The 288,358-nt window shown below is 44.6% G+C and overlaps 3 protein-coding genes across 5 annotated transcripts; 1 reads left to right on the forward strand and 2 right to left on the reverse strand.

Annotated features, from left to right (window-relative positions):
- The first annotated feature begins 9,995 nt into the window (after positions 1-9,995).
- Positions 9,996-235,612, forward strand: Nhsl1 (NHS like 1). Of its 3 annotated transcripts, none has more exons than XM_038340300.1 (8): positions 9,996-10,529; positions 176,156-176,308; positions 198,058-198,185; positions 212,195-212,387; positions 216,660-216,791; positions 226,476-229,748; positions 230,255-230,387; positions 233,672-235,612. In XM_038340300.1, exons 1-8 carry the CDS (start codon positions 10,238-10,240, stop codon positions 234,396-234,398), a joined length of 5,031 nt encoding a protein of 1,676 aa, XP_038196228.1. In that variant the 5' UTR covers positions 9,996-10,237; the 3' UTR covers positions 234,399-235,612. The 3 variants fall into 3 exon arrangements, with proteins under 3 accessions (XP_038196228.1, XP_038196229.1, XP_038196230.1); XM_038340302.1 differs by lacking the exon at positions 9,996-10,529 and adding an exon at positions 173,143-173,376; XM_038340301.1 differs by lacking the exon at positions 216,660-216,791.
- A 10,982-nt stretch (positions 235,613-246,594) lies between these two features.
- Hebp2 (heme binding protein 2) lies at positions 246,595-252,073 on the reverse strand. The gene is made up of 4 exons (XM_038341100.1): positions 251,952-252,073; positions 251,346-251,481; positions 250,423-250,603; positions 246,595-246,793 (listed from the first exon to the last, which is right to left on the reverse strand). The coding sequence occupies exons 1-4, from the start codon at positions 252,051-252,053 to the stop codon at positions 246,595-246,597; spliced, it is 618 nt and encodes a 205-aa protein (XP_038197028.1). The 5' UTR covers positions 252,054-252,073.
- Positions 252,074-268,034: 15,961 nt separating this feature from the next.
- Positions 268,035-271,257, reverse strand: Smim28 (small integral membrane protein 28). Its single transcript, XM_038340827.1, has 2 exons — positions 271,147-271,257; positions 268,035-268,391 (listed from the first exon to the last, which is right to left on the reverse strand). Exons 1-2 carry the CDS (start codon positions 271,255-271,257, stop codon positions 268,035-268,037), a joined length of 468 nt encoding a protein of 155 aa, XP_038196755.1.
- Positions 271,258-288,358: the final 17,101 nt, after the last annotated feature.

The following is a 288,358-nucleotide window of genomic DNA, read 5'->3' on the forward strand; positions in this document are numbered from 1 at the left end:
CCTGTCCCAGCTTAACATCTCAATGGATGTCCCTCATCGGAAACACGGATGGATCCTGGGAAAGGAAGAGAGGCCTCCTGTGTCCCTTAGATGATTTGACATGGCCAGATGGAACCAGACTGTGACTGAGAGACTTGCTTGGTCTCTTCAGTCTGGGCTCTAGGGCAGTCACTGCACTCCTCAGGGTGACTTAACTGGTTCAGTGCCTTCTCTTGATATCACATTAAGAATGTGTGCAACCTTAGAATGATGAAAAGCAGAGAGAAGAACAAGGTGTGTTGTTGTATGCCTGTAACCTCAGCACTCAGGAGACCGAGGTAGAGGGTCAGGAGCAAGAGACCTTAAAATCCAAAACACTCAGAAAAGCAATGAGGGGTTCATGGGGAATAATGTAGTTTATATTAAATAATCCACTGTTTATCAAATTTAGTGCACTCCTCATTTTTCCCCACCACGAGTTTGAAGCAGTTCACCTTGTTTTACAGCTCACTGTAATGCAAAGAGAAGCAGAAGAGGAAGCGATTGTGCTGAGAAAGATAGAGCCCACAACCCATCCTGATGCTGTTCTTCAAGGATTTAGCTCAGAAACCAACTCTGCCTGGGCTTGGGATGTGGCTCATTTGGTAGACTGCTTGTCTAGCATGCTCAGAACCCTGAGTTCAGTCCCAGAACAGCATAAGCCAGGCTTGGTAGCAATTGATGTAATCCCAGCACTCATTCTTGGCTCCATAGTGAGGGAGAGGACGGCCTATACCACGAGACCCTGTATCAAAATCACACACACACACACACACACACACACACAGACATGCGCGCACATACACAGACACGCACAAGCACACACACACAGACACGTGCACACACAGACACACGCACACACACACATATACACGCGCACACAGAAAATTGACATATAAAGAAAACCAGAATTTATAGAAAATACATAATTAACCATGAGAGAAAATACTTTGTTTCTTTCAAAAGTTCCTAACATCAGTTTTAAAATTAAATTTCTCAAATGAAACTGTCGTAAATAGTATCTGTCCCAAGTAGTGTAACAGGCTTTTCCTTTTTATCTTTCCTTCTTTGCCTCCCCAACCCCTCCGCCTGAGACAGTGCTTTCTATGTAACAGATCTGATTGCCCTGGAACTTGCTTTGTAGATCAACTGGCCTCAAACTCACAGAGACCTGCCTGCCTCTGCCTCCCAAGTGCTGGGATTAAAGGTGTGGGTCACCACTGCTGGGTGAGTCATGGGTTGCTAAACTGTTTGTTGCATTGTCTGTTGACAAGCTCTGGCTTTTCAGGTGAATCCTGAGAGACACCATGAAAAGACGCAGATATAGTTGGCTAGCAGCTAAGCAAAGCACAGGCCTGAAATGAACAGGCTAAAAAGTTGTGTGGCTCAAGGTCCCGGTCCTTCTGACTTGGAAGATGTTTCTGCCCTGGTTCTGGTTCAAGCTCTGCTTTGTTCTCTGAAAACTTCATGAATGATAGTTGGCGAGCTGGGGAGAACTTATTTTCAGTTACTATGTTTGAGATTTTGTTATCTTCTTTCTTTTTACTTTTAAAGTCAGCACACAAAGGTTTAGCATTAGTATTCCGGTTCTGTTTTAAAACAGGATCTTATTAATGGAGCCCACACTGGCGCCAAACTGACAATCCCCCTGCTTCAGATTCTTGCGTAATAGCTCCACTTTGATCCTGCAGTACATGTTCTTAGTTAGGGTGCGCGTGTGTGAAGTTTCCAAGGTGGAATGCCTGTCGGTTGAATGTATGGTACGGACTTGGAGAGGGAGGGGAAGGCAGAGTGGGATAGTAGCATTGCCGATGTACGCCCCTTTTCTGATGGTTATACTTCCTGGTTTCTGAAGTTAGGAGAGCAGGAGGAAGAGGAACATGATGGGATTCTGGGGACAAAATTTGGAGAACATGGGACTTGTCAGAACATGTGATGTGGTAATCACCCAAGGGCTAGAGCAAGATGCAGGTGCCTGAGCCACCAGAAGAATCATATCAAAGGAATGAGGGATGAGACAGCAGGTTGTAGATAAGGTTTGTGGACCAGAGACCTAAAGCAGATCCCTCTAGAAGCCTAAATATAAAGGAAGAGTGGGGAAATGATTTTAACTAACTAATTAGACAACCAAGGCAAGGACAAAAACATGTTTTAATCTTCTAATGAGGAAAACAAATATAATCTCTATATCTATCTATCTATCTATCTATCTATCTATCTATCTATCTATCTCTATCTATCTATCTATCTATCATCTATCTATCTATCTATCTATCTATCTATCTATCTATCTATCATCTATCTATCTATCTATCTATCTATCTCTATCTATCTATCTATCATCTATCTATCTATCATCTATCTATCTATCTATCTATCATCTATCTATATCTATCTATCTATCTATCTATCTATCTATCTATCTATCTATCATCTATCTATCTATCTATCATCTATCTATCTATCATCTATCTATCTATCTATCTATCTATCATCTATCTATCTCTATCTATCATTTATCTATCTATCTATCTATCATCTATCTATCTATCTATCTATCTATCTATCTATCTATCTATCATCTATTTTCTATCATCTATCTATCATCTATCCAAGTAATTATAGCCCAGGGTTTCCTCAAATACAGAATTCTCTTTCCTTAGCCTCTCAAGGTCTAGGGCTGCAAGCGCGAGCCACTACTCCTTACTTGGTGTATTACTACTTTTAAAAGACAGGTTCTCACGTGTTGTTCTAGACTGGGTTGAATTCTTGGTGTAGCTGAGAATGGAATTAAAGTTCTTATCTTCCTGTCTGTGCCTCCTAAATGAAGTATAAGTGTGTGCGACCGTGATCCCAGTCTGGTTTTAAGTGGTTGTGGAGATATAACTCAGGCCTTCACCCGTACTAGGCATGCCCTCTACCAACCAAGCTACACCCTCAGTCCTTGGGTACATGTTAAATGTTAGAGTGGAGAAGTTTGGGCTGGAGAGATGGCTCCGTGGTTAAGAGCCCTTTTTGCTCTTTCAGAGGATCCTGGTTCAATTCCCAGCATCCACAGTGGCTCACAACTTTCTGTAACTCCAGGGGACTTGATGCCTTCGTCTGAGTTCCGTGTGCACCAGACATGCATGGACGCACATGCATACATGCATGCAGGCTGAACAATATAACAATAATATAAATACTAATAATAAATCAATAATATAAATGAATCTAAAAATCAAAACAAATAAAAGCCCCCTACCAAAAACAAACAAACAAACAAACAAACAAAAAACCATACATGGTATGTGGTTGCACACATCTATAATCCCAGCACTTGGGAGGTAGAGGCAGGAGGATCAAGAAATTTAATATCATCCTTAGCTACATATCAAGTTTGGCAGCAGCCTTGACTACAAGGGTCTCTGCCTCAAAGAACAAAAAGTATGGAGACAGTTCTCCTTGCTGCCCCATGTGGCTGTGAAGCCGGGAGGTACTGTGAAGTCTCCTGATGTGTGGCTAATCCGTCTTTTTGACTCTGAGCCGCATCTGCTTCCTGAGTTCCGCCTGTCCACCTGTCCATCCCTCTTTCCGTCTGTTCTTCCCTCCCAGGAATATGGGCCTTATTTCTATTGGCTGAGCCCACTGAGGCTCTGGGACTACCCGGCTCTCCCCGACTCCTTTGGCATCCTTCTGGGATTGCTCGTCCCTGGGTGGCTGGCATCTGCAAGTTCTGCATTTAATCCTCACAACTGAATGGGAGTAGTTTGCTTCCTTTCATAACTCAAATACAGACATTAGCCTTCAATCACACATATGTGCAAATAGAAGCTTTCACATGTTGGGAAGTTCAGTGGCCCACGATAGCAAGGCCTGCCTGGGAGGTTGAGGGCAAGCATGTTTTGCCAAGGAAGTGACATTTGAGCCCAGTTCCAAAGCTCCAACTGAACAAAGAAGATAAGGAGGAGGGAGGATGGTCAGAGTGGAGAAAGCAGAGGCTCTGAGGCTTGTGTTACTCAGTGGCTGTGACGTGAGAGATGGAAAGGAAGCAGGAAATGGGGCTGACAGCAGGGCAGGGCTTACCTCCCTGGGCTCATTGTGGTCCTCGGAGATAATCCTAAAGATAATTGTTGAAAAGCCTTAAGGCTTTTGGCTGGGGAGGGATGCAATCACATTCACGCCCTAGAGAAAGTTCTCTGGCTAATTGAAGACCAGGCTTGATTTCTATCTGCAGGAAAATGACCACGTGTCTGTGTCTGCTACCAGGTTTGCTGGAGTTTCCTGATGGGCGAAGGTTACTGTTTCTTAGCTGATTTCATTCCTAGGCCACAGGATCTCATGGACCCTATCTCATGGACCATATCCCAAAGGGCCTGTTGAAGCTTGCTTCCATCAAGATAGTTTGTTGCTTTTCTTTTGGCTAATGATGTTCAAAGCACACCGAAAGTTAGACTGGACGCAGAACCAGTGGTTACTGTGTATTGAAGGGCTGGAAAACGTACAGCCTATATGTACTGTGTAGTCACTTTCAGAATGTGTTAGTCATACACACACGCGCACACACACATGCACACACACACACACCCCTACAACTTCAGTGTTATAATTAGCATCTGGAATCTCTATTTTCTCTTTAGATGAGTGGGAAACACTGAAGAGTGCTAGCCACCTTCTTACAGATGCTGTGTCCAAGGACCTCAGGAGTCCTTTCGTCTGAAGACTATTGCGTCCAGATCTACAGTGTCACAACCACTTAACCACGGGTGACATTAAATTATCCAAGAAACGCATTGGTAGAATGGTTTTCCTCTGCTGTATTTACTACTTACCAAGTAGGAAGCTGGGACTAATGCTCACGAAAAATAACATAAAGTCAAGGGTTGAAGGTCAGCTAGACACTATAGTTAAAAAGAGTACAAAGAAGTTAAATGACTGGAGATTGAGAGGTTATGTGTATGTGTTCATGTGTGTGCGCATGCATGTGTGCTGGTGCACATGTGGGCACATGATTGTGGCTGGCTAGAAGTTGACATCTGAACTGAGGTCTTCCTCAGTGGCTTTCCACCATAACATTATTTATTATTTTGAGACAACGTCTCTCACTATACCTGGAGATCATGGCTGGGCTGGCTAGCCTGACAGCTGTGGAAATGCTCCTGCCTCGGTTTTTCCTAAACTGGGATTTATAGGCACACTCCACTATGTAGTTCTTTTTTTTCTGCTGGTTTTAGAGGATTTATTTAATGTGGCTCACAGTTTCAGATCTTTCCGTCCTTGACTGCTCTGCTCCACTGCTTCTAGGCTGTGGCAAGGCAGAGACACAATGTCGGGCAGGGGCATGGCAGAAAAATGGCCTATAGAAAGGAGTCAGGAAGTGGCAACGGCAGCCATACCCTCCAAACCATGCCCCCAGTGACCTACTTCTCCAGGCAGACCCCAAACTCTACTTTTATACCTCCCAATAATGCCATCACAATAAGAAGCCATCAGTGGGATTAATCTAGGAGTTCAGCGCCCTCACCTCTCAGTTGTTGGGGGAGGCTTCTGTCCCGCCTGATCCCGCAATAAACACACAGAAAGTATATATATTATTTGTAATATTATTTGGCCAATAGCTTAAGCGTATTTCTGGCTAACTCTTCTATCTGAGATGAACCAATTTCTATTAATCTGTGTCTCGCCACGTGCCTGTGGCCTACCAGCAAGGTTCCGGTGGACTCCAGTGGAGGCTTCTGTCTCTGGCAGGCAGCTACATGGCTCCTCTCTGACTCCGCCTATCTGAAGAGTCTTAGTGAAGGTAGAAAAGACCTAAACAAGAGCCTTTGAGAAGTGGAAGGAAGGAATGCCACACTTGGGGTAGATGAAGCTCTCAGGATCCATCCACAGCCCATGTCGGTAGCATGGCCTCACTTGCAGTGAGGACCCAGACATGTTCAGAAAAGAGCACATTCCAACAGTACCCGCCTAAGCAGAGTGTGACGTGAGCCCCATCCCAGGACCACAGCCCAGCCTCCCCTGCTCTCCACCACTCTTCCTACCCTGTAGCATGGTTGCCAGCTGGCTGGGGGAGTGGGAACACAGCTCCTATAATTCTGCTCACAAAGGGCTCCTGCTGGGAATTGGGAAAGGTTTTAATTACAGAAAGCAAGCCTTTCATTCCCAGCCCCCTCCAGCTCCCTGCTTTCTTCCCTCCTTCTTAAGTAGGGTTTTGCTGTGTAGTCCAGGCTGGCCTTGAACTCAGTGACACCTCACCCTCCTGAGTGCTGGGATTTCATTACCACATTTTGCTTCTGAAAAAAAAAAAGTTCTGATAAAATGATGACACTGGTTGAGAAGCAGAACTTAAATTCTAGACACAACCAAAACGTGGAATAAACAGAATTCGTGGCCTCTATTCATAAAGTAATTTAAATGTTGGCTTTCATCATCCATTTAAAAAATCTGCTTAAAGACTGGGTATAATGGCACATTCCAGCACTCAGGAGGCAGAGGCAGGGGAATCTCTGAGTTCAAGGCCAGCGTGGTCTACAAAGTGAGTTTCAGGACAGCAAGGGCTACACAGAGAAACCTTTGTCTCAAAACACACACACACACACACACACACACACCCCTGAGCACAGTGGGTTTACAACGGTAATCCTGGCACTTAGGAAACTGAAATTGTTGTGAATTTAAGGCCAGCTTGGATTACAGCATGAAACCTGGCTCAGAAATACAAAACGAAACAACAACAACAACAACAACAACAACAAACACCCTCCGAAAAGTGCTGGAGAGATAATGTAGACAGAAAAACCTCTTGCTGCTTAAGGCCGGCAACCCGAGTTCAAGCCCTACACCCATGTCAAAGACCAGATGTGGCAGTACACATCTGTAATCCTGGTATTCCTACAAGATGGAGAGACTCATCCAGAAGCTCACAGGCCAATTAGCCTAGGGTATGCAGTGTAGCTGATGGAGTAGGAGAGACCGTCTCCACGAGACGGAAGATGAGAACCCGTCCCTAAAGGCAGTCCTCTGACTTCCATACTTGCACAGTGGCACATCCATGCCTAAGTAACTAATCAACTAATTAAAAAGATTTTAAATACAACAAGAGGGGATGTAACTCAGAGGTATAGTGCTTGCCTGGCATCCTTGAGACTCTGAGTTCAAGCCCCATCACTGATCAAAGATGGAGGGGCTAGGGTTCTATCTTGGTGATAGAAAATTTTGCCTAGAACATTGGAGGCTCTGGGTTTGATACTCAGCCGGAAAAAGAAAAAAAGTTGGGATCGCTCCAGGATTACAAACTCACAAAAATATCTTTGCTCTCTTATTAAGTTATATGGGAACACAGCTGAACCATATTTTCCAATTAAGGGATAAGACAATATGCTTAATTAAACTAAATAACAATGATCAGTTTAGTCTCAATAGAATTTAGTAAGTAAATGTTGTATATAAGGGATTTAGATATAAATATATATAAAGACCTGTTACATCATAATGATGGCAGTCATCCAGCTAAGAAAGGGGTGGGAGCCAAAGATTTGGGTCAGCGATAGAGCGCTGAAAACCTCTGGGTTCAGTTCTGAGCGCCACAGAAACAAAACCCAAAAAACCAGAGTAAAAACCTGAACAGATTTTTTTCTCCCAGCATTATCTTTTCCCAGAGATAAACAAGTGGCCAATAAACACAAGAAGAGATGTCCAGTATCACTGGCTCTCAGGGAAACACAGACCAGGACACATCCAGTAGAACGGCTGGAATGGTAATGAGCGATAATAACAAGGGTTAGTGAAGAGGTGGAATCCTCAGTCACTGGTGGTGGGAATGCAAAATGGTGCCACCGCCTGGGAACACAGCCCATAATTCCTCAGAGGGCTAAACACAGAGCTTCTATATGACCCTGCAATTCCACTCCCAGGTATGTATACCTGAGAGACAGGAAAGTGGACGTCTATGCCGAAGCCTGGAGGTGAGTGTTTACTCCATTACTCACAGCAGTCAGTAAGCAGAGACCTGGATGCTCATTAACTGAGTGGATCCACACAGCACAGCCTATCCACAACAATGGGATATTATTTAGCCATAAAAAGGAACCGAGGGGCTATAACATGAATAAACCTTGAAAAATTACACCATGAGAAAAACGCCAGCTACAAAAGACCACAGATTACTGATTCCTTCCATCTGAAATAGCTGGAGTAGGTTATTCGGTAAAAAACACAGGAGCAATGGTTGCTTATGACTAGTATGGGCTTGAGGAGCAAAGAGAACCATTTGTGAGGAGTGACTGCTTAGGATCTTCAATATACTATGTACTATATACAATATACTACCAGCAGGGATATAATGCTGTATAGAATTTTAGTATTGTTTTGGGGCAGTCTCACGACATAGGTCAGCTGCAGCTATGATGGGTGCTCTTGCCTGATTACAGGTGTGTGCCACCAGCAGACTGGCTTACACTGATGTTTAAACTGTTATTCATGGCCTCGTGATGTCAGGGAAGAGCCGGTGGGAACATCGCCTGTTCACTTCAAGACTTTTATAGTATTTCATATCAAGACGTTTTTTTAAAAGGACAGCAACTGTTGCCTTTGCTCTCAACCCTGCAGGTGGTCCTACTAGGTGATCTGAGATCATTAATGTTATATATTATACAAAAAATCAAGAAAACAAACTGTTGTCCAACACCGGGAAGGTGGAAAAAGTTTCTCTACAAAATATTTTGTTTTTCTTTTTTCTTTTTCTTTTTCCTTTTGGGTTTTTGAGGCAGGGTTTCCCTGTATAGGCCTGGCTGTCCCGGAACTCGATCCATCTATAAACCAGGTTGGCTCAGAGATCCGACTGTCTCGGCCTCCTGAGTGCTCCTATTAAAACTGTGAGCCTCCACCTCCTCCTCGGCTTGTCTACTAAGTTTCATCCAAGACGCTCTCTCTGCAGGCTGCCTGCTTGCTCTGCTTCTGTCCTGCGGAGGGGCGGACCAACACCACTTTGGAGCCTGCTCCTAAGGTCAAGCAGCAGTGCTGCAATGTGGGACGACTTGGCGACAGAAATAAAAGGACAAGATTCCTTTTCGGGGCAAACACAGCGATGAGGCTAATGTGATCTTGAGTTTTGGGATAGTGGACCCAGGCTCCGCAGAAGCTTCTTAGCAGAAGGTTTGAGTTAGTTGGGTGTCTCATGATTATAACCTTCCAGGCCCTGGAATCCGGCTTCTAGGTTCTAGTAACCTAACTCAAACGTTTGAGGGAATGAATGAAAGAGGCAACTATGTCTGCCCATCTGACAGGACAGGACAGGAAGCCACTAGGGAAACACCTAGAAAAACTCTTGAAGCATTCTGAAGAGGTCTTCGGAGTTTGTTTTTGTTTTTTTGTTTTTTCCCTTTCCCTCCTCTATACTCATATTCCTAGTTGGCAGCCAAACTCCTGACTACTCGGTGACAGATTGAGGTCTTCTTCTAGGCCCACCAAAGCATCCCAGAAGTCTTGGCAGCCTTTCAGGGAGAGACCAGGGGGACCCAGACAGGCCGCCCGGCATTCCCCGGATAGCAAGACGGAGACTCAGCCGCCACCGCCGCAGCACAGGTGAGCAGCCGGAACCGGGTTGGCCCGGTTGTCCCGGCTCCTCCGCCTCCGCGGCGCCCTGCTGCGCCCCACTCGGGCCTGGGATGCGGGCGGGGACTGGGCCCCGGCGCCCGGGGGCTCGGCTGGGGGCGTGGGCGGCGTCCCGGGAGCTCGGGGACTGCGCGATCGCCCCCAGCAGAGTGCGCTGGGGCGCCGGGTGGCCGCTGGCCTGGGCGCGGGGCGCGGCGGGCGCGGGAGCCGCAGGTGGTTCCCGGCCGGCTTTTCTCCTCCCCCTTCCCTTTCTCCCGCCGCCCTCCCTCGCGCCCGTGTCGGCGGCACTTCCCCCGCTTCCTCCTCCCTCTCCAATCCGGAGGGAGGGAAGGAGCGGCGGCGCTTTCCTGCCTGCAAACTTCCAGCGGGACCCACCGCGGCCGCCCGGGAACTGCTCCGGGAACTTCCTCGGCCGCGCTGCTTCGGAGCCCTGGAGGAGGCACTTCGCCGCGCGGCACCCAGCTAGGGTCTCCGAGCTGTCCCCGCGCCTCCTCGTCGCCCGGCCTCGTCCCCGCAGCAACTGCCCCGGAACTCTCCTTTGTGTTGGATGCAGACCCGCGCCCATCGCCCTCGGGGCCCGGCGTGAACGCGGTGATCGCCGGTCCCCCGGCGCCCCGCGTGCCCAGTCATGCCCTTCCACCAACGGAGCGTGGAACCCGCGCGGCTGCGCCGGCCCGAGGAGGCGGCGGTGGCTCGGGCTGCGGGCGCGCCGCTCTTCCGCTCGCTGGAGCAGGTCAGCTCGCACACTCTGGTCTGCCTGCTCGCCCAGCTGGCCGACCTGTCGCGCTGCGCCGGGGACATCTTCGGGGAACTCGAGGGCCAGGCGACCGCGCTGGGTCACCGCACCGCCGAGCTGCACCGCCGCCTCGATGCCCTGCATGCCGCCACCGCGCGCCTGGACCACCGGCGAGTGAAAATCCGTGAGTGGCTGATGGCCCCGGGGAGGGCACCGCGGCACCGAGGCGCTTGGCCAGCTGCTGCCTCCCGCCCCCTGGCGGCCCAGGCTCAGCTCTCCGGCCTCTTTGGGAGCCCATAGGTGTCCGGGGACTTGGATGGGAGGCAGTGCAGGTGGCAGGAGTGTGTGGCTTTTCTGGCTTCCTTAGGTTGCCTTGGTGGAGTGGGCGCGGAGTGTGGCTTTTGGGACAGCTCATCCCACTGCTCTGTCGGGAAATTGACAGCAGCCACACTAAACGTAATGGTATCCCGTCGGAGACGTCAGGGGATATAGGATGGTTATAGCGCTGCTTCACACTTTAGGAGGATCTGTTTGTGGTCAGTCTCTGGGGACTTGTCACCGCTGCCTGCTGCATATTGGACAAGTGGTCTTACCTACAAAGAAAAGCGTGCTAACTTGAGGATTTTTTTTCTTTTGGCCTTGAAGTATATTTCCTCCCAGACTGACCATCCGCTCTTTATTATTTTTAAGACCTTGACCTTGAGCTGGGGTTCTGTCTTTGTTTGGCCCTCTTCACCCCCCCTCCCCGCAATTAAACCTATGTCCTGACATAGTAATCTCCAAGTGCGTATTTCATTTCAGCGGCTTTAACTGGCTCTGATGAATGAAGCGACTGGAATTTCCTGCTGGCCCAAACAGAGAAACTTTCAGTATGATGTCTGGGTGGTTTCTCCCTTTTCAGTACGTGGCCTCGGTCATAACACTTAGTGCAAGGAGTAAATTGGGGATGGTTGATGGATTGCAGGGTGGGAGGGGAGGTACTGCTGTAACAACCCACGCCTAGGTGTCAGCAGCTCTGCATGAAAAATGGCCTCACTTAGAATCACTCCAGACCTAATCTGGAGTAGCTTGTTTTCCAGCTTGCTGGAGAACCTGAGTCAGGTTTAACTATCTTGCAGCCTAGGAGTTCAGATTTTCACTAATTTAAACGTACTGTGACCCCCTGAAATGTGTCTTTCCAGGATGTGCATTTATATGATAGCTTTACATTTTTGGTTGGCTCTGTTTAGAGTGTGCTAAAGACACGTCCATGGACAGCTTCTAACCCAGGAGAGTAGGAGGGGCTGAGGGGGTCAGGGAGTCAAAGTGATCTAATAATTTGTTGGGGACAAAATCAGATATATTTAGTTCATGTGAATGAGGACCTTGTGCATGTGGATATTGTGTCCTAGGGGCCTTTCACTGTCTGCCTGGTAATCCTGTTGGCTTCCGTGCCCTTTCTGTGTAGGGTGTGTGTACCTGGGTGAAGGAGAATTTCATCCCTGACATGCAATGTGGTGAGGCAGATCTAGCTGCTGGGTGAACAAGTCTAAGGGAAGGAAACAAAGTGGACACACTCTAGTGCATGGAACGGAGTGTTGCCCCACCCTGCAGTTGCTAAATAAAGGCAGTTACAATTTTTAAACTAATTTGTAAGAAAAATAAACCACATTCCGTGATGTTAAAACTCTCTTTGCTAGTTTTGTTTTGAATTTAAATATATTTTCCCCTCCCTCTCCTCCTTCCACACCTCCTTCCTCTTCTAGATGGAGTCTTCCTTAGTCCAGACTGGCCTTGAACTTGCTGCACTGCGAACTCGGGTCTTGAGTTCTAGATTATTCTGCCTCCAACTCTCCAATGTTGTTATATGCAAAGATGTCGCCTCCAGCTCCCTTTCTTTTCTTTGAATATGTGTGTATTCCAGTAAGCTATATTCCAGCAGTCCCCTGAATTCTCCCTAAAGTTGTCCTCGAAGTGACTGAAACAACTCTCTTCAAAGTGTTCGTGAGCATGTTAATCTTAAATGGCTTTAATTTCTCACCAGTAATCCTGGCTGGTCATCTTCATAGGGTCATGAAAGAAGGCTTTAAAAAAACTCCTGAGACCATAGATGTGCATACATACAAAAAGACGAGTTATTAAAAACATTATTAGATTTGGCCCCATCTTTGTATACATCTTATTGTATGCTAATAAGCCATGAGTCACCTATACGTTCATTCAATTTAGCATCTGCAGGAGTATTTGAAAACAATGCCTTGCCTAGCACAGTGGCTCATACCTGCAATTCCAGCCTGTGGAGGGTGACTGGCCTTGAACCCACAAGGATCAAAGGTGTGCACTACTATGCCTGTCCTTGAACTCTGAGCTCTAGGATTAAAGGTGTGCACCGCTGTGCCTGATGTCTTGGTTCTTTTAAACCAGGTCTTTCAAGTCACATCCTCCATTGTGGGCCTTTGCACTGGGAGTTGACTATAGATGCCCCCGATTTCATAATCTCATACCCAGAGAAGAATTCCAGGCCCAAAGTCTTGAAGCATTTGTCCTGGCTGAAGGCTAGAGCCCATACCTCTGATTGACTTGCCTGCTCTCCAGTGTGTGTATAGCTTCCCTTTAGGAGTGTTTGGAAACAGAGATTAAAGTGTAAACACACTCCATGAACTGTCTTTGGGCTTCCTGTGAACCTTAATTTCATCCCTCTGGTAGGACAAACCTGTTAATGAGTCTCCCATGGAGAAAGTAGCAGACTCCCAGCGTACAAATGCTAAGAGGGCCCGGAGCCAGTCCATTCATGGCTGCCGGTGTCTGCTACCATACGAGATGGCAGTGGAGCAATCTGAACATCATGGACTGTTTGGAGCACTCAATAGCGTGTTAGGCCCCTGGGCCAGTCCTGCAGGCTCTAAGGGTTAGGAAGAGGATTTCTTCAGGCTTGCCTTTCTTCAGCTGTCATAGGTCCTACAAAGCTCAAGTTAAGGAAAAGCACTTATTCCTGCTCGTCCATGTCCAGTGAAGACGCCTCTGATGCTATCTGATGATCCTGTGTTGGGGAAAGTGGTCCTACAGATCCAGAATGGACCCTGTAATGGTTGCTCTCTGTTGCCAGCTTGAGTTCATGTGCAATTAACTAAACCCAAGTGGCTGGCTACACCTGCAAGAGCCCTTTTTTTTTTTTTTTTTTTAAATTAAATCATTTGAAGTGGGAAGACCCACTTTTAATCCAGATCTTTGGAGGTGGGAAGATCCACCTTTACTCAGTGTCACACCTTCTGGTGGCAGCCTACCTATATAAAGGACATGGTTAGAAGGAAACTCTTTGTCTTTGCTTGCTTGTTCGCGCTCTTCACTGGCGAGTCCATCACTTTCACTTCACCGGCTTTAGAGCCTACTTCTTTGGGATTCTGGCATCTACTAAACAGCCGCTGAGACATTCAGCCTAGTGGACTGAGTAACTACAAGATCCCTGGACTTTCTATGGGTAAACAGTCATTGTTAGACTAGCTGGAACACAGCCTACACGCTAGTCTAATAAACCCCGTGTGTGTGTGTGTGTGTTTTCATTCTTAACACCGCATTCACAAGGGACCGAAGTTGGGTCTTTTGCACCTACTCCCTTCAGCCATCCAACAAGTTGCTCAAAGTCAAGGATGGCGGCATGTCTGTTTTTATAGAGCTTAGCGCAGTGGCTAGAATGTGATATTAATACATACATATTTAAATTTTAAAAAAATGACATATAGCATGTGATTTCGTGTGTGAGTGTGTGTTTGTGTGTGCATGTGCATGTATGTGCACGTGCTATGGCACATGTGTGGAAGTCAGAGGACAACTTACTGCAGTGTTTTCTCCTTTTACCTTGTGGGACCCAGGGATCAAACTCAAGGATCGGCAGCCAGTCTCCTTTACCCGCTGAACCTTCTCACTGGTTCTGTTTCTATGAAGTAAAACTTAATTAGTTTTGCTGCTGACTAAATACGGCTTCATTGAAAATAGGAACAACAGGCAGAAACATGAATAGCTGTGTCTGGGCTCTGTTAGCAATCAAGAGACTTTACTGTGCAGAGGTCAACAGGTACTCAGTCCATTAGTGGCCATGTTTTATTAAGGCCTGTGGAAATGTGTTTCCTCCACTCCCTGAACTTTGGATTTGACTTAGGGAATGTTAGGAAGTGTTCTACCACTGAGCTGTATCCCCAGACCACCACCCCTTTTTATTTTTAAATTCCGAGACAGCATTCAACAGGTTGTCCATGGCCTTCAGTCACTCTGTAGCCCAGACAGCCTTTGAACTCAGGATTCTCAAGGCTCAGACTCCCAAGTAGCTGGAATTATAGGCCTGTGGCTTTGCCTCAAAAATAGTCTAACTGGGATACGATTCCCTGGATTCACCCGTTTACAGCACATAGGCCAGTGGCTTTTGTGCACTCAGAGATGTGCGGCCAGACCACAGTCTACATTATCACATTTCCATGGTCCTGAAAGAAACCCATCACCGGGAGCCGTTCTCCCTCTCTTCTTGACCTTCCTACCTCTGGGCCACCGCAAATACACTTTCTGCCACTGTAGATTTGATTGCTCTGAACATTCCAGACAAGTGTATTCATGCCGTCTGTCGTCTTTGTCCAGCTTCCTTTAAGAAGCATAGTGTTGCCCAGACTCACCGTTTGCTGCTTTCTGTAACCAACAGTCACCGTCCCGTGGAGTATACCTGTGTCTTAGAAACCTGTCATTCGGATTTCTTATGTGCTTCCAAAACCACGTGAAATAGAAAGGGAAGGCTGTATTTTAAAGCCCATTTTATAGATGAAGAAATGAAAGTTCTAGGACTCGTAAAAGGAGCTGATAAATAGTACAGAGTAAGTCTCGTGAATTCTGCTCTGAGCTCTTTTCAGGTTGTCTTAAAAGCCCTTACTGGGACTGGGGATGTAGCTCGAGTGGTAGCGTGCTTGCCCAGCGCGCATGAAACTGGTTTAGTCCCTAACATTGAATGTAGTGGCACATGCCTGAAATTCAGCCCCTGAAAGACAGAAGAAGGAAGATCAGAAAGTGAAGGGCCTTCTAGGCTACATAATGAGTTTGAGGCCAGCCCTGAAACCCGGTCTCAGCAACCACAAAGAACTTCTTGGGTGACTATGAAGGCCTGTTTAAAGACAATAGAAAAAGGCAATTTGTTAGCCTTTTAAAGTAATAGTTCTAGCGTGATAGCTCTTCCCCCACTTTCACTGAGAGGGCTTTGCTGTGCTACTGGTGTGTTTACACACAGCGGACCTGGTATGCTCTGTATCATTTTTAGAACCGAAATGGATGGCGTTGAAGATAGAAGGCGAGGTGGGGGGGTGGGTAGCTCAGTGGTGGAGCATGCACTTAGCATGCACAAGGCTCTTCCTGTCTCTAGCAGTTGGCTTCCCTATGAAGAAAGATTGTACAGGCATCGTCTTTGCGTAAACAGGTCTAAGAATCTGGTAGACGGTGTGGGCTAATACTTGAGCAGTGTTCTAGGTGGTAGTTGCGCCATCCCACACTCTCGACTGACCGTCGTTGTCCTCTGACCTAACCAGAGTGTCTGGTCTCGGGATGACTCCCTTTCCTTCTTCATCAGGATGAGTCGCTATAGTGTGTGTGGCAGTGTACTAAAGTCATGGCAAAGATGTAGACGTCACTGGACTTCTAAGAACAGGCGCTGGCTCACGCTTAAATGGATGCCCGGTAAACTTGGCATAAGACTTGCTTTCATTGAAGCATGCCACATACTAGAGCGGTGCTGGTGGAAGTAGGGTCTCCACCCACCTTCATCCCAGGAGAGTTCTTAGATTTATTAGCAGAAACTGATGGTAGCAGAGTGGGCAGACTTGTGCCATTAGGTTGAGCAGCCTGTGTGAGATCAAGCAATTTATTTTCAAACTTTTTTCCTATGTGTCTGTCCTTAAGAATTTGCCTGCGTATGCCTGGTGTGGTGTTGGGGAATATTATTTTCAGGTGTGTGACTTTGGTTTACGCTGCATTGGTGTGACTCTGTGAAGCTGTGTTACTGTGCCTGTCTAAATCGCCTGATGGTTCTAATAAAGAGCTGAATGGCCGATAGGGAGGCAGGGGTAGGTGGGGCGGGCGGGCAGAGAGGATAAATAGAAGGAGAAACGAGGGGAAAGAAGAGCAAGAGAACAGGGAGAGGAGGACATCAGGGGTCTGCTACACAGCCAACCAGCTAGTCACGGAGTAAGAAGGAAAGAAAGGTATACAGAGACAGAGAAAGATAAAAGCCCAGAGGCAAAAGGTAGTCGGGATAATTTAAGAAAAGTTGGCAAGAAATAAGCCAAACTAAGGCTGGGCATTCATAACTAAGAAAAAGCCTCCATGTGTGATTTATTTGATTGCTTGGTGGTGGGTCCCAAAAAAAGCCCAAAGAGTGAAACATCGCACAATAGTGTGGTGGTACATGCCCTTAATTCCAGCATTTGGGAGACAGAGGCTGGCAGATCTCTGCAAGGTCAAGGGCAGCCTGGCCTATGTAGTAAGTTCCAGGACAGCCAGAACTATGTAGAGAGACCCTGTCTCAAAAATTAATAAGAATTGTCTGCCTAGTCTAGTAGCATACACCTGCTGGGGGGTATAGATAAGACCCTGTCTTAGAAGAAGAGGAGGAAGAAATCTCTTTTTAGATTCTTAGGCTAAAAGGATTGAGTATTTATGATTAAAGGGACCCTTTTTCCATCAACATTTTATTCGTTTGTTTTTATTTTCAGTATGAGAAACCCAGGGCCTTCTAAGCTACAGTCAGGATGTGTTTTATTGACTCGTTGGCATGTGGCTGTGTGGATTCACACGCCGGGGAGTTAGTCATTTTCCAAGCGTCAGGCAGGTACTTGTTTTAAGTTCGTGCCTACTCTGCCCACAGCAGACTCTTGCTCTCCTCCTCAGACTTAAAAACCGCCAGTGTCGTTACGGAAAGAGACCTGTGTTTCAGTGCATTTGCCATAGCTCAAATTAATTTAAAGGGAGTTAAGTTTTGAGTTAGGAGGGTGTATCCTTTGTTGCAAGACTGTAGTCTACTTGCTGATTCTTGGAACGCAATGCCTGGGAAGTATACAAAGCCTCCTACGTAGAGATTATATGATAATGTAGAGACAAATCTCACATTAATATCGTCTGCATGTGTTGTTTTAGGATGGGAAGTAGTAAATGAAGACATTTTAAACATTAATTTAAGAAAGTTATTTTTGCTTGTTTTGCAAGACAGGGTTTCTCCGGTAGCCTTGGCTGTCCTGGAACTTGCTCTGTAGACCAGACTGACCTCGAAACTTATGGAGATCTATCTGCCTCTTCCTCCTGAGTTCTGGGATTACAGGCATATGCCACCATTGCCTGGAGTTATTTTTAATTCTATATAAATATATATAAAACGCGCACGTGTGTGTGTGTGTGTGCGTGCGTGCGTGCGCGCGCCCATGAGTGCAGCACCCATGGAGACCGGAAGCATCAGATACTTAAGCTGGGGTTACAGAGTTGTGAGCTACCTGACGTGAAAACTAGGAACTGAGGCATCTCTCCAACGCCTGGGAGAAAATGTAATAAAAAAGGAAATAGTTGAGTTCCTTAATATTTTGGAAGAAGATTTGAAAGCAGAAAAGTAAGGCGCTATCTTCCATATGTGTGGGTACCTGCAGTGTCCAGAAGACCTGGATGCCCTGGAACTAGAATTACACGAGGTTGTGAGCCACCTGACCTGAGAGTTGGGAATGGAACTTCTGTTTTTTTGGAAGAACAGCCATTTCTGCAGACTTTAAAGACCTTAAAAATATTAATTTTTTGATGGGTATTGTGGTGCATGCCTGCAGTCCTAGTACTTAGGCCGGATCAAGGATCACTGCATAAGGAGACCTTGTTTCAAAAAAAGGTTTGTTTTTGTTTTTTTGTTTTGAGACAGTTTCACACATCCTTAGGCTGGCCTCACACTCCGTGTATAGCAGACACTTCTGATTTCCATGCCTCTACCTCCCAAGTACTGGAATTACAGGCCTGTGCCATTATGCATGGTTTTATTTGACACTGGGATTGAACCCAAGGCTTTGTGCATGCCAGACTAATCCTCTACCATCTCAGCTACTCTATCACCCTACCCTGAAAAAAAAAAAGTCAAATTGTAAGTAATATATAAAATGCCTTGCATCTAACTCAGAGGCCTAGGAACTCACTTAATTTTGTCTCTGCTCAAATTAGTTTGTACCCTGGCACAAATGAATTCTGCAGAAATTGAAATTCAGAATCAACTGAAGTGTGCTGATGGCCATGCCACTTCTGTGTATTGCTTTCATTGGTTCTCTCTCTCTCTCCCTCTCTCTCCTTCTCTCTCTCTCTCCCTCTCTCCCTCTCTCTCCCTCTCCCTCTCCCCCTCTCTTTTCCTCTCCCGCCCCTCTCTTTTCCAACCCCATAGGCTGGCCTTGAATTTTTGGTCCTCCTGCCTCCACTTCCCACGGGCTAGGACTCAGGCACGCACCACCTTGCCTGGCTCCCAGTGGTCCACATTTCTCCGTGTTCCCCATGGCAGTGTTTTGGAAAACTGTGGCTGTGGAGCTGGAGCTTGTCTTTCAGTGAACTCCCAAGGAGAGGGCATGGAGGTCCTGGGCTTTATTCCCTTTCCTTGTGGAATTGTGACATGTTCCCACAATAGGAGGAAATAGAGGCTAAAGGGCTTGTGAAAGAAAGAGGACAGCCCCATGGAGGCCCCACGAGGAGGACTGGCAGCCTAGGCCGAGGCTGAACCCATATGAGACACAGGAAATCCAAGCCCTTCAGGCAGGGTGCATCTTGGGTCAGCCTGCTCTCACATCATGTGGTACATTGTCAGTACTACCTGAGCCAACTGCAAATGATGACACTCCTTTTTTCAGGGAAGAGAAACTAGAGAGAGAAATGTGTCTAAGTCAGCCTGCTTGCGTAGCGGGCTGCAGCCCCTGAGTTCCCGCCTCAGCGTTGCAGAGTGGTGGAAGGCCATAATTCCAGCACTCGAGAGGCAGAGGTAGGAAGGTGAGGAATTCAAGGCCATCATGGGCTACATAAAGGGTTAGAGGCCAGCCTGGTTTACAGAAGACCCTATGCAAAAAAAAAAAGAAAAAGTCTGTCATGTATTTTGAAGTTAAAAAAAAAATCACGAAGTCCGAAAAGACGTGGTGGCATAGTCTGAGCAACATAGAAAGACCATGTCTTACAAAAGGCCTTTTGGACTCTTTCCTTAAAAAAAAAAATGTGTGCGTGTGCGCGCATGCATGCATGCACACCAAGCATGTGCGAGTGCACACACACATACACCATAACTACATATATATACACACACATGCAACCTGTAGGAGCCTGTTCTCTCCTGCCACAGAGTTCCAGTTCCAGGGCTCAGGCCGTGATGCTTGGGTAGAAACTGCTTTCACCTGCTAAGCCATCTGCCGTCCCCCCCATCCCCTCCCCCAAACCCAGCAAAGTCCTAGCAGATGGACAGATGCGAGACCAGTATTCATGGTTCAGTGAGAACCCCGGCACACAGTGGACACCACATTTGCTGCTGTTGCCTTAATGATGGGACAACTGAGGTAGCACCTATGTGCACATTTGTGGCCCTCTGTCCCACTGATGTTTGGTCCAGGAGGTTGGGCTACCGTCGCTTGGAAGATGAGAGCTGACCAAATCCAGAGGAGAACCGGTGGGAGAGATAAATGTGAAAACGTTACCGATTGGAAATCCAAACATCCTGCCCAGATTCTGGAAGCATCTGTAGTCCATGACAGGAGTGGGGGTAGGGCTTCCTTTCTGTCTTGCACAAGCGTGAGCTTGGGGGCTGGGACTGCCAGCCCTTCTGGGACCCTCATGTGGATGTCCTTTTTCTTTCTCAGGCCCCTTCTCCGTTTCCTCCCATTGTGGGAACTGGGAAGCCAGCTCGGTTCTCACTGAACCTCGTAGCAGTGGGAGAACCCCCTCTCGGCCAGGCCTCCACTGCCTGGGTGGCAGCTGGTCCTGGGTTTCTCTTGAGTCCTCTGCGCAAGTCCTATTCCCTGGTTCCACTCAGCCCTGACTGCTCAGCTCTCTGCTCTTCTGGGGCCTTTTGGAACCACGAGGGCCGTTTCATTCATCTCCTTGTTTCCCACATGGTCTGAGTCATGAGCAATCACCCGGGCTCTGTTAAAAAAAAAAACCAAAAAACAGATTCTCAGACCCCGCCCCTGGAGAGTCTGAATCAGAGGCTGGTGTGAAGCCAGGAACAGCCTGGGCCAACAAGGTCCCCAGGTGACTGTGATAAACCAAGTTTTGGAAATAGCAGGCTGTTGTGTATTAGGAATCGGTCCAGGTGGTGGAGCGGCTACCCATTCATGGAGCACATGGTGGGGCTAGCGCCTTCTTGATCCCCAAGTCAATCGGGTTTGTTGTGGTTTTCTGTTTTTGAGCTGCGATCTGGCTAAGCAGTCCAGTCTTCCCAGAAACTCAAGATCCGCCTCCCTGCAAATGCAAGTCTTATACTAGCTCTAGGAGATCTGTTCAGAGTTAGAAGCGGCCATTTTTAGGGAACACTTGCCTCGAAAGACCTGTTGTAGGTTGTGGGGTGGCGGCACGCCCGCGAGTACGAAGTTGTGACTTGAAACATTTACAGTTTCTCTTCTTCTAAAAATTATGTTTTATAAACAAGCAGAAGCCAGATGTGTTGGCAAATACCTGTAATCCTGGAATCTGGGAGGTAGAGCTGGAGGCCCGGGGTTCAAGGACATCCTGCAATATTGGATGCCTTTTCTAAAACAAGACAACCCACCCGAAGACAAAGAGAACCTCTTTGGTATGAGACACCCCCGCAAGGAGTGGTGGTGATTTTGACCCCTATTCTACATTGCTTTCACAGACATAGCAATATTTTACTTTGAGAGGGCAGACCACTGCTTTAGATCGTTCCCACGGGGAAATAGTTTATCATACTTGCCCATTTTGATTGGAAGACAATCAGCAACCCGCCAAAGCTTGAGTCAGGATGAGTTTGGTACTTCTATCTGGCTAAGTTAGGCATCTGATAAAAATGCTCCGAGGGCACAGACTGAGAGCTGGAGGAATTGAGTTAAGTAGGCGCTGGTCTGTGTAATTGGATTATGCGTGATCACACTGAAGCCTGAGTATCACAGTTGAGGTGTTCCGGAGTTTTCCCCGTGGATGCTCCCAGCTGATGATCTGGCTGCTGGACTATATACAGATGAGGAAACCAGCCTGTACTTCTCAGGATATCCGTTGTACTAATTAATCAGCTGGTGGACTCCGGAGCCCAGGGCTGCATTCATTACTCCTACTTCACGAGTGCTGAGGTCTGTGGCAATCAGCTCGGATGGACAGAGCAGGCATTTTCATTGAGTTTATTGAGTAGGAAACATATTTACAATGTCCAAAAAATATACTTCAAAGGGTGTTTGGAGAAAAGTATCACTCCTGCTGACGGCCTTCTGCCTTGACTCTCCAGCCCTCTGCCAGCTCTTCGCTCTTTGTCTGTAGCTTTCCAAGATTTCTTCACACAAACAGAATTTCAGGGTTTGCTCTGTCGTCTTCTCTGTGTCTTTTTGTTGGTTTCTAAAATTAATTATACTTGTGAATTTCAGGTCAGTCTTATTGTCGTTAGAGTAGTCAATTGAATTGGGGGAAAAGAATTCAGATAGATTGCTAAATCCCTTATTAAAATTTTTAAAAATGGTTAATGCTTTTGTTTTTAGGTCTATTTATACACGAGCTTTCTCAAGAAATGGTTGAGCATTTCCTGCATTAAGAAAGGATGTGGGGGTGGGGCTGAGGGAATAACTGGGTCGGGAGAGTGCTTGCCAGCATGCCCTCTAGCTGGATATCCTGACGCTGAGCCTGGCCGTCTCCTGTGGGATGGAGGAATGGTGATCTAGGTAGGCCTGCATTCGGATTTGGTGGGGAGGGTTTTACTATGAGACAGTGACCTACAGTCTGAAACATAAATGCAATGGCTCTCAAGGTCCAGCCTGTTGGCTGCGGTGTCGTAGGGGGTTCTGTCACAGTGGCGCGTGGCAGGCAGAGGAAGGAATTGTGGTCGTTTGGAGTTACTTTTCTTTAGTCGTTAACCTGAGATCCAGCCTCAGATCAAAAGGCGGCGCAGGTTTTGTACAGAAGTGGCTGGTGAAAACATTATCAGTGGTGGCACACAGCTTTAATCCCAGTACTCAGCAGACAGAGGCAGGGGGATCTCTTGAGTTTGAGGCCATCCTGGTCTGCAGAGTGAGTTCCAGGACAGCCAGGGCTGCACAGAGAAACCCTGTCTTGAAAACCCCAAACAACAAACAAACAAAAACATTATCAGTAAGTGTGGACCCAGAAGCAACTTGTGGGTTACACAGCCTACTGCTTTATAAATAAAAAGAAAACTGAGGTCAGCTGTGATGGACATGTCTGTGAGCCCAGCCTTCAGGAGTCTGATGCAGGAGGATCATGAGTTGGAGGCCACCTTTGTCTACTTAGTGAGATCATGTCTCAAAAAAATAGACAAAGTTAATGTAAAAGCTTTTGGTCCTATGAGGCACATTTCTGATTTGAACATTAATGTATAGTCATCCTAAATTTCAAACCAGTTAAACAGAAGAAACAAAGAATAAAAAAAAATTGTGTTGGACAATATTGCTGTTTGTACACATATACGTATATATCTTCATATTTATTGAAGTATAGCAACTGATAGTATGTATCTATGTCTGTCTGTCTGTCAGTCTATCTATGGCATCCACGCCTTGCACGTGCCAGACACTCTTACCACTGAACATCACCAGTGGCCCAGTTGGTAACATTCTCTCTACATAGTGTTCAGTTCTGACTATCTAACCCAGCCTATATTGTAAGAATTTCTTCATGTCACAAGCACCCAGAGCCTGTCTTAAACAGGAGAGGCTCTGGGGTGTGTTTCTGACAATCTTATTTTGCATTGGCCATTTGATGTTCTGGGGAGCCTGTGTGTTGGTTCATCTTGGAACTAGGGAGAAGCTGCGACTGTCCTGGTGATTTCTGGTGTTTCTTTTCCAGGCGGTTGGTTGTAATCCACTAAATTGCACTCACGATACAGTGTCTAGGAGGATGCGTGCTCAAGAACCATCAGTAGACTCTTCGTTAAGTCTCGGTATTTATTACCGTCTTCTGGAAAAACCAACCATTTTTTTTTATGTCTAGGATCATCTTCTCAGAAGAACAGTACTGTTCTATTTACAGCTGATCACCGTGTGGAGACGGTTATCAATGGCTGTTTCTCATTCCTTTTGGGTCCAGTGGAGGAGTATGTCTATAGGACGAACTTGTTATAATGTCACCTCTTCTTTCTGGTTAGCTTTTTCCTCCCCCCCCCCCCGCACAAAGGAAATAGACTGTCCTGGGACTGTCCATGAGTGGGAGGGTGCTGGACAGACTCGGATGAGACACTGGGCCCCAAACAAAACAACAACAACAAAAGGACTGAAAAGAAAAAGCAAATACACATTCCCATGCCCTTCAGCGGAGAGGCCATTAGCCGTCTGCCTCCAGTTTGCTCACCTTGGTGGGCGCCTCCTTTGTCAACATGTGTGCGTGTTTATTTTAATTTAGTCCAAGAAGATTTGTAAAACAGACGGCTGCCAACTGTCTCCTGTCTCCAGTTTTGGGTCTTGTTTTCTTGATAACCTTAGATCTCTTAAATGCAGAAGAGCTTAATGGAAAATACTGGGTAAAGAGGGATGGGGAGTATGGGCTAATTACCATGGTAAAGGTAGCTGAGGATGGAACTGTGTAAATGGGTTAGGAGAGATGTCTGTCTATCCTGCTAGTACTTCTTACATAATCTGAACATATTTGCAAAGTGTGAAGCCCGGTTATAATGTTCATGTATTTTCATGTTTGTAAGGTGGCATCTATAATATTGATAACATATCGATTACGTCCCCATTTCATTTAGCTTTCGTAACATTTCATAAGAAGGCAACAATAACATCCCGCTGTTTACTGATGACGAAATGGTGGCACAGAGATGTCAGTTTGTCCACAGGTGACTTGACTTGTCTGGAGAGCTGAGTTCTTAGCTCTGTAATATGATTAGACATTTTATTTGGATGTGTGTGTCCATTGGTACCTGTGGGAGACTGACCCCATTCCAAGATGCTCCAGTCTTACACACAAAATGGAACATTTAGTCTCAAACGCAAAATGGAACTTTTCCCTCCAAAATTACTTTCGGTGGCTGAACTTTTGATCCTCCTGCCTCTGCCTCTCAAGCGTTAGGATCACAGGCTTGCCAGGCCTGCTATTTTTGGTATCTTTTAACAGGGTCTTACTGTATAGCCTGGGTAGCCTTGAATTTAGTGTGTAGCTCTGGCTGGCTTTAAATTTCTGGCGGCCTCCTGCCTCAACTTCCCAAGTCCTGGGATTATAGGCATATGTGGCTATTCCCAACTTCTGTTTATTTTTTCGAACTTCTCAAGTCATTGTGATTGTGAGAAGCATCTCACTAAGCTAGGGCTTAGTAAGTATTTTCTATTTTGTTTTGAATCTTTGAAATGATTGTGCCATTTGCCCAATAGCCCTCGAACAAATCAGTAGCCTGTGTGACCAGCTGTTGTGAATCTACAGAGAGTGAACCAAGTTTGTCTGGTTCTTTGCCCTGCACTGGAAGACAGTCTAGCCTCTGAACACGGAGTCTTTGTTAGTGCTTCCTGTTCTGGCCTTTTTTCCTCTGCCAGGCATTCATGGTCAGGGTCAAAAGACAGGAGTCACAGGAACAAATCCAATTTCAGGCTTGCTTTTGGTTAAGTGATATGCTAAGGTTAAAGAATTCTCTCTTCTCTCTCCCCAAACTCACTACATTCTGGTGTATGTACACTGTGATTCTGATTTTACTTGGTAGTGAGTGGAGGACCAGAAACATTGATAAATCTAGCTCCCCAGTGTCTCCCCCATTCTGCCCCTCCCTTTCCTTCCTCTCCTCTTCTCTCTTCTTTTTCTTTTTCTTCTTGTTCTTCTTGTTCTTCTTGTTCTTGTTCTTGTTCTTCTTCTTCTTCTTCCTCTTCCTCCTCCTCCTCCTCCTCCTCCTCCTCCTCCTCTTCCTCTTCCTCCCCCCCCTCTTTGAGACAGTGGTACCTGTACCCCAGTCTGACTTCAAACTTGCTATGTAGCCATGATGACGTTGAACCTCAGATCCTCTTCACTCATCTCTGGAGTGATGGGTTACAGGTATTTTCCAACATACCCAAGTTTATGCATTGCCGGGGATCAAATCCAGGACCTTTCGAATGTTAGGCAAGCACTCCACTAACCGAACTATAATCCTATTCCCTGTTTCTTTTACTGGTGAATAATACCATTAACTGCTTGGTTAAGAGAATTTGACACATAACCCTTGAATGAGTTCAGCAGTTCCCAAGCGTGACCCTGGAGCAAGCAGGTGTCTGCACCTTCTGGGTATCTATTACACCCCACCCACCACTGAGGCACTGATCTGAATCTCAGGTCTGGACCCTGCCGGCTTTCTTCCTGCCCGCAGCCACCCAGGTGCTGTGAGTTCATCCAGTGTTTGAAAATGGTGTCTGCAGATGGCCCAAGACTGGAGGAGCGAATCAGCTTAGAGATCTTAGCATGCAGAGAGGCTGTGCTTGGGATGGGCTGGAGCTACCAGTGCTCAATTCCCAGCGGTTTCTCAAAGGAGCTGCTCCCTGGTCGGCAGGATATGGGCTTGAGAAGGAACAGTGGGAGCTTTGCTGGACAGTAGGAGGTGCAGCTGGTGGCCTCTCTATTTGGGCATTAGTAACCTGGCCTCAGGCTTGCCCTTTAGTCTGGGAGCTGGGGTAGTTTCTCTTTTCCCAGGAACTTCAAACATCATCTAGGAGTGGGGAGGTGATTCACTCCAACCACAGGGCAGGGATGGACTTTTGGAACAAAACCCCAGGAGGGAGGGTTACTGTTTTTTAATACTGGTTACATAAAAAATTCATTTTGAGATGTCAAGTAGAGATCGTATATTCTAGTGCTACTAGAAAAAGGTAAGAAACTTCAGGGGAATTTTTACATAGGGATGAGCCGGATATGAATAAACATGAGGCAGTTTTATAAGTGTGAATTCGCGGGGTGCTTTATTGCTTGTAGTTCTACTTTAACCCATTACAACTCAACTTTTCAATTTATTCTTATTTCTATTATCTGTCTATAAATTATCTCTTAGTGTGGCATAAGCTACTGCAATTAGGGAGATTAAAAATAAGTAAAATGGTTTGGCAAAGGGCGGTGGGGAATAATGGCTAAGAAATGAGATTTATTAGCTGGTGTTCCTGAGAAAGTGACTCAACCTCTCTGTGCTGGGTTTTCTCCTCTGTAAAATAGGCCTTGCGCCAACACTTTTGACCGTTACTTTGGATAAAATTATGTACCTACATAGGTGCCTGGCCTAAATGATCAAACTGCCGATGACGAGTAGTAATTATCAGCTGTTGCTTAGCTCCAGCCGCTTTTCCCCTCCGCTTCTGAGCTAAATGAAATGCCTGAGTTTAGCTGGGCATAGTGGACCAGCCTGGTCTACAGAGTGTGTTCCAGGATAGCCAGGCCCACAGGGTAACCCTGTCTTGGGGGTTGAGGGCACTAAGGTGATAGAATGAAGGACTAGACTTAATTGTTTGACTGGACTTTAATAATATGACGTTAATGTTCTGGCTAGTTGACTTTTCTAGCAACCTGATGGGTAGATTTGATATTATCTTGGGGTTCAAGGATTTTTTTTAAAGATAACGTGACCATTGGTATGCAGGTATAGAATCTTAGGTTGGAATATTCAGTATTTTCTCAAAAGGGCGTTTTGATGATGTCTCTGATAGGAGCTTATTTTATGTCACGGTTCCTCTTCTCAGGCTGGGATGACATCGGTGAGTTTTTATTTGGGGGAGCTCCAGCAAGTTGGGTTTATTATTTGCAGAAAATGTCTAATTTAGAAACCTGCTAAGTAAGTGACAGCATTTAATTTGTGAGCAGCTGCTGGGCTTCTATTTTCTTCAATAAACCACAAGTATCAGTTTCCATCCCTGTGACAAAATTCCCAAGGATATAGCATAGCAATGAAGACAGGTTTGTGTGGGCTTAGAATTTCAGAGGCTGCAGCCCAGTGTTGCACAGCCTCACCTCTTGGGCCCTGTGATGACCCCGAGGGTGAGGAGCAGAGAGAGCACGCAATGAAGAGTGCTCTTCAAAAGGTGTCCCGTTGGGGCTGGGGAGGTGACTCAGTTGGCCAAGTGCTTGCTATGAGATCACGAATAGCTGAGTTTGGATCTCCAGCAACCATGTAAGAGCTGGGTGAGGTAACACATCTGTAATCCCAGCATTGGGGAGGTGAGGACAGGGGATCCCTGGGACCCTCTGGCCAGCTGACCAAAGGAGTGAGGGCCAGGTTCTCTGGGAGAGCCTGTTTCTAAACATAAGACCTAGAGCAACTTGAGGAAGGCTCTGATGTAGAACTCTGGTTTCCACATGGATGTAGACACACGCGCGCATACACACACACACACACACACACACACACACACACACACACGGGGAGGGGGAGAGAGAGAGAGAGAGAGAGAGAGAGACAGAGACAGAGACAGAGAGAGAGAGACAGAGAGAGAGACAGAGAGACAGATAGACAGACATAGCAACCTACCTGTCCACATCAGGCCCCAACCCCTGTTGATTCCACACCTTCAGAAAGGACTATTAGGGGAGACTGAGTCTTCTTCAAGTTGTCTTTTCAGAGACATTCTAGATCCTAACTGTAACATCACTCTGTCCTCACCCACTCCACCCCACTCCACCCAAGCCTGTTTGTCATCATGTGAGAATGTGCACTGGGGAGACCGAGAGATGGCTCAGCTTTAGAGCACCGACTGCTCTTCCCAAACACCCAGGTCAGATTCCCAGCATCCACATGGCAGCTCACAACTTTCTGTAACTCTGGTTCCAAGGGATCATGTGCCCTCTTCTGGCCTCTGTGGGCACTGCATAAGCAGGATGGACAGACATGCATTCAGGCAATATACCTATAAACGTTAAAATAAGAATTATTAAAATTAACTTTCTGGTGGGAAAACGACATGTAGGATGCAAACATGTCACCCCTTCCCTGACTAAGTGGTGTGATTTAAGATACGTCATTTGGATCAGGCCTCTGGGTTCCATTTTAGAGGGCAGCAGGGATGTGTTTGTGTATATGTGTGTGTGGGAGGGTGTGTCTTTGTGAGATTATAGCATATGTGTGGGTACAAGTCTTTGGAAGCAGGGATAGGATCATCGGCAAGGTGCTCGGGTGTATGGGATTGAGAACATAGGCCTTGCGCTCAGCCGATTCCAGTATTAAGTCAGAGCACCAGGGCAGGGGTGGAAGGTGAGCCACCAGGCATTACAGAGTCAGTGTGGAGTGATGGGCAGCTCTATGCAGAACATTTAGGTCTGAGCACTTGTAATCTACTAGCTACGGAAGTGACTCTGTGGTTTTCTAGGACTGGCGAGATGGCTCAGTGGGTCGAGGTGTCTGCCACCAGACCCCATGGTCTGAACTTGATCCCACACGGTGAGGGAGAGATCTAACTCCCGAGAGCTTCTGTGCACACCATGGCATTCATAGGTGGGCCCACACTCAGACACACCCTGTGTACATTATCAACATATACATAAGTGGAATACAGTTTTTAAATAAAACTATGTTTTCTAGAGAACTTTAAACAGGTGAGGGACAACTGTTTCAATAGCTCACTCAAGCCAGATGGTACATGCCTATAAACCAAGCATATGGGAGGCTGAGGCAGTAGGATGTTGTTTTGAGTGGAGCCTAGAATAAGCCATAAGACTCCACCTCAAACAGGAGAAAAGCCTGTTTAAATTTTATTTTTTGTTGATGAAAATTATTTTTGTGTCTACATAGTTAATCCTTTTCTTGAAGACCATACCTGATGGTTTATGATTTAGTATCTCGAAATTCTTTCAATATGCACATGAAATACAAGAAAACATTCATTTGTTTTTCTGTGGGAATGCATTCGTGTTGAATTTTTGTTCAGAGACTGTGGGGTGCAAAACGCTGAAGAACCCTCTGGCTTCACTGTGCGTTCTTTGTAAAAGGAACTGAATTGTTTACAGAATCCAAAGAACTTTGGTAAAGTACATGCCTTTAAATCATTCTGAGCTTGTTAAAAAGGATCCCTGTCAAGTCTCAGGTAGCTTTACATGTCAAACATGACTTGGAAATGTTTCCCCCTGTGACTGTGTCTCAACAATTTATGTTCTTGAGGGGGATCACTGGGAAGGAATTAAATTCTTGAAGGTCACAGTTTACTTTCAAGTAGGCGTTCCAAAGTGAAAATGAACTTCTGTTTTTTAAGTTGAAGTTGGAAAAAAGTTGCAACGAAGGGTTTTCGAACTGTGTGGTGATTGTATTAAATAGAACTGGGCTTCTCCATCTCTGTGAACTGGGCGGCGATTGTATTCACTAGGACTGGGTTTCCCCATCTCTGCAGCCAGAAATGGAACTTGACAGTTCTTACACTGTCTTCTTTCTTTGTCAGACTTTCTCACTGGTAACATGAATTGCTAAAAATGAATCTTAAAGAGCATGGGAAGGTGTCACACACTCATTGCAGTACCGTTTAAGCCAGGCAGTCGGAGTCTAGGTGAGGAATGCCAGCTATTTTCTCGCCTTTTCTTGCTAATTGATCTGACAGAAGATGGAGATTGGAATAATGTAGAAATATTTTTTCTATATTAAGTCCTTAAAAAGGAATATAGTTAGCCAATGGTGGCATACACCTTTAATCCCAGCACTTGGGAGGGAGAGGCAGGTGGATCGCTGAGTTCAAGGCCAGCCAGGTCTACAGAGCAAGCTCCTGGACAGCCAAAAGGCTAAACAGAGAAACCACGTCTCAAAAAAACCACCCCTCTCCCAAGAAAAAAACAAAAAACCAACCAACCAAAGGACTATAGTTCATGGTTTTTGGGAGTTACTATTTATTTATTTTACCTTTTTGAGATAGCGTCTCACTTTGTTGTTTAAGACGTCAGGGAACTCACTATGTAGCTCCGGCTGGCCTTGAACTTGTAGCAAGCCTCTTGCCTCAGCCTCCTCGAGTGCTGGGGTTACAGTTGTGAACCCACGTACTTGTGATATTTTGGATACTGAGAACAGAATCGGGAGCTTTGCACCTGCCGTGTGCCCTCTACCACTTAGGGGCACCCTAGCCCCCAAGTAGTGCTTAAAATAGAACCATGCCTGTTTTAGAAAGGATTGGGCTGTTCTGAATTCCCTGTCAAGTCCCTTTTGTTCAGATACTTCTGTTGTACTTTAGTAAATATTAGAATGTTCCCTCATGCCCGATCCCCCCCCCCCTTTTTTATGGAGATTTCAGTCTGGATACTTTGCTTTTGGCTCAAGACAAGGCCGAAACTTTATGATAGAAGAGAATTGTTCATCTCCTGGCATCTGGTAAAAAGGGGGAGGGGAGGGTAAAGGAAGGGGGAGGATGAGAGGGGGCAGAGGGAGAGACTTGAGAGGCATTCCTCTCAAGTTCCACCTCCTCCCAGTCGGGCCCCACCTCTCACACTTTCTACTCCTCTCAATAGCCCACTCAAGTATAAATTCATCCGTGGATGAATCCACTGATTTGGAGGCCCAAGCCCAACCCATATCACTGCTTTGGGGACCAAGCCTTGCTATATGTGTTTTTGGGGGACTATTTTGTATCTAAAGCTCAGCAGTGGATCCCTGCCTCTGGAAGCCTCCTGGGAAAGGTTAGTTGGAGCATTAGTGTCTCCCGTCTCCTGTAATTAGCGATTTTGCCAGGCTGAAACCCCCACTCTTTGTATTTTGGAGATGTCCCTCTGCCAAGCTCTTTAATCTTCTCCATCCTAGCATTGCTATTGAGAAGCCCAATCCTGGGCGTCTGATCCTTTGAGTAGCTCGCTTTTCCCCTCTAAAAGCTTTTGTGGTCAGCTCTGTGATCCCCCGCTGCTTTCAAAATTTTCACACTCTCACCCTTTGGAATGCATAGATGTCTTAATTAATATCTGTTGGTTACCTGATAAGTTTATTTTGTTTTTCTAAATTCTGGGAAAAGTTACTAAATTAGTTTTTAAAATCCCTTCATATTTTCTGTCTTTTTTTTGTACCCCGATTTTGAATCACATTTGAGTACTTTTCCTGAGATGGCTAGTCATCTTTCCTGTCTGTCCCTTGAGCGTGGGGGAGGGGAGGGGCTGTTTGAGATGGAGGCTGGTCCTCTGGATGGGCAGAATGATGAGAAGCCTCCTGTTAGTAATGAGGCCATCATAGGCTACAGTGATTCTCCAGAAATGACCCTTCTAGTCACTTTGCTATAAAAACGAGACCTAGCTGTCGGTTCCCTCGGAGCTGCGAAGAGGGCAGGCTAGAGCCTGAGCATGCAGAACTTTCTTCATCTGATCCCTGTGTTTTGGTATGTCTCAACTGTGTATTCTCACCCCAGAAAGCCTGTTTTAACATCTTCCGAGAATCAGCGTCCTAGCTTCTGCCGGGATGGGAAGATAGGATTCAAGCTGCTTCAGCAACTTGGTTGTTTTTTTGAGACAGTGTTTCGTATAGCCCAAGCTACCTCAGACTTTCCATATGCTGGTGCTGGCTTTGAATTCCTCATCATCCTGACCCTGCCTCCCAAGTGTTACAACGACAGCCATGTACCACTGTGTCATTATTGGGGTGAGTTTTAACCAAATCAAACTCAGGCTCTTCACCCATCCCAGTCAGTTCACTTCTGCTCCCAACAGTCTCACCAGCACCCACACCTGAGCTCCGTGAACCAGCAATATAAATATGTGGGTTCACCATGGCCCCCGGCTGCCAATATTCAGCTGGTCACTGCTCAACCTTGGGTTTTCCAGCTTTCCCAAAGCCTTCTTTCCTTCTGGTGCCTCAGCCTCCATCTTCTGAAGACAGTCTCTGCCCCGGTGCTGGGGGGACGGAGAGATCTAGACTCAGTTCAGGACTCTAGAGTTCTGGGGATACGCCTTACCCTTGCTGTCTCCTTTCCTCAAATACAGCACATTTCTCCCATGCTTTCCGTAGCTTCCTCGATCTCCTAGGGACGAAACCATTCTGCTAGCCGTCCTAAGGGATACCCGTGAGACATCTAAACCATGTACCTTTCTTTTTCTCTTTTCTAGGATGTCTGAGTTTATCTTTTCCCATGTTCCACCCACCCCACCTACACACAATTTTTTTCCTCTTCCTTTGAAAATATTTAGTTTCATTTAGTTAGGATACATGCATTCTAACATGTATCAGTAATCCTGCATCTTGAGGCAAGAGCATCACCATGAGTTCAAGATCAGCCTGGGTTACATGATAGGTTCTAGAATAGCCAAAAAGCCCTCATCCCATTTTGACTTTAATTTTATTTTAAATTGACAAATGATGATGATGTGTAATATGGAGTACAATGTGACATTTTGATACATGTGTCTATTGTGGAAGTATCAAATCAGATTTTTTATCATTCATTTTTTATCATTCATTTATTCATTCATTTATTCATTCATTCAGTTCTTCCTTGCTCTTTCGGTATTTACCCAACCTCTTTGAGGAATTACCCCGAAGATAATAATGAACAGTTAACACTTAATTGATTCAGGATAGCCTGGTATGGTGGCGCACGCCTTTAACCCCAGCACTATGGAGGCAGAGGCAGGTGAATCTCTGGGCTCAAGGCTAGCCTGGTCTACAGATTGGTTTCCAGGACAGCCAGGGCTACGTAAAGAAACCCTGTGTCTTAGTTAGGGTTTCTATTGCTGTGAAGAGACACCACGACCATGTCAATTCTTACAGAGAAAGCATTTAATTGTGGTGACTTGCTTCTAGTTTCAGAGGTTCAGTTCAATCTGTTATCATGGTGGGGAGCATGGCGGCACGCAGGCAGACGTGCGGCTGGAGGAGTAGCTGAGAGTCCTACATCTTGCAGGCAACAAGAAGTCAACTGATCCATTGGGCAGTATTCCTAGCATAGGATACCCCACAGCCTGGCTCCACCGTGGCACACTTCCTCCAACAAGGCCATACATACTCCAACAAAGTGACACCTCCTAATGGTACTACTTCTATTAGATTATGGGGACCAATTACATTCAGACTATCATACCCTGTCTTAAAAAAACAAAGCCAAAAATAATATTAGCTTTTCTTAGTTTGGACTGAGACATCAAATTTTTAAACATCACGTTTACCCTTCACAATAGCTTATGATTTTTGCAGAGTACATTGTTTATCATGGCGGTAATAGGCCTGGAGTCTGGACCTTCCTTCACCTCTGCTTGCTGGAGTACCTGGAGAAAACAGTGTGATCTATTTGTGTCCTACAGGAGGTTCAGCTCAGGGCCTCTTGAATTCTAGGCAAATGCTCTATACCACTAAGCTCTGCCTACCACCCATAAATTCTTTTTCTATTAATGGGGCTGGCAAGATTGCTCAGTGGTTAAGAGCACTGGCTGCTTTCAGAGTGTAGTGATGAAGCGAGCAGGCCTGCTTTTCATCCCGCGCGGATCCCACACGGCTAGCTTTACACCCGAAATAACAACACACAAACTGTATTCATTTAAACACTGCCTGGCCCATTAGTTTCAGCTAATAATAATATCTTGCTTTAACCCATATCTAATAATCTATGTAGCACCACGAGGGGTGGCTTACAGGGAAGATTCTAGCCTACGTCCATCTTGGGTCGGAGCTTCATTGCATCTGATTCACTTCCCTTCTTCCCAGCATTCTGTTCTGTCTACTCCACCCACGTATGTTCTAACCTATCAGGCCAAGCAGTTTATTTATTAATTAACCACTGAAATCATCAGATAGATAGAAGACACACCTACATCATCAGAGGACCCGGGTTGAGTCCCAGCACCCACACGGCAGCTTATACGTGTCTGTACGTGTAGTTCCAGGGGATCTGCTGCCATTTTCTGACCTTTGAGGGCACTTCATGCACATTGTTCAAAGATGTGAATGTTGGCAAAGCATGCAAACACATAAAAAGTACAACAGCAACAACAACCACACACACACACACACACACACACACACACACACATATAAAATATATCAACAGAGCCTTGCTAAGTTTCCTAGGCTGACCTCGAACTTGTGATCTCTGTTTCAGCCTCCTGGGTAGTTGGGATTATAGGTGCGTGTCAAGATGCCTAGCTTCTTTTTCTTTTTGAAACAGGGTCTTTCTATATACCACAGGTGAGCCTCAAGCTCAATATGTAGCCCAGGCTGTGTTAGCTGCTTGAGTATTGGGATCATAATTGTGCCACCAAACCTGTCAAAAACAGTTTCCATGCTCTGTCTCACTTTGTCTTTCTCGCTCTTTCTCCTCTTTTCTTGTTTATATTTTTTGAGATTTTTTTTATATGTTTGGGTGTTTTTGCTTGCATGTATGTTGGTGCATGATTTATGTGCGCAGGCACGATGCACAGCAGAGGACAGAAGAGGTCGTCAGATCTCCTGGAACTGGAGTTACAGATGGTTCTTAGTTGCCATATGGGTATTAGGAGCCAAACCTGGGTTCTCTGGGAGAGCAGTCAGTGCTGTCAAATGCTGAGCCATCCTTAGCCCCTCTTCTGTTCTTACTTTGACACAGAGTTTCCCTTTGTAGCCCAGGCTTGCCTCAGCCTCGACTAGTTAATTAAAGGGTCTGGAGTCCTCTCCTTCCTTCAGCAGTTCCCTGTTTTGACTCCTGGGGATTTGGCGAGTGATTGAAATCGAGGAAGAGAGCTGAAAAGAGTGTGGTTGAACGAGCCCTGACCCTCTATCCTCCCCCTAGAAGAATGTCTCATTCAGTCGTTCCTGAGAGGAATTACCTTGTGCTGAGTGATGCTCATGTCGTGCTTCTTAGTTTTTATAATTACAGCTGGGTAGAAGTTTCGCTTGTTTCTTATAGTCTAAGATGAACGGTAGAATTTGAAAACCCAGCGTTTCTGGGGTAGACTCAAGAGCGGTTAGTGACAAAACTTGGTCATTTTATGCTTTAAACGGTGTCAACGTGGCTCCATTATTTTTTTTTACCCCCTTGGGCTGAAGATGTAGCTCATTTGGAAGGGTGCTTGCCTGGCATACAGTAAGCCTTGAGTTCAATCTCTAGCACTGTCTGAAGCAGGCTTGGAGGCACGTGCCTGGAGGGATAGACAGAGATCAGAAGTTCAAGGTCATTCTTTTAACTATGTAGGGAGGTTGAGGCTGGCCTGGACTACCTAAGACCCTGCTAAAAATAAAAATTAATTATATCCTTTTTTTGTACTGACCAATTATAGAAGGAAATAGTTTTTAATTACAAAGATGTTATATAAAAATATGCCTTAAATGCCTTTAACTGAGGAGTTGTATATAACTCTTATAATTATAAGTAATATAATTTGTTATTGGACTTTGAACTCAACATTGGCGAGGCATTTTAACATTCTACTTCAGTTTTTAGCCTTCTGCTCGTGGTTTTAGTTAAATTCTGCTTCCCTGGTCCTTCCACTGAGAGATCCAACTAGCCTTTCTAGGGAATTACCATGTACAGGGATGTTGACAGGGCCTTACTGAGGACCTGGATCCTGTGGAGCATAGCTTTATAATGCTCATGGTTGCAGGCAAGGATGTAGTTTGACCTTTAAGAACTTGACAAGAATACTATTCTGTCCACCTCAGGGAGGGCATTCTCTATCTACCAGTCACACCAGGGGAGTGTGCCTTTAATGAAGTACTGCTAAGGACATGCCTGGGGTTAAAAAGAGAAAGGAATCTGGAATCTGTTAGTTCTTCTATGAACCATATTTTTGGTTTGCACTTGTATTAGGCGTGATCAAATTCCCATTGAGAACATTCTAGTGTTACGCTCTGCTTCTCTCCGCAGAGAGGGTCACTGTCAGCACTTTGGTATACATCCTCTCCCCCTGGGGGCGCCCCCCCTCCCGAACATCAGCACGCTCACACACTTCTCTCTTTACGAACACAAAGGGGTCATATAACACACAGAGTGCACTTGAGTAGTTTCTCCTCCGCCACAAAACGGTTTGCAGTTTTTATGCCCATATACCTTCGCCACATTTTCTCTCGCGATTGCCGGTTTCTGGTTGCACGAGTCTTACATAAGTCTGTTTTGTCGTCCTCCAGCTGGTAGACATGTGGGTTGCATTGCAGTTCTGACCATCTCCAGTCGGGCTGCAGGGAGCATTCTTGCATGCATACTCTGAAACCCACCACCTAGAACTGTTGAACCCCTTTGATGAGAGGGGGGTTAACTGGGGAGCACAGAAGACTGCTTGACGAAAAATATGGTGCTCAATTTTGGTCCACATGATGAGTTTCTTTTTATTTTGTTTTATTTTATGCTATGTGTGTGAGTGCTTTGTCTGCATGTATATTTGTGCACCATGTGTATGCCTAGTGCTCATGAAGCCAGGAAGAGGGCGTCAGATCCCTTGGTACCGGTTGTGACCCACACCAAGTGTGCTGGGAATCAAACCCAGGTCCTCTAGAAGAGCAGCAAATGCTCTTAACCACCGAGGCCTCACTCCAGCCACCCCGCCCCAAGGATTTGAGTGTTCAAGTCAAACCGTGAACTATTTTCTGATTCCTTGGTCCCCTCCCTCACCTTCTCATGGCCCATGTATTTGCTGCTCTTACAACATCCGAAGTGTCTGCTGTGGTACTTTGTAGGTGGTAATTCCCTTGTGGACCCCCTTACTCCCAGTCAGACCCTGCTATTTATTAAATACGTGGTCTACTTATAGTAATAGGGAGAACTGCAGGGGAGTTGGGGGTTCCCCTGGGGAGAAACTTAACCACTGAGGGGAAAAACATGGGCTAAATTCTATAGAATAGGGGTTGAGGGTGTAACACAGTGGTAGAGTCCTTGACAAGTATAGGTAGACTCTGGGTTCCTCCCTCAGCGTGGCCAAACAAAACCAGTCCACTCTGTCTATCTGTTGTCTGTCTCTCTGTCGTCATCTATCTGTGTATCTATCACCTGTCAATCATCGGTCTCTCCGTGTCTATCATCTCTGTGACTCCAGCTAAATGGTGATGCATACAGCCTATTGTTTCTTTTTCTCCAAAGGACCCCGATGTAAACACTGCATTTTCTGTTTACTGACTTGTTCTTTAGTGTTCAGACCCATTCCCACTCTCTGAGTTGACAGACCATGTCCCCTGTCCTGAAAGTCACCGATTCTGCTCTTGCTCCCCAAGTCCCTGTATATCCCTAGAGTTGTCACCATCTGTGCTCATTTCCTCAGCAAAGGAAGCAGCACTTGTTCCTATTTTCTTGTAGAGCCAGGTTCCCAGCCCACTTGGGCGAATTTGGCCCTGAGTGTGTATTGAGGGAGAGACTTGAGCTCAGGCCTGGCTGTTGAGTGTGGTCTGCCGGGGAATGGGGTGGGGGGGGGGTGGGGGAGAGTGTGAAGCAAACAGGGGAAGCACTAGAAGAGACACACTGGAGAACATGTGTGACCCAGACGCTAGGGAGGACGTGAGGGCAGGGTCAGTGTCTTCTGGTTTAGACCCTGCGCTGGATGGCAGGTGTGATGTGCCTTAGGATTTTGAACACCCCCCAGGAACCTCACTTTAAGCCACTGTGAATTTGCTTTTATTTTTTAACCTTTTAAATATTTATGATTTAATTTTACTCATACAAAGCCAAACTGGAAAATAATTCATAGAGACATTTAAGATACAACAAAAGGAAATTCTTGTGAGCCCATCACCTCTGTTAACTGTGAATATTATTTGTGGATGTCTATCTTCATCATAGCATCATTTCTGTGAGTAACTGTGCATTGTATTGCCAAATCGATTGACTTAGTTTTATTTTATGTATGTGTTTTGCCTGCATGAATATATGCACAGCACGTGCGTACCTAGTGCCTTTCGGAGTCCAGAAGCAGGTTTTGGATCCCTTGGACCTGGAGTTACAGAAGGTTATTATGAGCCACCATGTGGGTTTGGGGACTCGAACCTGGGTCCTTTGCAGGAGCAGTGAGTGCTCTTAACTGCTGAGTCATCTCTCCAGCTCCACGTGTGTTGTTTTTCAGACCTGTATAGGTTCCTACGAGAGAGAAATGCGTGCCATTTAATCAGTTTCCTCATCATCCATACTGAACCCTCTCTCATTCTGAGCAGGGGTTCTGTGTGAGCAGGTGTCTCTGTGTACTTAGTTGTTCTCCAGAGGTGAACTGCGGGAGTAGGCGTCCTGTACAGTGAGGGACCACCCGGCTTGTTTCTCAGTATACACTGGTTCCAGCAGTGTGCGAAGTACCGTTTATGTGTAAGACGGGCTTTTGTTATGGATCTCAGGTTGCCCATGAGCTCACTAAATAGCCCAAGGTGGCCTAAAACTCCCAGCAATCCTCCTGCCTCAGCCCCTCTCCTCTGAGTGCTAGGATTACAGGTATGTGTCACTATGCCCAGCATAAGGGGACAGAGTACAGGACTGACTTCTGCCCCCTCTCTTTTCCTCTCTCCTCCCTTTCTTCCATCTCTCATTACCTAACCCCTCCGTCATTTCTGCATCAGTCCACGCCTTCACAGATCCGTAGGTTTGCCGGGCAAGCGCTCTGTCTCTGCGCTACACTCCAAGCCCGGTTGGCCTTTTCTCAGCTGTTGACTATTCTGTATAAACTCTCGTTCAACCTGTTCAGCTATTAGTGGTTCCACTGGGATAAGCTAATAGGCATTCTAGACCCGTGCTTGTCTGAACAAAAAGCTTCAGGATCTAACACCTGAGCAGCCAGTTTCGCAGCATTCACCAGTGACTCACTTACTTGCCTGACACGAGAGAAAGTGGGAGGAGGCAAAGCAATCGATTGAACTTCCTGTCAAGGAGCCGTACTGTAGCCTGTAAGACTGCCCCCAGTCCTGCCTTCTGGTGGATATAGACAGGACGGCGTAAATCACATCCTACGTATTGTCCGAAGATTCTGAGCTATGGTAAATGACAGGGCTGCCCTACTAAAACTATGATAAGTCACTTATCATAGTTCAGAATCTTATGATCCGCTCCTTTTGTATCTTAGTGTGTCTTTAGGAAGAAATGATTAAATATCAATAGTTAGATTGTGTGTGTGTGTGTGTGTGTGTGTGTGTGTGTATGTGTGTGCTGTATGTCTGTGTCCTGTACACAGAGGACAACTTGCAGGAGTTAGTTCCCTCCTTCTAGCCAGTGGGTCCTAGGGACTAAACTCGGGTCATTAGACTTTACCCACTGAGCCATCTCTTCATCCCCGGGAAGTTTTTTTGTTGCCCATAAAGATACATTTACTTAACTAAATAGTTACCATTTATTCCAAGTTTTTTTTTTTTTTCTTTTGGAAGCCAGGTTTATTCCTGGGATACATTTGTGTCATTTTAATTATTCAAGGCTCTAGTTTTCCTCCATTTTCCATGTAGCTCTGGGGATGTTTGTGAAATGTAAGATCCGCTATGACAGAGTTAGTTTTAGGGGTTCTTATTTCTGTTTTCTGCCACGAATCAGTGGAATGGAGACAGATCCATGATGAGAGAAATGGAATCGGAATGTTTTCATGCTCAACACTTTTTTGTTTTGACTAAATATCCTTGTGTAGTTGTTGGAACTTTGAAGATGTGGGGTCACCTGTAGTTATCCCTCCACACCAATAAACACGGTCTTGGGGGACTTGAATGTTGTTTTCTGTGCTGTCATTAAACTTCTGTATTTTTCTCTCCAAAAGTCCAGGGGAGGGAGACTTTTATTGTAACTTTCTCCCCCAAGTAATGAGGTTAGGGAGGTCACGATCTAAAAAGTTCAGAAGTAGGAAGGAATGTTAACCTGAAGTTTTCTGTGCCCTGACTACCCCGAGGATCATGGGAGCCTTAGCCATCATCCTGGCTTCTTCACTTGGCAGTAGAGGAAATAGAAAGAAATGAATCCCTGACATGCGTCCGTACTGCAGGAAAAGTGCCGGGGCGGTGCCCTCCTGTTGCACGTCAGAGAGAGAGTACAGGTTGTTAGGGATCTTCAGCTGCATAAATCTCTGGTAGAGATGCAGAGGAGTAGGAGGGGGTGGGGTGTTGTGGGGAGAAGACCTCATACGACTTGTATGTTTCAGAAAGGGCGTGGTGGAGAAAGTGACGCTCCCTCTCTTAATTGCTGGACTTAACATTATGGTCAATTAATGTAATAAGTAAAATGTCATAATGTATCTGCCACCACGTGTTTAAATTCCTGTGTTTTCAGTCCTCCAGAGCCAGTTGTTACATGTTATGCTCAGCATTAACCTTGGCTTTCCTTCGGCTGTCGGGAAATATTAATTCTTATTTACAGCCACCATTGCAAAGGGTCTTAAATTTATTCTTCCTTTCACTAGTAGCTAAATGTCTTAGTTGCTTCTTTTATTGCTGTGATAAAATTTTTTGGCAAGCAGCTAAAGCGAGCCAGGATTTATTTTGCAGCTCCAGAAGGATAGAGGCTGTTGTGGCAGAGAAGACAGAGTGGCAAGCAGGGAAAGCATGGTAGCAGGATCAGGTGGCCGGCTGGTCACATTGCATCTACACTCGGGAAGCAGGGACTTGTGGCTGGGTTACAGAGCATCAAGGCCCAAGCCCAGGCCCAGGGACTCACTCCTCCAGCAAGACTCCACATCTTAAAGGATCCACAGCCCTTTCAAGCAGTATCGCCAGATGTGGACCAAGTAATTCAAGCACGTGAGCCTCTGGGGGACTTTTCCCATTCAAACCTCCGCACCAAGAGAAGTATGGCGGTGGTTATTACATAAGCTAAGCATCATGAGCATCATCTCAGCATACTGTGCCTTTGCCAGCCCTTTCATCCTATGTCCGTCTGTGTCAATCTTGGGCCATGCTCTGGTCTTCTCTGGTGGAGTACAGATCAGATAAGTAGGCTGGTAGACCCAATAGGCATGGGGAGAGAAGGGTCTTTAAAACACTAGACATGCACAAGAAACCAGTTGTTCTCCTCATTCCCTCTAAGCTCCAAGAAGTTTCTTTTATTATGGATTTTGTCCAATGATTTCAAATGTGAAGTAGCTGGCAGTCTGCTTTGTGGACCCAGATGGCGGTTATCTCAGTGAAGGAAACGAAGCTGCTATTTCATCCACGTGTTTGTATTCATTTCTGTATCTATTTACAGTGGCCAGGACCAGTGACAAGGAAAAATGGAAAAAAGAGAATGTGGCATGTGTACACACTCACACACACACACACACAATGAACTTGAAAGACATACTGAGTGAAGTCAGCTAATATGCTATGCAAAAAACCAGCCATTGTGTGGTATTCCTTATAAGATTGATATGTAGACGTTAAAGAAGTTAACTTCATCGAAACAGGATACAATAGAAGTGTCAGAAGGTACCTAGTTACATACACTTTTGGAGGGTAAGTTAGGGAGAGCTAATGTTTGCGGTGTGCAAATGATGTGTGAAATTTGCTAAGTGAGTGAGTCTATAGTGCTTTTATCACACAAAGCCCAAAGCCTCCCCTCCCCCGGAAGAGTGCAGGGGCAAAGGGGCAAATATGTTAATTAGGGTGATTGTGGTAATTGTCTTCCTCTGTATACATGTGTTCAGCCATCCTGCTACACACCTGCTATGCTTTGGATCTAGAATGTATTATAGAGGTTTGGTCATAGTTGACCCCACCGCGAGGTGGATGAGGCTCTCGCAGAAAGGACTTCAGTTCTTTGGAGGTTTGCCTTTGAATGGTGACGTGAGGCCTTAGCTTCTCCTTCCTTTCCTTTTACTTTGTGTGTGTGCACATGTGTGTAGGGGTGTGCACACACAGGCATGTGTGCAAAGGTCAGAGGGCAGCAACAGGTGCCTTCTTCAATCAGCCTCTACCTTGTGTTTGGAGGCCGGGTCTCACTGAAACTGGAGCTCACTGACGGAGCTGGACTGGCCGCTAAGTGTGTTCTGTCACGTTGATGGCTCTGCTTCCCCAGAGCTTCGCTTTGCAGGTGCACACCACCATATGTGGCTTCTACAGGGGTGCTGGGGATCTGAACTTGGGTCCTTATGCTCGTATGCAAACGCTACAGGCCTCAAAGCAACGGGACCAAATGATCCTGCACTGAAATCTCTAACACGCCGAGAGAAAACCAAGCCTTCCCTTTACATACTGACTTGTCTTAGGTATTTTGTTGTTGTTGTAATGGAAAACTGAAATACAGCTTTCTGTCAATTACACCTCAGTGAGGGCAGGGGTGGAGGGGAGTTAGAAGGACTCAGACCAGCTCATTAATGGACTGTAATAAAACTCTGTGAGAAGCAGAGGCTTCACCTTTAGATAACTACAGATAGTTCATTTTTCCCATGGTAGGTTTATGATTTTCTCATCAGATATCCTTTCTTAAATCAGAAACATGTGTTCAGGGATTTTTAAAATGTTTTCAGATATTGTATCCCAAAGCTTTTTTTTAATTAACACAATTGTTTTCTCATTTTTTTGGTCTTTCTTCCTTTGGTTTAGTTATGTCTCAGATGCTTCTGGAAAATTCTAGCAGCATCTTGCGTTATAGAAATAGAAGGTATGCTTTCTCAGAGGCAGTAGACAGGTCTACTGTTCGTTTCATTAACGCTTTAGATTTTCAAGTTTGCTCATTCAGTATTCTAAAAGGATTAATGTTGACTTCAGGGCTGACAGGCAGCTAGGAATTTTGTATCCTCTGCAATGACTGACCCTCAGCCCTTGTGACGTGGAGAAGCCCCCTCTCCCTTTCTTTCCCCCTTTTTTCTTTTTATTTATTGATTTGTGTTTGAGACAGGCCTCCCAAGTGTTGGGGATTACAGGCCTGAAGCCCTATGCATGACTACAAATGAGGCCTTTTGCTGTCTCCATAAAAAGCGTTCTTTGGTCTTGAGTTTCTAATGTCACCCAAGACCACTGGGAGCTTGCTTATAAAGCCTTTCAGAACATGTTTGAGTTTCTCCAAGAAGTCCTGGATAATTACAAACATAAATTACAAATAATTAAAATGCAAGCCAGACCCTCATTAACTCCAGTTCTGTGAAATCTCGGCTATCAGGCTGCACAAACATTGTGCCCATTCCTCATGCTCCTTGGAGCTGCAGCCCTCTTGCCAAGGATCTTGCTTTGACCGTAAATCATGCAGCCTTCTCAGAGGGACACATCTGTGTGTGATTGCCTTGTTATGCATGAGCTTGGTCAGCAGGGAGACCCTCTGTGTGTGTGCGCGTGCGTGCGTGCGTGCGTGCATGTTTGCTGGGAGGGATGACTGCTAAGATACATTAAAGAAGCGCTGTGTCCGTTTTTAATCTTCTATAGATGACTGTTGATTATTACACCTGGTAAAAACAGAAGGGGACATTTCAAAGGCGGCATGTAAGGAGGCTGGTTTTCCTCGTGGTTGTTGTCTTAAGAAAACTGGTGGCATTGAGAACCTGCCTGCCGGAAGTTTCTTCATGTTTCCTTAGCTGGCAGATTAGGATGTAGTTACTGTTATGATCCAAAGAATGTTCATCTCCACAAGAGCTGCCAGAGGCAGGGGAGCCAAGGTATATTCAAGCCGGGCACTGGAACCTGGCTTTTCTGTAGGGGTGAATGGCAGAAGCCGTGTGTTGTGGACATGGACGCATTGCGTGTTAGCAGTTTGTGTCTCTTCTCGCTCCTGGGGAGTCTATCTCGTTGGCCTTCTGTTTCTCCATTGTTCCAGATCCTCTTTGCGGCAGGACCAGTGCTGAGTGTGTCTCCTCATTGGTGGTCAACATCTGGAATGTTTTCCGTGGCTCAGAGACATACACACTGGGGGTAGACAAATAGACAGATCGACGGATGACGTTCCTTTTCCTCCCGGCCGAAGATCTAACGCTTCTTTGCGGTTACCCAGCTGGTCATTGCCTTAGTCACAAGGCTCCTCTTGTATTTGTGTGTGAAGTGGAGGAGGGGGGCCCTTTCTCATAAGTGTTCCTCAAAGTCACAACTTGACTACTCTGTGTGTGTGTCTGTGCACGCGCGTGCACTCGCGCGTGTGCTCACGCGTGCTGAGCTCAATGGGTACTCTTGTATACATCTACCACATTTGGGCATCACTCCTCAGAAGCCATTGCCCCTCTATTTTCTTGAGATAGGGCCTGCCAGTTTCTGGAGCTCACCCAGTAGGCTAGGCCGCCTGGGGGTCCTCTGCAGTTCTCCCATGTCTGTCTTCTCAGCATTGGGCCTACAGATGGGGACCACTGAGGTAGCTTTTTTCACATGGGTTTTGGGGCTTGAAATCAAGTCCTCAAGGCCAGTGCTTGAGCACTGAACTCTCTCCCCAGATCCACACCTCCAGGATTTACTCAAGCTGGCTAAAGCAAAGAAGGGAGGGCTTTCTTCTACCAAGCGTGTCTTTGGGTATGGCGATCTCTTCCTGATGCCTTCTGCCCACATCACCATGGCGAGAACTGTGTATGGCCACCTCTGTCTGCCGGGGCATCTTGTGATTTTATCTGAGCCCATGGTGGCTAGGGGACACAGTGGGTGCTCTGTTAGCGGGAGGGTGAGTGGACTCATCCTGGCTTGACAACACAGAGTGCATCACAGAGTGTGGCTCTTTCTGTTCTGGCTGCATTTGGTTACAGACCTTCTGAAATAATTGGACACATAAATCTGTAAGTGCCCCATCTGGCCTTAATTCTTTTCAGTTTCAGTTATTAAGATGATAAAGAACAGTATTTATTATGTTAGAAAAGAGAGAGACTGGTTGTAGTTTTGTTTCCAGCGATTGCCGTCGAGTGTTGTCTGTTATCTTCCGATTCATCTCAGTGTTATCAGTCAGGTAAAAGCCTTGCTAAGTTGGCTTCAGCACATGGTTAAAAAAAATAAAATTAGCGGTCAGGATTAAAGTCCAAGCGTTCTACCCAGGAGTCCTTCAGCCTTTGGTTGACAGTAGGAGAAACACACACCTGATGCCCTGGAGGAATGGTGTACCCTGCCACAGTCTGAGGGGTCCTGGCCATCCTCATCATGGTCATTATAGGAGGTCTCAGTCTTAATGTTTCTTTAATCCTGACCGCTACTTACAGGATAACCCAGCATCAGGAGAGAAGTTTGCTTATGTGCCGTTTGGAGCTGGATGTCATCGTTGTATTGGAGAAAATTTTGCATATGTTCAAATTAAGACAATTTGGTCTACTATGCTTCGTTTGTATGAATTTGACCTCATCAATGGATACTTTCCTAGTGTGAATTATACAACAATGATTCACACTCCTGAAAACCCAGTAATCCATTACAAAAGAAGATCAAAATGAAAAAGGAACAAGGAACCAGTGTGGGTTAATGACTGCAAGCGGCAACTTGAGAGAGAATGAAGCTTATGAAACAGCAAAATAAAATAAAATAAAATAAAATTAAAAGGCCCAAAACCAAAACAAAGAGCTGCCATTCCACAGATTCTTTTGTAGTCGATGGACCATGGTCAGTGAGGGAGCTTGTGGTCTATCGGACCAGATCAGAAGCTGGGAGAGCGGAGCACGAGAAATACAAGTTGGATATGGAGTCCAGGGCTTTACCTAGAGGGTGACAGCGGAGAGGACCCATGCACTGTTATTGTTTGATTTCCATGTCTCTAATTGTATGTTTTGTTGTTGTTTTCAGGATTTATTTTTGTTTATGTATGTGACTGTATGAGTATGGTGAATGCCCACAGAGAGTGCATTGCGTCCCCTAGACCTGGAGTTACAGGCTCATGTAAGCCACCTGATGTGGGTGCAGGGAACCCCCAAACACCTTTAACCTCTGAGTGAGCTCTCCAGCCCCTTGGTTTTGTTTTTTAAAGACAGGTGAACTCAAGCTGTGGGAGAACTCACTGTGTACTCGAGGAGAGCATTGAACTCTTGGTCTTCCTGTCTCTAACTTCCAAAAGCTGGGGTTGGAGGGGTGTGCCACCCAACCAGTTTTGGACTACATTTTATGATGTCAAATTGGTGTATTCAGGGAAGATCTTATCACTTTAATGAGGAAGGAAAAAGACTTTACTCTTCAAGTCACTTAGAAATGTGTTAATTCCTGCATCTCTTTCCCTCTGGTTTTGCCTTTTTGAGTGTTACGATTTTTTGCCTGCTGACCATACACCTTAACACTGTGCCATACCTCCAGACTAGTCCTTTTTAAAAATAACCTGCACCATAGGTGCCCCAAAATCCCAATTCTCAAAATAACCACTTAGGCTTTGTGACTATATTGTGGGTTTTAGTTTCTGTAACATCAAATACCAGTAATTTAATAAAATTAAACTATTCATGCAGAAAGAAATGCATCAACTAGATTGGGAATGGAGCTTGGTGGTAGAGTGCAGCACGTGTCCAACCCTGGGCTCAGTGCCTACCACCATTAACCAAAACACCCATGATACAAAGATCAGTACTTTGCATTGGTATGGATCTTGGTTTATTGATACAAATTTAACATCAGTTTTGTTATATGTATATTTATACTCTTAATTAAAGTATTGTGTTTGTGCAGCTCATTTAAAATGCAATGTATAGTTAAAAATAGAGTTAATAGATGGTCATTTATAATAGTCAAACTTGCAGTCGTATTAGTTAGGTTTTCTAGATGTACAGAGATATATTTCAGATGAATAGTTATTCTTCAACTCTTTCAAAGATTACAAAATATGGCATTTAAAATATTTTAAGAACTTAGGACTTTTCATAACAATGAGACACATCTGCTCCTGGGAAGAAGATGATGGAGTTGGTTAGCCATTTGGGTAAGAAACTTTTCTTGCCTTGATTGTTTGATGTTATGCTGTATGAACTGAACATGCAGGACCCACAGAAAAATCACCACTGAACTTGCCTAAAGGTGAGATAGTTCTTCGGGGTTCCTGCTTCATGAAAGAGTCTGCCAGACATTCTGCAAGACATAGTATGCAAAACACAGAAGAAAGTGACTGACAAACTGCCAATATAGGTGGAACTGTCTTTGAAATTTCCTGCTTCATGGAAAAGTCTGGATACTATGGGCCTGTAGGCTGAAGATGGATGCCCCAACAGTACAGAAGAACTTTGGGTGACTGTCCAGGAAGCAAGATGTTTTGGAAGTTGCTTACAATGCATTTCCTGTTAGCTTAGGTAATATTATATCCTTCTGGAGTCTTTGATGGAGTTGAAGAAAGACAGTTTTATAATTATAAAAAAATAGATTAGATATAAAACTTTAGACTGACAAAGATAGGATAAATGATAGAGTATTTTTTTAATTTGCCAAATGTAAGTGGACTAAATATTGTAACTATAATTCTTGCTTTATAAATGGTTTGATATATGTAATTTTACTATGTTAAAGTTAAAACCTTCCTTTTTATTTGAACAGAAAAGGGGAGATGATATAAGAAGTCCTTCTGTATATGTGTTGCTTTTATTGGTTAATGAATAAAGAAGCTGCTTTGGCCTGTGATAGGGCAGAGTAGAGCTAAGGGGGAAAACTAAACTGAATGCTGGGAGAAAGAAGGCAGAGTCAGTGGGACACCACGTAGCCACCTGCAGAGAGAGACGCAGGAAATTTGCCTGGTAAGCCACAGCCATGTGGTGATACACAGATAATAGAAATGGGTTAATTTAAGATAGAAGAGTTAGCCATGAATACTCTTAAGCTTTTGGTCAAACAGTATTGCAATTAATATAGTTTTTGTGTGGTTATTTTAGGTCTGAGTAGCCAGGAAACAAACGAGTGGTTTCCGACTACACACCCAAGCATAGGCTCATGTCTGAGGGACTGATGAGCTTTTTACCAACGTCCCTCAGCTCAGCCAACCCCTAGCACACATGCCCAGAGTGTGGTCTTGTTCTTCTCCCATAATTAGAATCATATCTGTCTTGTTCTGTGGCTGGGATCACACCCCCAGTATAACATATTTTTGTGATTCTCTCCTCATCACACAGGGATTGTGTTTTGTTTTCATCTAGGATGGCGCCACCCTCTTCCAAGGGTTTTCACTTTATTTTTATATTTGTTTACTTATTTTGTGTGTGTCTGTGTGCCACTGTGCCACAGCACACATGTGGAGGTCAGAGGACAAGTTGCGGGAGTCCCTTCTCTTCTTCTACCACATGGGTCCCAGAGTGTGGACTTAGCTCTTTAGGCTTAGAGGCACGAGCCATGACCCACTGAGTCATTCCCGCCAGAGTAGATAGATGTATAGGTATGTATATATTGGGGGCATATGAAGACATAGCCTTCTAATGGTACTTTCACATCTACTGCAGCAGCAGTGGACCTACCAGGTCTTTTAAAACGTTCTTTTTACAGCTCTGTAATGTGATTAGACTGCAGCTGCATCCTTGCCAGTGCTCACTGAGTTCTGGGCATATTCTAGAGCAATGTATCCTTGAATCAGTGGCACATTGAACCCGTGTGTTTATGTTTGTATGTAAATGCCACGCTGTGATGTCACACGTGTCCCTGGCCTGGGGAATGCTCTCTCTCACAGAGAAATCTTTCACAGCGCCTCTGCAGCACACTTGATTTCTGACGTGACAGAAGCAACAGTTGATAATTGATAATAGCATTTAAAAGGCAGATCAGTGTTACATTAGTACTTTGCAAAAGGTTAAGAACTAAAGGGCCTCTTTATAAATGGCATTTTATTCATTTTCTTACGTATCATTTGTATGTGAATACGGATGTGTGTGGTTGTTCCATGAGCCATGGCACGCAAGTGGAAGTCAGAGGACAACTTCCAAGAGCCAGTTCTTTCCTTCTCTCACACAGATCCCTATGGTCAATCTTCAGGCTTGGTAGCAAGTGCCTCTAACCACTGAGCCATCTCACTGGCCCAAGACCAATGATCTTTAAGAGACACTTAAGTGCTTAATGATGGATGTCTCCGGATTGGACCTGGGGCTGTAACTTGTCAGGAAAGCCCAGCTGTGGGCTCAGTGTGAAAGGTGACGGTTCCGCCCTCCAGGAAGAATTGCAGGGAGCCATCTACTGGCTCTGTGCGGACTCTTGGGAAAGCGAGGGTGGTGGAAACCCTTGGATCCCAGATGTTACTCCCCAGGGCCAGGTGCTGATCATCTGGCAGCCTATGCTGGGAATTCTTAGATCAGCACCATTGTGATGCCTCTCTCACTTGGCTTAGGAAATTACCTGTTGGTGATCATTATTATAAATGGTGGTAATTAAACATTTCAGAAAGTGGAACATTCTGCACGTGGGTGTGTAATGATCTGGCGGGTGTTCCTGTTTCGAGAGTGTGAAGCCTATGGATAAACAATGGCCTTTCTGTTAGAAAGCCTACCCCTGCTTTTGTCTGTTCCTTTAGAGGTGGGTGTTCCATCCCTGGCAGAGTAAATCAATGCAATGAGTATGTGTTGTCCTGTGTGCTTTCTAATACTTTAAAAAGCTGTCTAATTTGTTATTATTATTATTCCTCTGTGTGTGTGTGCGTGTGTGTGTGTGTGTGTGTACAGGCACACGTGTGTGTGTGTGTGTGTGTGTGTGTACAGGCACACGTGTACCATGGCATGCATGTGGAGGACAGAGTTGGTTCTTTCCTTCCACTTTATGGTCTGACTGCCACGTAAACTGTTGTCCCAGCTTAACAACTTGCAGGCCTACGCTTTGAGAAACCTCCACTGTTACATAAGAGGTGCAGTTACCCAAATGGAGGGGTCACAATGTGTGTAGCGAGGCCTTTGTATACAGAGTATGAGCAGAGCCTGTCAGTCCGTGTCTCCTAGCTAAGTCTAGCCAGGTGAAGCAATCTCACACGATGACCATGGAACAGAAGAGAAAGGAGCTACCAAACTGAGCCTAGCCTGGTTTGCAGAATTGTATGGAAACAACTTTTTTTTTTTAAAGTCTCAACTCGAGAGTGGGTTGTTATTACAGCAACAGATAAATGAAGATTCTCCTGGACTAATGGTCACTTAAATAGCCATTTGGCAACAGATTGTCTAAGTATGCTGTCACTATATTATGCACTGTTGACTAACATAGTTACATCACAGGGCAAGGAAAGAAATGACCTAGCCACCAGAGGCTTGGGCGTCACTGGATGTTATAATGAAGCATCAGCTTTATCACCATAACCCTGGTGACTTCTTAGGAATAATGGTTGGTGTTTCAACATAGAAAAGGCAACAGTTTAAATCGGGAAGCTGAGAAAAATGCATGCAAGAAATAGACTGCTTTTTCGGTTGGCTGAGCGTTCATCCCTCCCTCCCTCAGTCTTTCCCGTAGGATATTTGAAGCAGAGTGCCTGGGGAAGTCCACTGGTCCAAATGTTTTGCCTCAAGCACACCATTTCCCAAATCTGCCTGTAAGCCGCCTTCTTAAAAAAGCGAATAAGCTTAGGGAATAATTATTCCTCAAAGTACACAAAACTCCCAAGCAGGCCTTTGTTCTGCAGACAGAGCTGATTCATTAAGCGGCATCAAGATAATTGTCACGATTTAAAAATTTAAAAGAGACCCCGGAGCCTTTGGCTCCAGTGTAAAACTTTCTGTTGCTTTCCTGGCACAGTGCCTCTGGCTGAATATTTCGTGCTGTACATTGCTCCATTTTTGGGATTTGTTTCGTATTTTTGTCCTCAGGACAGGAAACTGCAGAACAAAATATATTCACTTTGGTAACCAGTGCTGGCCTGGTGGTGACCCGGTGCTCTGATGGATGCCAGCGACCGGCCGGGGTTTATTCTTCCCTCACAAAGGCATCGTAAAGCGAGGAATCACTATTTTGACACAAGGAGAGCAACATTCGCATTAACAGTTGCATAATTTATTTCTTTCAGGAAACACTGTGCTCGGTTTTAATTAAAATTCTTGAAGAGTACAGTCTTCATTGGAACACACCCGCCTTTGCCCCCTCTTGGGATTAATCCATGATTGTGCAAAAGTCATTTTATAGAGAAGTGTTTTCTCACTAGAATGTCACTGCAGGCAGGCTTCTGCCTCCGACTGCTGAATTAAAGGTGTGTGATATCAATGGTCTCCCTCTCTTTTTAAAAATTGTTTTGTATCTCATAGTCCCAATTCATTTATATCAAACTAAATTTGAGATAATATATTTTTAACAATGTTTTGTGTCCTCCCTCCCTCCCTCCCTCCCTCCCTCCCTCCCTCCCTCCCTCCCTCCCTCCCTCCCTCCCTCCCTCCTCCCCTTCCTCCCTCCCTCCCTTCCCCTCTTCTTCCCCCTTCCTTTCCCCCTTCTTTTCTTCTTTCCTTCATGCTAGGCCCTTTCTGTTGCTGTACCATGACATCTCCCCATCATGTACAGATTTGTGTGTGTGAGTATGTGTGCGTGTGCAGGTTAGAGGACAACCATGATGTGGTGATATTTTGTTTGGGTTTTAACAAATAAAGCTTGTTTTGAAGATCAGCGTGAAGAGCTAAACCACAAGAGGCCAGGCAGTGGTGGCACACACCTTTAATCTCTGGACTTGGGGGACAGAGGGATCTCTGTTAGTTCAAGGCCAACCTGGACAACATGAAATTGATCCAGTCTAAAAGAGAAACAGAGCGCACACAAAGTTATCCCAGCACTTGGGATCACACACCTTTAATCCCGGCACTAGGGAGGTGGAGATAGGAGTGATGGCTGGATGGAGATAGGAATATAAGGCGGGAGAAGACAGGAACGCAAATGCAGTCTAAGGCAGTTAGTCTGAGGACAGGATCTCCCTTTGATCTGAGCATTGATAGAGGTAAGAGGTCTCTCTAGTTCCTGGCCACCTCTGCTTCTCTGATCCTTCAGCTTTCGCCCCCTGATAGCTGACTCTGAATTTTTATTAAGACGAATTAGAATTCGTGCAACGCTTAGGTGTCATCTTCAAGAGTGCCACCCACCTCCTTTGAGACAAGGTCTCTCATTGGCCTGGAGGTCACCAATTAGGCCAGTTGGCTGATCAGCAAGCCCCCAAGGGTCCCCCATCCTCACTTCCATATCCTCAAGCTTGTGAGGCACACAGTCTACTAAACGGAGCGGTCTCGCCTGCCCCAGAGAATCTTTTCACTAACTATTTGGTTATGCAGAAGAAGTTGCTCATTGACTATCCTAATTGCAAAATGAAGGGTTTTGAAACTCTTTTCTGCACTTTTCCTTGTTCTATGAGTTCTGTTTTAAACTGACTAATAGAAATTTGAGAAATAAATTTTGTTCGTAGTAAAAGGGTAAAAGTAGCTGAAATACCTCTTGGAATCTCAAACAGGCTCTGCCTTCCTTCTCTTGAACCCCAGGGAACCTGCTGGTGCCGACCAAGTCCAGCAGGCAGTGCCTGCACCTAGCAGCCTTCCTAGCGAAAAGTCCCTGCTCATGACTGGCACCTTACCTCTGGGCTATGGATTTGGCTCAGTTTGTTTCTGTCCCTGATGTCTTATGCTTGATTTTGTAACTCTCCCGGCTGAGCCCTTTGAAAATAAAGCCTTCAGTGTTGATGGACAGATTAAGGGAGCAGACCCAACATTTCAAGCCATCTTAGAGTAGTATCCTTGGGAGTGAGTACCCTTTCATTACCCCGCCTTCCTGGGAACTCTTCATTTCCTTCCTGTAGTTTCCCTTCAGTAGCCACAGCTAAGACCGCTGTCTTAGCCTCCCGTCGCGTCTCCTCACTAATTACCCCCCTCTTCCACATTTCTATTCTGCTTTTCACACTGTAGCCAGTTTCAACTTTCTAAAGCACCATTGTACAACTGACAGGGTTTAGTGTATCCAGAGTTGACCTGGAACTACCTATGTGGTTAAGAATGACTTCAAACCTTTGATTCTCCTTTTACACTTCCCAAGTCCTGGGATTATAAGTGTGTGCTGCCCTGCCCAGTTTATCCAGTGCTAGGACTTGAACTCAGGGCTTTGTGCTTACTAGGCGTGCATCCTACCAGCTGAGCTACATCTCCAACCCCACGTTTTCCTGTGTAAAATTTATTTCTATTGCCCCGTTGGTGTAAGAGCCAAACCCTTGCCTAAACTTCGAATTTCACTGTAATTTCTAAGTCTCCATGCTGTTATTTGGGAGTGGCTGGTGGGTCAGAGTTGACCGGCGGTCCCCACAAAAATACGCTGCCTACAAGATCCTTACTGTTTCATATTGTTTGATCATCACAGTCCCAAAACCATGCAGTGTGCACTGCCCACCGACCCTGTCTGCATCACGAGACCTGACGTGGGAGCATTTGTGTGTGTGAGCCCTTCCCAGGTAGGTTGTTCTTCATCTTCTGCTACTCAGTCCCATTTTGTAAGCATGTATCAAAGCTCTCCATTCTCTTCCAACTTTTCCCCTCACTCATGCAGATATGTTTCTATTTTTCATTAAATGCAAATTAAATTAGAGAATATATCTTTATAAGATACTGAGTGTTTTCTTAATCTTAAATTTGAAGTGTGTGAATATGTGTGTGTGTATTCTTGAACACACATAAAGTAAATTCAGATTGAATTAGTTGCCTGTAAATCTACTCAAGTATTTAGTCGTCAGGAAATAGTTCAGCTCCTCTCTAATAACCTCCTCAGTTATTAAGTTGATTTTTAAATGAAGTTAGGAGTCCAGTATGGCTCATACGGGAAGATTTAATCAGGTGCCACAACAACAGACTATTTTCTAAAAACATTAACCATTAACATGACTGGCGATGTAGCTCAATGGTAGAACATTCTCAGACCTTTATGAGGCATGCAGCTCAGTTTCTAGGATGGAAAAAAAAGGCAAAAGTCCCCCCCACTTTATGTAAAACATGATATCTTACATTCGAAAACCTTTCCGAGAACATGGGCTTGTCTCTGGCTCTGATTGTGGGTGTTGATGGAGAACAAGGAGATGTTTTTCAGGTGTAGTGCAGATACTTTGGGTTCTCATACAAACATGAAAAGGGGGAGGGATGAATTGAAAGGAAGAGGGGGAAGGGAGGAAGAGAGCAAGAGATGGAGGGAGTGGAGGGGAGGAGACAAAGCTGATGTAAACTCTCTCTAGCTGCCTTCACTGCACCTACCCCCCCTCCAGAGCTGAGGTCCAAACCCAGACCCTTGTGCTTGCTCGGCTCTACCACTGAGCTAAGTTCCCAGCCCCAGAAATATGTATTCTCAAACAACAACTTGTGACAGAACCTCATGCCACTCCCTTCTGTGTATATCTATGTTGTGTGTCATCCTGCCACTAGTCACGTACCTGCCGGGGTCATTAGATTGCCTGCTATGGCCTCACAGTTCTTATGTTTAAGTAACCCTTATGTAGGAGTCTAACACTATGCCATATTGCTAGTGATTCACTGGGGACCATCTTACTAGGTAAGTCCTGTGTCATCTTACATCATCACAAGGATAAGGGCGGGGACAGCACAATGGGTGTTTTGAAAGCTGGGTGCACCTGTAGTTCCAGTTCCTTGGGATGCTGAATGAAGAAGGAACAGCATTTGGACCCAGGAGTTTAGGGTCAGGCCGATAAACAGTGAGACTCCATTCCATTAAAGAATCTTTTTTGAGGCACTAGAGAGATGAGTCAGTGGCTAAGAGCACCTGTAGCTCTTGCAGAGGACCCACATGGCAACAGTAATTTCAGTTCCAGGGGATCTGATACCCTGAGGACTTCTGGGGACAGTGTATGCACACGGTACACATCCCTATATATAGATAAAGTTAAAAATAAATGAATACACAAAGTATTTCTGATCTATATAGTGAAGCTACATTCCCGTAACTGCTATTGCAATGTATTGTTGTAATTGTTTTGGTCCTTAGCTGTTGCTGTGACTAATACATAAGTCACACTTTATCACAGCCATGTGTATATGGGAAATTATATACATACACATACATACATACATACATACATACATACATACATACATACAGGAATTGGTGCCTGCAGTGATTTCAGGCATCCCCTGGTGGTTATAGGAATTCATCCCTTGTTTTTCCCTTCCTCCTTGCTTCCTCTCCCTACTCCTTTTTGTCTGCTTCCTGCCTCTTCCTAAATGTTTCCCGTGCTGGTCTTCATCTTATAATCCTGCTGTCTCAGTTTCTCCAATAGCCATTATTACGGGCGAGTGCCACCATACCTGGCAGAAGCAGACCGTTTGTGTATGTTTGGATAATTCAGTCTGATAATTCATTAGCTCATGTGCATGGATGGGGTCAATATTGAAGATGCCTTCAGTCTTACCAACCAGTAAGTGGACTTGTGTCTCCCTCGTGGTAGGGATGTTGCCAGGTGTTGTGAAAGGATTGAGAAGTCCTGTGACAACATGGAAGATGTTCGGCTGCCCTGGCTTAGCTAAAGATGAGCATGCCAGCCAGCCTCCTTCCACGTACCAGATCTGCCACTGTGTAAGCCAATGAACTTACTCAGCAATTCCATGACTGCCAAGGAGGGTGCAGTGGAGGTGAGCAAGGTGCAAGGGGAGAGGGAAGAAACAGGAGATAATATATTCTGGATGGCGGGACCTTGAAGCCATTCAGAACAGGAGAGGACCATAAAGTTTGTGGTGCTGCAACAGTTGGCATGGTAGCCCAGAAAGCTGGAACACAGGGTGCTGGCAGCTCTCCATGGCATTGCTGTCTGCGTACCACTGGTGAGGAACCAGGAAAGGCGGATGAAGCTCTACTGGGTTTTCCCGGTGAGATGTAGCCTTTTGGACAAAAAGCCGAGTTGCTTAATAAGAAAAGTTAGCTTGTCTGTAAAGTTGTTTATAAGGATGTAAACCACTGTTCTCAGGGGTGTCCCCGTGTTTTAATTGTTTATAAATAAAGTCATTATGTGGGGATTTATTTTGTGATAAGTGAGATTATACTATATCCCCTGCTGTCAAAGGTTTTAGATAGTGCATTTTATCTTTTAGATATTTTCTAAGATTTCCCTAATTGCTCCCAGGTGGAGAAGAATAATCTGGCAGTTTCCAGATGGCCACTTAAAAATAAATAAATACACAAATTTCCTTTAGGTTCTTGATTGCCCACCCCAAGTCTCTCCGCATCTCCAGGCAGATCCGCTATTCTGTCGTGAGAGTGAATGAGCTTTAGCCCAGATTTAGCTTTCTGAAAACAGATGGTCCAAAAGAGGAAGGGAAGCCTCTTGCCATCCCCCCGGGCTGAGCCTGAGCGTGTTTGTCCTCATGCAAGGGCAGTTTGTCTCTGTTTTGGCCTGACTTCTGGGAGCCCAGAACTCTCAAAAAGATGTTTTCTTGAAAATAGGGAGTCCTTTTCTTGTTTGTCCGTGTATTCTTGGCTGAGTTTCGTATATCCTGGCTGCTCTGGCTCATTGGTATTCAGCTCGGTCCACAGTGGCAGAGAAGGCAGCGAGGGGTGGGGGTTGGCGCAACGGAAGGCCAGCCTGGGCCTCCGAGGAGAGATGCCCGTCTCCCAAGGAATAGCGGAACCCGGTTCGCTTTGTCCATCACCTGGCTACTTAAAGCTCTCAGCTGATTTAAGTAGGTTTCCAGGTCTCTCCCTTTTTAAAAAATGTAGATTCAGTTGGGCTAGAACTTGAAAGTCCACATGCTTTTCTCGTTGAAAGTAAAATGGCTGATCAAGTTCAGCAGTATCATTTTTTTTCTTTTTTTAGCTCAAGCGTGTTTCACAGTTGGACAAATATTAAATTGTTTTTAAGAATTTCTGTCAGCAATATGGCCGAAGTGAAATTGATTATAAAAATGGAAATGGTTGCAACCTCAAATGAGTTGTTTCCCTTTTAGCATATTGAAAACATACATTGAGATACGCATCCAAGATTATAATTATTTCTTTGAAAGATGGCTTTGAAAAGAGTAATCAACATGTGCAGTTTATAGGGCGTTTGCAGTTTAGGATCTCTTAACAGAAACTTGTTTATTTTGGAACGAAGAAATTGTGTTCCACTAAAGCAAACTGGGAAAACATCTAATTGAAGAGCTTGTTAGTTTTTTTTTTTTTTTTTTCCCTGTTGTAGTAGTAGTTAGGAAGCCGGGTCTCACACAAATCATTTTCTTATTATGGTCTATTTGCCTGACTTGAGGCTTTTCACATTGCTAGAAGGAAATCCTATTATCACGATAGCATTTGTAACAATTACCCCCACAAGTAAGTATGCATGGATAGTTCTGTCCAGGGACTGGGGAGATGGCGCGGCCAGTAAAGCGGTTGCTGTGCGCATGCGCTCAAGAATCCTCGCCCCTCGCAGAAAAGCCAGTGCTGGGAGACAGAGACAGGCAGACCCAGGGAGTCACGAGCCATCCAGTCTAGGTGAAATGATGAATTCCAAGTTCAGTGAGAGACGTTTTCTCAAACAAACACATGAAGAACAACAACAAAACAAGTAGAGAAGAGACTGAGGAATACATCCCAGGGCCAGCCTTTGGCCTCGACACGTACCCTCGTAGCAAGCGGCGCCCCCTTCTCCCATCCTGTGTGTTTGTGTGTATGTGTGTCTGGAAATTGCTTCTAAGCAGTGCTGGGGAACAACAAATGATTTTTGGTCTTTTCAGGTCATAATTGTATTTGCCTTTCTCTGAAACATATCTGATGTTTTTTAAAAAATCAATTATTAACAGGGAAAATCAATTCTGCATATTAACTTTGATTATATAAGCAATGTTAATAAATGCTGACAATTTGGAAGATTATAGTGTTTTAGCACACGGAGCTGGATCATCAGTCCCAACAGGCAAGGAGAGGCGGTTTAAAATTTTTAACACTCCGTTAAAGCCTTTCCCTTACCTAGCAACATCACATGTGCCTTGTGACTTTGCCAGACTTACAGCCTACAGAGTCAACGCATCTGCCAGTACCAAGTGTGAGGAAATGACTGAGCTGGTTTTTGGTTTTACCCCGAGAGGGAAGGGATTCTTACACTGACATTCTCCACGAGCTGACTGTAGAGGAGAATTAATTTAAGCAGACCCATTGGCGGGTTTTAGATGGTACCGTACAGGTGTTTTGTCCCCAGATCAACAGGCGTTTATTTGTGGGTTACGGGATCAAATGAATGATTGGGACACCCTGGTGCCAAGGATCATGTGAGCACTCAAAACCTGAGAAGACAGTTTCTGACCTGTTCTCCATTCCAACAAAGGGTGCTTGTGGCCACTGGCTGTTAGGTGTGCAGGGATGGAAGGCTACCTGGCCAGGGCTGGGGTGGGAGGAAGGGAACGGGTCTCAGCTGTGTTGTCCTGTCAGGAACCACACTGATGCTGCAGACACCGTTGGGCCAAACCGAATTCATGGTGCTAGCCTATTCTCAAAGAATTGGAGAGAAAGAAGAGAAACACTCTGACCCCAAGGGAGTTCCCGTTCTAGAAAGAATACTGAGCAGTTAATCATTAGGGCCCAAGTAAGTTCTAGACTGAAGTGTGGGAAAGCCCCAACCGGGCTGGAGAGATGGCTCAGCCACTGAGAGCACTGACTGTTCTTCTAGAGGTCCTGAGTTCAATTTCCAGCAACCACATGGTGGCTCATAACCATCTGCAGTGAGATCTGGCGCCCTCTACTGGCCTGCAGGTGTGCATGAAGGCAGAATGCTGTATACATAATAAATAAATAAATTTAAAAAATAAAAATAAGGAAAAAAAAGAAATTCAATTCTGAAAAAGAATCCTTCCAGGGACCTGCTGCAGTTTTGTAGACACTACCTCCGCTGCAGTGCAGGGCCCTCAGAAATAACGTTCACCCCGCCATTTCCTTCCATAGGAGAGAAATGCTAGACAGGGTTTGGATTGTATTTGGTCCAGGAGAGAGAAATGGGAAGGGGAGATCATTTCTTTTCTTTTTCTTTTGAAGGATTTTTTTTTTATAATTTCTTTAACTTTATTTTATGTGCATTGGTGTGAAGGTGTCTGTGAGATTGCCCTGGAACTGGATTTGCAGACAGTTGTGAGCTGCCATGTGGGTGCTGGGAATTGAACCTGGGTCCTCTGGAAGAGCAGTCTGTGCTCTCAACCACCAAGCCATCTCTCCAGACACTTGGGGGACCGTTTCCAAGCAGGGCAGAGGCTGAGTAGCTCTTAGCATGGGGTCCTATGATAAATTAATTGCCCACTTAGGAAGAAGGGGACGCTCATTATTCCTCCCCGGTGTGACATGATTTCTCTAGAACTCTGCTTTATTTGGTCTTTCCTCTCCATCCCCACAGTGTATAAAGAAATCACTCTCAATCCAGTGGCACCAGGAAGGGATCCCCGATCTCAACTTCCAGCTCTTGCGGTCTAGGGTTGTCTTAGCCTTGGACTCTTCTTACCTTTGTGCCTTTTACTTCCCAGTGACACCATAAACATGTACACTAGTCAATTACAATGAGGGAGGACTTGGATGTATGCAAGTAGTAGAAGAACGTGCGTGGCTCTGGGTTCAGTTCTTAACACTGTAAAAATGAAAGGTTGAGCAGCAAGCACAAGCCAGGCAGAAGCTTGGGAAGAGCAAAGCACTTAGCGTCCCTGTTGTAGATACGGGCCCAAGCCCCCTTGATGTCCTCCGTCACCTTTGGTCCTCGACCTTCCTGTTAACCTTGGCCATGGCTGAGTATCTTGCCCTGTCCACCTGCCCTCCACTACACCCATTTAGGTTGTCATTTTCTTAGTCTAAGTGACGATCAGGGTCTTTCAGTGGCCTTTTGCCTGCATCCTCATCTCTTCGCTCCTAGCTCCACCTGCCTCTTAGTTCCACCTACACCTAGCTCTGTAAATCTGGACCACACCTTCCCTGAAAGTCTGGGGTGGTTTCTCTTGACCAACTTTATTTACTCCCTGAAGCCCCTGCTGTTGCTGACACCAACGCTGTAGACAGACTTTCCTAATCTATTCCTTTCCGCACCTGTAAGGATGCTCTCTCCATGGCTCTGCGAGTCTGGGGAGCATGCATCCCGTTGTTATTGACTTTGTTAGCCAGTGTGCCATGTACAGGTCTGGTACTCAGACTGAATAGTCAATACACATTATTCAACTCAGATTCCTCACACTGACTTCAAGTTTGATTTGCTTTCTTGGAATTATTAAGAGGCAACTGAGTCTTATTTTTCCTGTTCATCATGGGTACATTCTGACTTATCTTTGCTTTATTTATCTGAGAATGAAATACACACAGTTCCCCCAGCAGACAAGCAGTAGGTCACTGTCAGCTTTACCTGTGTCTTCAGGGCTCTTTGGTGTCATTGCCGACATTTTCTTACTCTTGATGACTTATTCTCTGTAGCCACGTGTGAGACTTGAAGACGAATGAACGCCTTCCTTTTGAACCCACTCTATCCCGTTATAATTCCATGATGTTGTTGGGATCAAACTCAGTTCATCAAGTGTGGCAGCAAGGACCTTCATCCACTGAGCCATCTTGCTGGGCCAGTAACAATTTCATTTGTGGAGGGCATGGACCTTGTTGATAGTCATTTCTGCTCATAGTGTTTGTTGTGACCACCTGTGCTGGTCTTGTGATCTGATCTGTTTCGGTCATTTAGGTCATGAATTACTTTTCTTGTGTCCTCGATAAAACCAGCTTGCTTACGTCCTGGGCCTCTGATGACACTTCCTTTGTGTCGATTTGCGCTCAGGTCCTTGTGTCCCTTATATGATGGTGAGGGATCCCTTTTGCTTGCATTGTAAATGTTTTCTTTTTCTGTTACTTTGGCAGACACTACAATCTTTTTTTAAAAAATATTTATTTATTTATTATGTATATAATATTCTGTCTATGTAGATGCCTACAGGCCAGAAGAGGGTACCAGACCTCATTACAGATGGTTGTGAGCCACCATGTGGTTCCTGGGAACTGAACTCAGGACTTTTGGAAGAGCAGGCAATGCTCTTAACCGCTGAGCCATCTCTCCAGCCCCCAGACACTACAATCTTGTTCTCAATCCTCCATCAGCCCCACCTCGCCTCTCATCAGCATAGATGGGGGTGGGTTCACAAAGCTGAGGAGCTTTGGCCACTGAAGACCATGGCTTTCCACCAACTTTTGACTGTGTCAGAAGCCTGCTGGGGGAACATTTTCCAAATCTGTGTGTCAGAGCAGGACTCTTGTCCCATTGAGTCAGAATGACCTCCAGAGCCTGGGGCTGAGTGTGTCACTCTTGAGCAGATCTCTTTAGGTATAGCGAGGGGAAACTGATCCATCGGGTGTTCTTCCTACATCATGTGGATGTCTACAGATGATGTCAGTAGAAGGCCACCCGTTTTTTATCAGGGTCTAATTGTTAGATAGTGGCATCTAAAGTCAAGATCAATGTAGACCTAAGTGGTGGTAAATTTGCTGATGGGGTTTTCCCCTTTCCTTTCCTTTCCCTTCTCCCCCTTCTCCTAGTTTCTCTCTCTCTTTTTCTCTTTCTCTTTCTCTCCCTTTGAGATGAGTTCTCCCTATGTAGCCCAAGCTGACCTCAGATGTGCAATCCTCCTGCCTCAGTCTCCCAGGCACTGTGGTTCACGGACATTCGTCACTGCAGCTGAGCCTCTTTGTTCTTTTTAACAAGCGGTGTTGAATTATGTTGTCTAGCCTGACCCTGGACTCCAGCCACCCGTCTGCCTCCGCTTGCCTCATAGCTAGAATAACTGTCTTATCCCAGCATCTTTGGTGGTACTTTCTCTTTTTGATGGTTTTCTTTTTTCATTGTTTTTTTTCCCAGCTCTGTATCACCATAGTTTTAGTCAGAGCCCTGGAGTGGGTTGAAGGCTTCCTGATAAATTAGATGCTGATGGTCAGGTTCAGGGCCTGAGAATTAGTGATAGCTGTAGATGTGTGAGTGTCACCATCATCGCCGTGTGCTTCCTTGTGCCCCACCGACCACAGGCCAGTTGCCGAGCGCCGATGTTGGGCACACACTTTCCTGTGTCACTATTCTGGAACAAAGGAAGCAGATCACCGCAGCTCTGCGATACCCCTGACAGGTTCAGAGCTGTCAGCCTTAGCTCCTAATAGTCTATTATTTTATTTCATGTGGTGTGGTGTTTCCCATAGTTCGCTTGACTCACAAATGTGCCTTCCGCCCCTCACCTGTTCTCGAATCAGGACTTGGGGTCTAGAAAACAGTGCTTGTTCTGTATTAAATATGGAAGGGGGAGGATAATAATAGGTGAGATATGTTTGCTGCCTTTGAATGGCAATGGTGACTTGGGTATATGTGTGTGGGTGCATGCGTGTGTGTAGTGTGTGTGTATGGGTGCATGCGTGTGTGTAGTGTGTGTGTGTATGGGTGCATGCGTGTGTGTAGTGTGTGTGGGGGGTTGGTTTCAGGGAGTGTGGGAGGGACAAGGGATTTCCGGAGCAGTTGCATGTAGTGTTCTCCTCCATCAGTTGCAGAATGTAGTTGGTCTAATGTTCTGTGAGATTCTCTTGGAGCTAGCAAGATCACCAAGGTGACTGACTTTACTTACCTGTTTCTAGTATCCTTTCCCCTGTTGGCTTCATTGTTTTTTCTGTGATTCACCAGTATTCCCCAGGACATGTTAGCCATGCTCACCTCTGTGGCCCTGTGCACCCTTCCCAGCCTCCAGGCTTTCCCCTCTTCTTCCTCCCAGGTACTGTAATACTTAGCTTACCCCACCTGCTTTTCTATTTCATTATGATTTGCATATTGATTTTCTTGTGTGTGAGAGGTCATTTGTCTTCCCAAACAGCTGGCTACACACTGGGCAGCCATGCTTTTCTTCCCTGGGCACTGGGCTGGTGTTTGTGGTCCTGCCTTAGCCACAGCAAGCTCCTGGAAAGAGCCCTGCGTTTCACCAGGCCTTTCCTGGGCTCACAGCTGGCTGTCAGATTAACCTCTGCCCTCGACTGACTCACCACAACCCTCGGAACAGAGAGCTGTGGGGTGTCTCTTTGACCTGCTTTTACCAGCCCGGGCTGTTTTCTTAAACCATTCTCATAGTCGTGGTGGGAGGAGGGGATGCAGGCTGCTTTCAGGCATTCCAGAGATCTAGTGAGACCTGTTTGGGCCCTCTAGCCTCTGGTTCTGGTGTTGTCTGTGGGCCTTGTAGGCTGGTTTATCCAGAATGGCAGGAGTGCCTTGCACTGCTAAATGGTCACCTGAATACTTGGGAAGGGAAGTTGAACTAAATGAACTTTTCTCCTCACCCCCTCCCTCACCCTGATACTCTCTCATCAGGGGGTGGAGCATCACACTAGCCCATGCTATCCCTGCTAAGAATTTCCCTTCTCAGGAGATGGGATACGCTTCTTGACTTCACTGTGTTTCACTGAATTCTCCGTGCTCAAGAAATAAATGTCAGACAGGGGCTGTAGCTCAGTTAGTAGAAGGCCGCTTGCCTAGCATGTGTGGATTTTGCCCCATAACCATTTTGTTTTATTTTATTTTATTTATTTATTATTTTGGTCTGAAAGGCTTGATGTCAAGCTCCCTTGGCTAGAAGGAAAGTGTAACCGTCTAACATTGTCCTGTCCAAGCCCAGGGACTTGAGGGCCCCCTCATGGGAGGAAGGGCTGGGCTGGCATTCTCTCTCAGGGCTGGGAAACAAGCTCCGAGACCTCAAATCCTAGTTTGGTGGCCTAGGAAGTGGTATTGGAATTTACTGTGTCTCAGTTTCTTGAGTGAGCAAGAGACACCTGATGGGGCCTCTGAGGGGCCTCAGAGGATGAATCCCCAGGAATAGGGCTTGCCACCCAACAAGCCCTTGTTTCAGTCACTGGCTACAAGCTACACAGATCCCAAACACCGCTGATTCAGACTTTCCTCATATAGTGAGAAATTCGGAAGTAGGCAGCGCTCAGGTTTCAAGCGGCTATCACCAGATTCTAGTATTTTCTGGGTTATCGCTAACACATCTCTGTCACTTCCAGTTACAAGAGGACTCGTCACGTTAAGCAGCACTCTTGGCTTCTAGGCAGGAAGGAGAAAGTCAAAGGAGCAAACCAGCTGATTCTCTCAGTCCTTGGAAGGAATCTCCTTCCTTCCATTTCCACTGCTGTCTTGTTGGTCCAACTGTTGCAGGAAAGGGTTTGCAAATTTTAGAGTGGGCATATCATCACACACACACACATACACACACACACACACACACACACACACACACCCCACTCCTACACCAAGGAAGAGTTAGGAAAGAAGTGATGGCTAGCCAACCAGCTAGTTGTAAGACTCATAACGCTCCCTATTGGACCTGTGTTGCTGACCTTGAGTGCAGCTGTTTGGGATCATAATTAGCAGACGCTAGAATGGGAAGCCCCCCTGGGAGCTCATTCCTAGAAGGAAGCCACAGTTTGCTTTCCTGGGCCATCCTTGAACAGACCCTCTGTTCACCCATCCTCTGTCCTCCTGCCTGCCTGCTCAGGTTTATCCTCTCCTCTGGCAGCTGAGGCCTTTAGGGGAGCACCCAGGCAGTGACAGTGAGGGCCCCATCCACTCTCAAGCTTAGATGTAAGACAGCCCGTCATCCATGCTGGGAAGGCAGATTGTGGGGGACCCTGTGGCGTTTCCAGGCCTCCCCCTTGTTGTCCTTCCTCCTCTAAAGAAATTCTTAGGCCCACAGGTCTCCCAGCTTTTCTGGCATTCCATTCCCATTCTGAGTTAATGAGATAGAAGGGCCCCCATGCCTGGAGCTGTCTGCAGGGAAAACTAGCTCATCATCCTGGACTCGGGCACTGTATTTCCCATCAGCGGTGGCCATCACAGCAGTGATGTGATCAGAGCTTACCGTAGTCCCTGTGACTGTGGGGAAGGCCAGGAGGCTAGATGACATCATCTAAAACTCCACCTCACCCAGAAACAAGGAGAACTTTCTCGGGATGGGAACAGGTACTGGAAACATAGGCTGGGCCTCGTTGTGGGCTGGAGACCAGCAGCAGGAAGTGTCAGCCCCATTGATGTGGCTTATTATACTTACTGAGAGCAGGCTCCTACCCTTCTATGCTAGGCAGGTTCTATAGTGACTTCTCTGGATTCACTCTGGATCTATTTTGGCTGCGTTGGCTCTCAGTACTGAATGAATGCAGGTGTAACCCAGGTTGGCTCTCTTGGCTTGGTTAAGACTGAACGTGATATCTCTGAGCCCACCCTTAAAATAGGACCCCCTTTCAAACGAGTGGCTTCTAAATACAGCTAATCAGCAAGGAAGATATTTAAACACAACAAACCGGCTAGTTTATATACAGATCTTTATTTTTGAGACGGTGTCCGATGTAGTCTGGCTGATCTTAAACTCATCATTATCTTGCTTTACCTTCCTAATTGCTGGGATTACAGGCATGCCCCACCTTGTCTGCTGGTCCTGTGGAATGTATTTTTGAAGTTCACCTATAAAAGGTAAATGCTACTGTGTGAGGCTAGTTAAAAGGGACAGTGATTGCAAAGTAAATGTGATTATATCTATCTCTCATCTATCTATCTATCTATCTATCTATCTATCTATCTATCTATCTATCATCTATCTATCTATCTATCTATCTATCTATCTATCTATCCATCTATCCATCTATCTATCTATCCATCTATCCATCTATCTATGTCTGTCTGTGTGTGTATATGTGTGTATGTTAAAGTCTTCTGCTAAGTATGTAACTTCATGGGAGAGCCCATGGGTAACATGTGACAGGTCCTGGTCCATTCATATCCCCCTTCTCAAAGGTAACATCTTTTTTGTCCTGTATCTTTCCATACATTTGTCTGTGCACTTGTATTGACCCATGATGCTATGGTGCTATAACTTTCTGCTTTTACTAGAGCATTTTATGTTGAAGACCACTGTATACTGATATATTAATACTTCCTTTAAAAACATTTTCTTTGTTGTTAAAATAAGAGTATATTATAAATAAAATTAAAGTCTAATTCTCCCTTCTCTTTCTTCCATCCAGTTCTTCCCACGTGTCTCAGATATTGTTCTCTCAAATTCACGGCCTTTATTTCTATGTTTGTTGTCACATGTATGTGTATTGATGCTCATGCTTTGGTTTTTGTATAATTTCTATATCAGGAACATACTTAAGTCCTGTCCCCTTTTGTCAAGCATTTAGTTTTTCATTGTTATAGTTCACATATGTTCATGAAACAATTTGCATATAATTTCATGGGCTTCTGAAAACTATGGTTTCTATTTACATGCCTAATATTTTCTCGTATCTGCTAGATTTCATGTAGGAGGCTATGGCATTGAGGAAATATTGTCAAGAGAATGTCTTATCCATGTTCCATGTTTCTTCCTCGCCTGGAAGGAGGGGCATTGTCAATTTATCTGTATTGTATTTTGTTTAGTTTTTAAGTTTGTTTCTGTTACACTTGTATGTGTACGTGCATGTGTGTAGGTTAGTGCATACAATGGCATGTGTGGAGGTCAGAGGACAGCCTGTGGAGGTGACTTTCTCCTTTTACCCTGTGAATTCTGGGGATTGAATTAGTTCTTCCAACTTGGTGACAAGAGCCTTTATCTGCTGAGCCATCTCATTGGCTCTGTATTATATTTTGATGAAATAAGTTCTGGGTTATTTTGATGAAATAAGTTCTGGGTTATTATCTATCTATCTATCTATCTATCTATCTATCTATCTATCTATCTATCTATCATCTATCACATTGCAGAATTTGGACTACAGTGGAATTTAAAGGGAGATTCTTCTTGGGTTTTGGCCCAGTCGCCCTTTCCAAGTAGTAACTGCACTTTGTGGTACGTAGAGGCAGGTTAGGAGTTTTCTAATGGGACGTTAGCTAGACCAAGTACAAATGAGAGTTTCAGTATAGAGAATAAGTTGTATCAAGCTTAGTAGATGCAAGAAATGACTGTGCCAAGACCTACCGCTTTATAAGGATGCCTATTTCAGAGAGAAAGCCAGCTCTTCTGAGTTTGTTTTATTGAGCATATTCAACTTGCTTTTTAAGACTGTAAGTCTATTGGCACACATGGAACTTGAAAATGAGATGTTCTTTTAAGGTCCAAAATTTCTACATCTGTGCATTAGCCGCTTTTGTGTTTAGGGTTTTTGGCACTAAGATTGAAAGTCTTCAGACTGTTTTGTTGTTGAAAACTGACTGCCTTTATCCCAGAAATTGCTTGGTAGGAAAAACATGTCATTCAAAGTAGTTTTCATGACTTTTTGATGGACAGACATGTTAGTGCCTTTCAAACAATCTAAAGCCCCGTTAAGAAGCTCTCTTTTCTCCTGAGCTAAAATATGTGCTTACACAAAGCAGTTTCTCTGTCTGGAGTTTCTTTGTTGGGATTCAGTGGTGCAGAACCATGTGCCCTGCTGAGTGGCCATGCTGGGTGCCCTGGCTAGACAGGGAAGGAGGCTGAGGGGGTTGAAAATCAACTTCCCAGTGCCTTAGGAGAGCAGTTGCCCGTCTGTTAGGATGCCTGGGAACTCCTCCATAGCTCCCAGGGGGACCTCCAGGGAGGCTGTACCTCCTAGGTGGAGAGGAGGCATCCTATGTCGAAGTCTCCATTGTGTGACGTTATAACTGGTTTTGTAGCATTGTGAAAGACGCTACAAAGTTTCCATTTGGCCTCCTAACTATGCTCCCTTTGAGTATCTGTCCTGAAACAGCTTGGCTTTTAGTTCTAAAGGTGCAAGGGTGAAAAGAGCCCAGCCAGAACCTCCATCTGCAGTGGTGACCCCTGAAAGTCCAGCGCTGTCGCGGCACATGATGCCCACTGCTTCCCTCTAGCTTTGTTGGTTTCATGCCAACCACCTTGGGTCCCCCCTCACCCCCCACCACCCTAGTTCCCCAAGCTTTGATGCGCTGTAGAAAAACTCAGAGCACCAGTATTTCAATCCTGGCAGTTGCTGTCTCCCTTTCGGCTCCGCTTCAGAGGTGCTCGGCCAACATTAAGGTAGAGTTTGCAAACCCAGAAGTCGTGTTGCTATTAGGTTTATGTGGACTCTTTTGTTTGTGGATTAGGGAAGTGGCTTGTCGCCAGGCTTGTTTTAGTGTTCCTCTGTATAAATAATTCTGCTTTCTTTCTTACTTAGATATTCCCATTTTCCTTTGGTGTGTTATATCAGGTGCTGGTATATTTAGAAATAATCCTCAGAGCGTTGGTGTCAGACGCTTGTGAGAGGGAGACTCCGGCTGACCCGTCTTTGTTCATTATGTTACCCTGTGGCTTGCACTCAGTGAATGAATGAATGAACGAATGAATGAATGTATTACTTGAGTGTCAGGCGTGGTATTAGCTTTTGGAGATATACAGCAGAATGAGATGGGAGAGATTTAAAGAGGGAAGCATTCGGCAGTGTAGCACACTCTGTGAGAACATATGGATCATAATGGAGAGCCCAGGGCACATACTCCCGGAGGAGACCCTCCCGTGGCTCATGAAAAGAGTGAGGTGACTCAGCCAGATGCAAGTGTGGCGGGATTCTGCTAGTCACAGAAGGTATAGGTGCAATAAACGGCATGACGTGAGCTGGGATAGATGGATACTGGGGATGCTGGGCTAAATGGTTGGTGTCCAGGGATCCGTGAAATGGACCAAGCTCTTACGTGGAGAGCCTTGTAGAGCGTCTGACCATCCAGTTCCTAGCTGTGGGACTGATGCGGACTAGCATGTTAAGTGTGTTGATTTAGTTGGCGGACCTGTAGACTTGCCAGATGAGCAGATATTTAAAAAAATCACCACGGATGCTGTGGGATTTCATATCCCTTTGTTGATTTGCAATTTCACAAAGATGACTGATGAAATTAATTGCCAGTAGCCTGCAGCAGACGGACATGAGGCAGTGGTAACAGTTCCTTTTCTCTGGGGGAGAAAGGTTTCAGTGGTCAGGATGTGTCTGGCCACAAACTGATGGTAATGCTCTATTGCTGAAGACAGCACCTACACAACTCATTGGGCATAGAAAAGTTGAGCTGGTGTCTACTAGAGCCTTCACCCCTACTGCCTAGTGTTCATGGTACTGGAAAATACTCTGCTTGCTGCCAAAGGAGAGAGGTAACCACCAACCATGCTATAAAACCCCTTCGATCTACAAGATTGACCCGCCTGCAAGATACGCTGGTGCAGTGGTGGCGCAGTTTTGTTATTTGTGGGAGTAACCAACTAATATCTGATTTGAGTTCAGGTGACTCCATGAGATGGGACCCATACTCAGTGCTGCTTGGGTGGCCAAGAAGAAACTAGCTAGCCTTGGGACCTAGAGAAAACCAAATACTACTGTTTTGCTGAAGGAATCTAGCAACAAAATAACCCTTAATGATATTCTGCTATACTTATAGACCTGTGCCTTGTTCACCCATCAGCAGAGAAGCTTCCTCCTGCAGCAGATAGGAACAAATACAGAGACCCACAGCCAGATATTATGCAGAGAGAGAGACCTTGAACACTCAGCTTTAATAGGGATGTCTCCATCAAATCCCTTTCCTTGGGACTCAGGGGGCTCTGTGCATGCAAAAGGGGGCAGAAAGAGTGTAAGAGCCAGAGGGGATGGAGGACAGCAAGGGACCCAGGTCTTCTAGACAGCAGGGCTGGCACACGTGTGCACTCAGAGACAGTGGCAGCCTCCACAGAGCCTGACCAGTCTGCACCAGATGGGGGTCCTGGACACAAGCCCCACCCATAGCTTACCCAGAGGATATCTCCCATTCATAGCCACGTGCAAATGAAAAACTACTTTTCTCTAAGGGAGTCAGTCTCATTGGGGAATCAGACTGCTCTTAAGGGTAGGTCCTGTGCCCAGCAGTAGATGATCAATCCAAGACAAATTCCGCGGCATCTTTAGAGTTTGTCTCATAAGGTTAAGTCAAAACATTTCTTTAAACCTTACTAGTACTTTGCATATATTATAGCTTTAGGTTTTGAATTTTTATGGGATTCCTGTGTGTTCAAACATGTGTTTCTTGTTTCGTTGTTTTATCACATTCATTTTCTTTCTCTTTCTTTCTTTGAGACAAGAGGGTCTCTCTGTGGAGTCCTATTTGTCTTGGAACTCACTATGTAGATCAGGCTGGCCTTGAACTCACAGGGATCTGCCTGTCTCTGCCATGCCTACCTGATTTTTTTTTTCAGGCAGGGTTTCCTTGAATTCACAGAGATCTGCCTGTCTCTGCTCGTGAGTGCTGGGATTAAAGCATGTTCCACTACCGCCCAGCCAATTTGTTTGTTTTTTAATTTATCTATTTCATTTTATTATTCCTTAGATGCCTGTTGTTTTCTAAGGAGAGACAGAAAGGGTGTGGATCTAGACGGGAAGGGAAGTATATGAGGGGAGGGGTGGGGAACAAGGAGCAGAAGGAGGGGAATCCATAATTACTATATATATATGTGTGTGTGTGTGTGTGTGTGTGTGTGTGTGTGTGTTTATTATGTGTACCTATTCTGCCTTCATGTCTGCCTACAGGCCAGAAGAGGGCGCCAGATCTCATTACAGGTGGTTGCGAATCATCCTGTGATTGCTGGGAATTGAACTCAGGACCTCTGGAAGATCAGCCAGTGCTCTTAACTGCGGAGCCATCTCCCCAGCTCCTAGAATATGTTTTATGGGGGGAAAGTATATTTACAGTAAAAGAACAAAAAGAAGTGTGTGGACACTGTGCATAGCTCTCAGTAGTAAAATGTTTTCCTAACGTGCAAGGTTATGGGTTCAGTTTCCATTCTGGAGCAGAGAAGGGATGGAGGGAAGCTTCAGGACATTCTGGTGTTCCCTTTGCACCCACTCTTGGCATGAGCAGCACATGTGCTCCGATTCGTAGGTGCTTGTCCTGTGGGCAGCTGGCACAGTGCGGGACTGTGGGAACGGTCATGGCTTGGATATGTGAGATTCTTTGCCGACTTGTGAAGTCCCTGCCTCTGTCGTCAGTATTTTGAGCTCACAGAGATCCCAGTTTGGGGAAGAAGCATGGGTAATTCTCCAAATATTCCACAGTGGAAGTTCAGAGAAGGGGGGTGGGAGGATGGACAGTATGCAGTTAGGATGTGAAGGCCATGGCTTAACTCCCGAGTTTGTGAGTCCAGAACTCTTGAACCTTCTGTCTTCCCACATCTTGCCCTGCTTGGTTGGCAGCACAAGGGGCCTGGTGTTCTCCTCCCTGCGTGGCAGGTGACGTCCTCAGCAGAGAAACTTCTCTCAGAGGAAGTACACTGGGCCTGCTCTCTGGAATGAAAGTTATTTGGGGCCTGATGCCTCTGAGACATCCTTCAAACCAGATAATAGAGGACAATAATCACTGGTCTGGAGGGACATGGTATAGCTCGCATCTGTAATCCTGATACTGTGGGAGCCAAGCCGGGATACACTAACAAGACCCAGACTCCAAAGGAAGAAGAAAGAAAAACCCCCTTTGTCTCCATTTCTTTTTCTGTGTAGTAGTAATTTGCCACATATTGAAAATGTGTTCTTTTTAATTTTTAAAAAATATTTTATTGATTAGGTATATGTGCATGTGGGTGCCCAGAAGAGGGCATCTGATTCCTTGGACTGGAGTTATAGGTGGCTGTGAGCTCTCTGATGTGGGTTCTGGGAACTAAACTCCGGTCCTCTGCCAGAGCAACCAGTGCTTCTAACGCCGGAGCCAACCCCCCCCCCCCCCCCGCCACCCACTGCTACCTCTTCAATATTTAAATTCTGGTAAATGACTTTCTTGAGACTTGTAAATTTATTTATTTGTTTGTTTGTTTATTTGAGATGGGATTTCTCTGTGTAGCTCTGACTGTCCTGGAGCTCACTCTGTATCTCCCTGCCTCTGCCTCCCAAGTGTTGGGCAAAGGCACGCCCCACCACTGCCCAGCTTGTGAATTTACTTTTTGTTTGATTACATGGAAAGGAAGGCTAGATGAGCCCTGGGGGAAGTGGTGACATTTGGGTTGGGTCATTGGTCTCCTTAGTCGGTAGGTGCCAGCTGATTTCATGCTTGTGTTAAAGCGTTGTAGATTATGTCAGGGGGCTTTGGGGGAGCCTCGGTAAAGGCTACCGGAGTCCGACACTACAGTGGCATGTTTTTGCGAAGTCATAATTATCTCCAAAGACAAAGTAGAAGGAAGTAATCAGAAAGTCAGGGCCAAGGCAAGGAGATGGCTCTGCTGGTAAAAGTGCTTGCCATACATTTGTGATGGCTGGAGTTAAAAGTGAATGCGTGGTGGTGTGATATCAGAGTTCGTCTGGGGAGATGGGAGAACTGGCTGTGGACCAGGCATCCTGGAGTAGCTTCGTAGCTTCGGAAAGAACAAGAACAAGACAGACTGCCTCAAAACGAGGTAGACTGCCAGTTGGACAGAACCAATTCCTGAAGAGTTGCCTTCTGCCAATATATAAAGCCAACAAACTTTGGGAAAAGAATGTCACTAAAATTGATGTTAAAGTCAGGTGTTTGCATTTGTATGTGTATGTGTGTGTATGTATGTTTACACGTGTGTAAGTATGAATGCACATGTGTGTGTGTGTGTGTGTGAATGCATGTGAAGGCTCTACATTGATGTCTTATTAGAATGATGTCCACTTTATGTACCAAGGAAGGGTCTCTTGCTGACCTGGAGCTCACTGATTCAGCTAATCCAGCTGACCAGCTTGCCTGGGGGCTCCCTTGGCTCTGCCTCCAGAGACAAAGGCCTTGGCTTTTAAGTGGGTGCTCATGATATGCACTCTGGTCCTCACGTGTATGGTAAATACTGAGCCATCTCTCCAGTTCTGAACACATTTTTATTGCTCTCTGCATTCTGAGAGGACAGCCTACCTGACATTAGTTTACTCTTTCAAGGCCGTGTGATCTTCTCAACGAGTTATGACCTTATGACTCTTCCTTCTCTATGTGTTCTGCTCCCACAGCCCACTTCTTTGTGGTGCTGGTGTGGTCCAAACCAAGACCCGTGCACACTAGGCAAGCACTCTGCCCCAGAACTGCACTGCCAGCCCAATTCCTTTATTTTAAAAGATTTAAAATAGATAGGTGTGCGAATCAATAACTGGCGTTTCGCCAACAATACCGCACTACTTGCTGAAAGTCCAAACGAGCTGCCGGCCATTGTAAATAGAGAGGTGGGAGTCAGTGAAACCCTTGGTATGAAAGTCAACATCGAGAAGACTGAGATCCAACACTTGGGAAGGGCGCGTAAGGATTTTAACATTCTAATAAAGAATCACAACCTCAAGTAGTCAGCTTTGTCTACCTGGGAGGAAACCTCAGTTCAAAGGAGGGAACTACTTCAGATGTCCAAGAGATAGGGACAGCGAGGGCTGCATTCCAGGCCCTAGGAAAGGTCTGGTCAGCAAGAGACACAATGACAACAGCAAAATGACAAGTATATGAGACACTTGTCCTGAGCTGCCTCCTTTATACCTCCGAAACCTGGACAATGAAACACTCCTCAGAACAGCGGCTGAGTGTGTTTAAGATGGCATGTCTCAGATGGATTCTAGGCATCACACGAAGAGACGGGCTACGCAACGATGACATTAAGAAACATCTCCACCTACAGAAGGAAGTAAACTACAGGATACGGCAACGGCGCTTGAGATACTTGGGCCATGTTATGAGAATGAATGACGGTAGATACCTGAACACAGCACTGCGTGGAGGAGCGCACGGGATAAGGTGAAGAGGAAGGTCCTAAAAAAACGCTGGATAGACAGCACAGAGGAAGACTGTGGGGCCTTGGCTATGAAAATAACACAAACATTTAGGACTGCTCAGGATAGGAACAACTGGAGAACTGCCATAAAGGGGCTGCCCATGCATGCTTCAGCATTGCCGGGGCATAAATGGCGATGATGAGTAACATTTTGGCACTTGGTAACTTCTCTCATTTCGGGAATAGCTGATGCTGTTCTTTCCATGCATGGAAACTGAGTCCAGCAGACAACAATGTGTGCTAAGCTAATGGTATCCACATTGTCATCTCTGCCAGTTGACTTAGAGAGCTCTTTCTGAGGATGCTTTGCTTATTTGCCCTGAAATGTCCATTTCCGGTTTATGGCCTGTCTCTAGGAAGGAATTCTGTGTTAATCTCTCAACAGTATTTTGAATGAGTGTGATGATGACTGATTCTAAATACTTGTGAGCTGTGATGGTTGAAAACACAAACCAGCAAGTCTTGCCCTATGCACTTCCATGTTGATTATCCTGCGTTATCTGTAGGACATGGTAAATGCCTTCAATTTTTGTCTAGAATTAAAAAGTAAAATTAGGTGAAATGAAGAGGAGAACAATCCCAGCACCTGGCAGGTGTAGGCAGAGGGATCAGGAGTTCATGGCCGTCCTTCAGCTACAGAGTGAGTCTGAGGGAGACATGAGATCTGCCTCAACAAATCAGTCAATCAGTCTGTCAACCAATCCCGGACCTGAAGAAGGTGATTAGTAGGTAAGGGTACTTGTTGTGAAAGTAGGTAGACCTGAGTTCAAATCCCCAGCACCCTAGTGAAAACTGGGCGTGGCTTGATGCGGCTGTAAACCCAGGTGGGAGGGCAGACAGAGACAAGTAGGTCCCGAGAGCTGGCTGGTCCACTGAGCCGACTGAAGCAACAGCTTCAGTTTCCAGGAGAGACTCTGCCCCCCCCCCCAAGTAAGATGAAGGGGCTGGAGAGATGTCTCAGCACCTCAAAAACACTTCCTGCTCTTGTGGAAGACCGTCCTTCAGTTTCTGTCACCTGTGTGATGACTCACGCTGCCTCTGTCACCTGATCCAGGGGATCCAGTGCCCTCTTGTGGCCGCCACAGGATCCTGTGTGTGTCCACAGGACATAAACTTAATGTAATCCCACCCTCCACACATAATAAATAAATACATTGCTTAAAAAGTATGGTTGCTGGGTGTGGTGGTGCACGCCTTTAATTCCAGCACTTGGGGAGGCAGAGGCAGGCAGATCTCTGTGAGTTTTAGGCTAGCCTGGTCTATGCAGAGAAACATCCATCTTGAAAAACAAAAAAAAAAAAAAAAAAAAAAAAGAAAGAAAGAAAAAAGAAAAGAAATAAAGAAAGGTAAAAAGCAACAGAAGACTCCTGGACTATACTCCTCTGGCCTCCACACATGTATGAGCATGGATGTGTGCACAGACCAGACACAAACTATAAAAATAGTGTTGGATCCGTGTGTGTAATATTAGCAAATACAGATAGGAGCAACTCGAGCTGTCCGGACTTCAAGAGTCACATCATGGTCACTGGCTGAAAGACTCTCAGGTGGATTGTAAGTGCAATGTCACCCCCACCCACATCTCAGCAGGTTTATTTTTAGAATAAATTATTCAACCATGAAGAATGGGGTTTGCCCTAACTGATGCTCCTCTGATTGGTTATCCATAGACAGAAAATGAACCATCGCCCTAGCCTTGGACTTTCTACAAAAACCAGCTCAAAAAGGACGACACACAAGTGTGAACTCGGGGAGGATCTAGGCAAAGATTTGTAGGAGGTTTTAGAATTGATGTCAGAACATAATCTAATTGAAAGGCGGGTAAAAGACATGCAGAGCTGTTTCTCTCGGGAGGATAAGCAGATGACAGATGTGAAGATAGTGTTTGTTTTGTTCTTTGGCGTCATGAGAACGGAAGCTCCAATGCGCTGTCACACCTCACGGACGTGAGCCTCTAAATGCTGGCCCCGAGTATTGAGAGGCCAGGCCACCTCTACATTTTGGTATAACATTCTGGAAAATGGTTTAGCATTTTTTACTTAGAATTGACAAGGAACTTGCTGTGTGACCTTGAGTTGTGTCACGTCTTCTCTCTGTAGGTGAAAACTTGTATATGGCACTTATAGTGGCAGTGTGTGTGATTTCTTGTAATTTCCAGAATCTGGAAAATACCTAGGTGTCCTTCTGTGTTTGAACAAATAATGACTCATTCACATCCAGAATAATTAATACTCACTAATAAAAAGGTACTGTGGTTCCTAAGACACCTCAGAAGAACCCTAAGGAAAGAACGCTGGATGAAGGGAGGAGCCAGTGTCTAAAGAAAGTGTACCTCATAATTTCATTTATGTGACATTCTCGGCCTAATGTAATTACAGGGTAGGGGTGCAGCATGTGTTTGTCGGAAGTTAGTTATGGGCTCTAAAAGAATAACATGAAGGAGTCTTGCAGTGAGATTGTGTTGATGGTGGTGGCGGTTCCAAAAGTGACGGGATGAAATTACACACACACACACACACACACACACGTACGCACACACATATATAGTTGGTAAATGGAATAAAAAGCATGAGTTGCACTGTTGGCAATTTCCTGGTTTTGCTTTATACTCAGGTTAAGTTGGTTTCTTCAGGGCCACAGGGTGGATGAAACATGCATGGGATTTCCCTGTATATTTCTTTTAAGTCGATGATACATAAAATGTATGTATTTTAATTATATATTGTGAGTGTGTGTGTGTGTGTGTGAGAGAGAGAGAGAGAGAGAGAGAGAGAGAGAGAGAGAGAGAGAGAGAGAAAGAGAAAGAGAGAGAGAGGGAAAGAGGGGGAGGGAGGGCACCTCATATGTGATGTCAGAGGACAACTTTTAGGAGTTGGTCCTCTTCCTCCAGTGTGGGTTCCGAGTATCGAACTCGGGTCAGGCTTTCGCGGCAAGTGTGTTTACCAACTGAGCCATCTTGTTGGCCTTTATAAATTACTGCAGAGCAACAAGATTAAAAAAAAAACTTGCTATTTTCTCATTGTATTCTTAAAACCCTTAATTCTCAGGTGCCGTCTTTCAGTATATGCAAAGTGTTATTTTTGTAGTCCCGAGAAGTCACGATACCCTTCTTGTGCTTTGGGGACTTGTCACCCGGCAGTGCTTCTCAGCGAAAAAGTTATACATGTATATTTCCTTCCTTAACCCTCATTTCTCTGTTGCTCCTATGGTACTGCTGCCCAATAAGAAGACAGTGCGTGTTCTTGACCTTAGTCATCAATTCTGATTTGCCTGGGGTGATTTCATCGGTATTCCTCTCCGCCAGGTGCAGTAGAGCAATAGCAGCTCCAGTCCCTTCGTGGTACTGAAAGCCCACAGAAGGTTAAAGGGCTCCCTGTGGACCGTCAAGAATGTTCTCCATATCCTCGGTGATCCAGGGTGGTTTAGCTTGGCATTCAGGACATAAAACCAGAGAACATAACTGAACAGATTCTTAAAATAACAACGGATATGGGTTTCCGTGTCGAACAAGTTCCTTAAAAGTCAGGTGAGGAGCGCAGGTGGCCAGCAGGACTGCGGTGTGAGAGGTCCTGAATTCCACTCTCAGCTCCAGGAAGGGGTGGGTGGGGGTCCCCAGCCATCCCGCCGAGTGCTCCTGTGGGTTAATGTCATGCAGAGTGGCTGATTCTGTATTCGTTTCTCACACTTCGTTTGACTTCTATTTTGTAACAGGTTTCTTTAAAATGTAATCAAGGGCAGCATAGAACACACACATGAGAACAACAACAAAAACCAAACCAAACCCTTTGTTTTCTGCTGTGCCATGTAAACATAGAAGATGGTGATTTATGATTCACTGAGATGTCCAGGTAGCCAGCCATCTCCAAGTAGGTTTGTATCCTGATGCACAGTGGTGCACCCAGGGCCAGGGCTACGAGGTTAGGGTTAGGGTTAGGGCTAGGGTCAGGGCTAGGGCCAGGGCTATGGGGTTAGGGTTAGGGTTAAGGCCAGGTTCAGGGCTAGGGTTAAGGGTTAAGGCTAGGATTAGGTTTTAGGGCTAGGGTTAACTTAGCAGGTAGGGTTAGGTTAATGTTAGGGCTCGGGTTAGAGTATAGTGTAAGGTATGCCATATTATACAAAAATGATGGGTACATTTTTTACCAAGGGAGTCTTGTTATATAGTCCACGTTAGCCCTTCAACTTGTTAACCCTTCAGTTTCAGACTGCCGAGTGCTAGGATTACAGGCTCCTGCCATCATAGTCAGAACTGGTGTGTTCTTCTCTCTCTCTCCTAAAATTGTAAATGTTGGACTGGGGAGGTAACTCATCGGCTCAGAACCCTGTCTTCTCTTCCAGAGGACCTGGGTTCTGTTTTAGCACCCACCAGGCCTTTCACAAATGGCATTGACTTCCGTTCCTGTGGATCCACTGTTCACCTTCTGTTTGCTTCTGAGGGCAAAGCATATGTATGGTGCCTCGTACCTACGAGCAGATCACACGCACAGGTAATAACAGGGCAGGTGAGGTGGATCAGTGGATAAAGGTGTTTGCTTCCATGCAGTGCACAATGCCCGTCTGCGCTCTGTGCGCTACCACGCAGTTAGTGAGCTTCGGAAAGGGGCTGGAGATTGAAAACACACAAAGACTCACAGAGACATAGACACGGTCACTGGTCTAGTCACTGGTAAGAAGCACTTTATTGAATAGCACCACAGAGGCTTATATACCCAACAGTCAAGTGGGCCAACAGGTGAAAAACCTCATCCTCTGATCCTCAAGGCCAAGGCAACACGTGCTCGTGAAGCAGAGCTGGTAAACAACGTCGACACAGCCTTCAGTGACTCAAATCAGAAGGAAAGTAAAGATCTCTAGCAGGGAAGAGCAGCTGGAGGCTAGGACTCCAGATGGTCCCAGCACTTCCATGCCCAGTAACTTGAGTTCAATCTGTGGGATCGGCTTAGTGGATAGAGAGCATCAGCTCTCTTAAGTTGCCCTCTGACCTCTACATGTGCTCCTTAGCACATGTGCACACACATGCACATAATAAACAGACGTAATTAAAGTAAACAAATAGAGAAGTGTACATGTTTAAAGGCCGTGGCAAAGTCCTTTGTTTTTGTTACTCTGCATCCAAGAACTCAGCCATCCCGGGTGGTGCTGATAGACCTGTCATCTCTTGCTGTCGGCGATGCTGACTGGAACTGAAGGGAAACAAACTCTATTGCTTCATTTCACTCTGAGTCTCCTGAACGCTCTTGGCACTGACTGATGAGAAAGACTTGCAGATAGTACTGGAAATTTACTTTCTGGTCCCTTCACAGATACTAACCCTAGCCAGCTAGGGCCCTCCCATTGAGATCAGATTGGAGCCGGCTGAAGGATGTCATTTGATCATCTCAAGGCAGTCAGTGAGAAGCTAGAGGTTTCTCAAGTATCCAGGTTACACTGTTGGGTAGATAAGCCAATTCTAATTTCCCCAGCACCATGATTCCTGAATATGTTATCGAAGGGAAAAAATGGCTCCAGGCATAGGTGAACATAAAATACTATGTTGTTCAGTCTTTGTCTCGAAAAAGCATAAAATTCATACAGTTCCACATATCGGAGTGTTTTCTGAGGCCGTACTCCATGCTGATGTGGAACAGTGGCAGGCGTTGTATCTTGTCTTTACAGCTGAAGTTGGCCACAGACTTCGGGCGAGTTACTAATGACCTGAGAGGGCACTGGAGGGAAGGCCAGGCCCTGAGTTCACACCTTAGATGCCTTCTTTACAGGCAGCGGTGGAGATGCAGGAGTGACCTGAATTAGAAAGAAGTGTCTATCCAGTCATTGGCTGTAATTTCATCTTCGCCTTGTTGAAAGGGGTGTAGGTACGATTCAGGCACCTTACTCCAGAGGGGAAGAGAAGACAGGCAGGCATCGTTTGTTTGCCTGGTGGACAGATCCTCCACAATCACGGTGGAGAGAAGGCCCATGCCACCCACACACACACCGGAAGCACTTAGGGAAGTTTTCGGAACACAGAAGATAACTTGACATGCACCAGCCATTGGGAATTTTCAGCAAGATTTGGACTAAGGAGGGCAGGCAGTTGGCTCCACTCCAAGTATAAGCAACCCTTAGGGCAGTGCTTCTCATCTACAGTAAATATTTTGTAGATTCTTTTCTGTCTCAAACCTGGACTTTAATAAGTAGTGAAAAAGAGGAATGTAAATGTTTGAGTGTTAGGGATCAAACCCAGAGCAACACGCTCGCCAGGCAAGCGCGCTACCCCTGAGCCACACGGCAGCCTTCTGGAATGGGGATTTTCTGGGTGATGTAACACAACCGGTACCTTCAGATTGGAACCCTTTGCCCACTGCCCTGAGTCTATGGTGAGGAAAAGTTACAGGAAAGTCCCTTATGGATTTTCGTCATTCATTGTTCAGGCGGAAACCACACGAATCCGAGAGTTGTGACCGGTCCTTTGGGGACGCACATGGATGTGTGATTAGCATGATGGGAATGATGCTGCATGCCATGCCATAGGCAGGGATGAAGTTTTCACATGTAATGAAAGTGGCTGACAAGATTCTGAACTCAGTCAGGAAAGGTGTTTTCCTAGTCAGTGTATTCCTGGAAATTTTGATGTTCCCTTTAGGCAAGCACAGATGTAATGTTTCTATAAAACAAAAGTGTGCTCGTATGAAAACTGTTTGAAGTTTTTTGTGTATCTATGTATGTATGTGCATGTGTGTGTGCTCATAGGGGTGTGCTTGCATGCGTGCGTGTGTGCATACGTGTGTGCGCGCGCGTGCGTGCATGTGTGTGTGTGTGTGTGTGTGTTTTGAGGGGAAGAAGAGGGCAGCCTTTGGTTTTCTTCCTCAGGTGCTCTCCTACTTTGGTTTTGGAGACAGGGTCTTCCAGTGGCCTGGAACTTACTATGTAGTCTGGTTTGGCTGGCTTGTGAGCCTCACAGATCTACATGGTTCTGCCTCTCAGGTGCTGGGATTACAAGGTTGCAGCACCATACCTGATTCTTTTGTGTAGTTCTGGGGATCGAATGCAGGTCCTCAGGCACCTTCCTGACTGGGCACCCAGCCCAGCTGTAACAATTAGTCTAGATCACAACACCTCAGCATCCCTGCTGCCTGGCTACCAGTTGTCACCTGATCATTATAACAATCCCAAATGCCCACACTTTTCCAGGATGCCTCCCAGGGAGGGACATCACTCCTGGGAACTCATGTTCATGTCTTACTGCATCCTGGGGACTTGCTTTTCAAAAGCGGGAGCTGCGTCTTACCTTCTGATGTCTCCGTAGCTCATGGGGTATAGTGTGCAAGGACTGGGTGGCGGGGGTGGAGATTGTAGTCTGGGAATTTGGACAAAGACGCTAGGGAGTGTCTGGAAGATGTTGTGCATTGATTCATAAATGTGAAGTCACTGTGTGATGGGAGACAAGAACTTGCTTGTCCTTTGATCATTTGTGTGGCCCTCACTTTTTTCCACAGTCTTGAAGATCACGGAAAACGCCTTTGTGGAAGGATTGTTACTGGAATTTCTCTTGGGAACACCTAACTGCTCAATATTATTGACTGAACCCCTTGGCAACCACCTAGTTGAGGCCCATCACAGAGGAATCAGTCACTGGGTGACACCAATCCTCCATGGCAGAGTGCCTTCCTAGGAACCACGGGAAGAAATGAGGGAGGGGGGAGGGAATAAGAAAGGGAGGGAGGGAGGGAAGAAGGGAGAATAAGAGACTATGAGAATGACCGGTCCTATTGATTAGCAGGCTTGAATACTGGACTCACCAATGTCCCAGGGTGGCTGGCTTTTCTATACTGGTTCTTGATATTGAACTCAGGTCCATATGTTTCCAAGGCAAGCACTTTGCCCACTAAACTATCTTCCAGCCTCAGGAAGGGTCTTATTTAAGCTTGATTACTCTGTAAAGATCCTGCCCCATTTGCCTGTCTTTCTCTTGAGTTGGGGAATGTAGTTCCTAAGAAGCCTCCCTCCCCCGCCCCCCAGCCATGTGGACTGTGGGTCTCAGGAGGATGATCTGCAGAGAGGAAGGCACACATCTGAGAGATTCCTGAGCTGTCACTTCCAGTGTTTTCTGGAGGTCAGTTGAGGTCTGTTAGGGTCAGGCGTGTGCCAGCTCTTGAATTCCGTGAGCGACTGTGTGGCTTTCCAGTGTGTTTCCTTTGTCTAAACTTGTTGAAGCTGGCGGTGTTATTTTTACCTGAGGAACGCTGCTGGAGAGTCAGATTGTGACAGATATCGTGTCCGTTGTTCTCATGTGACTCCATGGCATCCTTGGTTAGATGGCCTGGAGGAGAGAAACCCACTATCATAGCATCCTAAGGAGATTCAGGGCAAGGTGGGATGGATGGAGCTCATGGTCCCTCTCAAAGTACTTGCTACTACTCAGGTGCCTTCCTTTAGTTAGGCGTCGTGAATGCCGTAGATGAGAGAGATGGAAAGAAACCGCGAGAGTGAGCTGTCCATGTTGACTCTCAGCTCTCTTTTGCACAGACGAATTGCGTTTGAGGGAAGACCATACGTTCTGATTGACATGCTGAGTTTGAGGGTCTTGGTGGGAGTGGCTCTAGTGACTGGAATATGGGTATCGGGGGCATGTTTGGGAAGTCACTACTCTGTGACAGTGGTAGAAGATATGCCGGCTGGAAAAAGCACCAGAGAGAAAAAGAGAACCATAGAGAAGGTCCTTCGTGAATATCACGTCTCTCTCCCCGTCTGTGTATCCGTGTGTGTAAGTGTGCTTTATACATACGTATCATGCATGCACATGTATATAGGCAGATGCACACATCCTATCTGTTCGAGCATGTGGAAGTCAGGGGAAGATGTTGGCTGTCCTGCTCTGCCCTCCCCACGTTATTCCTTTGAGACAGGCTCTTTCACTGAACGTGGGGCTTGGCCCAAGGCCAGAGAGCCCAGCCTTCCTCCTGCCTCCACCTCTACCCACTGCAGCAGTGTGTCAAAGACTTGTGACCAGGCTTTCACTGAACGTGGGGCTTGGCCCGAGGCCAGAGAGCCCAGCCTTCTTCCTGCCTCTACCTCTACCCACTGCAGCAGTGTGTTAAAGACTTGTGACCATGCCTGGTCATCTTTACATGGGTACTGAGCGTTTGACCTCATGCTTGCGCAGCCAGCACTCTTGCTCACGGCGTGAGCGTCTTTCCAGCCCCTGCCCATCACCTTTTGAATCAAAACAAAGGGGATCCGCAAGAAAGAATAAAGCAGAGGTGCAGCCATCCTCTGTGGCCAGTGGGTTTAAACAAACCCAGCACGTGGTTATTAGCATAACGAAAAGCTGAGTTGTGTGGTGTTACAGCTGGAGGTGAGAACTGCGCTGTGAAAGGGGAGGTGGCGGCTGTCAGTGGTGCTTGCAAGATTGTAGGGGAAGAGAACGAGCACGTTAGAGAAGTGATATTTCCATAGGAAAGGTAGGTCCACACTCCTGCGTGTGATAAGCAGCATTCATAGATCATGCTTTATGGCTGCCACTGGCTGCATGTTCCGTCGATTTTTTTAAGACAGGGTTTCTCTGTGTAATAGTTCTGGTTGTCGTGGAAATGGCTTTGTAGAACAGGCTGACCTCGAACTCACAAAGATCCACCTTCCTCTGCCTACCAAGTGCTGGGTTTAAAGGCGTGCACCACCACTTCCCCGGGCGAGCCTGTGAATTTTAACAGAGATGAGTTCTCAAATCTTTCTGTGAATCTAAATCTACACAGTTCGTCCACAGTTGGTGCAGTGAAGGGCTCAAGTGTGCCTGATTCTGAAGCACCCGTCCCCATACTCATCTCCCTGAGAGGTCTCTGGATTCAAAGCACGGATCCAAAGCGTTGCTAAACACAGTAAGTACAAGAAAGTGCAGGAACAGAGTGCAGGGCGTATTTTGCATTTTAAAAGTCTATTTGCCAAGCAGCAGGCATTTGTGAGTTAAGTGAATGTTTATAGGTTAAAAAATTGTAACTGTCTGTAACGGGGACAGAGGTCTTGTTTATGATGGATGGAAATTGATCTGGGGTTAGTTGTGGACCAGGAAAGATGAGCAGAAACTTAACTCACAGGAGGGCAGGAAAAGAGAAGAAAGAGAAGCCAGATGGGCAGTTTCTATAAGGTTGCTGAAGTTTGGCCAGCACTAAGGTAAAACAGTTAACTTCCCGAAAGTGGGGTACAAGAATCTGAGGGCAGGAGAGGCTTGAAACCATAGTGATGAGAATGTCAAAGGTTAATCCAGGAAGAGAGGAGACCCTCCCTGTCCAGAAAGTAAGCAGAGAGATGAGAAAGAACTCCGTACGTTGACTACTGACTTCTGCTGCTTAGGTTTCTGGACAACTCTAATGCACGTCTCATTTTGTAGAGCAAAACTATGCAGCTTGCGAAAGTTCAAGCTTGCTTGGCATTTATGAGGAAGAGCCTGTAAGCCCGTACCCCTGTCCCAGCTTTCCCGATTGCTGACCCTGGCAGCTCAAACTATTTGTCGTCTTGCTTTATCGAATGTCCTGGGTATTTCCCACTCTACCTGGTACACAGTGGCCTTTACTAAGCACATGCTCATCTTATGTGCTTTTTCTTTTTCATGCAATGCCAAGCAATCAGGCCTTCCGATGTAGGGGCCTCATCTGTTCCTGGCTTGTTATCATAGATCCTTCATTTCCACATCTGGAGTTGAAACTAAGAAACCAGCAGTTTATATTGATTGCATTTTTAGAAATGGTATGTGTCACTCTGTCACTTTTGATTACAAAACTGAATTTCTGTTCATTATCTAGTATTAAACCCAGGATAACTTAGCGGCAAACCTAGTAGATACTTTTTTATTTGATATTAAATGTGGTTTTGTTAGCTTGATATATTATGTAGAAAGTACTATTTTATATTTTCTTGATTTTTGTTTCTTCTAAAGAATGTGCATGCACTCGGTTGTTTTTGCTTTCCATAGATCCACTTAAAATTAAACTAAATTAAAATTTCTATATATGAGTGTGTACCATACAGATGCCTGGCATCAGTGGAGGCCAGAAAAGAGTTACAAACAGTTGTGAGCTGCCATTTGGGTGCCGGGAATTGGACTTGGGTCCTCTGGAAGAACAACCAATGCTCGTAACTGCTATGTCAGTTCAGGCCCCTTGAATATACAGTTTTATGGTGAGTGGATTGGCTTGTCCTGTTTCTCCCACTGTATCCTATTGCAGTGTTCAAGCAGAAGTAAGAAGGGCAGTGTTGGCACTAAAATAACCGTATAAAACTGGAGCGCCGTCTGGGTAAGACCTGCCAGAGGTGAGACGTGATGACGTTTGCTTTGGTTTTGAATTAAAGTTCAGGAATAATGGGTAGCACACATGAGCCTGGACATGGTGTTACAGATCTGTAATCCCAGGACTGGGAGGCTAAAGAAGGGAGATTGTGAGTTCAAGGTCAGCCTGAGAACAGCAAGAACTTGCCTCAGAAGACCGGAATTGGGTACAGTTGCTCTGTGAGAGAGTGCTTGCCGAGCACATGCAAGGCCCTGGGATGAATCCTTAGCACCACACAGTCAATCAGACCACTCTGTCTGAAGGAGAATTGCCTGGTGATCATTTTGATTAAATATCTCACACCACCGAATTTCGTTGTTCTTTATGGTCTATGATGATAACTGTTGAAAATTTCAGAAACATCCTTAGCTATGTTTATTCAACAGATGCTAGCACGTTTTGTACTCAGCCCAGTATTTTCATGGGGATCTGCCACCTTAAATCGTAGCGTGCTTGCCTAGCATATGTGAAGCCCTGGCTTTGATCCCCAGCTCCACACAAACTGGGCACGGAGGTATAGCACTCTGGAGGTGGAGGCAGGGGGATCAGAAGTAAGGTAATGAGATTGTTCAGGAGATAAACGCGCACACACATACACACACACACACACATGAGAGGAGAGAGAGAGAGAGAGAGAGAGAGAGAGAGAGAGAGAGAGAGAGAGAGAGAGAATAAACAAAAGGACTATCTGAAAAAAATCAAAGCCAAAAATATTAAAAATTAAAAACTTCAAGGTCATCTTTGACTACATAACAGGTTCAGACCAGCCAGAATTGTGTGAGACGTTGTCTCCACGCAATGGAGAAGGGACCGCAACACAAGTTTTATTTTAGGATTGTAAGGTGGTAATCCTGAGCATTTCAAATTTGCCTCTTAGGTTTCTTCTGGGGCTCAGGCAAGTTAGGATGCTTGCCTTTTCCCTGCTGCTACTGCCTCTAGAACCCCCCACCTCCATCCCCCTACCCTCCCCCCCCCCCGGCCCCAAGCCCTCTGTTGAATGTGGGTGAGAAGTGGATGTGAATTTAAAACTTAGTCCAGCTTTGTTAACTTCCCGGCAGCAGCTCTGCTGTTCACTGTGGCAGGCAGCCTGGGCTGCCTTTGGTGCTGCCGATTCCTTCAGGGTCTTTGGTGACCTTGCCAAGCGGGATCCCCCCCTTTATAACTCTAAGCGGCTAGCTAAATGAAACGCTTAGTTCCCTGGCATAGTTTTGGCTATGTCAGGGCAGCTTGGCACCCCATCTCGCCCATCGAAATCATAACCCCTTAAGCCTATTTTTAGATTTTTAAAGTGCCTTCCGTGTACTGGATGGAAAAGCCTTGATTTTCAAAAATTATTTCCACATGACCCTGGAGGCCCCCATTGTACTTGAACAGTGGGGTGGGGGATTGTATTGTTTATTCCGTGAATACATTGTCTTGAATTCTGTCTGGTGCTGGTGGTCAGGAGCACAGCTGGTTGGTCAGGAGCACAGCTGGGACAGCCCTAAGGGTGGCGATGTAAGCCCTTCATTATTGCAGTTGCTGGCCCAAAGAGCTCCTGGCTTAGCCCACTGGCCAGGCAGGGAGAATCCTGACTCCCAGCCTTTTCCTTAAGCCTTCAGGGATTGTCCCTTCAGAACCAGACTGCCTGATGGCATTCAGATCCGTCCCAAGAAATTGCCTTTCCAGTTGAATTGTGTGAAACCTGCAAATGAAAAGACGCTTTATTGTGGATACTTGGATACTTTCTCTTTACTGTTTCTGAAGACAGGTTTAGGATGCCCCCCCTTCTTTCACCTCCTTAGATGTGAGGGAAAGGATAGTGCTCAAAAGGGAGGGATCCAGAACCCCCGCCATGCCAACAGGCAAGAGGAGAAAGTTAGGCTGTATTGGAGCTCCCTCTGCCTGTCCGTCATAGTTCTCTTCCCTTGCCCAGGGGATTCCTTTCCACAATGGCAGTTATAAGATGTCAACTGTAGTCTAGAAATGCCAATAGGATACGTCAAAAATAAGTTTTGCTTTGTTTTTTTTTGTTGTGCACTGCTCAGTAGTATGATGTCATTAATACTATGCTGCTGCATTCCAGCTATCGCACACTGATCTGTCTGTCCAGTGTATCCACCTCTATATACTACCTCCCTGCCAACTACCTAGAGGACTCTTCGGTTAGCAGTTTGATTGCTGCATATTGCTTGTATTTAAGCCACTTTTATTTTACTTAGCGTCTCCAAAGTGTCCGAGCATTGATGCTGATATTGTGGATATGACAATGAAACTGTAACGTGATTCTCCTCAGTGATGGGCGGAGAAAAAGAATGACATCACGTGACCATCACTGCAGTGTACTACTTTCCTGTAAACTTCATAGTTGCTCCTTTATCACCTTTGATCTACTCCTGGGCATCGTTTGTGAATGAGACTTTGTCATAGGTCTGTATGTATAGGACAGTAGTTCAATACTGTCGATGGTTCCGGTAGGCGCCGGCCATTCAGGAGGTTGCGTGTGACTACAGAATATAGATCCTGCAACACACACGTGCAGAAAGAGAAGGAATCAGACCCTCACTTTCTGCTTTCCGCTTCCCTGACAGCCTCTCGGCTCTGCCGCCAGGTTTGTGCTGGGCCATTTTCACTCTTTCCTTCTGTGTAGCCCTGTCTTGTGAAGATTAAGACATCGGCATAGGAGAAACTTCTTTTATAATCTAGCCCAGTTCTTCCCATTGTGTGCAGGCTGATTCTTAAACCTTTAAGTATTTTAAAATTTTTAACTATTCCCTTCTTTTTGTGCCAGTCTAGTCTCTCTGACATAATGTTGCATCAAAATGCACATAAAATGACCTAAGTACTTGTTTAGCAGGCAACTAGTTTCTACATATTGATGACTGACTTACAAGACCCACAGCAGGGGCTGGAGAGATGGCTCAGAAGTTAAGATCACTGGCTGCTCTTCCAGAAGTCCTGAGTTCAAGTTTCAGCAACCGCGTGGTGGCTCACAACCATCTGTAATGAGATCTAGTGCCCTCTTCTGGCATGTGTATGCATAATAAATAAATAAGTTTTTAAAAAATACACTTCACACAATAGTATTGGTGTTGGCACCGGGGGCAACTTTTTTACTTGTGAAATGTTAGCTGTAAATTGACCCTTCAAAGCCCAAGAAACGCTGAATTTCTCATTCTCTGGATAAGGTCAGCTCTGTGTGTGTCAGGGTTTGTTTTCTATGTAGCCCTTTCCTTGTTGGTGTTGGTGGGCTCAATCGCTGTACATACCCTATCAATTACATGTGTATTATCTCTATAGTCTGGGGAAGCAGAAGTGGTTTCAGCTCTGCTGCTGTTCGTTTGGATTCTGTGCCCTTGGCATTAAGCCCACACATCTGTAGAGTTAAAACTCCTATAGGCAGCCATGGTTGAAAAATACCAACACAGACTATTGCGCTCGGATCAAAGCAGTGCACTCAGAAAACGCACCACATGCCCATCTGGCGCCTCAGAACAGGTAACTAAGGCTGTTTTTGCTCGGAGGCGGGGAGTTTGAGAAGCCCAGGGAAACTGGCATGCCTGTTGGCGGTGGGAAGTGAGGCTGTCAAGGATTTGGCTCTCTTCAGCTAGCCCTGAAATGGCTGTGAATGGAAGCCTGATTGTTCTGTGTCATGAGCGACCCAACAAACCGGCAATTTCCAGAAGTTTTTTCCTCTTGCTCGCGGCACCCACTTCCTCCACCCCCAATAATTAATGTGATCAAATATCCCCCACATCTTTAGAAACCCGTGGCGTAATCAGCATATCAAAGGGTGGGAAGGTCCCACGCACTTGGAGCAGGCCAGCAGTCCTTAACAAAACCTTGTCCGAGGTAAACAAAACTTCTTTGCATAGGAAGAGACTTTCTCCCTTTATCTCCAACTGAGCAGTTCCCCCTTCGCACCAGTTTTGGTAGAGAATCGGCCAACTCACTTTTTGATTCTTTACATTCTGGACAACTGAAGCTCGGCTCAAACGCCCCTTTGAAGTTGGGCTGAATTAACAACTGGAAGTCTTGGCAGTTTACTAATTCCTGGCTGGAATTCCTCCCCCTTTCTTTGTGAGGCTAAATACTATAATCTTTGACCTGAAAGGAAGAACCTTACCAACAAGTAAATATTTAAAGGCCCCCGTGAAGTATAATGTGTGTGAGTTTTCGCCCGGGGAGTCCGTCTGCTGGATCAAAAGGAATGACTCGCTTCTCATCTGCTAATGAAAGGGGGGTGGTTGCTTTACAGTAGGGCTGGCAGGAAATACTTTTAAAGTGCTAAGGGTTTGAGTTCTCTTTATGTTTAGGTTCAGCTAGCCGCCAATGTGCGTGTTGCCTGGTAAGTCGTTATCCCCCAGAGTGTAAGGATTCAACATGACTGAGTTTGCACGATGGTGAATGAATGAACTCCGGGCCACTGAGGACTACTTGGAACCCTGAGAGGAAGTGGAAGCGTGACTCACGGATGCACTTGAACTGTGGGTCCAGGTGTGTGTGCAGTGGGTGGGTAGAGTGTGTGTGTGTGTGTGTGGGGGGGGGTGGTACTAACTTCAGAGCCAGTCCTGAGCCCTGGCTGAAAGGAAGAGCTGGAATTGGAGTAGGGAGAGCACTCCTCGGCTTACGGTGCTACTGGCCACCTCCGAGGACAAGGGCCCAGTCCCACTGTGCATAATGTCAGGTGTGCATCACCTCTCGGGGATTTCCTTCGTCTTCGAGGCTTGGCCTGTCTGGACGGCACTCGCTGTTTGTACAGCAGTAGATGTGTTTGTTCTTCAGGCCCTCAGATGAGATTCATCTAGATGTCTGGTACACGAAACCTCAGGTTTAAGATTTGAACTGGGTTGCTAAAATAGACAGATTTGGTTAGGGAAGCCCATAAGGGGGCTGGGGGCGGGGGGGAGAGGCAGCGAACTTCTTACCAAGGGAACCATTGGTAAGAAAGGTGTGGGCTACTGATGACCTATGGAGCATGCTGCCCTGGGTTGGTGCTGTTGGAGACTGGCTCATCGTTGTCCCTTGAACTCTGAAATTTTCTCCAGAACTCTTAGAAACTGGAAAGAGCTCCTTGCTACCTTGCTCGGTATGCCATAGTGTATTTAGAAAATGTTTGGACCAGCCTGTTAAGATGTGTTCATGTTGGCCTTAAAAGCAGCTATCTATCTGCCTGCTTGCCACCATCCAGGGTTGAGCTCCAGCTACATAGTTTTTACGGTTTGTTTGTATTAAGGGGACCGACCCTCAAGTCCTATAATTTTTATTCTGTTATTTTCTTTCAGTCGGGCTAGATTGACAGGTACTTTGGAATGTCAGCACTAGGCCTGTTAGAAGTGACTTACGAAAACTTTTCAAAAGGTGATTATCTAGTTTAGTTTCTAGACTCTGTCTCACGCATCCAGGTCTACACCAAACTTGTTGCATAGCCAGTGGTGGCCTCTGATCTGTGTCTGCCTCCACAGTGTTGGGATTGCAAGCAGGCACCGCCACGCTTAGTTTCTGGTCCTGTTTATGCCGTGCTGTGGCCCGAATCCAGGGCTTTGTGCATGCCACGCAAGATCTTGAGCAACTGCGCTGCATCCCCAACTTCCTTCGTTTTGATCAGTGGGCGATGCTGTTTCCTTAAAGGTTATGTACAAAATTTGTTTTAATTTCTTACATGAATAATTATGCCTCAAATAAATGTTATCTGGAGATAAGGCTAAATGGTTAAATATTTCTTCTTGGCTTTATAGCTAAGATCCAGTGAAGTTAAATAGTATTTGAAAGTTTGCAAAATTTTAATCACTTCATCCATTCGCCTTAAGGCTGCAGTGTGGTACTGTCTTCCAGTGCTCTTGCTCCTTGGAGATTTGGTACTAATAGTCCCTTGCTCGTTTCTCTGATTGATTGATTGCAAGTTCTCAAAAAAAAAAATGCTTCTGAAAATGGCAGTGATTTCTTTGGGTAGGGATTGCCTCTCAGAGTTTTGTGTGGTTGACGCCTCTCCCACTAGGTGGCGCCATTGCTGTGCTTTGGAGAGGCCTGCCTGCGCTGCGGCTGTCCGTGAACATAAATGTTGAAATCCAGGTCCAGTTCTGCCTAATGTAAATATTTGTGATGTCTGCCACTCTGTGTTATCCCGGCATGTTTCTAAAAGGGGAAAGGAAAATACTAAAAATCTTCCCTCCCACGTCAGCCAACGAATGTTTATTGTGACCTCGTGAAGTTAAAATTTGCTCATCGCTGGAGTCTGGATTCTAAGAAACCTGGCAAACCCAGGGACTTCTGTGTGTGCAGTTTCTGAGGATGGAGAGAACAGCCACTTGGGAGGCTCGGAAGCTACGCTTCCAGGAGACGATAGGAGAGACTAGACTCGGTCACGACCGAGTTGTAGTATGGGTGTGATCGGTGAGAGGGCTCGAAGCGGGCTTCACAGGGGCAGAGCTGAGGGCTGAGCTGCTGTCCCTGAGTACCAGCTGCTGGAGAGAAGTGGAGTGGGTAGAGAGGGTGCCCAGCACTTCCCTTAAGGGAAGAAGGGAGGAAGTCACGACTCTCTCTCTCTCCTTTGTTAAAGGGACCTTAGGGGTGTCCTCCAGTCAGCACACTGGCCTCGCCTTGCCCTTGGTAAGGTAACTGGGAACTGGAGAAACAGGGAACACCCGCTGCAGGCATAAGGAAGTGGAGGCCGAGACTGTGCCTATCGTAGGCAGATGCACACTGGCGACGGATGAGCAGGAGAGATGTACAGGGAGACATTGCGAGCAGGAGAAATCAGGGAGAAGTGAAAATGGAATGAGATCGAAATCACAGAATGGTGAGCAAATCCATTCAGGCTTCTGAGGAGGAGATGGGAGATGGGACAGGAGACCAGGAGACGGGAGTGGGCACAGTGAGTTTTTTTTTTTTTTTGTTTTTCGAGACAGGGTTTCCCTGTAGTTTCTAGAGCCTGTCCTGGAGCTAGCTCTTGTAGACCAGGCTGGCCTCGAACTCAGAGATCCGCCTGCCTCTGCCTCCCAAGTGCTGGGATTAAAGGCGTGCGCCACCACCGCCCGGCCGAGGTTTTGTTTAGGAGTGTGTCAGTGGAGAAACTGCCACAGGTCATTTGACTAGTGTGTGGGACTAGCAGGGAGGGGGCGGTTGGTTAGTCCCTGCTGAACTAAGTACGTGGTCGTCATCCTGAGTGTGTCCTGGAAGGCAATTTCTATCTGTAGCAGGCTATTGAATGCCCATACTCTGACCACACATAGATTGCTGCATGCCCTATAGGCAGTGCTTGAACCCACTTTCCCCCGGGTACCCTCAGGTCCTGCCTCCAGAGGTTCTGAGCATCTGAAGTTGATCTCAGGAGTGGCACTCCCAGAGATCACTTGGGACCAGGCCCAGTTGAGAAGCCCTGATCTGGACTCTTTGAATGACGCAACCCCTGGAGCATTGCTGGTGTGTGTGTGTGTGTGTGTGTGTATGTTTTGTGTACACCAAAGGAAAAAAGGATAATGTTCCTCACCCCCCAGCAGTCATTCACCTTAAATTTCTTCCCCCCAAGGCAGGGTCTTCTACTGACCTGGAATTTAGCAGTAGCCTAAGCTAAGCTGGCTGGGTAGTGAACGCAGGGATGGATCGGCCTGTCTCAGGCACATGCCACTTCTCCCTGTTGTTTTTTTTTTTGCCCTGCCCATTTTTGTTTTTAATTTTGTGTTGCTTTGTTTTTAATTGTATGTGTGTGGGTATTTTGCCTGTATGAACGAATGTCTATTCACCATGTTGCATGCCTAGTGTTTGCAGAGGCCAGAAAGTCCCCCAGGAACTGCTGTGATTGACAGCAATAAGCCACTTTGTGCGTCAGGGAATCAAACCTGGGTCCTCTGGAGGAACAACCTGCACTCTTGAACACTGAGCCATCTCTCCACTACTGAGCCATTTCACCAGCTTCTGTTCTGTCTGTTATGTGACATGCTGTGTCCAAAGTATAGTAGAATTTTATTCCTGTGGAATTTTATTCCTTGCTCTGTTGAAATGCATGAGTGCTTCACTTTCTAATTGTGAGGCACACACAGGTTTGAAGTTGGAGCTGCTTCCTCCTCCTCCTCCTCCTCCTCCTCCTCTTCTTCTTCTTCTTCCCTCCTCCTCCTTCCTCCTCCTCCTCCTCTTCTTCTTCTTCCCTCCTCCTCCTCCTCCCTCCTCCTCCTCCTCCCTCCTCCTCCTCCTCCTCCTTCCCTCCTTCTCCTCCTCCTGTCTTGAAGCAAACAAACAACAGCAGCAACAACAACAAAAAACCAACCTGTTAAAGACATGAGGCGTTTACTCCACACAGCCCAGGAAGAGAAGTGCTTTGAAAACACGAGTATAGAACAAAAGCTTCCAAACGCGCACGATCTATTGGACAAGAATCCCCCCTCAAACATGGCTCCAGTGTTCCACACGGTTGGGGATATAGGCACAGATACATCTTAGCCAGGTCCCCCCCCCCCCCGGCTGTGTCTCTAGTCTTTAAGTGGTGCCAGACTATCAGGCATCGGGTCTGCTGCTGCCCTGGGCACTCCAGTGGGCACCCATCAATCATCCTCTCTGCCCACACCCCTCCCCCATCCTTAGTAGCCTACCGGATAAACATTGGATTACGCTATTGATTTCTTTCCTGAGAGGCTGTAGCCCAGTTAGGAAATTCCGAGTCTGATCTTTTCTGAGCCTCCATTGTAATCTCATTTGGTAGAGGAAGTCTCATCTGGCTTTGGCCAAATAATAGACTTACGTATTAATTTTTAAGCGACACTTAGGTGGTTCGTGAGTAATGTCATTTTCTTAAGCGACATCTGGCCTGATCCGCGATGCCTGCTGTATTTGACTGTCACTGCCTGTGCGCCGACACAGTGTTTCAGTGCTGAACATAAGATTTGGTTGGTATCTTTAACTTTTCCTTTTTGCACCCATGTTGAACCAGGTGTGTTTTTCTTAGCGACTGTAACCTAGAATGCTGCCTATCTTGCAGAGGTCGAGAGGGACGGGAGGGACCGGTACCTATTATTGTCAGTGTTAGTTATATTTGTTTGCTTTTTGAGGCGGACTCTCATTCAGCTGTGTGGCCCAGACCGGCCTCCCATTCATGGCAGTCTTCTTGCCCAAACTCCCAAGTTCTTAGCTCCCAGGGATGCACACTCTCCTCTTTTTATTTACTTCTTTTGAAAAGCTAAACTGGCATTCCTCAGTTTAGGCAGGGTGGGCCTTTGCAGTTTTTAATTTTTGCGGGGGGGCGGGGTAGTAATTTCTATTGATTTGCTAGGATTTTGCACTTTTCTGTAAACCATTCATTGCTTCACGTAGTTTTGGGGGAAGAAATACATCTTCTAACAGCCAGGCAAGATGGCAAGGGTAGCGACTAAAAGGCCTTTAGTGTCCACCCGGATCCCCACCCTTCAACAGACCTGATGTAATTGTGCGCCCTGCTCCTGGCCTTAGCCACCATCTTTTGTCTAGTAGCCATATCTGCTTAGAGCACTTTGAGATGCTGGGCTGCCTGGTCCCCCTACTGCTGAAAATAACTTGCCAACACTCAGGCACTGTGGGGCCGGCATGTTCCCAACAGCTTTCCTCATGGTGGAGCGATGAGACAGACCCTTGATGTCTAGCGTGCCGTGGTCCCAGTAGGGACAGGAGACCCATGTGGGTGCCCTCGTGACTCTCCATAGCTCTGTGTTCACGTCGGGGCTTTGGGAGACAGCGCTGTCCTTGTTTCTGAGTCTCAGTAGGTGACAGCATTGCTGGGCTAGTGAGGAAAATCACCCAGGGAGAATACTGTAAGGCTGGCCATAGCTTTTGCTTGCCGGTCTCCATACAGCCCCACCCGCCATCAGTGGAGAGGACCCTGGTGTTTGATTTGTGGAAGCCGCTTATCGTCTCCTGACATTCCTTTTTGAACACACACATTCTTTTTGAGCACGTGTCCGGGAGCAGCGCAATCCAGTAACAGATGTTCTCTCAATTTGGTGTCTCCATTTTTGACCATGGGGAGCAAGTGTTGGGAGTGTCTTAAGTGCTCTTTAGGCCTTTCTGTTTTCGGCTCAGGGGCCGAGTTTACCACTTTAAGGCTGGGACGCGTGTGGCTGCAAAGGGGACAACTGAGGTAGTCATTATCAATTTGGATCCTCTTTTCTAGACCGTCTTTCTCACTGGGAGATCTTTGAAACGGGTTAGGCAAGTTGCCAGTGTGTGTGACGACAAAAATTGTTCTGTGAAGAGGAAAACGTCAAAACAAAGCCATTGAAGCCACGAGTTCCACAGCCGGGAAGTTATTTCTGTGTTCTTCATGCTGTGTGTATGTCGGGGAAGAAAAGGACCTCCTTTCATTTGACTGTGTTCTGAGGCTGAGCTACTCATCGAGTTGATCGGCCACCACGGTTAGCAGCAGGAAAGTCGTTGAATTATGCACAGAGATTCTATATAAAATGAGATTCCTAGAAGTGGGGAATGACGGCAGCTTCGGTAACCTGAACTGCAGAGAGGGAGCCTTTGGGCTTTTGGAGGGGCGTGGTGGTACCCCTCCAGGGAGGGGCAGGAGGAGCTACTGGCGAGTATGGTGGTGCTGTGCAGACACATTCTCTCGATAATAAAGGCCTTTTGGAGCAGCCCTTGGCCTGGCACACATTCTGAAACGTAGACTTCCTTGCTAGATACAAATCGCTGTGACAAATGGGCTGATTTTCAGAACGACTCCTATGTCAGCTCAAGTACACCAAAGAGGTGTATTTTGGAAGTGGCATATTCTAGTCTACCACGTGTATAGTTTCGGATGGTGTGTCCCAACCGTCAGTGTTTCCATGGGTCCATTTGGGGATGTCTATGTGCCCACATTTCCAATTCCATTTCAATTTAAGGTTGTTAAACTAAAAGCAAATTCTTATAGACCAAGTGTGATTCTGATAGACTTAGCGCGTGAGAGAAACACAAACACCGTGCCAGTCGGCAAAGTTTGGGTATATTCAGCTGTGAGGTAGCCATTTAGTTATCCAAAGGAAGGTGTAGGGAGAGGATCAGGTGCTTGGTTCATGAGAGGAGACAAGACTGTGAACACTTTCTGTGCAGAGTGGAAAGTTTAAGGTATTATTTAGAAAAATAACCTAGCAAGTATCCGGGCAGTATAATTCTGTTTGTGAACCGCAAGCAAACGAGCCAGTACTTCATCTCAGTAACCACGCAGATGCGTAGAAAGAGAACGGAGAGACAGATTTGGGAATGATACACACCAACATAAAAACTCCTCGCCACAGAATCATAGGGAAGAGGCGGGGTGCGAATGTGGAGCACTTTCTGTCTTATGACAGAAAGCAGGGCTGGGGGGGATCGCCCAGTTGGAACAGTCTTGCTGTGCAGGCACGAGGGCCTGGGTTCGGGCCCTGGCACCCATGTAGACGCGGTATGTGCTTGAAGCCCTAGCGCTGGGAAGGCAGAGGAATGGGGATCTCTGGGACTCCCTAGCCGGCCTCGTCCACTCAGCAAACTTCAGGCCAGTGAGTGGCGGTTTCTTGATGAATCCAGGTGGACAGCTCCTGAAGAATGAGTCAAGTCTGATGATTGTGCCTCCTTTCTGGACCCTTTTCCTGATGCTGGGGTGCCTCTCCCATCGTTACTATGAAGGGATATGCCTATATGCCTGGTCTTATTCTAACTTGATTTGCCATGTTTGGTTGATGCCCCTGGGAGGCCTGCTTTACTGAAGGGAAAGGTTCAGTTCTGAACTCCCATGTGGCTTTACAAACATCTATAGCTGAGTCCCAGCGTCACTGAAGGTACCATGCGTCTGGTGCACAGATAGATAGACATGCTGACAAATAAATAAGATAAAGAAATGCATTTAAAAAGATTACTTTCTGTATTACATCTATATAGTCTCAATTTATAAATTACTATTCAAATTAGAACCATTGCACTAAAAATGCGGCATTTTAAAATTATGTCCTGATTTACCTCACAGATACTATAAAGCAGGCATTATTGACTGACTAAACATTGAATTTTTAGTAGAATCCGAAACTGAAAACATTTTAAGGTGCTTCCCTCCCTCCGTATTATTCATGGCATTTATATGTAACAGAAGCAAAAAAAAAATTACAGAAAGTGGGTGCTTACGATCCCTCTGTAAGTCACCAGCTTAGTGTCAAGTGTGTTTAGAACACTTAGTACATGCACTTTTGATATTTTTTGTCAATTTTTATGAATTGAAATAAAAGTTGAAAAATCCAGCTCCAGAGAACTTTCTCAAGGTTTTTGCATTTTACAAATATCTTGAAGTAGATTGTTGAAAAGAAATTAGAAAACTCGGAATGTATAGGACTGCAACAAAACAAAACTCCAGTTTCTTTGTATAGAGATGGATAGAGACGGTACGGTTGTAGGACACTCCCTGCCCCCCCCCCCCCCGCACTTCTATGTATTGCTCTCTGATGTCACTGTATGATTCTCCCTCACACTTGGCTTAGCACACAGCCCTGTACTCTCTGCTAGTCCTGGAGATCTGAGGACTGCATTTTCTGTAATGCCTCCAGCAAGCTCCAGCCCCCTGGTCCAGCAGCCAGAACAGAGTCCCTTCATCTCACTCTCCATCCTCACCTTCACCTGCCTCTTCTCTTCCTCTTCAGTCCTTATCTCCCTCTCTTATGTAGAAAGGATGCCTGAGGTCTCATTAAGCACTCTTCCTAGAGAACTCTTAATAGCCTTATCTCAAGATTTTTTTTTTTGATTAACGGTTTATTTGCTTCATTTATTTCATGGGTATGTACGTGTTCCTGGGTTTATATATGTGTAGCGTTACGTACAGGTATCTGCAGAGGCCAGAGGAAGGAGTTGGAGCCTCTGGAACGGGAGTTACATAATCCAATCACGGATGCATATTCTCTCCGCATATGAGGTCACGCAGGCACTGCCTCCTACCTATACTACAACAAAACCGAGCTGCGGTCTGATTGTTTATGTCCTACCATGGCACGGTTTGTGCTAAAGTATATGCTGGCCAAATCCAATGGCGTGATAGCCAGTTCTTGGATTTTCAGGGTTTTAGCAGCTGGTTGTAAATTACTGCCAACTTGAAATTGGCCTTGGTAGGAGTCCTTACACCAGGAGAACTGGCAAATACTGCAAATCCAGGCTTCCTCCATGCCTCAACTCATCAGAGAGTTGCTTTACCAAGACAGCACCCATGGATCAAATTTCTCCGATCCTGAGAATCTCAGCCTGGAGTATTTCTCATCACAATAACTAAACTTGAGCCCTGACTCAAGGCACTGCCGACTTTTCAATCTCTTTTGCTGCTATGTTACAAGTAACTGGATATTTGTGACCTGCAATAAACATTATTTTCCTCTTGAGCTAGCACCTATCTTTTGTGTTTTACAGCCTGGCTCAGTTCCTAGGAGGGGATCAATACATATTTGAACTGATTCCTTTATCTGGGCTCCAGTCCTCCTCTGGAGATGACTCTCAAACTGATAGAAACTGAGACCTAGGCAGCTGCCCTCTCCCGCCAACCCCCGCACACATAGATACATAGATGTTTGTATTTACCTATATTTACTTATTTGGAGACGATCTTGAATTTAGGTTCTTTTCATGTGTGTGTTTTGAGACAAGGTCTCACTGTGTAGCTCAGGCTGGCCTCATGTTCCAGGTCCTTCTGCCTCAGTCTCTAGAATGCTGTGACCATGACCCCTGACAAGAATTGGGGTTCCGAGTGACACCGATCCAAAGCATTTTAAGCACTTTGTACCCAGTTCTGTTAACTGGCGTTGTTCAAAGGCTCATCTGGTTCGCTAGAATCGCTGCTGCTGGTGTTCAGATGGACGTGTGCTTCTGACTTGGACTGGCAGTGTAGTGAAAGCTGGTTGGCTTGAAAACAAGCCTGGGAAAAAACCAGCTCGCCCCAGTGTGCGGTGTAAGGCAAGCTGAGTGTAGTTGGGAAGCTGGAGCAAAACGGAACGAATGCTTTAGGAGGTCGCCTGGGTTGACTGAAAACATTTTTTGTCATAAACGTCTACCAAGAAAAAAATTGACGAAAACCAAAATGTCTTTCCACTGCTTCTGACCGGTTAGGTTCACCTGACAGGGCCCACCCGGCCCATCTCTCTGAAGAACCATGGAAGATGAGGGGCTGTTCCTCTGATTCTGATTTAGGGTTCACTGCAACAGTGGGGTAGATCACTGAGGTTATGGCATTCTGGGAGACGAGAGCAAGTGTTAATATCTGGACAAATTAAGAAGGGCAAGGAGTCTTTCCTAAAACGAAGCTGTATGACTGTGTGAGCGGTGAGATTTTGTTAGTCACTCCTTAATTCAGATTACATTTCTATTATCAGCTTCGATTCTGATTGGGGGGGGGTTGGTGATAAAGGAATGATCCCCTTGAAGAAGGTCTAGTTATCTTGAAACATAAGCTCAAAAGAAAATCTGTACAGGGAAATGAACGATGACTCCGTTGTTTACTCCTTCATGGGGAATCCCCGTCCTGGTGGACATGTTGGCTCAGAGGTGAACCGTGCACCGCTATCAGCCGACTGCTTTTGGAGTTCAGAATTTCGGGCCCTTTCTCAGACTCCGTGTTTTAATAAGATCCCCTGGGATTTATGTGTTTAACAATCCTTATAAAGGCCTGATTGGGGAAACATTAATAACCATAGCAGTCACTGCAGAGGCCACCAGAAAGGTGTCAACAGCCATGAAGTCAAGATTTTTCGAAGATTGCTTAGAGCTTCCTTTCAGGGTTTTGCCCTTGCACCTCCTGTATCTGAAAAGTAGCAGTGTTGATCCTTGGGAATTTTCTGACCTGAACCCCTTAGATGGGGGTTAAAGTGGGCACAGAGCTCTACTTTTGGGCCACTGACTGCTCTACAACTTCCGATGGTTTCTGTGCTCTGGCACTAGCCTTCTGTGTACCGCTGCTGACGATATTCCTCGCCGCGTGCCTCACCTCAGGGGACCCAGGGTACTGCTGCTGCCATATTGCTCCTGTATCAAGTGATCCCTCGGGGGCTAAGGCGCGGGGTGTCAGATCTTCGTGAAGGCCTTCTCCGACTCACTGATGTGTAACGGGAGACAAATGCGTGTGTTCAGTCTCGTCATCTGAGGAGAACAATATTACTCATTCATGGAGAGGGACAAATGACAAAAAGCCAGACTTTTCAGCCCAAGTTGACACCGAAGTCACTATCATCCTGCCTCACTCCCTGGAACGTCAGGGTTACCAATGTACATGCCCATGCTAGACACTTTGCATTTTTAAGATAGATTCTCCTGTAACTAAGGCTTGTCTCAAGCGCCTTCCACCACCAGGATGGCCTTGATCTTCTGATCCACCTAGGTTGCCTGTGTCTTCCAAGCGTTGGGATTACGGGCATGCACCACCCGCTCCCCATTCCCTGAGCTAATATTTCTTCCTATTGAACATTGGTGCAGTGGTAGGTGAGACTTTAGTATACCGAGGAGAATTTGGTTGTGGTTATGGGAGTAACATGGCCTTGCTTTTGTAGGGTTTGTTTTGTTTTGTTTCTTAGATACAAATAACTTGGGCTAACCCAGAACCTGGGAGGTCCAGACAGGTGGATCAGAAGTTCAAGGTCAATCTTGGCTTCATAGAGAGTCTGAATCCAACCTGAACAACTTGGAACCCTGCCCCAACCAAACACCAAACTAACCAAGCAGCAAAACAACCTCCCCACACCCCAAATAAGACAAGCAGCAACTATCTCACACCGTTTACTTTTGTATGGAGAGAGAGAGAGAGAGAGAGAGAGAGAGAGAGAGAGAGAGAGAGAGAGAGAGAGAGACTTTTAATTATTAGTATGTACAAATTACATAGAAAGATTTTCACTTAACTCTGCCCTTAAATTATTCATAAGAAGTGACAGTTGGGAAACCGACTGCACCCTGTCCCAGAAGTAAAAGGTCCCTGAGGGTTGTCTAGGAGATTTGGATGGTAATGTGATAAGGGCCACATTGCACTGCTTTGCCCCTCCCCCAGTCCAAGCTGCCAATCGCTGTGTGTGCCTCCCGCCCCCACCCCCTTTGTCTCTGTTCAGAAGTCTTCACTTTGGCTCCCCCGTTACCCCCCAGGGTGACCAGGCCACCCACTCAGCAGCCCTGCACTGTTCTCTATTGGCCCATCCTCTTCTCTCTTCCCTTCCTCCTTCGAGAGAGCAGACGAGGTACACATGGGAATTAGAAGTCACAGCTCTCGCTCGTTTGAGGGTGTAGAGGCCAAAAGAACTCACAGCACTTGAAACGAATCCCTGCTCTTGGCTGGCATTTTACACAGATGGCAAGTAGAGTAATTTCACGCCTGATTGGTGGAGGGGCTTGTCTCCTCGTATATCCTGTCATGTTTAACAATTTTTATTAGATAGAAAACTTTGACTCGACTACTCTCGGTTTTCAGGATGCTGGTACAACACGCAAGGCTTCTCAGCGTATCCAGTCTACCCGCTGACTTGGGCAGAAAGCAAATCTCTTCTAATTCATGGGCACTGACTCAGGAAGATGATTCTAGAACTTCCCCTAATCACATAGTTCAGTGCCTCTCAGTTTTTATAGACAACTTTTAATTAATTTATTATTTAAATTATTCCTAAAATAATGTATTTTCTTCTAATGTTGGTAGTAGGTATTGCTAAGTGACCCCAAAGGGCCAAGGCTTAATGTAAAAGGGGCAGTCGGCCATCAGCCTGACACAGATCCATCCTGGTGTCATCATCCAGCCATTCTGACCCTTGGGCTGCAATCACACCAGTAAGGGACAAGGGTACTAGTGGGAGGCAGCTGTGACAAAGCCCTTGTATTAAAGCCTCGCATTTCATTCTGCGAGGCCGCACAGGCTCCATCCCACTAAACATGTAATTTCAGCAAGCTTGTTTATCTGCTTTCCCTGCTTGAAGCAGAGCCATGCCGCGTGGTAGGAGGAGCGGTATTGGCACACAGGATGGCAGCAGAAGTTGCAATGTGACAGCCCTGATGGCAGGAGGGGACAGGGGAAAACCCATCACAGTGAGGAGCGGGATCACATTTCTTCAGCAGGTCTCTTGACAAGATCTGAGAAGGGCGTGTTCTCGTAGCTTTCCGTGGAGGGGAGGGGATGGACAAATTATGACATTTTGAGATTTTTGAAGATGACTGAAGTTATTTGAGAAAACCGTCGATACTCTAAAGCTCATACTACTCCTCAGTAACAATATTGTGAAGAATACAGCATTTCCTGGGAGGTGCTAGGCACACCAGCTCCACAGCCCTGGCTGAAAGCCCATTCATTAAGGTGTGTGTCTTTGCAGTTGCTCAGTGAATGCAGTTTGAATGAACGTAGTAGCTGACGCAGCCCACTTAGGCTCTTCTGGAGCTTATGTGGCGCATGAATAAAACAGAGTCCTTCAGGGCTGACTAGAACTGTTGCATTCGCCAAACAGCAAGTTTGACCCAATAGTAAAATCACTTGAAGTATGTGGCTTTCTTTGTATTAGCAAATATGCAATAACCGAGGCCAGTGGTTCTCAACCTTCCCAATGCTGTGATTCTTTATTACAGTTCTTCATGTTCCGGTGACTGCCCACCAACTATAAAATTATTTCATGGCTACTTCATAACTGTAAATTTTGCTACTGTTATGAATCATAATGTAACAAAGGGGTCACGACCCACAGGTTGAGAACTGCTGATCTAGACCATAGCCTAGATAGTACACGGAGGATTGGTTCATCAGTTCTGTTTTGTGGTTTGGTGGAACAGTATCTCTAAATCTAGTTTCTTCGTTTACCTACATCTAAGATAAAATTACATTTTTCAAATAACTTAGGCCCATATAAATATAAGAGACTTTGAGAGCGAGTCTTGAGTCTTGGCTCTAAATAGGCCAGTTATCATTCTTGGTGGCTTGAAGTGAGTTTTCTTCTTGCCCCTGCATTAGGTTCTTGCTGGATGTGTGCGAGACTGGGAATATGTGAGGAGCAGGTCCTGAGTACTGGCTCGGGTGCACCCAGACTGTGCCTGTACTCCAAGATGCCTGCAGAAGCGAACCCAGCTGTACCTCTGGTGCAGGGAACAGCAAGGGGTTTATTACAAAGCTCAGATAGCTGTAAATTACATCCCTAAGATGTGGAGAGCAAGTTAGAGAGATCTGTGCTCAGTGTTTGGGGTCCACAGGTTCTTAGAGGGCAGGAGTCCCACGAAACGCTGTGACGCTGAACAGCACTGAGGGCTCATGCACTTTTCTATAGTGCTTTTTAAAAATTCCTTATTTTATATTTTTAATTCTTTTCGCTTCTTGTTTTCCGGAGGCAGGATATCATGTAGCCCAGGCTGACTGCTTTACATTTAGAGGAGGAGAGCTTTGAGCTCTTGGTCCTCTTGCCTCTACTTCTTCAGTACCAGGAGGATGGGTGTACCCACCACTGCGTCTGATGATGTCATTCATTGTCTTTGCACTGGTAATAATGGTCAGCATAGATAGATCATTGAAAACCAAGAGCTGAAGCAGACCCAGTGCACCCGGTAGGGTGAACATCTGACCTGGTGATGTCTGCTATAACTCACTCCACATCCCTCATGTTCTGCCATGGCATGTGCTTCTATGCCTCAGTTTCCCTGTCTGTAACTTGAGGGATTTGAGCTATAGGATCTTGTGAGAATCCTATTAGCTTTGAACTCCTCATCAGTGCTAACTAGACTGTTTTGTCACTTGGCTTTTCAGTCCCAGTGTCTTCTGGTACAGCACGAGAAGTGAATGTCCTGGGGACACTTTGCGCTGTAACTTCTTCACTGAACATCCCTTTCCTGGTATGCCGGAAGAGAACCTCTTTTGTAGCCTTGGAGAGTTGGAACAAACTTTGTGATGCAAAGTTTGCCTTTAGAACTTTTGGTTTGTTTTTCCAGACAGAGCTTCCCTGCATATCCATGGCTGTCTTAGTACTTACTCTGTAGATCAGGCTGGCCTTGAACTCAGAGATCCCTCTGTTTCTGCCTCAGTGCTGGGATCAAAGCAGATGCTGCCTCTGCCGCCCGGCTGCTTTTAGAACTTTTAGTTGGTTTATTTTCAGCAAACTTGTTAGTGTTGATATGACTAATTCTCTGCTTGTTGTTGTCTGCCACACTCTGAGCATCGCTCTGGGGCAGAGAATGCTGACGTTCAGGACCAAGGCATCACAGGGACGTAGGGGAGGGGCTACATACACTCCAAAGCATTGCAAGGTAGCTTCTAGGCGCTTTTGATTTAGCTTGCAACCGATTGCCCTAGCATTGTTTTCAAATAGGATTCTCTCTGATAGGGTAGCCATTGAAAGGTCCCGGGGCCAGGCTGAAGAGGGGTGCTGTGCCCCACATTCTGCTTACGGGTAGCAGGAGGGGAAGCAGGGACAGGTGCACACGTGGCTACTACTCACCTTTGCTGGAAGCAGGAAGTAAAGTGAAACCGCTTACCTTATCCCTGAGAACGGCATTCCTTAACCCCCCAATAGGAACGCAGGACTCAAAGCCGCGTGATAAGCGCTTCTGGTGATCACACCTTTTCAGACAAGTGGGTCCAATGATTGGCAATCCAGTTCTTTTTGTGATCTGCAGGCGACTACGTTCGTCACAGGCTTGCATTCCCCTTGCTTTGCAGGAGTTCAGAAGTTTGAGCTACCACTGAAGTGTGGTCTGTGGAGGGGCGGGGCTCCCCGTCGCCAATGAGGTGCCTTCATTCCTGGGCAAGCCTATCATCTTTCGCAGGAGTGCTTACTCTGTAATCCAAGCGATAGCCACGCAGCCTGTTTTATTGTTTGTGGAGTCCTGCGGCTAGGAGCGCTTCCCAGAGGGCAAGTGGGCGGTTTATGATTCTGCCCTGTGCCGAGACAACAGAGCTGAACCCTTTGATTTCTCCCAAGTAACCTGTGTGGGTGAACTTTAAACTGGGGACCTGCTTGATTCTGGATCTTTTTCTGCCGGGTGGGGAGTTAGCTCCTCCACCAGAAGCTGGCTTTCTGTCTTCAAAAGGAAGGATGCCCTGGAGAGGCGTAGGATTACATTTAGGGATGCTAGCCGTACAGCCAAGTGTCGGGGTACCTTGGCTCTTCTTTGCAAAGTCTTGGCAAGTGTGTCTTAAATGACCACAGCGTTTCTTTTTTAAAAGCTTGTACTTCTCTTTATTTTTAATTTTTGCCCGTGGACCTCTCTCCAGAAATTGGTGCTGCAATGTGGCTAGAGTAAACCATTTTTTTAAAATATATTTTTAATCCTTCATTTTCCTTTTTCTTTTAATTGGGCACACAGAAGCACAATGCCAGCCCGACTCTCAGCGTTGTCTGGATAAGTGGGAAGGGGCAGGCTCCTTTCAAGGGCCCGGGCCAATTCTAAAAAGCCAGCTTTTTGTTTGTTGGGCTGCCCTTTGTCTCTGGAGGATTTTGATGCGAAAGAAGATGAAAAAGGAAGGCGCCTCAGGTTCCTTCAGACTCAAAGCAAACCCAGGCTCTCTCTCACGTGCTGTGAGTTGGATAAATTTCTCCTCCCTGTCCAGGCAGACAAAGAGGCTGTTTCGCAGTGACGGAGAGCTGTCTGTCTGTGGGCAGCAGGTGGAAGCAGATGATGAGAATTGGATATACAGAACCAGAAAAGGTGACTTGGTTTCTGCTGTCGTTATTTTAAATTTAAACATCTTTTAAAATGTTTCTTCTATAGACTTCTTTGTTCCTATCAATGATTTCTTGTCATGATCCCCCCCCCCCCAAATTAGGAGTTCCTTGTTTGTTTTTGTGTTTGAATTCAGAATTCGGCATCGTTCATTTGTTTACATGTCTAAAATAAAAAAAAAATAAAAAACTCCGTCAACAAGGTTCGGCTTGTGACTGTAGCCTCCGGAGAAGGTTAAATGGCTGTTGTTTGCTGTGGGCGCTCTCCCTTCCCTTCCCAGTCTGTGTTGTCCTGTGACTTGGGTAGAGTGAGCGAGAAGACATCACTCCAGATGGGATCTTCTAGCCTGGGGGTCCTGGGCCAGTCGTGAGCTCCTGAACTGCAGCTCGGGGGTCTGAGGATGGTCTTTTGGCAGCTGTCTCCTGAGAAGATGAATGACTTGTGACTGAGTGCTTGAGTTAGACAGGTGCTGAGTGTGATGTGGAGGGACACAGACACACAGGGGACTCCCTATCAGACCAATGTTAGTGTCTCAGGATTAGCACCCCCCCTGGAAGGTAGGGAACACAGGGGGCATTCTGGTATTCCATAAAACCCCGTTTTCTGTATAGAATTCCTGACATCTGTCTATTAGGATATGGGCTGTAGGACCTGGATTGTTTCTCTCTGTGATGGTCTCTGCATTGGGTGTTGTCCAAAGTCCAGCAGGGAAGCACTCCTGCATGTTACAAAGGAGTCCAGACATTGCTGGGACTGTGTGGGACTTGTTTACTGTGTTCTCTCTCCGCCAAGAGAAACGTTGCTAGAACCTCTCAGGGACCCTTCTTGCCCCTCTTGTGGAAATCCAAACTGCAGAAATGTGAGTTAACTAACCTGGGTCCATGATCATTCTGAGCGCTCTGGGAATTAAACACAGCTCTTTTCTAGGGACAATGGTGTTAACCTGCTTGTGCCTGCATTTGAACTTGTCAGTGTCAGAGGAAGGACTGGTTACTGTTCTTTAAGAAGTCAGTTACTTATTTCATTAAGGAGGTGGTCATCAGTGGTCCCCCATCCTGAGCTTTCATACCCAAGTTTTGAGTCCATCCTGTGCAATCGCCAGTGTCGGAACAGGCATTTGCCTTCTGGCTGGGACTGTGCAGTTTAAGTCTGGGGGCTGCTTCTCTAAATCAGGAATAAGCTGTGGTTTGTTAAGTGGCTGGTCCATCATGATTGAACCAAACATGCTTGCAGGGTGGACCCCAGAGGGCTGTGGTTGCGAGGCAGTGCACTTTTGACTCCTCTGGCCTGTGCCAGAAGTTGCTTCTTAGGACTTATTTTGCTTCAAACCAACTGCTGCCAAGTTTCTGTTGAAGACGGTGTACGTGTGAACATGTGGCTTTAGTACTTCCAGTGTCCGTGGTTCATCCAGATTAGCATTAAAGGGAGAGAGAGAGAGAGAGACGGAATTTGTATGCATTGCGTTGATTTGGAAAGCGAAGCGAATACTGTACACTTGACTTGTAGAGTATAAAGAAGTCATTGTGAAGAGCAGCGGCAAATTCTGAAGGAAGGGATATTTCCAATACAAAACTCAGTGCCTTTTATCCCTTCATGTCACAGGGAGCACTGTCGCTTCCTCCGTGTAAATGGGGTCCACCACAGCGTGTGGACCAGAATAAATATTATCATTTGGGCATATGGGGTGCAGGGAAGTCTGCTAAACGCTGGCTGTATATTACAAATCATAGACTTACATTCTCTTTCCATATTTAGCTTGCAAAAGAAAATTGGCTCTCTTCCTTGACACACTGTCTCAGGGGCATGTACTAACAGTTGGGCTTTATTCCTCGTAAGTCTTCCCCTTGCAGAGATGTAGAAGTGACATTTGTTTACATTAGCAGATCAAAAGAGGAACCTTCTTTATGGCAAATCAGACAAGGCTTTGGACTTTCTTCTGATGGGCATGAATATATAGCAGGGATTACCAGTCACTGCAGAGGGTACCCAGTGGCCATATTAAGATTGGGTTACATATAAAGAAAGCACCTAAGACTTACTGGTTTGATGGGCGTATGGGGCGTCTTCTGTATCGAACCTCCTAGAACGTGAACAAGTCTTTGGCTTCATATTTGCTTTTGACAAACTTCCGTCCTCCCCTCCCTCACTACCTTCAGTCCTGGCAGGCTGGGTGGGCTGTGGTAACCTGGAAGTCAACCTTCCTTTCATCCTGTGGGGTGTGGGGAGGCTGGTTCTGCCACTGCCTCTGCCCGCGCGCTCCCAGCTGCTTCAAGGCCAGACTGTTGTTCCTGCCCTCTGTCGCCAGGTAACACCTTACAGCACAGCCAACCCATGGGATCCTTGGTGAATAGTAAGCTGTAGAACACATCCATTCCTTTTGCAAAGAAGAAGGCCTTTTCATGGGGAATCTCCAGGCTGAGGAGTAATAGTTACAATGCAAGTGTTTACGTGATTACTTTTGAGGGGAGTTTATTTACTTATATATTTCTTGAGACAGGGTCTTTCTACATAGCCTTGGCTGTTCTGGAACTCATTTTGTAGACTGGGGTGGCCTCAGACTCACAGAGATCGGCCCGCCTCTGCCTCCTGGGTGCTGGGATTAAAGATGGGCATCACCACCGCCTGGCTTTATGTGGTTACTTTTGAAGATGACTATCAGCGCCTTGGCCTTTGATTTTGTTATTTACACCCCAGAAACTAAGGTAAAACGATCGCTTTAGATTTCTGCGGATTCTTTTCGTAATGTTAGAGGTGACCAACAGTCATCTTTCTGCTTCATGACTTTTCCCTGTGTATCCGTGTATTGAATGTTGCCCGAAGTCGTACTGGAGAAAGAGCTCAGAGGTTAAGAGTCCCTGCTGCTCTTGCAAAGGGCCTGAATTCCTTTCCCATGACCCAGGTCAGGTGGCTCACAACTGCCTGTCACCACAGCTCCAGGGGATCTGACACTTAGAGGCCCTCTGCACTCACGTGCGGGTCTCTCCTTTGCCTAGAGACATATGATTGAACAGTAGAGACGCCACCAGAAGATTCAGATAATTAGGCTCAAAGCCATCACCAGCGAGCGAGCACGTGGACTTATCTTGTCACGCTACATAAGGAGTTAGAATGCTCTCGTAGGGACATTTGTGTTCAGGGAGCTAAGAGTGAGTGCTTTTAGCACGGTGACCAGTTCTTTTGTCCTCACTGCGATGTGACCCTCTTCAGCACACACTGCCTCAACTTCATTAACTGTAAAAGCCAGAACTTGAGGCTGTGAGCAGAGAAAGCTGGGAGTGTGGTGGCACAGGGGCCTTGGGTGTAGCTTTCTTAGCGGTGATGGGGAGGAAGGCTGGTGGGAGGAACCTTGCTTACTGAGTTCTGGGGAGTGTTTGCTTCTGTGGAAAAGCACAGGGAGGTGTCTGAGGGGCAATTAAAAAAAACTGTGGAAAAGTACAGTGTGAAGGTTAGAGAAGGCCCGGACAAGGGAGTTTTGTCTGAGACCTTTTCGTGTTTTCTGTGTTCTTCTGGCTGTTAGCACGGAATTAACCAGCGTTTAATTAGTGATTCCTCACCACCGCCACTGAAGGTTCTCAAGGAAAGCTAATGACCCATATTCGTCCTATGCTTCCCCTTTCCTGCTCACTGCAATAGAATAAAAGAGGTGGGGGTAACAATGGAGGCCATGGGGGTGTCTTCTCATTGGGCAGAGCACATGTTGCTTCACCCAGCTCTCTTTTGGATGGGTAGAGCATGATTGATGACCCTGGAATTGACAGGTCTACCAACAGAGAGGGTAACCCTTGTTTTAAATAACATTTGTATTTTTTCCCCAATGGATTTTATCATCATCTGAACTTAGTGACATGACCAAATCTGACTTGTCTATATTTTAGTGTCTCCCCCCCCCCAAACCAGGCTTGTAACTTCAAACACGGGACTAGCGGTACAGCTCCTGTAGACTGCCTCACAGGAGAGAAGTCCTGGATTCAATCCTTGGCACCTCCTGTTTTATGCTCCCCCCCCCAAACCAGAGGGCAGCCTTTATGGACACCAGGGATAAGGAACAGTTTGTTCCCTAGGTCATCAGTTCTTGAGTGTAGGAACTGTATGTGAATTGTATGTAGGAGCCATGTGTTACTGCATCCCAGTACCCCTCCTCATCAGAGAGTTGCGGAGAACAGCCCCACTGGCCGTAATTGGATTAGTGATGACCAGATATTATAATGGAGAAAAATGGCTTGCCAAGACCCAGTGCAGCAAGTTCAAGTTCCTATTTATATAATGTTATCTGGGTTCTGTTTTAAAAAAAAATAATAAAACACCTTTCAAATTGTGAGACTTGAGAAGAACACAGACATTAAGGAAGCCTAAAAGGTACTGGTAAATATTGTTAAAGGGACATTGCAAATCTGTGCTTTGAAGTAAACAAGCATTACTTATTCTGAGGGTCACTCTGTTTATCAGGAAGGTGGTTAAATGGATTGCACCAAAACAGATGGCCTCAGTGCAGGATGGTTTGTTGTCCTTCTTAAATTCCCACTGAAGCTGGCATTCTGTGGAAGAAACAGAGACAGCCACTTGGTATTTTCTCTGGTCCACTAAGACTGCCCTTTATTGACCTTTGATTATTTCTTTTTACTTTGAGGTTGGCAGCCTCTGTTGCTTTACTACCTTGCTTTATAGCAAAAAAAAAAAAAAAAAACCAAAAACCAAAAAACAAAAAAAAAAAACAGACCTTTTTGGTCATTAAATTGTGGCAGTTTTGTTGAAATGATGTTCTTGGTCTAATATCTTCCCTTCATTAACTTTAAAAAGTTTGTGTGCTTGTTTTAGAATTAGAGACTTCCTCAATTGACTGGAAGTGTGTTAGTATTCAAAAAAGGGGGCTTTCTGCCAGAACTTCAGTTGAAAGTGTATAAATTTTGCTTTTCTTCTGTTGTTGAAATGTCTTTACTAAATGAAGAAAGACCTTTGAAATGGCCCTATCTATAGGGCCTATCTATAGACCCTGTCTATCTATCTATCTATCTATCTATCTATCTATCTATGTATCTATATATCATGAGACAGGTTCCTACTAGGTAGCCCAGGCTGGCCTAGAACTTGCTATATAAACTAGACGGCTGACCTTGTTCCCCTGCTTCTGGAGTGCCAAGATTAAAGGTGTATTCAATTCTAAAACCCAGCTATTGAAAGTTTTGTTTTTAAACAAATAGTTGTGGGTGGTTTTTTTTGAGAAATCCTATTAGTTATAAGTATTCAGTATTGTTTCATATTGTTTTAGAATACACTGTGCTTCTATGTAATTCTAAGGGTTTTCTTCGACTATAATATTTTCCATCAAACTAAAGGGTTTTTGTTTGTTTTGTTTTCTTTTCTTTTTTTTGAGACAGGGTCTTATAATGTAGCTCTGGCTGTCCTGGAACTCACTGTGTAGACCAGGCTGAGAGATCTGCCTGCCTCTGCCTTCCAAGTGTTGTGATTAAAAATAAAGATGTACACCACCATGCCTGTGAGTGATTTTTTTTTAATGACTGTGTTTTCTATCAAATACTTCAGCTCAGTCCAGTCTTACTAGTTTTACCTCCTGAGGGTCTGTTGTGCTTGCAGTCAACCTACCTGTCCTGATCTAGCTACATCTTCAGTCCTTTCCCAGGCCTCTCTCCTCGCCCCTGCTCTTGCTCTCATTCCCTTTTGATGCATCCTTGAGCCTACACTACTTCCAGAGGAATTTTTCTAAAACGTGTATTTACTTGGATTAAGCCTTTGGGACTCTCCACTGTCTACAGAAAGCAGCCTTCTTGCTTTAGAGCACAGAACCTCTGTGCTTCATGTGTGTGTTCTGACTCTTACATCGGGACTAGGTATAAGCTTACTGCTCGCTCTCAGATTCAGGAGTTGTATTGTATTACTTCCGCTTCCCATTCCCAGAATGCCACAGGCTCCTCCCGTACCTGTTGACTTCTTATTTAACCTTCCAAACTCACTGTTAAACTCTGGGTAGTCTTCCCTAATCCCCTCCAGGCCAAGCTGATTACGTCCTTGCCTGCTGTTTCTCTGCCTTCCTCATCCCCCGTAATTGCCTTCATCATACAGTGGGGTATACTTATTTGTCTGAGTCTTGAACTTGACAGCCAAGTCTTTGAGGACAGAAATTTTTCCCTCCTCCCTCCCTATAAGGCTGGGTGTTTAGTAAACTACGGCTAAATGGGGGGAACTGTAACCTATTTGGGTTCTTTGACAGTGCTGTTTGCATAAGCCAGGCCCCTGCGTGCTTGTGACTTTGGCTGAAGCACCACCAGGTTAGAAAGTAGCTCTGTGTTTAGTAGCTGAACTCAGAGTGCAACAGAAGCCAAGGTTAGCTTTGCGGAAACAGAATGTTGGCAGCAGGCTGCTGTTTGCTGTTGCTCTTAGGTCATGAATGCATCAGGTACCTGGTAGAAACATCTGATTGTTTTGACTGATGAGTGAAGTTGACTTTAGTGCACAGAGATGAGGCTTGAGGTAAGGGGAGGCTGTGTGGTGTTATTGTGGTCTACTCTGAACCATTTTCCCTTGGCTATCTGGTGAGAGCTTTTCAGGCTAAACACTACCTAACAACACTCTACGTGAGTTAACTCCAGGTATCACAGATGGTCATTAAAAGTAACAACTGATTTAATAATCAGAAAAGGGTCAGATCATTAGAACGAAACTGGTTGGGACATTTATTCAGACAGAGAAGTGACTTCGGCAGTAACTCTGGATGTTTTGGGGTCATAGACTCAGTAGTTTGGTTTTGGGAGTATGTGCTTCCTACTCTTCAAAGTTTCATCTGTGTCTTACCCTGTGTCATTTACTTTGTATGTTATAGTGGTGTATTGTTTGTGCTTTAATAAATAAAGCATGCCTGAAGATCAGAGGGCAAAGCAGCCACATTAGTCAGGCATATAGGCCAGGGAGTGGTGCATACCTTTAATCCTAGGACTCAGAGACAGGGGCAGAAGGTTCTCTGCGAGTTCAAAACCATCCTGGGCTACACAAGATTGAATCTGTCTAAAAGAGAAACAGAGCTCACCCAAAGGTGGCCCCAGCACTTGGGATCACATGCCCCTTTAATCCCAGCAGTAGGGAGGTGGAGACAGGATATGGCTGGGTGGAGAGAGGAATATAAAGGGGAAGAGACAGGAACTCAGTGGAATATAGAAACTGAGGTTAGTGGAGAGCATTGCAGGATCTCCCTTTCGGTCTGAAGATTTGGTAAAGGTAAAAGTTCTCTCTAGTGGTTGGCTGTTTTGCTTTTCTAATCTTCAACTTGAACCCTAATATCTGCCTCTGGGTTTTTACTATTCATGCTAGAGTACGTCAGTGCGCAGGCGTGGTGGGACTATGGGATCAGTAGGCCATGGGGGTGTGGCAGGCTAAATGGAACAGGATTAGAACTAGCCCGTTCGGGAACTATGTCATGAGAAGACACAAAGTGCAGGCTGAGACTTTTAAATACTCACAGAGAAAAAGCAGTTATGGAACTGCAGGTTTCCCAGTTAGACTGTCTTTATTAGGGTTCCTCATAGATTTATAGTGACATGTTCCTGAAGGTAGTGACACCTGTGTTTTTAAAAATACTTCTAAATGCCTTTTAAGCTGTATGAAAGGCAGTTGGTTGTTGCCTTAGGTTTTGACTCTTTCTCATTAAAGGTGACCATAGATGGAGGCTGTTCTTTAGTTTCTTGGGCGCCCAGACCTGAATAATCACACAAAACTATAATAATTATAACACTGTTTGGCCAATGGCTTAGATCTTAGCTAGCTCTTACATCTTAAATTAACCCATTTCTATTAATCTGTGTATCACCATGAGGCTGTGGCCTACTGGTAAGATTTTTGGCATTTTTCTCCTTCAGCAGCTACATGACATCTCTCTGACTCTGCCTTCTTTCTCCCTGCATTCAGTTTAGTTTTCCCGCCTAGCTTTATTCTTCCTTACCATCGGCCAAAGCAGCTTCTCTATTAACCAATGGTAATAAAACATACTCACAGCATACAGAGGGGAAATTCCACATCAGGTGACATTTGTGGCGATCACTGCCTTATTGCATTGGATTGGAAAAAATGCTTTAATAACCGACTCCCCTACTGCTTGCACACATGCATACCCGTGGATTGAGGCTGGAGAAACCCGGAGCTGGCTACGTGATGACTCCGGTCAGACCTGGACACCCCATACCACTCTTCTCCATGCCGTCAAACTCGGCATTGGCAGAACAGCCCTCGTCATTTCATGGCTATCTGACAACTGACTAGTTATGATGGACGGTAAGCAAACAGTTACTTGGTTCTTACCCAGTCACACTTGAATGTTTAAACATGGCTGATCTGTGGTGAACGTCCCTCCAGTGCAGCAGAGGGGTCCTGCTGAAAGCTGTCTTCCGTAGAAGTAGGAGTTTGTTAGTTCCGTTTCCCAGTTGGGTTGTGAGAGTAAGTTCCCACCACTTACCCTCATGATCCTGTGAACGGCAGATAGTGGGGCCTTGTGTTTTAAAAGCCGCTCTTGCTTGCTTCTGAGAAAGCCACACTCAGGAGCGAGCCTATTCCGGGGCAGGACAAGAACGCCTTGAATTGGGAGGTTACCCGGAGTGGTGTGTCCCTTGGAGTTTTCCTACAGGAGGCACTCAGGAGGGTGGGAGTCCACCTTGCCATTTTCCTCCTGCCCTCTCCGTTTTGAAAAAGGCTATACAGAGAGCCGCAATGAGTGGACGATGACGGGGAAGGATGGTCATCAAGTCGAAGGAATGGGCTATGAGTAGAGATGCCCATCTCTGATGACTCGGTTCGATTTCTCAGTTTGCTTCCTGCATGACTAGTTGTTTCAGATGCGTTTTAAGCCACAGCTTAACATTTCTTAAAGAGGTTGTAAAGAATATGGAGAGATTAAGACTTCAGCTGGTCACTGGTTAACAAATTCTAGTTGTGCAAGGAAGCCAGCAGGCGTGAGTTCGATGGTTCGATGGTCCGTCCTTCCTGAGGGACAGCTTAAAGTAACAGCCGCAAGCAACTGAGATTTCTGAAAACTGTATCATTTGGTTTTTGTCTAGTCCCTCGCCTCTATCCCCCTGAGGTTCTCTCTCATTTCGTAACAGGAAACTCCTTGGCTCGGGCAGAAACTGGGTTTCCAGTGTTCCTGGGGTGCATTTTGAGATAAGCTGGAGTCCTTCCCGAATACAGGTTGAGATTGCGTTTGTCTTGATTGGCCGGGGATCCTTTTACAAAGCATACAGTACAGTTGGCAAGTTCACCTTCATGGCTGGTTGTGGCTGGAGCTTGGTTTGGTTGCTGGGATCACCTTGCTTGATGGTTTCTTATTTACATAATCTCCCACCCTGCTCCTGGCAATAGAAAGTACAGAGCTCTGATTTCCTGGAGAAAGAGATTAGGTTTCTACTTTAAAGCAATTGTATTGCTTAGTTAGTTAACACACTCTACTCTTAGTGTAAAAAGATGGTTGAAATGTTTTTCTTCTTTCTTTCTTTATTAGCTTCCTTAGCGGGTTTGCCTGAATGTTGCGCCATCTGAGAATTCTGTCTGTCTGACTTATAAATGGGTTTGGGGATGGTATTCCCACTTTGTGTACCTCTTTCGTCGTAAGGCTGGAGTGTTTTGGAGTGTCTGAGGAGATGTCTTGCCCTGAGTATTCCTTCCACTGTCTGATACCTGTGCTGGTTTATTAAGTTGTCTTTTATGTCACTGTAGTCAGGGAATGCTGGCTCCGCTTCCTGGAGAAACACTGCTGCTTGTGTTCTTGTTTCAACCACTAATACCCTGAACAAAAATATGACTAGAAGGTTTTTTTTTTTACTGGTTTCTGTAAATTAAGCTGTCTCTTCCCCCCCACACTGCCCCAGAAATAAATGCTCATTTTAGAAGAGGGAAGAATCTTCTAGAATGGAGCCATGGCGTGAATATTTGGTTCTCAGTCACCAAAATGTTGATCGTCAGTCAGATATGATGTTTAACTTGTGTCTGAATTAATGTCCTTCACCAGTTTCCTTGTCCTCATGTGGTTCACCTGTGTGCACGTACACAGGCTTCATAAGACTGATGACCTGCCCTGCCTGTCTACATGGGATGCCCCTGGTTTCCACTTATTCTCCCTTACTACGACGGGAATGTTAGTCCTGACCAAGTTAGTTGTGTTATTACTCATTGGATCACAGTCTTGAGTCAGTAAAATGATACCTTGTGTCAGCATCAATTTTCAGTGGTGTCTCCTCTGTGTCCAGGACAGCTCCTTCCTGCCAAGTAGGTGTGACAACTCTCAGGCAGCTTGTTGCTGCAGAAAGGTCCAGAAAGCCTCAGGTACTTCGAGATCCAGCGTGGATTAGGCCTGCACCTCAGAAAACCAGCTTGTGATGGTGAATACGGAAGGAAGCATTTCCCCACCACTGAAATTCCTCCTCTGGATTCCCTCTATGCCAGGAGCCCAGGACCAAGTGAGCGTGCGAAAAGCAACCCTTGAAAAATGGCAGCAGGCCGAGTATTTTCCACTGTGAGCCTCATTGCCTGCCTCGGCGTGACATCGCGTGACATTGAAGTGGCTGCTAATCATGCCGGCTGATTCCTTGCACCTGCTGGCTGACCCTAGGGGAAGTCTGTGAATAGCAATGTCTGGCCAGTGTCTGCCTTATTCATTATGCTTGCTGTCCAGTCCCCAGAAGGGAAGAATTAGTGGAGATATTATATTCACTTAAATTTTTGTATGTGTGTTCACGTATTCATGTGTGTGTGTGTATATATATATATATATATATATATATATATATATATGTGCGTGTGCAGGCCAGAGGCCAATGTTGAGTGTTTTATTCTATTGCTATCTACCTTATCTTTTGAGACAGTGTCTCTCATCATATCTAGATATGAACAATTAAGCTAGAATCGCCGGCCAGTGAGCTCCTGAGGCCTTCTGGTCGCCGTACAATCCCCGCCCCGCACAGTGGTGGGGTGACAGAGCTGCCACACCAGTAATTTATGTGCATGTCGGGGATAAAACACAGGTCCTCGTGCCTGTATGGTGGGCACCTTACGCACCAAGCCATCTCCCCAGCCACTTAAATCTACCCCTGAATTGTTAGACTCTAGCCTGTCTGTTTAACTAGAAGCAACATTTTCTTAGCAACATCAAGTATTTGATTAAGCCGGTGGCTGGTCAGAGATAATCGCATTGACACTGTGCTAGCCTGAGTCAGACGGAAAGCGCTGGTTTTTTTTTTTTGTTGTTGTTGTCATTGGGATTTCTATGAGCATTCTTCCAAGCCAGGAAGAAAGGAAATTTACCGTGTGGAAAGCTGAACCGGCTTGAAATGTTTAGTCCCGAACGTCGTTCTGTATTGTACCGTGTGTAACAGCCTGTTTGCAGATCAGAGTTTACACAGGACCCGCACACAGGTGATCTCATTTTTCTGTGATGACAGCCCTGTCCGATGGGCAGGACGGGTGGCATTATCCCTTCTGTAGTGAGAAGGCAGGTCCTGGAAGATTAAATGACTGATTTGCAGCCAGCCAGGAAAGGAAAGAGATAGAGGGGATTCGAACCCACTTCTTGCGGTTTAGTTCCACCTTCTTCCTGCATGATACTGCAACTCTGCAGTCTAGGGATGCAGTTTAATTTTTTTACGCGGGGGTAGGGGGCTCTTTAGTGTATCTGTGAATGGTTGCCATCTGGCATGGTCCTGACGGGCACTGGGCTTGGGAGCATCTTTGTCTTGGCAGGAACTGAATCTCCACTGTGTTGTCCCTTAGTATTGTGCCTACTTCACGTTTCTCCTTCACCGTTAGGCTTTCTTTTCTCACCTGTGTCTTTGATTCCATTTTTGGGTTGCCGTGCCATGTACTTTGGTGTTTCTAATTTGTGATCTTATGGGAGGGTCTGGGCAGTCCAGTTGATCCCAACTGTATTGATCTAGAGACTTATGAGATCCCGAGCTACAATCCTGAGTACCCTGGTCAGAGGCCAATGTGATTCCGGCTTCCTGATCTCATTTCCCAATGCTTGAGTTTGTCAGAAAAGTGTTCCTGTAATACGCAATTGTCTTTTACGTAATTACCTGCTGTTGGCCGTTCTTTTCCGGCACTGTTGAATTAGTGTATGTTTACCTCACTGTACAGTGTAGGCATCCCAGTTCTTTTTGTAAACACTGAAGTTTAAACACGCCCGTAATCCCTCTGTGTTAAGTTGGATCACAGACCCCAACATCGTTAACTTAGAAAGCAAGTTTAACTTCTTAAGCCTCATCGTTAACCACTGTCCCCGACAGCGCTGAGCTTTCTTTCCCTCATGACTTTTCTCTTTCCTGCTTGCAGCTGGTATTGGGTCACGTGTATTCATCTGGTAGACATCCTTCCCCCAGACTTTCTTCTCCTTTCTCCCTTCCTTCTTCCTGTTTTTGAGCAGAGGACTCACGTCCTCTGTGGCGTGTTTACATTTGTGGTCATCCTGCCTCTGCTGCCCTAGGACTGGGATTGCAGGGGAGGGCCACAGTGCTTAGCCAGAATTTCTGTTTCATAGCTTGCTTTCACATCATTTGATTTTTAAAAACAGAGAAAGGGTGAAGGAAGGTAGCTTTCTGTTACTGACAGCCACATCTCCAGTGAACATTTTTGTTCCCAGGCTTCAAGTAACATTTGACTCTCATGAATACAGACGGGAATTACATGGAATAAGGGCTGAGAAAGTTGTCTTATTATTTTTTTCCTCTGTGAACTGCTAATAACCCCAACATGCGACATTCACGTGACCTTTCAGTAATCTGTTGAAATGATGTAAGCCCTATCTTGGACCCACCGTGGCTGCTCAGTGAGGGCTTTGGTTTGTTCATAAGAGAACTGCAAAAAGTGTTTGAGTAAAATTTCCATTTGTACGCCAGTTTATTATAAGAAGGATGCAAATATGTTTAAATGCGATATAAATTAATTGAAAACAGAACTTAAAACTTTTGTGACGCAAGATTTGGAGCTCGGAGAGAACTAACAATTTTCCTGTCTCGTAAACGTTGGTGAGTTCATCAAATGAGACCATCTCCTGGCAGGAAAACCTCTCATTCCCAACTTACTTATACCACCTGGGTTAAGATTCTTAGAGGGAATGGCATGTTTTAAAATCTCGTTCCTGATGAAATGAAAATTCAAATAATTCTCTTTTTAATTAGAAAAAAAACAGCTTAAATAATTTGTGAGGTGATCACAGCAGTGGCCAGCTAGTTTCCTTCCCCAGCTCCCTTGGAGTGTTTTAGTAAGTAGTTGTATGTAATACATAATCAGGAACGTAATCAGGAACGTGAGGGACTCCTGACAGACTTACCTTCCCAGCAGGCGTAGGGGCCGAGGCTCTTAGAGCCCTGTGCTATTATTCCTTGTCTGACGGACCCAGCAAGGAGCAGACAGGTGAGTCAGATGTCTCAAGACCCAGGACTAGCAGGGGCCCCTGGCCTTGCATTCTTTCTCCCATCTTAAATGGTATTGAGAGTGTGCTCTTTCTTTGGCTGTTGACGTTCCTGACTGATGTGTGGAGGTCAGATGATGGATTCCTCTGCTGACCTCCTTGGGCATGCTTTGGGAGTTTATTCTGTGTCCCCCAGAAGACTTTCTAAGCAAACATGCCTGGGACAAGCGACTAGCATTGCAAAGGCAGAGGGGGAGAAGCCTCGGTCCTGGAAACAAGCTCTCAGGGTCAATTTTATTTCACTCAAAGACAAAATGCATTCATTCCGTGGCAACATGGGAAGGGGTGGGGAGAGCAAACCCATGTGCCTCAAGCTGCTGCCTCTCTTTTGTTTGAGCTGAAGTCCCTGGAGACAGTCCAGTGACTTGCACAGAGCCTTCGGAGTCGCACCTGCCTCCGAAGGAGCAAACACATTCCTCAGCTTTCGGTGTGGCATTCTGTGTTTGACAGATACCTTTTCTCCTCTTGAGTGATTATAGATTTATTACAGTTAATAGTTACATTTGTAGGAACACAGAATAACAATAGAGCGCCAGGCAATTTCAGCCTTTTTCCCATAACAGAATTGTAAACCTCTTGGGTTAAAATTTAACTTTACTGATGTTAAGCCAGAGAGAGCGGGGGAACAGCATAAAGAAAAAGTGAAGAGGCGCTGGCCGTGTTCAACCTGATCCAAGCAAAAGGCTGTGTTGTGGGATGTCGGGTGTTCTGCAGACCAGGGGACCCTGTGATCATCCCCAGCCGCAGCATGCACTCCACCCCTGAAATCGCCCTACCAATTTTCAGAATCATTTTTGTGCCTAATTTTAAACTCCTGAGGACAGAGGAAAAAACTCAAGAAGGCCAACTGCGGTGGCTTCCTCAAACCATTATCGTGACCAAATCTTATGGGTCCTGAAATAACTTTCCCATTTCAAACTGCCCCGCTCCTTAGGAGACTTGGCAGCTGGAAGGGAAATGATTAGTTTCTTCCTTGAAGTGTGGTCACTTGGGTTAAAGTGGGTCAAAAGTTGGCGAATGCGGGGATTTCAGAAATAAGCTACCCTTTAATAGCAATTCTGTAGGTTTTATTTGTTTGTTGTTTATTTTCGAGACAGGCTTTTCCTTCCCACAGTTCTGCCTCTCTCTCTCTCTCTCTCTCTCTCTCTCTCTCTCTCTCTCTCTCTCTTTCCCTCTCTCTCTCGTCGCTTCCTCTCTCTTATCCTCTCCTCTCTTTCCCTTCTCTCTTTCCTTCTCTCTTTCCTTCTCTCTCTCTCCCTCTCCCTCCCTCTCTCTCTCCCTCCCTCCCTCCCTCCCTCCCTCCCTCTCTCTCTCTCTCTTTCTCTCTCTCTCTCTCCTGACTGTTGGGATGAGAGGAGTGAGTTACTACATCCCCTGAAATTCTGTAGTTTTCTTCTTCTTTTTGTTTTTTGTTTTTCAAGACAGGGTTTCCCTGTAGTTTCTAGAGCCTGTCCTGGAACTAGCTCTTGTAGACCAGGCTGGCCTCGAACTCAGAGATCCACCTGCCTCTGCCTCCCGAGTGCTGGGATTAAAGGCGTGCGCCACCACCCCCCGGCTGTAGTTTTCTTTAGATCTTTGAGTTTCCCAAATATATAAATGTTTTATTTTAAAGCTATCTTAAATTTCTAAGTCACAAGGCACTTAAATATTAGAACAATATACTTAGTTCTCTAGATAAAAATCATCAGGAATTTTAGTTTAGTTTACTATATCCTGCTAATCAATATCTTAGTGTGTCTATTTATTATTTTATTAACCTTTCTACTTGATTATAAGTAGTGATAGCTGTTGGTTTTGAATTTGCTTTATGTTGCGGCAGAACTTGGAGCTCTTGTGACTAGCTGCTGCATGAAGGAATAGCTCTAACTTAGGCCCTTCTCTAAGTTTCAAAAGGTGTTTTCTCAGGGGGAAGAGGAGGGAGGCTCTGTTTCTGCTGTCAGAAGTTCACCTTTAACTCCTCAGGTTATTCAGATACCTAGAGAAAACAAGATGAACACGTTCCCAATGGTTTAGTTTGGAGGGGACCATTTTTCTGAGGGTATGGGGCAATACTGGGATTGATCTGTGGATTGTAGCAATCAGCCCCCCCCCACCCCAGAGTACATTGATGGGGTGTAGAGATGAGAACACAGGATGCTGGGGCGGCCCTGTGCTTATTTTTCTGTCTTTTAACCTGCCCCCTTCACAATATGATGCCTGTGTCATCATCTGACAGGGCAGAGCTCTGAGAGGAAAGAATTAGAGACGCTTGCAGCTCTGTTTCTCTCTCCTGTTGCAGATTTCATTGTGACTTTCCTAAGAAGTGGGATTTGAGGTCATTATTGTGACATATTTGGGCCTCCTCCCTCCAGCTGGACATGCCAGCCTTAATATTCTTCTCATACACACTTCCAGAAAGATCATTTTCTTCCTTCCCCACTTTTATCATCCTCCAGATATTTAATTAGTGCAGAGGGAGGGTGGGGACGACCGCTTTCCAAGCGTGCGATGGACTTGCCTTGGGAAAGAAACTGTGTTTGCGAATGAGCCCAAAGAAGTGACTGACCCTAAAAGTTCTATCGTTAAAATGAAATTATTAATAGTCATCAACTGAGTCTTCAAGAGGGTGTTGTTATTTGATTGTAGGAACTTGCGGGTTATGGTGTGACAATGTGACTTGTGTGTACATAATGTCAGGGACCTATTTAATAACAACTTTAGCTTTGTTCTTGAGACATGGTCTATGTAGACCAGGCTGGCCTCAAACTCACAGAGACCCTTTTGCCTCTGCCTCCCAATGCTGGGATGAAAGGTGTGAGCCACCAGGCCCCACCAATAAGGAGTTTTAATAAAGACATGCATAGGGAGAGAATCACTCCCATTTATTTGATTTTTAAGAAACGCATTAAGTAGTTACACTTTTTCAAATAGAAATACCAGTAGGGTTGGAAATATGTCTCATCTGGGTTTTGTATCTTCCTGATATTCCTTGCTTTTTCAGAGACCAGTGAAGTAAGAGTAGCATGGTTTGTATGCGGTTATGTTCCTAGTATCTGCTCACCTGGCCTGTCATGTTCTAGGCACCCTTTGTGGGCAAAGGAACAGGGCTTTGCCTTGAGGAACTCTGATTTTAGGCGAGCCATGGATAGCTGGATGAGTGAGGTGTGGTTGAGAGCCCCAGGAGAATGTGTTCTTTCTGGGGAAGGAGCTGCTCACAAAAGTCTTTACTGAAGTGAGAAAACCGAGTGGGCATGGAGCTACATTGCAGACAAAGTAAATGACAGACTCACCAGAGATAGCCAAGGTGGGAGAACCTGTGGACTGACGCGAAGCCTACCGAAGGGGCCACTTAAGAGGAGGTGTGGCCAAAAGAGTTGACAAAATGAATTGAGTCTAATTCTAGAGGCGTTTTTATTGCTAGATGAGGAGTGTGAGATTTATCCTTTGTGTGTGTGTGTGTATGTGTGTGTATATGTATATGCATGTATGTGTATGTTGTATATATGTGTGTATGTCTATATGCGTTCATATGCATGTATGAATGTGTGTACGCTTGTATGCATGTGGTATAAGTGTATATACATGTAGTATGCAGGTATATATATGTTCGTATGCATGTATGGTATATGTGTATATGCATATATGTGGTATGTGTGTATGTGCATGTATATTACATAAGTGGAGAAAGGATAATCGAGTCCTTTTAAAAGGATGTAGTAGGAATGAAAGTGGATTGAGGTCAGATTTAGTAAGAAAAGAAAGCAAAATGACTCGAAAGGTATGAAGAAGGCTCTAGCATGAAGCAAAATAGCCAAAAAAAAAAAAAGATTTATTCTGCCTTGTGACTACAGAGGTTATCAGCCGGTTCTAACTTTTTTTGGCCCATGGCAGAGAAGAACCATGGCCGAAGGACGTCATTGCTCACCTTGTGGCAGCCAGGACTTAGGGAGTCTCCTCCAGAGACGTGTCCTCCACCTAGGCCCAGAGCGCACTCAGCTGTGAGCTCATCACCCGCTCATCCTTTGATGGAGTTCGTTTCTCATGATCTAATCACTGTTCAGTAGCCCCGCCAGACATTTCGCACACAAGCCTTTTCCTGGGGATGCGGTCTCCAAGCCATAACACATCCTGCCCCTGGCCTTGTGCCTGTTTCCTAATGCAAAATACATTTTACTGAACTGCAATCCCTGCCAAACTCCCAACAGTCTCCACGCTATTCAGTTTTAACCTAAAGTCTCTTCTGAGATTCAAGCTATGAACCCATTCTCTCTGTTGTTTTCTTTTGTTGTTGCTATTGTTATTTTCCTTAAATGGGTTGCCTGTACAGTGGCCCAGGGCAGCTCTCCCATTTCAAGCAGAATACATGCAGACATGGAAAGGAAGGATATAGCTAAGCAAGAGCAAAAAAACCCAGCAGGGGAAACGTTCAGTCCTACAGTTAAGCCTGGCAGCTGGGGGTGGTGCCGGATCCAGCATCCTTGCAGGCCGCAGCCCACGTGACTTCCTTCCTGGCCCATGTCTGCTTGTGTCCTGCAGCTTTCCTTGGCAAGAGTTCCACCTTGCTGACCCCTTCAACTTCTAGAGTCATCTCTTGCGGCTCCAGCTTCCCTCGCACAGCTTTTAGAAGGTGAAGCAGGGGCACGCCTCGCACAGGCCACCAAAGTTCTTTCCTGACTAGCCTGCCTCAGGTGAGGCTGTGCTGATTCCCTGGGCATCCTCAAGGCTCTGTCCTCACCCCAGTGGGGCACCTAGCTCCCTTTTGAAAGCATAGGTCTCTTGAGCAACGGTGTCCCCTCCCTCCCACCCCCCCCCCCCCCCGACTTGCCGCTTTAACACGCTCCTTTTCTGGCCTACTCCCAAGCTTTCCAAATTTCTCTGATCTGTTTTTAAGTTCATATTTTCACTGTAATTATGGCTAAAAGTAGCCAGCAGTACTCATGCCACAGCCTGAAGGTTGTCCTCCCTAGATTAAGTAGTCCACCAGATTTAAACTTGGCCTGATGTCAATACAAACGCCTTAGGATACGGGAGAAAATGTGACTGTATTCTCTGTCAGAATGCGACAGGCGTGACCCCTAGTGCAATGCCCAGTAGAGTTCTTGTTCCCATCTAAAGCTGTATGATCATGGTTTACTGTTGGTGGCATTTTGGTTGGTATTCTAGTCTTTGGGGGCTCCCACCCCAATCACCTGTGTGGCATTCCAGGTACTTTCTAATCTCCATCTCCAGACTTTTCCAAATTGCTCGCCCAAACCAGTTCTAAAGGCCTGAACCCCATGGTCAGGTATATTGTCACAACAAGGACTCTGCTTGCTGGTACTGAGTTTCTGTGTTAGCCTTTTTTTTTCTTTTAAATCACTATAATGTATATTATATTGGCAAATTGTCATGAGTTGCTTGAGTTCACTGAGAAGCTGACCCTGGAAACAGGGTTCTCTCCCTGCCCCCCCATATATATATATTCAGACCCAAGTATGTTTGTCTCAAAGTGTCCTCCAAGGCTGCTTGCCTGGGGATCCATGTTAGGAGGAGCCGGCTTTCAGACCATCAATCTATTCTGTCTGCAGGGGTGGCCATCCTAGGATCACCACAGTGATGGGCTAGTTTAACCTATCCAGCAGGGGTTACGAGTCTGCTTAACACGTATGAGGACCTAAGTTCAGTCCCTAGTGTTTCAGTGATCTAGAGGCTCTTTAATTATGTTAAAAACAAAGCGAAAACCTAGATTTAATTCTAGGAGGAATGAATGGATGAACTAACCAACTGGAAGAAAAGTGAAATCAGCTAATTTAAAGTTATAATGTTATAATTCTATGTCGTCTTCCTCTCTCATGTCTGTGGGCATAACAGGTGATGGGCAAGGCCTGACTGGGTTCCTCTCTGGCAGAGTCTGAGTGCTGATGCAGTCGCATGTACAGTGGTAGGGTGGGCTTGAACTTGGGTCTGCATGCTTGTGCTACACACTGTCCCCTTCCTTGTTTTTGAGGCAAGGTTTCTGCCATTGTTGCTGAGGCTGTGCATAGGACCTCCCTGTTGATTCTACTTTCTCTGCCTCCAGTTTTTACAGTGGAAGTGCCAGGATTACAGATACAAACTGGCGTCTGGCCTTTTAGGTGGTGTCCAGGATTTAACTAGGGTCAGCATGGCTCTTTGGCTTTTTTTTTTTAAGTTTTATGTATCTGTCTATTTAATGTGCATTGGTGTTTTGCCTATATATATGCCTGTAGTCGGAGGCTGTACATTCGTTCCTGGCTGCCCTGACCTGAAATATTCACACAGAAACTGTATTAATTACAACACTGCTTGGCCATTGACGATAGCATATTCCTAGCTAGCTCTTACATCTTAAATTAACCTATTCCTATTATTTCATATTTTTACCACGAGGCTCATGGCATACCTTGCAAGGTTACAGCTGGCAGCTCATGTCTTTCTCTTCTGGTGGCTACATGGCAACTCACTGACTCTGCCTACTTTCTCCCAGCATTCAGTTTAGTTTTCCCACCTAGCTCTACTCTGCTCTATCACAGGCAAAAGCAACTTCTTTATTCATTAACCAATAAAAGCAACACATATACAGAAGGAATTCCCACATCATATGTCTGTGTTAGGATATCAGATTCCCTGGAACTAGAGTTGCAGACAGTTGTGAGCTGCCATGTGGTTTCTGGGAATTGAATCAAGGTCCTCTAGAAGAGCAGCCAGTTTTCCCAACGGCTGAGCCATCTCTTCAAATCCCTGTTTGGCTTTTTTGATAAGAGGAAATTTTTCTTCCATAATTTTATTATTTTTTTTCAGGAATGAAATAAGAGTTTTGAGTTAATCTTTAGTCATTGATTCTATGTGTTATGTAAATTCATCCCTAATTTATCCTCATCACACTGTTGAAATCAAAATTCTTGTATTCAAGCGACTATCACTCGAGTGATTGGAAGATAACTCTCAGCAAGGTTGGCTGTGTGTTGGCTACCACTCTGTCCGGTAGAGGTAACGCTAAAGTTTAACATGAGGCTGGATGTTGTAATCCCACAAGGGAACAAAGAGGTTGCCGCCCTGACTTTAGTGTTGGCAGGGACTCTGAATTCTATGCCTTGTGCATCATTCCAGCCTGTTCATCTGTACAGGAGTTTGGACAATTATTTATTTTCTCCCTTAGGAACAGTGATCAGTAGTGGCAGAATAATTTTAACTCATAGTCTTTAATTTTTTCCAAAGTTTGAACATTGTATTTTTCACATTTTATTCTTAGTTATGTTCACAGTTGAATTGTCAGAAGTAAGGGATTCATCCATCTGTCCTTCCTTCTTTCCTCCCTCCCTCTGTCCCTCTGTCCCTCTGTCCCTCCCTCTCTCCCTCCGTCCCTCCCTCCCTTCCTCCCTCTCTTCTTCCCTTCCTCCCTCCCTCCCTCCCTCCCTCCCTCCCTCCCTCCCTCCCTCTGTCCATCGTCCTTCCCTCCTTCCTTCTATCCTTCCTTCCTTCCTCTCTCCAAGACAGGGTTCCTCTTTGTAGCCCTGAATGTCCTGGAACTAGCTCTTGTAGACCAAGCTGGCCTCTGACTCATAGAGGTCCACCTGCCTCCGCCTCCTGCATGCTGGTGCTGGTGTTAAAGGTATGAGCAATGACAGCAGGCTCAGGAGAAGGGATTTGAACATGCTAATCTGCAGTAGTGGGAGGCCACTCATGACTTCAGAAGACTGCGCGCTGTGCAGATAGTGATATCTGTGGCTTCACGAATTTTATAAAAGATGGTGTTGGTCTCACTTGGGGGTGTTATATTAAAAAGGACCCTCCTTTTTTAAAAATCCAAGTAAAGGTATAGCTCCAGAAATAAAGGGGCATTGAAAAAAAGGACATTTTAGTCCTCTCTTTAAGCATACATTGAAGATAATTTTTAAAAATGTCCCATTCTCCATGACTTGTGCCTTGTTAAATATAAGGCTTCTTTACTGAGTTACCCCAAATGCAGCCTTGTGATGCCACAGTTCAAGAGAGCATATGTTGAAACCAGGGGGAACAGGCTACATTGTCTTTGAAAGCTTGGGAGGTGCTCTTTGCCTGCCTTTCGCGGACTCTGGTGGTTGGGTGTGTTTCTTGCCTGTGGGAACATCGTGCTACTGTCTGACATCATGGCACAACCCTTCTCCGTTTCTGCGTGTCTCTCTTGGAATAAGATGCTCTCATTGACTCCAGGGGCCAGCTACCCAGTCTGTATCACATCATCTGGATCCTGAGTCTAGTCACATCTGTAAAGACCTTGTTCAAAATGAGGTCACATCGTGAATGATAATGTCACATCGTGAACATAGAAGAGGATTTTGGGAGGGCCTCTATTGACCGCTTCACAAAATTATACTGCCTCCCTTTTTCTGAGACAGAATCTCATGTATCCTGCACTAGATAACATTCCAATTGAGTGTGTAGCTAGGGATGACTTTGAACTTTGGGTTCTCCTGTCTGCTCCACCACGCCCAGTTTATATGATGTTGGAGGTAGAATCCGGTGCTTTGTACATCCAAACCAGTACAGTCATTCTGTGAATCGAACCCTAAGTTATACCTACTTTATTGTGAGTGGCTCACAAGATCAAGTAAAGTAAATGCTAATAGGCAAGAACCTATTATTGATCGTTATGAGTTTGGGTTCCTATTGCTTAGTTTTACTTGAATTGACTCCTAATTTTTTGTTCAAGTTATCTCCCCCTTTCTGCCCTCCGCCTAACCCTCGCAGTGTTGGGGTGCAGCCCCCCACTGAAATATAGCCCTGCTCCTGCTCCAGTCATCTATTCCACGAAACCACAAAGAGTCAAACTGTTTCCTTTCTTCAAGCTGGCATGGTGTACCTAACAGTTCGCATCTGTGTATTATACCAAGAGATTGTTGGAGAAGGCTAGAATCTTTAAGTATGCCAGCACATTTCATAGTCTTCACATTTACGGGCAGTGAACTGCTTAGACACCATCTAGATAGTGATGTGGATACTATTGGAATTAGGATCTCTTTGCTTTCTACCACAGTATACGTTCCTGTATATAAAGACATGTATAACAGAAGAAAGGTTTAAAATATAGTTATCTGTGGATAGTCATAAAGTATATTTAAATACATAGGACACCCCACTTCCCTGACCGCCTGTCTAAGCCTGTGTTCAAGAGCCTTAACTCTCCAAGGGAGGAATTCTGCTGTGCCATTTGAAAAGTTGAACCTGGGGCGAGAGAGATGGCTCCGTTATTAACAGCACTGGCTGCTCTTCCAGAGGACCTGGGTTTTGGTTCCCAGCACCCACAGAGCCATTAACAATAACTTCAGTTCCATTAGATCCAATGCCCCCTTCTGGCCTTGGTGGGTATAGCACATACATACTACACCCATACATATAAAGCAAAGATAAATAAATGTATATTTTTAAAAAGTTGAATCTCACCTACAAGAATATTTTAGGAGTACCACTGCAGTCCATACATCACACAGAAGACCACTCAAGATACAATGACACCCCCTCCAACGCATCAAGTAAGGGTCATAGGGTGACATGGAAGAGCAGCCCAGTGTGGTTTTTAATTTGATGCTGCTGCTGCTGCTTAGGTAAATAGATTGTCTCCTAGTTTTCTGGACTAACTGACCTGAAGGCTCTTGCAATTCTGTTCTAAGAGTTGCTGCCCCAGCCTATCATTTCACATCCAAGTTCTTTGTGTCTTAACTCCTTCTGGCCAGAGACCTCGTCTCCTATTCCCTTCAGATCATAGGAAGTTCCATGACTTCCCTGGGACAGGCAACTCATTGGCTAGCTGCTGTCGGTGGTACAGGATAGCGAGGAGCAATTCAACAGGGATCTACTGATGCTGAAAGGCAAAGGCGCATAGAGCATCTACACTGGGCAGCCAGGGCTGCAGTTGGCACCCAGTACACAGATAGACAGAGAGAGTGGCTCTGTGAATCCGTTTCCTGCATCCTGTAGTGTCCGGAGAAAGACCTGCCAGCAGCAGCTGGGCCTGTGAACAATGGCCGCTTCCTGCAGTCAGGGGACTTTACAGTGTATGTGGGAAGGGACCCCCAGGAGCACTCAGGGTTCAGATGAAACTCGCAGAGTGCCCCGGAGCCAGTGTCTGTAAGACTGTTTCTTTTCTTTTGTTTATAACCCTCTGATGGAGAGTTTGCCAGGGTGCCTTTAGCCTTCCATTGTAAGTGAATAGATTGAACGACCCAGTTGTGCCATAATAGTTAGAAACACACACACACTCCAATACTGACTTCCCTTTCTTGTCTCACGTGTGACATAGTTCACATTTCTATCCTAATACGCTTATCCATAGCACTAGTAGACTGTGAAGAATGAGAGTCAGCGTGGACATGGGGTTTACTATTTGGTGTGATACGAATGTTGCATACATTTTCACTGATTTATGTATATTCAGCCATGTGGAGCGTTTAGTATTCTAATGTTTAGTGTTAATCGCATGCTAGTGTTGGATTGTGCCACGTCAGAGAAGAGAAGCGAGTTCCGTGACAGAAGAGGAAGAGGGACGGCAAGGTGGGAAGTGGTGTTTAATAGCGAACAGTTACACAGAATCCAGTGATTTCTGTGTGGCTGATCCCGGGAAGAGCCACATTTGCGGCGATGGAAAATGCTGAGCGATAAGCACAAACAAATCGGCTCTCTGTGGCCCGGGGCGGCTTTGGACAGGATGGACCGTGACTGCTGACTGCTGACCCTGGGCTCCCCTCGCGTCTCTAGAAGATCCCGGGCTGGTTCCTGGCGTGGAATAACGGACAGATAGGGAGGTGTCAGCAGTGGGGCCAGAAAGCTGGGATTGGGTAGTGGCTTCCTGTAGTAACAGGCGCTGGCTGCCTGCCTGAGCTCTCTGGCGGTGGCTGCTGAAGAGGTGGGTGGGAGACAGCTGTGCCTAGCACTGCAGGCCACATCGGCTCCTACAACACCAGCCCCTCCATGGAACTGCTGAAGAATGTTCTGCCTGAAAGGTGAGGGGGCTTTATGTCCCTCTGGGAAAACTGTCATTCAAGCCACGGGGTTGGATCCACTGCAGTTAGAATTTGAGGGAGTTTAGTAAGTGTGAAAGTAAAAAAGTCATTGTTCTTTTTTTTTTTTTTTTTTTTTTTTTTTGTCGCAAACAGGAAGAAAGACCTCCTGCTGGAGAGATGGAATTCTTTTAGAAAGAAAGATTTCTCCCTTTAAATGTGTTTTGTGTGTGTTCTGCCATAGACGAAAGTGGTTAAAAGTTGAAGATGAAAGTTTTTGTTGTTATTCTTGTTGTTGTTGTTTTAAATAAGTTCCATAATGTAAGAATTGTTTAGTGATGTTCTGCGAGTCCTGGAAGGGATGTTTTCCTGTTAGGAGTTACTCATACACAAAGTTAGAGCAGGGTAGGGGGGAAGGAGTCCATTGCTTTCAGCCTTAACGTGTGGATTCAGGATTGAAACCGATTGTGCTGTAGAAGACTCTTCTTTTTTCTGGCTACATGTGAGTCCTAAGAGTTCCCAAGTACCCTGCATGAGGAATAGCTGAGTATTTGTAGTGATTCATGGGTAACTGATAGTTTTGTTAAACGATCATTTTATTCCTTGAATTCTTGTCCTTCCAGGTCTTGTCACAACGTCTTTACTTGGGGCACGAGAGACTGTGCTGTTTCTGGGAGACTGCTGAGATGAGGGAGTTAGGGACAGAGTTCCTTGGAACCGAAGCACACTAAGTCGCTCATATCTTTCTGTGTATGTCATTCTGGTGATGTTAAACTCATGACAGCTTTTCAGTTTGGGGAAAGACGGTGTCCCTGGTTTGTTTGCTGCGTAGACCACTCCTTTGTTCTCGGTCTGTTAATAGGGTGTAGACACGGCTCGTGGGGGTTCTTTCTGTCTTTGTCCAGCCTAGTTTTAATAGCTTAAGACTTGCACTTTAAGCTGGAGATAATTGTTGATGGACCAGGTACAGAGTTGGCCAAATTGAGGGGACAAGAATGAAAAGAATATCACATTTTTTTCTTCCTAAACATTCAATTCATATTATTATCGGCTTTTTAATTCCCTTTTCCTTCCTTCCTTCCTTCCTTCCTTCCTTCCTTCCTTCCTTCCTACTTTCTTTTTCTTTTGTAGGTTTTCTCTGTGTAGCTCTGGCTGTCCTAGAACTTGCTCTGTAGACCAGGCCAGCCTCAAACTCTCAGTTCCGCCTGCCTCTGCCTCTCAAGTGCTGGGATTGAAGGCGTGCGCCACTACTGCCCAGCCTCAATCAATTCTTACAGTAGAGATTTGTTCTGAATTTCTTGGGAGACTTAATTTAAATGAATTTGAATATTCCTAAAAAGTAGTTTTTGATGAAAGGGATTATGAATCATTTCTTTTAAGCTGATTTTTGTCTTGAGGAATAAAGGTGTAGGACATCAACAATGTTATTGGGTAAAGTAACATGCTATCTTAGTATGGTTTCCACAGTGCAGTTGATGTCATTACGACCTAGTGACAGCTCAAGGGTAAGAATTTTAATTGAATGAAGGTGTGAAACTGTCATTGGCTGTGACCTCTAGAGCCACAGTGTATTTTTTATCCCTCTGCCCAACCCTTAGCGGCAATTTCACTTTGTTAGAGAATTGACCAACACCATGGCCTTAGTCTCTGTGTCAACTTAGGACGGTTTTAAAAACAAAGACTATAACATCCTATGACAGCTAAGTTTTTTGATGCTAACGTGTGTGTGTTTAAACATGGAATTCACGTGAACAGCTTAAATAAAGCCCCTGCTCTGGATCTCTAAGCATCAGACAAACTACTGATAATTCACACTCTTCTTGTGCCTTAAGCCTGCTGGTGCACAGTGATGCATTGTAGATAGCCCTGTGTGCGACCTACTGAGGCAAACCCGCGATGAAGTGAGATTAAAGTCAGGAATGTTGAGGACCACTTGTTGATGGGTGATGTTTTTACTTGGGAAAGGGGATGTGCTTTCAGTAATGGGCTTATTTTTGTTGCTGCCTCATGTCCTGGGGGCTATTGAATAAGTGGTAGTGAATAACATTGGCCTGAGAGGAAACATGATTGTCTTTCTTTGGGTTGAAATCGTGTTCCTGTGTATTTCTCGTAATTGCTGGAAGAAAACGTTCTAATCAGATAGCCTACCACACTGACGCAATTTTCCTTCTTTTAATTGAGGCCTTTTTTCCCCCTGTAGTCATGTTTTCTTGGCTTTCAGTCAATTTTGTGCAAGTAACTGTATAGAAGAAGTTACCTTTGCCATGGCTCTTACTAGAACAGCATACAGTTGTTCTGTATCTGTGAAACTGATCGATTCTTTAGTAAATCTAGTCACTGTGTTGTCACCACTGAAGTATCTCAGTATATCCACCCCACCCAAATTCATTTGTCTGCGCAACATCTGAGCCCCTGGTCTGTGGGAAGATGCCTTCTGAAGTTCTGCCAAGGCCCCTGTGTTTAGCAAAGGCCTGGCCTGCTCTGTCTAGTCAGTGATCCATCATGACCCAAGATGGAACTTTCTGGCTGACCAAACAGTATCACTAATAGCAAGCTACCATGTGTTTATCACATGTATAGTCATATGACTGTTTAAAAAAAAAAACAACTAGAATTAAGTATTTACCACTAAAATCACACAGGACACAGTTATCTCTAAAATGGTTAAACCCAAAATTTATTAAATATAGTACAGCAACCTGATTTTATAAATAATATCTTTAAATGTTTTTCCTGTATGGGGTAGATGTTTAAAAGTTTTCTAATCCATCACAGCCTGGTGTCGTCTCATAAACATTAAATTATGTGTTGCATGACATCACTACAATGTCACACACTAATCATACTTGGACTTCAGCAAAGTATTGTCCTATTGGTGCATTAATTTACTAAAGCAGCTGTAATTAGTTACAGGGGTCTACAGATCAGACATCTGAAATTGGGGTATTGTCTTGAGATGCAGACATTTCTACCCAAATGAAACATTCCCTGTGGGAGAAAAGGAAGGGGATCACGGACGCTTTGGGAACTTTCGAGGCTTAGGAAGTTCAGAAAATGGCAAGGTTTGGGCAGAGGAGATAGCTTAGTGGATTTGCCTTCCAAATGTGAAGTCTTGAGTTTAGATCCCATAACCCTTGATATATATAGATATAGATAGAGATAGAGATATAGATAGAGATAGAGATAGATAGATAGATAGATAGATAGATGATAGATAGATATAGATATAGATAGATAGATAGATAGAGAGAGAGAGAGAGAGAGAGAGAGAGCATGTCTATGCTCCCAGCACTCCTAAGGCATGATGGGCGGTGGAAACGAGAATCCCTGCAGGTTTGCAGGCAAGGGAGTCTGGCCTAGATAGAAACAATAAGAGACCCTGTCTCAAACAAGGTGAAATGCATAGACTAGCAACTGAGCTTGTCCATTGTTCATATATGTGTTGTGGTATGTACATTCACATTCACACATGTTCCTACATTACATACCACATATACACACAGTTTAAAGAAAAACTACAAGGTTCAGAGACTTTTCCCCACTGTGTGTGTGTGTGTGTGTGTGTGTGTGTGTGTGTGTGTGTAGCAATTGTCGGGAAAGAGGAGACCCCTGGCAGAGTTGCAATGCATCCTGGGAAGAAGCTCTGTAAGGATGTAGTTTTTGTGAACCGTCACCCATGCTGGGATGGACATTTCAAAGATCCAGCTACCTTGGCATCACCATGCTTCTGTAAAGAATCCCAGTAACCTCAGCGGTTCACTATTGGACTTGTGGGATCAGTTCTTTGGCTTGTGATCTCTGGAGTGAGCAGACAGCTGTGAACATCCTCCCAGTGAAAGAATCATGGAACATGGTTCTAGAAGAGAGTCTTCTTGATGCTTCCATTTTTGAAGGACCCAGGTGTTCCACCTATTGTAACAGCATCCCCGCAGTTCCTGCTTGTTTTCACCAGAACTTTCCTATATGTTTCTCTATTGTTTTTGTGTTGAATGGCTTTCTCATAAGGACACCAGTTAATTAGGGCCTAGCTTCATTTTTGACTGAATACATCTGCAGGGACCCTGTTTCCCAATAAGGTCCTATTTTGAAGTTCTGGTGGATAAAGATCCTGGGAGGACGCCATATAAGCCTGTGTAGCAGAGCACACATAAAGTCCGTGAACTGAGTTTGCTTTAGAAGTGATGCGCTGGGGTGAGGTGAGCCCAGCACAGCTGCTTTGAAGGTGGTTTTGAAACCTGACAATGCATGTTTAAGGCCAATTTGTGCAGAGACGGATTGGAAATCTACTCAAGCTCAGCCATGCAAAATAAAAAGTTGGCTCTTAAGTTCCATTACACGATCCTGTTTCCTTCATGAACTTTTATCCTGTTGAGAAGGGGGGAAAAATTGAACTTAAGTTTGCTTCAGCGAATGCAATATGAGCCAAAACTTTAAACAACTGTATTAGATAGTCCAGACTGTTGGATGATTTACCTTTCAGAATTCTCTTGTTTGTGTTATTCTTGAGTTAGAAACATAAAACAATGTGTAGAAAAAAATAGTACTATGTAAAGGATTAATGCAGATCTTGCTTACCAATCAAGAATGAATTCAGTCTTTCAGGTTTACTGTAGGCCTTAATTATGAATTTTATATTGGATTTTTTCCTGATTCTTCGCTTTTTACAGAGATTTTGAAGCAGGGATTGGTGTAGGGCTGGGTGCTTTCCCTTCTAAGTAGCAGTGTGTCTTCTGAGATCTGGAAAGCAGGTTTGATGGCGCGGGAAAGTCGTGAGTTTTGTGCTCCGCAGGACAGTCTTGCAGGTACTCTGTGTGTCACAAGTTACAGAATTAGGAAAGCCTCCGACTTGTCTAATAATATCGAAGAGTTATGCCGGAGAGCAAGAGCATGGCTGTGAAGCATTCCAGGCATGTGTTCGGAGGGCAGTTCATGCTGGAAGCAGCCCCCACTTCATCCTAGACGTGCACCCTGGGATCCAGCGCAGGCCTCTTTCCAGTTGTCTCCATGTATGTTGTGTATGCAGAAGAATTCCTTAGATTCCTTTCTTGGCAGCATTTAGAAACCAATGTCAGGAATCAGAAACAGATTTGTTTTTTTCTGTGCTGGAACAAGTGCATTTTTTCAAGTGTGCTAACAAGCAACCATTTGCTTTGGAAGGTCTCTTGCCACCCCCACCCGCTTTGTTTCAGAAAGGCTCACTGTGATGGCCTTCTGTCTTGCCTCTTCTCAAGTGTTGGAATTTTAGGTGTGCCCCATACCCAGCTCTTACACTTCCCTCAGTTCCATAGTGAGCCGTCAAACAGTCCCTCAGCCGAGTGCCTGCTGTTTTCTCCATTGGTTCTTAGCATCGTTTGAAGGTAGAAAAAGCAAAGCAACACTGGGAATATCAAAGTCGTGGAATTCTGGGCATTTTACTTTACTTCATGCTTTCAGTATTTGGGCGTTGTATAAATTAGCAGATGGTTTAGACCATTTCTCGTAAAGTGTCCCTCATTCCTTCGCTCTCCACTCATTTAAAAACTGCCTGTTATTGATAGGCAGTGATCTGCAGTGCCAAGGGGAATTTGCACCTGCAATTTAAATGAGCACTCCCTCCTCCGCCCTATACAGGGTTTCTCTGTAGCTTTGGAGCCTGTCCTGGAACAAGCTCTAGTAGACCAGGCTGGCCTTGAACTCACAGAGATCCACTGAGATTAAAGGCGTGTGCTCCCACTGCCTGGCTAAATGAGCACTTTTAATAGATAGACTGGTGAGATCTTGTATTTGTGAAACCAGAGGAAAGCAGGTGGTTGACAAGGAACCAGATCTGTCCTTGTTGACGTGACCGTTACAGCAGAAGCCAGGTCACCCTGCTGAGCTGTGGCATACTCCGGGAGATGCAGTCCCGAGGGCAGAAAGAACAGTTTCTGGCTTCGCTGCACAAAGTGCACAGGCCTTCGGGTCTGTCCGTTTGTACCTCCTGCTCTGTGCAAAGATAAAGCCGTGGATCTTTTGGGGGAACCGAAACAAGTGACTATATAAAGTCCTGAAAATTATGGCTTGGATTTCCATTTTAATGTGGCCGAAAGGCAGGGATTCAGTGTGTAGTGGAAGATGACCCTGAATTAACTCCTAATTCTGTCTCCTGTGTGATGGGATTATAGGTGTGGGCCATCACACCCATTCATTTTTTGCCACACTGGGGATAGAACCTAGGGCCTTGTGAATGCTAGGCAAACATGTTATCACAGGAGCTATATCCTTTCCATTCTAACCTCTGCTTGTTTCATTTCTTTCTGGATTTCCACATCTCTCTGTTGTTTTTTTTACTATCCACCTCTTCTCTGGCTTCCTCTCTGCCAGCCTGTATTAATTGTTTTTCTTGTTGCTGTGCCAAAATACCCAAGAAAAGTCCCCTTTTAGCTTGCAGTTTAAACGGGGATATAACTCACCATGTGGATGGAAAAGGCATGGAGGTACGAGCCCGAGGTGGTTTGTTGTGGGATGTTTGTGCGCTGTGTGATGATGTATTCCTGAGATTGGTGCGATAAAGAGCTGAGGGGTCAATAGGTAGGCAGGAGGTGTAGGCAGGACTTCTAGGAGAGAGGAAGTAGGAGGAGGAATCAAGGCAAATGAGTGAAAGATTCCAAGAGATTAGAACAAACAAAACACAGTAGGGCCAGGCAGTGTTTGCCCGTGCCTTTAATCCCAGCACTTGGAAGGTAGAGGCGGGTCTCTTGCGTGGTCTAAGATAGAGGGACAGCCAGAGCTGAGAAACCCTGACTCAAAACACAAACAAACAAACAAATGACAGCTCAAGAGGAGAGATAACAACCACAAGCAACATGGCAGCAGGTAGATTAACAAAATTGGGTTAATTTAAGTTATAAGAATTAGGAACAAGCCTAAGCTATAGGTCAAGCTTTCATAATTAATAATAAGTCTCCATGTCTTTATTTGGATGGTTAGTCACTCACATAGTTTCTATAGTTAAGAAGCGCTGAGTGGGCAGTCTCTAGACCTGCTCCCAAGTGATCCACATGCTTCAGTAAGATCCTATGCTCTAAAGGTTCTGCCTGCTGGGGACGTAAGTTTTCAAACGTATGAACCTATAGACGTTTCATATTTGCATGACCACATTGTCAGAGATTCTCCGTGATACCGACATCCTGCCGACTCTGCTCTAGTACAAATGCGTGAGTAGTAGTCTGGGCACGCCTTAGTAACAGTGGTAGGAGAGAGGCCGGAGTGCTTAGAGCCGTGTGATAAAAGCCATCATGCTACGGCCATGGAGCATGCACAAAGGTGTTCAGAGATATGACACTTGTTATTCTAAACAGCCAGAGAAATGAATGCCAAGAACAGTCTAAAAGTCTTTAAACGATAGCTTTGGCATAGTTGGGCAAGATGTGGTCTTGAGGGTACAAGGAATATTTGTGAATTGAAAGATGTAAACTTTTAGAAGATCATACACAGCAATTAAAATTAAGATCTATTCATTTAAAGTTGGCACCGGTACCTAATAAGCTGTTTGAGATGTCACCAGTTTAGTCTTCTGTCTGGTGATTACCTAATATTACCAGTTTTTGTTAGCCTAGGTTGATATCACTTACTATTAAAATAGTGTTAATCTCAAGAGCCATCAAAACACAAGGATGAACTAGTTTAACATTGGGTTGAATGAGGGGGAGAGGTACGTGGGTGGGTCCCAGGCGAGAGAAACAGAAGTGCTCATGGCCACTTCTGAGTGCTTTCTAGTGACAAAGACAAGGACAGCACACAGTGAGCTCTAGGAACTGTGAGCTGTGATGTCATATACCCGAATATATATTTACACGGACAGCTGCTTTCCTAAAGACTCCATCCTTGTTCTAGTGAAGTTTTGCAAGGCAGCTTTAAAAACAATAAGAAAGTCGTCCTCTTTTTGTTTGTGATGGAAAGAGGCTGTGTGGGTCCCTCACTGTTTCATTTCTGAGCTACAACCTATTGCCAGCTTTGGTGCTGCTCAAACTAGTAGCATAAAGTTACAACAAACAAAGCTTGGAGTGTTGGCTCAGGACTGTGATCCTGGCACTGGGGAGGTTGAGACAAGAGGACCGTCTAGATTCTGAGACTGATCTGAGTCGTGTAGTTGAGTTCCAGGCTGGCCTGAATGACCTAGTCCCAATCAACAAGTCGTGACAGGAAGGACAAGTGGAAGGAGATGCAGTAAGAGCCTGAGAGGGGTCTCCTTGAGAAAGAGAAGGCAGAGGGTGCAGAGGAGCCTCCAAGGAGCCAGACAGGTGTCTCAGGAGATTGCCAAGACGGGAGAAGATGACGAGGGAGACCGGATTACACTAGATTCTAATGTGACTCAAAGCTGAGAATAGTGACTTTTCTGTCATCTGTCATTCTTAACTGAGAAAGGGGACTGCTTGCAGGAGAGGCATTGCCAAAGAAAATGGAGTATGTGGAGGCCTCTTACCCAGGGACACTGTCACTCAACCCTTCTTGTCCTACCAAGTTCCTTTATGCAACAAAACTGAACATTGTCCCAGGACAGCTAATTTATAGATCAATATTTATTTAGAATTTGTTGCTATTTTGAATTTCATTGAATTTAGTGCAAACCTTTGATAAAATCTGGGTGTGTATGCTAATTTAGTGTTATTGACTACCATTGCCCCCCCTTCTTGTGAAAGCCTTCTGACTTAGCCCTGATGCACTTGGCCTGGCCTGAAACTCTTTAGACCCCAAGACTTTCTGCTTTCTTGTCCACCCTACAGGCGATTTTGCTCATGCCAGCTCTTGGGGACACTTCCTTCACCAAGACTGACTTTGGACCAAAGCAAAGCCTGAGTGTATTTTTTTAAAGATTTATTTATTTTATGTGTATGGGTATTTTGCCTACTTGGATATATATGTGCACCCTGTGCATGCCTGGTACCATAGATCCCTGGAACTGGAGTTTCAGACAATTGTGAGTCACCTTGTCAATGCTGGGAATTGAACCTGAGTCCTCTCGAGGAACAAACATTGCTCTTAACCACTGAGCCATTTCTCTAGCCCTGCCAGAGTCTTCTAAAATGGGTTCCTTGATAATCATGACCCAGATATCTAAAAAGATTAACATCCATTAGTGAAGAAAATCCTTTGATCAGATGAGTTTAACCCTGTGGGCAGAAGATCTCCTGAGCCGCTGTCTACCTAAGACACAGAAGACTCAACAGCAGACTCTATAAAAGTTGAGCATTTCTGTATGAAGTATGCCGCAGTCTTGTTTAACCTTGATTCAGGTGCTCTAAAGAGTTGTTGATTAGACGCACTTATGCCTTGTGGAATAAAGACGGCTTCACAGTCTATGTGCGGAACTGTGTTTCCACACGGGCAGATGTAGTTCTCATTTTCCACGGCAGCAAATTCACACCACCCTAGTGAAGCTTTCCTGGACTCTAAGTTGTATAAATACATCCAGATGAAGAGAAAAGCATCCCAAGTCGAATGTCCTGGCAGAGGCGTGTTCGACTCCAACGATACTTTGAAAGCCATGTACACTGGAGGAGCCTCCTGCTTGTTCTCTGACTGCTCCAAGGGAAGCATTTGCTGCCGCAGCAACGGAAACAAAACCTTTTGCTTTTGGAAACGTTTCCTGGCAGAACAAACGCTTGATAAAAATTTGAAGCAAGATTTGGAATGCTCAGATGGTGCCTTTCATAAAAGGGTTTTATTTTCACAAAACCTCTCCCCATCCAGATGAGAGGGAATGTGCGGGTGGATAGCTTCATTATTACCTTTTGAGGTTCAGAGCTGGACTTAGGGACTGATAATGAGCTTCTCTTGACATGAGAGTTATACTCTGTACGTTTCTGTCGGTAATGGGAAGCCCACGTTGCATCTGAGAGAAAAGAGTATTAATGTCAGCAAACCATAATGCATGTTCATAGATCCAAAGGAATGCTATAAGTGGAAAATTCCACACCTGCCATCATGGGCTGGGTCACAGTCAAAACCACAGGTGGCACCAAAACTCCTATACAATTACTTTTATACACAAAGAGCTTGGGTTTTCTGTTTAGACTTGGGGCCTACCCCAAGCTATCCCATTTCTCATTACACCACCAACCTTAGCCCTCAAAAGTTAAAAAAATAGAATAAAAATCTGAACTGCTTTTGATTCTGAGTATTTCCGGACCAAATCCTTATGCATACATGAAGTGATGACTCTCTCTCTCTCTCTCTCTCTCTCTCTCTCTCTCTCTCTCTCTCTCTCTCTCTCTCTCTCTCTCTCTCTGTCTCTCTCTCTCTCTTTCTCTCTCTCTCTCTCATCACAGCATTGATAAATGCTATAATGATTGGATATCAGTAAGTATATTTCAATGACTTCAAGCATGTCAAATATAAAATATCAGTTTGATATTTGTCACCAGTTTTAGGGATGGGTTTGCAAGGCCAGTCCTTTTCATGATAGTTTCCTGTTAGTCTTTCTATGCCTCTGAAGCTAGAAAAACTAGAATTGTCTTTTCTGCTGCCCAAGACAATTGTGCTGCTGTGGCAAATATTACAGGCTTTTTCATCTTTTTCCCACTTCGGATAACAATCTGCCTGAGAATTAGGGTGTCTTAGCTATTCCCCAGAGCCCGCTTATCTCCACGAAACTGTAGAGTGAATTCATTGTTGGAATGTTATTTGAAAAAAGATATCTGTGAGCTGGGAGGAGGCTGGAGCCCCTAAAGTAGATGGGTTTGCTTTGGTATGGAACGTACCCAAGGACTCTCCTGCCGACTCATTTAATGAGATCCTTTACTTTAATTTTTTCTTCTTAGTTTTGGAAGGTGACTTTCAAGTTTTGAGACTTTAATGAGCAGCTAGCTGCCTTGACTTGGACCGCAAGCAAGTACCTCTGTGTGCTCTAAAATTGGGTCAGATTGTATAGATGTTCCATGGAGAAATGAGAGGCAGGCTCCTTGCTGAGGCGGAGTGATTCTTGCTCTAAGTGTCATATTAAGAATTTTCTAGTCAAGCCAGCAGTGGTGGTACACACCTTTAATCTGAGCACTCGAGAGGCAGAGGCAGGCGGGTTTCTGAGTTAAAGGCCAGCTTGCTCTACAGAGCAAGTTCCAGGACAGCCAGGGCTACAGAGAAACCTTGTCTTGAAAAAAAAAAAAAAAACCAAACTCCCTCCCCGCAAAAGAATGTTTTAGTAAGGGTGGAGAGTCCTGTTGTATTTTCTAGCTAGATAATTCAGTATTTGGTGTAGCTCCAAAGTTTGTATCAGTAGTCCACACCCTTCTGTGATGCTTGCAAGGCAGATATTCAGCCACCTCCTCCACGCAGCTGCCTTGACTACATTTCAGGAACATGGAAACTCCGCATAATGCCTCCCTAGTCCCATGCACACCCCCGGTCCACCACCACCTTCCTTGTTTCAACAATGAATCCATCTTGTCAGTTGTTTATACCCAAAGCTCATACATCCTGCCCTTCTTCATTACCTAACATTCCAGCCTACTGGCTTCTATTACATGGTTTCAGAAGCCTGACTACCTCTCATTGCCTTTGCTTGCCCTGCCTGGGTCTTCCTGGACCATGGGAACAGCTTCCCTTTGCAGCCAATTCTCAAGCCAGTAGCTGAATAATTCTTTGAAAGCCTCAGTGAGATTACGGCTGCCCCTTCGCCTAAGACCTTAAATATATATATGACCTATTATATATATATACTCAAGGCTCCTGCTGGCAAATTCTCTGTTTTGCGAGTGTCAATCACAGACCAAAGCTAAGCTATACGTGGACTGCAGTGCTTTCTAAGCTTCAGAACTTACACTGCGTCTGATACTGTGAAGGAAAAGACAAAGGTTTCTCGGCCAGAACCATGTTCTGTGGAAGCGAGCCATGTTCTGTGGAAGGTATGTCTTTAAAGTGACGTCACATTTTCCTACATTGTAAGAGAGAGGAGGGGAGAAATCACTCCATCTCGTTTTATCCTTGAGAATAACGTCTAAATGCAGCTATAGGGATTTCCCTTTGGGCTTTATTAAGTAAGTTTAATAGAATTTCTGTTGGAATCCTGAAAAATTGACTCTAATGGCTTTATTGAGGATGATCCAGCTGGGATGTAGGGGTATGAGTGTGTCTAAACTGGAAAGCCCAGGTTACTCGCTTCTTCACGGCCAGGGTGTTAGGTTTATGCGTGTCTGGTTGGCTGAGGTTGGTGTGTGGTCAGATGACAAAAGCCACTCAGGGCAGAATGTTGTGACTTCCTCTTCACTAGTAGCATGTAGATGGAGGGCAGGCTCCACCCTGGCTCACAGAGTAGCATTAGATGCTCTTTGGGACAGGGACCACTTTCTGTTGTGTGGTGTGGATGTGCTGAGGCACTGTGGCTTCCCTAGCAAGGTTTAAGTAGGTCCCTCTAGGGCTTAGCTTATTAACTTAACCAAGAAGGGTCTCTGGATACCTGCCATTAATGGCATATTTAAAAGGACATTAGCCATTGCCTTCTGTGAACACGCTTTTCTAAGGATAGCTTAAAATATAAAAGTGGGGCCACTATTCTCAACAGGACCGAAAGTACACAAGCATTAAATAAAATAAAAATGCTATTATTTTTCTGAATCTCATGTTGTCAATTTGTGAATCTTATTTCCTAGAACAAGCCTGTAGGAAAACCCAATGAAACCTAGGATAGTGGCATACAAATGTAATCCTCCGACTTGAGATAGAGGCAGAAGGATCAAGAGTTTGATGTCATCCTTGGCTATGTAGAGCATTTGGGGACAGCCTCAAAACAAAGCAAAAAAAAAAAAAAAAAAAAAAAAAAAAACAAACCCCACCACCACGACAACCATCAAAAACAATAAAAATGTAATGAGAGAAAATTGTAATGAGACAGTTTAATCACCGATTGCAGGAATCACAGTGGTAGGAAGAGGAGCTGGTAATAGAGGAAGGGAAGAAAGGTTACTGTGTTCCTAGGAAGTCCAGTGTTTGAGCACAGGAGCCCAGGCTTTGTGGTGCTGGAGGAGACATGACCCAGGTGAGCACTTGGTCTTTGAAGTACCTGGCTACCCTCTGGGAAATGGCTGCTTCCTGGCCCCTCTTAAACTGTGCTCAGAAGTGGTACCTTCTACTCCCAAAGGATTGACAATTTATTCCCTTAGGGCAAACATACCCCTTTGTGTTAAGAACTTTCTTCTGAAGGTGGAAGTCACAAAATAATCCCACACCAGTTCAGAATTATGAGTAATAAAGGGTTATTTATTTAAGGGAAACTTAGAGATCACTGTCCCAGATAACAGTCCTCTGTGCAAGCAGGAACAGAGTCTAGCAGCTGGAAGCAAGAGAGCAAGCGCAGGCTTTACAGCTGCATTTACAGTCTAAGAGACCACGCCCAAGTGGTATCTTAAATGCTATTGGCTGAAGAAGTGGAATGTGCTCCCACAACAGTCCTCCATTTTGAAATGTTCAGTTTTTTTAAAAAAGGAATTCCCAGGCATAATCTAATGGATGGGCAATTGACCACAGGGGGAAAATGATTTTAAGAAATATGAGGTTATTTTCTCTTAGGAAATGATCATTTAAATGTGAAATATTTTCATATACTATCTATTTGAAATTTCATTACAGTCTTATTTCACTTGGTTGTCTACCCTCGTTCTAGGTTTTTAATTCACTGGATATTCATAGAGCTCTACTCTAGATGCTTCCTTCTATTTTGCTGTTGTAATATTTGTTCTGTTTCCTCTATAAAGACACTCACAACCTGTCTGGCAGCCATTCCTGTTTGTACCTGGTACCAAGCAAGACAGCCGCTTCCTGTGTAGGACCCATGGCAGAATGCACTCAGAGGGGGTCTTATGAAGTACCTTGATGTTTGGTTGTAATAGGGACCTTATAGTTTTATTCTTTCCTGTTTCCTCATGGATATTAATAAATATAGGATCATCTGGCCTTTGAAAGGTTCTGTCTGCTGCTTTTGTCTTAAAATGGGATCCGTTATTTTAATGCCAAGTAGAGATCTTACTGAGTCATAAAAGACTTGTCATCTGTCATGGTAATATGCTTCTATAATCCTAGTACTTAGATACTGAGGGGGTTATGAGTTCAAAGCCATCCTGGGGTACATAGGAAGGTCCTGTGTCCACACACACACACACACACACACACACACACACACACACTATTGAAGATGAATGAGCCCAGGAGCTTCTCTGATATTGTATATTACAAGACTTTTTCCTGTGAAGCAGAAGACCCTTCACCTAAGAATCAGAGATTACTTCAGACCCTGGGTGTAGCCTAGCATTTGCTGATGTTGAAGAAGCTATTTAACCACTTCCAGTTGCATTTCTCTTCAAATAAGAAGAAATAAATGCTCAGCCAGCCTACCTGATGGGGTGATGTCATGGGAGATAAAAAAGAGATAGGTGCCTGGAAGGTGGCTGGAGGCTAGGAATCCTTTTTGCCTTCTCTTCTACCCCTGCTAATGGCACCTCATTCATAGACCCCGTCTCTCTCCCCATCCTCCAAGCCACCACTGCCTTAGCAGCTCAGATCTTTGTTGCTCAAGAGAGCGAGATTCCCTACACAGTCTCGACTCATTACCTAGTTCAGGCGAAGTCCATTCTGACGGGAACGCCAGACCACAGTGTTTTTCTTCTCTGGTTGCAAGTCTGCAGGTCTCAACCGCGGCCACCCCATATCTCTCAGGATGAAGTATCAGTTTATCCGTGACCCGGAGGAGGGTGTTTGCTGGTTTTCTTCTCCAGCCCCCTACTTTGCTGACCTCTTCCTTCTTCCTGTTTTCCACCCATTTTTTTCACGCCACACAACCTACTGTCTTGGCATAAAAAAACCTTGGTGTTTTGATGGGGCTTAGAGGACTCATTTCAGATGGTTCTTCCTCTTGGATGCTTTCCACCACATTATTAATCCCTCTCTGGTCTGCTGCCCTTCTTGTGCCAGTCCTGTAGAACCTAGAAGGCAGGGTCTGTGAATTTTTTTTTTACTGGGTTCAATGCCAAGACTCCCACGAATATTGGCTGAATCAATTAATAATTAAAAAATCATGGAAAATATAATGGAGAATTTTGGCATGTCATCTGGCTAAGTATTAGAAGCAAAATAGAGAGTGTTAGCCTACACCTTGTTAGAAGTTACATGCTAGTCACACCAGGAGTGGCACCACCATGCACTCTTTCTCTCTCTCGTCTGTAAATAATTACTTGTGAAGTATAGGTAAACAAAGATTTCCCAGTAAGATTATGTATCTGAAAAAGAGAAGATTCTAGTTCAGAAAGAATGCAATAGATACTATTATCCAAGGCAAGGTGTTCAAGACTAGGTGTATGATATTTATTGTCCTGAATGATGATGCAGGTAAATAACTGGATGATTGACTCATTTCCTGGTTCAGTCTGCTGGAAGAAAGCATCATAGACTGGTTGGCTTACAAACAGCCAACAGGGCTGCTGTTGGTTTTAGAGGGTGGAAGGCTGAGATGGGGGGCCAGCAGGGGTCTCCAGAGTTGGAGCTGTAGCCTCTTTTTTTTAATTTCCATGTGACAAGAGAGTGAGAGAACTATCCAGGGCCCTGTTTATGAAGGCGCCACCACCCTCTGACCTCACCTCTTCTAAATTCTAAATTTGGTCACTTTAGGGATTAAGGTTTCAACAGGGAAATTTGGGAGGGGACAAACTTCCATTCCATTTCAATCTGTAATTTATTATTAAAGCACATGCTCTCTGTGTGTTCTCTGGAATCGATGGATGTGAGTCACAGAGCATTCTCTATTCCACTGTGCCAGTTGCAGTGGGGAAACTATGTGACCGCAATAATCTTTATCCGTTGGTGTCATGCCTGTTAGCGTGTTCTGCTGTATGGTGGAAGGAGACTTTGCATCTGTAAAAAAAGGGTAACATTACAAGCTGGTGATTAGCCTGGATGATCCAGACTGGCCTGATGCAGTCACAGGAACACTTAAAAAGTAGAGCTACCTCCAGCTGATGACAGAAGGGAACAGAAGTTTTGAGCATTGGGAAGAATCTGTGTCTTGATGCTCAAAGGAGCAGGGCACCAGGAAGTTAAGAGAAGCAACTGGATACTGCCACCAACCTGAACAAGTGATGGAATAGCTCCACCATCGTGGCACCCAGGCTGAAGCGTTCCTTCCCACCCCTTGCTTTAGGCTTTATGAGACTGCCCCCACAGATCCCAGCCAAGCCATTGAATCACCAACTTACAGGAATGTAGAGCGACAAAGGGATGTTATTTCAAGGTGCCAAATTCATGGTGATTTGGCCCAAGAGTGTGTGACTTTCATAAAGACAGCACCAATTAAGAAAGGTTTCTCTTACAGGCTATGGAAAATGACTGTACCAAGTAAACCATAAGTGGGGTTGGGAAAGGGGTTGTCTCCACGTGACTCTTTCTGTTTGGAAGATCTCACTTCCTCAAGGCCTTAATGTTGAATCGCTGACAGGCATTAAATTGAATGCCTTTTCTGACACCTGTCTGAGACACTTATGTTCTGACTGATCCAAGATCTTTCTGTAACCTTTGGAACATCCAGGGTTCACTCCAGAGTGCATTATCAGACTTCTGAGGGTTTCCATGGGAAAGCAACCAAAGACACTAGATGCTGTTATTTGCCAACTTTGTTCAGGAACATTAACAAGAGTAAATCAAAGGAGGGGCGATGGTTTTGGGTGGTAGAATATCAAAGGTTCATTCGCAACCTCTCCACGTGTTTTGTTGAAGCATGCTTGAGACGTTTCCTTCTGGGCAACACTATTTCTCTAATGTTGCCTAGTGAGAGCGGGGCTTTCTCGTCAAAGGTCCCCTTCAAGCCTCAGATACTTGAAACATATTAATCTTGTGTCAATCAAACACAAATTTGATTTTTTTTGGCCTCCCTTTAGAAACTCTAACTGAACTTTCTTTCTGCTGTTCTAAGAGCCATTCATTTGTAACTGTTATAAACAGGATAGGCCAACTCTTTGGCAGTTGGTGGAACAATTGGCTTAGTATCAAAGCCAAGAACGGTTGTGTCTGTGTCGGATGGTGACAGCAGCGAGACCTGAATAGAGCTGCTAACTCCCACCACACTCTCACCTCTGTAGAAATCATGTGACTAGTGAGTACATTTGCCTAGAGGGGAAAAAAAACCATGAATTACTCCCTTTAAAATATGGGATAGAAAACCGTTGGACTGATCGGTCAGAGAATAAAAATTCAAGACAGGCTGCTGACTGCAAGGTTATGAAAACAAGCGTGCTGTTTGCTTGCTTGTCCTTTTACATGTATAATGGATTAGAAAACTTATCCTCGCTTTTGAAATGAGCTTATCATAGAGGAGGTGTGTGTGTGTGTGTGTGCGCGCACACGTGTGTGCCTGCTGGCATTGAACCCAGGACCTTGCACATGCTAAGCGTGTATATCCCACCGCTTAGCTGTATCCCTGCTCGTAAAGGCCACTGCACATTAGTTTTTTAGGTAGGGTATACATACCTCTTCCTGCCTTTTGAAGACTCTCCTATCTTAGCAGATTTTTCCCCCCCCCCCCCCCCAGCCGCCCTGAAAGAAGCCCTTATTTAGTGTACAGCACAGCTCCTGCGCATTCAGATTTGAAGGCCACGCTGGCAGGAGATTATCACTCTCCGGCTCCTTTCTTGCTCAGCTGTAGCACTCAGCACCCTTGACAACACAGCTCTGCTCTGAGTTTTTCTCCCCTCCAAAGAGCATTTTTGTTTATCTTCCTTCTGAATAGAAACCCTCTCACCCTTCCTTCTAGTCTACCACCCTCCTTTATTTCTCCATCACCGAGAATGGTTCTCTGAGTCTCGTGAATATATTTAAAGAGTAATGTAAGACATACGGGCTTGGTATTCGGGGCTTATCATGTAATCATCTGGAATTATGTTTACTTATACAGCCTTATAATTATGTCAAAATAGCTTGTTTTCTCTGCGTAATTATTACGTGTGAGTCTTATGTGTATAATTCACTAGTTTCTAGTAGATTTCAGAATACCCACTGGAATATAGCCCTTGGACTTCAGAGGTCTTAGCAGAGGTACGGCTGGGGAGCAGGGTTTAGCATCTAGTCTGGGGGGCTTTCTAATCACTAATACCTTTGGCTCCATCAGTGGAAGTACATGGCAGTGGGACAAGTCATTTAACTTCCTGGGGTTCAGCGCTTTTCATTTCTTAAATGGGTGATCCCTAACCCACAAGTAGCTTCTGGATTTTCAGTGGGGTAATGCATGCACAGCTTGTCTAGACTTGGCTACTCCCAGTAACTCTTAACCTTGCTTGCTGTTATGTGTGTGTTAAATGCTATGCAGCCGCTGAACGGTTGGCAGTGTTTGTCACACTGCAACGCCAAAGGCTCTTTTCACCCTGGGTGTTCGGTTTCCTAAGTGGATTGCTATGGGGCAGAGTGGGCACTGGCTCTTTCTCCCGTTCTTATGTAAATGTGCCCACAAATGCCAGGACAGGGTAATCCTGTCCTCTGACATGCCATTTCTCTTCAGCCATGAATCAGCCCCTATCCACAGATGTAAATGAGGCCCCTGCCAGCCTCAGAAACCTGACTGCATTCTCTTGTCATTCTAGATTTAAGATGAAAAGATTCCCCCCCTTTCACTTTTGCCTTTCCTTGGTCAGAGTCCCAGAACCCAGTTCTGAGCATGCTCACACGACTACCTAACTGTATTCTGAGCTCTGGTGTTCGGTGGTGGTTTTTTCCCTTCTCTATCTTCATTCAGTTTCCAAAATACAGGGCTACAAAAGATGTCCTTATCGGTACAGAATGCAGCCCAGCCCCCAGCTCCGGTCTTGACCTTCTATGTCAACAGGTTAAAGAGGGGAGGCAAAAGAGCCTCCCCAGGGATTTCCATGTTGCTTATACAGCTGGCTTGATTTGCTTTCTTGTTTAAACACTACAAAGCAAAGACAAAGAAGCAAATGTTAGACGCATGACAGGGTGTAGCCCCCTTTAAAGACTATTTCGAAGTACCAAGCAGCAGGAGAGAAGCCGGCGGAATTTTCAATGCTAACAAGAATAACAGAGATGTATCCGTACTCCCCGGATGGAGTTTTGCTTGACACACAACCATGCGTCCATTTATTTTAGAATTCATTATTATGCTAGTTAAAAATAGAAGGAAAGAGAGATTTAAGTCCAAAAGCTCTTTTCAAAATGATCAAAGAAAGTTTAATTTCAGAAGTAATGACATGTGACCCAAAGTGTAGTTTCAAACAATGACAAAGAAATAAAAATATAAGGTCTCAACTTGGGGAAAAATATATGGGAACCGTAACTATTGGGTGGGGGAAAGCTTATAGTACAAAGGAGGGGAAATGGCCCACACTGGGTTGTTTCTTCTATTTGAAGATTCTCTTGGTAGAAGAGAATATAGAGGCGTGACCCTGGTAACAGAAGAAGCTTGGGGTGGATATGGGAAAATATGTTTTAATATCATAGCTTGAGTACTCAAGAGTGTATTTACATTTTAATTTTCATTATTATAATCATTATAGCCAAATGTTGTCAAATCCTTTCCTGCTAAAAGTTTCTTTATCTGGTCCCGAGCTGAAGTTAGAATGTCCCGGTGTGTCCTGGGGTATCAGGCTAGCTAACCTTCTTTTTTCATACTGTTAGCTTTGTATTTTGCAATAAAGTACCTTCCCGGTTCTTATGTTTTAGCTTTGAGTGAATCCTGTAGTGAACTTGTCAGACTGAGTCCTTTCTTTCTCTCAGAGGCCAGACACACTCTCTTATCTGTTCCACACAATATAGTGCCTAAAATAGAACGAGCAGCTTACTAGCCCAACCCTGTCATCACTGAAGCGATTGCAGAGGTGAAAAAGGCCAAGGCCCAGGAGGAATGGGACTCCACTTTGGTCTCACTGAACAAAGTGAAGACGAGGAATTTCGTGCTCATTCAAAGGCGTCTGTCCACCAGAGTTTGTAGCTCGCCCAATTGTTGCTTCATATAGACCCCTCTGAGACCTTTTCCACACCCGCGCCACCCCCCAGCATATATGCCACACTGTGCAGCTGTTCATGGAGGACAGAAGAGGGTGTCGGATTTCCTGGAGCTGCCCACTGTGGGTGCTGGGAACTGAGCTTGTGTTCTCTGGAAGAGCCCTCTTAACTGGCCCTTGTTATATTTAATTTTTAAAGTTATTTTTGCCCCCCTGTGTGCCTATCTGCTAGGGAGGAAAGCTTGTGAGCCACTCTAGCGTTTTTCCTCTTTGGAAAATCCTACGGCAGGCTCCCTGAAAGCCAGCTGTGTACTCACCTTCTGACCCAGGACAGTCCTCTTCCAGTTGGAGCCCCACCCGAGGCCAAATGCTGGGTATCAGAATGTCCATAGCTGCACTCTTTCCAAACACCCTAAACTTGGCTAAAACCAAACATCCATTAGCAGCGCAACAGGAAGTTTATACAATGTCATACTACCACACCACACCACACCACACCACACCACACCACACCACATTCATACAATATGACGGTAAGAATAAATGGCATGCTCTTTCATGTAACCACACAGCTGAATTTCACAGACATAGAAGAGTATGATTCCAGGCATAAAGCTTGAAAACCTGCAAGGATGATCATGCTGGTTCAGACTGTATGGTGGTTCAGTTGGGGGGGCAAATTACTAACTGCCACAGTGTGAGCCCTGTGTGCTAGCTAGTACATCAGCCCCCGCTGTGTGCTGAGTCATGGAGACTCGGACATAGCTTGTGCGCGTCCTTGTACCCAGTATAAAGTGTGCTTGGCCTTTAGGGTTTTTTTTTTTTTTTTTTTTTTTTAAAGCTTTCACAGCTCCTGCTTTGTCTGAGTGGGGCTCTTAGTTACCTAGGTAAGTATTCTTTTCTACCATAAAGAACAGCTTCCAGAGTCTTGGACGTGGTTGGAATTCTCGCCCCACTGCTTGGCCCACTGCAAATTGGTTAGTTCGAAGATCACTTAGCTTCTTACATATTTTCCATTTCTTCATTGCAAAAAAAATGGGACCAGGAAGAGTTGACACACCCCTGGGGTGCGATGAGATCTCGGTGAGATAATGCACTCAAAATGCTCAGCTTAGAAGAAGAACTGTTGGCTTCTAGCTATTATTTTTGTTTTCTTTCCCTAAAGAGTATTCTGTGCTTCTTAAAACATGAAGCAATCTTGCCATCTGGCCTCAGGCTAGACCTACAGCATAGACCCATCTCCTAGGGTTTGGGCATTCTAAGCCTTAAATCCTCAGAGGACTCATGCCTCACATTGCCCGTCTGCATTGCCACTGCAGACGTGATGTTTTCCCATTAACACAGCCAATCAAGAATGCCCTAGCCCTCCACCTACAGCCTTTTGCACTTCATGCACTTGCTTCAGAAGGACTCAAGGTGGGAGTGGCCTCTGTTCACAGACAGGACTGGTACAATGTGAATTTGGAAAGCAGTCTTCAGAATCACCATTGTGGGTTTACCAGCACAAAGAGATCAGATGTTCTGCCCAAGGCACCCTCCGAATGCAGCGCTAGGATTAAAACAGTCTGTAGCCCCGGGCTTAGGGAAGCTGTGTCTAACTGGAAGGTCACTGATTTATTCTTAAGATTTTTTTGTTTGTTTATTCAGTATTCTTTGTAGGCAAAAATTCTGTGGACTACTAATATTTTATTTATTTTCATTTAAAATGAGCTATTGACTTTGTTATGTTATTGTCATTATGCTTTATTATTAAACTTAACACAGGACGTAACTGAATTTGGGGCAGTAATTTACACTGAATGTCAGAGCTTATGATGGAAAGCCCTGAGAGTGTCCCTTTTGTTTCAGAAAATCTTTAAGGACCTGGAAAAACTAAATGTGAAAAAGTTTAAAAGGTGACAGGGAAAATTTAATTGATCTTCCTACTGACTTTTCAAAGAATGGCTCTGAATGTTATTTCCTTGTCTCCTTGTAAGAGAGTGGTACAGGGATGAGGGTATGGCTCAGTGGTAGAACATTTGCCTAGCACACAGGAAGCCCTGGGTATGATCCCCAACTCTGCATCATCATCATCATCATTGTCATGATCATCATCATCATCATCATCATCATCATCATCATCATCATTATGGCAGTAAAACAAATACTTGCCATTCTATCAGAATGTCAAAATTGAGAGAATTCAAAGCTCCACCCATGCGAGTGTTCTGGATTGTTCCCTAACTACACGCTAGAGCCGCTCACTGGCGTCAAGGGTGTCGATGTACAACTGACTTGGTTCAGCCTGTAGACCTATGCTGGTCTGTAGATGTCACCGATTCATCCCCACCCCCTCACACGCCCTCACCCCCGCCCATTTCCCCTGCTGAGCTCTGGATGAATCTATGCTATGCAAATGCCATTCTAGCCTTCGTGGATCGGATGATGGTGGCTGCAAAACATTCTGCCCATCCAAGATGACATTTCTCTGATTTAAAGAAAACAGGAGTATGAATATTTAATGTTTCATTATAATATTTGGATGTTTATGAGGAAACCAATATTTTTGAGTTATGAGACACATAAACAATCCATTTGTTTGGCAGTATGGTCGTTTTGGTTTGCTTTCGTGGTGCTGAGCAGCTAACGGAGCCTCGAGTATGCTGGGTGAGCACTGTACCAGAGTTTCACCTCCAGCCCTCACTTTGGTTTTGATTTGGTTTGGTTTTGATTTGGTTTCTGAGGCAGGGTCTTGCTCAGACTGGCTTCTGGAGTATGCTTTGTAACCCAGGCTTGCTGAGGGTTCTGATCCTCCTGCCTTCTGAGTATTGGGATGACAGATACATGCCACCATGGCTAGCTTTCTAGTAAAACTTAAACAAAATTTCCTTAGCCAACGAAATATTGGATGGGCGACTAAAATTTTCTTTACAAGATCATTTTGTAGTATGTTCCTGGTAAATTATGCTTTGGAAAAAATACTGTTGCTGTTGATACTGCTACTACATACATGGCAAAACATTTTTCAGCCTTAGTCAGAGAGACCTAGTTATGCAGTGATACTTAGAAAAAAAATATGTTTTCTCAATAGATGCTTAGCCATGGCGCGTTTTTTCTCTATTAGTATTTTTGGATGTGTGAATGTTAAAGTTATTATGTCACTGAAGAGTCGCCTCATAAGGCTCTCCCCCTCCCAGAGGAGCTATAGGCAGTGGAAGGTTTCAGAGCGAGGGGGGGGAGTGACATTCCTCAGTGATGAAGCCACTCAATCAAATAACCCGACCCATGCTGATGCCAGCAGCCCTAATGATGAAGTGAGTAACCAAGGACATGAAAGCAGGGGAGAGCCTGGGGAAGGGTCTGGTGGGAAGATGTAAAAGAAGATGGTGTGGGGCAGAGGTGAGGGAGAGGCCTTGACATTGTGTGTGTGTGTGTGTGTGTGTGTGTGTGTGTGTAAGTGCACATTTTTAGAAGGTTACTGTGTCAAAGCTTGGGTTGCCCACCCCTTTCCATAAGAACACACAGAAAGTCAAGAGCAAACACTTGCAGTTCTGTTAGTTGTCTGTAGCGACCTTTCTTGCCGGACTATCTTTGGATCACCAGCCCGAAAATAATAACGCAGAGACTTCTCATTAATTATGAAAGCTTGGCCTTTAGCTTAGACTTGTTCCCAGCTAGCTCTTATACCTAAATTAACTTGTTTCTATTAATTTATGTTCTGTCATGGAGGTATTACCTTTTCTCAGTACAGTATATCCTACTTCCTTCTAGTTTGTTGGCAAATTTCATGCCTAGATTCCTCCTCCTTCTCTCTCTTCCCCCAAATCCCGCCATTCCTTTCCTGCCTTACTGTTGGCCATTCAGCTTTTTATTACACCAAACACAGCAACACATCTTCCTAAAGTATACAAATATTCCGTACAAATATTTCCCCCTTTTTGTGTAAATAAAAAGAAAAGGTTTTAATTCTAACACAGTAAAAGTATATACATTAAGAACAATTATCAAGTATTACATTTACAATGTCCAGTTCATTTGTATTTGGCAAATTTGGAGAAACTATTATCTGTTCTATCTTGATGAGTACAACATTTTATACCTAAATCATTTTTTTAATCCTAACTTGTATTAACAACTTAAAACTATCTTTTTAGACCTCAAAATAGTTCTTAGATAAACAAGTTTTTATGTCTTTCAACACTTTACATCTCTTTTGTGAATTTCTTTTCTAAAATTGGTAACAAGGAAAACTATAACTATAACCATCTAGTTTTTAACCCCATTAGAGACCCAAGAGGGTATAATATTGCCTGAGTAAACAGGAATTGCAAAGCAAGCAACTTCCAAAACTATAGAAACTATAGAGACATCTGACTCCCTGGACAGTCACCAACGGTTCCTCTGTAATGTTGGGGCATGATGGAGGATGGTCATTTGTCTATGTGTTACTTTCATTGGTTAATAAAGAAACTGCCTTGGCCCTTTGATAGGACAGAAAATTAGGTAGGTGGAGTAGACAGAACAGGATTGTGGGAGAAAGAAAGCAGAGTCAGGCAGACACCTTAGGCAGTCGCCTTAGCTCTCCTCTTCGAGATGGACGCAGGTTAAGAATCTTCCTGGAAAGCCAACCCCCGTGGTGCTACACAGATTACTAAATATGGGTTAAAGCAAGATGTGAGAATTAGCTAATAAGAGGCTGAAACTAATGGGCCAGGCAGTGTTTAAATGAATACAGTTTCTGTGTAATTATTTTGGGTAAAGCCAGCTGGGTGGCGGGAAGTGGCCCTCCGCCGTTCCATCTACAGGGGCATCCATCTTCAGCCTACAAGCCAGACTGTCAGACTTTTATGAAGCAGGAAAATTTGAAGGCCTGTCATTTCTTGTCTTGGCAATGTTCAGCAGTCACTTTTTTGTGTGTGTTTTCCTTATCCAATTAGGACAGCATACTGTCAGCAGTTGAGGCAAGGACAGTTTCTTGCCTAGTGGCTAACTTTGTCATAATGAAAGGTAACTCCATATGGAAGTTCTTCAATGCCCACAATCCTTTTTTGAACTAAATTGGTGCTGCCAGGAGCAGATGTGCCTCAAGGTCATGAAAAGCCTTAGTTTATTAAAACATCTTAAATGCCATATTTTGTAGGTCTCTGAAGTGTTTGAAAACCGCCTATCTATCTAAAGCATATCTGTGCTTTTTTATCTACCTAAAGCATATCTCTGCTTTGTTTTGTTTTGGTGTTTTTTTTTTTTGTTGTTGTTGTTCTTTCTCAAGACAGGGTTTCTCTGGAGCCTATCCTGGAAGCCTTGTAGACCAGGCTGGCCTCAAAGTCAGAGAGAACTGCCTGCCTCTGCCTCTCTGAGTGCTGAGATTAAGGGCATGCACCACTGCTGCCTGGCCATATCTCTAGCATGATTACAAGTTCGATTATTATAGATGACTAACTACTAACCTATACTTCTTAATTATACATTACATTTTAAACGAGCTGCATAGGTACACTATCTTAAACAAGAGTAGAAACAAAAATAATCTTAAATTTGTATCTGTATACAAAAGTCTTTACCAGTGTGAAATATCTGAGACCAATAGTTGCTTTTTAGCCTAAAAGTATATTCTACCCTTTATCCCATCATTCCCAGTTGTCTTTGGCTTTAATTTCATAGGGTGGCTGCTAGAATCACAAGTTTCTTTTGTGGGGTACAGCAGTCCATTGGAGCTTTCCTGTTCAGAAAGTCATTTCTATGAAATTTATATCCTTTCTTCTGTGGCCTTCTTAAAATTTTGTGAGTTTGGAGCATGTATTAAAAACTGATTTTGTGGTTTTGCTTTCCAGTTCTTTATAAAACACCATTCATAGAAAGAAACCTGGGTTGAGTGGACACACTTAGAATTTGGGGTTGCTGAACACAGTTGGGTGAATTCTTGTTGGGCTCTTAATGTGATTTGAGCAAAAGGTTGCTCTAACTTGCCTTGCTTCTGATCCGAGAGGTTCAGTATAGATAACTACTACCGGATTTAGATCAGACTTGATGGGTGGGGCACCTACATGTCCCAGGTGATTTTGGAGCATGTCAGTTGCTCCTGATGCAGCTCTTGGCCTGCAGTGGTGGCTTTCACAGCCTAGTTTGTTTCTTATCCTACCTGGCTGGTCTGGCTTCCAGGCATCCTTGCAACCCCGTGCAGGTTTGCAACCAAGGCTCCCACAACAGGCTCACGTATTGCATTTGGATGCCGTACCAAGAGTGTTAGACAGTAACTGAGCAGGTTGTTAGGATCTACTGGCAAGTAGCACAGCCCTGGTCTCCTGCCAGTCTAGGAGCAGTATCCAGACTTGCATGCCATCAGTGCTGACCAGAAGGTGGCAGCAGCTGCATTTTGCTGTAGCAGCCCTGGCTGGGTATCAGGTAAATTTATTCTCTGCCCTGCCTAGAGATTTGGCAAGACGATTAAGGTCCTTTATGAGTTGTGGTGCATGTTTGCTCGCATGTCGTTTTTATTCTCAGTGTTTTATGTCACATTGTCCTCCAGTATTGCCTTCGTATCTGCCTTTAAACAGTGCTGTCTGTTTTGGGTCAGTGATCTGATTTCTTCCCAGAATACAGATACTGCCTTGATTTGGGTGTATGTTCTTCATCAGAAAATTTTGACGTACCTGAGAGTTGTGTGTGATTAAGGTTGGCCGGAAATCAGCATTTTAATAAAGATCAGATAAACCTTTTATGGCAGCCACTTTGGTCACGGCTGCAGTTTCTGCAGTCCCCACCCAAAAGGGGGCTCATTAGTGTGGGGCCCACCGTGCTCTGTTGTTTTCTCATCAGCATTAGTTTACTGTGGATGTTTGTTCTGTTGCTTTTCCACGCCACTTTCACCCGCCTCTGAAGTCTTTCTTTTTTTAAGTGTGCAGGAGGCCAGAGGGGACAGCTCTGTGGAGGTGGTTGGTTCTCTCTTTCCAACTTGCCATGCTTTCTGGGGGCTGAACTCGGGTTGTGAGACTTTCCTGGCAGTCTCTCCTACTTCCTTTTAAGACAGGATATCATACAGCTCAGGCTGGCCTTCAAGTGGTTGTGGAGCCAAGGATGAATTTTTTACTTCTGTTCCCCCTACCTTTACCTCCCAAGTGCTGAGACCACAAGCATACAGTGACTCTTGACTTCTAGCCCAGTGATCCATGCAGGCTAATCAAGGATTCTGCCACTGGAGCTATATCCCCAGCCCTCTAAACTTCTGTTTCAATATGTAGATCTCGATCTGATGTTCAACTGTTTCCGGCCGAGTGAAGCCCAGCCGGCAGAGCTCCTCACCACTATTCACCATCCCACTCTAGGGAGATCTCTCTCAAGACATCCCCACGTTGTCATCCTTCTGGCCACCGCGTGGTCTGAGGAGGGTCAGATGCAGACAGCAATGTGAGTAGAAGGGTATAAGGTACTTACAGGATGTACAGAAGAGGCTGGGGGTCAGACCCATGCCTAACTCTCAGGAACGACTCTTTCAGAACAGGGTGGCCCTGGGAGCTGACCCTTACTGCTGCCAAATCTGGTGTCCAGTTTTTGAGCCCAAGACCACACTGCTTCAGTGGCACATGCCCACCTTCTACCTCCATAGAGATTAGGTCCAGAGACTTCAGTGACTTCAACAGTCCAAGTTATCACTAGAAATGATGGAGCTCATCTTGGACATCTACTTTGAAAATTCTAGACTAGGCACTGACAGCCGCTTGCAAGAAAGTCCAGAAAATGCAATGTTCTCCACAAGAGAACTTTCCTGGGACTATGAGAGGTAGTGTGTGCACCGTTGGATATCCACAACTCCATGTTCCCAGCTCACCAGTCACTTGCTGTCTTCTTCCTGCTTGTGCTTCTCTCCTTCCTGTGTAGCATGTATAACATGCTCCCTCTAGCAAACTCTTCCTCATCAGGGTCTCTAGCGCATGGATCACCAGTTACATCAAATTTTCCTTGATGTTACTTCTGCATGGCTCCTATTCCAGCTATGAACTCTCCAATTTATGCCTAGATGCTATATTTTATCTGTCTTCTTCCAGCCAATGGGATTCTTCATTAATTGCTCATTCCTTGTATCATCTGATAGACATGCTAGCTAGAATTTCCAAAGCCAGTGTGAGCGTAGTTCCTGCTTTCCAGGAGCGCAGTCCTAGTCCTGGGTTGGAGGAGCATCGTAATCGCATAGCTATGTGGTGGAGGAGTGGATGCTTCACTCCAGAAGCGGGCCGGAGATGGGAGGCAAAGAAAGGCAGGAAAGGCTTCCTGAGAGGTCGTCCTCACCTAAGAATCCACAAAGCCTGGGGCAGTGCTTGGTGTGTTGAATCCTTAATGAATTGCTGGTCTGCAAATGAATTGAATGATTTCCTTGTCCAGACTTTTCCTCTGGTTAAAAGCTTTTTATTGATTTGAGAGCCCACAGGTACTTTAACGTTATTTTTTTTTTTTTTTGTAATGCCGTCAGAGTGAATCCCCTAGGGCTGTTACGTTTAAGTTGTCTCTTTTCTTTGTAAAGATTTCTTTATTTTTATTTTATGCGTAAGAGTGTCTTACCTACGTGCATATAAGTGCACCGTGTGTCAAGTTCCTGTGGATGCTAGAAGAGCATGTCCCATCTTCTAGACCTGGAGTCACAGGAGATCGTGAGCTACCACATGGTGCTGAGCATCAAACCCAGGTCTTCTGCAAGAGCAGCAAGTGCTCTTAACCATCCAATCGCATCTCCGACTTCTTGGTTCTTTACTTGTAGGAATTTATTAGTTTAGTGAAATAATGTTAGTTACATGCCTGCATGTATTAACTATGGTGTCACACTTCTAGACCCTGAGGAATAGGGAACTCTGCCCTCTGTTGTATGGTCAAGGTCATTTGTAAACGGGTGGGGGGGGATTTAGTCACTAAACAAAGAGATGGTAGCTATATGGAAGAGAGGTACAATCACTGAGAGGAATGGCAGGTCTTACCAGAGTTGAAGGGTCAGGAGAGATTTGTTGTCTGAAGAAATGGCAGACTGGGCTAGAGATGGCTCAGTGGTTAAGAGCACTGACTGTTCTTCCAGAGGACCTGGGGTTCAATTCCCAGCACCCACATGGCAGCTCACAACTGTCTGTAACTCCAGTTCCAGGGGATCTGACACCTATGGCAAAACACCAATACACATAAAACACACACACATATATAGGTACATATATATGTGCATACATACACATGCATGCACGCATACACACATAAAAAAATGACAGACTAATCTTTAGACCCACAGGACAGCGGGAAGAGAGAGCCTTTGGAAAGGTACGCCAAGGTTTCCTCCACCCACATAAAGTGTTTCCTCATGAAATCCTCTCACTTAGCTGGCCATGTCTTGTGCTGGTGTGATTGCCAATAATGAAAGGCTCTCACTGGGGGTGAGTGAACAGCACACACACAACACAGTAAGCACATAGAAAACTCACTGTGGGGAAACACAAGGAGACTCAGGAGGAGAAGCTGGTCTCTCCTTGAAGCCTTGGGGTTTTAAGGGTCTCTGAGGGGGTCTTCCTACACCAATTTAGGATTGGTCAGTTTGAGCAAAGATATCCAAGGAGACTGATAAGTCCGCAAGTTTTGGTCTAAACACATCTTGCTCTGGTCTCGAATTTGTCAGACCGATCCACAGCCCAGGGATTCTAATAGTAGGAGAAAAATCCCATCAGGTCTTTGAAACTTCCAGGTTTTTGTCTCGGCACAGAAAGGTGAAGAAGAAGCCAGCCATCTTGGTAATTTTTATTACCAATCATAATCCCTCTCCACATAAGCAGTTTCTTAAGGGAGAACTTTTTACTAGTTAGAAAATCGTGGCACCATAACCAATATTCCTTTTGCATTCTCTAGGCTCCTCCTGATCCCAGACATTTCTGTTACAGCCCCATGTTTCACATTCTGTCCATTAGGCCTGGCACTGAGGTTGGTATCGTGCAAAGTGCGGATTTGAACGGTGCGGATTTGACTCCGGCCCTCTAGGGAATTTAAACAAGGGGTCTGCCCTGTGCAGCATGCAGAGGGCGTAAAATAAAGCTGCTTAAAATGCTCGAGTTTAGGGATGGCTCATTGATGCTGCGCTGTGAATGGATTCAGGACAAACATGTTTCGTTAGAGTATGCATTTATTGTGGAGACCGGAGGTCATGGCCAGGGAGACCCGATCTAGACTGGGTGGAGGGGGATTCTCTAGTCCTCCTTTGATCACTGTGGGAATCTTCCGAAACCTCTCTCGCGCCATTTGCATAGACCTGAGAAGAATTTGTAGGGGCTGCTGAAAAGCAATCTTCTGCCCCAGGACTTCCCAATGGCCCCCTTCACCGCCGTGATGTTTTTAGCACATTCTCCACATTTGCCGTCTCTATGAATGAAGCATTCAGGTTGCCATTCAACATGTCTGGTCCGGGGTGCATTCTAAGTCCAATTATACAAGAAGCTATTTGTAGCGGTCAGCAGCTGCAAAATGAAGAGGCCTTTTTTTTTTCTTTTAGGGTGTGTGTGTGTGTGTGTGTGTGTGTGTGTGTGTGTGTGTGTGTATAAAACGCCATCTCAATGAAGCTAAAAGTTCAGAATGCAGAGTGATCCTGTCGAGGAGTTGGGGTTGTAACTGAGATACAGGGGGTTAGCCAGGGAAGAACTCCCGTGTACAGTCTCCTAACACGGAACGTCCTGTCGAAGTGTGATTCGCGTAGATTCCCCGGGAATTGGTTCTAACAATGAATGTAATATATGGTCCAGAGACTGTGGCTGATTCCGCTATCCAGTGGGGTGCCATTGGTGAGTATGTGCCTCTCCGCCTGAAATAATTAAATGTCAATCAGATTAGAAACGATTGCGTATAAACATCTAGCAAGGGTGGGAAAGTAGAAGCGTTTTAAACCACACTGATCGCTGGAGAAAATGATTAAATAGACTTTGCAAATGAAAAGCGGTGGTGACAGTTTTGCAACTATTTCATTTTAGTCTAGTGCTGAGGATCCAACTCAGGTTTTGTAATTTTATCATGTAGTGATTTCTATGGCGTGCTGTATTTAAAGAGATAGGTGTCTCAGCCCAGCTGGTAAATTTAAGTCCATTTGGCCCTTTTAAGAGGCTTTATATAGTATCAGAGAGATTTGGGAGAACTATCTGGTACTGTAAGATTTCACTTTATTTATTTTCTTTCTAAATGTCTTGCCTTTGGATTCTTTGTGATGGACCAGGTCTCACTATTAGCCCAGCTGACCTGGAGCTCACTGTGTAGATCAGGCCTCTTGCCTGTCAAGTGCTGGGGTTTAGTGGTGAATACCACCAGGTCTGGCTCCCTGGATAGCTTTCCTTTTTATTCTGGTTCTAGGGTTGATTGTTTCCGTCTTAACTATTAGCTAAATTCTTTTTAAACTTTTCTAATTATGTGTGTTTCTGTGTGTGTGTGTGTGTATTTATGTATTTGTGTGTTTATAGGCTAGAATGCTCCACTTGATAATTTAAAGAATATATATATATATGGGTGTTTTGCTCAAAAGTATGTCTGTGCACCTTGTGCATGCTTGGCACCACCCACCGAGGCCAGAGTAGGGTATCAGGTCCTTTGGCATTGGAGTTACAGATGATTATGAGCCACAGTGTGGATGCTAGAAATAAAACTGGGGTTCCCTGGAAGAGCATCCATTGTTCTTTGTTGCTGAGCCATCTATCCAGACCCTGTCTTACTATTTTTAGTGATAGTTTCTCTCACTGGCCTGATTTGGCTACACTGTTTGGTGGCCAGAAAGGTCCAGGGATCCTTTTGTCTCTGCCTTCCTAGGGTTGGGATTTTAGGCATGCACAGCTGTGCTCAACTTTTATCTAAAATGGTGCTGGGGTCCAAATTTAGGCCTTTATCTTGTGTGTGTGGGGCACTTCACCAACTGAGCCATCACCCCAGCTTACTATTGGTTAAGGTCTTCAAATAATTTTTTCTCACATTCCCCACTGTTTTTCATAATGGAAGACAGATAGCAGGTGACTTAGTTCTGTAACCCAGCGCTTGGGAGCCTGAACCAGGAAGGTCTTAAGTTACAGCCAGATGAGGCTAATTACTTAGCCCTTGTCTCAAAACAACAAAGGAAAAGAAGGAGATTAATAAAACAATGATCCAAATTATGAACTCGCCCCTTTGACCAGAAGTTAAACATATTGTTAGGTACATAAAGAAGGTGGCTCATCTTAATCTTGCCTGTAATTACTTTGTAATATCCTTTTTTTTTGAGCTCCATGATACTGAGTGGGAGGGGCCAACCATAGCATTCTGAGAATCATGACAGTTGCCAAGCATAACCATTATTTTTTGATTGTCATTTTGATAGGGTGCCCCTTCTCCTTGCAGCTGTGCTCTAATTGCATTGCCCTCTACTCACAGGGAGTGGCCAGCAAGTGTCCCGGTGCCGCTGCTGTGTCAAAAATTTACCCTTTGAAGTTAAGCGTTAGTACAAAGTTACACAGATTCAGAGATGCCGGGCCACCCATCTCCACCCAATGCTGTTCTGGTTCTGGTCCTTCTCATTTGAGGTTTATTTACTCAAAATGGTTAGTTGTACGAATTGCAAAAAAAAAAAAAAATTAGCGAAGGACTGTTGAAGATGTGAGAGTTCAGGAAGGATTGATTAACTTAGTCTTCGGCTGGCTCACTAATGGATGTCCTCTGCAGTCCAGATGATTTCCAAATGTCCGCTTCTGCTGGGCTGCTGCTCTTTGCCCTGTATCTCACCTCCAGCAGCTTTGCAAAGCTTCCGGAGCCCTTACATGTAATTAGGGACTATGATTTTTGCTTGAAGAATTTCGCTGCTGTCTCTCCCCTCATTTAGGAAAATACAAATTTAAAAATAAAATGAACTGATCAGAGGCACAGTATCTTTGCCCGGATGAACCTTTCTCATTCCTAGAAAACCAAATACAGTGGGACTTTTTAACTGAGTGCTGTCGGTTCATCAGCAAACCAAAAGAGCTCCTTCTAACCACCCCCCACAGGATCGTTTAACATGTGAGGCAGCCCATCTCTCTGCGAGAGCAGTTGCACACAGCAGCTTATTAATTGTAACATGCATCAGGACCATATGCGCGATGATATAAGAAATCACAAGGAGAAGAGAAAAGGAAGCCTCGATGGTTGTGTAACTCGGCAGAACACAAGTTCATTAGGGACCCAGCCTTTGCTTGCTAAATTCTTGGCTGTAAAGGGATGGAAGGGTGGTTGAGGGGCTGAGCCCCACTTCACATGCTTGAGGAATCGAACACCACGCTAAGCATCGTCAAACCCCAATTCTAGTGTCCTGTAAGTGTTCGCATGTAATAATCACGGATTGTGAAGAACTGGGGCAGTGAGCTGTCTGATTTCTCCTTGCTCACTTTAACTGCTCTCCCTATTTTTGAACAGTGTTTCCGAGCCATCTTTAGATGAAAGCTCTACGTTAAGACCCCATTGTTAAAACTGGGTGGAATGGTGCGCGCCATTAATCCTAGCCCTCTGGAGGCAGAGGCAGGTGGATCTTGGCCAGCCTAGTCTACAGAGCGAGCTCTAGGACTGCTAGGGCTATGCAGAGAAACCCTGACTTGAAAAAGAAACAAACACCAAACGACTCCATTGTTGGGACTGGGAATGTGGCTGAGTGCGTGGAGTATTTGTGATACGGGAATGAGGAGGACCTCAGTGTGTAACCCGACCTCCTTTTCATAATAATGTAAGTACTGATATTTATATAATATAAGCACTAAGCCCTTCTTTAACTGGGCTTGGTTGCAGATGGTGTTTGGCTTATGAGTATCCATTAGTCTCTCTGGAAATACGGTATCAACCTTATTCAAATTCAAGCTCACAGGGCACAGAAATTATAGAAGACCCTCCCCCCAGACTAGTAATTCTGAGAGTAAAAGAAAGCTAGAGGCAAAGGTCACTGTCGCGTTGTCAGCCCAGCCGCATCCTCCTGGTGTCCCCTGTAGGTGGCAGTGTCCTCATGTTTCATCTTCATGTTGTCAGCTTCTCTCAGGTTATTGTTGTTGTTGTTGTTGTTGTTGTTGTTTTGGTTGTTGTTAACCTTTTTAAAGAAGTCTTTTTTTTTTTTTGCTCTTCCACTCTTTCAATCTTTTCAATACTTTTCAAGTATAGAGTCTTTGTAGGTTTGGTAACACCATCAATCGGTCAGGTCCTTAATATTATGCGGTGTTCACTAATCACATGCTGCTTTCAATTAGAGTTCCAGGATTACCCTATTATGCTTGGGCTTTTTATTCTACGTTGAGATTTTCTTTTTGCCCCCTAAAGATTTTACCAAAAAAAAATCATATTTTTTACTTTTAGATTTTAGAATTCATTTCCCTTGAATTAGTTTTTATTCTTAATTATGTTAGGCTTAAATAGTACAAAAAGTATATTTTAATTTTCGAGTCATTGAACACGATTCTCTTCACTGAGATACGCCAGAGCAGTGAGACCCTTAATATGTATTCAGACAGCAAACGAGTTAACTTTGCAATTAAGTTCATTTATATGCAGCTCTGCCCGCATGCATTGTTTCTCTCTTTCAGGGAGCCTGTATGTCGCTCATAGGCTTTGTAGAATGAATTGGTGCATCGATGCTTCTTGGATACAAGGATGCGAGCTACACAACACGCTAAGGAATAATTGACTCAGGTGTAAGGGGCTACAGTTAACAAAATGGTCCATTATCTCTCTGTAAGGTGCACCTTGCTCTTTTTTAAAAAACAAATTTATTTAAAAGTTTTTATGTGTATTCTCTGTGAATGAGTGTTTTACCTGTTTGTATGCAGGTGCACCACATATGTGTGCCCTGCCTGTGCCCTCAGAGGTCAGAAAAGAGCATCAGCTCCCCCGGAGATAGACTTACGGTTGGCTTATAAGCCATCGTGGGGATGCTGGGAACCAAATTCAGGACTTCTACAAGAGCAGGAAGTGCTCTTGACCGCTGAGCCATCTCTCCAGCCCCACAGGTTGCTTTTCCTTCAAGCTGTACTCTAAGTAAAATGATATATTTTAAAAATAAAGTTATTAAAGCTTGGTCAAGGAACGCTTCAAGTAGATTAAGCTTTGGCCATTGTTGGAAGAGTGAATAGAGCCATGGCCAGCCGTAGACCAGGGATCAGGCATCTAGGGAGGTTAGAAGCCTATTAAAGATGTTGAGGGGAAAAAATGAGAGTGGATTCCACAGCCACATGGCCCCTTCCTAACACAAGCAGCACGGAGGATACAGCAAACTAGAGACAAGATATCAGTTCCGTGGGGAGTAGCCCTGTGCTGCACTGCAGGCTGCTATTGCAGAAGCAAGGAGACAGGATGTGCCTTCTAGCTCGACTCTGACTCTAGGTGCCCCTGAAAACTCCCCTTTGGACTTCCCACGCAGTGTCCTTGCACACAATTAACTCCAGGCTTGCTGCTGACAAACCTGCTTCCTGTGGGCCACACTTCTCTATCATCTCAGGATAGCCCCTGGGTGGCCCTACCCTGTGCTGGGGGAGACTTTGCACCCTTGCAGGCCAGCTGAACTTTGACTGTTCCTTGTCAGCACAGGGGTTCTTTTTCTCTTCTTACGGCATGTTTTCTGACTGCCTCTCCTTGCCTTTGCTCATTGTTTGTAACAGGAATATCATGGCGATAGCCGGGGTTGTGAAATGGGCTGAGCAGATGGGAGCGGTGGGATTAGGTTAAATTATTAACCAGACTCCACATGCAGAGTGGAGGGGGTTTCTCAGCATCCGCATTAGCTGGCAGAATGGATAGCAGATCAAGTTCCCCCTAAAGAACGGATGTGTTCTCATCTCTGACGGGCTCCCTTTCTGCCGCTCACCACCTCCAGCATCTACTGGTAAAGGGGGCTTTCCACTTGTCCTTTGCAGTATTTCATGGGCACACTATTAAAAATTCATTTGGAAACAGAAGAAACATATCCTGCGAAGTTCTGGAGCCTTGATGAATTTAAATGCGCTTTGTGAAATAACGTTAGTGAGATAGCTAAAATATCTAATAATAGCTAGCATTCTGCGTGGAGGGTTGCCACATGCTTTCATTCTGGGAAGAGTATCTCTGAGATATTACCTTTTATAGGTATGTGTGTGAAAAGTAAATTAGGTTAGCTTTAGCATTTTCTGCAATCTCTTGCCAAGTATGCACATATAATTTAATTTAATTGACCTGGAAGGCTTATATTGTATGATAATTTTCAGTTTGCTCAAAGAGCCCCCGAATAACATAATGGATGATGATTTGCAGGAATTTTAGATTATATTTTAACTATATATAAAGGTAATGAATGAGTAAATCTAAAGAAGTTGTGTACTATTAGAATTAAATTAGAAGTCTCCTAATTTATTTTTGAAAAACAATGTTTATTTGTTTGTTCGTTTGTGTTTTGCATACATGTATGTATGTGTGCTACATGCATGCAGTGCCTGAAGAGGCCAAAAGAGTGTGGCAGATCCCTGGAACTGCAGTTATAGACACATAGGAAATGCCGTGTGGGTGCCGGGAATCAAATCCTGGTCCTGGGTGAGAGCAGCCAATGCCCTTAACCACACGGAGCAGTCTCTCCAGTCTCTAGTTTTCTAATTCAGTTGTTAAACTTGCTTTCTAAAAATAGGCTTAAGGTTAGCAAACGGTAAACCCACTACTTATAGATTGGGTCGGGCTGAGGAGATTTCTCTTTAAGGAGCTGAAGTCTCTGTGATGTGTTATATTTATCGTGCACTACATAACTCTAACCAGAAATGTATGTTATGTATAATTTTTTTCTTACGTCTGCCTTTCCTTCCTTTCTCAACCAAGTCAAACACAGTACTCTTTGTCAATTATAGATTTTATTTTCTATTGTTGAAGATTTCAGTGTGTGTGTGTGTGTGTGTGTGTGTGTGTGTGCGCGCGTGCGCCCGCGCGCACGCTATATCTAATTGCTACATGTAACCCCTGTGTATAACATTTGAAAATGTCCCTATTTGGGAACATCCCTGCATTGCGGGTGGGAGTGCAAGCTGTTACACAGCCCCTTTGGATATCAGTATGGTGATTTCTCAGAAAATTAGGAAATAACCTTCCTCAAGACCCAGTAATACCAGTTGGGTATTTTGGGTATTACTTTTGGGTATATCCTAAGAATGCTTAACCGTGCCACAGGGCCATGTGCTCAACTGTGTTCATAGCAGCATTGTTTTCATAGCCGGAACCTGGAAACAACCTAAATGCCCCTTGACCAAAGAATGGATAAGGAAAATGTGATACATTTCACGATGGAGTACTACTCAGCAGAAAAAAATAATGACATCTTGAAATTTGCAGGCAAATGGATGGAGCTAGAAAACATCATAATGAGTGAGGTAACCCAGACCCAGAAAGACAATTATCATATGTACTCACTCATAAGTGGTTTTTAAACATGATGCAAAGAAAACCAGCTTACAAATGACAATCTCAGAGAGCCTAGACAACAATGAGGACTCTAAGAGAGACTTACATAAATCTAATCTATATGGGAAATAGAAAAAGACAAGATCTCTTGAGTAAATTGGGAGCATGGGGACCATAGGAGAGGGTTGAAGGGGAGGGGAATGGTAGTGAGGGGAGAAGAAAAAAAATGTATGTAGTTCAATAAAATAAAATAGATTAAAAAAGAGAAAAAAAAGAAAAAGAAAATGTCCCCTTTTAGTCAATGTTGTCTAACAGCATGGAAGTTCAGGGACTGGGAGGACTTCTAATGTCCCCTTGTATTTAATATACCATGGAGCTGACATTTTATGAAACTGGTGATGGGGAGGTAGTGCGGTAGAGGCTCTGTCGGGGAGTTCTGGAAGCTTCCATGGCTTTGCTGTTAAGCACCTTCTAGTTTTGTTTTTGCTTTTTAACTTCATCATATAGTTTTTGTCCCTCAACATGATATGGTTGTGCCTAGATGAAAGAATGGTTGGGACATGAACAAATAGTGTCTAGTTGGGGTCCCCTTCCCTCACCCACTGCGGTATTTCAGATAGAACCCAGACAGCCTTGCTTATTCTAAAATGCCAATGCTGACTTAACCTCCCCAGCACCCTGTTGGTTGGTTGGTTTGTTTAATTCATACGTTAGGTTAGGTATTTGTGAGTGAAAACATATTATAGTGCTCTTAGTGCTGCGGTGCAAACGTGTTTCAGATTCCAAATACATGCGTGTACACAGAGAGATACTTTGGTGACCAAGTCTGAACTTAGCATTCAGCATCTTCTTTCTATCCACCCCTATACACAATCTGAAGGGATCTCTGGATCATACTCTTGCTTCTCCGTTTTGACTGTGCCCCATCTCGTGCTGAAGTCAGGTGTGAAATTTTCTACTGTGACATAATATAGGAGCTTAAAATGCTTCAGAATTTGGACCACTATACGGCATTAAGGATGTTGAAGGTGCATATACTGCCAACATAGGCAGAGAAACCTAAGTGTTGTGAAGAAACTTAGCTGTGGATGACTTTTTGATCTTATCTTCTTAGCATGGATTGTGACACACATAGGCCTTCCTGGTGTTTTTCTCAGTGCCACCCTGGTGACAAGCAAGGGCCTTTGGGTATGCTCTTGTCCTGCTGTAGTCTGGTCTTCCCTCACCATTGTCCTGAGAGCCTTCACACAGTACGCGCAGACCTAAGTCTGACGACCGCACCCTCCCTTCGCTTTCCCACTGAGACTCTTCTGAAGAAACGAGGGCTCCTTCATCATTTCATTAGGAGCTTCCTGTCCTTCACCCTTCTCCTGGACTTCCTCATTGTTGCCACCAATTTTATCTTTTGGGGGTGTGTCTTCCTCACTGGACTTTGACCATTTTTTTTTCCTGAGGCAATCAAATCCAGGACCTTGTAGCCATTCCAGGTACACACCTAACTACTGAGCTATATACTGACTTTTAAGACAGTGTCTCCTGTGTAGCCTAGGATGGCCTTGAACTTGGTGATTCTCACTTTCACCTGACGCATGCTGAGATTATAGATATGAGCACTTTGGTAGCCCACAAGTGACCATCCTTTATCCTGGACATCTGACACAAGGAAACTAATGAGTGCTTGGCATAAAACGGTTAAAAGATTGGGCATAAACCACTGTTGCATCTGAATAAGCTTTTTGAACTGATCTATTCGAGGTACCTGCCTGGGGAGGTGGTAAAATGATGCCCTGATGAACATACGTTGTTAGTAAAGTTGTTCTCGCTCCTTTGCTCAGACTGTTCTGAACTTGAACTCAGAGGTTCACACAAGCCTTCTGCCTCCTGGACAGCAGAAAGTAGAGGCATATATCACCATATGTGGCCTAAAAGGAAAAATAGTTAGTTAGTTAGTTTGATTTTTTGAGATGGGGTTTCTCTGTGTAGCTCTGGCCCTCCTGGAACTCGCTCTGTTGAGTAGGACTGGCCTAAAACTCACAGAGACCCTGCCTGCCTCTGCTGGGATTAAAGTCGTACACTACTACTGCTCCAGTAAGAAAAATCTTTAACATTTATTCCTAAGAAGGTTTTATTAATGTGAAAGAAGAAGCGGAGCAGCTGGAGCTTTATAATAAGAATACATATTTCACGGCACAGTACTGGAAACAGAATTCCAGAATTCCGCATCAGAATAAGGAGACACCGTGCTTAATGAAGCTTAGTACTTTAGCGTCTCATCCCCCGCGGTTCAACCAGGATTGTTCAACCAGTGTTGCAACATAGCTTTTTTGTTTTGTTTTGTTTTTTAATTTACTTATCTGTGTGTGTGTGTGTGTGTTCCTGTGTGTGGTCAGAGGCCAATGTTATATGTTTTATGCAATCACTTTCAGTTACTTTTTGTGAAGTAAGATCTCCCACTGAACCGGAAGCTAGCCTGGATAGTCTGCAAGCCCAAGGATCCCCCGTATTGAGATTATAGGTGTCCACTGCTGCCCTTGCTTTTTTCACAGGGGAACAAGGGGATTGAACTCACATATTCATGCTTGTGCAGCATGCACATTACTGACTAAGCCAGCTCTCTAACCTGAAAAGTTTTGAGAATTCGTATTCGATGCTACTAGAAAAAATTCTATATGGGTATAACTCAAAGGCAGTGGGGGGGGGGGGGGGGGGAGCAATCACTCGAGAAGCTGACAGTTTAACTCCGAGAGGAGTGGAAAGACAGTTGCTTACCATCAAGCCTGATAATCTGAGTTTGATTCTTGGGATCCTGTGGTAGAAGGCAAGAACTAACTCCTGCACATTGTCCTGTGACCTTCACCCATGTAGGCAAATGCATACACATACATGTGCATGAATACCACATATGCGCAAATAAAAATTCAAATATAAACATAATTCTTTATGAAGCATGAAGCTGCTTCGCTGTTGCCTGAGATTTTATTTGTGTATTTAACGAACACAAATGCTTACTACATACTGAGAACTATTCCACAGACTCTATTAATAAAAATGTCTTAAATTCTGATAATAGCCCTGGGATAGAAATACCATCCATGCCTCCACTGTCCTGCTGACCTAACCAAGGCATGGATGGGTGGTTGTCGAACTGAGATCTTCACTATTGTGCAGACGCTAGGATATCCCAGCTGTTTTGCTGCTGCTGCTGTTAAGGAGTGGGAAGTGCCGTAGAATCATATATTTCCTGTTGAATGTCTAAACTAAGCAACTTCAAAATGCTAGACATTTGCTTAAATAAATCATGGCGGGAAGACATGCAAATTACATAGTAGACCTATGTTCCCGTTCTCAGGCTATATATAAGATATAAAGCGTGAGGTGGCGGTATTATTAGGGAAAACCTTATAATTAATAAAACTTGATGACTTATTAAATGCATAATGCCAAAACATAACAGTGTGTAACAGTTGATAAACCTGATAATTCACTTGAATTATTGCTTGAAGAGGATACCGTGTCCATGTTCCCATCTGGAAGCCTGCCTCTTCTCCCTGAGATTACCATTGGCTTATGTGTAACAAATAAGGGTTTATCTTCCCTAACTGTGTCTACTTAGCTTTGGTCATTCTGGAGAGAGACGGAAATGGCTCCACTCTTGTTGCAGTTCATCTTCTAAGAGGGGAAGGAGCACGTCTTTAACTAGTCCTGGAGGGTTGGAGATGTGGGTCCCCAACCTGAAGAACAGTCTTGTTTTGAAAATGAGAGCCAGGGCTGGAGAGATGGCTCAGAGGTTAAGAGCATTGCCCGCTCTTCCAAAGGTCCTGAGTTCAATTCCCAGCAACCACATGGTGGCTCACAACCATCTGTAATGGGGTCTGTTGCCCTCTTCTGGCCTTCAGGCATATACACAGACAGAATATTGTATACATAATAAATAAGTGAACAAATATTAAAAAAAAAGAAAATGAGAGCCAGTTGGATTTACCGGTGTGTTCTGTTTATTGCCGTCTTCTCCTTCAAGTCTGCACCCAAACCCCGTTATTTCAGTGAGGACCACCCTGACTTATTTAAAATCCACCCAGACCCGCTCACCTCCTTCCCATCCTCTTTTGCCTACTTTTGCCCAACTTTTTGTTTGCTCACTGAAGGTACTACTCTCTGATCGGCCATATGATTGGTCTCTTGTCAAATAATACAGGCCTGATGAGGGAGGCCCATCTTAGACTCTCAATACTTACCTGGTTAGCTGTGTGCACAAGAAGCTGTGTTCTGTATGTGATCAAGTGTATTCACGGTCTACTGTCCTGAACCATTTCTACTTTCAGGTGAAAAGTTGTCTCTGAACTTCAGAGTGACTTCTTCAAAAAAACCTGTAGATGGTGAATTAGATTGTTTCTTTACCGAACTCAACCTGTCTCTAATGCCACGCTAGGAGCAAGGTCTCAGTCACTGATAAGTCTGAAGAGGAACTTTGCTCTCCACGTAGGACAGCGTGTTTGAGTTACCGCCTTGGTTGTTACTCATTTGCCATCTAGCACTTCGATGACTTTTAAGGAAAGTTGTGTAAAGGACGAAAGAACGCATAGCAAAATTTCTCCGGGTGTGACGCTATGTTAGTTTCTTCTGCTTTTGTTCGCTTTTGTTGTTCAGAAGGTGTGGTTAAAGGGAAGAGAAGCTTTGAGGGGCCATCACCCCCCAAGCTTTCCCTAGGGAAGTCCCTTAAATAAACTGCCATTCTTTGACTTAAGAGCCTTTGTTATAAAGTAAATGTTTTGAATTAGAGGATTATTGCATTTTTCCATTCAATTACAAGTCTGGCCCCAAGCTCTAAACTAAGAGGTTCTTTTCTGTGCTCAGTGGGGAAGAATGGGAGGTGTGTGTCCCGTGCTCCCCCTCCGTCCCGTCTGTCTTCAGCGTTTCACGTCCTTCTCTTTCCCCCTGGGCTGTATTCTTCTAACAGTGCCTTGATTTCCCTCCGGTTACCTTTGTCTTTCCTCAGTCCAGAACTGAAGTACTTTTGAACTAAAGAGTGATCCAAATAATGTTTATTTAAAACTACAACCCAGTAAAGCTGTGGCAGAATTGCTAGAACCAGGCTGTTAGGTAATTACCGCATTTAAAAGAGATTAAAGTGATTTGGGTAATGTTATCTAATTTCTTCTTTGGAGTTGGGAAGTTAAGGGGTTTTGTTTGTTTTTTTTAAGAGTTGGTGCCAGCTAGATGCAAATGAGATCACACTTCCCGAGAAGGGTGCTGAGAGCCATGACTATCAGGGGGTGAGAAGACAGGGCACTCTCATTTGCATAAAAATGCCACTAAGTCATCGCAAAACTCCCTGGTGATTCTTTTCTAAACTAGTGGAAGTTCTGTTGGGAAGCAGAGCCTGGGGGTGTGGTTGGCAAACAAAGGTTGGTTCATTTCCCCTGTCTCAGTCCTCACTCCTTTCTCCCCGGTGGGCTGGAAAGTAGCAGAATCAACACGGGGTTGCGCTCAGACTTACTGGATCCTGTAAACAAACAAACTGATCTGGATGTACACAGTGGCCTTGTGAAAGCGGGGCACCCATTTGTTTCATCGTGACAAGAATTCCAGAAAACAAAATCTGCCATCTACGAGAGCAGAGGAAATGGAATGAATGGGCCGGAGAGCCGAGCAGTGCTTATGCAAATGAGTGCTGTGATTGGCTTCCTCTCTTCCTGCTGTCACTGGCCACTCCTAGCCTACAGATCAGGTTTCAGTGGGAGTTTTTCTAGTTCAAGGACCTGCTTAGGGTTTGTAACCACCTGACTATAAACTTGACCTCAGAGTTACGAGCAGCTCAGGGAGGCGGACCTCGAAAGGACTGAGAACCGATGAAGAAAGTTAGAATCCGGGGCTGTAGAGCACTGTTTGCCACCTGCCTGCTGGACCCTACTTCTACAGTGACTTCGAATTCCGAACCTATGTAGGGGCTGCAGAAAGAAAATGGTGGTCTTCATTAATGCAAAGATTAAATCTTTCTTTAAACGTTTCAAGAAGAAAAGTAAGTTCTGGGGAGAGAGAGAGAGAGAGAGAGAGAGAGAGAGAGAGAGAGAGAGAGAGAGAGAGAGAGAGAGAGAGAGTGTGTGTGTGTGTGTGTGTGTGTGTGTGTGTGTGCCCTTCTGAGTGCTGAAATCACAGTGAAAGATGAATTGACCTCCACTGTATGCCAGTCGCTGCAGCGCCTTGGACAGTATGAAGCGGTCTTATCCTGTCTTATTTATTTATGTTTGGGGTTTAAGTGACTTTGTTTCTTGTATACTCCTCACAAGAAGTCCCTTAAGGAAGAGAAGGTCTTTGTGTTGACTCTGCCTTGGCAGTGTGTGGTTTCTGGGCATGCAGCTGGCTGAGTGGCTGAGGTAAGGAGTCCATGTGTAATGCGTCACCTTGTTCTGGTGGGGATGATCCTCTAAAGCCCCCTGGTACTCTCTGTTATGGAATTTTTGAGCCCGAGGACATACTGTCTAGACGGATCAGTGACTGTCGTAAAGCAGTGAGCTCTTGTGTTGTGGCTTCTTTGTGTACTTCCTGTCAGTTTAAATTTCCTTAATCTCGGCGTCTCTTCATTCCCGTGAAAATTTAATTTTACAGTGACATTTTTTTTCCTGTTATTTCAGTGTGGCTTTGTGTCGCCTTTTATCAGTGACAGGACCTGGATCAATGTGCATCCAGGGAGTGGGAGGTCTCTACTCACAGACCTTGGAGAACACAACAAAGGACAGCACTCTGGGCCCATTTTCCCACATCTCTCTAGCTTGAAGCCTGTCTGTGGAGGGAATGATAGAGATCAGCCCTGGCAGGAGGCAGGTAGAGGGGAAGAGACAAGTGCTCTTTCAGAGGAACCAGTTCGTGTCTGTGCCCTGGGGCAGATGGTACAATTACAGGGGCTCAGATGCCAGCACTTGGATTTGATTTGTAATGAGCAAAGAGGGGGAAGTTTCCATTTTCCGGTTAAGGCAATTAAAATTTAAAAATAAATAGGCATTAGCAAAAGCCATCGTAATCAATTCTGTGTGTACTTTGAGGGACTTCTGGCTGCTTGGAGCTGTGTTACTCTCTGAGCCATACAAGCAGAGTGAAGACCACGCTTTCAGATTTTATATATTAAGGCTGATGGTGTTATGAACCATGCAGAACTCTTGTCCAGAATGTAAAACAATAGAGGCCTAATTTATATACCACCTTTGTCGAACATTATACGCAGAAAACAGCATTTCCATTTTTAACTTAATGCCTGGTTCTCAATGTGTATTACCCTTTAGCAGTTTATGGAGAAAGCGGCTCCTTAAATCTTCAGATCCATAGACTTTTGAAATGTGGTCGCTACAGGAAAATTACTGGAAGCGCAGGTTACAGGTGTGTGGGAGCCAGGCTAAGGAAGGCGCAGTTCTTCCATGGGAAGAGTGCTGGGGACTTGCTCATTCGTTCAGAATTCATTGTTTCTTCCCCAGTCTTGCTTTACAAGATGGTTTATTTCCAAGATGGTTTATTTCATGAGCAACCTTAGTCCATTTGGGCTCTACTGTAGACCTGGTTACTGTGTATGGGGGTATGTTGAGCTAATTTTAAATATGTTCAAACAGAGTCATTAGTTCATTTTGTTTTTTCATGTTCCTTTGAGATTGTGTTTTATGATCTTGTTCCCAGGCATGCATTCTGTTGTTTCAGGCAACTGTTCTCTGTAGGGCTCCGTCAGGGTAGACTTACTTCTGACTCACCGCCCCAACGTCTGCTGGCTCTACATGAGTTAGATTTACCACCCTGGGTAAATGCCCTGTTCAGGGGCTTCCTTTTACGTGGGTCTGTCTAGTCCTTTCTATTCATAGGTATGTGGCAGACATATAGAAAGTATTAAAGCATTGCTGATGACTACGTTCTACTCATGCGCCAGCATAGCTTGTGTTTTGGGAAATATGGAACAAAAGCGATCTCCAGCCTTAGTAGGAGTGTAAGCAAATTATCTTAGAGATTCCGCTTAGGCGCAGTGTGCCTGTTATTCCCCTCCCACAAAGACTTTGGACTCTTTTGTGTTGGAAAATTTTAATTGACTTGCTTTGTGTTGGATATAGTCAATTGCATTAGACATTTAAAAAATTACAATGGAAGTAGCCCATGAAAGCATAAATGAGAGAATTTTATAGTGCAGATGCTGTTCAAACTGAATACACTAAGTCCTAAATTTTTTATTTGTGCTTGCAACAATGGCGTTTTTAAGCTAGGCAGTAGAAGATAGATGTTTGGTCTCAACCTCACGGTGGGGAATTTGTTTCTGGTTTGTTTAATGAGGCAGCCACATTGTACCATTGGAAAACTTGGTTTGTTGTGTGTGGATCAGGAGGAATGGTCAAATTCATCTATCATTCTTCTAACCTGGGAGCGGGAGGAGGAGCTATGGGTCTGGGAAGCAGGGAGCTGAGCAAACACTTCTATGAACATACTGTGTGGTAGATGGTGGTCAGCGCTTTTTGTTTACAGACAAAACCACTCGAGCCTGAGATGAAATCTCCCTTGTTCCTGGCTGGTTCCTACCTGTGAGTGTGTTAAATACCACAGTCTTATCTTTCTCTGGTTGTTTTCGAAACAAGGTCTCACTCAATGTCTCCAGGCTGGCCTGGAACCCACTATGTAACTCAGGTGTTGAACCTTTGGGGTCCTCCTGCCCCAGTCTCCTAATAGTTGGGACTAAAGGTGTGAGCTGTCATACCTGGTGACTGAGACCTTATCTTAATGTAACCGATTCAGGGTCAACAACTGACATGTGAATCTCTTCTTTGTCTCTGTAGCGGTTTCCAACTTAGACGAGGAGAGCCGATGGACCGTCCACTACACGGCACCATGGCATCAGCAGGAGAATGTTTTCCTTCCCACTACAAGACCCCCCTGTGTTGAGGACCTGCACCGCCAAGCTAAGCTCAACCTCAAATCAGTGCTGAGGGGTAAGGCAGCCATCGCTCTGGGCTTGCGTGGCTTAATTGCTAATTCTTAAGAACTGACAGCATCAGTTTAATCACGGTCTGTAAAAGAAGAGGTGTGGATTTAATGTCTCCATAAATACATCCTTACATATGGCTGAAAGCTTCTGGTCCTTGGAAGACCCTTTTTACTGACTTGTACATTTGCCTTAAAAGAACCTAATGCTGCTTAGAAACCCCTCCAAATGTCCAAACCACCAGCATTAATCTAATCCAAAGAAAATAACGTGGGGGCTAGGCCTTGCCACTGCCCTTAAAGCTGCGTTACGTATTGAAAGCAACTTTGCTAAAGCTGGTTCTTTTGCATGGTTGGAAAGCAGGGTGGGGGTTGTATGTAAACATTGACATGATGCTAAATAGTCGAGGTACCAGAACTTGGGTAATGTGCAGCAGGGCTCTCGGACCATAGATTCTGTTGGCAGTGTCTGCTAGGAAGTATAAGAGGTGTGAATTCCTACCGCTAGTACACAACTCTCACTTTAACTAATTGCTGATGTTGAAAACAGCAAATGGGCGTAGCAAAAGAGTCTTTGCAAAGGTGATAGGAGGCCAGGGGATTCTTCCAAGATAAAGGGTCCACTAGGAAAGTAGAGACTTGGTAGTAAGACAGCACACCAAAGTTCTGGTGGACTGTTCCAATTGGATCTCTTACCATGCAACATTTGGGACATAAATAAACCAAAGAAAAGTATTTGTAACCACAAATGCTTGAAATTTAATGAAATTGTTTCTAATATCCACTGTGGAAGACTTGAGTCTTGAACGGTTAGTCTTGTCACTCACTCAAGGAGAAAGCCCCGTGAACCTCTGGCTTCATGAGAATTTTTACTGATGTACCAGTCATTGACTAAGAGATTTATTATTTAATGTATCAGCACAGCGATACGAGTGCATGCCTATTAAGCAGTTTATTACAGTGCTAGGGACTAGACTAAGCTCCCTTAATGTCTCATCTCATTTAATCTTCAGAGTTATTCTACACGGTCGCTCTCACTGCACCTAGATGAGGGAATAATTCACTAAGATAAACTTGCCTGGCACTTCTAAGTTAGCTACCACTACCAGGACTTAAACCTGGACCTGAATTTGTAGTTTGTAGTACAAATCACACCATGCAAATATCCAGGAGATGTGCCAAAAGATACTCTTTGGGAATGAAAACAAACAAAAACCCAGATAACTTCTGCTTGGAGACAATCAGATAACAATCAGTAGATTTGCCGTTAAATTATTGCTGTTTTGTTTTGCTTTAATTATTTTACATCTATCTGTCTGTCTATCTATCTATCTATCTATCTATCTATCTATCTACCTACACACACATATATATATATATGTGCCACTGCAAATGTATGTATGTCAGAGGGCAACGTGCTGATTTGTGGGAGCCAGTTCTTCCCTTCCACCATATGATTCCTAGGGGTTAAACCCAGGTCTTTAGATTTAGTGACAAGCACCTTTCCCTGCTGAAGCATCTTGTCCCCCTTCTTCCCCCTTTAATTTTTATGGTATATACCTTATCTTGTTTGTCTCAGAATATCTTGTTTTAGACTCGAAAACTTAGGGCCTTTGTGGGGTTCTCTTTTTCATTGAGCCAGAGTACCTTATATGTTTAATGACTACGAGCTTAAACAAGAACAGCATTTGCTTTGTTCATTCGCACGACCTTGGAGTTGTGCTTTGAGCTTCATCACCTTGGTGACACTGATTGCTGAACGAACATACATCTAACCATAGTCGAGGACCGTGCAGCGCCCAGCGGTTCCTCTTTAGTTAGTTTCAGCCGGTGACATCTCTACTTTCATAGCTCTCCTCCCTCCCCCAGGTAGTTACTGAGAAGGTGGCATGGTTCCCAGGACAGATCCTTAGGCAGTGCCTCTCTCCTACCCTCTCTCACATCGCTTTGCATGGGCTGGCTCACAGCCAAGCAATTGCATGGGCTGGCTCACAGAAAGCTCCCCTGGGAAGGTATGCATGAGTCTGAAGTTTCAGGCCCACCTGGTTCTTGATCATTCTCCAGGAAACTGTGCCTCACTCTCAAGTTCATGTGTCTTCAAGTCCCACATCAGGACCGTCCTTCCCTTAGGAGACTGAGCATCTATCTCTGGATTCTTCAGTTCCCCACAGGAGATGCCACCACCACCACCAGTTTCCCCAAAACTGGAATACTGGGATTTTATTTTGAAAAGATCCTTTCAAGATAGTTTTTTTTTTTTTTGGTTTTTCGAGACACGGTTTCTCTGCAGCTTTTTTAGAGCCTGTCCTGGAACTAGCTCTTGTAGACCAGGCGGCCTCGAACTCACAGAGATCCGCCTGCCTCTGCCTCCCGAGTGCTGGGATTAAAGGCGTGCGCCACCACCGCCCGGCTTCAAGATAGTTTTTATAATTGCTTTAATGCCCTCAAGAGTTTCATCAAAGAGATATTCTTGTCATAAAATTAATAACTTTGGAAAATTTCTTGGACTGCACCTTTTAAAGTCTGGATTTCCAAACTCCTTTTTAAGGTTTAAAATACAGCTTTGTGAACTGTTGATGAGTAGGGTGTAATGAGAAAGAACTTCTGGGTTCTCTTCTGTTCAGTATGTACTTCTGATCACTTTTGATCCACACAGAACTTTGTGTCCCACTTCCCCCGCATCCTTTCAGCAAACAGAGAGAATTCAAAAAGTGCATCCATTGCCTCTGCACAAGTGAAGATTCAGGGTGTCAGGGGGAACCCTAATGATGTCGCCAAGTATTTCCGCATATGCGAACTGTTAAGACTTGATGTTGAATGAGTTATCAGTTGCAGTTAATTCTCCATGAACGTTCTTTTGCTCAGAAATTTAGAAAAGTAATTATCGAGATAGTGCGCAATCTATTTTGTTCTGCCTCTTAATCTCACAGTGATCTTGTCTTTAATCTTAAAGAACTTCCAGCATTTCTTTTTACTAAATAGACAAGTGCTGTCTTGTTATGACTCAAGTACTCTTATGAATTATTCCATCACTCTTCAAAGGAGAGGAAGCTAGACTTGCCTAGTTGTAAGAACTACAAAGTGCAAATGGAAGTGGTACTAATGGGGTAACAAATGCATGGTGAGTGGTTACTCTTAACACAATGTGGAGTGTTGAGTGGTCAGTCCAGTGACTACAGAAGGCATGTGTTTATGGAAAAGTGTGCTATGCAAAGGTTAGGCTTAAGTTGATGCCCCAGGGCAGGTAATGGACATCATTAGTTGATATTTGAGCATCCGTTTGGTACTTACTCATTTGCTTGCGTGTCTGTTCACTTGTTTATTTAGACAGCATCTTGTTCTGCTTGATAAAACGGTAGCCACATTTTTAGATCAAATGTTGGTTTTGTTGATGTGTTTCTAGTGATTTAGGTCTTGATTTACTACCCTTGAAGGTACATGTGTGATGGTTGAAAATAGTGCCCCTAAAGGGGGTAGCACTATTAGAGGGTATGGCTTTGTTGGAGTAGGTGTGGTCTAGTTGGAGGAAGTGCATCACTGTGGGGACGGGCTTTGAGGTCTCAAGCTTCCTTCAGTGTGACAATCAGTCAACTTCCTGTTGCCTAAAAGATGTAGGGCTCTCATACTCCAGCCCCATGTCTGCCATTCTTTCTGTCATGATAATGGACTGAACCTCTGATCTGTAAACAAGTCACCATGATTAAATGTTTTCTTTGTTAAGAGTTGTCGTGCTCATGGTGTCTCTTCCCAGCAATGGGAAACCTAACTAAAACTTGTTATCGAGATTCAAAAATAGTATTTTGCTGTTTGGTTGGTTTCTTTCTTGGATTCCTATCTTTTTTTTTCTTTTTAGATGTGCTTATTTTTATATGTATGAATGCTTTACCTGCATGTTACCACACATGTGCCTGGTGCCTATGGAGGCCAGGAGAGGGTGTTAGATATCCTGGAGCTGGAGTTACCAACTGTTGTAAGTCAGTATGTGGGTAGTTGGAACAGATCTCTGGAGCCATTATTCCAGTCCCTTGTTTGGTTTATCAAGGCATCTGGCTTACCAAGAAGAGTAAGGTTTTGAAGATGGCTCCATTATCCATGAAAAATTCTCTTAGCATTGCACTTAATTTCCAGAAGATTCCACCTTTTTATCTCCATAGCTACTCGAACCTTTATGCCATTATTGGAGACAGCTTTGATGAAAGATACCCCCTTTATAACCAATTTTTATTTGTACTGCCTTTAGCTGTCTAGAAAGAGTCCAAATTGAGTGGGAAGGGGGAATTGGAAACTCCAAGAGAGAGGGGGGTCCTTGTTTGTTTCTCTACAGTTTGAAGACTTCATTTGACGATAATGAGCATATTAAAGACTGAAATAAAGGCATCCTGTTTAAGTCTCCAAAAAGCTCAACTTGAGAGAGATAAATACAGTTTCTCACAGTATGTTTAACAGATAATTTAGTCTCTGTGGCTGTGTATACTACTGCCTGAATTAGTTCACAGAGCATCTGCTGTTGGCATCAGGAATGTTCTTGTAGTCACAGTTCCTTGCTGAGAAATTCATTTTATCAGGTCAGCTTGCTCCGTGGCTACAGGTACAGTCCTGCACTTCTACCAGGAACAGAAGTGCAAGCCCAGTGTGTGTGTTGTGGGGGAGTGTTGAGTTTGTTCTGTCTTCCTGTCAGGTCGGAGTCATGTTCATCACACTTGAAAGGACAGGGCTGCAGATTTACAATGTGAGAAAACAACCGCTTTCCTCAGATGACTAGAGATAAGTGTGTGTATTCACATGTCAACCTGTCTAACGTTCAGCGGGGGATAGCTTTCTCCAAATTACGGACCAGGTTTCTCGTAGGGCCCACCGTGTTTCCGCGTCCAGTCTTTCCCCTGGATCTAATGAGGAAGATCAACTGTTGTACCATTTTCTCTGGGCAGGTGGGTCTCTGAGACCTCACAGATACTTTGTGCCTTGGACAGTAGGTTCTTGTTCTGGAGATCCTGAGACCGGCATCTTTGTGGGCGTGGCTTTATAGGCGTGGCTCTGTAGGCCTTGATTGAACACTTTCACTTTTAGATTAACACACCTGCCTAGCACTGCAGACAGGCTTTAGGGGAGTGCCTACTTATTTGTGCTAACTACATTAGTTCTTCATCTTTTATTTTTCTTTCACATTTTAAAAAATTAGGACTTGAGGTGCCGACGAGAAGGTTCAGCAGTGAAGAACATGTACAGCTTTTCTAAGAGGATCTGAGTTCAGTTTCCATCACCCACATGAGGTAGCTCACAACTGACTGCAATTCCAGCTTCAAGGGATCCATCACCTTCTCCTGCCTCCACCAGCACTGTACGCATATACATCCCCTACATACTTGTAATTTTAAAAATGACAAAATAAATTTTAAAATATGTAACATAAAATACCTAAGACAGGTATAGTTTAACAAATAATTTTAAAGCAAACATCTATTATAACCATTTCTAAGTTAAGAAAAAATAGAATGCCAGCTAAAATGTAGAAGTACCTATTCTTGCTGTCTAAGAGAAGTCTGCTTCAAATGGAAAGTGCGTAGGCCACTTGTGTAACCCAGTCCTGACATGTAGATACCAGGCATATAGGATTTGAGTTTGTCTCTTAGTTGGTTAAGTTTCCTTTTTTTATTTCATCTATAAATTTCTCTTTAGTATATTTGCATGAGAATAAAATGAACTTCAGTATGTAAAGAATCTCAAAGTATTTTAGTTCAGTTTGGTGGCACACAGATATCACTTAGCAGAACACAGGCCTCTTTCTGAAAGGGTTGTCAGGTTTTAGTTAGGGCTTTCCATGAATTCTCTACTCTCAGCATGCACTATGGGAGAGGGAGGAGAGAGGAGTAGAACAAGGAACGATGTAAGATGACAGGGAAAGCCACAGACACGATGCTGTGGTTCTTTATCATCCACACAGGTATGATGCATTTGTCCCCATTCCCCAGCAGCCTCTGGAGAGCTGGGAGGAACCTGTCAGCCCTATGGTCAGCAGTCCCTCACATTCAGTAGACAGACAAACCAAAACCCTGAGAAGGGATATCCAATCTGCAGACCTATTGTGATGTCAGACCGCTTGGGCATCCTGAGGAAACTTGTTCTTTTGGTGTGTCTTTAGCCAGCTGCCAATTTCCTGCAAGTTCACGGGGACAGGACTCACCCTGGGAGTTTAATGGTCCAAGGCAGATTTGGTTTCTTGAGGCAGTTCCTTGAAGCGATTTTGATGAGCTCATTGTGGCCCAAGGTAGCCTCACCGTTGTTGCTAGAATCTTCTCTTCACTCACCCCGATGTCCTTAACATTCAAATTAGTGCAAGAAAAACAGAGAAGCACTGTGTGATGTCAGGTGTGACCTGCACATCTTAATGACATTTGGCCCTTGTTTTTAGGGTTATATCAGGCTCTAATGCCTCAATGGACTTAACATATATGAAGTATATGTTCTGAGGGAAAATGATAAAAGCTTGGAACTAATAGGTAAATGACTTACCACTTGTAGCTGGTATTCTGGCTAGCTTCTGGCTTTCTGCAGAATATTGATATTTTCAAGAAAGCAGGGTATTGCTAGCTAAAGAAAAGGTATGTCGAATTCTTAGGCGCAAGTAATATTAAATGACGTGTATTTATATATTATTCAAAATCACTTTCTAATTGTTATTTTGAGATAGGGTCAATACAGCCTAGCCTGGTCCTGGACTCACTATGTAGTCTAGACTAGTCTCAAAGTCATAGTGAATCTCCTGTCTCAGCCTCCAGAGTGCTGGGATTTCAAGCACACAGTACCCTGACTGGCTCCCATATTCTAATTTAAGCAAAAATAACTATACAGTTGGGGCAGAGGCTAACGATGGCCTCTGACAAGAGGTGACCACAGAATGTTAGTCAGAAAAAGCCACAGGACAGAGGCGTGCGATCCAGTTGTCTTATTTCTTTCAACCGTAACAGCACTGGGTTAGAGTCTTGCTCCACAGTCAGAAAGCGTTCCAGAAACTGAGATGGGGGGTGGGCAGAGTTCTGATCTCAGAGTTGATCTTGAGAATCTTATCTTAATTTTGTTCCTGGCTTCTGGAAAACAGCTTATGGTTTTAACTCCGTTTCTTCCTAAGCTCCAAAATTCCGATCGGCCTCAGCTCTGGAAGGGGGACATACGTGCAGATTATTGCCAAAGAGACATACTAACTGCTGCTGAGCCTAAGCCCTGACAAATCAGGGTGTTTAAAATCAAGTTTCTGTTGCTATAGATTTTTTTTCTTTCTCTAGGCAAGTCTGGCAAGTGAGTCACTGAGCTGGATCTTGTACCAGAGCCCGAGATGAGTAACTCCTGTTTTCTTCCAGCCGCTTCCAGCCAGCCAGAGAGATAAGACTGTATGAGTAACTGGTACAAGGTTGACGACGGCCAGTATTATTGAGCCTCACCCTACCCTTGGGTGTAGGCTTTACAACATAAACTCAAATCATTCCTCTGCTTAATTCGAAATTCTTTTCTAGCTTCCGTTCAGGTCTTTGAGACCACAGTCTGTGTGAAGTGACCCCTGTGTCCTGTACCCAATCACCCTGTCTCTTTCACAGGACCTCTAACCCTCCTTGTAAGGTCTTTATAATTTTACAAGGAAGTTTGATAAAGTTCTTTACCTAGAATGCTCTCTTGCTCTCCCCGCCCTCCCCCCCCACCGTGTGTTCCCATCCACTCTTTGCCCTTCTGAACCATGGCCTCTCATACCTGGCTGCCTCCCTCTCTTTGATAGTCCCGTGGGCGTCTGAATCTCCAAAGAGCTCTTTTGGACTTCCCAGTGACGCTTTTTAACTCTTCCTCCTGTTCCCACAGAACCTTATAGCGCTCTACTCAAATAGCCTTAAACCAGCAGTGTAATTATGTTTCCACATTTATTCACCTTCTAAAGCAAGACTTTTAGTAGCTAGACTTTGTCCTGTGTATCCCCAGCCCACAGTCTAGCACACGCACGCACACGGGACTAGAAATGCTCCTTCATTTGTATAAGTCCCAGTCCCCTACAACTTCAGAGAGCTGCGTCAAAGCTAATGAACAATTGTGAGACTGTGTTAGGAACAAGAGAGAGAATGAAGGGCTGGCGGTGGGGCTCAATTTACCCTGGAAGCCTAATTGTTTTATATCTACAGAGGTCTGCAGCAGCAGAAGGTGTAAGAGAGTAATTGGGGAAGGAGAAAGTCACCAGGATAGGGCGGTCACCCTGGTGCTTATAGACCGCCCGTTGAATCGGTCACTAGGAAGTCATTGGTGACCTTTGAAAGAGCAGTTAAGAGGCAGTGAATCAGCGAGCAGTGTGTAGCACCAGAGGTGTGACCCTGTCATTTTAGGGAATTGGAGAAGCATGGGCTGAGTTGGAGCCAGAAATCACGTGGTTCCCTAAGAGAGGCTCTGGAGGCTTGCTGGAAACGTGGCTCCACTGCATTGTTAGCCCTTTGGTGAGAAAGATGACTTCAGCTGATAATCTTGTGCCCAGTGCTTGTCAGTTTAGTTAGGCTGACTTTTCAAAGAGCATCGGTCACACAACTGAAGCCATTCCTCCTTTTTTAATGTGTCCGGCGTTCAATAGGCTTGGAGTGTTCATCATTAGGGGAAAATGCTCGGAACGGGGCCTTAAATCCCTTTTTAAGAAATACAGAGGAACAAAAACAGAAATATGAGATTAAGAGAGTGTTAATTATGAAAACAGCAGTCTGGTTAATGTATCTTGTTGGACTTGATGTCTTCCAGCAACTACTTCATACACAATGATGTCGATGAGTGCTTTCCTTGGTGTAACCTGGGAGGGGTACGTCAGGGGCTGGGAAAGTGAAGCATCCTTGCTTTGCAGAGCTCTTTCAGATAGATAAAGAGGACACCCTTCTCCCATTTTAATGGGAGTTACTAACACACAAAAGGCAGACCAGGAGTACAGACCTTCAGATGATCCGGGCTTTAACAAAGCGCCATGGATTGTTTGAACAAAGGCTTTTTGTTTTGTTTTTGTGTCCACAGCCAGTCTGCTGTCTCAGCAATTCTATTTTCACTGCTGATAAAGTAACTCGAGTGGCCTCTGTGTTCAATCCCTGTGGTAGGAAAATGCTACTCTGAAGGTCCCTAGATAAGGGCCGCCATGGCTCCCCGTCCAGCCGAGGCTCTGCTGTTGGCCGAGAATCTCTGCGGGCTGCCTGTATTGAGTGACCTGGCTGGTTTCCTCAGCTGCCTAGGTGCCTGTCCCGATTCTAACGTGAGGGGAGATGGCCCGCACTGTGCCTTCTCTGGTTGTGCTTGGCTAGGACGCCAGCCTTTCACACACTCAACGTTCGTCATGGGCACCAGCCAGAAACCCTTCCCCCCTCATTCCAGTCAGATTCCGCTCTGCAAGCCTACTTAAATTAATTTGGGAATATGGAGAGAAGAGGTTGTAGAAGTTGGATTTCTGTGACAGCAAATGACATTTTAATAGTAATGCTTTTGATGGTGTGTGTTTTAAAAAAAAAGCCGAGGATTAGTGGCTTGGGTACTGGTATTTACTTACTAAGACCCCTCACCCACCTCATTAATTATAAAGAGATATTAATCAAAATGGCTTTTCAAAGCTCCTTTATTGCCACATATTTTTCTCATATATGGAATCTGGATTTAAAATTACATATGGATATATATGCATGTGCATACTCAAGTATATATGTATACAATTATTTGTATGCCTGAAATTGCCTGTGGTGTTTAATGTCAATGAGGGTGATATTGGTCCCAGCACACAAAATAAACAGTGTGTGCGAACACATTAGTCAGCAGATTTACTTCCATTTGACGGTTGAGCTGATGATCAAGAAGCAGTGTGTTCTCTCTCTGTGACCTCTACCTTCCCTGTCTTAGTCTGCATTTTGGTGAATGAGCTGTATGAACTGAAATGAGAAATCACTTGGAATTGGGTAAAAATATGTTTAGCTTGTCTCCCTTAGCAGGAAAACCCATCTATTTGAATGGTGTCATTCTGTCATCTTCTCCTCTCCTATTCTATTCTTCCCCAAAACTGACTCGAGTGCTTTCTCTGGAAATTTGGTGTTCCTGGGACATCTATCTGTTCTGGCGGGTCAGATAGTTTCTGGGAATTACCCATGATGCACCTAGCTTTGTAATTTTAGCATCTGGGTGGTTAGTGTGTTGGGTTTTCCCCACTGACAAAATACACGAAGTAGAAGACTTTATGGGAATGGGGTTGGGGGTATTTTAGCCCAGCATTTCAGAGGGTTCAGTTCTTGGCTGGATAATTGAATTTTTTTTCTAGGCAAGTAGTAAGGCTGAGAATTTTGGTGACAGGGCAGGCTGCTTACCACACAGTTTGGAAAAGCGGGGAGAAAGAACAAGACTAGGAAACAAGCTGTGCCCTTCAAAGGGAGGTCTCTAGTGACCTGCCTCCTTCCGTCAGGCCCCATCTTTCATAATTTCTGCCTCCTAAACTGTCCATTCAGCTATGAACCCATCAATGGATTAGTAACCTATTAAGAGCCCCCACGAGCCTGCCACTTTCTTAAAGCCCCACTTTCGAACCCTGTCTAGGGACCAGTCCTTCAACACATGAGTCCCTGGGGACATTTCATTTCCAAGCTATAACAGTTCTCCTGGAATAGTTCTTTGGGTAGACATCCTGACTAGGCATTGAATGTCATCACCTCACCCCGCTTACTCATTCTCTACCCTTTTCTTACTCTGAGCTTTGAAAGGTCTCATCTACTGGGTGCTCATTCAGTTCTTTATTGCTCCTCATCCCAACCTATGCCCTTACCGCGCCTCCCATGCGAAGTGTCCTTACACACTGACGGCTTAGACTATCAACTAGGAAGGCCATACGCCTTAGGTAAACTAAGGCAGAAAGTGTGGCCCAGGATAATATGTAATGAATGATGGGGCCAGCACTTCTGTTGGGGTTGCATTCATCACCCTTTTAAGGGTACACTACTAAGTGAATACAGGAAATCTTTCATTTGGTAACACACTGAATACCTACCGTGCACCTACACCGAGAGTGAGTTCACTTAGCACTTGGAGATCTTTGGGAGACTTTGATATTTCCATTTAGAACATGGAAAAACTGGAACTCAAGTTCGCACCATCGGACCCGTTAAAGGGCTTGCTGTATTTAACCATGTTGAAAGTTCGTGTTGAAAATTTAGGGGAAGCAGCTTTCAGGCACGGGATGGTAATAGCCTACAGGAAGCTGCCTCTGCGTTTGGAGGTAAACTGATATACCAAATACAAGTTAAGACCACCAAACATTTTAAGGATGTCTTGACATGTAAAACATCTTTGTAAATTGAAAGAATTAAAGCTTTTCCTGAAACAAAACAGGAGATAAAAGTAGATACCAGATAGAACATTCCTCCTCCATCCCAGTTCTGTAGCCTGTCAGCCAGATTCAGTTTCATAATGTCTTCTTGCTAAGGTACTGCCTACTGAGAGGCTTAATGAAGTTAAGCTCACCCTCTGTCCTTTTGGGACTTTTAAAAATGGTGTGTGTGTGTGTGTGTGTGTACACACGCGTGCATTTGCACACATACACATCTTGGACATGGACAATCTTGCCACCTTCTCACCCTTTAAAATAATCTCTTACATTGAAATATGCATGAAGTCTCCAATTACAAAAATTCTGTTGTCCTCTTGGCCGGGGAGTGGGAGGAGTCCCTGCTTGATGCCTCCTTCAAGTAGAGAAGACCTCATTGACTTTTGTCCTCCCCTAAGTAGTGCCATAGTAGCCACCTTTAATTTTGTAGAGCGTTAGCTGCCTCTGAGCCTCGCTCTTGTGTGGTGGCCTTGGGCTAGCAGCATGAGCATCTCCCAGGGGATGGCTAGAAACGAATGTTCTTGGGCCCTGCTCCCGACCTACTAAGCACTGGGAATAGACCCGACAATGCCTTAATGAGCCCACTTGGGGATTCTGAGGTACCTTAATCTGGAGAAATACTGTCCAAGTTAGAGGAATTTAATTAAACAGCTGAGTTTTTAGTGTCTTGAAGATTAGAACAAAACCCGCTATCCTGTGGCAGTGACTTGGAAGCCTCGGCTTTTGCGTCTCTGCCTGATTACTTGGTTTCCCCTTAAGTTAGCATGGCCTCAGATGTAGAAGGACATTTAGAGGTTTACTATGAAATGGGTCAAGGCATTGTGGGGGTGGGCTGTCGCACAGAAATGACTTGAGTTCCAGTCTCTAGCACATAGGAAAGCAGTCAGACTCAGGGTTACATACCTGTAATCCCAGTATTGGGGAGGCAGAGAACAGGACCCCGAGCCTTTTTGATAAGCCATGCTGGCCAAATGGCTTTAGTGGAAGATTTGTCTCAAAATTTTAAGGTGGAGAAGTGATTGAGGAAGGCACTTGTCAGCTTGCAGCAGCCCCCATGTGCACATGTACCTACATATAAATGTAGATACATGCACGTGTGTTCATGTACACACACAGAGAGAGAGAGACAGAGAGAGAGACCGAGAGAGACAGAGAGACAGAGAGAGACAGAGAATATCTGTCAACAGAATCACAGACCACATGGTGTGACTTCCCTTCCACCTTTTCTACTGAAACAAAACTCTGGCCAACTCTCCTCCCCTCTTCAGACAATGTAAGACTCATTCCTGTCCAGAGCGCCCTCCCCACTTGACACTTGGGCCAGAGTTGCCTTCTCTTGGATTGCCCAGACTTTCTTCACCTAATACTAAGGAGATCTTACTCTGTCAGCTGGGACACCAGGAACAGACCTCCCTCACTTTTTAAAACTCACCAAAGGACATGGGCAAGACTGTTAAAACCATGCGTTTTTCCTTGTCCTTTGTGTTTGATGCTGCTTTGGATGCTGAGGATCTATGAAATGATGCTTGGGGGGAAACTGGTCTCCGCGCTGAGTGCGCTTGCATTGCAGGATAACTCTGACTTGAGTACTTGGAACTCAGCAATGAGCTTGGATGCCGCTGTTGAGTGTGTCTGTATAATTGCATACCAACTCTGACTTAAAGCTGAGGAGAAGAAGAATCATTAGTCCCACAGTAAACAGAAAGGGTATGCTCATCTGAATTCTTAGCATTTAGTATTTCTGTCATTATCTAGAAAACAAACACCTATGGACGAGATTCATATTAAGTTGGCTAAATGAGTGAGTCGCTTGGAAAATGCTGGCGCATCTATAGACTCTTAATTATCTTCAAGTTTGTTGATGCTCGGAGACAATTTAAATAAATTGAAGTAAACTGCTTTAAAGGATTTTTTGGAAAATCCAAATGTGTTTTTGGCAAATTCGTTATCTGTAAGTGGCATATGGATTCAGTTAGATTCCTTCTCTTTTACAATCTCGTCAAACCCAACAAATTAATGAAGTGAGAGGTCAATTTAAAAATGCCTTTTGAGGTGATTTTTTTGAATACTTACAAGGCGTGATATGTAAGTGCAGTCAGTTTTTCCTTTGTGCTTCGCTAAAAGCACAAAAGTAAATTGTCTTAGCTATATCAAACCTGGCACAGCGCTGGGCTGGGATTCATTTTTTTTTTACTAGACATAAATGCCTGTAGCCTACGCATTCTCAGTTCTCCTGGCCCGAGATGAAGATGTGCTGGCCCTAGACCGTGCCATCCTAAATCTGGTAGAAAATAAGTGGGATAGAGATATAGAAGCTGGACTACGAGAGACATTGCATCTGGATTTCCTAAGATAGGAGATGGATAAAATGCACACCCACCCTGATTTAAGTCACACACAGTTATTTTAAACACAAACCAAGTAATGAGAGCAAAGGGCTTTCTGGTTTTTAAAAATGCCAGGTGTTATTGGCCTTAAAGCTCAGCGATCTGAAAACAATGAGCATTTTAGCTGCTGGCTTCTGGTAGGGCATCTCCACCGAAGCGGCGTGTGATGGCCATCATCCTTGCAATTAACTCTGGAGCTGGAGTTCACCCAAAGTTTTATGACCTTGAGTTCTAGTAAGAGGGTTATGAAAGATTTAATACTATTAAAGAGAAACCATACTCAGATGTTAAAATGTGGCATGTCTAGAACCCTGTGCTGCTGTGGAATCTAGGCTGGTGCTTTTGGCCCAAGCCTCTCCCAACTCCCCAAGGAAGGTGTCCATCCTCATAAACTGTCCCTGCTCCACTGGCCTGGGAACGGTAAGTTAGGAAACTTCCTGGGTCCTTTTGGCCTTTTGTTTGCAAGTTCTTCTTTCATTATCCCTTTGTCTCTCTCACATGGTTTAGGGTGTGTGTGTGTGTGTGTGTGTGTGTGCGTGTGTGTGTGCGTGTGTGTGTCAAAAGGCATACATTGAACCATTGTACCATGTGGGGCACAGTAGGACCTAAGAAGGCACGAGCTATGGCTTCTTCCTTTGAATCCCCTAAAGCCTAGAAGGGAGGGGAGATGAATATTAACAAAGATGGAGGTGACTGCAGTGGCCTGGGAGTAGAAGGCAACTGTCCCAGGAAATAAGTCCCGAAGGTAGAGTCACCGCTGCGATTCTGACAGATTCACCATAGCACGGGATGGGGAGGGGGCTGGAGTCACGAGACATGGTTCTGTACAACTGAGGATTTGAGAACGACCTCAGAATGGCAGATGACATTTTGCTCTTCACTCTGAAGGCTGGGACGCCCAAGATCTGATAAGGTGCTCTTGCTATTCAAGAGATACAAGGACAGGGAAAGGGTACCCATCCCTGCTGCCTTATTCCTTTCCGGGATAATGGCATTTGTCTGTGAGAGTGGAGCCTTCATAACCAAAGCATCCATGCATCTCTTAAAGTTCCCACTTCTGGAACCATCAGGGCAGCAGTTAAATCCCAGCATGTTTGGTGGGAGCATCTAAGCCATCGCAGAGGTTCAGGGAGAAATGAGAATGATGTAATCTCCCATCCTAAGCAGTGCAGTTATGCATGTTATTACTCCCAGGAGAAAAAAAGGAGCTCTGAGGCCACAACACCTGGGTTCCATTGGTGGTCCCACCATGCGCGGCACAACAGATTACATTTTTGTCTCCTTAAGTTTTCCTGTGTACAATGTGACTATTCTAGTCCGCATGTCTTAGAGACATGAAGAGTAATTGACTTTATGTGTAGTGAGAGATCTTAGGGCAGTGACACAGGAAGCTTTTAAAGTGGGTGTACCTAACACATGGCAGTTACTGTTACGACTTTTGTGAGTTTTCACACCAACCCTTTCCTTTCTGAAGAATCGCTTTTCTTGGGACCTGCAGATGTTACATTAGCAGGGTTACACAGCCACTGAGTAGTTAGGTGGGTGCCTGTCGTGCCCAGTTCTTGTGAAGTGTCTTTCCATGTTATTGTCAAGAATCTACCTCTTGACACAGATTTCTCGAAAAATCTTTCTTCATTTACTCCTTGTCTTGGCATCCCCTGGCTTATCCTTTTCTAATACTTCAAGGTTGTTGTGACAATTTATCATAAAACCGGGAGGCTTAGAACAAAAGAAATGTTTTATCGCGAAGGTCTAGGGACAGAAAGTTCAAAATTAAACTGGTGGCAAAGGCTTGCTCCTTCCATCCTCTCTGGGAAACCTTCCTTGCCCCTTCCAGTTCCTGGTGGCCCCAGCCAGCTCCTGTAGCTCTGCCTGTAGCTTCACATGGCTGCTTTCCCTGTGTATTCAGAGGGCCCTCCTGTCTCTTTACCTCTTCCTCTAAGGACGTAAGCCATATTTCACTAGATTCCATTCTGACAACCTTATTTTAACCTGGTTCTACCAGGACAGATTTCATTTCCAAGTATGGACATGGGTATACAGGCTGAAGACTTCTCTATATTTTTTGAGTTGACACAGTTCAGTGCATAAATTGTATTTTTAGACCAGAGGACCTCTATTTTTCTCTTCTTTGCTTTGATAAGTTTCCATATATTTTGTGGGTACCTGACTGACACTCTTCTAGAATAAAACCACTCAATCAAAATTGATTAGATGTATAATCATTTTTATAAGTTTGGAAGTTATGGCGGTTTGGATTTGGATGATTTAGCCCTATTTTGGACTTAGGGGTGTTAGAAAGGTTCCAGCCATCGACAGGGGAGAGGACTCCCCTGAAAGTGTCATGCATTCTTAGGGAAAGAAGTGCTCCCAGCTTCGTGGTATTTTGGTGAAGGTGTAGCTAAAATTGGTAAAAAAAAAAAAAAATCATGAAATCTTAATAATTTTACAGCCAGTCAAGCCAATCTAGCTATGCAGTTACCTGCTGACTTTCAGTAATGAATCAGAGCAGGTATGATTTACGGGAGAAGTCTAACAGCATTGGTATTGGGGAGAATTGTTTAGCACACACTCCTTATAGTGGGCTCTGTGGAAGTTCTTGTACCCCAGAGTCTAACACAGTGCCTGAGCAGAGAGAAGAGGAAAGTCTTTGTTAAATTAATGTATATTAATGGAGCTCTAATGTTGCTGTTCAACAGATTGGAATCTGCATCCCTATGAGACCCAGGGGCTGCCCCTAGCTCTCACATAGAGTAAGCTACATGTTAAGTCTGTCTGGATTCTAGACAGTTACTTGACGGCTCTAACGGTCTTCATAATAATCAGTCCCCCTTTATAGAAACAGAAAGGTTGATTTTCGTTGAAGTTGCGGATTGCTTTTCAGAAGTCTCTCTGCCTCATTTTAGAACTGAAATACCACGGTGAGAGATGAAGTAACAAAAATCTGGAAACTACCATCAATGCCATTATTCCTCTATTCGGTAGACTCTTCTGAGCTGTTCTGGAATATTATCATTTCCCTAACTTTCTTGAAATTAGAACTAACTGTCTGGCTTGTTTTACTCAACAACATTGGAGTTGATGGAGTGCAGTTGGTTTTTTTACTCTTTGCTCTTTTGGGGGACCTGCCACCCTGCTCCCAAATAAACACACGGAGACTTAGTCTTACTTATAAATGTTTTCCTTAACTTGGCTTATTTCTAGCAAGCTTTCCCTTTCTTTCTTTCTTTCTTTCTTTCTTTCTTTCTTTCTTTCTTTCTTTCTTCCTTCCTTCCTTCCTTCCTTCCCCTCTCTCTCTCTCTCTCTCTCTCTCTCTCTCTCTCTCTCTCTCTTTCTTTCTTTCTTTCTTTCTGTTTCTTTTCTTTTTTGTTGTTGTTGTTGTTGAGATAGGGTTTCTTTGTGGCTTTGGAGCCTGTCATGGAAAACACTCTGTAGATCAGGCTGGTCTCAGACTCACAGAGGTCTGCCTATCTCTGCCTCCAGAGTGCTGGGATTGAAGGCATGCACCACCACTGCCTGGCCTAGCCAGCTTTTCTTAAATTACCCTGTCTACCTTTTGCCTCTGGGCTTTTACCGTTCTCTGTTTCTGTATCTTTTCTTTCCTTCTTATTCCGCCTCTAGCTGGGTAGCTGCCTCCCAGAATCCTCTTCTTCTTTTCTAGCCCCCCCTTCTCTTTTTCTCCCCCTATTTATTCTCTCTGCCTGGCAGCCCTCTCCTGCCTAGCTATTGGCTGTTCAGCTCTCTATTAGACCAAGCAAGTGTTTTAAACAGGCACAGTAACACAGCTTCCCAGAGTTAAAGAAATGCAACATAGAACAATACAACACATCTTTGCATCATTGAAACAAATGTTCCATAGCATAAACAAATGTAACTCATCTTAAAGTAATATTCAACTAATAACAATGGAGCTCCTATAACTTCCAGGCAGAAGAGCCAGTGTGAGCAACACCAGGTTCTCACTGCAAGTCCCAGGTGAGCTGACCTCTGCCTGCCCTTAGGTAGAGATGGTGACCAGACCCACTGCCAGCTCTGACTGTGTGAGGAGAGTGTTACTACCTTCTGCCACTGAGATTTTGAAGTGTGTTAAGCCACTGAGAGTCTAGGACTATCTGTAGCTGCTGTGCATTCTAGTTCATTGTGACTGCTCAAGTAAATTTAGAAGCAGTAACACAGAAAGAGGGAACTGGGTAAGAGTGACCAGAGAGAAATGAATTTTGAAAATAGCTCTCGGAAACTTATCATAATAGATTGTTTTCAGATTTTATGTGGTGTGTGTGTGTGTGTGTGTGTGTGTGCGCGTGCGTGCGTGCACGCGTGTGCATAAATGTTTGTGCAGGTACATGTAAAAATAAAAGATTGACATCAGGTATCTTCAGTCCTTCTCCAACTTGTGTGTGTGTTGTGTGTGTGCACTGTGTATGTACAAAGGGAGGCCAGACATGGATATCAGACATCTTCCTTTACTGAGATCTACCTGAATTCTTTGAGACAAGATCTCTCACTGAACCTGGAGCTAATCATGCATGGCCACACCTGTCTTCATGTGTGTTCTAGGAATCTAAATACAGATCTTGTGTGGAAAGAGTTCTTACCCCCTGAGCCATCTTCCCAGCCCCTCTACCTTATTTTTTTGAGAGTCTCACATTGAACCTGGAGCTCCCTGACTTGCCAAATGGCTGGCTGGCCAGCAAGCACTCGACACCTCCTGTCTGTCTCCTCCGTACTGGGCTTGCAGGTGTGTGTGCTGTGCTGTGCCCAGCGTTGTACTGGGCTTGCAGGTGTGTGTGCTGTGCCCAGCATTGTACTGGGCTTGCAGGTGTGTGTGCTGTGCTGTGCCCACAGTTTTGTATTTATGCTGGGGATGCATGCTCAGGTTATGCCTCCTTCTTGCAGTAGATTCTCTTGTCATTTCTAAGGTAAATTCTTGAGTTGTTTAGTCGTCTGTCTTGTTTAGGATTCTTTCCTTCTGTGTTTAAAAGTCTGGCTTACTGGAAATGTTTGCACATGTTCCTTACGCTAAAGAACTTGTTTTTCTTCATAAAAGGAAGGAGGAGAAATTTCATAATTGGGAAAGCAGAGGCCTCAACAGTGGTACTTATTCAAGCAGTCCTTTGAGAACATTAACTTAGTTTTAGCCTTCATTTCTATTTCAAGAGTGTGTGCTAAAGATGGGTCTGCTCCTATGTTCAGGGCTTGTTTCTGTCTTGCAGTTGCTGGTAAAACCTGGCTGTGAATTATGGGCTGTCTTGCAGTTAAGTTACTCTCGTTGTGTTTGAAGGGTCTTTGTTTATTCATGGTGGTTTGGTCCACTCGCATCTCATATAGCAAACGATACATTCAGTCGTAATGAACAGAGCCATGGTTTTAGAAGCCAAGATCTACTGCAAGCTGATAACAGAAATTCTCCTAAATTTCTCTTAGGGTTGGAATAAGTAACACTAGAGTTTTGTGAGTTTACTTTATTTCAGAAATTGCATCAGAGAGAGAGAAAAAAAGATCATCTGCCGATTCCTAAACCTACACTAGTGTTTGTTGGACCTCAGTGTCCACATTTCTCCGAGATGAACGTCATGGTAGGAAAAGCACGCTCTGTCTTCCTCACTGGGTGATGGGAGCACCACAACTAGGTGTACAGAACTCATGGTTGCCAAACTCCCATGATTCTTAGTGTTTTGGAGGTTGTTCTGAAGTACTTGGGCTTTTAAGATTTAGCATGTGTCAATCATTTTAGCCGAGTTTAGTATTCTTAGGCATTTCTCCCAAGCTAAGAACTAAGGTCACTTAGAATTGGGCTAGCCCACGAGTCCCTACTTCCAAAGGAAAGCAATCTTATATTTCAAATACAGTCTTGCATGTTATCGATACAGAAACAAAATTTAAAGTATCTTCATTTGTTTGGTTTTGTTTGTTTTGAGGCATGGTCTGTCTTGGTTAGCCCAGGTTGGCCTTGAACTTCTGTCCTCCTGGCTTCCACCTCCCGAATGCCAGGATTACTGGTGTGTACCACCATACCAGTTCATGCTCTTCACCTGCTTACCTAGTGTGTCCAGAAACAATGATGGCGAACAAGAGTTTCGTTTAAAGGCTTCGGTGTCTGTCTTCATTTTCCTTTCCTTGTCGGGTTTTTGAAAAGCCTGCTTTGCAGAGGTGTGTAGCTGTAGATGGTCATAATTTGTGGTGGCTGGGCTTGTCTTACAAGATTTGCCCAGACCTTAGAAGACTCAGTGGTACAGCTATGGTTAGGATGGTCCATTTCTAGGGCCATGGCAAAGTGAATCTAGCAACACATTACACGCCGAACCCACTGGGTTGTGCTAAGCTATGGCGTGTAAAACTTTTGAACTGACTGTTACCGCTTTTAGCCCTCCCTTAGGGTAAGTATTTAAAGAAAACCAAATCAAATATTCAAGAGTCCCAGAAATCTCCAGAGAATACCAATTGAAAGATACCCTTCGTGTTTCCTACAGCATCACCTCAGTAGACTAAGGCTATAAACCATTTGTATTTGTCTCAGAGTAATTGATAACTGTTGGGGAGCTGTGAAAATATTTCTCCGCCTAAAGGGCTAGATTGCATGAGTGAATTTTCATCTATCCACTCATGATAAATAAATATATAAATAAATCTAATTTTAAAAACAGTTTGGCTTCTGGAAGCTTCAGGTGCTCGAAGACTGTGCTTTAGAAAGTGTTATGAATACTTGCCAGCCCGTAAGTGGCTGAAGCCGTTCCTTCGCTATCTCATGGTGCTTGTCTTCCAGCTACCTTGACATTTTCAGAGAGCTTAGTGACTGTTGTCAGGGACTTTTCTTTTTTTTTCCTTTTCAAGTCTGATATATAGTTCTGAATTAGAAGCTTCCTCCATCCATTCCCCTTGCAAGAAAGAAGAAAGAGGACTTTTATTTTCTGTTCATAAACAACAACAAAAACCTCATGATTTTACCTCTTCCTGAAGTGAGTGTCCTTCTCTAAGTGAAGGTCTGTGTAGGTTCTGTGTTAACACAGGAACTACGGAGAGGCCTTAGTTTGGTTCTGGGCCTTTAGGTGTATGGTTTTTAAAAGCTCTGTAAAGAGAAAACTTTTAGAAAAGCACCTTTTTTTTGCTGCCTTTGAAGTTGAAGGGAATTACACTACACTCCTCTTGCCTAGCAAATGCCCCCTTAATGGGTCTGGCTAATAACTGGGAAGGCTCCTGGTGAATTGAGAAGCCATTGGTGCCTTCCTCACACGCTAGCCCAGATAATGAGAGTTCTTGTATTGGTGTCCCTTGTGACCCCAGCCTGTGACCCCAGCCTCTTGCCCATCTAGACACATGGACCTATCAATCTCCATGCTGCTACCAGGCATTCCTCTGTGGACTGGCAGATATCTGGGGCTAGCACGTCACTTCTAATGAAATCCCACACAGCAAATTTGATATCAAAATTAAATTGCAGGCCGAGTGATACAGCACCTGTTTAGCATTTTCAGGGCTGTGAGTCTCATTTCCAGGACCCTGTGCTCTCCTGCCTCCTCCCCCTGCCCCACCCCATCTTTCTGGAAAGCGATAGTGTCACAGTCGTTAGATGGTCTCTCATGTCACCTGTGCTAAGTTCTGGAAACAAGCGTGGCTTGGCCGTCACTTGTGTTTGGGGTTTGGAAAAGCTGTTATAATATAATCAGTAGTTCTGTGGCAAATATAGTACAGTAGCAAAGGCCCTGGGGTGACATTCTGATTCACTCCTTCCTTGCCTAGCATACTGACCATGTGCTTTAATTATGCTAACCTTCAATTTCCTGGGAACAGAGTTGCTGACAAGTGTTTACTGCGTAGGGTCGTGGTGCGCTCAGAAGACCCACTTAAAGTGCATTGACGCGCCATTTCGTGCCTTAATAACCCTTAATCATTTATAGCATTATTTTGAAATTCTATTTTGCGTAGGAAAATATTACTGGAAAAGTTAAATAACGTGGACTTTCAGAAATTCTGGTTTCTAATGGCTTCTTGCCCTTGCTGCCCGTTCTTTCTGCAGAATGTGACAAGCTGAGGCGGGATGGATGCCGAAGTTCTCAGTACTATTCTCAGGGACCCACCTTTGCAGCCAGCTCCAGCCCGTGCGATGATGATTATCAAGATGAGGACCTGGAAACAGAGCGGAAGGTGAGGCTAGCGTCTGCACGGGCACCTGCAGCATAGGCCGCTGCAGCACGGGCCCCCGCAGCACGGGTGTCTGCATTGCACCTGCAGCACGGGCCCCTTCAGCATGGGCCCCTGCAGCACATGCAGTTGCAGCGCGGGCCTCTGCGTTGCACCCTGTAGCAAGGCACCTGCAAGAACACACCCTGAATGGCCTGTCAGCTTCCCAATAGTCTGACTGTTTGACAGTCCTGCCCCTGGAACCGTCCTCAGAGGACTAAGCATGCAAACTTGTGCCACAGAGGCATAAACCATATATTCAAACCCATAGCAAACATAGAAAAAAACCCTGTTTCAAAAGTGCTATGTTGGAATAGGCCGGGTGGGGAAGTAATGCCTCTACTTAGTTTTGTTACAGTGGCCAGTTCACTTGGTGACTCTGTGTACCTTTGGGTTCCTTTTCCTCATGCTGCCTCTTGCCACACACACACAAGTGACATCAGAGAGTATGCTCCCTCGGTTCTAAATACATATGAGAGAACTGAAGTGTGTGGAGATTTTTATTTTCAGTGTCTCATTTTCATTGTAGTATGTGATGTGGACAGACAGTGGAATTATTTAAAGTAAGGGGGTTGGGTTTGGCTTAGAAAGCTCTTTCTGAAGATTTATTGTTTTACTTTATGGGCACGTGTGAGGTTAGCGTGTATGTCAGTGCACAGCATGCTGTTGCCTCAGAGGCCAGAAGAGGGCGTCAGATCTCATTGCCTTCTTTCCCACCTGGATAGTGTGTGTGTGTGTGTGTGTGTGTGTGTGTGTGTGTGTGTGTGTGTGTGTTTCCTAAAGGGTATGTTGACATGTTAGGCTAGTCTTTTTGCTAAGGCATACAAAAATGGTTGCTTACTATTATATAATGGGACAAACAGGTATTTCAAAGTTGATCTGTTCTTGAATATCAAAAACTCTTATTCTTCTTTATTGGCACAAGTAGGGAAAATGAAAAGCAGAGGTGACGTGTACAGTGAGATTTGTGTATATCCAGGGAGACCGCAGCCTTCCACTGATCCCCACAGGAGGAAAAGCCAATGGTGGGCCCAGAAATAGCGCCTAGAAATGAGCCAGAAATGGTGTCTGGGAGTGGCACGGTTGTATAAGCTATGAGTATCCAAGCGTAAAGGGTCCCTGGCAGCAACTTGGTTTATCTTGGCAACTCTTCAAGATTCTAATAGAATGGAGACCTGATTCCTAAATTCTTACTGGCTGCTTACTCACCCTGACAACACAGGGAGATTTGCTTGCACTGTCTCCCCTGGAGCAGGAACCAGAAAGTGCGGCCACAGACGGAGCTCTTGAAGCCTACATGTTCTTTCTTTTCTTTCCTTTTTAAAAAGTTTAATATTTATCTGTTGTTGCATGTGCTGGTGTGTGTGATGGTGTGATGGTTTGTGTGCTATGGTGTGTGCGTGTAGATGCACACATGTGAAGGTCAGAGACAAGCTTTGGGGGGTCCTCTTCTTCTGCCGTAAGTTCCACCTTTGGTCATCATGCTGGCACAGTAAGCTCCTGACCTGCGGAACTTTCTCATGTTCTTTCTTAGCAAATGGATCATAGGCTCCCTGACGTGTGTGGTAGAAGAGCTGCTCTCTAAGAACTTCGGACGCTCCCTCTGGGTCACAGACGTGGACAGTATCTCTACCACAGCCTTCCTACATTTGAGCTCCCAGGAAAGCACACAGCCATTGTAAAATCTTCCTTCTTTGCTTCTACAAAGTTTAGTTAGTTTTGTAATTGGAAAAAAAATCCATGTTAATGCTTGTTCATTGGCTTGAAATCCTTGGAATACGCTGTTACTGACGTTTAAAAGGAACTGTTCTTGTCTTTCTGTATACACTAGGTGTTAGCAAGTTTTGGTTGTTCGGTCTGAATTTTATCTCAGTTTATTAAGCAGTTCGCTTCAGGTCTGAGGAAATAGCTTGGAGGTAGAACACTTGCCAGTGACCAATGTCTCCCCCACAAGAGAGATCATAATACATGTGTTTCAGAATAAAATAAATACCAAGTTGTCTTGTATTATAAAATGTGTTAGTGTCAGCTAGATACACATTAATTCAGTCTCAATAAACCATGCCGTCTTAGTTCCCTTTCTTATTTCGGAGACAGCAGCACCTGGCGAAAGAGACTCAAGGGAGGAAGGGTGTATTGCGGGTTCTGCCCACCATTGTAGGGAGGTTGGATGACAAGAACTTGAAGCAGCTGGTGACATCACGTCCACAGCTGAGGGCAATGAACGAATACCTTCAACCGAGGGCAATGAATGAATACCTTCGTGCTAGTGCTCAGCTTGCCTTTTTCACTCTCTTACAATCCCCTGTCCAGGGAATGGCACCACCCACAGAGGGTGGGTCTTCCCATGAGTCAGTAAAATCCCTCGTAGACAAGCTCACAGGCCAGCCTAGGCTAGACAACCCCTCATGGAGACTCTATTCCCGGGTCCTTCTAGATTGTCTAGATTTAGTTAACAACTCAAACTAACCATGCCACCAACAAATTCAACCTCCTTTTCCTTCTTTCCATGTTTTAAAAATTATTTTCTTTTAGGTTAGGGTACAGAGTAATGGGTTTCATCTTGTTATCATCATAGACAGCTGCCGTTATACCATTTTCCCATTTGTTCAGCCTCCAGCTCCTCCCTTCCCATCTACTGTTTGGTTCTCTTTCTTCCCTCCCTTAGTTCACTCTTTAGTTTTCTTATTATCCTGCTTCTTCTCTTCTTTGCTTCCCTTCCTTCTTCCTTCCCTCCTTACACCCTTGCCTTTGGGCTAAGTCTTTCCATGTTGTATTAACTCTGGTAACTTCTAGATTCTGGTCAGCACAAAAATACTTACTTGGGGCCAATGAGATGGTTCAGCCAGTGAAGGTGCCTGCCACCAAGTTTGATGACCTGAGCTCAAGCCCTAGAACCGAAAGAGAGAACAGAGTCCCACAAGTTCTTCTCTGGCTTATACAGACACACACACACACACACACACACACACACACACACACACACACACACACTTTTGAACATAACTAACATTTTTTTTCAATCACTCATTTGCACCTCAGTATTATATACCCAGTCTGGTGCTCTTAGAGCACCTAGGTATTTGGCATTTTAGTAATATTTGGAAGAGAAAGTCTTCTGACCTGAGCTGTTGCATCAGGGAAGAGGTAACTGTGGAATTAGACCCAGGAAGTGTTGAAGAAGCAGTGAGTCACAGTTCCCTTATTATTAGGGGTGCAATTTCAGGATTCCTCTCTGCTGCACTGTTTCTGTAGCTCTTTCTCCAGCCATGCAAGGCTTTCATGTCCCTACTAAGCAGGTTGAAAGTGGAATAAGATTGATTTTTTTTGAATAGACAGTTCATTCACTTATAGCAAATGTTTTATGAGGTAGCTCAATACGCCAAGCGTTGTTCCACATCCTAAGGCTCCTTCCTGCTATTGAAGGAATAACAGCAGTGAACAGTTGGCATAATGTAGTAAGTACCAGTGGTGATGAGATCATGAGGATAAAGAAAGCAACGTCTAGGATCCTTCTAGAGCAGCAAGGCTGCCGTATTAGATGGAGGCATCCACCAAGGATGCAGAGCTTGGGGTGAAATGTAAGAACACCCACCCCCAATATCCCGGGAAGACCCCTCTAAGGAGGAGAGACAGTAAGTCTGGAGACTGTAGCGTGGTTCCTGTGGGAACAGCTGGAGAGAGGGCAGGGGGAGAGAAGTGATGGGGACCGTGGGAGAGGCAGCCAGTGACCTCAGACTGATTGATTCTGGGCGAGATGAGAAGTCACTGGGTGAGTGGAGCAAGGAAGTAATGTGCTCTGGATTGCCAATTAATGTAGTTTATGAAGATGAGCTCGTAGCGAGTTGACTGATGCGAAGAGACCAGACAGTAGGCGACTGCAGTAATCCAGGGAATAAAACATGCGTGGGGACAGGGACAGAGGTGGCAGTGGCAGAGGCTCAAAGCGTGTCCTGTGGAAATTGCTGAAGTCAAAGTAATTGAGCATGAGTCTGTATTTTTTTTTCATCTTGATCCTTCGAGATGCTCATTAGGAATTTATCATTGTTTCTCGTTATTATAAGAGTCTAGCCCATTGGCCCCACCCTTTCCACGCCTGCGCTTCTCTGTCCCTGGTTTCTACCATGTGGCCCATCACCATAGCCCCTTCTTCGTGTGTTCTTTCAGCTGTGCTGGTGTTTCTTCTTCTGTCACATGACCAGCGAAATCTCTCTCTCTCTCTCTCTCTCTCTCTCTCTCTCTCTCTCTCTCTCTCTCTCACACACACACACACACACACACACACACACACACACACACACACACACACACACCGGGTTTGACCCAATCTTCTTCCTGCTTTCTAGTCTAATTAGCGCAACAGGGCTAGAGAGAAGCACCAGGGCACGTTAGTTGCACTGCTAGCAGATGACCCTAAGCCAACTCTAGCATGCTAACTCATCCACTTCTGCTGCTGCTCTCTCAAGTTATATGTCATACCTTCTCATGTCTCCAAACCCTGGACTCCCATGGCTGGTGTAGCCTCTGGAAAACCAAGGCAATCAGAAAGTAGCTTTTCCCTCAAAACTTGCACCTGTTCCTATATACACTCACCTGTCCTGCCACCGCGATGGATAAACAGTTGCTAGTCCTTTTCTCTCCCATTGTATCCCAAGTGCCCAGTTTTTGGCATGCAATAGGCACTCGGTGTCTTCCAAATGGAACAAATAAGGCCAACCTCTAGAGAACGTTAGATGTGCAGTTTGCCCCATCCTCTTTGGGCTGATGGCATATCTCTTGCTTGCACCATAACCATCATTAGATGAACACCCCGAACTTCCTTTCATCTTGAAGGAAACTTCCTTTAATCTTTCATCTCCTTCCAATTCCACCAGGTTTTCCGTTCCTCTTTATTTCTCCAAAGAACTGTCTAGACTTGCTGTCTCGACTACATGTCTTCAGAGTTTCCCTTGAAGCCCTCCAAACCCTCCACCCTTAGCTCACCACTGAAACTACCCTCGTGCCCAGTAGGCACTTTTGGGGTTCCACACCAGTGCCTCTCAGAATGCGTCTTCTCCTGTCAGCAGCGTTTGACATCATTTGTGAATTTTCTTGGAGTATTTACTAAACACCACATTCCTTCCTGGTTCCCCTGTCCCTCATTTGTGTGACTTCCTAGTCCTGACTTCTTTTCTTCTGTCTTTCTAAACTGATACAGTAGGCTCAAATATGTGCTTCTATTCCTCTGTAACAGATTCATGCCTTGGGCGATCTCAGTGAATCCCCTTAGTTCTAAATCTCATGTGTGGAAGTTTTCTAAAATTCTATTTAAAAAAAAAAAAAGGCAGAATCTCACACTGTAGCCAGGTTGACCTGGCACTTATAATGTAGCTTGACCCTACTGCCTCAGTCTCTGAATACTGCTATTACAGATGTGGGTTCTCTTGCCCAGCTTTAAATATCAATTTCTTGCCTGAACATAAACATTTATCTATCTGTTGACTATCCATCTTCCCTTACCATAGATTTATCCAAGTCCAAGTATGTGGTTCTCAGAACCCTCTTAAAAACACACCAAAGGAAACTCAGTCACGATAGCTTTTTCCATCTCGGTGAACCCACACCATCCTACCAGGATTCTCAGCTAGAAACATCAGGCACATCTGATTATTTTGTCTACCACTGCCAGAAAACTCTGTGGGATTACTAATTCTTAAACTGCCTTTAAAAACATCTCAAATTTTTTAAAACCGAGCAGTGGTAGTGCATGCCTTTAATCCCAGCACTCGGGTGGCAGAGGCAGGCAGATCTGTGTGAGTTCGAGGCCAGCCTAGTTCCAGGACAGGCTCCAAAGCTACAGAGGAACCCTGTCTCAAAAAATCAAAACAAATAAGCAAATAAATAAAACCCCTCAAATGCGGGCATCCTGCAAAAGCGTAGGTCGGCATGTGGTCCATGAGAGCAGGTATACGGCAGGTGAGAGGTGAGCTGGTGAGGACAGCTCAGGTTTGAGCTGGGCAGTTCTCTGTGTACCGAGCTGGCTTGCAGTAGGAACAGAAACAATGGGGAGAGAATCAAGGAGTTTGACTTGTTGCATGGATAGTCGGAAATCATTCACATTTGATTTTATAATTTACGTGATATATCACATCTGACCCCAGAAAAGAGGGAATGTTTTTACAGGCCTGTCTTATGGACAGGGTGGGCTCTGTGGCTTGAAATTGTTCCTGATCAAAAGGAAAAGCTCAGTTCTTTTTTTTTAAGATTTATTTATTTTTATTCCATGTGTGGGAGTGTTTTGCTTGCATGTATGTATGTGCATCATGTGTGTGCGCGCGTGCGCGTTTATGTGGGTGCAGTGTCTACAGAAGCCAGAAGGGGTGCTGAATCCTTTAGAACTGGAGTTTCCACCATCTGTGAACTGCCATGTGGGTTTTGGCACCTAAACCCAGGTCCTCTGCAAGAGCAGTAAGGACTCTTAATGGCTGAGCCATCTCTCCAGCTCCAAGTTCAGTTCTTCTTAACAGATTAGTTTAACACAAAGCCAACTCTTGCCAGAGACTGTAGCAAGCAGATTGACTGGCCAGTCAATGATGAATGTCAGCTTTATGATGAAGGTCAGCTTTATCAATCATAAATCATTAGGAAACACGACCAGAAGCTCATTAAAAGACAGGTACTCCACAGTTGACTGTGGTTTATGTTAATGACGATGTATGGATTTAGATAAAGTATGGCAATTGACTATTAATACGGAATATATTAATAAATCTTGAGATAAAAGTCATGTAATTCAAATAGTAGATACGGACAAGATATTTAATACAATTTAACAACCATTCCCAATAAAACCCCAAAATGGAGTGAGGGTCAGCAGGATGGCTGAAGAGGGTAAAGTGCCTCCCGTGCCAAACTGATGACCTGAATTCTATCCCTCAAACCCAAGATAAAAGGAGGGAGAGAACCCAATCCTAGATGTTTTCCTCTGGCCTCGCCGTGCACGCTGTGGTATGTATGCAGGTCCCATCAGAATGAGGTGTAAGAGAAGGATGCTCACTGCCAAGGTCACTCCTTAACCCTGAAGGGGATGAACTGTCCAGCACAGTTAGAAAAGCCGTACTCCAGCAGCATTGTCTCTCAGTGGTTGAGTGCTTTCTAGGCACTTCTGTGAGATCCTGAGTCCAATTCCGTGCACTGCCAAACAAACAAACAAACAAACAAACAAACAAACAAACGTCATATCCCACATAAGAAACAAGCACAAAGGTTTGAGGTTATATTACTACTCTTGGCACATTTTAAGTATGTGTACTTGTTAAATTTAGAAAAAAAATGCAAATTCTAAGCAGTGTAAATAATGCAGTGCAGTGATTTAGGAAGCTATCAAGTTAATATGCAGAAATCAGTAGCTTCCATATCTACAGTCAGGGTAAGAGGAGCCAAAGGTAACTTTAGTCGGGAGTGTATGCTGTCTGTACAAGTAAGCTTTAGAATAGTATGAAAGCGCAGAAATATGAGGTGAGGAAATGTTCTCAGAGTAGAGAGCTCAGTGCGCAAACGCTGTCATTTCTTCCAGAGTTGATCTGCTAAGTTAACTCTATAGGGAAGTGGATTTGCTCTGTTCTGTCTTGGGGCTATTGGAACAGGACCATGGGGAGGCTGGGCCCAGGCTTTGGTAGCTGGGGCGACTGGAAAACAGAAGAGCAGCAAGAAGGGAAGCTGCCCGTGAAGACTTGTAAGCAGTCGGGAATCTTGCAGTGTGGGCCCTGGATGCATGGGCCAGCAGTACTTGATACCAAAACCAGAATATAGTTAGAAACGGACTAGGTCTTCACTGGGTGTCGTAGATCATGCTTCACATCAGATTGAGTCCTGTGAACATAGACGGCTCTCGATTTCCTATCTCTCTTCTCTCATGTTAAGTCCTGTGAACAAAGATGGAGCTCTGCGTCCTATCTCTGTACTCATGTTAAGGTCAAGGCTGCAGGTTCAGTTCTTACAATGTTTAAAAAACAAAAGAAAACACTTCATTCTCAAAGAGTGCCAACAACTTTAGAAAGTGCAGAAGAAGCCACTCTCGAGGGCAAATTCTCCTGGGAAAACCCTGTTGTGTTTCCTAGGGAGGTTGGGGCCAGCCTGGTGAGAGAAGGCTGAAGAACATAGGAAGTGCGGGAGCTAACACATGCTTAGGCTGCACAGGAGCTAAGGCAAAGCATCTGATTTGCATCCAGCAAGTATTGCATTTCCCGAAGTGCTTGGGGTAGGGGCTCTGACCTAAAATGGAAGTTGTTGCTAGAGCAGAGGGTGGTGGCCAAACCCTTAGAAAAGAGACCCTGAGGGGTATGTATTCTGCTTATTTACTGGGGCTAATTGTCCTAGAATAATTATCCTAATTATCCCCCATGCAAGAACTCTTGCCATGTGTAAGGCTCGACAATCTGTTTAAGGGATGAAGAAAGGTAATTTGCTAATGAGAGCCACACGTCTTTGATATTAAAAGCAGTAATGCGGCGTGGCAAGAAGAAAGTTTAAATGGTTTCCAAGTGTCTGTGCTGCCCGTATCTAAACAGCGGACAAACACGCGTGAGCGAAAAGTGCCCTCAGAAGAGGGAATTCAGATATTCCAGAAAATGCCCTTGTGTCTCAGCTGTGGAATCACAGAAACCCTGCTCTTGGTTCTTGTGTTGAGTCTTCCCTTCAGCGTTCCGTCCACGTGAGGTTTGCAGGGCGATCCATTGCAGGTGCCAAAATGCTTCCCGCAGGTAGATAGGCCGGCTCTCCAGGTGCCATTGTGGGGGGGCTGCATTGGACGGTGCGTTCGTGGATTCCGGGAATGTGCACAGAGGCTCCATTGTCTTAGCTAAAGGGCACCAGGTGCCAGTTACTCAATCTCGTGCATAAAATTCATCCCCAGAGTGATGTGATGGATTGGAATGTTGGCAATAAATGGTTGGCCTTGGTGGTAGTAACAGAAACTGAAATTGTCTTTTCTAGTTCCTGTTATTTTTTTTTTTTTTTTTGAACCGGCACCCTGGGGGTGTTTTAGGTTTCGTTAAAGGAAATACTTAAAGCAAAGGAAGACTTTGAAGACAGCGGCAGGGGCCTCGCTCATTGCTGTAACCGTGCACCGGAGGCTCATTTGAACCTGATGCAGAGAGCACAGGTTCGAGACAGCTTCCCCACCTGTTCAAGCCGGTTCCTTTGCTTCCTTATGTATGCTTTGGTTTCTTTAACTGTAAAGAGATGAAGCCACATGTGGCTCGCGGGGGACAACCCTGGTTTGCAGCTGCTCGCCCGTGTAATTATTAATAGCTCGGCTCTTGCTCTCAAAGGTATTGGAGTTTTGATGTAGATGGTATCTCACTGTTCTCTATCCCCCCCCCCCCAAGAGTGTTATAAGGGTGAGCGGATGGATGTCTGGAAAGCCCTGTGTGTAGTGCCCGGAACGACATACTGTGTGCTCACGTAATGATGATTACTTTTATTAAACTGTCCAAGCCAGACATCAAAGAACATGGCACAATAGACAATATCTGCTTTATGAAAATTTGGCCACCCTCCCAATCATCTTGTCTCTTATTCTGCCCACATGGAGTTCTCTGCCTGAAGCAATGGATTTGAGCTCTTTTGGCAGCTACAAAAAAAAAAAAAAAAGATCTGATTATCCTGACTTCACAGGTCGTCCCCATCCATAGGTACAGCTCCTCCCAGCAGTCCTGCAGTTTCTAACTTTGTAATCCTAGCATCACAGCTTAAAACTTCTCCAGAATTTGTCCCCTCGTTGTCTCCCGTTTTCCTTAAGAATCCTACAAAAATGGGTGTTTTGATGCTTGTGACTGTCGTTTTAACAGTTTGGAATCTGAGTCTCAGAAACAGGGAACACTTTAACGTAATCACACAACTAGAAGGCGTCAGGGAGAGGATGGGCCCAGGGCTTCTCAGACTCAAAGTCTTTTTATTGTACCGTGTTACTTATTAAAAGGGTGGCATGGCCAACCTGCCCCCTCCCCCAATTTCTTCACTTCCGTTGGGTCAGTTTTTGGCTTCTCTCTCTCCATCTTTGGTTGATCTGGCATTCCTAGTTAAGGATTCCGGAGGGTTTGGAGAGATGAGCACCTTGGCGTGGCCTACAGTGTGAAAAGAGACTATTCTGCTGGAAAGGGAGGGGTGGGGATGGGTGATGAGCAGAAACAGGAAGAGGAGACCTGTTACTGGGCTGGTGTAGGAACCAGGCAGTTAAGAGATGTTTGTCATCCTCCACTCGCTGTAACAAGTACTAAGTAACCATTTGTAAGAAGACAAAGGTTATTAGTGTCTCCAAGACTGGAAGTTTCTGCCCACAAATGGTTGGTCTTCTGCCCACAAATGGTTGGTCTTCTTGTTCTTGGGGCCTGTGGAGAGTCAACATTTCATGAAAGAAATGAAGAATCAAGCAAAACCATCTACGTGTAGCCAGAGGACAATACATCAGCAGAAGGAGGAGCCAGAGTTCCTGTCTCCCCTTTGAGGGCATTTTCACCATGAACCAAATCCTCTCACTTGGCCCCCACCTCCTAACAGTCCCAACATCGTTAGGTAGGATGAAGCTGGGAAGCGGCCTCTGACACACGGGGTGTAACACATGGGGTGGGTACCATCCAGACCATATCTCTCTTAATAGAACCCATAGGAAAGACTGTCGCTGAGACTCCGCCGGGTGTTCCTGGTCCCTGCAATGTTTGTAAACAGATTGGGTCCGGATCCTTCTGAAAGTCAGATCCTTCTGAAAGTCATCCACCCTGGCCTTCTCTTGGTTGGATGGTGGTCCTAAGGAACAGCCACATTTGCATATTGATTTCCTGTTCCGCTTGCCTAGGAAATCTGCTCACCAGAGAAGAGAGGGCTTTGGGAGCTTGGTAAAATAGATTTGCTTTGTGTGTGAGCTGTCACACTGTAGCCAGCCCTGGGGCTGATCCTTCCATGGCAACCAAAACTGCAGGGAAGTTCTGCCTCTCTGTGAAAGCTGTCCACTCTGACATCATCCAGAAAAGTAGGTTAGTGGGCCTGCAGAGCCTCCTCCGGGTGCTGAGGAGACAGGAGTGGTGCTTGTCGTTGGTCCTTGGTGATGTCATCTGGGAAAGGAACTCGTATGTCGTCCACCAGCCCAGGCTCCCATAGCGCTTTTGCCAGGAGTTGCTTTCTACCTTCCAAATTTATGCTGCCTGTTCTGCTGGAGTAGACTTCTAACTCACTCGATTGAGACTCCACCTCAGACACGTGACTGTTCTACAAACTGCCATGAAGTCTCACATGAAGTCAATTTTAATATGCATTTATGTGTGTCCGCACCTTGCAGATAGAGAAACGTGTTAAAAGTCCGAGTTAACGAGAGTGTCAAAACTGCAAAAAGCCTGGAACCGATGGGTTTACACCAGAGGGCTCGGCTTCTGAAGCCTCAGAAATCCACTTGATCACTTGATGGTCTATTTATTTTATTTTTATACAAGTGTGAGCAAGCACATGCCACAGTGTGGCAAGTGGAGGTCAGGGTCAACTTGCAAGATTCAGTTCTCCCCTCCTATGTGAGTTCCTGGGATTGAACTTGGCAGTGGGACGTACCAGGACCCACTAAGTCATCTTGCTGGGAATTTTGTAAGATCTGTGTGTGATCTGATAATCAGACTAGTGTTCAGGTTAGTGCTATAGTCTGTTGTCAGTGACACACGCTCAGCTTATGCAGAGAGTCTATTTGTCTAGTTCCAAATATTAATCTACATTTTTTTTTAGATTAAAAAGAAACTAGATGGTCTTTTTGTGTTTTGCAAGCTAGCAATGGTAAACATAGATATTGAGATATTTAATTACACACACACACACACACACACACACACACACACACACACACGTTTTTCGAGATTGGGGTTCTCTATGTAGCCCTGGCTTTCTGTGTCTGTCATGCCATCGGATTTAGCAGTCACGACACATGCACCTAAGAGTCCCTTCCTGCGCAGAAGATGGGCAGTGCAGCTCTTCCCAGCAAAGGAAAGTTCAGCGTTTCAGAGAGGCTGGGACTTTGTACCATTCAGCCTTGTCCCTAGACCGTTTTTCAGATTTGTGTCCCTCAAGCAGTAGAAGGGATGGGTATTTTTCAGGCAGTCTGTTTTCATAGCACTAAACAGTTGTTGTAACTGGAGGTTTCTCTTCTGCCTGCCATTTTGTAAATAACCACTCTGAGGCTTAATATTAATTCAAACTGTTTGGCCTATTAGCTCAGGCTTATATTAACTAGCTCTTACAACTTAAATTATTCTATGTTTTACCATGAAGCTCGTGACTTGTTATCTCACATCTTGCTTCCCCCAGTGACTGATGTTGTCACCCTGACTCTGCCTTCTTTCTCCCTGTCTCTCTGCTTGGATTTCCTGCCTAATTATATTCCGGTCTGCTATAGACCAAAGCAATTTCTTTATTAACCAATGGTAATAAAATATATTCACAGCATACAGAGGAACATCCCACATCAAGTGATGGCAGTGGCCTTGTGTCTGAGTTGACATAATGATCTAATTATTCTTTATTAATAAAAACTTGGGAGTCAGATATTGGGGTAAGAACCTAAATGATCAGAGGAGGGGTAGAGAAGCAATCAGTGATCTCCTCTCTCTTCTGCTCCTCCATCCAAAAGGCTGCCTTTCTAAGCCCCGTCTTCCTGCTTCTGTCTCTCCATCTGTCCTCAGCCCTCTAAAACCTCCATGTTTAATTTTGGTCAGGTAGTGGCTCACTCCGCCTTCTGATTCAAAGCAAGCTTTATTGTCAGAATACAGTCAAAATATCACACAACGGTGATGGACTAATGTCTTTCTGTATTTCTGTTTCTTCCGTGTGTTCCTTACATCCTACAAGGCATCCAGACACGCCAGTTAAAGCTAGATAAATATTTACAAATGCAAACAAGTCATGAGAGAGAGAGGGGGGGGGGCAGAGGGAGAGAGAGAAAGAGATTCCTTACCAATACTAAATAACAGTTACCTTTGCTCTGGGGCCTTAGCCAAGAGTGGTTAAAATGACCTAGGAGCTGCTTACACAGGTATCTACTTTGGAAAGGTTCATGACCCTATCATCTTCAACACCTAACTTGTATAATGGCTTTTCAGTTTAAATTCTATAAACTTGATTAGTCCTTTCACATTTATTGTATATATTAAATGGCTATTTCCTCACAACAAGCCAGTTGTTTTGTTTTGTTTTTTAAGCATGGTGCATTTGTTTTGAGTTCTTGGGCCATCCTCATTACAGAACTGGCTGCCCGGGAGCTCTGGTGAAGACTTGTTTAAAATGCTTGCCAACACAGCTTTCTTGCTTACACGTCTTCAGGTATTGCATGGAAGGGCACTGAAGAAGGCCTCTTCAGGGAGAATGCTAATCTGTATCAGAGAAAACACAGCTAAAATATTGTCCTGGAATTCCGATAAGGCCCAGAGCACAGCTTCAGTCAGCCTCTTAGAACTTAACAATTTCACACTGATTTTTTTTTTCTTTTAGCCCATATAGATAGCTTCATAAGCACCCAATAGTTGAACAATGGCACCATCGTTTTGTGTGTGAAGCATTCCTGGAGGTCAAAGCCTAAAGGAAATAGGATTGAAGCTAGAAATTGCTTTGAGCAAAACTGAATTTTAATACAGATAGAAAGTGGTGGCCTTAGCGATGACATTTTTCCGGGCTTCTAATGTTAGACAAAATCCATAGGCTTTTAACCATGGCAGAGTTAAGCAAAACTGGAAGACTGCAAAGGTTCTGTAGGTCAGCAAAACCTCTGCTACGCTGGCATTCTCCAGACGAAGGACACAGCGAATCACGTGTGGAAGGTCAGGCGCAACAGGAGATTATTGCTCTGCTCTTAGAAGGGGAACCTTTTGGGGACTTGCTTTAAATTAAGTTAGCCTCATTTTTTTAAATAACTACTTGTAGCTGTTTCTGCTAATTACATACATTGTTTCTCTCTCCCATGGCAGTGTTCTCTCTCTTCATCTGAAGAAGAAAGATTTATCAGCATCAGACGACCTCGGACGCCAACCTCAGCTGACTTCTCCGACCTTCACACTCAGACAAACTGGACCAAGTCCCTGCCGCTGCCAACACCAGAAGAGAAGACGCGGCAGCAAGCCCAGACAGTCCAGGCTGATGTGGTTCCTATTAACATAACTGGTATGTTTGCAGGGTGGACAGAGTCAGAATGTCCTTGGGAGAGTGTCTTTGGCTTTGTTTGCTGTATGCTGTCAGCATTTTCTTTATGCACCCAAGTGAAGAGCTATGGGGTGGCCTCCTCCTACTCTTTATGTGATGAAGAAAACACTAGAACTGTGTATGTATGTATGTAAAGGGAGAACGCGATGGTTCAGCCATTCATGGAGAGATGGCTTTTGAACTGCGCTGTTCTTAACTAAGATTTTGGTTCTGTAGGAATATCCTGTCTTTGTGGTCCTTAGCGGCAAAAACTGTATACTATCATAAGAAATATTTCTAGAAATGAAAAGGAAATATTTCATTCTGTTTATACTGATTATTTTCTTACCTTTTGTTTGTTCAAATGGAAAAGAAGGAATGTTTGAGATAAAGGCATCAGCTAAATTAGTAACCAAAGCATATCTTTTAAAAAAACAATCTCAGTAGAATGATAAGAGTATTCGCTCAGTTTCTAAAAGCTGAGTCTCAATCTTCAAATAAAGATTCATTTCTGCCAAGGGAATGATTTTAAGAATTGGCCCATTGGCCATGCTGTGGCTACTAATTGTTGAGTTGAATCATCGACTCTTTAGATGATTAAGGCAACAAGAAATAGAACCCAGAGGGCTCCAAGCCGAGCGTTCACAAAGAGCCCGGATTTGCCGTCTTTATTCCGCTAGTGTCTTCCAAGAGAACTGGTGAGCAGTGTGAGTGGAGGGGAACAAAATGCAAAATGGTAAAGCGTGGAAGGACGCTTAAAAGAAACCCCACACTAGCTCAGAATTGAGAAATAGATGGTTATTTATTTAGGGGTAAACACACAAATCAGATCCTCTGCTTAAACAGAGAACAGAAACCGAATCCAGCAACCCAAAAGAGAGTAGCCGCATGCTCTACATCGGCTTATATAGTATAAGAGGCCACGCCCCAGTGGGCAGGTAACCACTGGCTGTAGTAGCTGGACCAGGCCCCATGTTTAGTCCTCAGTGTGTGTGTGTGTATATATCCACACGCATAGCTCATAGTGGCATCAGCTCTGTTGGTGTATTACATAGGAATTAGTGATTAGTGTCATATACACAAAATCTACACAAAGCCTTCTCTCTATGTCCTTAAAACTGGCTGACTGAGAGGAAGAAGTTTTCATTAACTATTAGGATGAAAGCCTATAACATCCTTCTATCTTTTGAGGCTATTGCTGTTGGAAGTCTTGTTACCATGGTACTAGTAAACTTGCAAGGCATAATAACATTTAGATAAGATGTGTTTTTTTAAAAAAAAAAAATAGAGTATATTTAGAAATTATGTGTAGAATTTCCATGGAAATTTAATAAATACATGGATTACTTCCAATTCCATGTACATATCTTACATTTTTACAAATTTAAGCCTTAAAGAAACAGCATGACATTTTAACCCATTTTTTTTTTCGTAAGCAGCATTGCTGATGTCTGTGAGCATGCCTCCCTTCTACCTAGCTCATGTAGTTAAATTATTACTGTTCTAAGTGGCTATGCTGGAGAACAGTGTGGTGCTTACTCCTTACGTCATTAGGCGTCCGTAAGATATATTTTCCGCAAGAAAACAGGTCATTTGATGGATGAAAAGCAGAAGAAATGTAACTCTATGTGATTAAAAGCATCAAGATAATACTCTAAGCTATGCATATTATGTCATGAAGCATGACAACCCTCTAAGGAATGAGAGCGGAAGGTTCTGCCTTGAAGTGAGGCGCAGGAAACTAGGGTAAGGAAGGGTTTAGGCAGAAAGCAGTGTTTGCAATAAAAGGCGTCCTCGCAGATGGCTCGCCCAGGTGTTCCTCTGAACGTTCTTACCTGTCTGGCCACTAAATAGACAGGAAGTACAAAGATATAAAAGGAGGCTTTCAAATCCACCCACCCTAGGTGAATGAATGCCGACAATGAACTGGACAGCCTGAGACCTGTAAAACATAATCTGTTTTTAATCGAGTGGCTGGCATTTTCGCAGAGCGCCAACATTAACCTAACAGCTGTATACATAGTGATCTGTTGTCTGCGTCTGCGTGTTCACATAGACACACGTGTTTCTGAAGGATGCATTTCTCTAGTCTGGTCCAAAGAAGCAGTAAGTTTAAAGCTTAGCTTCCGCTCTGGGTGGTTGGGCTGGCACGGGTTCCTCAGCCTCCTACACTTTATTTATTTCTAAGATCCCAGATTTCTTTAGATAAAAATGCCACTGCTTGTAAGAAATGGCCACATGCTTCTGGATTTTGGTGATATTGATGTGCTCACTTGGTTTTTCAGTACAGCTCTGGAAAAACAAATGCCAATATGTCTACGACTTCATATCCCGAGTGGCACCTAGCAGGGTTAGAGGTACAGAGCAGTGAGCCAGTGGCTCAACACAGTAAACCACTGGCCTGCAAGGGAATTTAATCCCTTTCATTACAGTCTTTCAGAGACTTGGTATGTTCTAAAGGCTAAGAAGAGGAAATGTTTTAAATAAAAAGAACATGTGACCGACCGTGTGCTCCATCGTCTGCCACACAGGTCAAGTCTTTCACCTAAAGACTTAGGGTACAGGTCCACACGCTCTGAAAGCATTTGTAAACTATTTAGCTCTGATGCTGGGCTGATGCTGGGTATCAGTGATGGGGAACAATTCGATTCAACAGATAATTATCTCCTAACGACACAGCACTGTTGAGGATGCCAGGGTCCACAAGACACAGCCTCGACTTAAGGAAATGTTTGAGCCCAGCCTGTGGCAGAGCCCTTTCGAGGTCACAGTGTGAAGCAATGAGAATGTTGTAGATAGATTTTCATCCTCAGTGCTTTACAGTTTTCTTAGTGATTGGGTGATGGTTTTTTTTTTTTTCTACCCAACCCACAAGGCCAGAAAACTGGGGACTAGGCGCAACTTTCTGAGACTATTTTGCCCACGTTGGATGCCTCCCTGGAGAGAATATCTTTTCTTTGGCTTCAGGAAACTAATAAAGCACTGAACGACTTCCCCTTTGCAGTGCTGGTGAAGCTGTTGTGTCTTGTGGTCTGTTTATCCCCAAACGGTCCAGACTGCTGTTTCAGGCCCTGCTCTGAATTGCTCCTGCTTTTCTCTGTTCAGAGCCAAGTTGCAAAGATTTGCAAGCTTACACGTATTTATTAGTCTGTTCCTCAGTGGATGGTGCGTGTTTAAAATCTACCTCGTCTTAATGAGGCCAGGCTCACACTTCATGCCTATGAAGTAGAAGTTTCATTGTCTGCCACGTGTCCACTTTAAAGCTATGACAATATTATTAAAACAGAGTGACCAGTTGACACTTCCCTCATGCACAGGATGATGCTAGAAGTATGGGATTTCTATGAATGTGTGTATTTTTAAGAGAATAACTGTGTAAAAAGCCTAATCCTCCCAAAACTTCCTTTAACCAAAATGGCAAATCACTCAAATGAGTCTGTGACTGATGCTGGCAGAGACCTTCTTACTTTCTGGTTTCTCACAGTGTGCTAATCTGCTTGGACTTGGGCAAACTGCTCTGTGGATGCGGTCCTGGGGTTCCACAGTCTGAGATGAGATTAACTTTCAAAGATGCAGATAGGAATTGGGGGTGCAGCACTTGCCCAGCCTGTGTCAGACCCTGGGTTCAAGCCCTAGCACCCTAAGAAATTATGAACAATAAAGGGAGAGTTGAGCTTGATAACAGCAGTGTTGCTGGGTCTCACTATGGTGGAAGGGCTTTATCATTATAAGGCAGTCTGGTTTCCATGCCATTCACCTCCCATCCAAATTGATAGCCTTCTTGACCAACACTTGATAAGCTCTGGCTTCCACTTGCTGTATCACACAAGCATGATACTGGTCTCTATGAGATGACCAGATGGGTACAACGTATTTGTTGCCCCTGCTACATACATGCTGATGGAGAGATTGATCTTTGTGATCTAAACTCTTTACAGAGTGCTCACTTGCCAGGTCATTCATTCTCCAGTGACAAACAGTCATCCTGGCAGTGTGTCATTAGCCAATTTGGAGCTCGTTTGGAAGTGAGACGGAGGGGCCCTCCTTTGGAGGACACACAGCAGACCCTGGAAACAGCCTTCTGATGATAAAGTGCTTCCCGTCTTTGTGCGTCCCCCAGCCTCCATCATCATGTGACTGGCTAACCTCATTATTAATACCTTCTTATCATTTTACAAGCTTCTGGAAGGACGTGCATGGTGTCAGCTTGCTCGACAATAACATTGCTTTGCTTGTTCTACTATTCTACGTTAGGGGAGAATTTCGATCGTCAGGCCAGCCTTCGGCGGTCTCTAATTTACACAGACACTCTGGTAAGACGACCGAAGAAAGTCAAAAGGAGAAAGACTATTTCAGGAATCCCTGACATCATTCAGAAGGAGCTAGGTACGGTTCATCAGCATTGCATTCTGTTGCCTCTCCTCGCTGCTCCATTTTACCGCACTAACCTCATGTGGTTCTGTCAGTTCCACACGTTCAGTGGCCAGCTTCTGGGTGAGGTCTTGGGGGAAGTGGTCCCGGTGCAGTGGAGCTGCTTTGGGGAAGCCTGATGGGGAGGAGATTCCATGGAAACTTAGCACTGTGGAAATTTAGGGCCTCCATCATCCTCTCTGGGGACCTTGACATTTTATTTAGATCTTTTATTTAGCTCGTGGGCTTTCTCGGATGGAAACCTCATTCTAAGAGTCTACCTTTGGAGAAACACTGGCTAGGTTGTCCAACAATACTGGTGACATGTTGTCCTTAGAAGTGGCAGTCTGAGGTTCTTCAATGGTGAATGCCAACGCTGTAGAAAGTGGTCATGAGGGCACCTGCTGCCAAGGCTAATGGCCTGAATTCAGTCCCTGGGACTCACATAGTAGGAGAGACTCAACTCCCAAAAGTTGTGCTCAGACCAACACATATGTGCCATGGCACACAGGGCATGTGCACACGTGTAACAAATACATGCAACAAAATTGTAAAATATGTTCATATATGTTTGGCAATACCTCCATTTAAAGCAGTTTCACAAGCTTCTTTTGTTCAACTTGAAAACAAATCAGGCTGGTGGAGTTGTTAGCTCACTGTCCGCTTGCCCTCTGCGCTCATGCTATTTTTCCATATGCTATGATAATGCTTTCATCCACCTCTTGGAACCAGCTCCTCCCCGCAAGCTTCAGTGGGGCCCAGCAGGAGCGACAGCAGGAACAGCTTAGCACACTCCAGTGCCAGGCTGCTCTGGTGTGAATCCTGACTTTTATTCATCCTCTGAGTATCCCTAGACACATCACTACCTTTCTGGGTCCCCTTCTCAATTCTAAGGTCACATGGGATGGTGACCTTAATAGAATCTCTCTCATAGGATTGTTTGAGGACCAAATGAAATTATATATAGGATGTGCTTGGTCCCTGGTACACTGTAATGGTCACTGCTCTTATTGTGGGATGTAATGTTACTGTCCTGAAATTCTCTTACTCTTCGTCAGCTTGTGGACTTATAATAGTTACCCTGGCCTGATGTTTTAATTTACTTTTATTTACTGTTGAAGGTTACACTCGAGAAATGCAAGAGTCATTATCTCTGAAATTGCTTACAAGTCTTTGAGTCAAAATGAGCTTACCCTAGCAGCACTGATATATATTAATTACATGCCTCGAGGTCCTGTTTTAGCTTCCAGGGCTATAGAGATTGCATGTATTCATTTCCCTCCAGGGTTGGTGTTTAAATACCTTGTAGGAGGAAGGATGAACCCACTTTTCCTTAAGTGGCATTTCCCCCCTTACCAGCATCCAGTCCTAGAGTGTTTACACCCTCCCTTCTGGACCGTAGAAACATTTGGATAACATTTGGAACAGTAGTGTTTTGCCTCTGCTGCATAGATCTCCAGTGACCTTGTTCCAGTGCAGGGGTTTCAAAGCAAAGGCAGGGTCTGGAGAAATGACTCAGGTTAAGGGAGTTTACTGCTCTTACAGAGGACCCGAGTTTGGTTTCCACTCCCACTGGGGTCCCACAACCGCCTGGGATCCCAAAGCTCTGACCTCCAAGGTCACCTGCAATCTCTTGCATATCCCCCTGTGAATGTGCGTGCATGTGCCCACCCACACACAGGAAGTAAAACAAACAAGCAAAGGACAACAACAAAGAAAACAGAACAAAGGCAGGACCCGGCACGGTGATTGACACTTGTAATTCCAGCGCTTGAAAGGTTGAAGCACTGCACAGTATTCCTGAACTGTCTGTAATCTATGCACTGCACAGTATTCATGCAGTCTGTAATCAATGCACTGCACAGTATTCATGCACTGTTTGTAATCTATGCACTGCACAGTATTCATGCACTGTCTGTAATCTATGCACTGCACAGTATTCATGCACGGTCTGTAATCTATGCACTGCACAGTATTCATGCACGGTCTGTAATCTGTGCACTGCACAGTATTCATGCACGGTCTGTAATCTATGCACTGCACAGTATTCATGCACGGTCTGTAATCTGTGCACTGCACAGTATTCATGCACGGTCTGTAATCTGTGCACTGCACGGTATTCGTGAACTGTCTGTAATCTATGCACTAGTGGCAATCGCACACTTTGTTCTCTCTCCAAAGCTTGATTGTATCTCATTCTCTCAAGTCATCTCCCCTCTTGAGGTTGCAGCTCCTACCCGTGAGAAAATAGCCAGTGTCCAGACGCTCAGCAGTTGTCTGATGGGTCTTGGGATTCCCAGGCAGTGCTTCTCCATGAACTGGAGAAGATGGGCTTCAAAGGAGTAGCCATAAAACCAGGCAGCTGAGCTCTCTGTAAGCCTCCAAGGCTGCCTTTCCAACCAAAACAGTATGTTCTAGATGACTTTGTACAGCGTGTAATAATAGTTTGGCCAAGATAGAGATACACATCAACACAAGTATTCCCTATGGGTTGTCCTCCAGTGTCTGTTACATGAAACCAAAAACCTGATAATTAGGATATTCTGGGGGATTTATCTTATTATTTCATGTGTATCAATGTTTTACCTGTGTGTATGGATGTGGAACGCATGCATGCCTGGTGCCTGTGGAGGTCAGAAGAGAGTATCCAATGCCCTGGGATTAGAGCTCTTTCAGAAGGTTGTGAGCTGCTATGTAGGTGCTGGGAATCAAACCCAGGCACTGTGTGAGATCAACAGGTGCACTTACCTGCTGAGTCGACTCTGCAGCCTGAGAACTAGGATCTTTAATCGCTTGCATTATTAAACCAACCAGGAAGAGCCAATAACTCAGTTGCTTATTTGCTCTTCTGAAGTGGTCCCATCCATCAAAGTCAGTTGCACGTTCTGCAGTTATAACATTGTTTTTAACTGACGAAGAGTTCCTTTCTCTTTTGCATGTGACTTGGGATCACCAGTAGGGATCACCTTCGCCATATTGCCTATTCTACAGCCTCTGCCACGTAGGAGGCAACTGGGATCGCTGTACAGTCAACGATGTGCCTGGGTGACTGCTAGGGGGCACTGTGTCTGAGAGCAGGTGGCTCAGGAGATCTGAGGCAGGAGAATAACAAGTTCGGCGTCCACTGGGACTACAGGATGAGTTCAGGGTCAGCGCAGGTAGCTTAGCAAGAATGTCTCAAAGTTAAAAATCCAGAAGAAGGCTGAGGGGGCCTGGGCTGTGTGTAGCTTGATGGTAGGGCACTTTCCTAGCACGTACAAGGCCCTGGACTCAATCTGCAATATTGGGGCAGAAGTCAAAACAAACTAGAGGACAGTTGGGGCTGGTGATGTACGTCAGATTGGTAGAGTGCCTGCGTAGTGTGCACGAAGCCCTGGGTTTGATCATCATCCTTATCTAAAACAGAGGTGATGATGCTTGCCTGTAATCCCAGCCCTCATCAAGGAGGGGAGGCAGGCAGGCAGAAGTCCAGGATCACCCTCAGCAACACAGAAAGTGTGAGGCACATCTGGGCTACAATGGGAGGAAACTTTTTAAAAAGAAGTAATTAGATAACAATTCTTTTTTTTAAAAAAAATTTAGTTCTTAAATTTTTTTTCATATAATAAATTTTGTTCTTCCCCTCCACCAATTCTTCCTTGAACTTCCCTTTCTCCCCACCCACCTAACTTCATGTTCTTTGTCAAAACAAAACAGAATGCACATTTGTGCAGTCATGTGTGCTTACACACAGCTATGACCAACATGGAGTCTATTTTGTATTAGCCAATGGCTCCTGAGCCTGAGTGTAGTGATCCATTATTACTCCATTAAAAAACTCATTTTCCCTCTCCTAGCAAGTATCATTTGGACATAGCTTCTCGGCTAGGGGTGGGAGCCTTTGTCCACTTCCTCCGCTCAGTGCTGGGATCCTGGGATCCTGTCTGTCTTGGACCTGTGTAGGCCTTGCATGAACTGCCACATTCTCTGTGAGTTTATATGTGCATCAATCGTGTTCTGTCTAGAAGACATTGATTCCTTGGAGGCATCCATCACCTCTGGTTCTCACAACCTTTCCACTTTCTTATTTCTGAGTCTGGAAAGAGGGGTTTGGTGAAAACATCCCACGTAGGACTGAATCTTCCAAAGTCTCTCACCCTCTACATATTGCCCAGTTGTGGGTCTCCATGTTAACTCCCATGCACTGCAAGAAGTGTCTCTGATGTGGGCTGAGCAAGGCACTCATCTCTGGGTATAGCAGTATGTCATTGGAAGTCAATCTTTTGCTATGTTCCCTTTGCAGAAGAAAACGTGGCCACTTTAGCAGTGTCGGGTATGGGTTCCATCCCATAAGCGGCCTTTAAATCTAATCAGCAAGTGGTTGGTTACACTAAGATATCATGCAGGCAGATTGCTAATGTCGCTGGAGGAGTTTCATATCTGGGTCAGACTGATGACTGCTTTTCTCCTCTGGTAGCATGGAGAGTACTTTGCAGCACTGTGAACATTATTCAGCAAGGGGGAAGAGTCTAGTTGGGCACCAGCTCCATCTCTCCATGTTTGATAGCATAAGTATGCTGCATTCTTAGCAATAGAGTTTCACCATCAGGGTGTAGAGGTAACCAATAGTATTGGCAATAACCTATGATGTTTAGCAAGGATAGAAGGTCTGGGGGAACCATTTGGCCAATGACTCAAAAAAAAAAATAACCAATATCTGATAATAAGGATTTTAATTGGTAGTATATGGTGTCTAGTTGGGGCATTCTCTTCCCATAGTTTATGGTTACTACATTTAAGTTCCCTTTATGTCTGTCTGTCTGAATTTCTACAGCAGTAAGTTTGCATATGGCTTTTCAAAAGGCTTTTATTACATTCTATTTTTAAATATTGACTAGAAGGTTTGGTGGATAGAATGAGAAGTAACATTTGAATAAGATTCTACTTACATGTTTTAAATTCAAATAAATTCCATGAGCTCTGGTGGCACCTGAATGGCTGGCCTTTATTCCTAGTCTTCCTTTTGTAGTTAGTTTTGTTTTATTGTTTTGTGTTTTGTTTCCTTGGTTGGTTGGTTGGTTTTGTTTTTTCGAGACTGGCTTTCTCTGTGTAACAGTCCTGGCTGTCCGGGAACTCACTCTGTAGACCAGGCTGATCTCAGACTCACAGAGATCTGCCTGGCTCTGCCTACCAAGTGCTGGGATTAAAGGCGTGCGCCACCACCACCCAGCCATTAGTTTTATTTATTGTGTTTATCACTTAACGTTCATCTTGTGCACTGCACTGAGACAACTGAAATTCATTCTTTTGGGAGGGGGAGGTTGTTTTTCAAGACATGTTTTGTTTCTGTAGCTCTGGAACCTGTCCTGGAACTAGCTCTTGTAGACCAGACAGGCCTTGAACTCAGAGATCCGCCTGCCTCTGCCTCCTGAGTGCTGGGATTAAAGGTGCGCGCCACTACTGCCTGGCTCTGAATTCATTCTTTAAATATATGAGAGACTTTGTTTTGAGAACAGAAGTTTCGTGGTTCTTCTGATAGGTTTTGTATTAGTTATATCTCATCCATTTTTATAGCATCTTTAAGAAATATTGTTGCTTTAAGAAGAGCCCTGCAGCCCAGCTGTAGATGATGAAGCTTTGTCTCTGGCCCTGTTTTCAGAACCTGGAATGATTTCACACCTTACATTTTAGCCAAAGGGACCAACTTTTGTTTGTCATATTTGAACAGTTTAATAGTAATTGTTGAAAATCTACCACAAAACTCTGCAGATTTATGGGGAGGGGATTGCACTTTTTAACCCCCGCCCCAACTCCACACACACAGGCAAGGATCAAGCCCTGGGTCTCGTGTACCAGGCATGAAAGAATTCTATTCTCAAACTGTATCTCCAGGTGACTTCCCTGATAGTAAAGAAAAGGGCCTGTTATGGAACGGAATTGAGATATCTCTGAACGTCCAGAATTGAACTGTACCTACACAAGCCAGCCTCCTGCTGGGGTGGTTACAGCAACGTAAAAGAAGCTCTTCTATAGGCCTTACCTGCTATCTTGATGAAACTCTTAGCTTTGGGTTGGTGGAAGTTAGTGGTCTGCTAACTTAATAGATCCCAAAAGGTTTTTTTTTTTTATCAATTAGTCACAGGGTGTTAGTTCTAACACAGAGGCAGGCAAGGAACGACTGTTGATGGGTCTAAAGCTTGCTCAGAATAAGGTAAGCAGCCTTTGGACCGGCAACCTCCCAACCTCGCCACACCACTGTAGTTCTAGTTAGCCCATCAGTCCTTGCAAAATCGGCTTCTCTCCCAGCATCCTCAGGAACAGTTCCTCCTGCTGACCAAGCATCACATGGTGAGCATGTAGAGGCTACATATTATTTATTAACTATTATAGGTTCATTCCCAGGGTCTGATGCTGATGAGGCTGAGTCAGGCCCGTTGCGCTCTTGCTGAGAGACACCTTTATGTACATATTTGTGTGTCTGTCTGTTTTCAGTGAATACCCAGGGTAGAGAAAGGTGGCAGATCATCTCTGCTAGCAACACAGGTGTAAAATGAGTCTCCATTGTCACAGTGAAGGAAAGGGATGTAGTGATGAGCTGTGGGCTGCATTCCCGCCGCCCTGCTTTCGGCCTCCTGACTAGCTTATGCCCCAAAATAATTACACAGAAACTGTATTTTTTTAAACACTGCCTGGCTCATTAGTTTCAGCCTCTTACTCACATCTTGCTTTAACCCATTTCTAATAACCTGTGTAGCACCACGAAGTGGTGTCCTACCGGAAAGATTCTAGCGTACGTCCATCTTGGGCTGGAGCTTCATCGTGTCTGGCATCTCTCTGAGGAGAGGCACAGCGGTCTGTCTAACTTAAGAGAGGCGTGGCATCTGACTGAGCCATCTACCTCACTTCCTTCTTCCTGTTCTGTCTACTCCACCCACCTAAGGGACGGTCTATCAGATGGGCCAGGCAGTTTCTTTATTAATTATCCAATGAAATCATCAGATAGATAGAAGACACACCTACATCAAAGGGATTTTTGCTAGGGAGCCTTCTTTGTACTGACATCTCTGAGATCGATGAGAGTGGGCGCGTGCGTGCGCGCACACCCACACACCCACACACACTATGATGGTTATGTTTTGTGGGCAGGGAGAAGTCTTAGGAATCCCAACCCCTGTCCTTCTGAAGGCAGCCAGCAGTGCTCAGCAAAGCCTGGGTCTTGATTCCTTTACGTCCAAAGCATATCTGCTGGCCTATAACTTGTTGCTTTCCATTTGATTGGAGTAGAAAAAAATTTGACCTTTTTCATTATTCTTTTTCTTTTTCATATGTATACTGTATATACACTATTCCCCTTCCCATGACCCCATTACGAATTCACGATTTCATATATATTTATATGTATATGTGTATATGTGTTTGTGTATACACACATTTATGTATATGTGTGTGGTGTCTTCAGCAATAAGCAATAGGATCTTACCTTCCACTTCTGGGAGGAAACTGAGGGCAACAGCAATACCCTCCCTTTATTTTGGGGGGAGTTACTTGGACTCCTCTGACCAACAACTTAAAAGGTTTCTTATGCCTGGTCCTGAGATTTTTGTTAGATATAGTCTGTAACTCCTTGGGAGAGCATTATTATCACCCCAAGTGTTGTGAACGTATCCAACTTCGCTAAACCCATGTGCGCAACACATAAATGTTATGTACAGTTTTAGGGAAATGTAAACTATGATTCCCTATGACTTTTTCAAACACTCTTAGTGGTTTTTTAATCCTTTCCTCCTCCCCACCTAAAGCTCCTCCCTTTTCCCATTTCCCCTTTCATATGACCTGCAACCCTTAGTCCCAAGATGATGTCATAATATATGTGAATATCATGTTAAGAGTTCATATTTTACAATCTGATACAATTATTTTATATATGTATTATATTGGTTTGATCTTCCCGTACATATTTTATGCCAACTGGAAAAAAAAAACCATGAAGCCATGGTTTTGCCACCATTTTTAAGGATTTGATTCATACTGGGAATTGGTTTTATTTCCTAGTGTGTTTTGGATAAGTCTTGGCTTTGTGATTTTTCTTTCGTAAGCTCTGTTCCTTTCTGTGTGGCTTGGCATCTGCTTATTTACAGCTCAGTTTTTACCATCCACTTTCCTCTTGTTTCATCCCTTCTTGTGGTCCTTTCTTTTTCTTTTGAACATACTACTCTCTGGTTGGTTGTAAACTCTGAGAAATAAATATCCCTAATTTGAGGAAATGTTCCCTGGATCGTTTCCTTAGCTCTTCCCCCATCTAGAACACAACAGATTGCTGTTGAATTTTGAATGTCACCAACAGACAGAGGATAATGGCTAAGACGGATAATGGCATATTGAAACACAGATGTGCCCGTAAATCAGTTTTCTTTCTCTTAGGACTTCCTTCTGACATGGAGAATCAATGTAATTAACACTGGTTTCCGACCAATATCATTTGAATGGTTTCTCTATGGCCCCACTGTCTGACCGCTCAATTTATTGGGTGCTGCACTTTGTGTTGTCACCGAGTGTTTACTAATAGTTATGGGGGTGCAATTTTGTTGTTTGGGGTGTGGATGTGTGAATGTGTTTGTGATATGGCGTGTGGGTATGTGTGGGGGGCCAGTGCCCGTGCAGATGTGTGTGCATGTGGAGGCTAATGGATCTACCCGCTTTGCTTTTTGAGACAGGGTCAATCACTGGTCTGGAATTTACCAAATAGGCTAGAATGGTTTCCCAGTAGGTCCTGGGATCACCTGACTCCACCTCCCTAGCCGAGGTGGCCACCCACCATGCTGGGCTGTCGTGAATGTTTCTGGGGATTGAAGTCAGATCCTCATGTTTGGTTGACAAGCACTTCCTAACCTCTCTCCTTAGGTCCTGTTGTTTATGGGGATAAGGTATCACTCACTGTATAGCTCAGACTGGCCTAGAACTCGAGATCATCTGCCTCTGCCTCCTCAGGATTGGGATTATAGGTGTGCACCACCATACTCGGCAGAAGCCACTTATTTGAAAAGAAAATCTTCCACAGTACTCTGTAAATGGAGACTGCTCATTCTCGCCTGGCCGCCCAGACCCGAATAACCACACAGAAACTCTATTAATTCCAACACTGCTTGTCTTATTAGCTCAGGCTTCTTATTAAGTAATTCTTACAACCTAAATTAACCCATTTCTGTTAATCTGTGTATCGCCATGAAGCTGTGGCTTACCAGGTAAGGTCCTGGAGTCTATCTCCTTCCGCAGCTACTTGGTATCTCCTTGACTCTGTCTACTCCCTCTATATATCTCTGTTCAGATTTCCTGCCTGGCCAAGACAGTTTTATTCATCAACCAATAAAAGCAACACATATACAGAAGGACATCCCACATCAGTACTCAGTAACCATGATCTAAAAAGGAGCACACAAGCATGCTATGTGCATCAGTCATGTTATATAGGAAGATTTACAGGGCTGATTAAAAATAAAAGTACATGAACTTGATGGCAATGGTTTGGAGACACCAGGAATAGTCAAACTCAACTGGGTACCAAATCAAATAGAAGAGGATGTGGGGTTTTGTTGTCGATGGTGTTCTTTTTGTTTTATTACAACAGAATCAGAGGGTGCTGAGGGTTACAGGTGATAGTAACCTATGGCTTTCTCTTTTCAGATAACAGGCCACTTTCTGCTTTATCTCCAGCATCAGACACTGGCCAAGATGATGATGGTAGTGGCTATTCAAAGTACACCCCAGACCACTACTCCACACTAGGAAGGCTTGATAGCTACCGGTCCGTGGGGCAGTGCTTGGAAACCAGGGACTCCAGCTGTCAGACCGAAGATGTGAAAGTCATCCCACCATCGATGAGGAGGATCAGGGCCCACAAAGGGCTAGGCATTGCTGCCCAGATGAGCCACCTCTCTGGCTCCTCTGGCAACATGTCTGTGCTAAGCGACTCGGCCGGTATTGTCTTCCCCTCTCGCCTCCATAGCGATACTGATTTCCACAGCCTCCCACGTTCTGGCGCGAGAGCGAGCTCCTATTCACTGGAGGCAAGGATGGGTGCCCTGGGCTCTGCTGACGATCTGGATGACAGTTCTCCCTCCCAGGAGGGTAGCTCACGGGGACATGAAAACTTTGCACATTTGGGAGGTGCCTCGCGGTCTGGAATGCTTTCGCGGCCCAAATCGCAGCAACTGACATTCTTGGAGAGCGAAAACATCGCAAGTCCAGCCTGTGTGGTTTCACCTCACGCAGCCTACTCTACCAGTGTCATCCCCAATGCCACATTGCTGTCATCTTCAGAGGTCATTATTATTCACACTGCCCAGAGTGCCGGGCAGCTGGACAGTAGAACACCTGGCTCATCCACATACTCAAAGATAAAACCTAGAGACCGCTCCACACCCCGATGTTCTGTGAAAGATGGCCACCTGTCCCCCAGTCACCACTGGAGTGAGAGCCACACCATTCCTTCTTCTGCCCCCAGGGCCACCACACTGTTAGCCCTCTGCGATTCAGAGGGCTCTCTAAATGCTCCAGCAAATAGGGAGAATGGGTCTCAAGCCATACCCTATCATTGTAGAAACAGCCTGAGCTTTCCTGCCCACCCCCCAGATGTGGATGGCAAGAGCGAGTCTAGTTATTCCGGGGACAGGGGGCATGGCTCTGAGCCTTGGGATTGTAAAGCCTCCAGCAATGGGCGGTCATCCCCTCTGAAGCCACACCTGGCCACACCTAGTTGCTCTACTCCCACGAGTAACATGAGCAGCTGCAGTTTGGACCAAACATCTGTCAAGGAGGATGCCAGGTCCCTGTATTCCGAGGATCATGACGGTTACTATATGACCACTCCCAGTGATGCTGGACACGAGACTGGGAACTTGTACGGTATCAGTGACGGCTTTGGGAACCCCAGGCACAGCATGGTCAATGTTTTTGATGGCAGGGCTCCGAGAAGCCAAGGGGATCAGGCCCATCCCCAGGATAAATCCCTTTCCAGAAACATCTCTCTGAAGAAAGCAAAGAAACCCCCTCCGCCCCCATCCCGGACAGACTCCCTGCGGAGGGTTCCTAAGAAGAACAGTCAGTCAAATGGGCAGGTGCTCAACGAGAGCCTCATCGCCTCGCTCCAGCACTCGCTGCAGCAAAGCCTCGCCGGCAAGGGCAGCAGCTCCCCTTCCCAGAGCCCCAGCAGCGACTGCGAGGAAGCCTGGCTCCCTCGGTCCCGAAGCCAGAGCGTTGTCAGCGAGGGGAGTAGCATGACCTCCACCACTGCTCCCAACGTGTACGCCCTGTGCGGGGCGACGCCGTCGCAGAGCGACACAAGCAGCGTCAAGTCAGAGTACACAGACCCTTGGGGCTACTACATTGACTACACAAACTTGCCGGAAGATCCAGGGAACCCCTCAGGCGGCTGCTCAGCTAGCAGGGAGGCGCCAACTGGAAATGGGCCCGTCGGTCACATCCAAGAGGGCTCCAGAGTCCCAATGCCCCAAGTGCCTGGTGGCTCCGTTAAACCAAAGATCACCTCGCCAGAGAAGTCACAGAGAGTCACCTCTCCATCCAGTGGGTATTCCAGCCAGTCGAATACACCCACAGCACTCACCCCCGTGCCAGTGTTCTTAAAGTCAATGTCACCAGCAAATGGGAAGGGGAAGGCCAAGCCCAAGGTACCAGAAAGGAAGTCGTCTCTAATCTCCTCCATGTCCGTCTCTTCCTCGTCCACTTCTCTCTCCTCTAATACTTCTACCGAAGGAAGTGGCGCCATGAAGAAATTGGATTCAGCCCTAGCCTCGCCCCTTGCTCCTCCCCCTGCTCTGCCTTCCCCCTGTTTGGCAGACAAGTCCCCTTTTCTTCCACCACCTCCTCCCCTAGCAGATTGCTCAGAGGGCTCTCCTCTGCCTCCCTCGCCGGTGTTCCCCCCTCCACCTCCAGAAGCCCTTGTTCCCTTCTGCTCCTCCACTGACAGGTGCCTTTCTCCTCCCCCCACAGCTCTTAGCCCCCCTCTTCCAAGATCCTCACCTCCTTTGCCAGCACCTCCTCCACCTTTCTTGCCCTCATCGGAACCCCCTCCCGCTCCACCCCTGGACCCCAAATTCATGAAAGACAACAGGCCTTTTTTCAAAACCTCTAGCCAGTCCGAATCCTCCAGGGAGGCTCTCCGGCGGCCTGCCAACAAGGAGGAAGGCTGCCGACCCCCCATGCCCCTGATCACCACGGAAGCGTTGCAGATGGTGCACTTGAGGCCAGTGAGAAAGAACTCAGGCGCCGAGGCAGCCCTGTTTTCTGAACCATCAGCTCAGGAACAACGAACTCCGACTGCTCCACAGTATCACTTAAAGCCATCTGCTCTCCTCAAATCCCGAAATAGCATAAATGAAATGGAGAGTGAAAGCCAGCCTGCTTCTGTGACGAGCTCGCTCCCGACGCCTGCCAAGAGCCAGAGTCAGGGTGACCATGACAGTGCAACCGAGCGTGGTGGCCTCCTGAGCTGCAGTGATGGAGCTCCGTGTCCCGGGTCCAGCCTCAGGACCACTCTGCTCTCGGACTCTTCACCCAGCAGGAAGCCACCTCCCATCTCCAAGAAGCCCAAACTGTTCCTGGTGGTACCACCTCCGCAGAGAGATTTCACAGCGGAGCCCACAGAGAACGGGAGCGAAGCCTTCCCAGGCGTGCCCAGCCCTACCAGGGCAGAGGAGGAGGCTGTGCAGAGCCAAGAGGAGAAAGCTAGCCCAGCATCCCGAGCTGGTTCTCATGCTACGGCCTCCACCCCCAGCAGTCCGGTTCTGGAAAGAGGAGCTGCAGGGTCCTTGTCCCCTGGCAGCGTGGAAATCAATGCCCCCATGGTCCAGCCCAGTGCCTCACTTGAAGAGTCAGCCAAGAGCAGCGTGGATGATGAGGGCAATGCGGAGAGCTGCCTGTCTCAACAGGGCAGAGAAGGTAAGCCTGGCTGCTCTCTGCCGTACTCCTCTGCCGCTCTGGGGCTGAGCCAAATAGGGCTGCTCAACACTCAGTGGAGCCAGGTGAAGCAGCCCAGAAATAGGCGAAAGCCAGCACTGTGTGGGCTTCTGACACACCAAGCTGCTTCGTGAAATTGTTAAAGGGCTGTGTGTGTGTGTCTGTGTGTCTGTGTCTGTGTGTGTTTGTGCGTGGGCGTGCAGCAGGCTGGGTTCCGAGAAGCAGGAGTAATCTCTCTGCAGAAGCGCTACAAAGAAACATTCTAACAAAATTTAAGAGCAACTTAGTCCAAAGTCTGTTGCAGCAAAGACTGAGCCCTGACTCTGTCAGTTGAGTGTTGTGTCTCCCTCTTTCTGTAAAAACTCAAACTGCAGACCCACCCGGCTCTCACGTCAGGAATGGCAGGGAAGCAGCGTATCTCAGAGCCCCACCAAGGACTCAAGTGCCAGTCATCACATCTTGTGTTTGCCCATCTCTCTTCTCTCTAGCTGGGCTGCTGGAGCCCAACACAGCTGCTGCTTCCTCGGAAGTCGGGGACATCTCTAAGGAAGAAGGGAGTGATGGTGTGATGACCCCCACTAAGCCCAGGACCACAGAGGACCTGTTTGCAGCCATTCACAGGTATCCCAGACTCCTTTGGTGCACTTGAATATACTAATTTCCTCCGTCCAGATGGCGCCTTTGTTGTCTTGAGATTTCCTTTGTAACCAGGCATTCAGCTCTACTCATTTTTAGGTGTCTTTCTTATACTTTGATTTCAAGTCTGATTTCTGTTTTACTTTGTTTCATTGATTTCTATGATGACATTGTGGACGGTGTGTTGCCTCCTGGTAGACACAGCTGTGGCTGGCAAGACACCTAGTGTGTCAGTCATGTGACCCAGTGCTTATTTACAAGATTTGGCTCTGGACTAGGGTTAAGAATACTGCATTCTGGGAACTTAGGGTACACAGACTAGTTCTACAAAGCCATGTTCCTAAGAATGCTATAGTTGATTTATTTATCATTATTTGTTTGTTTGTTTGTTTTAGAAAACCCATAATTCCATAGTGCTTTCTTTTCTGGCTCCTTCATTGTTTCGTCAAGAGTATGCTTCTTTTCTTTCTTTCTTTTCTTCCCCCCCCCCAACTCCTCCCAGATCTGCCCCTGGCCAACTTTCATACTTTCTCTCCTCCCCCCCCAAAAAAATTTTTTTTAAAGCCACTTGAGCTGCCATGGCATGTGGTTGGTATACCCAGTCTCGCTACATTGAAGAAAACTGACTTTTCCTCTCCAAGCAGCTATCATTTGTGAATAGCTTCTTAATGTGGTGTGTGACTTTGTGCCCACTTGCCTTCTTATGTGCTGGGATTTTGTCCAGCTTGAGTTTATGCACATTTTATATAGACTCAAGTTCATTTGCAGGTCAGCTCTGTTGTGTCTGGAAAATGCTGTTTCCCTAAAGTCGTCCATCACATCTAGATCTAACAGTCTTTCCACTTGCCCCTTCCACATCCCAGAGCTTTACTGGTCCTGATGCAAGACCCAGCACTCCAAAATCTTTCAAGGAGTAGGGTTCTTTTGCAGGAGGGGGAAAAAAAAAAAAAGACTCTTTAGTTACTATGTACTCCTGGCGCCACCTGCTGGCTTTTAAAAGAAGTACACTCAGTCGATTGTCAAAGGGAATTGTTACCTGTGTTTAAATGGTTACCCATGAATGTAACTGATTGCACACTACAGCCTCGTTTATTACGTTGCTTGTCTGTATACAACTTAGTCTCTGTATAGCAGCATCATACTAGCAAATGCTAAGATCGAATATGTACAAGCACTTTAATGTTATGGAAGGGAATGTTCTTGCAGCTTAGATTTCCTTACTACCAGGGTTTCTGATAACTCTTGTAATGTTTCTATGCTGTCAAGACTTTGATTTGACCTGTGTGACTGTCCCTATTTTCCTTTGGAGACCTATACCCTATAGAATCACTTGAATCTCTGGGTAAATATCCCGTGCCAGCACAGCTCCCAAGAGCTTAAATGAAAAGGTTGTTGCATGCAGTAGAAGAACGTCCCCCTCTTCCCTGGAACTCTGTGCAATGCAGAAGAGCAGGGAAGCAAGCTGGGACTTGAGTTATCAACTTGAGTTGACAAAGAATTATACACATGTCTATCTTTTCTTTGTTTTATTTTTGTCTCTCGGCTGTAGTATTGTTCTAAAAGACCCTAAAGACCACTTTACCGTTGCTACTCTGGTTTCTTTGATCTCATTAGAAATAAAAAGGGAGCCAGCTACCCAGTTCTTTCTTGAAACAGGGAGATGAGAAACGCGTCTTTCGAGAGCCAATTAAGTGGCATTTGTAGTGGTTTACGCAGATGCTTCTAACTGTAGCCGTGTTGGGCACATAATAAGCCCTCGACAAATATCTTCTGAATTAATTGAAACCAATTGGAAGTTAAGTGTTAGGAAATTCTTCTGAGACCCAATGTCTTTCATCTAGGATGGAATGCACTGGGTTTCTAAATATACAGGAATCTGTATTTATAATCACAAGCTGCAGGGATGTGTGTTGCCAAGTAGCTGTGTGTACCAAATACCCGGTCTCAAGGAAATCCAACTGTTGTGGAGCCAAATTACTGCAGATTTTTTTCCTAAAAATATTCCAAAGGTCCCTTCCATATTTTATTTTGGCAACCTTCAGGAGGCACTGAAGAATATGTGGCTTCTGCCTCAGGGACAGTGCCATCTATTACAGATATAGAAATCATCCCATTTTGTATTATTCTCTGCACACATGGGACAAAATTAAAGGCCAAGTAGCCTCAGGAGTGGATTGAAAAGAGAGAGCTCAGTTATATGCTGGTTTCTGTTGTCAGGATTAATAGCAAATTAGCAGGTGTAATCAAAGTCCATCTGAAGCCTGGGACACCTAGAACTTTACATTCATGTCCTTCAGCCCCTCAATTCAAATGTCATATAAAGACTACCCAAACTGGAGCGTAGCTTTCAGGTTTTATCATGCAAATTAATTCTCTTCAGATTTAAGGCCAGATGGAAAGTGTAGAACCCCAGTTGAGGTGTGAAACTTTAATATTTACTGAAGTAATTAGACTTTAAGCCATTGTTAACTATTTAAATGCCTGTTATAGCCATCATCTTTAAAAACACAACACACACACACACACACATGCGCACATACACACAGAGAGAGAATGCACAGACAGCAGAAGTTTGATTTTAACTTACTTTGTCAGAGGCAGCTGCCCCCTGAGAAACAGCAGTCATTTTTTGTTTGCTTTTTAAATCTCGCCATCTCTTTTAGTTCTATTATCGACAATCAAAGGCCCTAAATTCCAGAGAGTATGGCTCTGGCTTTTTGTGTCTCAGCACCCTCTGACCATTTAAAAGCAAATCAGAACAGGCTAGTGCCGAGAAGACCGGGAAGGCAGAGTTGCTTCCGTGGCAAGCAGCGTAAGCGGCAGAGATGTGTGGTTACATGAAGAAGGTCCCTCAAGACTTGAGTTGTACTAAGTACGTCTGTGTGTGCATGGGTGGCGGGGGTGGGGTGATCATTGTCTAGATTTCAGTTTCTTTTTTAATCCACGATTAGACTGGATCCCTTTGCAAACCCTTTGCCAGCTCCAGAAATCTGAAGCTGTTCTTACTTCATTCGCTGCTCCCGTTGACCATTGTGCAGAACTATTGAACAAAAGTACACTCGGCACACTTCATTGGGGTAGGGGTATCTGGTTCCCTGTGCTCCTCTTTAATGGTTGAAGTGTGTGTGTGTGTGTGTGTGTGTGTGTGTGTGTGTGTCTGTCTGTCTGTCTGTGTCTTCCACAAGGTGTGACAGGAAGATGACAGGTGATTGTCACAAGGGTTGCTAAGGATTGACTTTCCTTTCAATCTCAATTTTGTTTTATTGTAGATCCAAAAGGAAAGTCCTTGGCCGGAAAGACTCAGAAGATGATCACACCCGAAATCACTCTCCCTCCCCACCAGTGACACCCACAGGTGCCGCCCCCAGCCTGGCCTCTCCGAAGCAAGTCGGCTCCATTCAGAGAAGCATGAAAAAGAGCGCCACCAGCAGCGACAACTTCAAAGCTCTGCTGCTAAAGAAGGGGAGTCGCTCTGACACCAGCGCTCGCATGTCGGCTGCGGAGATGCTCAAGTCCACGGACCCCCGATTCCAGAGATCCAGGTCTGAGCCTGCGCCAGACGTCCCAGACAGCCCGTCTAGCTGCTCCCCCAACAAGAACAGGAGGGCCCAGGAGGAGTGGGCCAAGAACGAAGGCCTGATGCCTCGGAGTCTGTCCTTCACAGGCCCTCGGTACAGCCGCAGCCGGACGCCACCCTCTGCAGCCAGCAGCAGGTACAGCATGCGGAACCGCATCCAGAGCAGCCCGATGACCGTCATCTCCGAGGGCGAGGGAGAACCTGCAGAGCCAGCAGACAACAAACCGCACAGGACCCTGGATGTTGCCAGGGGATGCTCTCTGGACAGACTGGAGGGGCAGAAGGTGGACCGGGACAGCCTGCTGTGTGGAGAGGAGTCAACCTCTGTGGATGGAATAGTAAGGGCAGAGGGCAAAGGTCTCTCAGAGCACTGTGGGGGTACTGAAGAGTTAGGGTCAGAACCTGCCTCTCTTGAGTGAGGTTGGAGGGAAGTGTATCACTCTTGGAAGTCTATGTGGCCTTTTCCTGGCTTGTGGGGACACCACTCAGCATTGGTGTTGGGGAGGTCTCGGCCTTGCGGGTCATTTAGGACTCACTTGCCACGTGGCTTAAAAAGCAAGTAGAAGCTTCAACTTCTGAAAGTGCTTCCTGGGGAAGATTTTTGTCGTTTGTTTGTTTTTCTCAAAAATGCCGGGTGTGTGGATATGTGCATTTTGAACACTTCATTCTAACACGTACACACACTAACATTGTGTATAGAAATAAGAGAAAAAGTCAGAGCTAAGGTAGAACGTCATGGAGACTTCTGGACCATGATGGTAACTGCTTTCAAAGCATTATGGGTATGGGAATGAGTGAGTTCACTAAGGAGAGATTCGAAGCTGTTACTTCTAAGAGGCAGTGGGGCTGGTTCTAAACATGGGACTCATGGAAGCCAGGGAGGGGCTGGGAAATTGCTAAGCAACTCATTGGTTCAGGTACTTTTCCGGGGGAGGGGCTTTGCAATTGCCGCTGCCGCTGCTGTGGCTGCTCCTTCCTCCTGCTCCTTTTGTAAAAATAACCCAAGTGGAAGTGTTGAGGCCGCGTCCTGTGCCTACTGCACACACTTCTAGCCTGATGTCAGAAGCATGGGTGGATGCTTTTTGTTTTGTTTTTAAATGAATTCCCTCGAGTTGCAACCAAGCCCTCCACCAGCTGAGCTGACCGGGTAGAGGAATGGGGCGAGAGAGAGCCAAGAAGAGCAGGGTCTCTGAGAGGAGGGTAGGGTAGTGAGTGATGCTGCTGGATTTGTTTCCTGCTTATTAAATGAAATATTTTCGGAATTAATTCAGAAAGCGTGTACTGTAGAGCTGTGGGTGGAGCTTTTCCTTTACAGAGAATTTTGTTTTAAAACCAGACTTTAAACTTCCGTGTGACAGTTTGTCACTTGAAATGTCAACATTTGCTAACTTTTGGATCTCCTTTTGGTTATACCAAAGAAAAATAATACAGCTATTTTTACCCCCCCCCCCCCTTGAACTGCTTGCAGCATCATGTCCTAACTTAGGTTTACCAAAATCTATTATATATTATCTCACTTTGAAGAAAATGCTGACTCTTGTTAGTGAAAGAAACTGATAAAATTGGTAGGGCTTGGCTATTAATTAGCCCTGGGAAATGAGTTTTTAGATTAAAAAGACTTTTTTGCACCATTTGATTTGTGTGGTTTTTATTATTATTATTATTATTATTATTATTATTTGTATTTGTTTATGAGCTGAGTCCTTTCCAGGTTCTTCCCATCAGAATTTCAACATGCTTGAGAATTGAGATAAAAGTGTGCAAAGTGTTTGTTTACCATAATGCCCTTGTGCCCCTTGTTCTGTCCCAGGTTGCTGTGTATCCAGATTAAACCAGTGGTTACACCAAGCTTCTGTAGCCGCCATTGACAGCTTGTGACAATATGTGCAAGTTAAACCACACAGGCAAAGCACCACAAGGTGTCCTCTACAGAACCCTTGGTAGTGTTTGACGTACATCCTTGTGAGAAGGAAGAAAACACCTCTCATCCTCTATGGAAAACAGAGCACTCCTCACAGCCACAGATGGCAGCTTGACACATGACCACAGGGATTTTTTTTTTTAATCCTTTAGGTCAAATTTCAACTACACGGGGCACACAGATCATTTCTTGTGAATCTTAGAAAGCTTATATGTTGAGTTCTGCATACCTAAAAAAAAATATGAGAATGGTGCTGGGGAGATGGCTCAGAGGTTAAGGGCACTGGCTGCTCTTCCAGAGGTCCTGAGTTCAATTCCCAACAACCACATGGTGGCTAACAGCCGTCTATAATGAGACCTGGTGCCCTCTTCTGGCGTGCAGGCATGCATGCAGGCAGAACACTGTATACAATAAAAGTTAAAATTGTGTTGTTAAAAAAATTAGAATGTATGTGGTTATCAGAAATCCTGAACTTAATATATCAATATTTGTTTGAAGGCAAGATGAGGAGCATTAGAACTAATTATAAAATGATTTTAAAATCCCCATTTTAAAGATATTTATTAGGTTTTTAAGTTTGTTTTGAATAAAACAGTTGTAAAGTCAATATTTGAAACTTTTTTGTTTGTACGTGCATTTAAATTTTTTTAAGTTTTCAATGAAGTACTTATTATAAGTTGAACATATTTTTCCTTATATCCTGTCTCTCCCTTACTTCTCTCCCACTAATTCCTGATCCCCCTGGATATTTTTATTCCTACTTTCTGTGTGGCTGGTGTACTACAGAATCATTGAGTCCTTGACTGGATATGAAGTGAAAAATGGTGAGAGCCAGACGGTGCTGGGGGTGGGGCAGAAAGAACATGACAGACTTTGGGCAGTGCCTCTAAAGACATAAGGAAACCCACCTGAAGTGAACATCCTAAAGTGTTGAGTGATGGTGGACCAGTGGTCTAGCTGGTGTGGTTTGTGGAGGGATGTGGTCTCACAGATGTGGGTAACATACAGGGACAGAAGAATCTCGACTCGTGGTGTGGCCTCAGCTTTGCTGCTTCCCTGGAGCGAGGACCACTTCTGCTAGTGGGCTAAGTCATACTCCAAGGCGTGTTCTTGGCTTTGCACCTAGGTCATACTCCAAGCTTCATGAGAGCTGAGTGGATGGCCCTTCTCGTGCCCGAGAGCTAGAGAAGCACCAGGGCTAAGTGTCCGCTTCATTTTTCTAAGAATTAGAGTATTTGATCTGTCTGTTGGGAACAGTCTTAACAGTGAGTGGCGTGTCATCCTCTGAATTTTAATTGAAATATGGGGACAAGAATGAATACACACACACACACACACACACACACACACACACACACACACACACTTGTTCTCCACATCCAGGAGTCCTGTATCCATAAAGTCAACTAACTACAGATCAAAAACACATCAGAGAAGAGGATGGGGTGGCCTTGCTTATCATGAGTGAGTCTCGTATTAGACATTTCCTAACTGTTCATTGTAGGAATTACAACAAAAGAGAAAAGGGGTCATTTCAGTGTCTCCATTTTCTCCACCCACAGGTGGTACCCGGCACTGTGTAGCTAGTATCCAGGGAAGCAGGATATACTAGATGGATCCCATGGTTTGTGCATGAATATTTGTCTCAGCCTACATGGAAATAAATGTTTATATTGGTGACATTCCGTCATTTGTATCTTGTGACGGGTGTTGCTAGTTCTGCCAACTCTATGATGCAGTGATTCTTATAGGATCTAAGTAACACCAGTTAGGGGCACCATACCACTTAGAGTCCCATGTTTTCATCTCCCCCAGCATCCTTATGGTATTCCAGAAGCTGTTGGTTCAGTCTTACAGGTAGTAGTACAACCTGCTTTTAGGACCAGATGTGCATGGATGTGGAGGTCAGAGGTTTGATGTTGAATGTCTTCAGTTGTTCTCCATCTTATTTTTTTTTTTGAGTCAGGGTCTCTCTTTGAACATGGGGCTTGATTGGTTGAGGTTGTCTGGTCAGTGAGCACTAGAGATCTTGTTTCTCTGTCACCAGTTCTGGGATTATAGGTGCACAGTGCCATACCCAGCTTCTTACGTGGGTGCCAGGGCTCTGAATCCAGGTTCTCATTCTTGTGTAGCAAGCACGTTACCAGCAGATCCACCTCCCTCCCTTCTGATCTCATGCTTAGTACGCACTACACGCAGTCAGTTGTGCATTCTTTTCTTTCTTTTCTTTCAATTTTTAAAATTTATGTATGAGTGATCTATCTGCATGTGCAACTTTATGCCAGAAGAGGGCATCAGATCCCACTATAGATGGTTGTGAACCACCTTGTGGTTGCTAGAGATTGAACTTAATGGCTGAGCCATCTCTCCAGCCCCATGTGTTGTTTTCTTTACCAAAGATACCTCTGGTACCACAGGATCTACCAAACCGTATGGCCCAGGTGGCTAATTCCTTTACATCTGTCATTTCCAAAGAAGCCTTTCAACTAAGGACAACTCAACCTCTCTACTATGACAGCATTCTCTTGGGGACTCTACCTGATGTCTTAAGCATACCTTATTCCTACTCTGGCTTAGTGGGGACACAGACTCCTTCCAGTTCCAAGATCTGTAAATTACTTACTGAGCTACTTTCCAGTTCTTCAGTCTGGGTAACTTCTTTTTATTCTTTCACATAGTCAAGTGCAACTAACTACCCAAGAAGATCCACAGAAGAATTTTCTTTATTGATCTTGCTCTACCCTGGGTTTCTTTTGCTTGTTTTTGCATTCCTCCCCCACTCCACTCCTGCCCATCCACCCCCTTTAATTGTGCTTACCATGTCAAACAAACTCCACCAACATTGGTCTCCCATGACACTGATTTCTGTCTCTCACTTCACTGCCTTGGCTGGTGTCAGCCTCCCCATCCTTTCTTTGCTGCCTAGAAAATGCCTAGAAGACATTAGCCTGGGCAGTCCCCATGGAGATGTTATTTCCTCCTTCTCTGAAAGATCACATCCTGTACCCAGTGAGCGCCAATGTCTAGACACAATTATTTTACATATTTTGTCTGGAATTTTGCTTTAAGATATAAGGGTAAATTGAGTTCTTGTTTTTCCCATTATAGCCAGAAGCAGATGTTGCCCCACAAGACAGCTAAAATGCAGTACTCAAGACCACACTGGTTTTGTTGGTTTTTTTTTTTTTTGTTGTTGTTATTGTTTACTACTCTGGTTGGGGTAAAGTAGTTTTAGAGGACTACACTTTCCCCAAGAGGAAAAACACTATGTGGCTACTTTACCTGCCAAGAAGGTCAATGGTAACAAAGACTAAGGAGCTGACTCAGTGGTCAAATGCTTATGAAGCATAAGGACCATAGTTCAGGTCTCTAGAAACATAAATGCTTGGTGGAACCGACCACCTGGAACTCTAGCTTTGGAAGGCAGAGCCAAGCTCCCCAGGGCAAGCTGGTGAGCTAGATTAGCCATATCATACAGTCTAGGCTTGACTGAGAGGCTGTGCTTCAGTGAATAAGGTAGAAGAGTGGTTCAGGATGGTTCCCAACATTAACCGTGGGGCTTTACATTGACACAGTATGTGCACATGAAAATAAAAAAAAAAAAAAAAGGAAAAAGACTAGGGAAGGAGCAGCGGTGAGACAGGGACCCAATGATGCTGTCGTAGGCTAAACCTTGTCTAGAATGACCCTTCTGTTCTAATTTCCATATGCCTCTTCCAGTTTCACGAGGAGGAAGAACCACAAGACTTCTTGAGATTTCTGGGTTTTGAATGCTTGCTCATTCATACAGGGGCCCAGGATGCCTCTTTGTCCTTTGTGGGTTCTTTTTACAAACAGACTTGCCGAGATATTGCAATGACCATTCCGCTGGGATGCAATCACCCCTTCAGTCTTGAGCTTGTGACCAGAGAATTGACTTCACTTTGGAAACTGCCTGATGAATGGGTATGCTCTCGCTTGCCCCATTTCTCCTCCATTCCTAGCTTCATTGATGCATGTAAAATAACTACTTTGGTGACTAGGTCCCTATTGTGTCCATTCTACTAAGAATCTCCAAAAGACTTTACAGATCACGCCCCCTTGGCCACCATTTTGAGGTCTGCATTACATGGTCACCATGGCTAGCTTCTTCAGTTACCATCATATCTGACCCATTGTGGTCTCATCATCTACATTGTTCCAATAAGCCAACTGAGATCCACCTCAGTCTTTGCTTCCAGTGTTTTCACCATGGTCCTAGCAAATATTGAGGTCCTGCTCTCAAACAGAGTCCTCTGATGGGACATCTAGCTCAATGTCCCTTTTCTAGCCTGCCTCCTTCCCTGGTCCATCCTCTGCTGTGTGGCCACTACATCTTGGTCTTTCCATATTTCTGTTACCTCTAAGCTTTTAGGAGCCACCCTAGGCTGTGAGTTTGAACTGCCTTCTGGGGTTTCTCATTGTGCTAAATCCTGTTTCCTGAAAGATATCCCAAGAAGTCCCCCCCCCCACCTTATTTAGTGTCACAAACCTGATGCCTTTGATCAAGTATCATTAGAAGAGTGGTTCTCAACTTTCCCAAGGCTGCAGTCCTTTGATAAAGTTCCTTGTGTTGTGGGAACCCCAACCATAAAATTATTTTGTTACTACTACACAACTGTAATTTTGCTACTGTTATAAATCATAATGTAAATATCTGTGTTCTCCGATGGTCTGAAGTGGCCCTGTGAAAGGATCATCTGACCCCCAAGGGAGTCATGACACCCAGGCTGAGAGCTGCTGCCTTAGAATGCAGTCCCAGGAGGATTCCCCAAGCAGACCACTTCCAGGACATGGTGGCCCAGCTTTGCGGCATCTTTGGCACATAGCCCTTTAGTCGTTAATCTGAGCCAGCATAGCCTCAGCAGGTTATGGTGGAATTAAAGTCTGGTTACAAACCTAGAAGGCAAGAGAAGGGGCGGGGCCAGTTCTTGAGGAGTGCCTATTGCTCTATGTGGGAAAGAGCTTCACAGGGACTTTCCTTGGGCTAGGGCAGAGGATGGAGGCTCGGGTAGCTCTGTATCTTAATGACTGAAGGCTTAAGATGTTCACAGTCTTCTAGGGAGGCAAAAATTGTGTGGCTGGGGCTAGGATGCAGGTCAGTTGCTAGCATCCTTGCTTACTGTGCATCAAGGCTTAGATTTGAGCCCTAGTACCTCATACACTAGGTGGATTAGTTGTTGCTGTCGTCCCCTGGGAAGTGACAATGTCTACTCCTTCTCCTGAGGCCCCAACGTTGGTTTTATTAAAATTTACCCACCCAGTAGAGAGCCAATGGTTTTTTTTTTTTTTTTTAAGGCCTACTTACAGGCAGGAGTATGGGAGACCTTAAAGTAGCCACCCTGGAAAGTCTACACCCAGCTGGGATGATAACTTCGCTTCCCCATGGAAGCCCTTCCCCCTCATCTTTCCCTACCTACACGTTCCAGCCCCTCCCAGAGACTCAGGTCACGAGCAATTAGGGAAGAATTGGATACAACTGGTTAGGAGGCATGGCTAGTCAGGTGAGGGTAATGATCCTTCCTCTCCCTTCCTTCTGAGAGGGAACATTACCAGTCCAACAAGCCCAGTTGTAAGACTCCTGAAGATGGCAGCAGTTTGGCTCAGAAGATAGCTTTGTACAACAGCGACGCTGGCCTGAAATCTCCGTACACGGCCAGCAGAGGTGAGAGGATCAGAAAGTCAAGGTCCTATTCAGCATAGTGGTTTAAATAAGAACGCCCCCTAGTCTCAAGACTCTGACCACTTGGTCCCTAGGTAGTGGTGCTCCTTGGGGAGGCTCGGGAGCCTTCAGGATGAAGTATATCACTGGAGGCAGGCTTTGGCCACTTGCCACTTCCAGCTCACTCTGCTTCCTGCCTTTTGGAAGATGTGAACGCTCAGCTTCCTGCTCCTGCTCCTGCCCCAATGCCTGCCTCTTGCTGCCGTGCTTGGATTCTTATCTTTCTGGAAAGGTAAGGCCAAGTGAACCCTGTCTTCTGTGAGTTGCTTTTAGCAACCAGAAAGGAATGAAAGCAAGGAGTTCAAGACCAGCCTGGGTTAGAGACCTGGCCTTTAAGAAAAGGGGGTGGTGGTGGTGCTTATCTATCGGCCTGTCCTCACTGTGTTTTAGCCTCCCGTGCTTGATTCTGTCTGGGCTTCACAGACCTGGCCTGGTTGGACATTGGCTGGTTGGTAGTCAGCTAGTTTTATCACCGGAGTCCACACTTGACCTTTAGGTTTTTCAGCTTGGCGCCACGGGGGGAGGACTTGTAATAATTGATTTTGCGTGTGCATCAGTGCCTGTGCGTACATCTGCAAGTTCTGTGTGTACATGCATGTGGAAACCAGAAGCCCGTGTTGTTCTTTAAGTATTGTCACCTTAACTTTTGAGATAGTGGCTCCCATTGGCCTGAAACCCGTGAAGTAGACTAAGCTGGCTGGCCATGCCATGGTGCTCTCTTCTCTTTGAATCCACCTCCTCATCAGTAGGCGTGCAAGAGTGAAGCTCCATACCTGGAAATTTTAAGTGGTTCTCAGAATTGACCTCAGGTCCTTGGGTTTTTTGTTTGTTGTTTCTTGAGGTGCTGGGGGAAGGGCCTAGGCACTGGTATATAGTGGACGTGGCTAATCTAGGTTGCCAACTTGACACACCTGGGAAGAGAACTTAATTGGAAGTTGCCTTCCTCAAAATGATCTGTGGGCATACCTCTGAAGACAGTTTCTTGGTTGCTAGTTGAGCTGATATAGGAAGTCCCAGCCTACCATGAGCAGTGCCAACTCTGGGCAGGTGAGCCTGGGCTGTACAAGGATGGTAGCTGAGCCAGCTAGGAGTGGCAGCAAGTGTTCCTCCATGATTTCTGCTTCATGTTCCTGCTTTGGGTTCCTCCCTTGGCCCATCTGAAGGTGAATCTCTGCCACAACTCCAAACTTCAGAAAAGAAGTGGCCATTCTCAGGTCATAGTAACAAGCCACAAGTAGGATCAATGCCAACCTCACATCAGTACCCCACTTGAAAACAGGCCACTCAGCAGCGTCCCAGCCCTGGTAACTGCCCTCTTCAGCTACACAACTCAATCAATAAATGCTTTAGAAAGCCCTTTAATCCCTGACTCTAGGTTTCCTAAGACCCTACATGAGGTCAGCAGTTTTCTTTATCTGAAGAGCTGGTGCCCTAGCAGCTGGTCCCATTCAGCAGGCAGCACGTACAGCGTTTTAGTGTGGGCATCAAACACAGCCTCTTCCTTTGCCACTGTCACATCTACCCAGGATGCACCCTCTGGAGGTTCTTCTGTGTAGGCCCATATTTCTATATAGTGTGGCAGCCAGGCTCTGAAGCCATAGGCTCCACCTGAGGCGGTCATGTAGCCCTGCAGACCAGCTGTCACTGCCCTAACAAAAGGTCAGGATGTTGTTGCTCCTTTCTTTGTAATTTGAAGGATGCCTGATATAGATGCTAATTCAAGCCTACTTGACAGCTAGCGTACACAGCAGACAGGTAGATTTGGACGTGACAAAACGCCATTTACCTGGTTATCTAGGAGAGACAGAATGCTGGTGCCCCCCCCCTGCCCCCGCTCAGTTTATGTTTTGGTATAAAAGCTGTTTGGAGATTAAACAAGAGGAATTCTTCTGCATGTGAACTCAGGACTTCTTGAGGGATCACTAAGAATCTCCCTCCTGATAAAGCCATGTGAGTTGTGTCTTTATTCCCACGCCTCCATGCTGGTTCAGAGAGAGTTTATGTTGGGGTCTGGTTGAGAGAAATAATTTATGGTCCAGGCTAGCACCGGACCCTGACACTTCTGTTTCTATAGCAAACACATTACTGACGGAACTCTCTCCCAAGCAACCCTCATCTCATTTCTTGATAGCACATGCCATTAATTTCAAGTCATCTTATTTCACTGAACTTCCTCACTGTCTAAGACGCAAAGTCCCTTCAGACAGGGCCCCCATCCTTCACAGCCACTGTGTTTTACAGCAGGCAGCTGGACTCAGTAGATAAAGGAACCATGTTGATGAATAGCAAGTCAATGATGAGGGACCATGAACATTGTCCCAGGGACAGTCGGCTGATCTGAACCATGGAAATAAATGCCACGTGATGGAACTGCTTGGGTGTTTGGGCGAGGCAGGTTGGAGATTTTTAAGAAGCTAAGTAGTGACTGTAAAGGGAGGAACGAACGCTGAGTTTCAGTGAATTCTTGTCAAGAAGACACAGATGGCTGTGTGGAAAACAAAGGGTACATGGGACTGACCATCTTAATTCCTGAGATGTGGCCTTACGGTCCAAAGCTCCCAGGACACCTTTGGTCACTCTTTCCAGGGCAACTAGATAAAGAGGCAAGGTGGTGGGGATACTATGAGCAAGCAAGCTGGGAGCTGTCCTACATGAGAGTCAAGGAAAAAGTGGGATTTCTTGTTGGGGAATCAGATTTCCAAACTTGGAGTCCATTCTGGGTGCAGCTATTGGAGGCACTGAGTTTACAAAGACAGGATCTTGTTCATGGAGCAAAACTAGACCAACAGCAAAGAGGAAGGGTACAACCTAAAAAATGTCCCATAGAGAAGGGAAGACACAAGAAGAAATGTTAGCACAAAGGAAGTTCCACAGTCAGGGTCGGCCATGAAATTAACCAATCTGCTGCTGCGAAAATAAACACTGTCTGAATCTACCAATTTATGGTTGAAATGGCTTTAGCTTCTAAAAGAGGAAAAGAGGAAAATGATATAAATTGAACTTGAATGGGAGCAAAAAGCAGGCTTTTTTTTTTAAAAAAAAAAAAGCATCATTTTAGCTATCAGAAATGGGTTCCTCTCATTTAAAATGGAAATTATGCATGTTTCATATAGGACTGCATCTTAATGGAAATATTTGCTTCCTACCAGCAGAAGTTAGTACTGTGGACTTTCATCAATAGGAGAGACTAAAGGCATCCCCCAGCTAGTGAGCATATATATCCACACTATAAAAGTCATTTCTTTTTGGCAAGCATAGATATGTAAGGAATCAATAAATTCAACATGTAACTCAAGGAAATAATGCTGAGAATTAAAGATTTTCATATCTGCAGTCATTTAAAAAACAGAAATGTAGCTTGTTTTGTATAAAAAATGACTGTCTCAAAGGTTTCTCTGCAGAAAATGTATTACCTCAGTTGGCCTGGTGAGGGAATGAAAGAAAAAAGCGAGGTCAATCTGTGTCCCTACAGTTTTGTCTGGGGGAACTTCTTAAGATTGCTGTGCCTCAGTTTCCCCTTCTATAAAATACTGATGCTCACATATAGATTATTCTGCAGTTTGTGAGGATTCAGATGAAGCATTCAGAATAAACTACGTAAAAACCAGCAACTATGGGGGCAGATCGTGGTCTAGAGCAGCGCTTCTCAACCTACGTATGGGCCAGGACAACTTCAGTAAAACTCGTCTCCAAAAGTATTTATATTATGATTCCTAAGTGTAGTATCATTACAGTTATGAAGTAGCAATGAAAATACTTTTATGGTTGGGGGTGGTCACCACAACATGGCAGCATTAGGAGGGTTGAGAACACTGTTCTACTGGAGAGTTAAGTTTTACAAAGATACCTTCTGACATTCAAGTTGGATCTCATACATTGTTTAGCTGCATCCAATCTACTGGCACCTCAGCCTCCTCTATGACTATTTCTCAGGAAGCGACTGTACATCTCTGCTTACACAGTCAATGAGAAGTAAAAGCCACGCCACTTGTGAGCCGTTTTAATTACCAGGACGTCCCCGAGAGCTAACCTACTTTACCCCTGCTCTGAAAGCCAGCATCCCAGGAGCCTACATTGGAGTGAGACAGCGGCCAGGAACCGGAAGGTGATTTGATCTTCCCAACAAGACCTGACAGCACAAGGAAGCAAGACTTTCCAACCTCCTTGATTTCCAACCCACATTGAAAAGAGGAAGAATTTCCTTAAAACCTCTAGAAAGACTACATGAAACACTTGAAAAATTCAAGTGAATACTAAAATTAGGTATTTGTGTGTATTTCTTCAAAAGGCCCACCTGTCAGGTAGCAGAGGAAGTCCCACCACTTCATCAGTTTATTTTCTGTCCCCAAATTTTGTCAGCACTTTAAGGTAAGAGCTTTCTTTATGTGGGGATCAGTAGCTGGACAGGGACAAAGACTCAACAGAAAAACATAATAGTGGCAGCAGAAAGAGATATTTTTGTATCCAACATAATTTTATTTCTACATAGAACAAATATTTAATGGTTTTTTTTTTTTTTTTTTTTTGCTATTACATGGAAGTTAGAGCATTCAAATGTCATAAATACAAGCAGAAGAAGGCAACTTGATGGTGATCGTGTGAATAAGAAGGAAATGTCATGGCATTGCCCTGGATCCTCATAGAGATAGAGGCCATCTAACCTATGACCCATTTATAAATTTGTCTTGATATACCCCGTACTTAAATAAAGCTTCTCAAAAGGCACACTGGGAATAAGCATGATTCGGGATGGTGTCTAGGGTAAGACACCCTAGAAGAGCAGTTCTCAATCTGTGAGCTGCGACCCCTTTGTGTGTGCGGGGGGGGGGGGTCACATATCAGATATCCTGTAGATCAAGTATTTACATTATGAAGACACTAGATACTTCACTTACGATGCTGCTGATGTCTGCATTCGACAGAAGTTCTGCCCCTGGCAGTGATCTTCGTTTTCTTATTCGTTTTCCTGGGAGGGCTCATTTTTCTGAATCAGCCACACCTCATTATTTCTCTCAAGTAACTGGAACGGACTGCTGTAGCTAGCAGTATAAAAGACCTTTTCATTGAAAACCTTTCCTTCTTCCCTCAAAATGTTTGCTAATGTCAAAAGTTGTTCTTGATTCTTTTGGCCACTGGAGAATCCGTCAAAGGACCTACAGGGGAGAAAGTGACTGGGCATGAGTGGTTTTACTATGGAAACCAATGCTAATCTGAGATGAAGAGCAGGGTCTGGTGCCCTGAAAGCTGCAGGAAGTGGCTTCCAGGCAGCCACTGACCTGTACAGCTAGGCTCATGAGGTTCACTTAGGAGAGACGCAGGAAGTCCCATCCATTGACTTATTTGGAACTAGCATCTTCTTGTGTGGACTCACATATACACAAGTTACCCTGGGACCTTGTTAAAATGTACATTGAGGGTGTGTTGGAGAGGGCCCAAATGCATTACTAGGAACTTCCCAGAAACAAACTGAAGCTTCAATTTAGAGAACCACACAAAAGCTCTCCCAGACAATCACTCCTCTTCCACACTCCCAAGTCCCTCATCTCCCTCCCACTCATCTGTCTCCCTTCCTTCTTTCCCTCTTATGTACAACGTAGGCTGCCCTGAAAGTCACTATACATCAGGGAGTCTTGATATATAGCTCAGGCAACCCTTAGAGGCATTACGTTGTTGTGAGATATGTGTACACTGTGTGAAGATGTATTTGCTGTGATTGGTGTAATAAAGGGCTGAACAACCAATAGCTAGGCAGAAGAGACAGGTGGGACTTCTGGGGAGGGAGAAAGGAAGGGGAAGAGATGGCAGAGGCGCAGGGGAGACTCCAGAAGACATGAACAGAAAACAGGAGATACAAGATGAAAGAAAGGTGAAAAATCACATGGTAAAACAAAGATTAATAAAAACAGGTAAATTTAAGTTCTAATTGTTAGTGGGACAAGCCTAAGCTAAGGCCAAGCTTTCATAATTAATAATATGTTTCCATGTCATTTGTGAGTTGGTGGCCCAAAGAAAAATCTGACTACACTATGTCGCCAGGACTAACTTCAAGTTCATGGTCTTTACAACTCAGCCACCCCAATGCTAGTCCTACGAAGTGCGCCATCAAGCTGGGCTTCCTTGCATTTGTTTCTTTGTTCTGTTGTTGTTGCTGCATACTTTGAGATGGAGTCTTAGTTGCTCAGGCTGTGTCAGAACTCTCAGGTTTAAGTTAACTCCTGCCTCTGCCTCCCAAGTACCTGGGACTACAAAAATGTGTTAACAGACCCAATTCAGACACTCAGTCAAATGCTTTCCCCTTTTCCTCTTCTGGGGCAAAGAGAACACAATGAATTACAGATGACTACAATATAATTTGGACGTCTATGCATTTGTAGTCAAATGAAAGAGATCAACATTTTCACAGCATTATCTGAACATCCCGAGAAAGTATTTTAACAGAGATAGGACCAAAGGGCTCTAGGAATACTAAGGATTGGGACCAGTCCAGGCTAATAGGTGTCTTTTGAGTTGGTCTCAGAATGAAGGATGGTTTTCCTAAACAAAGGAAGGACAAAGGAAAAGCACTGTCACAGGAAAGCATAAAATGAGATCCAAAAGGAGAGTTGAAGCCAGAAGGAAGACCTTTGCATATTAACCTATGACCTTCCGGGACTATGCTACATGATGCTGAGCAGAGAGGAACCTGATTAGATCTGGTAAGAACGTAGGCCGAGAGACAGGACAGATTAGTGGATGGAGCTGCTACAAGGACAGGAAGGGAAAGAGGATAAAAGTTTACTAAAGCACATAAACAAAAATTTCCCCAGACAAAGTCACCGCAGCACACTCACCTGCTGAAGTACAGGACATGCAAGGACAGTGGGTTTTACTTAGAAGGTGAAAAATGAGAAACAGAGTATTTTTAACATGCTTCATTGGTATAAATTTTCTTACAAATGTGCCAGTGCAAAAACAAAACCCAACCAACCAAACCAAAAGAACCGGTCTGGCAGCCTCAGCTAAAACCTAATCCTTCAAAGAAGAGCAAAGACCATGCCTATTCTATTCAACAATGTCTCCCCATACCGAGAGGCACACTGGCAGATGGCAATAGCAAGGGCTGGGCCACCACAGACAATCCCCACTATAGCTATACCTCATGGAACTGTGGGAGGGGGTACAGCACATCATATTAGAAGAGTGACAGGTATGTGATTGTAGCCAGGTAGAAGCTACGGGGAGGTGACTCTAAAACAGTGGTCCTCAACCTTCCTAATGCTGTGACCCTTTAATACAGTTCCTTATGTTGAGGTGACCCTCACCATAAGATTATTTTGCTGCTACTTCATAACTATAATTTTGCTACTGTTATAAATTGTAAGTATCTGATATGCAGGATTTCTGATATGTGACACCCCCCAAGATATTGTGACACACTGTTCTACAGCATGATAACTTTGCTGGGCTTGGGAGCACCCAAACTCATGGGATACAGCTATGTGGGGGCATCATGGGCCTAATCCCTGTCCAGCACAGCTTTGGAGGTCCAGCCTCCAGTCCAATGAACCTGAGGGGCAAAGCCTTAAGTCAAAAAGATGAATCTAAAGTCCTGAGATTTAGGTCTTGAGGCCCATTACTAGTTCCCCATATGGGACGCGGATGTCTCTCCCATGCGTGCCACAGTGTTGTGCCTTGGAGCCCATAGCTTGTTTGACTTTAGAGGACCACAGCTGGTGAGAATTTGCTTTGGGATGAATCATGCCTTGTGCCTCAGCCAGATTTCATTTGGATGATATTTAAATGAGTCTTCTGAGTCAGTGCTGAAATGAGCTAAGATTCTGGTGTTGCAGGATATTTGTTTACACTGTGTGAAGATGTGTCACTGTGACTGGCTTAATAAAGAGCTAAACCGCCAATAGCCAAACAGGAGAGAATAGTCAGGAGTTTAGGAGAGATGCGAGCAAGATACTGAAGAAGTTGGACATACGGTAACGAGGACAGCCACATGGCAGAAGGCAGATTAATAGAGACAAGTTAATTGAAGTTGTAAGAGCTGGCTGGGGAAAAGCCTAGGCTCAGGTCAAGCTTTCATAATTAATAATAAGTCTCCATGTTATTTGTGAGCTGGTGGCCCAAAGGAAAGTCTGACTCCATCCTGGGTTAATGGAATGGAACTGAATGCATTTTGTATGAGAAAGACACAAAGTTCATGTGCTCGGGACAGAATGCTGTGGACTGTGGACTGAATGTCTGGATCTCTCAAAAATTCATACTGAACTCTCAAAGGGGTTCCAAGGTACTCATATGAACCAGAGAACGGTCCCTAGCCAGTCACTAAAACTCTCAGTACCTTGAACTTGAACCCAGCTTTTAAAAAGAACTACAAAACACAAATGTCTGTTTGTTATAAGTTATAGTATTTGTTATAAGTTTATAATATTTGTTGTGGCAGCTCAAAAAGACTAAGACAACATCTTAGACTTTTTCTTTTTTTATTTTGAAGATATTGTTCAGGTCTACCTAGACTATGGGAAAGGTGGCCCTATGCTCTGGGTGATATAATTTGTGCTATGTTTTATATGGAAGGTAAATAATAGACTTCTCAATAAATAGACTGTATCTTGCAATAAACCTTAGTAACATTTTTAAAACTGAGTCGGTAGGAAAACACCATGAATGCATTAGGCTGTGCTTACAGAAGGGCGAAAAGCCTGCTGAAATTGCTTAGGGGGCAAACGGCGAGTGCACACGGGTGAAACAGGCTGGTGGTGGTCAGCGGGGCCCTGAGCTATCTACCACTTACCGCACAAACACAGTCATCCCAGCTCTGTCTTCAATGAAGACATCTGACTCTGAAGGCCTGGGGGGATCGGATTGCTGCTCGGAGGGGACACACAGGGAAATGGTAATGGTAGACTCGCTAAAAGGACTTGAGCCGGGCTCCACGTAGCTTGTCACTGGAGCGGTCAGCTTCATTTTCATCTCTGCAGCATGGGAAGGGAAATCACCTTCAGTGTTTTGATGGCTAATTTTAATTTTAAAAGCTATCTTTATGTGAATTTTTCGACTTACTTTATAGCACCAATATAAATATGCCCCCTTGAGATAATGTCTCATCTTTTTTTTTTAAAAGGGTGGCAGTGGAGTGACAATTATTTATAATCTACATTAACGTTTTCTGTAGTGTTGTATTCTGGGGTTAATGAATTCCATTTTCAAACATAAAGGAGAAATTACAAGGAACATGAGACAATTAATCATTTTTCTCTTTACAACTCAGAAAATGAGGTCCTATAGACTAAGAGACCTGCAAAATTATACACATACATACGCAAATACACACATGGGGGGGTAGGGGAGAGGGAGGGAGGGAGAAAGAGAGAGAAGACAGTGAGTTCTGACTTGCCGTTCATGCTCCTGAACATCTCCCTGTCCCTTGGTATCACTAGTTAGCATTCACAAATTATTAGCGACACTTGCCACATAGGTAAGAATTTCTCCCTAGTCATAGAATCCTCCCCCCATTTCATCCAACAAAAATTGGGGACGAATAGAATTAAAAGGTGGACCCAGCAGCACCTTCCTCCAGCTACACGAAGCTTCCTGAGGCCAATCGCATACAGTAACATGAGGTTTCCAATGGTCTGGTTATTCATCTATTACAGACGAGGATTTCTTTGCTATGTTTAAACTCAATACCCTGAGGATCTCTGCGGGTACTTTTACCTTTCTCATTTTTGCCTTGAATGTAGCCATTCAGTTTTGTGAAGCCAGTCTGGATGGCTGAATCCCAGTCCATTGACTCCACACAAGTGCTGACCCACTTGGCTGGTTCGTAGTGTCGGATCTCATAACTTCCGGGCTAAAATGGAACGGAGAAAACTTCCAGTAGCAACTCCTGGGCATCGGGAGGTGAGAGGTAGCAATACAGGCAGCCTTAATCCCTAGTCTACCGGAAGACTGCTGGCCAAGGAACTGCTGGGGCCTCTAGGTCTAGCCTGAGTTTCCAGTCTTTAAGAAGGGCCACTCTGGAGATCTCCGATGGGATGGGGGTGCTGATACTGCCCTGAGGCCATGTTAAAAGAAACATGCATCCCTTATATAGAAGTACTGGGTCTGCATAATAACCAGTTCCTCTTCACTTCCTCCACCTCAGACAGGAAGTGGAGGCATGACTCTCACCTGGAGGGGGGTGGTGGTGGTAAACAAAGCATCTCCTGCCTGGTTTAAGCAGGCTCTAAAATAGCACTTTTTACTTAACTCTATGGGACTCTTCAATCTCGCGATAAAGTAGCCCAGAAGCAACCCTTGTGAGCCCCGGAAAACACCTACCTGGGGGTCTGTATCCTCTGGAGACTTCCAGCTTGGCATCTCCACTGCAGGCTCCACTGCGTCCTCGGCCGCCCCGAGGTCTGGCTCTGGCTCCTCGGCCATGGGTAGGGACAGCTCGCCAGGGGCTCGCGCCTGGGTCTCCCTGTTTGTGTGCACTAGTCACCTTGTCCCGAGTCCCCGCCCCGCGGGTGCACCGCCTTGCACCCTTTACGGCGGGGTCGGCGGAGCCGCGAGGGGGCGTGGTGATGCCCAGGGAGTCAAGTCCTCACCCCGCTCTTGCGCCAGCCCTGGCCACGCCCCTCCACAGGGTTAGGAAGAAGGGCCAGGATCCACCAGCTGGCCTGTCATCACCGGGCTCTTCTGCAGCGTCTCTGCCGCCCAGGTCTTCCTTTTGCATAGCCCGGCGGAGGGTAGCAGTGGGCGGAGACCTGAGCAACTGCTTTTAGGTTTCTGTGGAACCGGTCTGGGCGCCTCTCCAAAGGCGGCAGACAGATGCTGTCAGCTCCTCTGCAAAACCAGTCTCCTCCCGGCCACAGCAGAGTACCACCTGGCCCTCGGGGGCCACTTCCCAGCAGCCAGAGCTCAGAGAATACCAGGAACTGGCATTAGTGACTCTTCAGACTTGGAGTCCAAACCCATTTACACTTGTAGGGCAGCCGGGTCCCCAGTTTTCAGGGCTGCTTATTGTACAAAATTAGTGGAAATCCAGAGTCGTTGGGAGGAGTCTTGGGCTATCTGTTTCCTTGACCCTTTCCAGAAGTGACCTGAAGCCTCATCAGCACTTGGGGGCGGGCCAGAGCACATTGTGCTTCTTAGATACTTAGGGTTCTTACTTTCCCCAAAAGATTTGTTGAAATAAATTCATATACAATTAATCACTCTCTTTGGAACTTTTATAACTGTATACAATATATGTCGATCATATTCATTCCTTTCTCTCTACCCATCATCTCCCTCAAAGATTCCTCCCATTACACCTCCCTTCCAACTTCAAATGGTTTTTATCATTTATTCAACTAGTGCTATTTGCATGCACTGGGGCAGAAGGTGCCCTCTGAGGCACTGGGAACCTACCCATGCCAACACTCCTAAGAGAAACGAACTTCCATGTCCCAGCAGCCAGTAACAGATGCAGCTCTTGGTAGCAGGGACCCAGAGGTCCTCCTTCCTTATGTATTACATGTATGTGTATTAATTTACCCCTACTAGTCAATGAACCAGATACAGTGGTGTTAGGAAAATTGTTAAGAAGAGCCTCTCCGCCGACGCAAAATAACTCCAATTAGACCACATTAAAAATGTCCATGTTTAATAAATGCTGCACTCCTGGGTGGACTGGGACAGCATAGTGGGGAGAAGAGCTCGGACAAACCACGAGTTCCTTTTTCAGGTGGGAGCCTAAATAGCCTGTGGGGGTGGTTCTGATCCTCCCTAGGGAGGGGTCAGTTCAAGGCAGGCTAGGAGCTGGAGTTTAACCAAGACAACTCCCAGGCCAGGGGCTGGGGTGATGCTTCCAATCATTCCAGACTTCTTGGATATAGGGGTGTTAGAGGGTTGGGTCTTACTTTCAATCAAACAGATGGTGCATCCCATAATCCCAGTACTATGGTTTGGAAGCAGGAAGTTCAGGAATTTTAAGTGACGCTTGATGAGACACCAAGTTTGAAGCCACTGCGCCTTCCCCCATTGGCTTTGTGAGAATAACTCAGAAACAGAAAAATCAATAATAATAATAATAAAGTGGACTACTTAATGGCTTTTAAGTATACTTATGGAGTTATGCAACCATTACAACGCTAAGACAATTTTTAAAAAGCAACCTCTACCTCAGCCTTTAGCCTTACTCAGCCCTGTGCTAAATTAGCATTTTTTGTTGTTGTTGCTGCTTGTTTTTGTTTGTTTTTATTTTGTCAATTTGGCACAAACTAGGGTCATATAGAAAGAGGGGGCTTAAACTGTGAAAATGTCCCCCACTAAATTGACTTGTAGGCAACTCCGTGGGGCATTTTGGCTGATTAATGGTTACTGTGGGAGGGGCCAACTCCCTGTGGGTGATACCACCCCTGGGCAAGTACTTCTGGGAGGTATAGAAAAGGTAACTGGGTCTGGGAGTGGTGGCATGCATGGCATTAATCCCAGAACTCCACGAGGGAAACACAGGCAGATCTCTGTGAGTTTGAGACCCACCTGGTCTACCAAGTGAGGTTCAGCACAACCAGGGCTATGTAGAGAGAACCTGTCTCAAAAACCCATTAGGTTAAAAAGAAAGAAAAGAAAGGTAGCTGAAGGTGAACTTGGGAGCAATCAACATTCTTTCATGGTCTCTGCTTCAATTCCTGCTCCCAGGTTGCTAGCTGCACTCAGTGTGGAAATGTAAGCCAAATAGACCCTTTCCTTCCCAAGTCACGTTAGCGTTTATCACAGAAGGCAAACGAGGACACTGACTTCTAACTCCTGGAGCCATCCTCTAAGACGCTGTTAATTTCAATTATCTTTGTTTGGATGGTTTGGTTGGAAACCCAATGCCCTGAAAAACAAAACAACAAAACAAAACAAAACAGATTTCCACCTGCACCTCCCATCCTGGTAGGTGACTCTGTGTTTAGGTCATTTCTGGAAAATGTCAAGGAACTAGGATGATGTAAGTGTCTCTCAGATACTTCATATGAGTAGAACCATGGCAGTGTGTGCTCCTGTGTGACTGACTTCCTCTGCTTAAAATGTTTTCAGTGTCCAGGCATGCTGTAGCTTCACTCTTTTTCATGTTCAAATAATGCCCTTTATAAACATTTTGTTTATCCATCAGTAGCCCGTAATTTTTTGGGTTGTTTCAACTCTGGGCTATTATGAACAATGATGCCATCAGCATTTGTGCAGGGAGGGGCAGAGGGGAGAGAGAGAAGGAAGGAGGAGGGAGGGAAGAAGGGAGGGAGGGAGGAAGAGAGAGAGAGAGAAAGAGAGAGAGAGAGAGAGAGAGAGAGAGAGAGAGAGAGAGAGAGAGAGAGAGAGAGAGAGACTGTTTTCAGGCTTTTATTTCTCTCCTGGGTGGAATTTCTGGGTTAAGTGGTGAGTCTGCTTTGAACTGACAGACTGTTCTTCAACCATTTGACACTCTTAGCAGTAGAGTGTGGGTGCTCTATTTCCCTACATCCTCGGCAGTTACCTGACCTTGAAAATTGTATTTTATGGGTCTACAATTGGCCTTGTAGATGTGATTTCTATTACACGAAATTCAGAGTTTCACAGTGTTCAACTCAGTGGCGTTTAGCACATTCACCCGGCGCCACTATCTAATCCCAGAATAGTCTGTCACTGCCAAAAACAATCCGGGAAACTGAGCAGTCGCTCTCCCTTCCGACCCATACCCTCGTCCCAAAGCCTGGCACCCACTGGTCTACTTCCCGTATCTCTAGATTTGCCTCCTCCAAGCGTCTTGAGCAATAGAACCACACAGTGTGTGTTCCATGTAGTGGCTTCTTTCACTTGCTGAGAGAACTAGCATTTGCAAGTTCTACCCGTGCTGTAGCCCAGATCAGTCCTCTGTTCTCGTCATTGCTGGAAAATAGCCCATTGTTTGGACCCGGTAGTTGAAGCTACTTTCTTTCTTTGTCCTTCCCTGCCTGAACTGTGCAAACACCTCAGGCCACACAGTGCTGTCTAGCTGTTACATGGACTCTATTATTATTCAGAGCTAAACTTCAATTATTTAGTGCAAACTCAATAATGAATTTTGACTTTTTTTAAAATGCCTGTTACACTTACAGAATATACAATTCATAGTGATGCCAGCAGGTGACCAGGCTACTTTTCTACTTTTGAAATTGGTGATTAGTAATATACAAGAGCAGAAGAAAGGCCAGGTTTATTCCAAATTAGTGGGATTGTATTTTAGGAGACATTGAATAAAATCTAGGACTGTCAAGTGTTACAGCTATATTGCAAAATCCTTAAGTTTCAAAAAAAAAAATCATTAAGTTTCTGACTGATGAGTTCTGGTTAAACTGTTCTGTTAGCTTAAACTCAACCAAAGTTTTCTGCAACACTATGAAGTATTTATTTACTTAAATAAATACTTAAATAAATACTTAAATAAAAGTACAGTGGGGTCCCTTTACTAGCAAGGGCTCACCACTGTTAATCCCAACTGGGAAAGGGAGTACCAGATACTTTTCTATAGTAACTGTAACTGCATCTTCATGTCTGTGGAACTCCTATTTTACACAGTCCCCATGAGTGCTGAGATCAATGAATCCTGAACCTTTACCATAGGGCAATACAGAGTAGGTTCCTGTGAGCTTTACCATAGGGCAATACAGAGTAGGTTCCTGTGAGCTTTTGGTTACAACATTTTTTGTCAATCAGTGATTTAGATGCCCTACTAAATATGTGTGTGTGTGTGTGTGTGTGTATAGTTGATTCATAAACACTGAACTTATGACCAATATTTTACCTTATGCCTGAATGAAGCTTCTCTAGCACATGAATTTCTCCCCAAGGCTTTTTAACAACCTTCTCTTCCAATGCGGAGCAGTAGGCAGTACCTGGAGGCCATTGCACACAGAGACTCACCAGCCAAGAATGCACGGAGGAAGAAACCATGGCAGTGAGAGGATTGCAAACAGGTCATTGTTAGACTGTGACATCTGTAACAAGAAGGCAGAGCAGCCTCCCTGGGCTCAGTGGGTGCGGTGTGCACTGGGCAACCCAGAGGTGTCCTCGCTCTGTGCATGTCCAGGAGAGACTGGAAAGCTCATGAGTACAGACCTCTGCTGTCTCTAAGCTCTCCTGCATTCCTCCGGCAGAGTGATCCTAAAGGCCCACGATCTGCATGCCAGTGTTACCTCCACGCTTGGTGCTGATTTTCTGCATTGGCTACTTTTATTGATGCTGTTTAGAATAACACTGATAAGAAACAGCTTCTTAGGGGGCTGGAGAGATGGCTCAGAGGTTAAGAGCATTGCCTGCTCTTCCAAAGATCCTGAGTTCAATTCCCAGCAGCCACATGGTGGCTCACAACCATCTGTAATGGGGTCTGGTGCCCTCTTCTGGCCTGCGGGCATACACACAGACAATAGTGTATACATAATAAATATTAAAAAAAAGAAACAGCTTCTTAGAGTTTGTGGAGCTACTGCCCACCATGGTGGAGAGGGCGTGCAAACAGGAGAGCGAGGTGGTTTGTGGCATCATAGTCTGCAGTCAGGAAACAGAGAAGATGAGAAGTGGGGCCAAGCTCTAAACTTTAAGCCCACCCACACTTCAGTGGCCCACTTCTCTAGTCAGTCTCCACCCCATAATGGTTTTACAATCTCCTAGAATGATGTCATTGGCTGGAGACCAAGTGATCAAACTCACACGCCCATATGGGATATGTTACATTCAAATGACAGTAACAAGTATTTGGATAATTCCAGCTCTTTCCAATGAGCTGGATACCGTCAAGTTTTAGTTGGGACAGACCCTAGAGGTCCTGGAGGAGATGTCGGCTGTCCCTGTGGTGCCCACAGAATCTGTGAGGATAAGAAAAGAATAAGAGGGGAAGGAGACATGGCTCAACACTTAAGATGACTGGCTGCTCTTTCAGAGGTCTTGGGTTCAATTCCAAGAACCCCAGTTGGCAGTTCCCAACTGTCTATAACCCCAGCTCCAAGTGATTCGACACCTTCACACATACAAATGTGCAGGCAAAACACGAGTGCACATAAAATAAAAATATATCATTAAAAATAACATTTTTATGACACTGGAGAGATACGATTTTTAGAAATTATAGTTTGATGAGAATTTGCTCTGAATGGGGCTGATAGGTAGTGAAGCATTTTTCTCTATAAATAAAGTTTTCTTCCTAGCCTTCACATGTCTTAATTGTCTTTTACTGTGGGATTGCGTCTTTGCTCCCACATCGTAATTACATGTTTGTTTTTAAAAATTATTTCTGCCATCTTAAATGTGCTAACTGTAAAATGGATAACTCCGTAGTATACTAGCAATAAGCATTATGTTGGCATCTTAGTTTTGATGAGCACTATGATACTCTTCCATTATTTAGACTCCGGACAACCTATGCGGATCATTTTTTACTGAGCACCTGCTCAGCAGAAGATAAATAATTGCTTGATAAATGTTGAATGAATGCCAAAAATAGGATTTAGTAGATACATAGATAGCCATTGAATATTTTTAGGAGTACCTGTGAGCAAACCACCTTTTTCTGCACCACAGGAAATGGAGAGAAATGTGTTGAATTGTGGGGTGAAGGGGCGAGGAAACTAAAATCTACGGTGCAAATGCCTTTACAAGCAAAAACATCGATTTTAGTGAGTAAAATGTGTATGGCTTCTGGCACTTAGAGGCCCACCATATTTGTCTTAAAGGGTTCATGTCCTGGGGACCGGGGAGATGGCTCAGTGGTAAAGTATGACTACTCAAGCATGAGGACTGGAGGATGCCACCCCAGCATCAAATAAAGTTGGTGTACGTCCATAATCCCAGCACTTTAGGGCAAGCTAAGCAGATTGTCAGGGCTAGCCAGTCTAGCTAAAACTGGAACTTGAAACACTGAGAGACTTTGCTTCAAAATATAAGGTGGGGAAGTGACAGAGGAAGACACTGGCCTCTGACCTCCACAGACACATGTGCACTCATGGACATGCACACATGCCTATACACACGACATACAATGTTTAAAAGGGTTCGTGCTTCCAAGTTAAATTAGACTACGAAGTATTTCACAACTAGATAGCGTATGTTTTCCAAAGCATTTAGAAGAGTCCTAGTCCTTGACCATCTAGGAGAAAATGGTTCTAATAATAACATGATTGAGATCCGTTGCTAAAGCCTTCAGGCAGCTAAGGGAACCCTCCACTCTTCAGTGTGGAGCTTTCAAAGTAGCTACAGAATCATCACACTGTGTCTTCACTGGGACACATTAAAGAATTGGCTCTTAGTCCCATGTTTCTAGACAGTGGCTTTTAGAAAACAATTCATTTATTCTTATGGATATTTTTTCCTGCTCAGTTTACTTTGATTTAAAAAAAAGTATCTCCCAAGAATGAGTAGACCTCAATAAGAGGAACGAACAGGAACCAAGTTGACCTCTTGATGACCTTTATAAAACTGATGTGTTACAGTGGCACACTGTCTCTGCTCTGTTTCCTCCCAGCATATACACAAGACAGTCAATTCTAAGCCTGTTTATGGATGCTGCATGGTGGTCTCTCAGGTCAAGGTCATCCCATGCCTGATTATTTGGGGGTTTGCTTTTAGGAGCTCAGATCCAGACAGACATAAAGAAGTGACTGGTAATTAAGAATTGAAAGGGGGCTCTGGAGAGATGGCTCAGAGATTAAGAGCACTTGCTGCTCTTTCAGAGGTCCTGAGCTCAATTCCCGGCAACCATATGGTGACTCACGGCCATCTGGAATGGGATCAGGTGATCTCTTCTGTCATGCAGACATGCATGCAGGTGGAACACTGTGTACATAATAAATAAATAAAGGAAAAGAAAGGAAAAAGTTTATCAGTCCTGCCTAGGACACTAATACTTCTCAAGCTGCCTTCTAGGAAAGACTATTTATTACTTCTAAAGAGCATTTCTAAGTCAGTGATTAAGAGCCGTTGGCTACTCTTTCAAACGACTGACCCATCCATGTCAGGTAGCTTACAACTCCAGCTTGAGGGGACCCCAGATGCTTCTGCAAGCTCTTCAGTGCATGTGTGCATGCACGCACGCATACACGCACACACACACATAATGTAATACAAGAAATATTTTAAAATATCTAGTTCATCAAAAACCAATATGTGATTCTATTTGCAATGATTACTAGCAGTCCATGCTGTGTGACTCTTATTCCACAGATGAAATCATTAATTCTACATTAATTCAATTGGTATCAGTCGGGTAAACCAATGACATGTGTGGGTGTTTCATAAAAGTTAACTTGCTGTGTCTCTACTCTCAGCTGCTCTAGTTAACTTAGATTATTCACACACGATTTACAAGCCAGAACCTGTTTGTAGATCATGTTTTGAGGAATTCTGGTTTAGGTGACTGTCCCACTTGGATCTGATACAGAGTCTCATACATTATTACCAATGGCTCTCATACCATTCAGCCAAACATTAACAGTGACTCTCATACCATTCAGCCATACATTACCAATGGAACTGGCTCTCTGGACACTTAGCTTGTACTTGAACTCATGAAAGATCATTGTTATATATTATACAGTATAGATGATGCCCTTTTTAGTATACTACTTTATATTCTTTACATTATACATACATGAAAATAAATATATAAATGCTTGTCTTTGTTTGACTATTTATTTCTGCCATGTTCAAGAAGATGCCCTCATTCCTGGATTGTAATTTGTTTTACAAACCGACTAATAATGAGTCTAATAGTGAGTTGACATTAGCTTCTTCAGGCATGAAAATTTAATAGAGGAGTGTGGACCAGCTGGAATCCTTCCAGGTGCCTTCATAGCCCAAGTTCTTTAGGCATCCCCTTGGAGTGCAGCAGACTCAAAGCCATGCTTCTGTGTTTCTTTACACACCTCTTCTGCTTGTGCAAGTGTACACATTGAATTTTTTTTAATACCAGTGAACAGGATCTGGACATTAATCCTAAAATAAGTCAAAACCCCATTACTATCACGGATGGGTTCATGGTGGCATGTAGTCAGGCATAGTTCTAGATCTACATCCTTATCCATAGGCAGCAGCCAGAGAGAGCATGACACTGGGGCTGGTGTGGATTTCTGAAACCTCAAAACCTATCCCCAGTGATGCACTTCCTGCAACAAGGCTGCACCTCCTAATCCTTCTAATCCTTTCAAACAATTAAGCATTCAAATATATGAACCTATGGGGGCCAGTCTTATTCAAGCTACAAGAGCAGTCATTCCTCCACCAAGTTAGAAGAAGGTGTTTTCTTCTTGACTAAAATTTACATTTAAGAATCTGTTTTCAGTCAGGCCCTGCTACTTCCTGTCTATGTGATCTAGGGCACATGCTTCAGCTCATGGAATCATTCCTACAAATAAACACTGTTGTGGATCATTTGTGACATGTCTCTATAAACTCACAAATACTTGCTCCCTAGATGGTTGCACTATTCTGAAAGGTTGTGGAAACGCTAGGGGGCGGAGCCTCAGAAATAACAGTTATCTCTTAGCCCAGTACTTTGCATGTTGTGTCCTGATACATGGTAATTATCCAGACAGCTTTTCATGCATAAAAGCTATGAATTTTTCCTGATGCAACATCTTAAAGATGCTTTCTAGTCCACTGGAGACTCAAGATGCGCACATTCCTCTCAGTGCCTTGATTATATCCCTTCCATTCTTATCTTTTCTGGCTAGAATTATTTCCCCCTCAAATACTACTTAGCTGTTAAACACTTAATTTTTCTGGATGTGATTTTATTTTCAATTCTGCTATTTCTCAGAGTGAGAGCAATTAGTATTATTAGGGTTTGCGAGTTATGTCAACATTTAAATAAGAATATACTGTGTATATCTGCTCCTAATACCATTCTGAGACATCCTGGGAGGACTCACTTTTACTTGGGCACTAGGAAGGTGTAAAGCATTAGTAGATGCTGTTAAAACCTGCTATAACATTGTTGGGGGGCTTCCGAGGCTCCCCTTAGCTGAGGAGCTATTGGAAGTTGATACCTAATGGCTGCTAGAGAAAGAAAGTCACTTTTCTTTAAGGGTTTGGCTCCTGTTAAGACTCCATGTCCCAGTGGATAGCCCTGGATCTGTGCGCATATGGGGAGTCCTAATTGGACTCAGTGGGTTTAATTAATTATGAAAGGAAGATATGAGGTTGAGAGGAAGATGTGATCAGGTGGTGTTGGAGGGAATTGGAGTAGGGTAAGGGGCAGTACCTTGTATGCATGTATGACATTTTCAAATAAAAACTGGAACAATCTGTTATAATCACTGTCAGTGTTAAGAATAAGTTTAAATTTTTATATTATAAGCATTTGTCTTAGTTAGGGTTTTATTTCTGTGAAGATACCATGAGCGTGGCAATTCTTATAAAGAATAGTATTTAATTAGGTGGCTCGCCGTTCAGAGGTTGAGTCCATTATCATCCTGGTCGGACGTGGCAGCAGGCAGGCAAACAAACATGATGCTGGAGAGGTAGCTGTGAGTTCCACATTTTGCGCAGACAACAGGAAGTGGCCTGAGACACTGGATGTGGCATGAGCACATATGAGACCCCAGAGCCTGCCTCCACAGTGACATACTTCCACCAACAAGGCCATACCCACTCCAACAAAGCCACATCTCCTAATGGTGCCACTCCCTTTGAGGGCAATTTTCTTTCAAACCACTGCATTCTGTTTTCAGCCCCCAAAGGCTCCTAGCCACATCGTAATGCAAAAATGCATTCAGTCTAACTTCAAAAGTCCACATAGTCTTAACTAAGTTTGAAACTGTTATCAAGTCTAAAGTTCAAAGACTGTTCTGAGATTCATGCACTATCTTAACTGTGATCCCCTATAATATTAAAATCAAAAAGCAGATCACATATTTTCCACATATAATGGCACAGGAGACATAATGGGCTATGAGACCAGCCTATGGTTGGTTGAAAACACAGCCTCAGTGACTGTAATTGGATAAAAGGAGCAAGACTGACTATGATTAGCAAGTCTCCTTGGTTGTCCTTGGTCCACAGTGTATGTTAAGCAAATGATTGTGATTCGTGCTTGGGCTGTATAAGCAGGCTAAGTAGGTGGCCTCAGTGAGTTGGCTAGAAGACATTTTCCTGTGTTGTGTCTCCTCATATATTGGAATATCAGGTGCAGTAAACCTTTTCTCTGTTGTACCTCATGTTTCTTTCTTACTTTCAGTAGTTTGGACTGAGCTATAAACACAAAGACGCCAGGGAGGGAAGACAATGAGATTCAGTACTAGTTTCTAATTTCTGGTGTTGGGTTTCTAAACAGCCTTGCTTATGACCAACAGCTGGGTCCCAAGCCCTGCACCCAGCTTCCCAGTACAAAATACTGGCAAATGCCACTCGGTGGCTGAAGAAGTAGCCATTGCTAGAGGCCTCAGGCCTACCTGCTAGCAGTGCCCACAGACCTGAATTTTTCCTGCAGCCCTAGCATGGCCCAGTTACTTAAGCCTGCCTGCTGGGTCTCCTGACCTCCAACCCACAGGAAGCCTGCACATTGGTGGTTCTGGAAGGCCTATTGTTCAATTTTTTGGAGAAGGCCTTCTAGGTATCCTGGCTTCCAGGTAGCAGTAGGTGCCCAACTATACTTTGCCTCCCAAATGTTGTCCCAACATAGGCAAGTTTCCTGGATCCTGGCAGGAGCCATTGATAATTTATGTGTTCACTTGGATAGATCAATAATGGCCAGGGTAGGAAGAAGGGAAATTGAAAAGAAAAAAAAATGAGAGATGGGAGTGGGGAGGCAGTGGATGCAGAAAACAGAAGGTTACCAGAAACCAGAGAGGAGAATCTATAGGTCTTGGTCATCACAAAAGGTTCCAGAGAACTGTCTAGTCTTCAGAGTCAAGGGACTCAGACTCTATGCTTAATGTTGTAGCATCTGTCCACTGCTAAGAGCCAGAAGCTGCAACATCCCAGGCCCATAGAGAGACCGTAACACTGGTGAGATTGAGCCCACCATATCTAGGCTGTATAACATTAGGAGATCCCCTTACCCTTGCTTTTCTCTGGCCACTGCTGACACTCCCTGCTGTCAAACACGGAAGGAAGAGAAAGCTGTTAGACATCGGCATTTGCAAGGCTTCCTGTCCACCCACAATTTCTATCTAGGAAGAGCACAAGGACCTTCACCCAGTCAATGGGTGGCTCTGCCTGCTGCTAACCTTGTCTTGCAAACTAAGCTGGCTTAGTGTGCAATAGACATTTGTAAAGAATGCTGGGTAATACGTGAGGGCTTACGGCTCCATTTGAAAACCTAGTGTTGTGTAAACACATTACCCTACTTGTGAAACTCGCCTGTATTTTGTGGTCCACTTGTGTTATCTGGCATAATAGCTCTCAGCCTTAATTTCCTATTGCAACTCTGGCTTTATTTCTATTTGACTAGTCTGGGTGAGTCCTGGTTTCTGTTTCTTAAAGTTCATCAAGTATGTTGGGGACTATTATGTTCAGGTGTGTGACTTTTGTTTACGCTGCATTTGATTAACTGTGAAGCTGTGATTCTTTGCCCGTCTAAAACACCTGATGGGCAAATATAAAGATGAATGGCCAATAGTGAGGCAGAGCAAGGATAGGCGGGGTTGACAGGCAGAGAGTATAATAGGAGAAATGAAGAAGAGGCGCAGCAGCAGCAGGAGAACAAGGAGAGGAGGACATCAGGGGCCAGCCACCGAGTCACCCAGCCAGCGAACGAGTAAGAAAGACATACAGAAGTAAGAAAGATAAAAGCCTGGGGAAAAGGTAGACGGGGTAACATAGTGAAGAAAAGCTGGCAAGAAACAAACCAAGCTAAGACAAGGCATTCATAAGTAATAATAAGCCCTCATGTGTGTGATTTATTTGGGAGCTGGGTGACGGGCCCCTCAAAAAGCCAAAAGAATAAAACATTACACACCACAAGTGATTTTGCTATGTAGTCAGGCTTGCCATTCCTTGGTTTGGTCATTTGAATGAGAAATTTCCACCATGCCAGTATTTGAATAATTGGTCCCCTGCTGATGGCACTATTTGGGGGTGGTTCAGGACCAGAGGTGGCTAGTAGTCTAAATGATTTTTATAGTCAAAGGCCATCCTGAGCTCCCACAACCAGGACCAGAGGTGGCTAATAGTTCAAGTGATCTCTATGCTATCTATACGACTGACACAGGACCTGACCCTTCCTTAGGCCTGTAAGCCAGTATAGGTAACCTGTCGGTAGAACCCATCTTGGAAGAAATGACATATACCCTGAGTCAAGGGTCAATGTAATGAACGTTTTCTTGTGCAATGGGGATTGTAATGCACCAGGAAACTTTTTCCCAGATTGCACTGAGTTTTAAATATCCCGAAAATGACACACCTGGTTTTACACTCTTTAGAAGTCTTGTTCCAGGTGGACGAAGTCAATCTGGGCTGAGTTTTCATTCTCATTTCTCCACACCATTCACTTCCTTGCCTGACACCTGTGGGCACCCCCTCCCTTGGAGAATAAAGGTAGCCATAGTTAAGAGGAGGAGTGCCTGTGAGCCAATGACACTCCACTTTTAGACTCTGAAATTTGAATTCATGCAGGAAAATGTCCTTCTAAGTTTTTTCAACTATTCAAAACACCCTTGTGTTGTTAGAGGTACAGAAACAAGCGGCACGTAGGATCTGGCAAGTCCAGTCTTAAGAGTTTGTATCTGTGTTCCTGCTTCAGTTTGGTGGCATAAAGTATTTCATTCCCTAGATTGCAAGAGCATTTAAAACAAGTCTTAATTGTTTTTTAAAATTATTTTCTGTGTATGGATGCTTTTCCTGCATGCATGTCAGTGCATCATCTGTGTGCCTAGTGCTCGTAGAAGCCAGAAGAGGGCATCGAGTCGCCTGGACCCAGAGTTACTGACTGTTGTGAGCCATTAGGGCTGGGAATTGAACCCTACTCCCCTGGAAGAGCTCTTACCCGCTGAACCATCTCTTCAGGGGCTAACAGTAAATGTCATCAAAACATTTTAAAACACAGTAATGCCTGTCTTTAGCAGTCTTTAGAAACTGTAGCTGTTGGGATTATTTGGTCTATGTGTAGCAAGCCCGACCTAAATGATTGACAAGCATATGAAACGGTGAAATACAGGCTTAGTTACATACATGCTGCTCTACCCACTCAGCCATCGGTGCGTGTTTCTTATTTTCCTGTTTCCTCTCATTATCAGTAAGGAATGATGCTTGACTCACGGTTACAAGACAGCTGCAGTAGCCCCAGACATCACATGCAGATATGTGACATCCAACACAGACTAAGAATACTTCATGTGCTTTGTGCATTTGTATTGGATTTTATGTGTGTACGCATGTGTGGGTGGGTGCTTGTATATTTATATGCATTTCAGGGCTGAAGTTTAACATTGGGTGACTTCTCTAATTACTCTGTATATTATTACTATTATTAGTACTATTAGTATTATCGAGACAGTCTCTCACTGAAACCAGACTTCACCAATTAGAGTAAACTATCTGGCTAACAAGCCCAAGAAAGCCCCTGCTTTCTGACTCTCCATTGCTGGCAGACTACTGATTACCTGGCTCTTTAATGTGTGTTCTTGGCAATCAAACTGAGGCCCATATGCTTGCCTGGCAAACATGTTACTGACTGAGCCTTCTCCTCAACTGTGTGGTAAAATCCCTACTGTACTTGTTTCTTTATTTCCTTCAAAGACCATTAGAGAATTTTTATTACAAGAAATTTCCCAGCTGGGCGTTGGTGGTGCACACCTTTAATCTTATTACTTGGGAGGCAGAGGCAGGTGGATCTCTTGGAGCTTGAGAGCAGCCTGGTTGTCAGAGTGAGTTCCAGGACAGGCTCTGATGCTACAAAGAAACCCTGTCTTGAAAAACAAAAAAAACAAAACAAAAACAAAAACAAAAACAAATTCCCTAAAAGAAATTCTATTGCTTTTCCGCCTTTGTAGGTTATATTTGCTTTAGTTTTCCGAGCTAAAACCATTATTCCTATCAGATTACACTTTAAAAGGAAAGTACCTTATTTTTGCTTACTTTCTTGTTTTCCTACAATCTACAACATTGGCAAATATGGCATAAAAATGGCAAAAAGATAAAAGCTTCACTGTTTTGATCATCTGTGCTCATCAAAGCATTGTCTAGTTTATATTGTAGAAACAGCAAAAGTTGTTTTTTAAAAAGTATATTAGTGAGTAAGATTTGAAGAATTATGTCACACACACCCCAACACCAACGCCTACTTTGTTATCTCCATGGCTGTTCAATCCACCTCCCAGTTGGGAACACTCACCTCTACTTCCCCATTTGAAAACCATCAAGGCAGATTGCTATTAACCCCAAACTAGCCTGCAGTAAGAGCCCCAAACCCATGAGGAGTGTGGGCTGAAGTCCCACCTGAATGAGATCTGTGTGTAAACATCTCCGGCTGCAGAAGCACTTCTTGTCAGGACACAGAGGCCAGGCTTCTGGTCACAGTTCTGCCTTTATGGGGCTATTACAGCGGACAGTGACTTAGCTCTAGCTTTGATGCCTGTAAAGCCAGGGTTGGGATTATGTGGTTTACGAGGTTTCTGTTAGGGGCAAACCTGTTCTATTTAAGCAGGTGACTCCAAATTTTTCACCTTTATTTTCAATGACAAAGACTACAACAGAGTCAATTATGGTATTCTAGGGCAATACAGTAGTGCTACAGAATATGAACACGACATAGCATAAAAATAGTAAGACAATGCAAGATTATAGTGACTGTCACTTCTACATAGCATTGGTGCTCTGGGAGACATTCTGGTGGAACCCAGACAAATTCCATTCCCACTCTAGAAACTGAACCAGAGGGCAAATATGAGAGCCATGTTGAAAGGAAATAATACTAGAAATGGTTATTTTTTAACTAAATTATTTGCAAACCTGTATTTCCATTTATACTGAAACACAGACCATGAACAAAGCTCTAGGGATGTCTTCTGTTGCTTCTAGAACTCTGTTTCTTGAAATGACCAGAGAAGTTAAGCTGGTTTGGGAGAACAAATTTCATGTGGCAGCAAAAGCAATGGCCTTTAGGTGGCCTGGCCTTTTCCCCTGGCTGCTCAGAACCTTCCTTAGTTTAGGAAGTCACCTAGTCATTCGACTGTTCATTTCTCTCTCAATACTGAACTTTTCCACTTCTCTAAGGGGTGTTGTTGACTTAGGGGAGTTCAGTTATGTCTAAGAACCTGGGGGTCTCTTGCCTAAGGAATTGGGATGTAGGTTTATCTGTTTCATACTCAGAAAGCAGCCTAAGGGTAGGGCGGCAACGAGTCGCAGATTCTTGGATCTGAACGGCCTTTTTTCTTGCATGTCTGTAAAGACCGGCAGCACGTTTTAGAGGGTTTCTGGAAGATTTCACTTTTGCTCCTCTGGTCAGGGTTACTCTTCTTTATTCTGAGGCAGTGTGTCCAGGACCTCTTTCCCAGACGGGTTCCCCATGGCTTCTTCGTAGGAGGGTGGCAGGCAGGTCAGGTGCAGAGTCCCAGAGACCGGCAGTGGGGAGTAGGGGACACTCTGCTCGCTGCCCCAAGGCAGACTGGGCAAGAAGTCGGTCACCTCTCCGGAAGGGGGCTCTGGGAGGTCGATGCTGAACACCTGGCCTTGGACCTGTCGGGCTTGGCAGCGTCGGTACAGGAAGAGCAGCAGGAAGGCCAGGAAAAGCATGCTGGTGGCCGGAAGCAGGATGCACAGAAAAGGCTCCACATCTGCCTGGGCGGAACTCACCTGCTGGGTGCCCTGCAGTTAGCAATGAGATGAGACAGAAGAGGAGGGAAGGTGGGTCTCGCGAGTATGCCCAGGGACCCTTAGGTCAAATAATGTGAATGACACGCCAAAGTGTGTATTCAGAATATCCAAGCACACATTGACATCCAAGTTAAAAATGTTATCTTTATTTTGGTAAGTCCACCTATTATTTTCACTGGGAACCCTTATTACGTACATGCTTACTTTGTTTAAAATTAGGCCAACAGTGTTTTGTTGGCACAGATGACTTACATAACGTTCATCTTTAATTCTGGAACAAAAATCTCACATGGTTATAAGTTCATACCACATGTAAATAATTAATGAGTTTGGGTTTCATAGCTGCACTTACAGTTATAATTAAGCCTACTATGTAATATTGGTAGGACAAACAGAATTGAAAATTTATCGATCTATATATTTTATTTTTTGTAGGTGATGTTGAGACAGCCTTGCTATGTAACCCTGGTTGGCTTTGAACTTGCAGAGATTCTCTTTGCCTTTGACCCCTGGGTGCTGGGATCACAGGTATACATGACTACCTGTGACCCAAAAGTTTCTAAAATTTTTAAGAATAAAAGAATTTACACATAATCCAATATGATGACTCAAACCTGTAATCCCAGCACTGGGGGAAGGAGGGGTGAAAGCAGGAGTACGATGAGTCTACCCTTAGCTGCACAGCGAGTTTGAGATCAGCCCGGGGTACATGAGTCAAAACAAACAAATCATATGAAAATTCTCATACAACCCAAATGGTTTTAATTTTGCAGTATTAGCTCACAAGAATAAAAATGGTTCCTGGTGGGGTAAATAATGTCATGAATTGATGCTTCAATAGCAGAGTTGAAATGCAGACTAAAAATGCTGTTGTAATTGCATGTATACTGTTTTAAGATCAGTTACTAACGATGTATTTCAAAGTTTCTGTGTTATATAAATAAAACACAATGTAAAAATGCAAATATCTGTGACCATGGGAAAGGAAATATTTTAAAGGTGAAAAGAATGTGGTGATGATGATGATGATGATGATAATAATAATAATAGAGGCTATAGAGATGGCTTAGAGATTATGAGCACTCACTGCTCTTCCAGAGGTCCCGAGTTCAATTCCCAGTAAACACTTAGAGGCTCACAACCATCTATAATTAGATCTGATGCCCTCTTCTCATGTGCAGGCAAAATGTGCAGACAGAACACTGTATACATAATAAATAAGCAAATCTTTAAGAATAAATAAGGAAAAAGATAGGAAGAACGAAAGAAAAAGGAAAACAAAATAAGCCAATGAAATAGCAAGTTCACTGCATAGGAATAGTAAGCATAGATGCTACCCTGAGAGTTGTTCCTCTCCTTCTCACTCTTTCTTTTGGACTTCTGTCTGATTTTGATGGAATTGGCAGGACAACTGACTCATCTAGCTTTGTGTGAATAATCTTTCCATATTCCCTAAAGGCTTTACAATGTGTGTCTTTCTGGCTCAGAGTTAAGATGTTGATTCTGTGCTTACACTGCTATGTTTTTTATTCTTGGTAATATATGAATTCAGAACTTTTACCTCAAGTAACCTAGAAAGCCAAAACCCTTCATAAGAAACAGAGCAGCTGTGGTCTTTGGGTTTGACAGCTATCGTTTTTGAAATCCCTCTCCTCAGTGACCATGGAGAACACTTACCCTCTCTGGATGTGCAAATGCTAAATAGTATTAGAAGTGTTCTTGTTTTGCTCTATTATTTAGCATTCAGAGTACTGCAACCTCTTGAGACAAAGTACTTTATTTTTCCAGTTAAGAAAAATTTCAGAGCTATAGGTCAAGTGCATTATAGCAGTCCTAATTTCCTTATTTGATTATTCATGCTGTGATGGCTGAAATTATTATTAATATAGAAAAGTTATTATTCCTTAATATAGAAAAGTTATTATTCCTGCTCATAGCCTCTAAAATTCTTTCCTGTGATCAAAGTTGTTTGTTAATTTCTAATAATTTTCTGATGTCTGTGCTTACTCAAGGGACATTTTAGGAAAATTCTGAGTTGAAGCTATAGCATGTGAAGGATCTATCTTTTTATTTACTAATATGTATTTTCTATGAATACAGGTTTAGGAGATTTTAAACACCAATCTCTCCAGTTTCCTAGAAAATGAGAAAATAAGTTCATTTCCATTTCTTGTGTGGTCAGCCTGCTATCATTTATCCTCTAATTATATAGCATCTTTGTTCTTAGATTTCTATATTTTTTTCTTTAATACTGCTCAAGATTGAAACTCCTTGGTGGTTTTCCAGACAACTTGAAGCAGCTGCTGTATTTCTTAGTGAAAGAGAAAACTTCCTCAATCCCCTGCTCTCCTTCCTGAAGATGCTCCGTTTCTGTGAACTGTTAGGCACAGCATTCACTACACAACTGGGAATAACAGCCTAAACCTCTTAGTCTTGTATATAGCGTCTAGACATTGCATGCTGAGCAAAGAACACAGCTAAAACACATTAATAAAAAGCTCCTGGTTTCTAGCCTCAGGTGTTCTTTGATCTATAATTGATAGAACAAATATTCTGATACATTCTTGGTTGCCAACCCCGCCCCCCAACTCTCACGTATTTCCTACAGATTGCTAATCACAGAACACATATTATATCAGTTTAATACTCTGCGTGTCCACTAAGTTTTACAATACAGGCATTGTTGGGTTAAAGAGCTAAGTAACATACTTCAGGGGGGAAAATGGCTGAATCCAGAGATACAGACCTGCAGTTGGGTCTCCAGAAGTGGCAGGCTGGGTTCGCTGGTTAGCCACTCGTAGGTCCCCCTGCCAGCATGGCCAAACTTCCTCCAACTGCTGCCCAGCAGTCCCCTCATGTTCCTTCCACCCGGCTGCCCAGATTCCACAATGCTGCTTGCTCTCGGCTTGGATTCAGGGTGGGTGTGTTGATAAACCTGCCTTCTGATGAGTGGCAACAAGGAAAATAATCCGAGCCGAGGGACTTCTCTGGACTGGGTTGAAACTCAGTGCTTTTCGGTGGGTTTTGTGGCCTTTCTCACCAGAAGGGTCGCAAAATGTTCTTAGAAATGGCACAGATTCCAGGTGAGTTCCGTGCATTGCGCCCTTAGAAAGTGTGGGTTCATGCTCTCTGTGTATAAAGAGCTGTTCGTATTTAGGCGTGACTAAGACCCACCTCCTTCCCTGACCACTGTCTTCGCAGAGCCACATCTGATCAAACAAAACCACACAAGCTGAATTATCCTCAACGATTCCTGGATTCCATAGTACGAAACAGCAAAGAGGTATTTGGTAAGAGAATCAAGGACCATTAATAATTCTTTACTGAATTATTTAGATGAAAGATGCTTAATGATAAAATTGTACAGAAGCCAGACGGACAATAGCTTAGATTGTTTGGATGCGATGTTTGCTGGTTTCATTTTTTTTTCAAATTGAATTACCAGTATCTAAATAGTCTTCCTTCCGGTTATCTTGTACACTTTATACAAATACTGCTAGCAAGCTTCAGAGAAGAGGCTTTCAGGTTGATGTTTTCTAGGCTAACTTGGGGTTATTTAATCACACGTGTGCTAATTAACATTTCAAATATTGTCTTAGCCTGCTTATGCTACTATAACAGACAGAATAGCTAAGAGTGGGTAACTCATGATGAACAGAAGGTCAAGTGTTATGGATCTGATGTCAGGAGAGCCCAGTATCAGGGTGCTAGCATTTGGTATGTGGTGAGGAGATGCTTCACGTGTCCTCACATGGTGGAAAACGAAAGGTCTGGCTAGTCATGTGATAACCCCTTCATGAGGATGCCAGTCCTACTCAGGAAGGAGATGGTATCACAGCCTGAAGACCTCTGAGGCCCCCCTCTCAATTCTATCGCATTGGTGATACCTAAATTTGGAAGGGGGCACATTCAAACCACAGCAGACGAGTTTGGGATGAAGCGACTGTCATAGATTGAAAAAGTTCTTAACTTGGATTTTTTTTCTCCTTAATCAGAATTATCATCTATTGGCCCATGTTTCATGAAACATATAAGGCTATGTTTCAGGGAGTTATAGACTTAAGAGATAGGGAGAACCCATAGTTACCACCAACTTCTTTCTAAGACCACTGTCCTGCCTGGCAGAACTCAGTCCTTGCCTAACTTACGTGTGTTGTGAGCGTTTGCTAGGTTTCCCAGTATTTTGTCAGTATTCTCAAATACAAGTCTTTCCTGCCCCATCCTTTTGTTTATTTATTGTGCAATTAGCTTACTTTGTACCTCTAGTTAAGATGCTGCCTTGTTTGCCATACATTATACCAGAAGTATCCAGCAACCTGTATCTTGTGTGACTCTGTCCCTGGGGAGATGGGAACAAATGACTACTCATCCCAGACAGGGAACTGATCACAGACTAAAGTGGCTCTACCACCAAAGTCCAGCATGCGAACCAGTTCATTCCATTGGGTTAGTTACAAGAATAAGAGTGAAGGGTTGCTTACGGGAGCAGAGATGACAATGGTATCACTAGAGTCCACCTCAATATAGGTGACAGATCCTGAAACCGAGCCACCTGACCTGCACTGAACAACCTGTAGGCGACCTAATGGGTTAGAAAGTGTCCTTTCCAGGCAGTTTGGTTGTTCTTTGGTCTGAACTTGTTCCAGGCAGGTTAGCTTGTCTGAAAGTGTCTATTAGCAGTCCTTCTGGTTTCTCTATTTTTTCCCCCAAGGGTCTATAGAATCTGGTTAGTCTCAGGGACTTTCTGAAGTCATTGAGTTGTCTACTTCAGAGCTTGCCTGAGGAATGAAATATTTTCCGCCCCCCTTAGAGAAGTCTGTGTCTGAAAGAGCTTCCCTCTGCTTCTCCCCTTTAACATCCTCTCTTAACCTAAAGAAGGAGCCAAGACAGAGGACAAGGATCACATGCTTGTGAAGGTGATGGTGTGTGTGTGTGTGTGTGTGTGTGTGAGTGTGTGATGGTTCTGTGGTGTTGTCTCAGGTCAAGAGGCAGACAATTAGTCAACCTATGAGAGTCTATTGTGAGGCACAGGGTTTGTCTGTGAGGCAGATCAGATTCCAGTTTGGTGGGTGACCAATCAGTGAGGCAGACCCACCTGCATAGCCGGAAGTAGAGGATGCAGGTATGACAGACATGTTCCAGTGACAGACAGGAAGTGTCCCCTAAACAGGGAGCCTGCGACTCTACTCCAGAATTTTGTTACAGATCTTGGATGCAGTCTCAATTAGAAAGCTGCAGTTTGCTTTCTGACCCTTTACTGGACGTAAAGCAACTGGTGAATTGCACAGCATATTATACAAAAACCAAAATCCCTAATTGGCCAGAGTTCTGTTTTGGTTGACATCGAATGGAGCTGATCTGGGAAGAAGGCCCTATTCTGTGAAATACGCCTCTTCCTTAGTGACATGCTCACTTGGCTCTTGTCTTTACAGTCCAGTGAGTCTCTTTTCTGCCATTGTTTCAACTGAAGCACCCAACACCACAAAGCTCCTTGCGTACTTTGTTCGATTGGAGAAGTCTTATGTTTTTTTCATTTATCTGTGTAAAACCTGGGATGAGTTTATAAATGTTTTTATATGTAGCTGTTGCATTGCAGGGCAATCTCTGTTTAAGAAGAGGCAAGTTATTCTTGAAAAGAAAACGAATCCAACTTTCTCCTTCAAGTCAATGTCTTGTTAAAATAAAGTCTTGTTTAAAATGAAAAAAAAATCCTTCTGTCTTATTTCCCCTTAAAATTGTGTGTCTTAAGATTTCACCAAGATGGAGGTTTTTCTCTTAGAAAAAAAAAAAACTGATGGAGAACCCTGCACAGCAGGCAACCCTGTATTAGGATGAGATGTATAATTTTAATTGGGCATGTGAACTAGGTGAACCAAGGACTTTTGATTGCTGGACTTCAATATTTTGATAGTTGGACCTTGGTGGTGGATGGAGGTGAAGGGGAGAAACCTAGGTGCCCTGGTACTGAAAATAAAGGATGGTTGAGGACTCAGCCCTAAGGCTGACATTTATAGCCCTCCCTTAGGGCTCAGAGAAACATGGTGGAAGAGGGGCCAAAAGAGGGTGAGAGTTGGTAGATGGGAAGAAGGGCTGTGGATGTCATCTTCTAAACACTTTATAGCCTTGTCAATTATGAACTCTCAGTAGCTGCCCCTACTGACACCAGCCCGACAGAAGTCAGGCCCATCCAACTGTCAGCTATGGATGGAAAAGGGGGCTCATGAGACCCCACCATTTACTGCTGAACTATTAGTAACTGACAGATTCTGGGAGATGGAGTGGCGTAGTATCCAGGTGTGAACCTACCAGGCTCTAAGGAATAGTTTCAAACCCACAGTCACACGGATGGTCTAGGTAAGTTCTGTGGGGCCCAAAACAAAGAGTCATGGATATGAGAAAGAGATTTGTAGTGTAGAAGGGAGGCTGGCGGAGCTGGGAGGGAAATCAGGTAGGGCAGGGGACAGAGAGGAGCCAGTGGCATTATATACATGTATAAAATTGTCAAGGAGCAAAATTTATTTTTTATAAAGCATCTTATAAATTTAATTTATAATTTTATAAATGCAATTAAATTAATAAATTTAAGACAATAAAATAAAATTAGAACAAGTTGACACATTATTAAGAAAACTCTCAGCAATTCACTCCTAAGTACTGAGGAAATATTTGGTAGGGCATTTTAACACATTTAAAGTGGTCGTAATAACAAAAACTTGAAAGACTCAAATGTTTGTCAAATGGTAGCTGGTGAATCAGATGTAAACATAAAGAGATATTCTTACCTGAAGGCAAAGTCCAGAAAGGGGTAACATATTCATAGCATATCTGAGGGACCTTTGCGGGAATTACATATTTCTTATAAAGTCGCTTGTCTCTGCATGCAGGACAAGTTATTGTTGGCAGGGGTGTAACTTAATAGGAGGAGCATGTGCTTAGCATTCAAAAGGCTCTGCGTTCAATTTTAAGCAGAGAAAAGAAGAAAGAGGAGAAGAAAACGTGACATTTTCTTTTTGCTAATCAATAGTTACAGGTTTTTTATTTTTTATGAGACTATGTATGGCTCTTTGTTTGCTGGTCTACATTTTATAATATTTGTATGGCTATGCAAAATACAAATAAGAGAATGATTCCTGCATTGCAGTTCCATATAAAAGCCACTCTGAGGTAATGTTCCATAATTTCCTGCCTATAATTTCTACCCAAATTAGAAGAAGGCTATTTCCTCTTAATTCTTGTAGCAGGATGCTTAATCTAATACTTGCATTTGAGTTATTTGAGTCAGCTTCATATTCTTTCTATAATAAATCACAGGATTGCTAGTTGATTTACACAAGGACTCATTGAGGAGACGCACACAACCCTGACCTCTGTTTTGATTCACGATTTGGTGAGCTGCGCTTAGCTGACAGAGCCAAGGGTCTGGATTTGCTGCAGCCTTTTATATGGTTGGATTTCAACTCTGAAATCTATGTGGATTTTAGTTATCAAACAAGGTGGTGGTGGGTTTCTATTTTGTTTTCTCCTTAACCTTCATAGAATATGCTTATTAAATTTTTTACACCAAAAGGCAAAAAATTTCCTTGTTTTTAAAAGTATATTTAAAATTTTAATTTTGACAGCTTCATACATGTATGTAATTTATTTTGATCAGATCATACACACTTTCCCATTACCCTCTCATCCCTCCCACTCCTGCTTTTTCCCAGAAATCCCCCTACTTCAATCTTTGTGTGTATGACCAACTGAGTTTAATTGGTGTTGTTTTCATGAGCATGGGTGACTAGTTATTTACTGAAGCATGAGCAATTTACTAGTGGCTACATCACTGGAGAAAATGACTCCCCCTCTAAAGCCAGTGGCTTCTCAGGGAACGGTGGGATGAATGAGTCCATTCTCCATCTATTATGGAATTGTAAAGGGCCCAGTCTCATATAGGAAATCTGTGGTTTCATGAGTGCCAGGACCATGTCATGTCTAGGAGATAGTATTGTAGCACCATAAATCTTTTAACCAGCTCACATTTCGCTGCCCAGAACTGTGTGTGTGTGTGTGTGTGTGTGTGTGTGTGTGTGTGTGTGTGTGTCAGGGTTGCTGGGAACTGAATCCATGATCCATAGCCTAGGCCAGTGCTTTACTACTGAATTATCCCCGGCTCTGCTCAGGACATTTACGGCTTGATGTTAATTACAATACTAAGGTTACTATCACATGAGCTCCTTCTGTTATTCTTTAGAAAGCATGGAAAGAAAATTATATTTTCCATTTAATTATTTGTCTTCTCTGACTTATCTTCCCCCTTTGTTTTTCTGTAATTTTTTTGTGCTCACTATATTTAATTTGCTACAATAGTTTAAGAACAGCTGAAATTCCAAGATTTTTCTTGTTGTATTAGTTGTGAATCAGTTGGACATAGAGTTTGCTTTCTATATTTCATATAATGCTTTTTTGTGCTAACGATGAAGAAAATTTCCTAAGACACACTAACAAAGACTATTAAAATGAACCAAACAGAGTGTAAAATGGTAGACATTTCCCCCTATATTAAATTTCTGTGCTAGAAAATACATTTGAATCTTAGTAAACAGATCAACACACTGTCTTAAGATGTGGTTATAGGAATTAAGTACGTTTATATCTGATTAGGGTGACAGAAAAACTAATCAGTGGGCTGCAGGCATTGTTGTAACAGATCACGCTGTCCGAATCAAACTAAACTTCCGTGGGGATCCAGGAGGTCACCCAGAGGTCACATATCTGGTGTGTTCTTGCTGAAGGTTTGCCTTGACAACCTAGAGGGAAAAGACAGGTGGACTAAATCCACTGGTGATGAGGACCAAAAGAAGACTAACCCCGATGTTTGTTATTGCCTACAATGGCAATAATGGAAACTATTGATCTGAAGTGTACTCTGGAAAAGCATAAGTATTTGTGAGATTGGAGGTTTTTATAGAAAAAAGTTCTAGAGGAATGATTAACATACAAGGGAAAATACTCCCACTGTTGGGTAAGAAAATTAATAGATTAAATATACTACCATACTCATAATAGCCAAGATAAGGAATCAGTCTAAGTATCCACTAATGATAAGTGGATAAAAAATTGAGCACTATATACCATGAATGAGCAGTCAGCCTTAAAAAGAGAAATCATGTCATATGCAACAATATGTGTGGACCAGGAAGCTCTATGTTAAATAAACCAGGTGCTGAATGTCAAATATCACATAATCTCACTTACATGTGACATCTAGAAATGTTGAATCTCCAAAGCAAACCAGAAGGGTGGTGACTAGGTGCTGGGGACCAGGGAGATCAGGAAGTCACCAGTCAGAGGGTACAAATAGACACAAGCCCAAGAACTGTGAGGGACATCATGAAACGGCCAATGGCAGCAGCTGTACATGCTTGAACATTGCTTGAGTAGATTTCCTATGTGCACATGACAAACACGTGGGAAGGGGCAGATGAAAGTGACCTTATGGTTCAGTTCAACCAGCTTTGATGATTCTGTTCACTCTTAATAGTAACCATTTAAAGATGTAAAATATTCAGAAGTTTCCTTCCTGATTTGATTTTCTTCAGTCTTTCCACTGTTTTATCGGCTCCCTATTTTTTGAGTCTTTATTCCTATGGAGGAATATTCTTTGAGATTTCATTTTACTTTTTTTTCTTTTAGAAAAATTAAGGAATAGGATATGAAATATATAAACTTTTATGGTATTTATAGTATGTGTTTCCAAACATTTGGCATTTATATTTTTACAGCTGAAACCAAGGAAAATATAGTCTTAAATTAGAATAAAAATCACAAATGTTTCAAAATTAATATCTTAAAAGATTATTTGATTATATATGTGTGAGTGTTTTGTCTGCGTGTATGTGTGTACGTCACGTGTAATTAATCCCATCAGAGTCAGAAGAAGGTGATGGGTCCCCTATAACTGGAGTTACAGATGGTTGTATGCTACTGTGTAGGTGAAACAAAATTCTCTAAATCACTGAGCCATCTCTCCAGCACCTAAATTAAAATTCTTCAATTTAAAACACTAATGGGCAGATACAGTTTTATTAAAAATCTTTGTTTCATTTGTGTATGCATGTTTTCTTTTGGAAAATACTATTGGCATAATATTTGTACATATTTATGAGACATAATGTGATACTTTTGATTCCTGTTACATTGGTCATCTATCAAGTATAATAAGCATATCTGTCACCTTAAATTTCATCATCTTTTCATGATAAGCACATTCTAATTAATCTATATTATTTTTGGATATATAATGCATTATAACTAAATGTACTCAGTGTTATACCATAGAACACTAAAGCAGAATGAACACTGTAGCTATGGATTGACACCCTTACTCTTTATATCTTTTACTCATGTGTATGACTCAGTGGGTTGGATGGAGTGAGGAACATCATTACTTATTTACCATCTAAATTGTCTCAATACTATCTACTTCCATTATAAAGGAAACAATTTGATGGTCGAGCACACCTCTAATTCCAGTGCTTGGGAGGCAAAGGCAAACGAATCTCTGTGAGTTCGAGGCCAGCATGGTCTGCAAGAGCTAGTTCCAGGAAGCTAAGGCCATTACACAGAGAAACCCTGTCTCAAAACAAAACAAAACAAACAAATAAAACTGTAGTGTGAAAGAATTATTCTTATTTTGCAGATTAGGAAATAAAATCTTGGGAAGAAAATTTCCAAGGTTCTCAGAAGATTCTATCACTCAAAAGAGTCAGGTTGGAATGTAATTATACTCTACAGATGATGAAGCCAAGGTGATGGAGACACATCAGATGAATTATGTAATCTTGCCTTTAACTGGTTTCTAATATTGACATGCAGCATCTTGGGTGGTCCTGAGAAGCTGCCTGAGGTCTGGGAGGCGGAGATCATGAGAGAACCACACATGTAGCGTCCTTTACCCAACAGGTGGAGATTAATATCTTGTAATTTGTATCATTTAGGCGCATTAGTAAGAAAGGCAGAGTCACGGTATGTGTGTGTGAATGCCGCATTAAAAAAAAATCAGAGACTTCATCCTGGAGTAGTTTTACTAAGAATGAGCCCAAATTTCATTTTCCCGTGTCTTCCATCTCTCTGTAGCTTTTGGTTTCTTGCCTGTCTCTAATCTGTCTGCTGTATGAGTCTGCATCTGTGTGTTGATGTGGGATTCCCCTCTGTATGCTGTGAATATCATTGGTTAATAAAGGAACTGCATTGGGCCTATAGCAGAGCAATAGGGGAACAGAGCTAGGTAGGGAAAACTAAACAGAATGCTGGGAGAGAGGAGGCAGAGTCAGGAAGAAGCCATGTAACCTCCACTGGAGCCAGACAAAACTTTAGCTGGTAAGCAACAGCCACGTGGTGGTACACAGATTAATAGAAATGGGTTAAATTAATATGTAAGAGTTAGCCAATAAGAAGCTAGAGCTAATGGGCCAAGTGTAGTGATGAGGCGAGCAGGCCTGCTTTTTGTCTCACCGGGATCCCACACGGCTACCTTTATACCCGAAATAACAGCACACAAACTGTATTCACTTAAACACTGCCTGGCCCAGTAGTTTCATCCTCTTACATCTTGACTAACCCATATCTAATAATCTGTGTAACACCACGAGTGGTGTCTTACCGGGAAAGATTCAGCATGTCTGACCTGGTGGCTGGCTTCATGGCATCTGACCCAGAGAGGAGAGGCATGCATCTGCCTGAAGTGTCTAACTAACTTCCCTTCCCAGCATTCTGTTCTGTCTACTCCACCTATCTAAATCTTGCCCTATCAAAAAGCCAAGGCAGTTTCTTTATTAACCAATGAGAGTCCTCCATCAGCCAAGTAGTGATTTAATTAATAGTTTCTATGTGATTATTTCGGGGCTGAGCAGTCAGGAACCAACAAGCGGCCTCCCTCCAACAGTGTGTGCCTGACTGCTGTATTGTCTTGCCTGTCTGTCTGTGTCTGTCTCTAAAACAAGGCTTTCACTCTCTTTTATTAACAGCACAGAAAGTATAACATGGGGAAGTGTAGCGGGATTAATAAAAACCCAGAGTCAGATATTGGGGTTCAACCTGAAGGTCAGAAAAGCAAAACAGCCAGCCACTCTTATTCCTACCTCAGCAATGAGGGATGCTTTACAGAAATCTTTGAGTCTTACAAAGGATTAATTCAATGGCTCCAGTTGACCAAGACCGATCCAAATAACAAGCAGTACCATAACATTGTTTATCAAGCAATATCTGTATGCTGTTTACAGCATCTATGGTGAATAATTATAATATAAGCTCACTTTCAACTTGTTTCTTATAAAACCACACATATAAATATACATACATTGCTCTTTGGGTCAGCAGCATGGAAAATACATAATATTAAAGCTATTCATTAACTTAGGTTTTAAAATTAAATAATATTATTTCATGGGAACTCAAAGGCAAGTAAGTTAGGTTGTTATATTGTTTTCCTAAAGGCAGGTTAAACAAACAGGATCATTACACAGTACTATAGCAGTCTCAAGTGATCTCAAGGAGTATTATTATGTCAGCTCTGAGGTTCAGCAAAAACTTCTAGTCTCTTAGAATGTGTGTACTGGCTGGTTTTGTGTGTCAGCTTGACACAAGTTAGAATCATCAGAGAGGAAGGATCCTTAGTTGAGGAAATGCTTCCATGAGATCCAGATATAAGGCATTTTCTCATTTAGTGATCAATGGCAGAGGGTCCAGTCCATAATGGGTATTGCCATCCCTGGGCTGTTTGTTGGTCCTGGGTTCTATTAGAAGGTGAGAAAACCATAGGAAGCAAGGCAGTAAGCAGCACCCCTCCATGGCCTCTGCATCAGTTCCTGCCTCCAGAATCCTGCCCTATTTGAGTTCCTGTGTGAACTTCTTTCAGTGATGAACAGCAATGCAGAAATATAAGCTAAATAAACCCTTTCCTCCCCAACTTGCTTTTTGGGCATGGTGTTTTATTGCATCAATAGTAACCTGTATCATGAAGGGCCTGCTTGTGGGGTTTCTGTCCTGCCTGGTATCCCACGGCAGGCAAGCCCCAAAGAAAATCACACAGAGATCTCCATAAGTTATAAAACTGATTGGCCCATTAGCTCAGGCCACTTATTAGCTCTTGTAGCTTATATTAACCCATTATTCTTATCTATGTTAGCCATGTGGCTCAGTACCTTTCACAGCGGGGCAGATAACATGTTGCTTCTTTGGAGTCTGGGCAGGAATGGGAGGAATGGGCTTCCTCCTTCCTAGAATTCTCCTGCTCTCTTTGCCCCACCTCTACTTCCTGTCTGGTTTTCCTGCCTGGCCAATCAGCGTTTATTTAAAACATGATTGACAAGATACAATTCTCCCACACCAGTAACCCTAAGACTGAATATAAAAGATATTTTCATAATTGTATCACTACAATAATTAAGGCAGCTAGTAGATATAACATGAATGAAATAAGCAAGCAGTGTTATGAAGTGTGAGAGGAACTGGCCATTATTGCACTCCTGGGAATTATAACTAGGTTTCTGGGGAGGAGTTGTCCCTTACCTCTGCCTAGCCTCTGACATGCCTAGTTAAAGTCTGTTTTCGCTTTATTTTTTTTTTAGAGTGGTTTCTACACTCCCCCCGCATGCTTCACCCTGATCTTTGGGAAATTGAAGAGATTAAATGAAAGATTCTTTCTTTAGAGGTGATTTGTGTTTAGTAATGCTGGACAATTGCCCACCAGAAAGCACCGCAGCTACACTTATAAACTGGGGACGGAGATCGAATGATTCAGAAACGTTAGCTCTGTCTCCAGACCCAGGGTGACAGTGGCACCTTCAATCCTGCTGCTTTCTGCCCAGGTTTCAGATTGGCTTCCCAGGTCTTGAGAAAGTAGTTCTATTCCTGGTGAGTTCTGCAAGCATCAGAATAAAACAAAGCACCAAGATAAAGAAGACACTCTTGAGCAAACATTTTTAAAAGTAAACAAAAAAAACCAATTGAGCAATATCTCACGCTGAGCTAAATGGGACCTGGACATTCTGGAGAGCATTGGCTGCAGAACAATCTTGTGGGTGATGTGAGCTTTTATGTGTGCCTGAAATATTTACAGCATTTTCATCTTTTCCAGAAGGGAGTTTGTCTGTGTTGAAGCTCATTTATGTATTTTGTGTGCTTTCATTCATTTCACTTTTAAAAGTTTGTCCTTACATAAACACGCAAAATTTGGGACGAAACAGAGACAGAAAACTCTGGAGTAACGCTATTTTCTTCTAATACCTTCATTTTACAGTTTAAGAAACAAAGCTCCAGGGCTTTGCAGGGAGCTTATTTTAAAAACACAGGACTCTTCACTCGAGCTCCAGTGGGCTTTCCAACAGCTGGACATTCTGTAAGTGAAACATCTGTCGCAGATATCAGGAAATGTGCCTGTATGTAATAATCTGTCACAGATATTAGAAAATGTGCCTGTATGTAATATCTTCCACATTTTTAACAATTAACTATTGGAGGCAAGTTTTTGATTTTTTTAAATTGAGCCAAATCTTAGATTTGAGCTAGAGGACTATGGCAGTGAGAATAATATCAAAGGTATAGGGTATTAGCATTTTTCCTGGCTAGAAGTATGCGCTGTGTGGTTTCCCAGTAGTCAGGCAGGTGCTTTAGCAATATTTATGCACCTGGGGTATTACTCTTGAAATACTAAGAAGCGTGGCATTCACACTAAGTTCACGGTCCCAATTATCCAGATGAAAGCCTTTGAATTGGAATGTGCATTATTTATCAGTCCTATTTTGGGCTATGCAATTGGGATATTGGTGATTTAATTTGGGGACACTAGATTTAAAATGCTGACTTCAATATGTGTTCTTATTTTAAACCCTGTTCCTTAAAAAGTAAAAACCAATGTTTAATATGAAACACAATATTTTTTATCCAAAATAACTTTTTCATACAATTTATTTGAATTACAGATTCCCTTCCCTCCTCTCCTTCCTCTCCTCCAAGATCCTCCTCTCCCATCCAACTCCACACCAACAGGGAAATAAACAAACAAGTCAGAATAAAACAAAACAGGAAAAAAACAGTGAAAAAGCAATGAGAAACACACACAATTCATAAAAACATAAAATAGGAAATGGTGATAAATAATAAAAAAACTAGTAAGGTAAAAAAAAAAAGCCCAAGCAAAGCATTGTGAGATTTTTAAAAAGTCTCCAAAATGCTGTTGAGTTTGTTTTGTGTTGGCATCTGCTTCTGAGTAAGGGGCCTTCCCTTAAGTGAGGTTGTATACCAAGTGAGACTCCATTGGAGAAAACTAATTTTTTGTTCGTGAGCTGTTGTCAATTAGAGGTAGCTTCTGGGTTAGGGATGGGATCTTGTGTTCACTTCTTCTTTCAGTGCTAGAACCCTATGTGGCTTGGATCTGTGCAGGTCCTGTGTGTGCTAACAGTCTCTGTGAGTTCATATGGGTGTCAGTCCTGTTGTGTCTGGAAGACACTGTTTCCTTGGTATCAGCCATTCCCTCTGGCTCAAACAATCTTTTCGTCTTCTCTTCCACATAACTTCCTGAGTCCTGATAGGAGGAGTTGATGAAGAAATCCCATTTAGGACTGAGCGTTCCAAGGTCTCTCACTCTCTGAACATTGTCTAGTTGTGGGTATCTGTATTAGTTCCAATTTCCTTCAGGAAGAAGCTTCTCTGATGATGGATGAGCAAGACACTGATCTATTGGAATAGCAGAATGTCATTAGGAGTCAATTTATTGCTACATCCCTTCAGCAGAATGACAGGATTTGGTTTTCCCCCAGATCTGTGGAAGGAATGTAAGTGATGAGTTTTGAAGAAGAGAAGTTTGGAGGGATGGAATCCAAGATGGTGGGAGAAATTTAGGAGTTGAGGGAGAGATTGGTGGGAATGAATTGTGAGCAGGATCCCAGAACTATTTTGTTAGATTTAGAGGTGAGCGTGTAGACAGGGATGCCAGCGGTGGATGGTGTTATCTTTAATTTTGGAGAGGTAAGTGATGGGGCAAAGGTCAATCTTTGGAAGTGTTTTTGTGTTTTGGAAGTGTAAAGATGGAAAGGCATGTACAGATCTGAGAGGCAGAGAACTGGAGTAGAATGGAGACTGACATTTTAGGTTTGAGAAAATGTTTGTGGATGGGAGGGATGAGTAGGTCTAGGAGCAGCTTGATAGAGAGGATGTTCTAGGTTTGAGAATCCAGGGACCTGTGAGTGGGGGCAGAGGTGAGGAGCAGAGATGGGCTAAATGGTTTAAACTGAGGTGCTTATGGGTTGACATGAGATAATTTAGGTTGGGTAACTTAGGAGAGCTTTGGAAGGCAAGAGCTGGTAACTCTTCAGCTGAGAAAATTGAGGAGTGAGGTGGTGTCAGGTTGGCTATCAGAGAAGGAAGCACTACAGAGTAGGAGGTCGTCTGTATATGGAAGCAGGTGGGAGAGAAAAGGAAGAAGGTAGGCCAAGTCTGTAGTGAGTATTGACTGTCTCATAATCTCTGTGGAAAGACAGTTCAGGTCAGATTTTGGGATGGCAGAGTATCAAAATCCATCTATGTGAAGGTAAAACAATTTTGGGAATGGACAAGATTATTGAGAAGCATCTTTATGATTTAGTACTGAAAACTTGACTGATGTTGTCAGGGGTAATGGAGAGGAGAGCCTAAAGCCTAGAGATTTAAGGGTGTAAAGAGGACAGCAGTAACATTAATGGAGCATAGGTCCTGAACCTATATAGGGCTTTTATGGTTTTTTGACATATATGAATGTTGTAGGGTGAAGATGTATGATGCAGGAATAATGGGGCTAGTCCTAGGCAGATGCTGGCTAAGGGTAAAGAGTTATCAGGCTTTGGAGATGTAGGCAGAAGGGCCATTGAGCATGATAGAGAGGGTGTTTCTGATGTGCAGCCAGAGAAGGAGAGGTGGTATTGCATACAGTGGGGTTTGTTATTCTTTTTTAAAGATAATAAGGGTGGTGGGAAGGCAGGTCCCATGAGGGGTACCAGAGGGTGACCTGAGGCCACAGTGGGTCCCTTCAGATGAGTCCTCTGAGGGCTTGGTGGGTCACCTTGGCGGGGCAGCCAGTTCCACGTGAGAGACAGATAGGCAGAGAAGGTCTGTATAGTTTTTAGTGGGTATATATTCAGTGGGCTATGGAAGAGAAGAGAAGAGACATGGGGGGGAGAGAGAGAGAGAGAGAGAGAGAGAGAGAGAGAGAGAGAGAGAGAGAGAGAGAGAGAGAGAGAATGTAGAAGTTACCTCTTTAGGAAAGAGACCAAAAGGACCAAAAGAGAAAGCTCAGGCTGGGGAGGGAGTGGGTGTGGCTTGTCTCTTAAAGGGACAGGACAGACTATTACATTCCCATCTTTTTTTTTATAATAAAAAGGCAGGAGGTTAGGCATAATGGGTTAAAGGAATTGGGGTATGGATTCTCAAGACTGCTTCCTGCTTATTTGTGGGCATCGTCTTGTGGGGGGAGCTTGAGAAAGTTGGGTTCTGGTCACATCCTGGCATAGCTGGTATCTTTGTTCCTGTCTATTATTTGTAGTATGGAAATGTCTGGTGTCTCTTACACCCGTTTAAGAGTATATCTACCTGTATTGGCAGAACAGAAGACAAAGTTAAGTTTAGGGAAAAAAATTAGGACCAGGGAATTGAGAAGGGTATATCTGATCTGTTTAAGGTAGCTCCTTCAATTTGACTCTCTGGAACTCACAAGAATATTTTGGGTTTGTGAAAACATAAGTTTTAGCATATTTATGTCAGAATGACTGTGACAGAAGTTTTTGCACAATTAAAAGTATTTTTAAAACTATGAAAGGCAGTGTGAGTAAAATTTAATAGCATGCACTTGTCCTCACACCTTTATAACTTGCGGGAACACACCTTAATAACTTGTATTTGTGTTTTGTTGAAATTTGTTTGGTGAGGTTGTCCTTTTAAACTGACAAAACCTGTCAGCTGTCAAACTGCATCAGAGATCTCTGAGAAGGATAAAATTTTACTTGAGTCATTGATTTAAAAAAAAACGACAGAGAACTTACTTGGTTGGCACCATAGCTCCTCCTCAGGGTGTTCCATAGTTGCAGGAGGCTGTATTTGCCTTTTACTGTTTAGCGCAAGGCCTGCCAGTCTCCAGAAGATCCTTTGGGCTAAGAAATCTTAGGAAGACAAGCCTACCTTGGCCTGAGCAACTAGGCTGCTGATTTCAGTGATTCTGTCCACTGTCTGGAGATCTTCAGTTTAGATGAAAGGCAGTTTTTCCCAGTGGTCAGTGCTTGGCAGTTGAAATTAATTGAAGATGAGTGTTGTTTTGTGTTCTTTTGTCTTCTATGGAGGAAATAGAGTGCTGCTGCTAGGAGCCAACCTGTCTCTTCTTGTTATAAAAAGTTTTTGATAATTAAATATTTAAATGCCATATTCAACAGATCTCTGAGCAGTTGAGGACTGTTTACCAGGTATGGATGAGTTATAACTACAGTACAGAATCTGCCTGGAAAGCTGTGTTTAGGCTTGACTTACTGGCTCTCAATTTAAGCAGGGCTGGATTAAGAGACTTAAAAGTACATACCAATTTAAAACATGAGACTTATTGTATTGTAGTTTGGAATGAGATACAATGAACAGACAATTATAACATTTAATATTAAACATAGGTACATTTAAATTCCCCCCCCCCACCCCCGCACACACAGTGAACAGGAATTGGGCAAAGTGGGATGCTCTTGGTGGGCCCTACTAAAGGTATGCCACTATGCAAAACACACATGTAACAGAGTCAGCAAGATGAACTTAGAGATAAAAACATAAGTAAACCAGGGGACCAGGCAGGGTATACCTCAGTAAAGATGGTGGGATTTGGTTACCTGACCTGGCCATCAGTTAAGATGGCGGTGAGGCCAACTGACCTCTGTTAAGATGGTGGTAAGATCATCTCACCTCAGTCAAAATGGTGGTGGTCATATGTTGTGCGGAGAAGCCATGTTTTTTTTTTTTTGAGCTGTGGTAGTTTTAAATATAATAACAAGAGAGACATAGAGGCTGTATTGAACATACATTTAACACAGAACTACATTCATGTGGCCACACCGTTTACACACTCTTTCATACATGAAGTAGAGAGGAAAATTTTTCAGCACCATGATCTGCCCTGTCACCAAGTCACCGTGCCACAAGCTGTGGCGGGGAGCAAAGGCTGGGATTGAAAACAGTTGCTGCTCCAAGCAGTCTCCCACAGCACAGACCACTTACAAGTGGTCCAAATGAAAATGGAACGAGAAAAATACGAGGGACCCCGGGCCCCAAAGTGAATGCACTGCTCAGCGTGTACAGCGCTAGTGCGGGAGGACTACCCTGGGTCATCCCATCATGTTGTTAGCTATGGGAAGCAACCAGAGATAAATGTCAACGAAGGGCTCAACCGTAGCCCTGAAAGTTGTGGTTGGGGACAATTCCCCCATTTATAGGAACACCATAGGATTGTCAGGAGCCCAACGGTCAATTCCTTGGGTTCAGAGAAACAGTTTAGCTGAATGGAAGGGGAAAACTCACTACTGAAGCTGCTGGTGTGCGTAGAGGTCCACGTTCAGGCAGAACAGGGGGCTGCTGTAAAGAAACCTGATCCCAGAGCCCAGGGTTCTACGTGTCCTCAGCTGTGGACAAGAGGGAACATGGAGAGAGCCTGGCCAAGTCACAGCACCAATGTAATAGTAAAAATAAAATGGTGCTGTTCCCTGAGGGGCAGCAGTGGGCAGTGGGCCATGATTGGCAGAAGGTCCCAGGCAGGAAGCTGCTTGGTAGGTTGGTGAGAGACCTTGGTGGGTCAGCTGGTCCCATGAGGAGCTGAGGTGGGTGAGAGACAGAGATGGATAGGCATGTCTTGCAGAGAAAGTGGGTATTTATTTAGTGTAAAGGGAAGGGGAAAGGGGAGAGGAAGGGAGAAGGGGATG

This window comes from Arvicola amphibius, chromosome 8, assembly GCF_903992535.2.
Source record: "Arvicola amphibius chromosome 8, mArvAmp1.2, whole genome shotgun sequence".
Classification (NCBI taxonomy): Eukaryota; Metazoa; Chordata; class Mammalia; order Rodentia; family Cricetidae; genus Arvicola; species Arvicola amphibius.

What these genes read in the sequence shown, in the direction of transcription:
- Smim28 (XM_038340827.1), bottom strand. Translation starts at nt 271,257, where the DNA reads ATGAGGGGACTGCTGGGCAGCAGTTGGAGGAAGTTTGGCCATGCTGGC. An exon ending in TTCTGGAGACCCAACTGCAG is followed by an intron (nt 268,392 to 271,146) that starts GTCTGTATCTCT and finishes TGCTAACTGCAG; the next exon opens with GGCACCCAGCAGGTGAGTTC.
- Hebp2 (XM_038341100.1), bottom strand. Translation starts at nt 252,053, where the DNA reads ATGGCCGAGGAGCCAGAGCCAGACCTCGGGGCGGCCGAGGACGCAGTG. An exon ending in CAGAGGATACAGACCCCCAG is followed by an intron (nt 251,482 to 251,951) that starts GTAGGTGTTTTC and finishes GTTCCATTTTAG; the next exon opens with CCCGGAAGTTATGAGATCCG. An exon ending in GGGATGACTGTGTTTGTGCG is followed by an intron (nt 246,794 to 250,422) that starts GTAAGTGGTAGA and finishes TCTCCCCTGTAG; the next exon opens with GTCCTTTGACGGATTCTCCA.
- Nhsl1 (XM_038340300.1), top strand. Translation starts at nt 10,238, where the DNA reads ATGCCCTTCCACCAACGGAGCGTGGAACCCGCGCGGCTGCGCCGGCCC. An exon ending in GGTTCCTATTAACATAACTG is followed by an intron (nt 212,388 to 216,659) that starts GTATGTTTGCAG and finishes ATTCTACGTTAG; the next exon opens with GGGAGAATTTCGATCGTCAG. An exon ending in CTGTTTGCAGCCATTCACAG is followed by an intron (nt 230,388 to 233,671) that starts GTATCCCAGACT and finishes GTTTTATTGTAG; the next exon opens with ATCCAAAAGGAAAGTCCTTG.